We start from the raw sequence: 245000 nt of genomic DNA, 5'->3' as shown, positions 1-245000 counted from the left end.
GGAGCAGATCTTCACCCACACCGATGGCCACCTGCTGGTCATCTTCTCATTGTTGGAGTCAGGGCTGCCATGAAAGAGGAAGACATCCAATAAAAACAGGCACTCAGAGTGGTGAAAAAGCTTTCAAGTGCACATTCGCAGTCATTGTCCATCCACCAACTGATGCTTTCCCTCCATCTGCCCACATGGATGCTGCCATCATCTAAATGTCCTGCAACCTTCTCCACTGGATTCACATTTTAAAATCCCAAACAGCCACCACTGTACCACAGATCCCTTATTTGTGCTGCAAACGGCTACTTTCATTTACACTCTCTCCGTTTTTTAGGAATATTCTATTTATAGCTCTTTAGTTCAGCCAGAGAAAAGTTGATCTGCCTGTGTGTACATCCTGGAAGTTTCTGCACTGTTCCCAAGCTTTCCCGGTCCCTCCATGCCTGAAGTTACAACAGCTCCTAGCTTAAGTGTTGCTAAGCTAAAGGGTGCTCTTCACAAGAGAGAAAATAGAAATGAAGCTCTTTGTAGGTTGGTTTGAGGTCAACATTGAGTAGATGGACGTAGAGACGATTAAGGGACGAAGAAAGAATTGCCTGACCTGGTCCAACCTGGACTGGTCTGGGTGGTCTACGGTATTTAAATCTCTGGTTGAGAGTTTAAAATTGTTGAACGTTTTTCACCTTGTTCCTCAATCCGATCATGTGATCAGAAATAAGCACCCTTACACACTCCTGAGTAAAGCATGAGAGCTAGCTCAGTGATGCAGGGTGTTAGCCACCCTACATTAGCTTCCCTGGTTGTCTCCGTTAGCTCCACTGCGGTAATGTATCGCTCCTCTGCATAAGCTTCCATGTGTAATCAGTTAGCTACCCTGGATAGCTCACCTGTGTTAGCTTCCCTGTGTTATTGTTTAACAACGTTAGCTTTACTGTACCTGTACCAGTTGGTGAGCGTCATCATGATGTAGAGTGATGCCAAGAACAGCATGAAGTGGAAGAAAGAGTAAGAGTAGGTGACCCCGTCCTTTTCATTGTCCAATGCTCTGTTTGGACTACTGTCCTCCTCGAAGCTGTCCACTGCAGGCCCGTCCTCAATCAGAGCTGACTCGTCACTTGTCAGAGTCAGCTTGTTCACCTGAGCATTAGAGGAGTTGCGAATGCTGCCGTACAAAAGAGGAGAAGAGGTTGACGATAAGATCAAGCAGCTCACTTTGCCATCAGCCATGAGAAAGGAACCATCAGATCACAGGAGCAGAGCAGACGAGGGAAGACACAGGTGTACCTGGAGTAGAGAACACACAAGAGGAAGAGGACCAGCCCAACGATCCCCTGAGCATCCCACCACTGGACCACATGGTCCTGCTCAGTAGCACTGGTGCTGTTCAGCCCGATGATCCCCAGCAGACTTGGGTTACACTTCCTGTCTGTGAGAGAGAAAAAGCTGCGTTCATATCTGCGCTGACCTTAATGAGGGGGTTTACTCCCACAATTCCACAGCAAATATGGGACAGCGGGCACTCTGCTTGGTCCTTAGCTGCACGATAATGAGCCTCTATCACAGCTCTGCCTGATGTTACAACTCCTAGCTTAAAGGTTGCTAAGCTAACAGCTGCTCTTCACAACAAGAGAGAAGATGGAAATGAAGCTCTTTGTAGGTTGGTTTGAGGACAACAGTGAGTGGATGGACATTGAGACGATGTCCAATCAGCACTTCAAGGACGTTCCTGGAGACGGTCCTGTCAGGAAGGGTGAACTCCATGGACCTAGCATCATCAGGGGTCTCCACCCAGCTGCTCCTGGTGCCTCCTCAGAAACACTGACAGGTCTTAGTGGATCCACAATCCAACCTTAATGTCAACAACAACCAGACAAAGTTCTTGGAACAACCACGTAGTCCCTGATTTTTGGTTCCTCCTGCGTTTTCAGGGGACCTCCTGGTGAAATTCTTTTATTTGGAAGAAACAACCTGAACTTGTGTTGGTTCATTCACTATTAAAGTTGTTGGTGACTGTTTTATTAGAGCATAACATGACAACAGACCCGAGAATATAGGCTGAGTACAGCACAGCTAGGGGGCCTCCTTGGACCTGGCCTGAAGGGGACGTCCACAGCCTGGCACGACATACTGCTTAATTTTGCAAGGATACTAAAGTTGCATCTTAACTCTGTGTGAAATAAACACTGAATTCCAAATTATCCTCCGATTTTCCTTAACAGTTGATGAAAATGACGCTCGGCCTGTTGTAGAAGTCATCAAGCGTTAGAGGACAGTTAAATGAGACGCCGTCCCTCCGTCAGGTCTTTATAACCTGCAAATGTATCCAAACTGTTCTGCATAATAATGTGGACAGTTTTTAAGAGGTCACATGGTTCCTCCTTCTACTCATGCTTTTAGCTTCTCATTTAAAAACTCTTTAGGTCTTCAGGTGTTTGAACCTGACTGTCCAAAGGAGTGAGACGGCCTCCAGATCTGCTGCCTCACCACAGGGGTCCACGAGGTCCCTGACCAACGAGCAGTGATCTACTGAAGGTCTTCATGTGTGGATTGTTGTTAGTGACAACGATGATAATGGGATGGAAATATGCAACAGCTAACAGTCAGAGATCCTGATCAGCAGAGTGTTGAAGGTTCTGAGCTGAGGTTTGTGATCTTACCAGGCTCATTGGTCATGGCAGACCAGGTCAGGTACATGGTGAACAAAGTCACCAGAGACGACTGCAGAAGGCCAGATCTGGGCTGGGACTCCTGCACACATTGAACAGCTCATTAAAGATCTGCTGCCTAGAGATCAGACAGCTCAGTGCTTCCTGTGACTGCTCAGTAGACTCAATACTAGTGGTTACTACCTGCTAGAGGACAGGAGTCTGTGACGCAGGCCTAAACCAGTCCCAGCCCTAATCCAGCCCCAGCCCTAACCCAGCCCCAGCCCTAATCCAGCCCCAAGTCTAATCCAGCCCCAACCCTAATCCAGCCCCAGATCCAACCCTAATCCAGCCCCAGATCCAACCGTAATCCAGCCCCAACTCTAATCCAGCCCCAACTCTAATCCAGCCCCACCCTAATCCAGCCCCAGCCCCATCCCAAAACCTAACCCAACCCCAGCCCTAATCCAGGCCCAGCCCCAACCCTAACCCAATCCCAGCCCTAATCCAGCCCCAACCCCAACCCTAATCCTGATCCAGCCCCAGCCCTGATCCAGCCCTAATCTAGCCCCAGCCCCAACCCTAATCCAGCCCCAGCCCTAATCTAGCCCCAGCCCCAACCCTAATCCAGCCCCAGCCCTAATCCAGCCCCAGCCCCAACTTTAAACCAAAACCTAATCCAGCCCCAGCCCTAACCTCAACCACAGCTTTCTGCTCAGAACTTTCCCTTAAGTAACATTTCCTCACAAAAATGACCCCAGAAGCAAGAAGAGTGCACGTGGCCTTCGAAGTTTTAGACAAACTTGTTCCTGAATTATTTTCCTAACCCTGGAATATAGAGACCAACTTAATATCATGATTTTGTCTATTTCCATTTTGAACTGGATTTCCTAAATGTATTTAGAATATTCAGCTCAAAAACAGCTGGCTGTGGCCTCAGGACCAAGGTTTTAGTGCCAAAGGTGTGAGGGAGGAAAGGAAGAGTGGTTTGAACCTGGATCTGAGGCAGGATGGACAGAAGTGAGGCAGCGACGCAGAGAAGCATGTTGATGCTGATGAAGACCTTGTTCTCAGTGCAGCCATCAGAGTGGGTGTAGTACAGATAGAAGAGGACCAGAGACACCACAGACAGCAGGTAGTTGACCGCGGTGACCGACAGCAGAGCTGCGAACACACAACCGCTCCGTTAGAAAAGAGCTCAAACAACATCTGGGACATCCCAGCAGGAGGGGTTGGTCGTTCTGGCTGGTTTGGACAGTGACCTTCCATTTCCTTTTCCCAAGAATCTCGTCTCCTGTCATGGAACGAAAGGTTGGGTTATTTGGCTCAGCCCTACTGGACACGCATCCTCCCTTTGGACGGGCCGAGATGACCTCACAGCTGCCCCCAAATTACTAGAAGCAGCAGCTCCATAGACTGGCATCCTCTCTGGTCGCCATAGTTACTGATTCTGTTTGCATGCTAATCCCTTACAGTGCACAGGAAACAACTGGGAGATCATACCTGCATACCAGCAGCGAGAGTTGCCTTCTTCCATCTTCTCCACCCAAGATTCATTCCAAGAATGTGCAAAGTCAATGAGCAGAACCAGCTGGATCAGGATGAAGCAGAAGGCTCCGGCCATGCCGATGTAGAACCAGACTAGAGCAGAAACGCAGCGCTAAAATCTCGCAGCACGTCATTTAGACACAGTCATACGGGAAGGGGGTGCGGTCGGGGAGAGTTACCGGTGGTGAAGGGACCCTCGGAGATGAAGAAGGCCCCAACAGTCAGGCTAACAGCAGCAGCAAACTTGAAGAACCAGAAGCTGTGATGAGAGAGCTGAATGTTAGCGATCCCACTCCTTAAAACAGTTCCATGCTGCTATGCTAACAGCTGTGCTTCCCCGTCTCAGTCTAATTTCTGTCGCCCTATAACACCAATAGCATATCATTGGTTTTGGTGGAAGATGTTGTGCACGTGGAGAGTGACTCACCCGTTATGTACAGCAGCTCGGGGGTCCTGGCTGCTCTTCACTTTAATCATAAGCAAAGAGAAGAGCAGGAAGAACGAAGCCATGCCAAAGCAAACGCGGTACACGGCCCTGTAGCCAACCAGCACGTCACAGTTCACATGGCCCCCCACACCCGGAAGAGAGGAACCCATCCCTTCTTCACAAAACCCTGGAATCTGTGGACAAACACAAATGGTAGGTTGGCCGTAGCCTTAGATTACAGCACATTACACTCTTTAAAGAAAGAACCTTGAAGCTTTTCAGGTCTTTCATGGCCTATAAATGATTTTCCTGATGCACAACTAGAGGAACGCAGGAACCAGCTGAACTCCATCCATGTACCCAACAGGTGTCACCATTCAGTCCTTCAGCTTTGGTCTCTCACATACCTTCTTCAACTGGTCCTCCATGCCCGGCATCAACATAACACATGCAACAGCCACCCCCAGGAGCAAGAAGAGGGCGTAGATCAGTCGGGTCACCGTGGAATTATTTCCACTCGGGCAGCAGCGGCACAGCAGACAGGGGGCGCTACCGCACAGACATGGGATCTGTAGAAATAAACAAGAGAGGGGAGGGGATGAGGAGAGGAGAGAGGAGAGGAGAGGAGAGGAGAGGAGAGGAGAGGAGAGGAGAGGGAGGGGAGGGGAGGGGAGGGGAGGGGAGGGGAGAGGAGAGGAGAGAGGAGAGGAGAGGAGGAGGAGAGGAGAGGAGGGGAGGGGAGAGGAGAGGAGAGAGGAGAGGAGAGAGGGGAGGGGATGAGGAGAGGAGAGGAGGAGAGGAGAGGGGAGGGGAGGGGAGGGGAGGGGAGGGGAGGGGAGGGGAGAGGAGAGGAGAGGAGAGGAGAGGAGAGGAGAGGAGAGGGAGGGGAGGGGAGGGGAGGGGAGGGGAGGGGAGAGGTTTTCAAATCTCATTTATTTACAATAATGAAAACATAAACATAATTAACATAAACAAAACATAATTGTCCTCACATTTTCATGGGATAGAAAAAATAAATAAACACAAACTCGAGGACAACCCATCAATCAATATCAATCAACACCTGAATCAAAAGAAGAAGCGGAGCTGTCTCTGCTCCCCTACGGAGCACAGCGCCCCCAAGGGCCCATTTATTTATGAAAGCTTCAACATTAACTATCAACAGAAAATAGCAGTGTTCCAGTCTCAGTCAAGCTTTCACCACTTTCTCCAGCATGGCTACTGCCCCCCCCCCCCCTCCCCCAACCACACACACACCCTTCCACCCTAGTTCTGCTAAATTAGCCAAATGGCAGAGAGAAAGTTGATCAGAGTGTGGACTGGCTTCAGGTGTCATCTGTATTTTGGATCAAAAATAAATAAACTGAAAGAACAAAACGTTCCCGGAACCCTCAACCCACCCCTTTAAAAGATCAAACAGTGCAGTGAGACGCCAACATTCAACAAAAAAGTGCTCTAAAGATTCCACCTGTGAGCAAAAAACACACTCTTCCCCGAGTTCTGGATCAGGTTGTGCCCTGTACCTGTTTGAGGCTATCGCCCCGTGTATGACCCCCCACTGGTGGTCAGCGGTCCGCTTTTCAACGGGCAGCTTATAGAGGCACCTCCAAGTGAAGCCCGCAAGACCAGAAAAAATCCACAATGGTCCTTTGAACCTCTTCTTCAAATCCAGCCTCTTGGTGGTGTCACCACAATGAGTAACCTGGCTACACTTTCACCTTCACTCCCTCCCAGTTTTTCCTCTCCATGTTCCCCCAAAAACAACCAACACCTTCAGCCTTTCCTGCCCCCATCCCAATCCACCAGGCAGAAAGGGTGGCGTCATTCTCCTCCACTGACCCAACAGCAGAGTTTCCTGCAGAGACTGAATGCCCTCCATGCTAGTGATGAAGATGCTGACGTCATCTGCGTATGCAGAGACAACTAGAGGACAGCCACTTAACCCCAACACCAGGTGAAACTACTAACTCAACTAGTAATGGTGATGAGGAGGAGGAGGAGAGGAGAGGAGAGGAGAGGAGAGGAGAGGAGAGGAGAGGTCGAGGGGAGGGGAGGGGAGGGGAGGGGAGGGGAGGGGAGGGGAGGGGAGGGGAGGGGAGGGGAGGACGGGAGAGGAGAACTACCCACATTCCAATATGCTGAATGTCAACAACAATCACACGGTCCAACAGTTTAGCAACACCATCAAGGCTGGGCGCCATCTAAAAGTCACTCATTTCAATAGCAGCAGTCTGACAACTTCCTGCACTTCAAAAGCGCCTTCTACAGGCCTTTAACAGAACTGCACAGTCAAACCTGGCTCACCAGAGGCAGAGACAGATGGAGGGTTTAGGAAATGATCTGCAAACACACAGAGGGCAAGTGTGGAGGTGGTATTTCTCTTTTCAGACACAAGAATCCAAAACACATGGTGGTAGAACAAATTTCAGCTGTAGAGGAAAATGTTCTGGAATGTCTTACAACAGAATGACTTTTTGAAAAAACCCACCACACAGCAAGGTCCCCTCTGTCAGTGCGAGGGCCAGCGGCACAGCAGAACCACAGCTAAGCCTTCGCACCCCTGTGCTGCTCCCATCTCTCTCCAGCTTTGGCTGCAGAGGCAGGTATAAAGGTATTCTTTCTAACAGGATTGGTGCAGTCTGACTCACTTAGCTGCAACTGGGATTATGCTGCACATGCAAGGAGGATGTGTTTCTGAACCACCACAGCCACAAAAATGGTGATGAAAGAACAGAGGTGTGATCGTCCGCTCCTGCCGCCTATCTGTAAAACCAGTCAAACTGGAGGAAGTGCACGATTATCTGTACCATCTGTCCTGCTCTGAAAGAGCAGATCACAAAAGAGTCATGTATGGTGAAGCTGACATAGACAGAGACAGAGATCCAGCCCAAGTGTCCTTTCTGATGGTCTCTAGGGCAACATGCAGGTACAGCAGGTCATTTTCATCAAGTTCATTTAATGAGGTGCACACTTGATGTGTTGTTCTGCGTGTGGAATAAGAAAAGCATGTTGTCTCTGCAAGATATGGAGTAATGACTGGATGTATTCTGCTTGAATAGCTCAGTCCTGCTCTCCGGTCTGCACCCTTGGAGACACCTGGCCCTTTACTGCAGAATGGCGTGCTCATATATGACCACATCCTTACCAGGCATCGTGCACAAAGGTGGATCTGACCGCTTTGTTTTCTACCTATGAAGGACACGAAGGATACGAACCGGTGCCGACCCAAAATTGGGTTGGTGTCAGGTATCAATATTAAATGAGTTAACTGGTTAACTGAGTTAACTGATACGTCACCTAAACAATGGGAAACTATTATTAGAATGAAATTTAAATGAATGCAGTGATATATCTGGGTACATCTATGTGAGACATTTAATTGTTTCAAAATGAGTAATTTATGTCACGATTAAATGACCAAAATCAAGTATTGTTTCAGCTATTTCATTGGAGCTGCCATCAGAAAAGGCTTCTACACATGAACAAGTCAAACATCACAATAATCTAAAAGGAATGTTGGGTTTTCGACATCTTTCCAAGCCTACACGCGTTTATGAACACACGCCTACGCGCACAGCCGTTTACACGCGCATTTGGCCAATATGTACACAAATGCATGTTGGGGAAACGTCCATCACTAAAAAAGAGAGCTACAATACAGATACAGACATTTAGCATTAGCCATCGCTAATAAAACGGATCTTGGCAGATAAAAACGCTGCGTAATGTCCTTACAAAGGGCCAGAGTTAAAGTCCCCTGGAGGCCTGCTGGCTCTCTTATTGCGCAGTCATGACGTCTGGTTCCAGAACCAGACCAAACGCATAAAAGATGTTGCACTGATGACACTGATGCTCACCCAGCTCGCCGTGGAACATAATCCCAGAACGGCTCCCATCGTCTCGGCTGTTTGTTCCTCTCTGATATCAACCGATACCGAAACTGAGTCGTCGTTAGCGGCTGCGGGATGTTGTTGTTGACGCTGCGGGTCTGATTTCTTCTTCTTCGTCCGCGGCCTTCGTCTTCTTCGTGACGTATAATTGTGATTGACAATAGTTCCTACTTGTAATACCGCCCCCATGTGAATGGCCAGTGGAAATGCAGCTCAGCTCAGCTCAAACACTAAATACAACAAAGAAAACGTGAATTCAGCTACAGATTTGACACAGAAGCCCTGGAAAAAGGACAGGAGAAAAGGGAGGAAGTCGTGAATGAAAGAAGAAGAAAATGACATTGATTTCAAACTTTATTTATTCTTCTTGGGGCAATTAACAACAGGTAACATTGGACAATGCAACATCAATGCAAAAATGAGCAGGGTGGACAGACTTTAACATATGGTAACCTAATAAATACTTATTTCAAAGAGAAGGTGGTGGTGACTCAGTTACTGGAGCACCTGCAGAGGAACAGCCTGTTTGAGATGTTTCAGTCAGGCTTTAGAGCTCATCACAGCACAGAAACAGCACTTATTAAAGTTATTAATGATCTTCTTATAGCTTCAGATCATGGACTGGTCTCTATGCTGGTTCTGCTGGACCTCAGTGCTGCTTTTGATACAGTTGATCACAGCATCCTGTTACAGAGACTGGAACATGTGATTGGGGTTAAAGGGACAACACTAGACTGGTTTAGGTCATATTTATCTGATAGATATCAGTTTGCCCATGTCCATAGTGTTCCCTCCTCATACAGTAGGGTGAGCCATGGAGTTCCACAAGGTTCTGTACTTGGACCAATCCTCCAGAAACATAATCACCTGATCACCAGGCTGCTGAACCCTTCTGGGTTATGGCTCCTCTGCTCTCCCCTCGTCTCCCCTCCCCCTGTGGGTAAGGATACCAGTCCTGGACGTCCACATCTGTAGCTTCACCTCCAGGACGGTCTGAGAGCAGCCACTCCAACAGCTGCTGCAATTGTCGGTTTGCAGAACCACAAACCGTCTCAAAGAAGCTCATCTGCATGCTTGTCGTCCTCATCGGGGTCTCGACCCAACTGCAGCTCATCATCATATGCGACTTGAGGAAGAGAATGATCTGATTCAGTTCCATATTGAGATGACTCCGTTGTCACTGGACAGAGCTGGTGCCAGATGGCCTGTATGGTGCTGGGTGGGTGAGCGCTTTGCTGACGTCATCCTGTGGATGGAGTTGCCAATGGCGGCGGTGCATTTTATCGATGGCATTTTGAATACAGAGATAACAAGATCCCAAGGCCCAATGTTGTGCAATTCCATGGCCATCCATGACCATCAGCTCTCACGTCAGTATGTTTATGCTTCCAGGATCTGTAGTTTGTCATTTGTTGCCACAGCTGCCCGGGAACATTATTCTAAAAGCAGCCATCCGTCTTCCTCTGGTATCCAGCCGTTGCCACTGATGGCCCCCTCAGGTCGGCTCTGGTAGAACTGTAACTGTACAGGGAGTCTGTGTCCCAGACCTGGAGGCAGTATTGGAAGCAGTCATCCAAGGTTTCTTGTTTGGCTAAAACAGGTGTGGGCAAACTACAGCCCCCGGGGCCACATGCAGCCCCTATTAACCTGACCCGCCGGACATGAAGAAATTCTATTACTAAACCTTGTTAATGTTTTATTTCCCCTCGAGATGCATTGACCTTTGTTGAGGTTTGATGTATTACTCCACGTTAGCGCTTTACTCTTGACCCCTCAGTCCTTCAGTAAAGATGAGTGGACCTAAGAAAAGGAAAGTGGACGGAGAATGTCCAGTGTTTCCTAAAGAATGGACAACTGAATAATTTTTCACTGAACACCCATCAAACGCTGTGTGCCTCATATGCCAACAGACCACTGCAGTTGGTAAAGAATCCAATATGAGCCGGCACTTTGTCACAAAGGATGCTAACTATGTTACAAGAAGTCATGGGAAGAGCAGGAGGCTTCTACTCAGGTTGGCAGCTAATTTACAGCCTCAACAAAAGTCTCTTCACTGTCAAACTACTCTTCAAGAGTCAGGTACCAAGGCCAGTTTATGCTTTCATTCCAATTAGCAAAGGCCAGCCTGTCTGAAAGATGTGTCCCTGCCTCCTGTCCCGTACTGCTGGATATAAGTAGGGACGTGTCCCTGCCTCCCATCCTGCAGGACAGTGGTAGGGACGTGTCCCAATTCTACGCCCCTGGAAAGCTGTCCTGATGAAATATTGCTGAGTGAAAAGAGCCCACCTGACAGCAGACATCCAGGTCAAGCATTTATTTCAGAACATCTTCAGTCCAGCAGACTTAAACTTCTCTGGTAAAACTATACATAAAGACAATTAGTTCTTTCACACATTTGCCACCGACTGTAATACTCAGCACCGGCTGCTCCCACGATTCCGTATGATGACAGCAGCTGGACAATGAATGACACAATGGCTTTAAAAGCTGCTTCTCCTGCTTTCCTTCTTGGACAGGAGAGGAACTCAGTGGCCTACACTTTCTGAAGTTCACTGGCCGAGTCGCTGGTGGCAGCTACCATACCGCTGCAGAGCCCCTAGCAACTGCTCATAGGAGACATTCTTGTGGGAGGGCAGTGAACTGTGGACACACACAGAAAAAAAGAACATCGGTAGACAAATCAACACATGCCAGTAATATGTGCCACGCAACAACAAAGACAATGCCAGGTTTGTCAGTGACCAAGGAGCCCTGCAGTGGTCCGCACAGGTTAAATGGGTATACCAGTTCCATGGGGACATATAAAACTAAAAAGTGAAGTGAGGAGGATGGAGTACCGAACCATTAATGCACAATGAGAACATGAGTTCTCAGAGTTTAAAGACCAGTAAGAGTACTTGAGCCTTATGCACAAATGGTGCGTACACACTCTTCCACACTCCAGTTCAGACTCCCCAAGAGTGAGATATCCCTGGAAATGTGCAGCGCTCCACACCAACTCCCTGGTTGGTGGACAAACATTTCTAGCGCGTTACGGCTGTAGGCGCCCTCTAGTGGCGATGCTGTAAACGGTTAATAATGTCCAAAAGGACATTCCTGAGAGGGACGTGAGCATTAGAGCTAAACAGATGAACCATGAACTCACCCAGGTATAGGTGAGAACATTAGCTGAAGAGCTGGCAGAATCCCCGGTCACCCTGTGCTTCCCGTTAATGTGCAATTTGAAACTTCACTAAAAGAAAACTCCTTCCTGCATCATACTTTATGTCGGGCCACAGTTCCGTCCTGAGGCTTCAATTGTACATCCGCAGGGCCAACCAATCTTCCAACTTGATCAGCTGCTCCTACCGCCTGTCGCTACTGGATCAACTGCCCACGTGCGCCTGAAGGACGCCAACTCTACTTGGACAAACTGGGCAAAATGCGTTGCCAGAAACATTCAGAGTCCTTCACCGGTGCAGCTGGATTAATTGCATTAAAACCTTTTATTCAGATGAATCCCAAAGACAGAGGAGTCCAAATTCATCCTGACTGCCCCAATTGCAACACAAACAACAATGCTGGTTTGATTTTTTCAATTTTTATGAACCTAAATATTGTGGAGTTCCCATTTTTAGAGCTTAAGCACATGTTTCTCAAACAGGTCCTCTAGTTCCTGCACGGTGGGTTGACAGAATACGGATTAAGCTCTTTTCCATTTGGAATCTAGACGTGTCAGCCAATGATACGTGGCTACAGCAACTTACATGAATTCTGTCAGTCTGATGTGCCAGGGCAGGAAGCCCAGTGTGCTGTCGACAGGCCCAAACTTCAAAACCAAGTCAGGATCGGGAATTTTTCTGGAATCTAAAACAATACAAATGCATGAATGAAAGCAATTACCTGTGTGGTGAAGGAAGTGATTAAATAAAGCCTACCAGATGTTCATGGGTGTGGGGGCGACCAATGACTTGTTGTCATTGTGCTCCAGGTTATTAATATTCACTACACTGTATATTTGTTAGCAGCTTCATACAAAGCTCTAATGAGCAGTATGCATTCAGACTTCAGAATTAGCTTCTGATTCTTTCTGGACAAAGATATCTCCTTCACAGTCGCAGTGATCTTCAGTACCTCTGAGAATAATGTCGAGCATGGAGACGTTGATGTCTTTGGAGCTCATCGCTTTCTTCTCCACAGAGCGACAGAGCTGCTGAGCTGCTTGGACGATGCGCTGCTTCCCGTCCTCTGAAGAGAGCAGCTTCACTGTCGGCCTGCAAGACACAACTGACACGCACATCACAGGTCAACCTTAAACTGCAGCTCCAGTTGAAGGGGGCGACATGTAAGATCCAGATGGAGCTCTAACAACGAGCACTCTAACTAAAAGCAAAATACCAGTGTGCCACTCTGCTGTTCTATTCTGGGCTCACCAGACAACTCCGGTAAAAAGGCGACACACTGACTTTGCAAACACTCTGAATATCACAAAAACAGCCGTCTTTACTAGCTTTACTGGCCTCTCAACAACAGGAAGCATCTAAAGACAGCTCTGAAGGACAGTGTCCACCTGTCTGCATGTTCTACAGCTGACTGTGTTCATGTGAGACAGCAAACGGCCTTCGAGGCTCCCCCCCCACACCTGGATTAGGACATCACTCAGCTCCTGGACAGTCTGTTGAGCAATGCTGCGATAGTGGATGCACCATTGTAAGATGTTCCAGAAGAACTTTCTTGGATTTAGCTCTGGGGAACAAGCTAGCTGATTCATTTGGTAGTTAAACGGGGACGTAAGCGCATATAAATACATATAACCAACTATGTATAATATAGCGCTAAAGCATAGCGCTAATGTTAGCACTTCTTTTTTTTTTTAAACGGATAAAATGGACCTGGCAGTGACGCCGGGTGAAAGTGTGTCGTCACTCTTAACAACCTAACAGCAACCTGGCCATCCTGGAACTAGTGAGGGAACGAGAATCTCATCCCAGCAGCTTCCAGCAGTCTCGAGAATGGGGAGGACTATGAGACTTAGGCCTGGAACTAGAACAGACCAGAACTGACCCATGTCCAGGGTGCTGCAGGCAGTAGAACCTTCTCCAGAAGCTATGATGTCTGTCATACCACAGTGTGAAGGGAGCAGGCTGCCATTGGCCACTGGGGGTGTACGGTGCTGGGGCCCCACTGTGGACATCCTGATGTCTGCTTCACAGTTCAGGCATACAGGTGCACGTGGAAGGCCTTGTAGAGGTCAACTGTAGAGCTCCGACATTGATTCCTCATTCCTCTGAGCACCAAGGTCCAAAGAGTGGTACCGAGCTGTGTCGTTGCCCTTCTATGGCGTCCAGGTATCTCCTCTACACTCTTGACGCTGTGCTGGGTGGCACACCCAAACTAGAACACTTGTAGGATTCCAGACATGGGCTCAGGCTCTAGTGTCGTGGGCTGTAAATACCAATGCAAAAGCATTCAGTAACCGGAACTTCAAGAGTGGCTGCCTCTTCTTTCCACCTGCTGACAGTCCCAGTTGTACAAGCGCAGGTGAAACTGATTCACAACCTTTAGCGCTTCCTACCTGGGCAGGTTCAGTTCCTAGAAGCTTCACTGACGGAGAACGATGCTATAAAGAGGTTTTTAGCTGTGCATATGGAATCCAGCGAGTTCCTCACACTGGCTGGAGTCCCGCTGATAGAGCCTTACCATGGTGCTGAAGTGAATCGCTGTCACTGCTCAGGGTGCCAACATTGTATTTCACTGGGTCCACACCCAGCAGTTCTTGCTGTTGCCTAATTATCTCCTCCAGCACGCAAGAGTTTTTCTTCTGAAAAATTCCTGAGAAAGGTGGAGAACAATGAAACAATAAGGAACCACTGCAAACCATCCAGACTTCTGACACCTCCTGGAACTCCTCTCTTAAAACTTAGGTTCAAAGCTAAAGTAGTCACGTTAGCCAAGAAGAACAGAACACATGCTGGAATTACGTTGCTACTTTTTCCTGCTGATATTAAAATAAGGTTACGTTAAAAACATGAATGTGCTTTCCATTTCACAATACAAATTGGCGATTTTACGCACAACTACTTTAAAGCTAAAATGAGAACAAATACAAAGAAGGAAAAGACTTTTCCACACTAACCCACGGTTCCCAATAATAGGGCATAATTCGGTGTCCCAAAACGTCCATTCAAACTTAAATGGATACCATGATACATTTCACACACGAATTAAAGCTGAAGGCAGTGAAAGAAATGGTGCAGCTTAATATCACGATCGCCTTATGCAAGATGCAAACAAGTCAATGTGAGGATCCTCCCACCAGGACAAAGCGTAATAACGCCTTAGCAACATGGTAATAGACGTGTGTTACCGCAGGTGTCATAAACGCTGATATAGGAGATCCCGACAGCCATGCACCACACCACCAGGGTGGCTATGTCCGTGTAACTCAGCTCCTCCTCAGTCACCAACAGGCCGATATGAACCGGTAACTTCTCCAGACACGCCAGGTCCGACTGCCATCTCCAGGAGCGGCCCACGGCGCCGGTTCCCGTGTCGCCGGGGTTCTGATGTCGCTTCTTCGGCTGGTCCGAGACACCAATAAGCGTTAGAGGAAGGAGCAAAGCAGTTCTGATTCCCTGCCAAAGACCATCCTTCCAGCACGGGAGCCGGACGCGGAACCAGGAGACGAGCCCTCGATTGGCGTGGACAAGAGCAAGCAAAAACCGCCATAACAAGCCGTACAGCAGCGACATGGGAGGCGCCGTGTCCGTCTAATGAGTTACAAAATGCTAAATGTCCCTGGAGACGATTTCATCCGCAACAGATGTCACTGTTGACTGAGATTCATCCCGTCTAACGCTGACACTGCTTCGCCGCCATATTGGCTTCTCTCAGCAACCTTTAACCCCTGAGTCGTTTCCGGATTACACGTAGCTCTCTGATTGGGCAAAATAGCCACCCCTTGTGGGGTAGTTAGAGAAGTAATGATTTCATATGTGTAAAAAAAACCCAAAACAACATTCTGTTAGCTGCCTCGTCTTATCTTCTAAACTCAAATGAAATGTAAGCATCCTGCAAGGCACTAGCCTCTTGAATCAGCCTTGAAGGCTGTTGTCTTTGTGTTGATAACCTAGCTAAGCTACTAGTTGATGTTTTAATGTGGTTGAAGTAAAGTTTCTTTACTAAAATACTCACAAGTAGGCTTTTTCCAAACAAGGACCTTTGCTTGAAGTTATGTTATTGAACTGTTTTAAGTCTTGGTTGGCTCTAATGTGTCCTAAAATCAAGCTCTTGTTTGCATTAGTTGATGTAATCAGACAGCTGAAATATTCACAATATAGCAATAATGTTCGCTCTTGGCTTGGACAGCCCCCCATCCCCACAAAGATTCAGACACAGATTCTCTTTCAGCAGTAGCAAGTTTACAAATTGGTCACTCAAAAGGATCTTCAGTGTGAAATATTAACATTCCATCAATACTTATTACATTTGTTTGGATACCATCTCATGTTGAATTATGGAATTTAAGTAAATGAGTAAATGAGTTCCCAGATCCATGTATGCTTAAAGCCTCTTTTGAAACCAGCACAACAGTGGATTAATGGAAACACGGGGATACCGAAAATAAAAGGGGAATCAATGATGGAGATCACATTCGGGGAACTATCACCATAGACCACGTAGTGGCGATAGTGCGCCATCACAGCTTGCTGTAGCCGTAGAATCTCAAAGAAGAAGAAGTAGCAGCCGTATTTGTAGTAGTAGAAGAAGAAACGGTATGGCGGACACAAGAGAGAAGGCGCTGCAAGATTACAGAAAAAAACTCCTGGAACACAAAGAAGTTGATGGGAGGTTAAAAGAATGTAAGATAGTGTTAAGTTGTATCTGTGATCTTAAAGCTTAAATTGGTTTATTTGCTGCCTTCGACTGAGTTCAAGTCATTTGTTAGCGGTAGCTACCTAGTGCTTTGTCATGCCGTTAGCATCCCCATCTATTGGACTGAAAGAATGCCTGAAAAATCTGTTATTAATTGTTGTCTTAACTTCAGCGACGTGGGCCATTAAATACAACTCAATTAAAAGCAGGTTGTACAACAGTGGAGAATATAATGAGGGTAAAATTGTTCCAAACTAGAGTTGTTAACTAATGCTAAATTGTAGCCCGACGGGTATATCTCGTATTTGTTACATGCTTTAAAATGCCACAAGCGGTTAATTGTTTAGAAAGCTTGATAAAACCTTCCCATTATATTAGTTTTTCAAGACATTTAACATGGCATTCCTGTGGTTCTCTTAAATTGGACTGTCATGAAGCGGCTTTTTCGTCCTGAGCCTAAACTGAGTGAAGATTGGCCGATTAATGACAGAATCCATCCGGCAGGTCTGTGGTGTGCGTGTCTGTGAGCACCAAACAGACGCTCCATGGGGTGGACACTTGTCCTGGAGCTGCCCTGTGCTCCATCACGGAGCCCGATTGGCATGTGGCTTAGAACACCAGAAATGGTTCTCCACCTGTGAGGGTCCTGGGTCCCCACGGAGAACGTGGTGCTGCCTGTGCTGCTGTGGAGCGTTGGTGTGGGGCGGCATGAGCATGGAAGGACACCCAGACAAGACGAGGGCACCTGGCTGCCCTTAGCTGTCTCTCCTTTAGCTGTCAGCAGTGGGATCATTTTCTTGTCCCTCCTATCAGGCAGCATCCTTTCATGACACATTACTGTCCCCATATCAGTGTTGTTGTTGTCAGTATTGTGCTTCTTTTCAGATTTGATGTTTTTCTCAAAGTTCCAGTAATTATTTGGAGCAGTGCACATTCCAGTAATAATAGCCTGGCCACAAGAACCAGGTTGACATAAAGTCAGTGCCCAGTTTTTACCCCCGTGTTGTGGAAAGACTAACCTAGAGACTCTTTGTTCCTTAAGGAATGAGCAGCTCATCTAGTTTTCAGCTCACAACACGAGTGCATATCTCTTAATACTTGTTGGGCATGCTAGATTGGCTATCAGGTTTTACCATTGGAGAAGTACAGATGTTAAAGTGATTGTGGTGCAGAACAGTCTCATTGTTGTGTTTGTTCTTTCAGTGAGGGAGCAGCTGAGAGAACAAACCAAGCAGTATGAGAAGTCAGAGAACGACCTAAAGGCTCTCCAGAGTGTTGGTCAGGTAAGATAAAAAGCTCCGTCCATCAAAGATGTTACCTGTCCAAGTCAATAATTACTGTTAATTACCACCATTTCGGTCCTGACCACAATAAGCACCAGTATTATGCTGCTATTGCTTAGCAGCCTTTGGACTTCAGTTCAGGGAAATCATGACTGCCTTCTTGTTCTTCATCCCTCCAGATTGTTGGAGAAGTGCTCAAACAGTTGACTGAGGAGAAGTGTAAGTTATATGGCAGATTCTGTCTTTGCTTTAGGGATTTGAAATTTAAAAACACAAGAGGATTTTTGTTACCTGTTAGATGTTTACCCCAAACTCACCCCCCCCCCCCCCATATCTGTCCCTTCTGTCCCATGCTTAAGGTATTTCTGCTTAACACTCATTTATTTACAGTCATAGTCAAGGCCACCAATGGTCCTCGTTATGTGGTTGGATGTCGTCGACAGGTAGGTGTGTGTGAGAGAGAGAGAGAGAATTCCATATGTATTTCTGTTTCAAGATTAACTGCGACTGTTGGAAATGAGAAACATAAGTTGTCACCAGCCTCAAGCGGTTCTCCTGAAAGTCTAATCGGCATTACCTTTGTTCCCAGTTGGACAAGTCACAGCTGAAACCAGGCACCAGAGTGGCTTTGGACATGACCACACTCACCATTATGAGGTAGGGTGAATATGCACCTCCTGGTCTGACCAGTGGATGCATCCAGGTAGCGATGCTACTGTAAGAGGGCAGCTCCTTGTCCCCTTCATTGGACAGCACTCTTAAAGCACTCTTCTCTGCACCCATGTCAGTCACAGTCAGGAAGTGACAGGCGCATTATTGTGTGTGTTGAGCCCAGCTGTGTTTGTGTTCAAGTGCTTTCAGTACAGGGACTAAAGCACCAGCAAGAAGCAGAACCATCAAATGAAGGTTCATTTAGTGTTTTGGATGATGGTACAGTGAAAAGCTTATTATAAAGAGCAATATTATTAAGGCATAGTCACAGTTCTCGTTCTACATTAATGATTCTTTATTCAGCTTTGTGTTTTTCTGTGGTTCATTTGGAATTCAGCACTATTTTCTACATTAGTTACATAATTATAGTGCAGTTGGATTTGTAATAACACATCAGAGTAGATTTGACAATGCATAAAGACAAGGCAGAAGTCTGTCCTGCTCTGCAGTAAATCCTCCATGTGGCATTAAAGGCGTCCCATGTTGTCCTGCTCAATTAACCGATGATGTTGCCGTTCCTGCCCGTCTCATTGTTCTTTAGTCACTGGACTTCCTGTCCAGAATCTGGTCTCTGAAGAGATTGTGGCCCTTTATCAGTCAACCAAATCAAAAGTGGAGCTCCACGCTCTTTAATGGGAGCGCATACGTGAAGCAGGCCATGCTCAGGACATCCCACCCATCAGGGATGCTTTATTTACAGCTTGTGTAGCTTTCTGTCCATCGTGGCAGCCAAGGACAAGATCAGCAGATCCAGCAGCTGCTCAGCTTCTGTAGAGAAGAGAGTGGCCAGCAGATTTCAGCTTCTGTGCTGCTCCCAGTTCTGGATGCTGATATTAGCAGCCTGGGGCGCTCTGAGTGGCCCGATGAGCAACGTTGCTCATGACTGTACGGCCACTCAGCCCTGGCTAACCCTCCTGAGCGTCTCCAGCTCACAGCTAGCTGCACCACCGGGCTCCTCCCTGTCCTCCTCTGTTGTCAGGAGTTTAAGACTTAGTTACTCCTTCTCTTAGTAGCCTCATCACTGGAGCCACACATTCAACAAGCTACCTCACAATCGCTCCAGATGAGCCCCAAGTTCCTTCCTCCTCCTCTAAATGGACACTTGGACATTGCTCAGTCTGCGCTGAGCTAGGAAATGTTGCAAAGGGCCAAAATGGTACCAAGAAGGCTGCCCGTGGACTCTCTGACGTCCATGCTGTCCACTGTTGGCCCCTCAGTGTTGCAGCACACGTGAAGGTGGAACGACGATGATGATGATGATGATGATGATGAAGACGTGTGAGAGGAGGGCATAAAGAACCAGGCCCCTCTCAGTAGGGGTCAGACCTGCTACTGCTGGTGATGTGAACAACATCCCTCGCTGATGCGCTAACTTCAGGGTGAAAGCCTTATAAGTTGGTTGGAATTTGAAATTTAGATTTATAAATAGAACGTTTAACTGTCAACATCTAAAAGCAGACAATCGTATAATAAACCTAAGATACAGTATTTACTGTAGCAAAAGTAGCATTTAAAATAATCGGGACGCGTGCTGTATTAAGAACTAGAATTGAATGTTCTTTTCAGGTACCTGCCCAGAGAAGTTGACCCCCTGGTATATAATATGTCTCATGAGGACCCTGGCAACGTCTCCTACTCTGAGATTGGAGGATTATCAGAACAGATTCGTGAGCTCAGAGAGGTACAGCAATGCTTCAACCTTGTGTGTGTGTGTGGGGGGGGGGGGTGAAACTCTTCAATTAAATCCACACGGTTGGAGTAGGCGTGGATACATTTCAAATGTTAAAAGTGGATCAGAAAGATTTAAGTGTATTTCTAATAGGAATCAACAATAGCTGAGTTTGTTGTGTTGCAGGTGATTGAACTGCCGCTGACCAACCCCGAACTCTTCCAGCGAGTCGGTATCATCCCCCCTAAAGGCTGCTTGCTGTATGGGCCCCCAGGTAGTAGAGCTGCTGCTTTCCCAAGTTGGTGATAATGAAGAACGATAGTAATGGGCCAGTCGTTCACAGGCACTGGAAAGACCCTTCTTGCCCGAGCAGTGGCCAGTCAGCTGGACTGTAACTTCCTCAAGGTTAGTCTCCACTCTTTGGTTGAACATACTAGTACAGTAATCTGCTTATTTTAAAATTTCACTATTAGTTGGACAATATGCTGCAGTCATGCTCAGGAGTAATCCTTTAATTAACATGCTGGTAAAATAAAGCAATGAGAGATCATTTACTTTGGCAGAGTCCTCTTCGTGCGCTACAAATGAGTTTGATCGAGTCGATGTGCCGCTTGTACGTTTGCTGTTGTGTTTTTGATTATGTTAGTCCGAGCAGCCCGTTCTGTGATAAGGGCCAGAGAAAGAGGAGGGAGGGTGTGTGCATGTGTGTTTGCGTATGTGCACAGTAAGCGAATGAGCAGAGCTGGAGACTGTCTGAACACGTGTGAATGACCTTGTTGCCACTTCTTTTCAATGGCGGTGCTCCAGAGCTCACGGGATGCGCAGCTACTATGGGGTTTGGCTTTAATTGGGTCGATCTTACCCTCAATTTCCACATCCAGCAGTGTGACTCTGGCCCCTCGCCCACTGCATCCTTTCTGAAGCCAGATCACCTGGTGTGAAATGTTGCTACCACTTCAACTCTGTTTCTCCTCATGCATCCTTGCTCGGACCCTTACTGCTACAGCTTGTGACACACTATGTGATTTTTTTAAAAGTGTTACACTCGTTGCCCTTCAGGGATGCTCCAGGGACACAGTGCAGCACTCGCTGGGGAATGCAGCTCTTCCCTGGAAGACCAGCGGGTCTGCATAATGTTTCGGGGGGGTTGTTGGACTGGTTGGATAATGTGTGAAGGACCTCGGTTAGATTGCTTTTAAACGCCTCTAGTGATGAGCAAATTATAAATTATTTGGTGAGCTGACGTGGGCTCAAATATGGCCTTTTTATTCATTCAGTGTAGTTGTAATGCAAAAACAATGTGGTCATTTAGGCAAATCTGGGGGCGGGAGATGACAATTTCAACTTAAAAAAACCCCAAAAAGAATATCTACTGGTAAGGTTGAGCTTTATTCTTTGAACACACACAAAATGGCTTGAAAACAAACGAGCTAAATGGTCCATAAATGTGCCCAACGTTCCTGAAGGGCTCCTGTCATTGGCCAGTGTGCTCACGGGGAGGGAGTCAGAGGCTAGTCCATTTGGGCGGAGGCCATGGACCAATCCTGAGGTGATCTCAGAAGAATCCTCTGCCCCTGAACACGGTCCTCGACAGACTGGCCCGCGTTGCCCCGCATCCTTAGTGTTGTGTACTTATAGCTGTTACCGTAGAGCGGCAACAAAGATGCTCCTTTCACTCCTCTTGTACACCGTCCAGCAGGGCCATTGGTGTCTTCACGAGTGTCCCTCATCCTTTAGGTGCAGCTGAACGGCTGAATCCTGTTCTGAGGAGTTGGAGGTCCTGATACCACTGGCCACCAACAACTCCAATAGTAGTGGGTCAACCAGCAGAGTGCACAAATATCAGGGCTTCTGCCAGTCAGAACTTGAGGAGGCTCTTGGATGAGAGCAGAAAGGCTGCTGCTGTCTGTAGGTTAAAGATTAAAGGCTGTAGTCATCAGACGTACAAAAGCTTGTCTAGATTTGCATCTGTATAGGATTCAGATGAAGGAATTGTTGGGTTTTGTCCATAAAACCTTTTGAAAAGGAAGATGAGCTTGCCTATACTGTTTGGTGACCTTATCTTCACCTGCTTCTGTCCTGTGAGGTGCTACAAGCCTCTGATCCTGGTCCCTTTAGGTTTTCTCGGTCCATTCTTGTCCCAGGGAGCGGAATGTACGGCTTTATGGATTATTTAGTTTATATCAAGCTGCCATGCTCAATTGTCTTCTGCCCCAGAACTTTTTGAGAAAGTCTGAAGTCTGAAAGTGTTGCAGGTGGTGTCCAGCTCTATCGTGGATAAATACATCGGCGAGAGTGCTCGGCTGATCAGAGAGATGTTCAACTACGCCCGTGACCACCAGCCATGCATCATCTTCATGGATGAGATCGATGCCATCGGTGAGTGCCTCCTGTTTTCCTGCAGCATCATTAGTTCGGAACCCTAAACATCTCTTCAATTTAGCTGCCTCTGAACACTCTTATGGGCCTGGTCCTGCTCAAGGGCAGTTTTTCCTGCTTCTGTTTTTGGTGGGGGTCTGGCTCTGGGTTTCAGTGACGCGGCTACACTCTGTCAGAACAGCTCGTCAGTGGCTGTCAAACCTGAGTACCGTAATTTCCGGACTATAAGACGCTACTTTTTTCCTACACTTTAAACACTGCGGCTTATTTATGTTTTTTTCGTGGCGCACGATCACAACTATTGTGAATCAGTCATTTTTACTAACCCTCATCAACAAGGAAAATACTAGAAGAGAAGCATATGATGCGACTTTTAAGTTGAAAGCGATCACTCAGGCGGTTGAAGAAGGAAATCGAGCTGCCGCGCGTAATCTTGGCATTACGGTAATCAATGGCGAGAAGGTGGAGACGCCGGCATAAAGAACTGATCGAAAGCAAAAAGACAACAAAAGCTTTTAGACGTAAACATCGCAGGTGGCCCGAGCTTGAGAACTGGAAGACTGGGTCAACACACAGAGAGCAGGCGGCCGCGGTGTTTCCGCTGTACAAATCAGACGGAAGGCAAAAGCAATCGCCACCGCCATGAAAATAGAAGATTTTAGAGGTGGGCCATCGGGGAGTTTTAGATTGTTCATTGTTTGAGTAAAAAAAGCATAAACAACGTAATTTGTGTGTAGCTGATACAAACGTATATTTCAGGGTAGCTGCATTACAGACACCGTTAGAAAAAAAAAGCATTTACTGGTAGAATATATTTGTTTATGTTGCTAAGCGGATTAAATTAAAAGAAAAGTTAAAAAATCCTGAAGTGATAAAATTTGGATCTAAGGTCTCTGTATAAACATACAAGTGAAAAGAGTGGCTGTTGTTTCTGACCTGTCTGTCACTCGTCAGTGACTCGTCTCTTACGGTAATAAAAACATCTACCGGTACTGAATGTTGTCGATCTAATTTTTCATATTACTAGGTGGGATACCTGTGGCTTGTATAAGTACAAAATTGATTTTCTTTCTAAAATTAGATTATGCGGCTTATAATCAGGCGTGCTCTGTAGTCTGGAAATTACGGTAGTTTGGGTTCAGAAGAGCAGCTTGCTGACTGTTGATATTTCCATTTGCTGGTGGATCAGGCGCTTTGGGCTGGTAAATGGGTCAGTGTTTGCATGGAGAACCTTCTCTAAAATGAATGTCGTATCTGTTTTACTTCTAAAGGTGGCCGTCGCTTCTCGGAGGGAACATCTGCCGACAGAGAAATCCAAAGGACCCTGATGGAGGTATTTCCATAGAGTTGAGGTTCAGGAAACCCAACTTAAGGCTTGGCTGCAGCAGTAAAACCATTTTAGTAGAGACTCCTGCCATGCCACGTCTTTAAAGACTGTACTTTGGATGTGCTCTGACACCTAAAGGCCAGGTTGAGACGTTTGCAGGTGCTCCTGTTGCGTAGATATTTGTGTGAGAATGTTTGTATTTCAGCTCTTGCTAAGAAGGTTCACTGAACCAACGTGCTTGTTCACAAGGGACAATGTTGCTAGCTAACGCTAGCTACGTTTCAAGCAACTTTATTGTCTGCCACCTTATGACAGGCTCAAAAGTTAAATGCCACAAAGACATAAAAACACTGATAAACAGACCAAATCAGAATGACAGGAGTCGTTAAAAGGAACTGAATGAATGTGGTCTCGAGGTCAGCGATGTTCAGCCCTTTCATCTCGGTCAGTTTGGGGTTGGGGGAACACGTTGCTTCAATGACCTCATGGCTGTGACGGGTTTATTTACGCTCGCTGACGAGCCCCAAAGGCCCAGGAAGAGGAGAAACTGGTCAGTGGCGTGGTTGACCCCTCACAACAAACGGCTGCACAGCAACCACAAAAGGAAATGCCAACGTTTGTTCTCTTTTAGCTCCTGAACCAGATGGATGGTTTCGATACGCTGCACCGGGTCAAGATGATCATGGCCACGAACCGACCAGACACCCTGGACCCCGCCTTACTGCGGCCTGGCAGGCTGGATCGTAAAATCCGTAAGAGCCCCACTTCCTGCTGCTTGGCTCTCCTCTCTGCAGCCAAATAATGGATGTGGACCTTTTGCAGATATTGAACTGCCCAATGAGCAGGCCCGTTTGGACATCCTGAAGATTCACTCCAGTCCCATCACCAAACACGGAGAAATCGGTCAGTCATTTCCTTCATGGCGCGGCCTCTGTGTCCGTCCATTGGGGTCAGAAATGTTAATTTTGGGAGCAGATTAATCTCTTTCACTATCAGACTGCTTATATTAGAAAAGTGTTGTCAGTTATGGAAAATGAGCACTCTGTTACAGCAACGGGCTTTTACAGCAACATTTTTATTGTTAAAGCTCTGTTTTGCTCCAGGACCTTTTACTAGCAGGAACCTTTTCACCTGGGTGTAAACACATGCTGGTCCTCTGTTCCCACAGCAGTCTAGAGGGAAAGGCTTTTCCTGGGTGGGTTTGTGGAAAGCCGTCCAGGTCTTTGGAAATCCCACATAAATGAAGTTCCTGTGGTGGAAAAGGGCTTTTATGATTTATGATGAACGGTCTTTGTTTTATCCACGAAATGGTCTGACTTGAGCGCGTTGCCACGGGAGACGTGAACGGGCGTGGTGATGATTCCACAGGTGACAGATGATGATTTTGAAACTGCGCCTCTCTATTTAGATTACGAAGCCATTGTGAAGCTGTCGGATGGTTTTAATGGAGCCGACCTGAGAAACGTGTGCACAGAAGCAGGTAGGACCTCTGCGCCGATCTGGCCCGGCCCAGTGGCACCTCTGGTGTGGTGACGCCTGCTCTTGTCTTGTGCAGGCCTGTTTGCCATCCGCTCTGACCGTGAATACGTCACCCAGGAAGATTTCATGAAGGCTGTCCGCAAAGTGGCCGATTCGAAGAAGCTGGAGTCCAAGCTGGATTATAAACCCGTCTAATTCCTCCTTTTGATCACATTTAAATGGATTTGCCGCGTTACAACAGTAATCTTTTTTGTGCGTTCACCTGATGATCACGATGTTGAGGTCGATTGTCCCAAAAATAAAAATATACAACTTTGATGTCGTCGTTGATGAGCGTGAATGTTGCCACACCGCTGACTTAACAAAAATGTGTAGGTCAAAACCACCGCGGCGCGCTTCCACCCAACCCCAGTCTGATCCCAATGATTAACAGGTAACTATGGAAACACAAGAACCTCCTGTTGACAAGCTACACAACTAATAAGCACATGACACATGAAAGAAGGTTGGTTTCCAATGCTAAATGTTTGAGCATTAGCGTTCCACATGTCAGGAACGCCGTTTGACCATGTGGCTGTTGTGGGGGGGGGGGGGTGGAGGAAAGCACTTCCTGCTTCAGCCCAGGGCACATGTCCAACCTCCTGAACAGTCGCCGGCCTTTGAAAACTACCTGATGTGAGCCCACCTGGGTTGCTGGTTCCCAGTTAGCGTGAAGGACTCCAGGACGAAGGCCCTGCAGATCGGGCAGTGCTGGAAGTGGGCTACACAGCTGTGGCACACACAGGCGTGTCGACAGGGCAGCAGCACGATGCTGACGGCTGCACTCTGGCACACCACGCAGTCCCTGCAGCCCTCCACCTCCACCTCTTGTCTGGTGCCAGGTGCTGGTGTGGTGGCTTCCTCACTGGGTTGGCCATCTCTAAGGCTCTGGTCCCTGCTGGGAGCCTGACCCACTTGTCCTCCATCAGCTGACATGAAGAGAGACTGCAGGACATTGGACAAATTACACTGAGGCCTCATCTGGACTAGACAGATTACAGAAGACAACAGCAGAGTGAAGAACTCTATCTGAAGCAGAGCTGGTGGCTGGAGACGGACTGTTGCGACATTCTGTCCTCAGGAGCCCTTGTGTCAGCCTGTAATTACCCTGTAATTACCCTCTCCACAGGTCCTAACACTAGCATTTATCTGTAAGGTCCAGTTGGTGTTGGATCACCTTGACCTGGGTTAAACCCTGAGGTTTATGGTGAATACTGCTCATTCCTTTTCAGCAGAGCGCTGGACAGTGTGACTAGGCCATTTTAGAACTGACCTTCTCGAGTCAATTTGGACTGATGATGAACCAAACCAATTCGGAGCAGATCTTAACAGTTCCTCAATCTGATGAGAGCTACGAGGGTCAAACTGGTGATGGTGGTTTACCTTTAATTCATAGATGTTCCCTTGAGAGGTGAGAAGGTACTGAAAGATGATGCGTGCAGCAGAGCTGTATTTGCTGTCAGGAACGTGGATAATATTTATACTGGCGGCCTAAAAGAAAAAACCCATTATTTTCCTCAGTACACACTTAAGAATCTTTTAAGTGTGACCTGCAATTAGAATCAAACGGACTCACGATGTGTCTGCCGGCTGGCTCAGCGAGAGTCAGCACAGCCACAAGAGGGTACCGAGCCCTCGGCAGCGGTCCGAAGTCTGTGACCCCCTGGCAGGCAGGAATCTGAGTGAGACATTCCTGAGCATCTTCACTGCCAATAATGAAGGGCGGCGTCAAAGAAACTATCACCACGAGTCAGTCAAACAGATCAGAATGAGCCTGCTAATGCAGACGCACCCAAAAACACAAAACATGACAAAATAATTCACAAAACAAAGCCGAGACGTGAGCAGCCTGCATGTGGCTGACTGGAGTGACGTCATTGGACGGGCCACGAGGGCGACTCAGAAATCCAAGCTGCTATTTTCAAATCCAACCGTGTGATTTAGAGCGTCCAGGAAGGATGTCTGTGGGAGGGGGGGGAGCTTGCGACAGCCCCTCATCGGGTTTACATACGTACCGACTTCCTGCTCTTCTCAGCCTCATCATTGAAGGATCTCTTCCACAAACTCTCAAGCCAAAAGGATACTTGAACCTCTGAAAGTGAAGGGAAGCAGAGTGCAGGACCTCCTGGAACTGGTGGCAGGTAGTGAGTCTGGTCCCACTCTGGTGGGCCTGGAGGCCACGCTGCAGGGCCCTGATCTCACAGCCCCAAAAACAGCTGAGCACACTGGGACTCAGACACACAGCTCTCAGCGAGACACCAGCTAGAAGAAAGACGGCTCATCACAAATTTACCATGTTTGCTAAAATCAACACCAAAAAAACGATGACACATTCAATCCAGCTTCATTTATATGTCACAGTCAAAACTGTCAGGCTACAGAGGCAGGAGGAACTAGCTGCCCTCCTCCAGAGACCCTCCAGGAGGACAGGACTAGAGGGGAGGGGAGGAACCATGACCCCGTAACTGTGCTGAGATACTGAGGAGAGATGTTCATGCCTGGCTGGAGAACCAGGCATGAACACAGAGGTCAGAGCTGGAGGCACGGCTGGAGCCACGATACAGCAAGGTGGCTTCCACGTTCCTCCTCATGTTCTTACCAGTGACAGATGCTGGCCCAGAGGTGAGCTCCAGCCCAAAGGGATTGGTCACCTGGACCATCTGTTTCTCAGGGGGTGGGAGGATGGACTCCGTCTCCTCCGAGCTGCGAAGGATGACTGGGACATCAAAACCACACCTGCAAGAACAAACAGTGTCTCCTGATGCTTTGCTTCTAATCTGATGCATTTAGAAATGACATATAAATGAATAGAAGCCTTATGAATGTGCTTGTGATCAGAACCAGAGAACAAGAGCAGGTTTAGAGAGCTTGTGAATCCTGATATGAAAATATTGCAGCTTTGGAAGAAGAGAAGGGAAGAACCAAAGAGCATCTGTGATGAGACTCGTCTACACTTGTTTCACCATCCTACAGGTTGGCTGTGACGGGAGCTTTATTGAAACAGCCTAAAAAGAGGCGCTGCCCGCCTAAAGGGTCGTGACCTTTGACTTACCAGCCGACAACGATGGCGGCGGTAACGATGAAACACAGAGAAACCAGAGTGATGTAAAAGAGTGGAGAATATTCAAACAGCGTCACCAGGAAAACTGCTGCCATTCTTCGGACTGAAGCTCTGACAGACGGGCATCACAACACGCACTTCTTCTTCTGCTGCTTCGGTCAGGTCGACGAGGCGCACTCGCGACGCGTTGCTGCCCCCTGGAGTCCGATGCGGGTATTGCGCGCTTCGAACTGGGCCTTCGGGTCCAACGACAGCATCCGGTTCTGCTGTGAATACTGACTCCTGCTTGTTCAGTTCTAATTATATTAAAACATGGTTTCTACATTTACTATAATCTATTTTTTATCTTATGATGTGGGGCAAAACATTCAAATTTTAGAACCCATCATGGGCCACCAGTCAAAAAGTTTGTCAAAAAGACTCAATCAATTATTTATTTCTGTACATACTGTACAGAGTTCCCACTGACCATGATTTGCTGTGGCCTGTGACTTGGGTTACCCTCAGGAGGGATTCTGTGAAGGACCAGGCTCGTGTAGAATGGGGGAGCCTCCTGCTGATAGCTGATTACTTACTTACTGTAGTCCCGTCGGTAGAACCATCGTCCCGTTGGCGATCCCAGAGAAGCGCTGCAATTCCTTCTAGTCTCCACTGCCTGGAAATTCTCTGTGGCTGCCCTGACTCTCCTGCCTTGAATAACCAAGCCTAAAAAGGAGACATGAAACTCACACTATTCAGCCCTGAATAAAAACAAGTGAGAGTACTCGGCGAACATGAGAATTCTGCTCCTCAAGCACTCTAGAAAAAAATCTAAATGTCATCTAAGTAAATGAAAACAAGTGTATTCAAGAAGTCCAGGAGAACTTCATTAATCAGGACAGGAATGGACTTGTCCAACTTCTCCAGGCTGATGCCCAGCTGTTCTGTGAGAACCTCATGGATTAAAATGTCCTCAGCACCTGAATCATTGACTGCTTGCAGGGGTAGAGCGATGTTAAATATGCACAGGGAGGCCTTGACCAAGAGTCTGGACCAAGGGGGGAATGTATCACTGGACTACTGGCATCTCAGAACCTGCATGCTCACTAACCATCCACCATACAGGTAGCATTAACATGAGCAGATGGCCCACAGTACAGGAGCTCCCCAGCACAGATCCCGTGGAGTCACTTTTATGGCATTAGTCTAGCCTGTCGCAGTTGCCATGGCTCCCGTTGGGGGGGAGGGCAAAATGGAATTACCGGACTGAACTGGGGTCTCTCACAAAGGTGACTGTTGATCTTAATAGCATGAGAAGTGAAGGTCAGACGGCTCATCTTGGGTGGCCAACTCATCTGCCATTTAGCCCCTTGGAAAAGTCTGTATTGTGAGCTGAGTAATTCCATTGGGGAGTCAGACCTAAATGTCCAAAATTCCACAGAGTAATCTGCCACCGCACAACATCCCTGCTGGAGACTCATTTGAAACATTGAGTCTGTGACCAGGACGATCAAAGACAGCTCTAAGGTTAGCTACAACATTAGCTTCTGCCCAGAAGGTCCAGTCTCTCCCTTTCAGTCCAGACTGGAGACCTGGTGGTTTAACTCCATGAGCAGACTGTTGCCTACTCTCCAGGAGAGGCCGGATGACAAAGTGTAGATGAGGGCTGACGGGGCTGAACGTGGCAAGTGAGGCTGGTGGCAAAAAACAAGACATTCAAAAAATAGAAATCCAAAAACATCATTTAGCAAAGTCTTCTGGAAACAACAACGCTGGAGCTGGACCCTGATTAACCACAGGTGATTCAACAACAACCTGCTAGAGTATGGGAGGGAGACGTGGAGCTGAATATTGCAGGTCTGCATGAGCTGATGAGAAGCAGGTGAGGAACCCTGGAGGACTGGTCGGAGAGTTAAACCAGCAACGCCTGCACCCGTAAGGGAAACGAACGAGGCAGACGCAGAACAGGAAGCACAGGGAAACACCAGGAAAACCAAGGAAAATAGAAGCACGCAGAGCTTCCCTCAACTTTTGTAGCAGGTACCAGGTGCACTGATCCCCCAGAGAAGAACCCTATTGAATTCTGGTCTGATCAAAGGAAGCAGGGCGTTATGATCCTGTGTCTGGTCTGTGGTGCTCCGTTTCTCCACTAGGAGGCGTGGTTGCCCCATCTCACGTGCTGGCTGCCGCTACACCTGCAGCTCAACAGGTTGAGGAGCAGCTGTCCTGGGTCAGATCGTTGTGTCAGATCGGAGTGAAGTGTTAGTTCACTATCATCGGCGCTTGCCATTGACCCTCATGTGATGCTTGATGCGTTGGAGTCATAATCCAGCACCAGCTGGATGAGAACATCTAATAGTTTATGGCTCTCTAACACTCTCCAGAGGGGAAGGAGTAGTAGCAAATAGAGAGTGAGCCTTGTATCTGCTGTGGAAATGTTTGCCTGATACTTCTGGGAAGGTCACTTCAACCTGATCACAGACCGTGGGCCTCTATGGACATCGTTTGGAGATTCCCACCATGTCCATATACAGAGATGGGATTGTCAGTCTCACAGGCATTGCAACGCTGACGGCTTTCCTTGCTCCAGGGATGCAGCAACAGATATAATATGAAAGACGGTTTCACATATATGTTAAAAAAAAATAAAAAAGACACCCAAGAACCCCCCCTCCCACCACACACACACACACACTCACACAAAAACAAAGCTATATTAGACCCTTCTGTTATTGTGCATTTGCCCGCTTTGCGTGTTACACTGGGATGGATGGATGGATGGATGGATGGATGGATTGATGGATGGATGGATGGATGGATGGATTGATGGATGGATGGATGGATGATGGATGGATGGATGGATGGATGGATGGATGGATGGATGGATGGATGGATGGATGGATGATGGATGGATGGATGGATGGCAGGCAGGCAGCAGTGTAGGTTATTTAAAAAGTAAAAGGTCTGTTAATAGATGATAAAGACTAAACATATAGGAACTACACTAACATACGCTACATACAACAAATAATAGTATGTTTGTGAAGTAGGTTAGAGGCAGAAACCTGGTGCTGAACACGCAGGGGGTTGGAGGCATTGTCCAACAGGGACGGGAGCTTTTCCAGGGTCCTTTTCTTTGCTACTGACAACATAGACTCCAGATCCACCGATCCCTCTGCACACCACCGCAGAGAAGAGGGGACTGGCTCCAACAGTCTGGTAGAACCAACAAGCAGGTGACTGAAGCCACAAATGTGCTCATGGCTACTGAAGAGTAGCTGGAACTCCCCAACAGTCAGCTGAACTGATGAAGCTTCCTGGCTGAGAGGTGAGACATCTTCATGGAACTCAACCAGCCCAGCTACAATCCTACCACCAGAATTACCATGACCTGGAGGACCGAGAACCTTCACAGACCAACATATTTTTGTTATTTCTGGATAACAAACTGGAACAGCTTCACATGTTAAAAAGAAACGCAAATATCTGGTGTGACCTTTGGCCCTGCAGCTAGCCTTCATGCTAACACTGGTGTTGTGTGCTTTTCTTCAGGTTGCAGAACCTCCACCCTGTCTCCCTGTGGACAAGCATCGAGCAGGAAAATGTTCTCCAGCATTTCTGCACACGATCACACGACTGACGAGGCAACACGTGCAGCTCATTTTAAAATTCCTAGATACCAAATTCAGTTCTAATTAAGCATTAAAACACAAAGCATTTCAGTGATCAGCAATACCGTTTATTTAGGGCAGTAGTGGTGAAGACCTTACACAGCAGGGTGGCCTAATAAATGTGTTTAGCAGTGCACACACACACACACACACATATATATATACACACACACACGCTATATGTGCATGCTATATTTACAATTATTCATTTATCTGAATTAAACAATAAAGCTAAACTACTGAATTGGCGGTTAATGAATATAAGTCTCTTTCTGTATCACTCACTCCAGCTGCACACTGACCTTTGACCTTAGCGATGCCCTCCATTTTAGATTTATGTCTTTAGCATAACAAAGCACAACAATTACACAGGTCAAATGTATTTGGATGTATGATGTTTGAGATCGTTCCTCTCCACTTTTCTGGTCCTGCTCCAGGTTGTTCTGCACCTGTTGCTTGTTAAGGGTCAGTCCCGTGTTAAGGGTCAGTCCCGTGTTAAGGGTCAGTCCCGTGTTAAGGGTCAGTCCCTTGTTCAGGGTCGCTCCCTGGGTTTCTGTAAAGTCTCAAGAGACAATGGTGATTGTAACAGTGGCTATGGAAATACAGTACTATTGCACTAAATATTTGGCTAATAGCAGGCTAATGTGAGCCAGTGCTAGATTTGCACCTCTGATTGAACCTTTAGGCCTATTACATCACTAATGACCCTTAACTTCAAAGAAACAGTTGTGGACCACAATTCCATCAGGGAAAAGCCACCTTTTATAATGCAAAGCTGGAAGGGAAGCCAGGAAAATGCCTCTAAATATAAAGTGAAGGTAAACTTCTGGTCCACCAAGACATCAACGCTACAATAAGTCATTAACATTACTAGTAGTTGATATTTCACATTCTTGAAGTAGCAATGGAAACTAGTCAGAACAAAAACAGAAAGCAAGAGAAACTGTTGGATATTCAGGATAAGACATCTGTCAGTGTTGTACAGGTGACCAGTTGGACGCAGCACGAGTCCCCCCAGACACAGACCCCGTCAGTTAGGAAATCTACTCTTTTGTTCCAGTGGTGGCCAGGGTTGCCCTTCCAGAGACACCGTCATCTTCCCTTCCCTTCTGAATAGCACACAGGCCCAGTCTCACATTCCATGAAGCCTTGGTCAAAGAAGCACATTGTTCATAGTTCATAGTCAAACTTGTACTCCTGAGCCAGGTAGATTCTGCGGAAAATGAGTGTAGCGAGGGCCAGAGTGAGCACCACGATGAGGACTGCTGAGCCGGCGTGGCCTTCGTCCTGAGTGCGGTGAGGAGCAGCAGCAAAGGGGCGCCGGCTTGATATTTCACTCTGCTCTTCAGCGCCGTCCGAGTCTCTCCTGCTGGACAAATCTCTCGGGCCGCGCTCACGCTGCCTGAGACCCACGGAGGGACTGGAGTCCACGTCAGGGCGGGGCCCCTCGGACTCTGTGGTTGGAGACTCCTGTATGAGAAGGAAGGCAAAGAATAAGAGAGCAGCACCCTCATAACTCAGTTTCTTTGTAGAACCCCTACAGGGCTTTTCCCCCATTCAATGAGATTCATAGTGCTGAAAAGCCACTTCTAGAGGCAAATACCAGCAGCAACGAACCAGACTGAGGTAAGTCCCACATATCCTGTCTTCCAGCTGTGACAGTAAAAGGTTGATCTTAGCAGGGCTCATCAAATGTGTGTTGGTCTTGATTTTATCCCACATCCTGCTGTGAGGCGACAGAGGTGATGCTTGACTCTCTTTCTACACTCGTGGAATCAAAGCAGGCTTGTTTTAACTGTCAGGGCCACAAAAGAGCCTAAAACAGACTGAAACCTGGCTAACTGAAGGGAACTGTCCGTCAAAATAGGGTGGATAATAACGGTATTTGAAATGCTAACAAACACGCATGAGTCTTAGAATAACTCAAAAGAGCAAACAGCAGTTTACCACTGGGAAACAACAGAGGGCAGTTTTCAGGACCTGATCAGCCTGGTGACCTCCAGAAGCTTCAAACCCAACAGAGCTGGAGACGTCTCCTTGAGTGTCCACGGAAGGTTCGCTGTCCATACTTGTCCCACTAGCTGGGGTGGACTCCGCCTAAAGCAAAACACAAATATGATGCTTATCTAGAGTGGCCATTTGTTCTCTTGGGAAAGGGCAGGTTACTGGGAACTGCAAGTTGAAGTTGAACCACTTCTTCACTTGCGTTTTCTACTCCCATTCAGAATGTTAATGATGTTCCTTAGATAAGATCATTGGGGATGATGTCCAACGACGACTGTTAGGGTGACTGGTTGTCTGTACCTTGAATCTGATCTGCTGGGCCAGTTCTTTCGCCCCACGTTCCTCTGCACTGGGGCTGCTATTGGGGCTCAGAGTCAAGAGGGCAGAGCACATGGAGGAGCCACACACCTCACAGATGAAGTCCTGGGACCTGTTCAAAAAGGTTCATTTACATGTTACCCACCCTGTCAGAACAAAAAAACCCATTCTGTGACTGAATTATCAGCAAAATCCTAATAATGATACTAACATAATAGTACTGGGTCAATAATTAATTAAGCCACACGCTGGAAAGAACTTGGATTGAACAAGTTCTGGGCTCCTGGTGCTATGACCTCGGTCAAAGCTTTGGCATACTGGAACCTTAGTGGCACAGTGAGAATAGTTTCCACCTTAAACTGAGGTATGTGGAACTTTGTTGATAGTGTTTAAGTGACACAACAGACAGATGTACTGGTTTCCACTTAAAAAGGTTTGGTGATGGTAGATGATGATCCAGCCATGCCTTTACAAGCAGGTTGTAAATGTAGAAAGTATAAGAGGCTCTAAATGGTGTGTAAAAATGACTCAAAACGTCAGGGTCTGAGGGTCTACTACATGTTCATGTCATCGACCTGTGCAGCACAATACTTGAGTTCTCCTCCTCATGGATATCAGTGTTGGTTCATCACTCACTATAGAGCAACTCATTTATTTGTTTTCATGTAAAAAACCCAGAAATGTGAAAGCAGCAGAACATTATGATGGTTATATTTAGTAGTTAATCAGTAACTCAGGACGCAGCCTGGAGTCTCTGCCAGAGCCACTTCCTGTTACAGAGAACTGCCTCAAATGTGCTCTTCCTGTCTTAGTAGAACAACTTAGCTTAGCACTGGGCATTTGGGATTTTATACTGATGTTTTACCTTTTTATCTTAACCGATTCAGAGCCAAATGCTGAGCAAGCAAAGACCTGAAAACGTACATTTCTAGACACCTTGCTAGGACACCAGCTGGACTGGGTCTATGTAACCCTGACAGTTGTACTGTGGCCTCCTCTGGAGTGGTTCCCAACACTGCTCACGCACACAATAGGGTCAACGTCTCGTAGAAGCGAGATGAAAGACTTGCTCGCCGCGAGACGCAGCCTGACCACCGCCAACCAATATGTCACTTTCTTTAGAATAAATGTGATTTTAGCTCCATTGAGTTCTGCCTGACAACTCCTAAACATTAACAACTACAATATCAGTGTTTTCCCTGATCGTTTACAGGAGCTCCTTGTGTGATGAAGACGAGTGCGTTCCCGTCCTAGAGGGGTCTTCCTGGGTCTAAAGGCCGGGGCTGTGTGCTACTCCACATGTTAACAGCACGGAGTCTGTATGGAGCATGTGAACCCGACCCTGGTCAAAGCAACAACACTGCTCCATCATCACCATCATCACCATCATCACCATCTGTTTACAGAGAGGAGGCTTTATTCTACCACATCGTACTTCTTAGCAAGAGCCCTCCTCTCTTCTGGGGTATAATCAAGAGATCCGATTGCTCCCTCTCCTTTTGTTGGCATGAATCCAATGATAGCTATGAGGGCTGTCCGGACTGGAAGAGAGGAAGAGAGAGCAGAGTTAGAAAGATGATGGGCACCAGTGCTGGAAGCAGAAAGCATGTTGGGCTGCAGAGCTTTGCTAGCAAAAGCTTTGTTTTCTGGAAACCAGGGACCATCTAGAATTTGGTGTTCAGAACATATTTGTTTCTGAGAGCTCAGACCTGCCCCAGAAGCCCAGTTGGGATGTATAGTATGTATACAGTGTGTAAGCAGCAGTCACACGAGGCTACATACGGCACTGCTTGGACCTCTAGAGCAGCTTACGTAGTTGTTTCTGTTGGCTTTCCAGGATATTTTTTATTTCCTTATCAGATATGAAATGTCAGATATAGGTTTAAAACGACACTACTGATGAGAGCGTACTGGATCACAGATTCCAGGACTGGTTCTGTCGGATCAGGGAGAGGGTGAGGTGTACAGAAAGGTTCTTAAGCCACACTGCTACAGGTGCACGGGGCAGATGTTCACTAATAAGATGCAAATCTGTTTCCTAATATTCTCGTTCTTCACGCCCTGTTTCACTTTCCCCCTCGACACATTTCAAACGGCAACTTGCAGTGAAACTCCGAGTGCACCAACCCAGAAACACACACACACACACACACACACACACACACACACACACACACACACACACACACGCACACGCACACACACACACACACAGCTTTTGAACTGACAGGAGCAGCTACCTACAGAAGCTGAAGCTTGTCCTTCAAACTTACTGCTCCAAGATGGTTGCCAGGTTTCTGGATGGTGGCCAGAGATGCTCAAGCAAATTTTCTTCCCAACTTCAAATCTTCCATTTGGCTTGAAGAAAAGGAAATAAAAGTAGATGGAGGTCAGATACTGTCAGTGGTTGAGAAGATCACCTACTGCACAAAAGGGTGTTGCAGAAGCTGGTGGAAATGTTGAAGCACCTGGAGAAAGATACACACAAACACGCAAGAGCCGTCTTCCTCTTACTGTAAGGAGGATGATGCTGGGGGGCTTCATGGGGTACTCTGGGGGAAGCACAATCCTGCCATGGTAGACCCCACCATCAAACTCAGAGTCCGGGGGGCCTCGGACAGAGAAGTGCCATTCAAAGAGGTTATCCTGCAGGAAAAGGATTGCATGAAGATGAGTGGAGACAACCTTCGACATGAGGTGTGTGTGCTGGTGCAGGAAACCTACGTCCAGCGGCTGGGCATGATAGTGCTCTGTGGGCTCCCTCAGCTCAGCAGCTTCCTTCATCAGCCTCTTCACCGCTAGGGTTAGGGACAGGAGAACACCACAAATCCTCCAGGTCAGTCACGCAGCCACGCCACATCTACCAGTTTATTTATCTGTTACGACGCTTTCATGCCAGATCACGAGAGGGAACAACTGCTACAGCTCCAGTGGATCAACGGTCATCAGAAGGACTCTTCAGCACTTTAGTTATTGTACTGGCTTGGGCAAAGTCATCTAAGTAAGACTCCGGTCTTTAATTACTTCAATCAGATTTTAATCCTTGGGAAAGTGTGATTTGTGGTCATCACGACATATTTGATCAGATTTTCAGTGATCCAGATAGACAGAACTCAGATTTGGAGCTGTGGCGTGAACAGGGCTGTGCATAAGGTGATTATTTCCTGGGTTAGGGATGCGTCAACGTTGTTGGGCTGTCACATTCAAAGGGCAATTTAGTTCAGCTTAATCACATGGAAGCTACGGATTCATTCATTTATATTCCGATATGAATATCCAGTGTTAGGGAGCCAGAGGACAAGAAAGCAGCTTGAGACAACAGGTGCTATATTAATCACACCTGGAAAAGTAATATATTCCAATGTTCTGCATTTGCTGTCATGGAAACAGCAGGACCATTCATATACACATTCAGCCAGCCGTCCAAAGCTGAAAGAGGACCCAGTAGTGTGAGCAACCCTCACGGTCTTTGTCCCGCGTCCTGGACCCCATCAAGTGGGACATTTTGAAGCATCGACTTGTTACTGCCAGTATATAGAAAGTTAAATGTAACACAACAGCAGTTCCTCTGAACACGACCGGGACGACCAGGCTTTAGCTGCTTATCCTTAAAATGATTAACAATTCCATCTACTTTGTCCTTTATACATTTTCCTCATCTCTAGAGACGTCCTTGTATTACCGGTCTATTTGATGTTGCGTTTAGTGGACAGTCCCTGAACGCAGCACGGTCTGATGTTTCTTCAGCATACTTGTTACTTGTTGCTCCGCTAAAACAGGGCTTCGTGCCAACTAAGATGGTAAGTTTTCCCCAGAGAATGGCACACCTTTGCTGAAAAGACAACGCTGAATGTGTAACGATGACTGACGGCTGAACACCGAACTGTCCGCCGCTGTTTCCGGACACTAACTATCCTTTTGGAGTTCGGCGCTCAGCTGGTCGGAATAACAAAGACAAGGGCTGAAATGCGCCTTACCTGGACTCTTGAGGTTGTATTTACTCTCCATATTGTCGGTCGCCGAACCGCCTGTTTAATGACGTGGGTTGTTGGGTTTGCTAACAGGACCAGCTGAAACCAGCTAGCTTTCTATTCTTACCGCTACGACCGAGCTTACAATATCAACAGAATAACACGGAAATCCTCCTCACGACAGCTAAATCTGGATGCTGAATTCAGTGTTTTCCAACAATATTCACCGAATGTTTAACAAGTCGTCTTCTTTTCCAGAATATTACGCGAGACTATGGCGTCATTGCGGAAACGTAAACAGGAAGTGGTTGACACGTGTCTGGGTTTCTTCTTCCGCTTTGCGACCCGCCTACCTCGGGCTCTGATTGGTTCCTTCAATCTTTTTTGACAATAAAAAACAAATGACTGTTTCGAATGACTGTGTCACAGTGGCTAACCCTAACCCATGTTCTGATCCTTATCAATCCTCTGCTGACCTCCTGCTGACCTCCTCCTCAGCTGACCTCCTCCTATGCTGACCTCCTCCTCTGCTGACCTCCTCCTCTGCTGACCTCCTCCTATGCTGACCTCCTCCTCTGCTGACCTCCTCCTCTGCTGACCTCCTCCTCTGCTGACCTCCTCCTCTGCTGGCCTCCTCCTCTGCTGATCTCCTCCTATGCTGACATCCTCCTCTGCTGACCTCCTCCTCTGCTGACCTCCTCCTCTGCTGACCTGCTGACCTCCTCCTCTGCTGATCTCCTCCTATGCTGACATCCTTCTCTGCTGACCTCCTCCTATGCTGACATCCTCCTCTGCTGACCTCCTCCTCTGCTGGCTTCCTCCTCTGCTGACCTCCTCCTTTGCTGACCTCCTCCTCTGCTGGCCTCCTCCTCTGCTGATCTCCTCCTCTGCTGACCTCCTCCTCTGCTCACCTCCTGCTGACCTCCTCCTCTGCTGACCTCCTCCTCTGCTGGCCTCCTCCTCTGCTGATCTCCTCCTCTACTGACCTCCTCCTCTGCTGACCTCATCATCTGCTGACCTCCTGCTGACCTCCTCCTCTGCTGACCTCCTGCTGACCTCCTCCTCTGCTGACCTACTCCTCTGCTGACATCTTCCTCTGCTGACCTCCTGCTGACCTCCTCCTCCACCACATTACTGCATTCATTCATCCTCTGGTGACATTAATGTAAAACCAATTTAATAGAGACATATTTCTGCTATTAACAATCGGCTATTAAGTAGTAATTACCACTAGCATGTAATGGAACATCCGTGTAACCTCACTGATCCTTGAACCAGAGGAGTCCTGTACCAAGTGTTTAGACGTGTGTTGCAGGGTGCACTTGGTCTACCTTCGTGTCCTCTCACACATGTCCAGCACAGCTCTAAAGGTGCTTCTGTAAGGGGCAGCTGGGCAACACGTAGCTGCCATAAGCTAACATCAACACAGTCCACCAGGGAGTGTCTTCACCGTCTCACCGTCCACACTACACAATGAGCCGGACATGATGGGAACAGCATCAACGTTCGCTTACAGGTTCCATGATGGACAGAAGTGAATGGATGTGAGAGGATCTTGTGAATCTCAAGAGCCAGGCTAGCCTGTCGAGTGTTAGCCTGGTGTTATTTTGTAAATGAGGTGCTGTTGTGCTGAAGAAGCTGTCGGAAGCTGTGATCTTGGCTCACTTGAGCCGCGTCTCAGCTCGGAGAGGTACATCAGTACTTGAAGGAATACTGCTGACATGTTAGTGATAGCAGCTGGAGGAAGCTTCACAAACACACTGAATTCTTCTCTCCTTGTCTAAATGGTTTCTGAGCCAGCAGCTCTCACCCAGATTTATGGCTGCAACCTTGAACTGAGGCTGCTTGTGGAGCTGAGGGGGATTATTCCTGTTCATCTGGCTTTTTTCCATCCTCACAAATACATCTTAAGGACTCCTTTTCCTCTCATCCCGTCCAGCAGTGATGCAGCAGCTTCGGCATCCGGCAGATTTACAGTGTTGAACTCATGTGTTCGGATGACTGTTTATAGTAGTTTACACATTAATGTTGGACCTGACTGAGGACAGTTTTGTTGGTGCTGAATGCTCTAGAATCCATCTGTCTTCATGCAAGAAAGGCAAAAAGAAAAGCAGGGGTTTCTGAGAAAAACTATAGAAAGGAAACACTTTTGATTTCATTTTGTCAAAGAAAAACACAGATTGGATTAAAAACCACCTGATATGTGAAAATGGTGGCTGAGTGGAGGTATGTATATATGTGTGTGTGTGTGTGTGTGTGTGTGCCCATCAGACAGAAAACACCAAAGAAATGTTCAAACCAAAGTCTGAAGAAGGAAGAATGTTTATGAATGACAGGAAGGTCGGCAGCGTCCCCTCAAAAGGTCGCTGCCTCACACACATTCACACTAGAAAATAAAAGGAAAACAGCAAGAAGAATACAAACGTCAACAAATCAATGGTGCCTCTGCACATTTACGTATGAGCAGATAAATGGCTTTAATATACTTTCACTTCCAAAACAACTGCTGGATTGTGTGTGTGTGTGTGTGTGTGTGGTGTGTGTGTGTGTGTGGAGGGAAGGGAAGGGATCAAGGTTTGGAGGTCAGGAACAGGGTTAGCTAGGATGGTTAAGGGTGGGAGGTTGGGTTTAAGAGTTGGGCAATACATTGTGTCTATGAAGGTCCTCACAAAGATAGAAGTACAAGGATGTATGTGTCTGCTGCTAAATTATTTTGAAATGGATATTTTTAAACTTCAAACATTCATTTTCATCTCTTTCAAGGAACTTTACTTATATATTTGCTTTCAAACATGACTATAGTTTCATTCCTTGTTGGCCACCTGATGATGGCTGGAATCCCCTTGTGCAGCTTAGCAGAGCCATGCTAACATGCTTTTAGCATTATGTTGTAAATGTTCTATTAGTTTGAGTGCCCGTGGAAACATTTATTAAATATTTGGCCAGTCGCCTCCTTGATTGAAACTCAGCATAGCATTGTTGAGCTATGGCACCTTCGTGGCAGCTGCAGCTGCTGTGGCCACTGTAGTCGTTGACAGTTGCACAGTTGGTCCAAGATCGTCAATATTTGGAGGAGCTAAACTAGCTGTTCTGGAGAAAACGCCGAGTAGATAAAACAATGTCTTTACAGATGCACCACAGTTTTCTGAGCTTGGTGAACTTCAATACAAGATACTTTAACAGATTGACCGCTCTGTCCTCAGAGTCCATCCTTTTCAACCGAAGACCGTTGACTGGTTGTGAGCAGCTGTCCCACATTGCCACAGTACAGCAGAGTTCGCATGGGCCACTTCTGGGGGCAGAGAGGAGAACAGGGGTTAGCGCACAGGTGGACAAGCACAGGTGGACAAAAACAAGTGGACAAGCACAGGTGAACAAGCACAGGTGGACAAAACAGGTGGACAAGCACAGGTGGATAAGCACAGGTGGACAAGCACAGGTGGACAAGCATAGGTGGACAAGCACAGGTGGACAAACACAGGTGGACAAACACAGGTGGATAAACACAGGTGGACAAGCACAGGAGGACAAACACAGGTGGATAAACACAGGTGGACAAGCACAGGAGGACAAACACAGGTGGACAAACACAGGTGGATAAGCACAGGTGGACAAACACAGGTGGACAAGCACAGGTGGACAAACACAGGTGGATAAGCACAGGTGGACAAACACAGGTGGACAAGTACAGGTAGACAAGCACAGGTGGACAAACACAGGTGGACAAGCACAGGTGGACAAACACAGGTGGACAAACACAGGTGGATAAGCACAGGTGGACAAGCACAGGTGGACAAGTACAGGTAGACAAGCACAGGTGGACAAACACAGGTGGACAAGCACAGGTGGACAAGCACAGGTGCACAAGCACAGGTGCACAAGCTTCACTCACACATTTTAGACTGTGGCTGGATGCCACTGGTCCACTATAGGACCTTGAGAGAGCTGTGCCTGAACCGCCTGTCTCGTCTTAGCTGTGAACCTTTGGCCCGGTCTAAGGTCGCGAGTGCTCTCGTGCATGTTTAAATATAGCTGTTAATTCGCTGACCTTCTAATGGAGGGTTTGGACCCAGATCTCATTCCTATTCAAGCTGTGTGTGTGAACATGCGGAGGTCTGGAAAGGTCAACTAAGACTCCTGATGACTCCAGAGGGTTGAAGATGTTTGGACTGTGAGCAGCCAGGCAGTGTGATCTCTTCTGATGATCATCATCCATCGCTGCCCTGAACATGTCAACATTAACCAAAGACACACATATCACAGCAGGACAGCAGGAACCAATCAGCTCTTTACTTTGACAGGATGGAGGTTTCCACCTGGACGGGAGGTGATGGTGTCTTCAGCCAGAACTCCTTCCTGCTGTAGAGTGTGGGTCAGGTGAGCGATGTAGTCTGCAGCCAGAAGAAGAACATCTAGTTTGGAAAGTTTGGTGTCTGCTGGTACTGAAGGCAAAGCAGCCTGAGCAGGAACAGGAGGAGGGAGGAGGACAGGAAGAGTGAGACAGTAGAGGATGAGGATTTATAATCCATCCAAGTAAGAAGGAACATCACACATGTTCAACTACAGGTACTGTCTTCTCAGAAATGTCTCCTATTCAGTCTTTGCAGAAATTAGAAGTGTCCCGAAGTGAAGTGCGAACAACATCTGTGAGGTGGTCCCACCTGCAGACTGAGGAAGGCCTGGCGTAGGTTCCGCACGCGGCTCCGCTCTCGCGCTGCATTTTCCGGGGAGTTTTGACTCCTTATTGTCTTCGACGGGACAACGGGGACAGATCCTGGATCAGAGCCGGGCTGACATTCACAGGCCTACAGAAGCCGACAGTGAGAAGAGGTTTTAGAAGGTGCTGCTCCAGACACCGGCGCTGCCTGCCTGGCTGGGCTGGACACACTTTCCCCAGCCCCTAAACCAGACCTGTAAACCCATACTGGTCACATGACTGAAAACATCACCAGGAACAACTCTAAAGAACAACAATAATATGTAGGCGTCTTCTGCACGTTGTCGACCAGCATAAGATATCGGACAATTTAAAAAAAACATACACTCATACTGGAACGAGTCCGCGTACGGAGCGGAGATCCCGTCTTCTATCCAAAGAACTCACCCAGTTCCTGAACTGGCGACCACCACGGCAGGGGGGTGGACAGAGCTGCAGCCTCAAGCTCTCTGTGGTGGAGCTCTGCACCAGCTGCTGGCTGACCGACATCAGACCTTCCAGAGGATTCTCTGCCATCGGGGGCTCCAGAGCAAAATCATCTGCTGCCAAATTCACGGTAGAAGTGTGGGGTCATTCTTCCCTGTGTAGAAAGATTCCAGTCTTTCCAGTAGAAGGATCAGACTGGTGACTGTTCCAGCATCTGTGGGACTCTGAAACGGGCAGAAAGACCCCCACCGCTTTTCTTATCGGCTGAGGTAATGTGAAGGACTTCATGTGGTTGTTATCTTGTTGTGATCCTCCCCTGTCTGTTCAGCTGCCAAGGAGAGAGCGGGCGGGCAGAAGATTCAGCTCGGGGGAGTGAATCCCTGGGATGGGGTCCCAGGAGAGGGCACCAGGGGTCTTGAGAAACTCTGCTAACTAGTGGACGGAGGTAGGACGCTGTGACATTTGCAGTGAAAGCTCTGTTTCCTGATTCCAGGCTTTGGTCTAATATGGTCAGATAAAAGCTCCACAGCTCCCCACCAGTCTGACCACAGCTCCCCCCAGTCTGACCACAGTTCCCCACCAGTCTGACCACAGTTCCCCACCAGTCTGCCCACAGCTCCCCACCAGTCTGCCCACAGTTCCCCACCAGTCTGACCACAGCTCCCCACCAGTCTGCCCACAGCTCCCCACCAGTCTGACCACAGTTCACCACCAGTCTGCCCACAGTTCCCCACCAGTCTGACCACAGTTCACCACCAGTCTGACCACAGCTCCCCACCAGTCTGCCCACAGCTCCCCACCAGTCTGACCACAGTTCCCCACCAGTCTGACCACAGTTCTCCACCAGTCTGACCACAGCTCCCCACCAGTCTGCCCACAGCTCCCCACCAGTCTGACCACAGTTCCCCACCAGTCTGACCACAGCTCCCCCCAGTCTGACCACAGTTCCCCACCAGTCTGACCACAGTTCCCCCCAGTCTGACCACAGCTCCCCACCAGTCTGACCACAGTTCTCCACCAGTCTGACCACAGCTCCCCACCAGTCTGCCCACAGCTCCCCACCAGTCTGACCACAGCTCCCCCCAGTCTGACCACAGCTCCCCACCAGTCTGACCACAGTTCCCCACCAGTCTGACCACAGCTCCCCACCAGTCTGACCACAGTTCTCCACCAGTCTGACCACAGCTCCCCACCAGTCTGCCACAGCTCCCCACCAGTCTGACCACAGCTCCCCACCAGTCTGACCACAGTTCCCCCCAGTCTGACCACAGCTGCGACCCCAGTTCAGAGTTGGTCATAACTCTGGACGAGCACGAGGGCCAGAGAAGATACAGACACACACATGCATGAGTGCAGGTGCACTGAAGTTTAAATTTACCCTAACAGTCAGTTCACAAAGTGAGACTCGCATGAGTCAATACACACACACACACACACACACACACACACACACACACACACACACACACACACACGCGCACAAACACACACACACACAGTGTTTTTTCTTACAGCTGAAAGAAAAAGAAATAAAACAAGATCTGAAATGTGGGAAAGTGGAACTCCCAAAAAACTACTGACTAACTACTTACTGCTGAAGAACCACGGACGACTACTAACTAACAAATAACTACCGACTACCAAATAACCGTTAACTACCGACTAACTACTGACTAATGCTAACTACTGAATAACTACTGACTACTACTAACTACTGAATAACTGCTAACTACTGACTAATGCTAACTACTGACTACTACTAACTACTGAATAACTGCTAATATAATAGCAGTATATAATAGTTAGATAATAGCCAGTCAAGCTCAGGGAGCAGCTCCACTACAGCAGCTTCTTCAGCAGACACTTTTGGGGTCAGGGTGTCAGTGACGGTCTTCTGGACAGCAGTCAGGTCAGCGGTCTTCTCCATGATGGCGGAACCTCCCAAACTGGACTGGGACCATTTTAAGCTGGGGGCCAAATCCAGACCTTGAAGACCAAAGTTCAGCTGGTATTTCTGTCGTACCAGGTCAAAACACTTCCTCCATGGAAAGTGGGATTCCGGGTCATCGACCTGGTGGGACAGAAATCCTCGGCTGGATTTTGCTCATTGAGGACTGGATTTGTCCAGCCCTGATCTAAAGACACAGAGACCGTTGCTGCGGTCATGATCTTGTTAGTGTGGCACCAAGACTCTTGAGCGTTTTCATCAGCTTTAAGACAAATGCATCTAAATTTAAAGGCTTGACAAATACCAGTCTGGGTGTAATCTGGCTCAGGGGTTGTAGTCTGCTTCAGATGTTCCAGTTTAACACCTCACTCTCCAGTATGGTCCAGAATGCATGATTCCCTGATTGGCTGCTCTGTGGGCATCTGTCTTTTACACACAGACCCAGAAACTCACCCACGTCTCCCAAGCTGAGACAATAAGCCAAGTCAAGAGGGACGTCCATGTCCCTACACCCACAGGAAACAATCGTGTCAGATGAGATTTTTGATTTTATTTTGGTATTTTCAAGCTTAAGGCATTATCATTTCACACTCACTGATTTTCATAAAGATATCTCAACACCTTGATGGTGTTTTCCTACATGATGAATGGTACTAAAGGTTCCTGGTGCTTCTCTCACCCACAACCCTGTCGAGTGTATTTAGATTAGTGCTGCACTAGTAAGGCACAGAATCCTGCATATACAGTTGATTCATCAGCCGTCTTCATGGATGTCTTATCATTTTATTCTCTATTCCCGTCCCTCTGCAGACTTTTGTCCTCTTTCACACAGACATGGACTCCAGGAGCCACTTTCAGGAAGCAGCTTTAGTGAAAACCATAAGTTAGTCAACCCTAAAATGAGGAAAACAGGGCTTTTCAGTTTCACAAAGCCAGTTCTGCATTACTCTCAGACGGTTACCATGGAAACAAACCCTAACTAGGCTTAACCTTGGGTTTCTGCTGCTCTTCATCTGTAGCTGCAGCCTAAAGCAAGACACAGACATGAGCTTCTGTTCCAAGAGGAGCCAGTGGATGCCAAAGCACCGGAACTCAGATCCCAACTAGGGGCCCCAGAGAGGAAATATAATTAGTGTTTTATTATAGCTCTAAATAAAACTGTTATTTTTGATTCTAAACAACATTGCTGTTTAACTTTTATAGTAGCCTACAAACCATCCCAGTTCATGAGTGGGGACCAGTGACCCATGTGATTAAACAGAACTGTGCTTTCAGATTAGTTCCCCTCTCACTGCTGGTCCATCTGTGGACCGGATTAGAGGGGAATACAATCAATATCATGATTAATACCTGCTAGACCAGCCTCTGGAGACACCTTGTGGACAACAACCTGTGAAGGGCCTCCCCTCCCCAGAACATGTGCAGCCATGCATGTACCTGAGCGACCCTGCACAAACGCTTAAGGATCAGGGTGATGGGGCCGGAACACAGCCGGCAACCAGGAGTTCTGGTGGTGATCTGTCTGAAAACAGTGGCCACAATCATGAGGACGTTCCTGAACCACCCGTGAATGAAGATAGAGCCGATCGAGCAACAATGGAAGTTGTGGTTGTGTGAGCTTTTTGGTGCTGGTATAATTGTGACAGATTTCAGGCAGGTGTGGATGACTGCCTGCCCCAGGGAGAGGTTAAAACTCCTGCTGAAGATGCGGGAAGATGAGGAAAGCACTTTGCCAGGAGCACACATCTTTGGGTCTCCTCTTCAGTGAGCGGGGGTGTTCTGTGAGCAGGGTTGGAGCAGTGGTGACTTGAAGTCAATGTCGGTCTTCAAAGTGTAACCCTGCCAACAGTGCAAGACTGTGGCAAAGCTACAAGGATTAAATCTATTTATTTTGTTAGTTAAAAGTCCAAAAATGACACCGGAAATTTACTCAAGGCCTGCACTGTAATTCCTGGCAAGGCCACATAGGTACAAGTAGTTGATGAAATGATGATGAATGAAATCAAATCTCTGATAATATACATAAATAATGCAACTGTAACTGTACACGCCTTAAGGGTGAATCGTGGTTAATAACAGGCAGACTGGGCACAGGACTGAGGGCTAACCAGGTGGAGATGACTAGCGGAGAAGGCGGGGGTGGGGGGGCTGCACTCCTGCCTTGGTAATGAACCTAATAATCCAAGAAAAAGACATGGAAATGATGGATGGACGATGGTCTCTTGAACACCTTTTCCATCCCAACTATATGGAAGTTTTATAATAAAGACCTCGTTGTCACACAGGTGACTAAACTGTTGATCACACAAACACGACATCATCCCCATTTGGTTGTATTTTATTCAAACACTACGTGGATACAGCAATTAGCAACAGTACTGTGCGGAATACATTGTAACAACATAATGAATAAGGATCCCGTGTAATTATCCCCACTGAGCTGAAGGCACATCTGATCCTTCCATCAGCTGCTGCAGCAACAGTCCTGCAAACTCAACTCTGCCATTTTCCCTGACACTTTACAAAACATCCCATGACATGACCACACCACCAGCTCCAGAAGGCTACTGTGCACGTAGTTCAATGCTATCAATAGCAAACAAAAATCAGGAGAAATCTGGCAATACAAAGAGATCAGTCAAAATAAATAAGCACATTTGGTAATGTGAGATGAGTGGAAGAAGCCTGAATATCTGATGGAACCACTCAGTCCGTCTCCATGGCGCCGCTGTGGCTCTCCTTGGACACCATTAGTCTCATCAGTTTTCCATGGAGCTTCTCAATCTTCTTCACATCTTGAGCCTGGTCTGTCTTGTACTGTAGACACTGATGGAGAGCAGAGGACAGTTGGAAGTGAGTCTACAGAGATGCAGACATGAAAAACTCCTCAATGTTTTCATCGGGCTCCCTGTACTAGGTTGGGTTGTCCAGGCGATCTGAGCTCTCAGGTAACTTTGACCTCTTTATTACACCGTCATTTGATAGCATCATGGTTCGTGTGTGCAGTCATTGTTAGCAATGGTCAGCTGATGCTAATTCCAAATCGTTATTAATGCAGCAGCCATAGTTCCTCTAAACAGTCTTCAAGAACTCTGAAACTTAAGACAACTGATGACCTCAATGCAGGAGACTGTCAGAAGTGTCTTCAGCTCCTCGTTTCCTCAGTTCACAATGTAAGTAGGGAAATTCAGTTAACAGCATCAGTGCAGGAAGACCAAAAGAATCTCAAGAGAACTTCTCAGAAATGATAGAAAAGCATGTCGGTTCTTCATTTCCTGTGGCCGAGGAGAGGCACAAATGTCCTTCGCCTTTTTACTAAACCATGGTTGTGTATGTGCCTCTAATCATCCCAGGACCCACAACTGGACTGGTCGAGTTTCAACCCCGCAGCCTCCTTGAATATGGTTGCTGACCATGTCCGTCCCTTCATGACCCCCGTGGACCACCTCCTGATGGCCACTCCCAGCAAGATGAGGTCACATCACCCCACAGTGGTTTCTGGGCCATTGCAGTGGGCTGACCATCCTCCAGTGACCTCCAGTCACCAGAGCAGCAGCAGCTCAGTGATGCTCTCATGTCAGTATGGAGCAAAATGTCGTGGAATGTTTCCAACACCTTGGTAAAAGTGTGCCACAAAGAAACAGTGCAGTTCTGAAGGCAAAACAGGGAGCAACCTTTTACTAGACAGGTGGGCCCAAGAAAGCAGCTGGTGAGTGTATAGACGTGGATTAATCATTGAAACGTGTTACAGTAAAATCATTGATTTGATTTGCCCTGGTGGATATTGTATGTAACACCACAACACAGGCGGACAGAGGTCAAAGACACAAAGTAGAGCTGGAACAGTCTGAGAAATGCAAAGGGTTTTAACTATTAACAACAACATGGTATACTAGAATCCACACTTGGCAGCTCGGACACACATGTCAAAGAAGAAATTTGGACCTATCGATCTTCCAAACAACCTGTGGTTGATTTCACTGCATGCTGTTGGCCCAGCAGGTTAGTCTGCTTTAAAAGCGCAACGTGACAGTAAAGCCAACTAAAAAACCTACAGCAGGACTATACTGGTGTGAGCATAAATCATTATGGGCACTTATATCTGCTGTAATAGTTGGCGATGGCGAAGGACAGCAGTGAGGACCATCAGAACAGATGATGGTGTGTTGTTTGATATCGTTCATCAGTCCCATTAAGATAAGACGGAGCTTCAAGTGAATTAAGAGGTTTAAAGCTTTAAAGTAAAAGTGGTTTCTGGAACTGGCTACATCTTAGGGTGCATCTACCTACGGTATTATCATGATGAATGGGTATTTATACAAGATTTGAAAAGATCTTTGTCTCTGTAGCACCTTTTTAAAAGGGTGTAAATGGGATGTTTCACACGATAGCATCACAAAAGTGATCCCCAACAGTTCTGTAACCCCACTTACTTTTACTATTCAATAGACAGTGGTGTGTTTCAGAACCGGTACTGTAGCAACCTTTACCAGCAGAAACTGGTGCTGCAATCACAGACAAATTCTGAGAATGATATTAACGGATATGTGAAAAACCCAACTGTACAGTGTAGAAAAGCAGCTTTTCCAGTAGATGATTCTTAAGGACCTCACGAACAAACATTTACTATATATTGCAGGACTCGGTGAAAAAGTTAATGTTCTAATTAGAATTCTTAATGCTAAAGTCCAAATACCTGACCACTATATGTCACATATATGTATATATATGCATCTAAGCTGGACCTGACTCACCACAGCGTTGTCGGTCACTTTGATGGACAGGTTTCCGTCACAGTGTCGGTACTTTAACACCACTCTGACCTGAAAACACAACAGAATAACACAGAAAGTCACCATCGATGAGCTCCTTCCTGCAACAAACATGCTAATAATGCAGACAGCAGGTCAAGTAAAGCTTTCCAACCTTCATGGGGTCCGTGAGGTAAAGTTTCTCTACTGCTCGAGAGAACTCCTCCCAGACTTGATAATACGGCATTGTTTTCAATATTCGCAACAATATATTCCCAAAACAACTAATCTTCCTTCACAAACCGAACCGAGCCTGTTACCAAACCTAACACCACATCAGCACTCGCGCAGTCCAAATACACTTCCGGGTCACGTGGACGCCGCTACTTCTTCGTTTACTTTTAATGGCTGCGTAGCTACAATACCGCCATCAACTGGACTGGAGCGGAAACGGAGGCGTGAGGGGGCGGGAGAGGGTACCACACTTCCCAGAGGAGCTGTTGAACTCTTTCTGGTTGGCAGCAGTCACACAGTGGTGTTTCCCTGTCCTCAGTCATGTCAGATTTAAACCAGTGTGTCCTATTCTCATACTGGTTCCATCTGTCTTTCTTCAGACTCCTTCCTGCTTTGGAGGATGGTACAAATGTCTCAGTATCCATTCAGACGTAATGTCTGTCCTCTATGATTCTGCATCATCTCCATGGACCTGAGAACTGGAGTGTTGTAGTAAAACTCAGACAAGCCAGATGGGTCATTTGTCCACATACTGGTCGCAATACCCAGAGTTTAGAATATATGTGAACAACACTTGCTGAAAAGTTCATTCAGACAGGCAGGCAGGCAGGCAGGCAGACAGATAGGCAGGCAGGCAGACAGGAGCCTGGCAGAGCTGTTGAACAGGAAAAGAAAAAGCGGTAGTCCCCTCTGGCAAAAATTCCCCCAGAACATGGTGTGACTGCCCGAAAACCAACCTGGCAGGTGAAGCATCCAGGTCCCCCTTAGGGGCTGAATGCTGTCAGCACACATTGCCGTCTTGAGTGGACGGTGAAAACGTTCACAAAAACAGCCTGAGGATTGTATGCGGTACTGCGACGTGCACCCAGGGATCTGGCTAGTGCTGACCAAGGCACCAAAACAAACTGGGGTCCTCTTTTAGGGGTAACTTCACATGGGGAGCCAAACCTCGTGACACCAAGAAATGCATGGAACACATCTGCAGATGTCATGGAGGACAAAGGAACTGCCTCCGGCCAACTGCAGGTGTGTAAAGCCCTGGGAGGGGTGAAGGGTCCAACCAGGTCCACATACACGTGGTTGAAGCACCTGACGGAAATTGCAAATGGCTCAAGGGGTTACCAGGCACCAGTCACATGCTGCTGGGCCACTGCACCCAGAGCCAAGTGTTCTTAGCAACAGACGATCTGCAAAGAAATGCTGGAAATCATAACCTGGTGCCGAGAAGTTAGTGTGCGTTATGGGCCCAGATCCATTTGTCTTACATGAAAAAGTGGCAAAAGACAAAGCATCAGTCAAATCACAGTTAGCAACATCCACCAGTAAACCATTAGCAGACCGAAAATCTGCCCAATAAAGGGAACTACAATGGAGGCTATCACAAAGTCCCACTCAAATGTCTGTCCACAAAAAAAACCTCACCAACCTGGTACCAAATGTCCCAATAGAGGATCTGTTAGCAGTGCTCAAGCTGCCTCTGGATGACCGGTCCTTTGGCTGGAGGGAGGAGGCCCTTCTGAGGGTCAACCAGGAACTGTCTACTAGACAGGGATTCCTGTCAAAAGGCAGCTCTTCCTGTTCACCAGTGCCAGTGCTTGTTACTGAGAGCTAGCTTTTGTGTTTCCCAGCACCTCAAACGTGCAGAGAGGGACGCAGCGCTGAGCCTTGAGACCAAAATGCTGGTGGAACAAAGGTTGCCCTGCCTCCTTCAGGTGGAAACACTAGCCATCATTGCTGGATCCATGTCACCAATGTCACATAGAAAAGGGCACCATAAAAAGAGCGCCATGTCCCCCAACCCATAATCCTCCTATGTAAGAGATAAGATATACCACCATGGACCAGCAGCTATACCTAAATAATTATCTGTTTATCAGTTTGGCTGATAAATCAGCATCAACACTCCAAAGATAACTAAAGACCCAACAATGTTGTTACCATGGCAACCGCAACATTCTGCTTCCCACAAATTGTGTCACGCGCTTCCTTCACGATGCTTGTCAAACAAGAAAATCCAAACGCAGTTCACATCAAAATAAATGACTCTACATGAATGTAAACATATCTATAATCACAGTTTGCAGATAGTGATAAATTACAGAGTTTTCAGTGCTGTAAAATCTGCAGGAGCTCGATTATAACATAAGGCAGTTTAGAGAAGAGCAACCTCTCCTCATCCCACCACCACAGTAACACCTGACTGATTCGGGACGGGTTTGACCCCTCTTTCATGAGACGTGTTGCTGTTGGTGCTGAGCGGTGAAAGCCTGCTGTCAGACTGTCCTTGAACGCAGCATCATTGCGGCTGCAGGAGCGGAGCGGAGCAGCCAGACGGAGCCGAGAAGCCCGGAGCTCGGTGGCGTCTTCCCCGCAGTGAGTCGCCGGCCACCGCTCAGCCACGATGCTCCATACTGCGTAGAAAGCCACGCTTTCGTCGTTTTACATCCTTTTCTTTTGTGGGTTTCAGCGGATTGTCTGGACGGAGCTGCGCTCATTCATCTTCTCGCCCAACCCTCGACCGAAGTTTTGGAGAAGCCCCAAAAAATCGAATCGACATCGAAGCCTGAAGTAGCGTTCGCCGGTTTGGTCCCGACGACACTTTTGTCATGAGGTGAGAATCTGTTCCCGCGTTTAACGCAAGACAACGCTGACAGGCTAGCTCAACATGTTGACATGATGTCACGCACAGAGCAGCGACGCCGCTACCGCAGTTGCTGCTGCGGTCGGGCCGTGCGGGGCTCGGAATGGCGCACAAGAGGGAGGCAGGCAGGCAGACAGGCAGACAGACAGGCAGGCAGGCAGACAGACAGAGAGGGAGACAGACAGAGAGGGAGACAGACAGACAGGCAGGCAGGCAGGCAGACAGACAGACAGACAGACAGAGGGAGAGAGAGCCTCTACTGCATTGAACCGCTAGTAAATATTTGGGATTATGCAGACATCCTCCTAACGGTCTCTTTGCTCTTCAAACATGTCTGGTGTGTGTGTGTGTGTGTGTGTGTGTGTGTGTGTGTTGTGTAACATGCTAATCATGTTGTCACTCTTTCTAGTCATGGACATTTCTGTTTTGTACAACGTGTTTGCTCCAGTGTGCGTGTGTGTGTGTGTGTGTGTGTGTGTGTGTGTGTTGCCTGGGCTGTGATGACTGTGTGTTCAGTTATGTGATGGATCAACTCTCCCTGTGATCTAGCCTATAATTGAGTCCAGCTGTTTGAGTCCACAGTGGAGCTGGAGCAGCTTCTATAGCTGAACCCCTCTCTCTCCCTGTCTCTCTCTCCACTCTCTCCCTGTCTCCCTCTATGTCTCCCTCTCTGTCTTTCTGTCTCTCTGTCTCTCTCCCCCTGTCTCTCTCCTCTCTCCCCCTCTCTCTGTCCCCCCCTCTCTGTCTCTCTCTCCCTCTGTCTCTCCCCCCTTCTCTGTCTCTCTCTCTCCCCCTGTCTCTCTCTCTCCCTCTGTCTCTCCCCCCTTTCTCTGTCTGTCTCTCCCCCCTTCTCTGTCTGTCTCCCCTCTCCCTCTGTCTGTCTGTCTCTCTCAGGTTTTCAGCCTTCTCTTCACCCCCTGCCTCCCTTGTTGTCCCCCTGATTGACAGTCTCAGGTGTTGGGCTCTTGCAGTTGTCTGTTTCTGGCCCAGTTGGTGTCCAGCCATCACGTCTACATTTGCTGTCCTCCTAGTCCTCCACATGTGTCCAAAACTGTCAAAATACCGGATGAATTTGATATTGTCTGATGCCAACAGGGGTTAATCCAGTTGCTATGGAGACCTGGATTAAGCCTGCATTAAGACGGGAGTTTCTTTTTTGTGGTCTGTGTAATTACCAAGATTGATCATGTCATAATGTTTATTTTGTTCTTCTTGTGGTGTAGAGCTTGTTCTTTGGTTCTTAACATCTGCAGATGGGTTGTTCACCCATCTGTTGGCTGGGTGCCTGGTGCCGGTTCTTTCTTTGGTGTTGGTTCTGGTTTTGATGGGTCAGCCATGTGTGGGGCAGCAGTTTTACCCAGATCCAGCTAGAACACATTCCTGAGCCGTGATGATGCAGGACAGCTGATAACGGCGGTCACTTTGCCTGCAGCGTGTCAGGCGGCACGCCGGCCTGTCCACACTCCTCTGCTGCTGCCGTTTCATGCCGCTAACGCTCTGAAAATCAGTCTAAATATGGCAGCAGCTATGAGGGAGGCTCCTACCTTGTTGGGAAGGAGCCTTCTTTTTGGAAGCAAATGCTTAAAATAAAGACTTTTCTAGTTGTGGGAAATGCTCGAGCAGTCGGAAGTCCCTCTGTCAGCTGTTCTGTGATGCGACCCGTTCTCCCCAGGCTGTGTGCTGAGTTTGTCTCAGCAGAACTGTGTTTGTTTGAAGGCTGTGGACTCATTTACCAGGAGAAATGTTGAAGGGAGCTTCTCTTGGAAGAGAAAGGCAAGGCTGCTCATTGTCCCAGCACGGCCTCGCTAGGGAGGGGAAACATGATCACACGTCACCTGCCAGCAGCGTGGCTGTGCTCAGGTGAGTTCCTCAGGACAGTCTCAGCCTTGAGGCCTCCTCCTCCTCCTCCTCCCCGGCCCACGTGGTTTGATGCTGACAGATAGTTCAGCTACTGTGTGGCGTGGACGGCTGATGGCAGGACACTTATTTGAGATTTGTAACTAAATGTGTGCTATCACGGTGATGACACAGCCCTTCACATCCCCCACCCCCACCCCCCGCTGGAAACAGGAGCCCCTGGGTGTAATTTCACACGTAGATCTATTTCTGCAGTTGCCCAGGCGCAGAAAGGCTCTACCCCTCCACAGCAGACATATCCAGCAGAGGAAGTGTGCTTTAGGCAGGCTGCAGCCTCCTGATCTGTCCAGCCTTTTCTAACGTAGCAAGGCAGCAACAGTTTGGACATCGTCCGATGCTCAGTGATGCTCGGACCAGCAGCACCTGCTAATGGATGTGAGCTCAGTCATCTTGTTTATTGCAACTCCACAGATGGTCCGTGTTGGCACATGGGAGCACAGAAGAGGCTTTATCGCCTGAAGCTGCACTTTGTTCAACTCTGATTTATTTCTGCAAAGTATTGCAACTATAGTCCAATATTAATCTACTGTATATACTATATTATCAGGTGTCAGAAGGTTAGCGCTGCTGTTCCCACAGGCAGGGAAACATCCATCATCTCATGACACGTGTGTGCTGTGTCATGTGTTGCTTGTTTATGTCACGCTAAGGTGCCTCAGCCATGAAAACCTTGCTATTGTACTGGCTGCTTGGATGCTTTTAAAGCTTTAAAGGAGGAGAACATCTCAACATACTGGATCCATCAGGCTAGAGATATTCTCTCCACACACACACACACACACACACGCACACGCACACGTATATATACATATGTATATAAGGGTTTTAATCTTGAAGATGGATACAAACCAAAGTAATGGTGCTGTGGAATGATGTAAAGCTGTTTGCATTGCATTAATTTAATTATATTAAGTCAAGCTGTTTTTTCCATTATTTTTGTCTTAAGTTATTTTGGTTTGTCCTGTGTGAACTTACATCCAGCCAGTGGTGAAATGGATTGATGGTCAACCTTTTTATCTCAGTCAATTTGGGTCAAATATTGTCCAACATTGGCAAAAAAAAATGGCTTAAGAATATTTTTTTGTTCTGGGTAACGGAAACCCAAGGGTATATAGTCAATAAAGAGGTTATTAAATGGACCTATTCAGACACATTGCTCCCTCACGTGATGGGTTCTCGGTTTATTTCAACTCACTAATTTGGTGATCGGCCCCAAACGTCTTGATGGTGTAAAATTTAGTTTGTTTGATAATTCACTGAAACCAAAGCCTTCTACACTTAGCTCTGTACCGGAAGCTATGACTGGTACTGGTTCAAACCCAAGTGTTGCAGCCTGGGTTTTAACAGGACCCGAAAGCAGGCAAGAACGCAGTGATTAAAAGTCCAAAACCAGGTTTAATTCAACAAACACAAAAACGCCGGTCCTCCTGGACTGCTGGGAAGCACAAGTTCAAACCTTGGACACCTCAAACGAGCAGGGAAATGTACCATACACAAGATACAAAATTCACTAGAAAATTCCAAAAATACCAACACAACAAAGTCACCAAAAACACCAAAATACTCCGACACTGGTAGGCAGGAGTCCAGTCCTTAAATAGTTGGCTAGATTACAGATAGACTGCAGGTGCGTCAGTCTGTGACAGGAGCATGGCTCTACCACGCCCCCTGCAGGAAAAAACAACCCGGAACCCGGAACCCTGGACCCTAACACCAAACCCAGCAAGGGTCCTTCATGCTTGGTGCTGCCTCTGAACCAGTAGCCAACATCAACAGCAAGATCTTGTGGGTCCTTAAACTCCTGTACAGGGGCATTTTGACTGAGCATTAAGCTTGACTGCTAGCTAATGCTAGGCATAGGTCTAAAACCTGCATCCACAAACCTTTGCCAAAATCTTGTCGACAGGGGCGTCTCAAGCCCCATGATGCCCAGAGAGTATAGCTACATGTTCCACTGCATCTCAGCAGTAAACGTGTAGGAGAGCAATACCAGGTGAGGTGGGTGAGGGTGTGAAAATGTTTGTCCCACTCTGAATGTGTGAGGCTTGAGAGCCCAGACGGATGTATGTAGATGTATATATTAAGGCCGTCAGAATTGACGCGAGTACTCACCCTAAAAAGTGTAGCGTATAAAGTGCATATAATGTATAAATGTTTAGGTGAGTAACTTCATTGTTCTCCTGTAATGCTGATTTGGGTGGTACTGTCGGTCTAGTAGGTGCATCAATGTAGTGAAAGATATGATTGAATATATGCAGACATGTATGCGGCCCTACGTTATAGCGAAGCTGGTTTCTGAGGCATTTTGTGTTTTTGCTTTTGAGTAATCTGCAACAGCATCTATGCCGTACTCCTGCCATAGTGCTAAACATGGCAGATGTGTTTGATCTTTGACCTCCAGGGTGCATCTTCCCTGAAGCCTCTGACCTACATATGCGGCTGGGGAGAAAGTCATGTGACCAGAACATGAATCTCCCAGCCTCTGTCTGAGCGTCTCACGGGCATTGCAGTGATTTTTAATCATTGTGATCTGAAACTGAGTTTCCCGCTCAAGAGGGGATTTTTTGACTGTTGTGAGGGCGACTGTGTGCGAGTCGCCCTGTATGACGAGGTTAAAAGAGGTGGGCTTGAGCGCGGTCACGCGTACGCACAAGCATGTTATGTTCGCAACCTTCAAGACACGGTCGCCCTGTATGAACCAGGCCGCCTATAAAGCAATATTTTTGTCCAGATGGTTGTTACGACCCCAGAGGTTAACAGACAAATACCCGTAAGACCAAGTTCTTAGCTTTATATAATAAATAATTATATCCTTCCAATATTCTGTATTTGATAGTTTATATTTGATTTTGGAAACAACATAAAATGAGAGCAACATAATGAATATGAGCAAAGGTTGAGTTTAGGGTCTACGACGCTATGGGACCAGCACGTGGGCCCCGGTGGTCCAAATGAGTCCTCAGTGAGCTAAACACACAACGCTGAAACAGATGTGAAGACGTGACTGGACCTGGCCAGCGTTTATGTTCATCAGGCTGCACTAAAACACGGCTGTGGATAGCAGGACACCACCGAGGAAGCCCCCGCTGACGCTGAGAACATGGCTGCACGTCTCAACTTTGCCAAATAGCAGCTCAGCACGCCACAGTGGTTCCGTGTAGGGATTGAACAATTTAGAAAGAACTTGCTAGTCTACATCTGGCATCATGTCACCATGACAACATGCTCCTGGCTAAAGGGAACAGCAGGATTTGGACCCGCTGTGCTGCATCAGGGCTTGGCCAGTTCACAATCACTGAGGGGAAGAGGAATTCCCAAGTTAGGCAGAGATTCCTCAGGATCATGTGAGAACGTCTGCAGGTCAGCTGGGACTGACAGGCAGAGGAAGGAGCCCAGGTTCCTCCTGAACCATGTGCAGCTCAGCCACAGCTCCACCACTGCTCCATGATGCCACCGGCTCACCTCCACCGAGCTGAAGGCTGAAGGAGCGACACCGATGAAGACGAGACACAACGTCTCCGTTGTTATTTTAGTTTATATTCTGTGAATGTCGTGTGTGTGAAATGAATGTAGAAAACCAGCCTGGTGTGTGCACGTATACATTTCTGAACAGGCTCACATTCCTCAGGGGGGCTCCTCCTCAGTGACCTCCAACACCCCCACACAGCTGCTCTATTTTTAGTCCTGGCTCCAGTGAGGTGGATGTCGGGTTTGGTGTCCACTGTCACTGTCCGTCCTAATGTTGGTCAGTCCCACCCCCCTGGAGTCAGCTTCTCAGTCGAGCCTATCAAGCCAAGAGCGACCGAGCTTCTGACGGTAGACGTGTTTGTCTGACTGAAGAAGAGACGGACTAAAGACGTTCAGCAGCAGGATTCGTCCACACCCAGAAAAAGATGACTCGTGACTCGTAAGTTTCGTCCAGTTTTCAGCAGGAGGCAGTCTCTGGGTTAATGGTTGTAGACCTCTGCTCTATGGAAGCCTTTTGATGACTAGGGTGGTTCACACCTGCATCAAGGTGGACTTTCTGGTATGGGATTCCAATCCAGTGGTGCCAGGAGACATTAGAGTAGAGCTGTAGTCCAACGCACAACCCTGGGGACAATAGCTTTGTCTTTATCAAGTCTGGGAGACGCAACATTTGAGGTGAATGAGAAGAGACAGAGCAGGTGAGTGGAGGTGTGTGGGTCTTCTTCAGCGTACCTTCTCATGGCAACACCTACGGTGCCCGTTCAAACATGAGGCCTGTGAATATCTGCCGCTCTTCAATTCCCAGCAGTGACACCGTTTGTTTGGGATTTTCTTCCAAAGAAACCCCCAGATACATGGTATCTTTATGAAGCTACAGAATTAGCTTAGCGTCTGCCTGTGTGCCACCTGTTGTAGCTCACCCAGCAACAATGACATCATTGTTGTGGCTCAGCAACACAAGCCGTCACGGCAACGTTTTGATGTGTCCCACGGAGGGGCTGGAATGGTCCCTGCTCTTCTGGAACACCTGTCTGACACAGAATACCCAGCCTTCTCGCAAAGCTCTCCTTGTTGTCCACCTCTGTCCACTTCTGGACAGGATACCCTTAAACTGGAAAATGTTGTTATTATGGGACTATTTTAAATGTTACTCACTTTAGTGTACTCTCACTTGGATCAGCACTGCCAACTGGATCAGCAGGACGGTGTTTATCATCGGACTGGGTGCCAAAACCTGGACCAGGGCAACTATCGTGAATTTAACAACAAGTCACCTTTTACAGAGTGATTGTGGACTCACAAAATTCTGATTTTATTTCTCTGCTTTGCTTGAAATGATGTGCCTATGCATGCTTGTGTGGTCAGTATTAGAGTAGAAGACGTGATGTCCCTGAATCTATTTTCTTGGATTGGCTGGTGAAGGAGACTCGTGTTAACTTTTATTTAAAAATGTGCTCAGTATTTAGCCTGGAAGACTACAGAGGCTCAGCTTCTCCTAAAATGTCACAATGAAATGGTCAAATATGAACCGCTGTGTTAAAGTTTCATTGACTACAAATGTGTTGGAGCCATTCAGGTGGAAAACCAGTTTGTTCAGAATCAGCTATTAAGTCGACTGTCTCCATTAGGCTAACTAACTAGCTAACTAACCTGTAGTGTCACTGCATTTGCCCGTAGAATCCGAGCATCCGTGGGTTTTATTGCCTTCAATCTCCGTGCTCCTTTGGTTTAGCCCCGCCCCCAGTCACGCAGTGTGTGTGTGTGTGTGTAACATGTAACATGTAACATACACGTACCCACACAGATCTTTGATAAAGGAGTTCTCTGTGCTCCACTTGGTCATTTATGTTTCATGTATAAGAGGGATGGAAGAATGTGGTGGGTGCAGGTTTGAAGGCTTCAACGCTCCATATGTGAGGACGTTGGCCACCGTTGGCTTCAACTACTTGCTGGTAGTTGAACTGCATCTTGTTGAACCTCGGTTGCTTTTGTATTGTTACCTCCAACATTTCCTTCGTCCACCATTGTTGTGTATAGAGATGCTGTGAGGAGGACTTTGTGTGATGTCAACACTGATAACCTCTTAAAGCCATAAAGATTATGCCAAGAAATAAAGGTTTGCTTTGTTGCGATATCCTAAAATCCAAAAGGATAAGGGTCTGGAATAATCCTTTAAGACAGCCTCTCTTATTAAGGCTCTCCTCGTGAAGGTTGGAGAGGGCTGAAGAGCTGTTGAGCTGGGTTTGAGTGATACTGCCGCTGTGATCTTCATCTGGAATCTTCTGCTATTGTGAACTCTTGAGTGGGGAGCCTGTTGCCTAGATACCGTGCTGTGGAAGCAGGATTGCGGTTGCCGCTGCCAACACGCAGGCTTTGCAGCCCTCTGGTGCCTGCTGGGTTTCTCAAAGAGAGTCTTCCTCTGCTGCAGGAGAAAGCTGATGAGGCTGTGGAAGACCCATACACATCCAGCACTTCCTCATGCACGCTAGTATGAGCTAGTAGTACACATGATGGACTCCGTCTATCATAAACCTCTTTAGATAGAAGGATGTCTGGGACAAGCGCGTAACTCTTTGTAACTCTTTAGTTAATTGTTCCCAGAAAGCATTGTAACAGCTTAAATGTCTCCACACATCTGCATAACTATGGTGCTGCTCCTCAGGGTATTTCAACTAGAAAATAGGTTCTCAGGTGTACTTAACATCTAAAAACACAACACCTAAAACATCTGCACATACAGTTTAACCAATGTAACAGTATTTTAATGTACTCTAGGCACAATAACTCACATTATACAAGCAGACTTCATTAAAGACACATTAATACGACAGCACATTATGAATTTACGCTGTATTTGTGAAAGTGTTTAGTGGCACGGGTGTACAGACGTGTATCTGTGGGCCGCCCTGTCTGTGGGGCCTGCATTTCCTTTCACTAAAGTCTCTAGTCCCGGGTTTAAAACTGTTCCAGGCAGCTTGGCCAGGCTGAGCATTGTGAGGCGGAGCGGTAGCCTCGGCCAACCCCGTTCCTCCAACAGCGCATCAAGCTGTCTGTGGCTCAGTGTAGATGAAGGAAGAGCTCGTCCATGTGTGCGTTTATCCCCGTCTGTGATTGACCTCACACTGGCCGGCCAGGGCCGCTGACGGGGGCTCCTCACCTAAGTAGCTACAGCTTTGCTACCTACAGCAGCCCAAGGCCCCTAGTCTGAAACATTGTCTTTGTTAATTCTTTGGTTCTCATGTGTTCTCAAGGACAGCTTGTCATTCTCAGCCAAGCTAAAGTTGGTTTTCCAAGGGTGCTACTGTGTGGAAACAAGCTGACACATTTGGTTTCCATGGTTACACATGAGGTGTGAGATAAGCAGGCGAATAAATGCTCTTCCGCTGTGATGAAAGCTTTCTCTGTGCAGCCTGTGAATGAGTGTAAGCGGGGTCCCTGCCAGGCGCCCCGTTAACACCGCGAACCCGGCACACGTGGGAGCACGTGATGCAGCGGGCCTTTGGCTCCTCACTGGGCCTTTCTATAGGGACCCCCACCCCATCACCCCACAGTCCACAATCTCACCCATGGGGGAAATCACCTTTGTTCAACCTAGAAAAACCTAATTTTACTAGAGTGATCTGGCCAGGAAGCAGCAGTGGAGACAGGGAACCTTCAGCAGGATACATTTACACAAGATCGCCACATTTCCAGCCAACGTTTCCTCCCGAGGCTGTTAACGATGGCGTGAACGCGCTGAGACTCTTTGGGCCTCATTCACTGAATCCCCAGTTCAGGTGGTCAGAAGGGGGACGCCCACCATTCCTCCCAGTACGCAGACGTGCGGGTTTCAGTTGTGCAGCAGAAGCTGCTGTTACTAAGTATAACTGCTGGCTGGTGTTGGGCTGACAGAACCAGATTTGCCTTCCTGTTGTTGTTGTTTCTATTTTTAGCTGGTGGGTCGACTGCTTATATAACAATGTAATTACACACAAAATTGTGCCCCAAGCAGCGGGATTGCAGTTCCATCACCATCCTGTGTGATGGTGTCACTTCACTGATGGTAACCAGTAACCAGATCACTACCCGATCTGCAGCGCTCTTCTGAGGGGGCGTGAAGCCTCAGGTTTCATGTTCCACTGTGAACACAGACATTTCTAACTAGTTTTCCTCTTTTCCTCTAATGTTGAGCTTTGCTTTATTTCAAGAAAAAATGATTTGAGCCAAAGGGATTTTTGCCTTTTTATCTGTGCTTAAGTCAATTCACTCACCATTGATTTAGATTTTCCACAACGTGACACCCAAACATCCTGTTATGGGAACTCTAAATCAATATTGTTTGAGTGGAAAACACATCTCCTCCATTTATCCTCAGGACTTCAGCCTTTTTTGTTCAGTGTTACACTTCCTACAGACAGGACCTCCATAAGGGTGCTGTAACATGTGATAGAATATGGTTTATACTCACAACACCCAAATACACAGTAACATCCATTTAATTTTTCCCACAAAAGCAGCCTTTATCCCAACAAACACAGTCAGTATGCATGCAGAACAACAGAACAACCTGTCTGTGCTGCGTCCTCTCTTCTGTCCGGGTCAGGCCACAGCACCTTTTACCTGGCCAATCAGAGGGGGAACTACGGCCTAGCATGGCGACTGTGGCCCTGAATAGCATCGACAGCTATATCCCCACATGCGTCTTCCATAGCTTGGAGAAGGGCTTTACGTGTTTGTGGGTTTCAGTCCTTCCATCTTCAGGCAGAAACAAAATCCTCAATAGGATTGAGGAATTTTTGTGGGCAGTGAACTTGTAACGTACCAGAGCAGCCCGATGGAACCAAATGTCAACGTAGCTGAGCTGCTCTGAGCCATCGATGTGATCTGGTGTCCAGGAACGTGAGCCGAGGGGCACTGCTGGATAGGGTAGCATGGTGATGGTGATGGCGTTGTGGGTCATCGGTGGTGTCCCCCCACTGCACAGGGACAGGACTGGTGGCGCGCTGGCCAATGATCTTCCTCCCCCTCGAGCAGAAAAGGTCGTATTAACCCACCCAAAAGAACCATGTCGCTACCGTGTGTTGGGAGGACGATGTCCTCCCATTGGTTATTTTCTCTGTTGGATGTAAACTGGGACAAGGAAAATCCCATTATTATGGATTAAACTGTGCATGTAAATGTACTTAGTGAAGCAGCAATGGCAAAGGTCCCGTTGAACAGGAACAAACCTGAGCAGGACCTCTCTGGGACATAGGGGGCTGTAAACCAAGTGTCTGGTGGTGTGTGTGTGAGTGTGTGTGCTAGTAAACTATGGAGGCTATGCTGCGTGGCCTCCTGTGAACGAATGCTGTGTGTCTCCACAGTGAACAGAGCATCTGCCAGGCTCGGGCTGCTGTCATGGTCTACGATGATGCCAACAAGAAGTGGGTCCCAGCTGGAGGCTCCACAGGCTTCAGCAGAGTTCACATCTACCATCACACTGGCAACAACGCCTTCCGCGTGGTGGGGCGCAAGATCCAAGACCATCAGGTAAATGATTGGAACGGAGCCTGCAGATGGAACTGCAGCTCAGGGGCCAGAGGCCAAAGGCCAGGGGACACGGGACAAGGCACCCTTCAGCAGCCGCGCCCGTGCCTTGAGATGGTGCATATAGAAAAAGACATATAGAAAACAAATTAAGATAAAACAGCTTTGAATGAGATGTTGAATTATGATGCTGGCACATTGAACAGTGTCTGTCTGTCCTGGCTCTGGTGCTCGCAGAAAAACACTGAAATAGCCCCAACATGGAGCTCCTCCTCTCCTCTCCTCTCCTCTCCTCTCCTCTCCTCTCCTCTCCTCTCCTCTCCTCTCCTCTCCTCTCCTCCCCCCTCCCCTCCTCTCCTTCTCCTCTCCTCTCCTCTCCTCTCCTCTCCTCTCCTCTCCTCTCCTCTCCTCTCCTCTCCTCTCCTCTCCTCTCCTCTCCTCTCTCTAATCTAGAGGTTTTTACTCCATCTCCAGGTGGTGATAAACTGTGCCATTCCAAAGGGGCTGAAGTACAACCAGGCTACTTTGACCTTTCACCAGTGGCGAGATGCTCGGCAGGTCTATGGCCTGAACTTTGGCAGCAAGGAGGATGCTAATGTGTTTGCTAGTGCCATGATGCATGCCTTGGAGGTGCTGAACTCCCACGACACAGGTAGGTCTGCAGCTGTTGGACTCCACAAATGCACAAGTTATTATTAAAGAAAACAAGACAGAGCACAGAGCATAGTTATTACAGTGGTAGTTACACTGGTAGTTATTAGACTGGTAGTTATAGTGGTAGTTATGATGGTACTCATTATTATAGTGGTAGTTATTATACTGGTAATTGTACAGGTAGTTATTAGACCAGTAGTTATTAAAGTGGTAGTTATTAGACCAGTAGTTATTAAAGTGGTAGTTATTAGACTGGTAATTATACAGGTAGTTATTAAAGTGGTAGTTATACTGGTAGTTACAGTGGTAGTTATTAGACTGGTGGTTGTAGTGGTAGTTATGATAATGCTCATTATTATAGTGGTAGTTATTAGACTGGTAGTTATTAGTCACTTATAGCTCCAACCCGTGATGATGATGACCTGATGTCACTTGTTGCTGGGCAGATCTGACTCTTGCGTGAACACACATTTTGTGGTACAAGTGGTATCACTCAGAAATGTAACTTACTTCCATGGTTCTAGCCCAGGTACTTCCATGGTTCTAGCCCAGGTACTTCCATGGTTCTAGCCCAGGTACTTCCATGGTTCTAGCCCAGGTTCTTCCATGGTTCTAGCCCAGCTTCTTCCATGGTTCTAGCCCAGGGGTCGGCAACTCAAAATGTTGAAAGAGCCATATTGGACCAAAAAAAACAATAACAAATCTGTCTGGAGCCGCAAAAGCCTTATTATGAAGGCAACACATGCTGTAAGTGTCTATATTAGCTTTATTAGCCTATTATCAAAATGACAATTAGGCTACAAATACATAACGAGCATCCTGGAGAGAATGACGCACCAAGTGACCACTCTGCTGTACAATGTTGCTTTAAGTTTAACTTACATTATAATGAGATGTGGAAATTAAATATTTATTATACAAATTTTTACAGCATTGGAAAACTGTTTGTCATGCTTTTCCTCCTACAGAAATTATATTAAAACAAAAAATATATTCACACATCTTTTTCCTATATTTGCTAAAGCTCCAGGGAGCCACTAGGGCGGCGCTAAAGAGCCGCATGCGGCTCTAGGTTGCCGACCCCTGGTCTAGAGGGTGGCTCAGCGAGGCATGAAAGGTAAATGCTGCTGTCTCCCTGGTGCTCCACATGATCTGACTCCCTCCGGACTCAAATAGCCCTGCTAACATGCAAGAAGGTGCATTTAGAAGAGGTGATGACCATCCTGATCCTGGCTGGGCCTTCAAAATATTTGGATGTGTCAGTGTAGAACAGATGTTGCTGGTTTAGCGTTATCACACGTCCTGGTATATCAGTGAGGCAGAATGAAAGAGTCCCACTAGATCTGATCAGTCAGGAAGACATGACTTGGAACCATTGTTGAGGAGTACTGATACTTGATGGAGAACCCCTGAAGAGCCTCCTGACTGACTGGCTGAAACACTCTTTTAGCTTTAATGTGTGAAGGAAAACAGGTTTAGTTGCCACACCAGGGGCCTCATCTACAACGACGTGCATGGATTTCATACTAAAACCTGGTGTTCCTTCAAATCCAGGAAAGTAAATACACATAAAGACCTTCAGATGTCTGAAAGTGTGCGTACGCCCGAACCCAAGCACATTTGCTTTGGGCATCCCAATCAGGGTCCGACTGAGCCCACGTCAGAGCACCAGGCTCCTCCTTGGCCACGCTCGCTATACATATGCAAATGAGTTTAAGGAGCAGGGAGCAGATAACAAGCAGCACTGGCTCAGCAGCTGATGACATGAGTGGATCTAAAAGTGTCTTTGAAACGGTGCAGAAAAACCCGTCACCAACGATGGTACTGGTTACTGGTTGATGGAGACGCTCCTCAAAGAAGTGGAGGCACAATAACTATTCTCTGTGGCACAGCGCCCCCCTCTGGTGTTGATGATAAACAGAAGAGTTCTAGTCTGCACCAGATGAAATCAGTGTGGCCCCAGCCCCACAGTTCCATGAGGATGGTCCTTGGGCCCCGAAAGCAGCTGCTGCCAGTGCTGCTTGTTGTCTGCTCACTGCTCCATTAGCAACATCTCCTAATAGCACCGACGCTGTCGTCGTTGGTAACGGGGTTTTCTGCACCGTTTCAAACACACTTTTAGATCCATTCGAGTCATCACGAAGACCTGGGTGAGTTTGTGGTTCATCTGTTTAGCTTAATGCATCCCTCTCAGGAATGTCCTTTTGGACATTATTAACAGTTTATAGCTTCACCACTAGGGGGCGTGAACAGCCGCAAAGCCCTTGAAATGTTTGTCCACCAACCAGGGAGTTGGGAGCACATTTTCAGGGTTATTTCACTCTTGGACTGGAAAAGTGAGTGAGCAAGCGTTTGTTCATGAGGCCCTAGGTCAGGGGTGCTAATGCTAGCAGCTGTAAAGGCAGGGAGAGGCTCAGTCAGGCTAGCTGAACACTAACTGACCCTTTCATAAACTGTCTCGTCTAACGGGAAAGAGTATGTTGGGTAATGAAACCCTTCCCCGGTTAACACCCATTTGTTCTTATAAAGCATCCTCCCGGACCGATATTTCCAAAAGGTTCTTGAGGCTGTACTGGAAGTAGTTTTAACAATAACATCAAAATAACCTTAAACAATTTGATCATCACCAAACTGGGGTGTGTCCTTTGAGCTCCTCTTGCCCTTCCTAATAATGCCTCATTTTGATTTTGTTAATTAATCGCACAGGAAAAGTTGTCAGTCAGCGTATTGTTGCTAACGTAGGTTATCTGTCACACTCTGCAGGGCCCACATTGCCCAGACAAGGTCTCCAGGTTGTGAATGGTCCCTCACAAGAGGAAGTAGAGCTTCAGAGAAGGTAAGGACTAAAGAGCTGCTTATTTTGTCTGTGCTGTTGATGATGGTGTTAAAGACCAGAGACCCATAATTACAACTGTAGTGATTAAGCTAAAGCAGTATATGCTACAAAAATGAGGGAATCTGGAGAGAGGAGTTGGTTTTACTGGTTTTTACCTGTTTATTGGTGGAAACCTCAGCCAGTCCTGATGAGGTCTTCACAGCAAGGTTTCCACAGTAATTACATCTGTAGGTGGGAGAGAGGAGTGCAAGGGGGGTGGAAGTGCATCAGGGATGGGCCCCTAGCCCCCTCTTGTTGTTATAGTGGTTAACAAGCATTTGTTCTTATAGAGCATCCCTGTGGACTGTTATTTCCTAAAGATTATTGAGGCTGTACTGAAAGTAGTTTTAGCAAAAACATCAAAATAAACTTCAACAATTTGATCATCAATGACAACAGTGGTCCAGCCACAATATTCTCAGTCAGCCTGGCCCCGCCCCCTGTAGCTCCGCCCTACACACGTTTACCAATCACCAAGTGTCAGCAACCAGGTTGCCAGTTATCAAACGTCACAAATGTCTGATGTTACTAAGCCTAAAAGGCCTGGGTTTAATTGCCGACATCTTGACAAAGTGGGTCATGATAGTGGGTCAGTGAGTGGCTAATAAAATGTTGAAGAAATAACAGCAGCCATGGTCATTGGTAACATTAGCAGGCACGTCTCTGGCATGATGGTGAGAGGCTGTTGGAAAACCTCCAGCATAACACGGCCATTATAGCGATGATTGAGATGGTGCTGGTCCATGGTTCTGGTACATGCTGCTGGTCCATGGTTCTGGCACATGGTGCTGTGTCCAGCAGCCCAACTGGTAACGGCTACTGTGGGGGAGGCGGGGGGGCTTTTAGCCTTACTAGATTCTGTGGGTTGTCAAAGCAACAAGTTAACAGATGAGGGAAGAGAGGGTTGAGGGAGGAGCTGAGACAGTCGTCCACGCCGTTGCTCCTGTGGTGTGTAGACAGAGAAAGCTACACTGCGTAGAGCCAGCTGTTAGCTGCTGGTAGCACATGAGTTTGGGTAGCGCATGGTCGTATATCTGTGTTGTAAACAGGGACCGTTGGGTCAGTTGTGGTCTTGCGAGGTTCTGAGATCCAGACGGAAGCTCGCTCAATCAATCAATCAATCAATCAATCAATCATCAATCAATCATCAATCAATCATCTTTATTTATATAGTGTCTTTTACAATCAGAATTGTATCAAGGCGCTTTCCAGAATCCCAGAGCCTGACCCCAGACAAACAACAGTTGGAAGGAAAAACTCCCCTTTAATAGGAAGAAACCTTGAGCAGGACCAGGCTCATGGAGGGGGACCCTCCTGCTGATGGGGGGCTGGGTAGAGAGAGAGGAGAAGGGGGAGGAGGGAAGTAGAGATGGAGTCAGCCTCCTGTACCTGGACAGGGAGCTGGTTCCATAGCAGGGGGGCCTGGTAGCTAAATGCTCGGCCCCCCATTCTACTCCTAGAAACTCTGGGAACCACAAGTAGACCAGCATTCTGAGAGCGGCGCGGTCTATTGGGCTGGTAAGGTATCACTAGCTCCTCCAGGTAGGATGGAGCTAGGCATCTGAGGACCTTGTAGGTCAAAAGAAGGGTTTTAAAAATTATTCTAAATTTAACGGGCAGCCAATGAAGAGACGCCATTACAGGAGTTATGTGATCTCTTTTGTCAATACCTGTCAGAACTCTGGCTGCAGCATTTTGGATCAGCTGGAGGCTTCTTAAAGAGTTAAGCTCAGGATATTAGTGATATTCCCTCTCACTGACACTTCAGGCTTGCTGAATGAAGAATATTTGCTTTTAGTAGTGATTCCCTTGTATATACTAGTGTAGCTTTGTCTCATTTGTCCTGCGGAGAGGACGAGCCCAGAACCACTGAGCTCAGCCATGGGGGTGGAGGTTCTGGATGGAAATGTTGCAGGCTGGAAAGGGTGCTGTCAGCACTCAGGAATGTAGCCGCTCTCTGACCCGACCCGCACCAGCTGTTGACTCCAGCTGTGTCTTCAAACTCCCGTCAGTGTCCTCGTTAGTGTCCTCCAGCGGGACAGGAAGCACAGCTCTAGTCGGGCAGAGGAGCTCAAAAGTGTGGACACCAATTGGTCCCTTTTGCACTGTTAGATGCAGGGTCATCTCCAGGGTCAACATACCGCACCTGTGTGCTTGTGGAGCTGCTCATGGCAGGACAGAGTCACCAGACATGCCTACATGTCTGCTCCTTGAAGGACCTCCACCCCACCTTCTCTCTGGGGGGGGGTGATCTGATTGGAAACAAGACTGGGTGCCATAACCTGTCACTACATGTCAAAGTATATACTCATGATCTTACAGTTATGGGTGGGCTCTTGAGGTCGACCACCATAGATCTACTGATGAAGATCTCAGCATTTGATTGTGTATCCAAACACCTCCAGTCAAGGACATCAAGTGTAATTTAGAAATCCACAACTGTGCTAGAAAGTTGGGATTTCAGCCTGGTTTCACCTTAAAAACAGTCAAATGATTTGTGGACATTTTAGACGTCGTCTTCTCCTGACTGTGTTCCTCTCAACAGGCAACATCAGGAGGTCCAGAAGCAGAAGGAGATGGAGCGAGAGCTTCAGGAGAAGGAGGCGCAGGCAGAGAGGGAGCGGCAGGAGCAGCAAGAGCTGATGATGGAGAGAGAGAGGGTGGAGAACGAGCAGATGGAGAGAGAGAAGCTGGAGCAGCAGGACAGAGAGCAGCAGGACTGGGAGAGAGGCAGACGTAGCTCCAATGTTGGTAAGGATGGACACGTGCACAGGATAGGTAATAAAAGGTTGTGATGATCCATTGGAACAAGTCAAACGTACTGAAAAGCCATAATTAGGATGTGCGGTGTTGGTCTGTGGAGGAGCCACTACTGGGCTTGGCTCACTAGCGGCTAATCTGGCTCCGTTGGCCTGGTTCTGAAGCCTGGTCCAGGCTCCACAAGAGTCCTCAGACTCCAGGTGCCAACAGTCCCAAACCCAAACCAGGCCTGCCAGAGCCAAGTTCTGTTACGGCAGTACTGGGGCCAGTCAGTAACCACCTGTAGCACCCCCACCCACGGTTGCATGTGCACGTGCGTAGCGATGTGCACGCCTGAACAGCATGAAGGTGCACCGAGCTTTAGTCCCTCATTCCCGACGGGGCAACACCAGACCTGAAGGAAGGTCTGCGTGGAGCTACGGGACGAGATGAGAGGACGACTTCAGCCGCCCTTTAAAAGGTCACCTCTGTCTGAGCGCTGATGTGACGCACAACAGATCGAACCCAGCTCCAACAATAGTAACAGTATTTATCCAAACATAAGAAACTTAAATGCACTGTTGAAAATGAGCGCTCAGACCAGAGCTGGATATAGGCACAGCAGCGCCCCCTGCAGTCTGGTGCTGCTTCAATGCAAAGCTGTCCCAGCTCATTTATTAGCTGACAGTAAGAAGCAAGAAGAGATTCTGACTTGCTTCTTTGTTTCATCATTTATGTGTTGCACCTGTAGAGCAGACTGCTGCTGGCTGTCTGTGCACCGTCCCAGTGCTGTTGTCCTCTTTAGCGGCACTCATAGACTGTCCTTGGCCAATCACATGACCTACTGGGAACCAACTGTTGGAGCCATTAAAGACCTGAAAATGAGGGCTCAGACATCAGAGGAGGCTCCAAAGGTCATGGGTTCCTCTCCTTTTCTGCTCAGAGCAGCCAGTGATACAGAAGTGTCCCTCAGGAGATGAAGAGGATTCTGTTCCAATGGTCGTTCTCACACCTTCGGGGAGTAGCAGCAGCAGTACTACTAGTAGCAGTAATAGTAGCAGCAATAGAGCAGCAGTAGTAGTAGTAGCAGTCATAGCAGCAGCAATAGAGTAGTAGTAGCAGTAGCAGTCGAAGTAGCAGCAGTAGTAGTAGCAGCAGTAGTAGTAGTAGCAGCAGCAGCAGCAGCAGTTACTGTAGTAGTAGCAGTAGTAGTCGTAGCAGTAGTAGCAGCAGCAGTAGTTAGAGTAGTAGTATTCGTAGTAGCAGCAGCAGCAGTAGTAGCAGCAGCAGTAGTAGCAGTAGTTGTAGGAGCAGTAGTAGCAGCAGAAATAGCAGTAGTAGCAGCTGCAGTCGTAGCAGCAGCAGCAGTAGTAGAAGTAGCAGCAGCAGCAGAAGTCATAGCAGTAGTAGCAGCATCAGTAGTAGTAGTAGTAGCAGCAGTAGTAGTAGTAGTAGCAGCAGCAGCAGTAGTAGTAGTAGCAGCAGTAGTTGTATTAGTAGTAGCAGCAGCAGTAGTTGTAGCAGAAAAATAGCAGTAGTAGTAGCAGTAGTATCAGCAGTAGTTGTAGCAGCAGGAGTAGTATTAGTAGTAGCAGTAATAGCAGTAGCAGCAGTAGTAGTAGCATTAGTATTAGTAGTAGCAGTAGTAGTAGCAGCAGTAGTCGTAGCAGCTGTAGCAGTAGTTGTAGTAGTAGCAGCAGCAGTATTAGTAGTAGCAGTAGTTGTAGCAGCAGCAGCAGTAGTAGTTGTAGCAGTTGTTGTAGTATTAGTAGTAGCAGTACTAGTTGTAGTAGTAGCAGGAGTAGTTGTAGCAGCAGTAGTTGCAGTAGTAGTTGTAGTAGTAGTCGTAGCAGCAGTAGTTGTAGCAGTAGTTGTAGTAGTAGTAGTAGTAGTAGTTGTAGCAGTAGCAATAGTAGTAGTAGTAGCTGCAGTAGTATCTTCGAGAGACAAACTCAAATGATGCAAATCAATCAATCTTTATTCATACAGCGTCTGTTACAGTCACGATGGTCTCTAGGAGCTTCATAGAAACCCAGTTCTTGACCCCCACGAGCATGTGGTCTTTCCCAGCCTAGCTCAAGGCTCAGCTCACTGTAGAGCCTTGCTGACGCCACGAGCATGGGTCATCTGATTATTTGGCCACTCTCCGCTTTCCGCCAAAGGGTCAAGTTTACAACTTGGACGAACAAGAGAACATTCCATTTTTGATAGGATCAATCAAGCCAGGCCGGGCAGGCACCATGGCAGGGGGAGAATGCTCTGAAATGCTCCGTCTTGGGGTTTTTCCTCTAACTTTACAGCTTGCTAACAAGCGCATGAGCAGCTGCTGACGTATGAGCCTGTTGAAGAACAGTTTTCTACATCTGTTAGCATCATTTAGCTAATAGCTGTGCTAGACCAGGGGTTGGCAACCATAGAGCCGCCTGCGGCTCTTTAGCGCCGTCCAAGTGGCTCCCTGGAGCTTTTTCAAAAATATGAAAATGGAAAAAGATGTGTGAATATATTTTTTGTTTTAATATAATTTCTGTAGGAGGAAAAACATGACAAACATTCCTTTGTTTGCAGTTTTCCAATGCTGTAAAAAATTGTTTCATAAATACTTAATTTAATCTCATTATAATGGAAGTTAAACTTAAAGCACCATCGTACAGCAGAGTGGTCACGTGGTGCGTCATTCTCTCCAGGATGCTCGTTATGTATTTGTAGCCTAATTATCATTTTGATAGTAGGCTAATAAAGCTAATATAGACACTTACATTATGTGTTGCCTTTATAATTGATTTGATTTGATTTGATCTGATTTGATAAGGATCCAGACAGATTTTTTGGTCCAATATGGCTCTTTCAACATTTTGGGTTGCCGACCCCTGGGCTAGAAGAACATGGCTGTCCTGAGTTTGAGACTAAGTCCTGGATTATGGTGGATTCTACACAGATGCATGTTGGGTAATAGATCTGTTTGGAGCTTGAGTGGTAACCTCTTTCTAGTCTCCTTGTCTTCCTGAAAAAGCCATTGTGAATTGGACCCTACACACACCACTAACACACTGCTAACAGACCTTTAACACACTGCTAACACACTGCTAACACACCGCTAACACACTGCTAACAGTGTGTTAAACGCATCACCTCAACCAGAAACAATGCGATGTAGAGTTAACAGAAATCTTCTGAACTTCTGCTTCACCTGCTCCTTCTCTCTCCCCCCCTTCACCTGCTGTCTTCCCCTCTGTTTGCATGACTCCTGCTTCCCTTCTTTCCTTTGGTCCTGTTCTCCCTTCTGTCTTGTCTCGTCCTTGCTTCCTTCATTGGCGGGATTCCATTTAGCCTTTGAAAGCGCCCTTTACGATACCTCACCTCAGGAACACAGCAGGACATCCTCCACACCTGGATCTCCACCCACACCCACATACCCAGCCCCTGTGACGTCTTCGCCTTCCTCCCCCACTCCTCCAACCCCACCTTTAAGGCATTCGGCTTCCCGATTTGCCACCTCGCTCGGTTCTGCATTCCACCCTGTGCTGCCTCATTATGCCACAGTACCCAGGCGACTGCAGCACCCCAACCCCCCCTCTCCTTCAGCACCTGCACCTCCTCCACCTAAGTCTGTAGTGTGGCCAGCATGTAGCTTCACTCCTTTGCCACCCTCACCCCCCATCATGATAAGCAGTCCCCCAGGGAAGGTTGCTGGTCCTCGGCCACTCGTACCAATCGCAACACCATCCCCCCTCACCCAAAAACCTCCATCGCCATCAGCTATTGGCCCACCCATGTTCCCAGCACCATCTCCTGTCACTATTTCACACAACTCCACACCTGCGGCTATTGCTTGCCCCACCCCTCCACCCCCACCTGCTACGCCCCCCCTTCTCCCTTCACCCATAATTCCATCTCCGTCCTCCGTCTTGTCTCCCCCCTCCTCATCCCAGGTTCCTGGTGTTCCCTCTCCCTCCACAGTGCCAACTGATCCTGCAGCTACTTCCACTGTTGCCTCTGCTGAGCATCTCTCCCTGATTGTGGGCCTGGGCCTGTCGGTGGCAGGAGAGCCCAGTTCAGCTCCGGGTCCAGAGCCCCACCCACTGAATCGGGGCTCCACCTGCCAGGGCCAACCTCAGGGTAAGGTGCTAAGCTCCTACTGTGTCCGTGCATCTGCTCTTTTCTGCCCATTTTCTGACACAACTAACCTGAGGAGGGGGGCAGCTGAAGAACTGCCTCTTTGAACAACATCTGTGGGAATAGATCTGTGGTCTGAGCTGCATGGCCCCTGGGACTTTGGCTGCTTCAAGATAATCTTCACTAGACAAGAGTTGATGTGGTCCTCTAGAATGGTATCAGATGCCTGATGGTGTGTGTGCGTGTGTGTGTGTGTGTGTGTGTGTGTGTGTGTGTGTGTGTGTGTGTGTGTGTGAATAAGTTTGTGTGCATGAGTGTGCGTGTGTGTGAATCTCCTGCATGTTTTCCTTCCTGTGTTCTGTGCTGTAGCCTCCTCTGTACTCCTGCTGTGGAAGCACCAGTGAGGAGTGAACACTGATCAGATGCTTGGAAGTGTCACGATGCTATTGATGCTATTGATGCTATTGATGCTATTGATGCTATTGATGCTATTGATGCTATTGATGCTATTGAAGCTATGCTAGATCATGAGTGGCGAGCCAGTTGCTCTGCATATGGCCAGCCAGGCAGGCAACAATGTATAGACAGGGGCAGCTCCAGATGTTGCCGCTCTATAGACAGGGGCAGCTCCAGATGTTGCCGCTCTATAGACAGGGGCAGCTCCAGATGTTGCCGCTCTGTTGAGAGGGGTAGATCCAGATGTTGCTGCTCTCTGTCGTGTCGGACCTTTTCTTTGAGCTGCATGTCGTCGCCTCACCTTACAGACGCGGCGCCGACCCCAGGATCGACCACACCAGCCCCTCCCCCACCTCCACCCCTACCACCTTCCTCCACTTTGAGCTCAGCGGCTGCCAGTCCCACCTCTACAGCTGGCCACCCACCACCACCCCCACCTCCCCCACTCCCACCCTCACTGAGCGCAGGAGGGACCCTCCTCTCTCCGTCAGGTCCAGCTCCACCTCCTGGAGCCCCGCCTCCTCCACCAGCGCCCCCCCTTCCTGCAGGCCTGTTCTCTCCCGCCGATGACCGTCCTGTCTCGGGTCTCGCTGCCGCCCTTGCCGGAGCCAAGCTGCGGAAAGTCCCGAGGGTGAGAGAGCTCGTACCACACACGTCTTTGCGCTCCTGAACTCGGTGGAAACCTGGATTAGATTTCTCATTCTAATCGTGAGTTGCTAGAACAGAGTGGACCAAAGCCACAGTGTGTTGAACGCCCCTTTAAATGAGTCTGAAGTTGACTTTAGCATGTAGTAAATGACTGCAGGACATGTCGTAGTTACGTGGGAGGGGGTTTAGGATGGTCTCCTCAAACCTGCTGTTTGAGCAGTTGGCTGTATTCATCTGAGATGTGTTCGCCTTCAGGGGGAGGATGCTTCGGCAGCGCTCGCTGGGTCCTCTGCAGTCAAATCCGAGTCCAGAGGCAACGGTCCTCTTCCTGGAGGAGGACTAATGGAGGAGATGAGTGCTCTGTTGGCAAGGAGGTAAAGAAACATGAAGCGTTATCCAACAGTTGGTTCCTGTGATGACAAATGCAGTGCTCTTATGGCAGAAGGTGGTTCTAGAACATTTTCCTGTGGTCCTCAACCCTTGCTACAAACTCCTGAATAAGCAAGCTGACCTTCCACTCATGTTTCTCTCTAATTCAAAGGTCCAATATTCAGTCATGCTCCACATCCAGGGTCATTATTCAGGTATTTACCATTGTTGGTCTGGCACCATTGATCATACAGGAGAACGTGGCCGTGCTAGCTCCTGCTAATAACAACCAACAATCTTGGCTTGAACTCGGAGCACGAGGAAGAAAATTCCTCTAACCAGAAAGAAAAAGTGGACTTGATGACAATCTTTGCTCCTGGCTACAAATAGTTATTACTGTTGTCAATAATATTGTTATTCTAGTTAGAACTAGCTCTGCCTCTGCTTACCTCCATCAGGAGTCGCCCAGCAGCTCCTCAGAATATTTTCATGGCTCTTTGAAGTCCAAAAGGATTAAAAAAGTCATGTTAAAAACATACATTTCCCAGAATGCACTCTTCTTCTCACAACGGTCACGGTGATGTTTCTCCATCAGGCGTCTCAAAAACCTTCCAGTCTCCAGGAAGCAACAAATGAGCCCAAATTTGAGTCCCTCCAACAACTTCTGTCACCGTTTCAGCTGCTTTTATTGTAATTGTCCTTCATTTTTATTGTGCTGCAAATAAATGGCAACAGAAGTAGAAGAACCGGCCATATTTGTGTCTTCCAGGAGAAGAATTGCAGAGAAAGGCTCGTCGCCTGAACCTGAGCAGAAATCAGTGAGTACTTCTCCAGGTTCGCGGTGGCCATTAGGGGCACTATTCTCACAATGCTACGGTCTCCATGACGATGGTTCATATGCTGTTTACATTAAACGGAAACATCAGCGATTATTCTACGATGCTGCACTGGTTAAACTGGTGCAGTCCCATTAGAGCACTCCCATCAGTGCAGATTGTTCTGGCTTCAATAATTGCCAGTGGAAAGGACAGCTGCTGGTCCCGGTCCACAGGTCTCCTCCTCTGGTGTCATGAGTAATGAATCGAAATGCCAGAGGAACTCAACCAGCCCAGCAGGAATGACGGTGTTCTTGTTCTCATCCTTTGGGACTGTTTTCGCCGGGTTCGTGTTGTGCTCTTCGTTAAAGCAGGGTGCACGTCCACGCCAGCTCTTTCATGTGTGTAAGCTTAGGGGGTGTCCAAGGGACATCAGCGAGACAAGAGAAGAACCAGGATGTCTTCCTGTAGCACCTGTGAAAGCAAATCCTACTCGTGTTCTGTCTGCAGGGAACTCCGCCTGAGCTCACCCATCTCTCTCTCTCTCTCTCTGTCCATCTGTCTGTCTGTCCAACAGGAAGAGAGTGAAGTCAACACTACTCCAAAAATGTCCGCCTGCAGCACCCCAGGTAAGTGCCTCAGCCAGGTTCCTCTGCTGTTCTCACCGTTTTATTCATAGAGGCGTGTTCTCCTTCACCAGACCTGCCTAGGAAGCTGTGGGAACGAGCCAACACCATGAACGGCAGCAAATCCCCCGTCATTGGCAGGTATACGTCTCTACTCGCTCTTTCCATCATCGCACTGCATCCGGAAAAACCCCAATTCTTTGTAACACCACCAGTAAAAGGCTGACTAATCCCCCAGAGGTCACCAGGTCAATGATGTTGTTACTATCATCACAGTATTGTTGTTATTGCTTTCATTTCACTTTCATTTGGATTATTATTGTCGTTATTGCTGTCTCCACCCTTTGTGAGCAGCTGACAGCTTGCAGGAACGTCACATCTTCTGCTGTATTTATGAGTGGTCCCTGTCCCTGTCCCTGTCCCTGCAGGACACAGGAGAACGTTGTTCCCTGTCCCTGTCCAGCTCCTAAACTCCCACATTCCCCTCATCAGTACCATCCTCTCTGGGAATCAAGTGATCGCAGTGATTCCAAATATTCAAACTGAACAGGTTCTTTGAGTAAGTGCAGGGTAGATATGCACAACTTTGCAATATTAAATCTATTGATAAATGTTGAAGAAAGAGCCAGATTATGAACAGTTCTGTTGGCAAGTCGGTGCTGAGCTGAGTCCGCTGGCAGGCCCTCATCTGCTTTCCTGGAAGCTTTGGATGTCCTTGATGGTTCTAAAATACATGGGTGCTGGTAGCTCAGCCCGTTGGGGACTGGGCTGAGGAGCGGAGGGTTCTTGGTTCCAGCCCCATTTTATGTTTGCAGAGAATCTCTTCCTTCGTAGCTGTACATGCACCTCTGCTAGTGCTGGACCAAGATAGTGGCGTTGTAGGCGCGTCCCTCCACAATCAGTGTGGTGTCTATGGCTAAATGTCTACGCCACAAAGACATCAGCCTGTGGGCGGTGCCATCAGCCTGTGGGCGGTGCCATCAGCCGTGGGCGGTGCCAACAGCCTGTGGGTGGTGCCAACAGCCTGTGGGTGGTGCCAACAGCCTGTGGGCGGTGCCATCAGCCGGAGGGCGGTGCCAACAGCCTGTGGGTGGTGCCAACAGCCTGTGGGCGGTGCCATCAGCCTGTGGGTTGTGACAACAGCCTGTGGGTGGTGCCATCAGCCTGTCGGTGGTGCCAACAGCCTATGGGTGGTGCCAACAGCCTGTGGGCGGTGCCAACAGCCTGTGGGCGGTGCCAACAGCATGTGGGCGGTGTCATCAGCCTGTGGGCGGTGCCAACAGCCTGTGGGCGGTGGGCACAGTAGCTCATTCAGATTTTGAGGTAGAGCCTATCAAACCAGCCATTTGGAGCACTCCATCACTGCTGTATCAAGGAACACCAAGGACCCCTGTTAATCCATTAAATGAGCAAAAGGAGGCCCATTTAAAGAATTTTTATTTTTTTACAGGTATGGTCTAGAGGTTTTAGTGGACTTCAGGAAGTCTAATGAGATGTAATATTCTTTCAGTGATCTAAACTAGATGCATTTAGCTGTGTAGAGGATATCAATGTACCATTACCACCTTTTTGTTCTGTTCTTTTCTCTCATAGAACTAAGTCCACTCCTACACCTACTGCATCCTTCAGTGTCAATGGAATGCCAATGGAAGCTGTTGACTATGAGAAGCTGAAACAGGTAGATCTAATTTGTCATCTCAGTGCAACTCTGAAATGTCAAAGGTCATGTCATGCTACGACCCCAGACGGTCAAATGTACTTGCTATATACATACTGGCCTCCACACAACCATAGCACAAGCTGCTGGATTTTCATTTTTTCCAGCTGTGAATTCATCTCTAATCTGGACAAAAATAAAGATGAAGCACCACACTAGAGTCTTTCACCTGCTATCATGTCATGCTACATGAATACTCTTCCTATTTATGTGTGATCCACATGGGCCAAGTGATGCCACAACTGTGAAAGACTCTCCAGATGTCCAGATTCATCAAGGCAACCTGCACGGTTCCCTGAGTTGGCTTGTTTTTGGTTGCTTTTCCACTGGTGCCCAGCGGCCATTGCTGGTTTTGAACACATATTAAATGTGTAGGAAGATGAACCAACACCAGAGACTTGTGTGACTGTCTTAGGTAACAACTGGCATGCAAAAGAGGCTGAAACTGTCTCAAATTGTTTTCCTTTTTAGGATATTCTGGATGAGATGAAGAAGGAGTTGTCAAAACTTAAAGAGGAGCTCATTGATGGTAATACACAGAGCCATCATCAAATATCAGCAGATGCATGATTACATATCATTAATGGATACTCAGATGTTCTAGCACCACCACACTCATCCTGGAGCATTACGAAGCAGAAGATTTGCCTTTGTTACCTGTTGCTTAAAACCTCATGGTCCCACTCTTCAGTATCTGCTGCATTACTGGCTACAGAGAAGTTCAGCATTTCTCTTTTGTGTTGGCAGCAATAAGGGAGGAGCTGGCCAAGTCCAGCAGCGCTTAAAGACCCAGAAGACCCTCTTGATCATCCCCTGAGTGAGAGAAGAACAGCAACTACACCACAGCAGCACATTAGCAGCATGGCTGAGATGGTCAGAACGATCATGTACAGTGACAGAGAGGAAAGATGGTGTTTGGAGATGTGGAACTCTGACCTGTAGAGTCCATTCTACTGCAGCCAGCCCACAACCTTCTGCCCCCTCCAACTATTTGAAAAGACTGCAGACGTCTTCTTGGACAGATGATACATCTGCTGCTGTCACGTCTCACCACAAATAGATCTGCCTCGGGCGTCAACTGTTGCTGGACGAGTGTGATCAATCAACCCAGCACTTTCACAAAGATTCCTATGATGTTTTGGAGACGTGGCCACTTTGGGCCTGTTACTAGATGTGATTCCATAGGGATGGTTTGGGTGGGGGCACTACCACAGACACTGTAAAACATGTCTTCCTCTAAAGTTACTAATCACAATGCGTCTATGGACCACAATTGTTTCCACGTAGAACCTGGCCACAGCAAGTAGCACGGTATGCAACTTCACTGTGTCTCCTCAGCACCATGAGTGGAGACGTGGTGACTCCTGTTGACTTTCCCCAAGATGACACCCAGAAGATAGCAGCCCCTTGGGCCACATTGTAGCTGTCCACCATCAGTCAGCAGGAAGTGCTAATGCACTAGCCCTCATTCAACAGGACATTTCATTCTTCTGCATCTCTTAGCGTTGGTATGAAGACTCTCTTCTGATCCCAGTTATATAGTCTTCATCCCAGTGCACAGTGGGTTATTTTCTTAATGGCACGGCCCTGAGTCTTCAGTCAATCTGCAGGAGTTACAGGTTTTCTTATAAGCAATAAGTGTAGCATCTAGTTTAGGGCACCACGTCTCTGGTCTTATCTCAATTTTATCTCTGAGTCTATTTTCTGAACACCTGATGTCACTAGAAATCATGACATCATACCACATGACATTTCTAAATCATCATCTCTCCACACTTTTTTCTCTCCTCTGTAATCCAAGGATACTGTACCTGAGCTGGACTTTTTTAATTCTGTGTATTTATTTTCTCTGTTTATTTTGGGAAATTCTGAAGACAGGTGGTTTGTTCAGTAGCAGGAACAAGTAGGAGAGCCTTTTGTGATGTCATGGTTTTCCAGATGAATGTGTCATGAAATGTGATCAGATCTTCATCTCAGTCGAGGGTGGAATAACAACGGAGACATTGTGTCTTCTCTATATCGACGTCGCTTCTTCAGCCTTCAGAAGGTCGGCAGAGGTGAGCCGGTGGCTCAGGAGGAACCCGGGCTCCTTCTTCGGCCTCAGCTCTGTCACACTCTCTGGCTCTCTTCAACTCTCTTCAACTCCTTCCACAGCTCCTCTCTTGGTGGAGCTCTGGGCTCTGACTCGGACCCTCCAAAAGGCAGATTCTGATCTTCTTTTATGGACATTTGTTGGCTCGTCCTGTTGCATCAGAGTCTCCTGGAGCCTCCAGGTCTGATGATAGTGGTGGATGAAGGCCTGGGCAGATGGGCAGGAGCTCTCTTTCTCTAGGGCTGAAAGCAGTGGTGACTGCTACTCATAAGTGCACGTGAAAGATGAGTAGCCTGTGACTGAGCTGGTTAGCGTGGTCTGGACATGCTGACCCAGACCCCTAGATGCAGACCCCTTGATTGACAGGTTCAGTTTGATCATTGAGCTAACGATGAAACCTAGATTGTTAGGCTGCCTAAAGCCCCTCATTTGTTATTTGCTGAACACCTTCTGTAAGACAGCAGTGAACTGGGAAACCCTGTAATTGCCAAAAAGAGAGGAAGGTGTTAAAGCAGAAGAAGAGTGGCCATTGAGCCTGGCGTACATTAGGTCTCTGGGGAGAGCAGATGTGCCCAGGTTCATTTTAGAAAAGCTGATGTGCAGTTAACAACACAGAATGTAGAAGATGGTAATCGTTGGACACATGCATGGATGGATATCTGTGAATATACGCGTGAGCTTGTAGAGTCATTATTCAGTGATCATCTTCTGAGGTTACTTTACATTCCAATGCTGCGGAAAGGTGTCAGCCTGCAATCGTATTCAAAGTTCTTTTTCCACCCCTGACATAGTAGCAACTTTGCAGCCGTCTCTGTGTTCAAGCTTTTTCTGCCATCTCTGCTGTTTAAAGTCTGGACCAAAAGCATCTGCTCTCACCTGTCTGGACCGTCTTTCCACCAGAGGGAGTTCACCCTCTCACTGCTCCTGCAGAGCTCTGCTACCCAGTAGACTGTAATGGCACTTCCAATTGTGACTTTTCCCAATCTTTCCATGTTGCTTCATATTCTTGTTTGCAGCATGCCCAGAGCTACTTTTGCTGATAAGACTTCACATTCACCAATGTCATAGTTCCTCTCTGGTTTAATGGTGTCTTGGGCTACTGACTACCACCGAAAGGAGACAGAGAGTCTTCCACATTTACAAACAGGACTTCTCCTGATGACATATGGTCTTTCAGGGTTCTGGAGACAGTGAAGGTTTCATCCAGGTATACAGACACATATTAGTGATGGACATAATAGAAAATAGCCTGGAATGCTGTTGGGGTGAAGGGCATGATATACTTGAACATTGTTGTCCCTGGAGCTGTTGTAAGGTGGACGTGGGTAGAGGTTTGTGACAGTCATGATATTTAGAGGCCTCAGGGGCTTAGCCTTCTTTGCTATGAAAACATATCTTGCTCTCAGAGCTAGGTGGCTGAATGATTCCAACTGCCAGAGAATCATCCATTGCCTCTCTTTCAGGGGTTGCAGGGAGTACAGGTGGCTCTCCAGGGCAGATGTACCAGGCAGAAGGTCAAGGGTATAGACGGTAAGGGAACAGCGTGGGGGCCTTGGCCTTGGGTGCTGGGAGCATCTGAGGAGGTAAGGCTTACTTTAGGTGGACTCGGTGACAGGTAGTACTCCAGTGTAGATTAGCTTGATGGCAAAGTCTGTTGCTGCCCATTAACACCTGCTTAGAGATGCCTGGATGTGGACAGGTGATTATGCTGAAGGTTGAAGCCGCTCCTGTCTGTAGGCCTGGATTCTACAGTCAATCTGTGGCTTACATTAAGATCCAGGGCCTGTTTGAGCTGCTGGTCCTGGGCAGCTGGAGCATTTAGTGCCTGTTCCTGAGTTGATGCAGCACATACAGCCTCTTTGTTAGCAGTCATTGACCTCATGCTGCTGAAGAACACCCTTAGTTTCCCAAAAATGGTTTAAAGGTAAAGGGCTGTGTGCTTGCTGTATGTTTTAGTAAGACTGAGGCAGGTAGATGTTGGTCAGGTGCAGCCACGTCTTCACATCTTTGACTGTCCCTCAGTGTTGTGTCTTTAGCTCACTGAGGACTCATTTGGACCAGCAGGGCCCACGTGTTGTCCCAGAGCGTCTCCATGTGTAGATCTTCTGTCTAACTTCTGAGTTTAGAAACCTCTTTGTGCAGCTGTCAGCAGAGCTTCAGGTCAGCCTCCAGATCTGGATGGTGGATCCTCTGGAAGCTCTTCTGCTGAAGGTTGGCTCACACAAGCCTGTTCTTCTTGTGTGGAGAAACTCCTAAAGTCTGAGTGTTTTTATCAGTCAAAGTCGCTCTGGTCCACCTCCACCCTCATCTTCTCCACAAGACTCCAGCTATGCTAACACTCCAGTTAGCTCCAGTTAGCTTCTCTCAGCTCAGTAACTCTCACAGGTTCCCACCAGCACCATCTGCTTTTAATGGTTCTTCTCATCCAAGTTTAAGTGTGAGGATTATTTTAGCCACCTTATGTTCGTCACTAGCAGCACTTGGATGAAGATCAGCTCACATTTGAGGAGCAGCTCATGGAGAAAACCAGGATGTTCCAAAGGTTAACCTGCTTTTTCAGCCACTGTATCAAACATGCCATTTATCAGTACTTTGTGATGATTCTGTTCTCTTGTTCTCTGATCAAGTCCTCGTTGAAACATTTGCCCGAAGGGATTTTCCATCATTGCTGAGGCCATTTTAGAAGACTCACGTTGACACCCATTCATTGTGGTCTAGTCTCCCCCCGGAGACTAGAAAAGCTCCAAAAGAAATCAAATTTGTAGGGCTGCACACTCTCCAGTCTCCCCTGCTGACTGGCCAGATGATCAGGAATCACTTTCAAACCCTTGTTGAAACCACTTGTTGAACTTGTTGCACAAACGCATTGTGATTTTTGATGATTGGTTCAGCATTTGTTTTTCCAATGATGATCAAAAAAAAGTTTATATTTTCTTTTCTTTCTTTTGTTTTTCATGAAGCAAAAAAAAAAAGAATTCTAACCTGGAGGCTTCACTTTAGTGTTAAATCCAACGGTCTGATGTCTGGTTGCTGGAGCCTCGGGAAGACATTCAGTGGAGACTCTGGAATCATGTTTCTCCCTGCTGGGCTCTTAATATTATATCTTAATATCTCTTTGGGAAAAGGAGGAGGGAGAATTCACGGACATGGCTATAAGCTAACAGCAGAACCGCGTGGAGCTGTTTTCAAGGGCTTAAGTTTTGCAACCAATAAGAAGAACTTAATCTCTCTTCTTGGTCACTTTTGATAAATTTCCAGAAAAGAACTTGCGTGTGAGGTGAGAGGTGGATGTGTTCAGGTCTGCGTGTTAATAATGGGGAAAGTTGCCTTCTTGTCAATATTTTCTTGTCTGATAACAAAATAATTTGTCATAATTCAAATGTTTAAATAGACAGATATTGGTCTCTTGGTGCTGGTTTCATCCAGGATCCATGTGTCTGTTGAGCACACATTCTCTATTATCTCATACATCATATCTAATAATATCCAAAGATACTTCACACTGTATTTGCACTGCCTCCCCTTTTATACACCACCTCATGGTCAGTATAGTTTGGCTTTTTTGACAAGAATCAAAGGAAATTGTGATTTATTTTATTTTATTTTTTTACAAACTAATGTGAATTAATTTTAAATCCGTTGTGTAAAATAGTTTTTGCATAACGAAAAAAAAGTCCAGGTTTAAATAGAATTCCTCACCAAGTAGCTGAAGCTCTGTCAGGCTGCTCTGGGATCAGGAGTGAACGGTCCAGACAAAATTTCTGGCCTGGAATGAGTCTTTCCAGGACCTTTACCTTGATTTCCTTAAACCTTTACTGTGGACCTTCTGATGTGTGCTTGAAGTTGTTGCCTTGCTGGAATATAGTCTTTCAGGTGGTAGTTCTCCTGCAGACTGAGCCAGATGATCCTCCAGGATTTGATGATATTTCCATCTATCTTTACAAGACTTCCATGACCTGCTGCTCAGAAGAGTCTGATGCTGCCTTCAGCTGGAGATGTTGTGTATCTGATGGCCAAAAAGCTCCATCTCTGTCTCCATTAGAGCAAAGCAGCTTCTTCTGGTGGACCCTGGAATGTCTTCAACAGTGACTTCTCTCTGCCACCCTAGAGAGCTTCTACAGGTGAAGAACCAGACCAACAGTTGTCTAGTCTCTCCCTCCTGAAGCTCTGACCTCCTTGGGAGTGGTCATACATGTCTTGGTGGCCTCCTTCACTTGTCTTCTAGCCTGCTGACTCAGTCTGAGAGGACACCTAAACCCCCCTCCTTGATTTCATGGTGGATCTACCTGGACGTCTGGTAGCATCTAATGACTTAGACTTGAACTGCTCTTCTCTCTGGGGTTCTTTGAGTCTTGATGTTTTGTAGGAATCCTGATGAAGCAGAGCTCTCAGACAGGTGATTTCAGAAGGAACAGAAGGATCATCTCCCTCACCTTGGAGAGAGAATATTTATGCCAACACTTCTTTGACACTGTGGAGTTCTCATGGTTGGAAAAAAAAATCACTTTTCACTTTGATGTGAAAGAAGATTTTCTGCAAATTCTTGTCAAAAAAGCCAAACTGCTTTGACCATAATGTAATTTGTAAACGCAACAAAGGGGGGACATCTATGAGGGTAACTTTCTCCAGGCATTGTATAGTGCAACATCAGCATTGCTGGTTGAATAAGCAACAGTGCCAGAAATTGTTGGAACAAATGTGTTGGAACAGGTGGCTCCGCCAAAGGTGGTGACTACTACAAGTGTCTTGGTAGGACTGGGAGGAGAGTAGAAAACAAGTCAATCAAGGAGCTACATGCAGCTGTCTGATATCAGGACCAGACACAACCAACCAGTATGTTCACAGATGAGGTCTGTGCCTTGTTCCAAAATTGGAATCAATTTGGTAAATGTGACTAGTAGTGTATCATTACTCATCTATGATGACGTGCTAGCTGTTTCTTTTCCCACTTCATTCTTGGATTCATGTAAAGGCATCAGTAATTGGTGCTGCTTTCCTCCAAGGAAACATTGTTGCCCCAGTTTGCTTTATTCCCACACTGTTGGGAGTCATCTTCTGTCTCACACATACAATAAATTTAACTATATGATCCAGAAGCATCAGAGAGGGTTTAGCTCCTTGAAATTTCTTCTGAATCCCCTGAAAAGTGTACCTGCCACAGGCTTTCCTCATCTAAATTCCAAGCAGCTCTGAAATGTGACATTTGTGAACATTGCTGTTTTGTATTATATTGCTGGTAGAAACACAATTTTTTGTTTTAACAAAAATGTTTTGTTATTGGAAGGAAAAAAAAGTAATTTGAAAGAATATTTTTCTGAAAATGAATCTGGGTTTCGATACTTGTTTGTTCTTCATCTGCATTGTATGTTATTGTTCCCTTATTAATCTTTTCTTTTGTGTGAACATTTGAGTTAATTAAATAAAAAAGCCATACCATTTTTCTTTGCCTGTTTAACAAGAATTCTGTTGTTTTCATCCACATACACTATTTCATGCTTTCTAAAGTTTATTTTGTTAAAAAAACAATATTAATTTCCTCCCTCACGGTTCCAGCAAGTGCAAACTATTAAAAGCACCAACGTAAATGTTGAAACTTCTCCCCGCAAACAAAGCGCCTGTGACGTCACGTGATTATCAGCGCCGCTCGAGCCGTTAAAATCCACCAATCAGCGTGGAGACGCGTTTGAATTGAACGCGCCGTCGACCAATCACCGCGCTTCGCGCCTTCGCAGCCGCTCGGGGTTCGGCTGTGATAGGGAGGGCGCGCGGCTACGTCAAGCCTGTTTTTAAAATACTTTGGTTGCCATTTCAAGTTGTCGTCTGTTCCGGGATAACTGGTGAGTTTTGTTCTAAAATGCTTCTTTTTGAGCTGCGCGCTCCTGCCTGCACATGAGCGTCTTTTGTGGGCGAACCTCGCATTAGCTCGCCGTAGTTTAACGGCTCCGACTAGCTTCTGGGGTTCAAGCCGCTCTTTCTCGTTATTTGGGGTTCGGGTGTGACGTTGAGGGCTGCGATCGATAACCGGGCTTAGGGTCTAGTGTGTGGGGAGAACGTGGCCTCAGCAGTCCGGAGACCGAGCCTGGTTTTCGTGTCTACCGCCAATGTTAGCCGCGCAGTCCGGTGCTGCTGTTTTAGGTCAGCTCGCTCTTTTCCGGTGTTCTTCGTGAACGTGTTAGAGGAGCAACTTTGGCTCCCTCCTCAACAATATTTGAACGTATGACGTTTTCCCTCCTGCCTGTCGCCGCCACCCTCGTTATCTCCGAGCTAGCGGGGCTAAGCTTAAAGGAACAGGTCCCGTTATGAGCTGGTGCGTCCCTGAAGACCGCTTCACGGAGCTTCCGTCCCTCTCCTGGAGGTCCAGACAGGAGCTCCATCAATGCCCCCTCATATGCAGCTTTAGGCCAGATGTTCCCATTTAGAAGTTAGTTAATTTCATTCGTTGAAGCAGCTGTGCTAAGTTCTCATCTTGGAAGAGCTTTGAAATGATTCATCAGTGTTTTAACTTGGCATTAATATTGAACGAGTTGTTTTGTGAGAGGTTCGCTTCTCTGACCACATGTAGCATCTCACATACATCATGTTTTACTGGTTGATGTGTTTCATAAGTGTAAGCGGGAGTAAAACCCTACAAAGGAAGTCAATATCTTTCCCAGCAGTTCAATTTTCAGTGAATAAAAGCTGAGTCAGCGGCTTTGCTGAGCAGATCCATCAATCAATAATCTATGAAACAAACCAACTTTATTAATCCCAAAGGAAAGGGTTTAATGCAGTAATGGTAAACAATAGGGAAAGATAAAAAGGGAAAAGACCATTCTGAAGTGTGCATAGAACTTGTTGCAGTAACAAATTTTGCTCTCTTTGAGTTGGAGTGAAAGTTCTACCAAGCCAGATTCTACTCAGGTTTACTTGTTTTGATGGACCGTAACCGGTGCAACTCAAAGAGCAACACGTACTAAACAAATGTACGTTGTGTGTCTGTCACAGCATTTTCCTGCCATGCTAAGCTAACAGGCTGATGTGAACAGCATGTGGAGCTTTTCTAGGGTTTCTGTGCATCCCATCTGCTATCTGGAACACTTTAATGGGTTTCTAAACATGAGGAAGACTCCTCACATCGGCCCTTGACTCCCTCTCGGGCTCAGCGTTTCTCGATCTCCTGCTGAACCCTTGGAGCCTATTGGAGAAAGTGAAACTGTTTCTCCCCGACTGTTCTTTTACTCAAGACTAACCCTGAAGCGTTTGCTTCTGTCCTAGATCTATCGAGCCTTTATGATTTCCTGTTATGCGTTGTTTTTTTGGGGGGGGGTGTTGCCATCGACGACGACTCGGCAGAGCGTGTGAGTCACCCTCGGTGGCGTGCTGCCATTTAATGCTATACCAGTAAGTTGGCTAGGTGTGCACATTCAGAGCCTCGGCCCCGCTCAGCCCCAGGAGTGTTGGCCCCTGCTCTTCATTACTGTCAACTACAACATTTGATGAAATGTCTACTCCAGGCCAGAGAGGTGTTTCAGTTTCAGAGCTATTATCTCTTGCTAATGGCTGGTCCTTGAAGGTCTGGTTTCCATGATCTGCCTACAGCTCGGCGATCAGCGATAGCTGCCGGATCGTCTGTCCAAGCAGACGACAGCGTTGTGGATGGTGTCGATGGCGCTGGATGTTTTCATTCCTCTGCACAGGTGAACGATGACCGCTGAGGTGTCCACTGCCGAGCATGGCTGGTCTCCACCGGAGTAAAGGTCACATCTGTCAAAAGAAGCTGCAGATCTTGGCAGTGCCATTTAAAACAGCAGCGAGCAGCTTTGTTCCTGACGGGATCGCTGTGACAACCTTTGTGTGTTTGGCTTGAGCGGCCCCTCTTGTCCACACGTCCGGGTAAAGCTCGCAGCGACCGACCAGTCAGCAGTTGCTGTTCTGGGTACCGCGCCTCCCAGTGTTTCCAGTGCTGACGTGGCCCGTTTCATTCCACGGCGTTCTCTGACCACGCTGCAGGGGGTTTGTGGGTAATGAGTTCCCGAGCATGTCGCCGTTGTTTGCTGCTTTTCTAGACACGATGTTAAGGATTTGGTGCTGTGTAAACGCTTGACGACTTGATCTGAAGCGACATCCTTTTTAAAGGACCCTGTTTCTGTGCAAATATCATCTAATGTTTGGATTCGTGCAGAAACCACACAATTCCTATTTTCCTTTCATCCTTCAGATGAAGATGCCCTTGGTGAAGTACAACAAAGGGGAGCTGGTGATGGGCCGCTGGCCTGGCAGCAGCCTCTATTATGAGGTCAAGGTGCTGGACTATGACGTCACAGCTCAGCTGTATACCGTCATCTACAAGGATGGTACGGAGCTGGAGCTGAGAGAGCAGGACATCAAGGTATCCCCCCCCCCCCCAGTCACCTGATCCTGCTTATGGGAACTCCCTTCACACGTTTGTCAAAGGCCACATATAGTTACTTTCTCCTCATTACATCACTAAACATGTAAAAATACATGTTTTTTTTTATTGCTATGAGTTGTAAAAAGCAGAACAGGGTAGGTGTTATCACTGCACTTTATCATTGCCATTAAAAGGGGATTATTCCAAATGAAACTTGCTTTGTAAATGTTTTTGCACCTCCTGTTTCAGGTCATTTTTGTTGATCTTGAAATGGATCTAAAGCTCTGCCTTCTGCTGAAGCACCAGAGTAATCTGGAGAATGCAGCCATCTCCATGCATCACATCATCCGTCATCACTTTTCTAGAGTCTAACTATTATGTGTGCGGCTGATTGGAGGTTGTGTCACACTGAGTGAAAGTGCAAAGCCGGACCAATCGTAGGCAGCATTAGCTCCTGACCTCCTGACCTGACCTTCATCCTTGCGCCGCTGGTCGGGAGACTGGAACGCCATGTTCAGAACTCTCAGGATTTTGCCAACAAGATAAGGAAATTAGACATGATGATGCCACCTCACTGTTCTCTGCTTTGGGCTCACGTGTGTCTCCTGTAGTGGCCATTACCTACATGGAAGAAGTGGAAACCAAGGCCCCCAAGTCTCCTCTGCATCTCCCCTCCGCCGCTGGTTCCGGTATATTGAGGAGACATGGGTTAAACTCAAGACAGAAGAAGTAGAAGCTTTTACTGACCACATCAATCCAGTAAGATCGAGGTCCCTGCTGAAGATGTCAGGGACAACCTTTTGGCCTTCTGGGACTGCAGGACAGAAGCTGACCCAAACCTCAACAACAAAGTGTCCAGAAAGAACAGGAACACAAAGCAGTATCTTGTCCACATCTGTACTTTAGTGAGACCAGAGAGCCACTGCACAGACACATGGACCAACACAGGAGACACAACAGCCTCCATCAACACCTAAAAGAGGCGGGACGTGCTTCTGAAGACCACAAGGTTCCTGTTTGGGTCAGAGAAGAAGAATGATGGTTTGAATGGGGAGTAAAAGAAGCATCTTTGAGAAACTGTTAACAGAGGAGGAGGCTTAGACACAGTTGCTGCTCCCACTGCTGTACTGGGATCCCTCCCGAGGAAGATTCATAATGGTTCACACCCATCATCACATGACCAGGATGATCTCCTCCACCCCTTCCTTAATAATGCTGATTACCACCACTGCCATCATTCAGGAAACCAGTAGAGTTAATATAATTCCACCAGTTAGCCTTGAACTGAAGAAGCCTCTGATCCAGGAGGCTTCTGAAAACTAAAGGAAGTCCAGCTGCATTGAATTGAATTGAATCGCTAGCTGAAATGGGTGTTACTTGTATGCTAACAACAATAAATGTATTGATTTATCAGCCCTAACCCTCATTTTTAATTCTTAAACTGAACAATCATCATGATCCCTGTGTGAAGTGGGTTTGCTCTCTATAGTAAACATAACCACGGTAAACATCTGTTAGGTTGACCTTTTCCTTGGTCCTAAAGTTTATGCTTCTTTACCGTGTTGTTCCCTCTAGAGTGTTGGTGGTTTCCAGACCCGCTCCCGTTCTCGCTCCCGCTCCCCAAGCCGCCGCCGGAGCCGTTCCCGCTCCCCGGCAAGGACGACGAGGCGCTCCTCATCCTCCCCGGCAAGGACGACAAGGCGCTCCTCATCTCGCACGGCAGCAGCTATGGCTGCAGCAGCTATAACGGAGAGCGTTCCCTCCTCTCACAGGGATGCTAAGCTGAAGGATACGTTGGAAGTCAGGCTCTCCCCTCTGGTGGGTGGACGGCACGAGATCGTGGCGCTGCTACTTTAACCTAATGGCAGTCTGGATGAGCGCACATAAAGATGTTAGAGTAGTCTGGTGTAATCTGTTGCTGTCCATGTTTGATCAGGAGACAATGGAGAACAACAAGTACCAAATCCCAGAGGATAACAAGGCACCTGCTACAGGAACTGAGGTGAGACTTGATCTTGGAGAAGAGAGCGGCTAACGGAACAGAGGGGCTGCCCTATAATGACTGTCTTCCCTGCTCTGACACCACTTTCTTAGTCACTTTAAAGTAATGGCCTGAATATTGTTTTGAAGCAGTATTTGCGTAGGCTATGAGCGTTTCTGCTATAGTCGTGTTTCTCTTGGTCTGCTACTCTCTTGTGCAGTCCAAGGAAGAGGTTGAAGCCGAGAAACGCCAGAGCCGCTATAACCTGCGCCGCAGGAAGGAAGAGGCAGATGGCAGATCAGCCGAGGACAAAACCGCACAGGAGTTGCGGCAGGTGCAAGAGAAGGATGCCTCGTTTTCTGCCGTAGCTGCTGCTTCTCCTGCCCCCCAACTGGATTTTGGTGGGAAAATAGGTAGGTTACCTGCTGCAGCTTGCTTCACCATTTCATCTTTTACATGTGACAGGCCAGTTTTGGAACAAGACACAAAAATCCAGGTATCCAGTATTGGGATTGGCCTGAGACTAACCTCTACTCTTAGCCCCTAATGCTAACACATTTGGCAAGGATTCTCCAAATGTCCCATTCCAGACAAATGTGCTGCACTTTTTCAGTGCAAAATAAAATCTTTGCCAGCAACTCTGTGTTTCCCACTAATGTCAGATAGAATTTTTTTTTTTTCTTTAAAAAAGAAAATGGCCAACAACCAATATCTACGATGCCATTTTGCCATTGCATTATTATCTTTTGTTATTTGTTCTACAGGGAGCTAATAACTCTTTTACAATTCAATTCCTATATTTGTTTATCAGCGTTAACTGGAATTTAGATTGTCTCTAGGCCAAACGTGGGCAAACTACGGCCCCCGGGGCCACATGCAGCCCCTATTAACCTGACCCGCCGGACATGAAGAAATTCTATCACTAAACCTTGTTCATGTTTTATTTCCCCTCGAGATGCATTGACCTTTGTTGAGGTGCGATGTATTACTCCACGTTAGCGCTTTACTCTTTACCCCTCAGTCCTTCAGTAAAGATGAGTGGACCTAAGAAAAGGAAAGTGGACGGAGAATGTCCAGTGTGTCAGGTTCCTTCAACCGCCAGAGTGATCGCTCTTAAAAGTCGCATCATATGCTTTTCTTCTAGTATTTTCCACGTTGATGAGGGTTAGTAAAAATGACTGATTCTCAATAGTTGTGATAGTGCGCCACGAAAAAAAACATAAATAAGCCGGACCGTAGAATAAGCTGCAGTGTTTAAAGTGTAGGAAAAAAGTAGCGGCTTATAGTCCGGAAATTACGGTAATTTACAGCTTCAACAAAAGTCTCTTCAATGTCAAACTACTGTTCAAGATTCAGGTACCCAGGCCAGTTTATGCTTTCATTCCAATCAGCAAAGGCCAGCACGGTTCGTTTTTAAGAGAATACCTGCTGAGACAGCAGTTCTCAAAGTAAACGGTGATGAAATGTAAGGCGTGCCGCATGCTGACACCCTGGCACTCTGTTCCGTCTTTGCGCTGGTTAAGTTTTGGCACTGATGGAAGGACAAGTGCCCCTGCAGCTCTAGCGGTTTTGAAATAAAGACAGCCGGGAGGAGAGTGATGATGAGGATGATAACAGAACCTTCAGTTACCTTAAATAGTAACTGTTATCAGCATTACTACATAACTGGGGTTAAATGCCGTAGGACAGAGATTTTGTTGTAATACTTTTGTTACGCTTCAGTTGATATTGAAGCACGTGCTTTCTACAGTTGCCATCATGGCCCACGACTCAAGGTTTGCCCCTCCCTCGGACCTCTACAGAGTCCCAGGGCCTGACCCCCAACAAGCAACGAAAAACTCCCCTTTAACAGGAAGAAACCTGGAGCAGGACCAGGCTCATATGGGGGCAGAGATGGACAGAGGAGGAGAAGGGGGGGTGGCAGCTAGAGGAGAGGGTACGAACACTTCATTAGTGGTGGGCACCTTTACCGGCCTTGCAGTCCGATTTAATGATATGATGCATCACAGATGTCACATCCCCCCCTTTTTTTTGTGAAGCAGGGCTAGGGTTAGCTCAGTGTTTGTGGAGTATTGACGCACATGACAAGCTTTACAGATGGAGTGGGTCTTAAGTTGTGTCCATCTTTATCACGCCAGTTACGGCTGCATGTGCTCAGGAATCAGGACTGCCATACATCATTTACCCACAATGCTTTGCTTGACATTTCCAACTTGATAGTCCAGCAGAAGTGTGAAACGGAAAAGCAACCTGCAAAGTTGTTTGATTTTTGATTTAAAAATGGATTATGTGGCCCAACAGTGTTGCTTCAGAATGGCCCTTTTAAGAATCTCAGTGCAGCTGGAAAACAATTCTTTTTGAGATCCATCTACATCACGCATGCAAATACATCCATTACACCAAGCTTTCAGAGAGGTGCTGTTAATGTGTCAATTAACGTACGTAGGTGGGGCTTCTCTGTTGGCCTTCACCAGGTCCCCAGTCTACATCCAAGGTGGGTGAGGGGGCGACATTCATGACTTCCACTTTCAGCTACTGCTTTCAGGTCCAGCGTTTGGTGAGCGAACCCCTCACACACCAGCACGCTGCCCTCAGCAGAGGCCACCCACAGGCAGCACACGCCTCGCTGCAAATAACCAAGCTTGTCTAATTTATCCACGCCAGTCAGTGGCCGGGAATCTTGCACCCAGAGCCAGTTTTGACTGCTGCAGATGCTACATAAATAAAGATTGATTGATACTGGCCCAGACAGGATTTGACTGATGTATGGGTGCCTCCCTCACTGTCTGCTGTCACAGGACTGACATTTCTCCCTTGATGCGCTAGAAGGCTTTTACATACATTTCAACACCACAGAGAGAAAAGTTCAGGGCGAAAACGGGAAAGCCTGGCCAACGTTCCTCCAACTCTTCCTACTCTCAGAACACTTCTACACAAGCCTCATTTTAGAGGCAAGAACAAATTAATTCAAAGACAACTGGGGAACCATATTTAAGCCATAGTTAAAGCTTTAATTTGCATGAGAATTTTACACATTCGGGTATAAAATGGTAACAGTTCAACAAAACAAATGGAACAGTGACTTTTCATACACACTTCATGTAAGTACAGTTAAAATGGGCTTTTTTTCTATTTGAAGCAGGACTTTATATTAAAAATAAATGAGCTATGAGCCTATTTAGCAATCATGAACTAAAGTATCTGGGTGCTTTCATGTTTATCATTCAGGGGCCTCACATACAAACACTCACTCTCTTTTCCAGTCCAAGAGTGAGATAACCCTGGAAATGTGCAGCGCTCCACACCAACTCCCTGGTTGGTGGACAAACATTTCAAGCGCTTTACGGTTGTTGTCGCCCCCTAGTGGCGATGCTGTAAACTGTTAATGTCTAAAAGGACATTCCTTAGAGGGACGTGAGCATTAGAGCTAAACAGATGAACCATGAACTCACCCAGGTCTTGGTGATGACACGAGTGGATCTAAAAGTGTGTTTGAAACGGTGCAGAAAATCCCGTTACCAACGACGACAGCGTTGTACTCATCCGAAGTACAAGACTTGTGCTCTTTGGTTTGTCGATCAAACACAGACATTCTGATACACTTAGCTGAGGGTTTACTACATGCTAACATCAACATGAGGAAATTTAGCATGTGAGTGTGACTGGAGGAGGAGGGGCTACATCACATTAGCACTACCTGAGTGTTCAAAACCTATGAGAGATGGAGCCCAGCGAGTGCTATTCATCCCGTGGCCCTCGCAAACGCAGTAGTGAAAATAAATGTTTTTTTACAATAATGTAAATTGATTTTGTACGATTTGTGTCTGTGTCATAGAGGAGGGAAATGTAACTGGTATCATGAGACAAGTTGTGACAATCAGTGGCGCCTCTGCTCACTGTGGCCCCCTGCTGTCCATAAGAGCTCCTACAAATCTACCCCCTCCCCAGATGACTGGTGTGTGTTGAATGGGATGCTTTGGCTCACAATTGCTGATACGTCCCGTCACGGTGTTGGTCTTTGGACATCCTCTACTAATGGTGTAGAGGCCCAAGGCCACGCCCCCTGTCTGTCATGTGGAAAGAGGATGCCCTCGATGTTTATGTTTTTTGTCCTCACGCTACAGGTTCTTTAAAGGTCCCCCTCAGGAAAAGGGAGCCTCCTTCACGTTGATTTTCTCGGTTGTACAGTCCCTGAAATTTAAACAGGACTTTGTGCTGTTTTCTGTTTTCCAGGAGCCTATTTCTGGCTGCTTTTCCTTCCAGCGTGGGTTCTTTTCCTGATCCTCCAAGTCAACTTGGCGGATCCTAGCCTGGCCAACTTTCCCCCAACTCTGCCTGCTCTTGGAACTTTGTGGGATGGTCAGGCTCTGGCTTTTGTCGTCCTCTGGATCTTATTTCAGGCTCTGCTCTATTTACTGCCCGTGGGAAAGGTGAGTTTAAATATCTGTAGGATTCAAAGATGGCAGAAATTGTAATGGATTGCTGAGAGAAACTTAAGATCTCCTCCAAAACACTCATCAAGGTTAATAGCTTGTTTCACACTACACAAAAATGGTGCCTTGTTCCGGGTCGACGCAGGTCGTTTCAGCACTGTGAGCAGGTTGTGGCACCATTTCATCCCACGGGACGCCTGCAATATGAACGGCGTCCTGCTCAATTGACCGATGATGTTGCCGTTCCTGCCAGTCTCATTGTAGTTTAGTCACTGGACTTCCTGTCCAGAATCTGGTCTCTGAAGAGATTGTGGCACTTTATCAGTCAACCAAATCAAAAGTGGAGCTCCACGCTCTTTAATACGTGAAGCAGGCCATGCTCAGGACATCCCACCCATCAGGGATGCTTTATTTACAGCTCGTGTAGCTTTCTGTTCATCGTGGCAGCCAAGGACAAGATCAGCAGATCCAGCAGCTGCTCAGCTTCTGTAGAGAAGAGAGTGGCCAGCAGATTTCAGCTTCTGTGCTGCTCCCAGTTCTGGATGCTGATATTAGCAGCCTGGGACGCTCTGAGTGGCCCAATGAGCAACGTTGCTCATGACTGTACGGCCACTCAGCCCTGGCTAACCCTCCTGAGCGTCTCCAGCTCTCAGCTAGCTGCACCACCGGGCTCCTCCCTGTCCTCCTCTGTTGTCAGGAGTTTAAGACTTAGTCACTCCTTCTCTTAGTAGCCTCATCACTGGAGCCACACATTCAACAAGCTACCTCACAATCTCTCCAGATGAGCCCCAAGTTCCTTCCTCCTCCTCTAAATGGACACTTGCACGTTGTTCAGTCTGCGCTGAGCTAGGAAATGTTGCAAAGGGCCAAAATGGTACCAAGAAGGCTGCCCGTGGACTCTCTGAGGTCCATGCTGTCCACTGTTGGCCCCTCAGTGTTGCAGCACACGTGAAGGTGGAACGATGAGGATGTTGTGGGCGTCCCGAGCTGCCACAGCCCTCGCTGATGTGCTGCAAAGCAGTAAAAGGTTCTATCAGCAAGGTGACATTGCAAATGTTGAACCATTAGAGGGGGTGGTCCCTCCCCTTCCCCAGCCTGAAAGCCCTCCACTGGGAGCTGGTAGGCCTCTGGACAGCAGGGGGCCACAGCGAGCAGAGACTTTCACTGTCCTTTTATGAGACAAAGATCTCCTGGAAGAGAACAAATCATGTTTGTGCCCAGAATTGCTGATGCAGCCTTTCAGAAGCCGTCGATATAGTGCAATGCATTCCTCCTCTGTTCAGGATCCACCCAGGAAATCTATGTAGATCTGGTCTATTTTGGGTCCAGATGAATGGTTGGATTGAAGGAACTGGACCAGTTGGCAGCATTTGCCTGAGGCCATGCAGACGTCTTGGCTTAACTTGAATAGAGCTCCAGGTGTGTTTGCCCTCGATGACCTCAGTAGTTGCTCTAACCTGTGTGCAACAGAACACGCCGTCCCTCCCCCCTGGACATGTTGACCAGCTTTGTGTGCTGCAAGGCTGCTCATTACCTCCTATATAGACTTGGAGACAGAGGCTCTGTTGCTCTTGTGGTGTTGACGTGGAGTTTCTGGCTGTTCTTCTCTTGCAGCTGAGCGATGGGATGCCCCTGAAGTCTGGACAGAGGCTGAAGTACAGAACCAATGGTTTGTTTCCACATTTGTCTCTTGTCCGTGTCTGTTTTGTCCAGATGTGCCAGCCAGTCTGGCTCTGCCCGGATTAAAGCCGGTCTCTTCCCCTGTGCATGTCACCTCCGCAGGGTTTTTGGCCCTTGTGCTCAGCTGTGCAGGGACAGCAGCAGCAGCCTACCAGGGGGTGGACTTCACCTACATCCACAGCCACTTCCTGCAGCTGGCTGTGGCGTCCTTCATCGTCTCCACTCTGCTCAGCATCTACCTGTATGTGCGCTCTCTGTCGGCCGCCCCAGCAGATCTGGCCCTGGGGGGCAGCTCTGGTAAGACCTGGCTCGATGCTTTGAAGCCACTGAATTCTCTAACAGCGAATGAATGGAGGTTCGCTCCTCTAATCCATAGCTGGTCGCTCATTTCTCTTCTTTCGTCACAGGTAATGTGGTGTATGACTTTTTCAAAGGACGGGAGCTCAATCCCAGATTGAAGGGCTTTGATCTGAAGTTCTTCTGTGAGATGCGTCCTGGCCTGATTGGCTGGGTGAGTTATCACCAACTAACAGTGGAACCCAGAGTTTCCTTAACACGTAAGGCTAATTAGGCCTGTCACAATTCATTCACAACAATCCTGCACGATGAATCTGATTAAACTTATTAAGCAGCCATCAGCAGGAGGGTCCCCCTACATGAGCCTGGTCCTGCTCAAGGTTTCTTCCTGTTAAAGGGGAGCTTTTCCTTGCCACTGTTGCTTGTCTGGGGTCAGGTCCTGGGATTCTGGAAAGCACCTAGAAACAATTTTGATTGTAAAAGACGCTATATAAATAAAGATTGAAGCAACAAATACCCATGCCGTGCACATGCCGTGCACGCTCTGCTGTGAGGATCAGTGCTCCTACTGTCAGCAGAACCAAGTGAATTAAGGTGGACCACACTGGGTGACACCAGGACCCTGTGGATTAGAACCACCAGCAGTGCTGATGTCCAGTAGTCTGCAGAAGAAGGTTTGGTGCTGGCAAACGTGCAGGATTCCTCAGCGAGGACGGCACCTGTAGCTCCCAACCCTCCCACCCTGGGACTAGCTCAGCACCACGGTAGCCCTGCGGCCACATCGGTTGTGTGGTTTTAAATGGAACCTATGTGGAGTGTATGTGTCACCTTGTGTGGGGGGGCTTTTAAAAGAGGCTGATGAGAGGGTGCTAACCTGCTCCTGATCCAGTCAGCCTGTGGGCCATCTGGTGAGGCGTTTCCTCCTGACCCTGTGAGCTCAGGCTGGCCCAGTGCTGTGATGAAATGAAGCCCAGCTCATTAGATTTCCAAGCTCCTGTGTGAAGGGTGGATCAGGAAAGCTGATCCCTGCTTCCTCCCTGCTTCTGCTCCAGTGTCTGATCAACTTTGCCATGGCTCTGGCTGAAATGAAGCAGCAGCAGCTGGACACTCCGTCTGCCTCCATGATCCTGGTCAACCTCTTCCAGCTCCTCTACGTGCTGGACGGCCTCTGGAATGAAGTGAGGGCAGCACTGTGTTGCAGCTGTGTGTGTGTGTGTGTGTGTGTGAAGAATGTCCTGTGTAATGGCTGTCCTTTCAGGAGGCCATCCTGACCACCATGGACCTGATGCACGACGGCTTTGGCTTCATGCTGGCCTTTGGTGATCTGGTGTGGGTTCCCTTCACTTACACACTGCAGGCGTACTACCTGGTGAGCCACCCCAGCCCCCTGAGCCCCCCTGCCCTCGCCGCCATCGTCACTCTCAAAGGTGGGTCTGAGGCTGCGCCGCCCCCTCTGCGCCGACCCCTCAGAGCTCTGACCCCTGACCCCTCTGTTCTGTCTCTTAGCTATCGGCTTCTACATCTTCAGAAAGTCCAACTCTGAGAAGAACGCCTTCAGGAGAAATCCAGCAGATCCCAATCTGGCCCGTAAGTCCCCCATTGTTGTTGTGCTGTTTTCCGAGCCATGTTTGGAGCTGTGACCCTGCTGGAGCTGAAGCTGTCTGCACATGTGGTGCACTGTTGTGTGCGGTGTTGACCCACACCTGTCTGTGTCTTGTGCTGCCCTGCTACAGATCTGAAGACCATCCCGACGGCCACGGGGAAGAGTCTGCTTGTGTCTGGCTGGTGGGGCGTGGTTCGCCATCCCAACTATGTGGGAGACCTGCTCATGGCTTTGGCCTGGTCCTTGCCCTGCGGTCAGTTCATTTCCAGCGCCATGGGCTCCTCGCTCTGGTCGGTGTCGACCTGCTGGCTCAGCTTCTTGTGTAACTGCTGCTGTTTTCCACATGCACAGGCTTCAACCACCTCCTGCCCTGGTACTACATGATCTACTTCATCATCCTGCTGGTGCACCGAGACTCCCGGGACATGAGCGAGTGCAGGAGGAAGTACGGCTCGGCGTGGGAAGAGTACTGCCGGACTGTTCGCTACCGGCTCATCCCTCGCGTGTACTGAGGGGCCCCGCAGGGCCTCCTGTGCCTCAGGCCTGTCACCAGCATTAGGACCCAAGAACATCATTCCTGATCCACTCACACTGCGGTGGGAACGTCGCCTCAGGCAGAGGGAAAAGAAGCTCTTTAGAAATTTGTGAAACGGGTCAAAAGGTCTGTAGAGCAGCAGTGTTGGTGGGATGTGCACGTTGTGTGGACACCCTAGTTTTAGAGCAAGAGACCCGAGGGCGTCATTTTAGCAGATAATTGGTGATAATTCAGCTTTGCTTTTCTAGGAAGCGCCGACTTTCCCTGCTCGTTTATGTTGTGTTCAAACTTGTCGGTGCTTCACAAGCACACGACACTCAGCTTCAACCACAGCCGGTGTGGCAACGCTGTTGTTGTTGTTGTTGTTGTTGTTGGGGGTGGTGGTGAATGCCTCAGTACCACGAAGCTCAGCTGGAAGCATGTTGTTCTCAGGACCCAGCAACATTTGTTAGAAAAGCTTATTGTGTAAGATGTAGTTTCAGCATGATCACACACACACACACGCTCGAGTGCATGATTTGCCTCAATACTTGAGGAAAAAGCACATGAAGAAATGTTTTAATGTTAAAGATGTAAATGCAGCAGCAGGTCAGCTGATTCAGGTGACCTTTGACCTCCTGCCTCCATCTCCAGAGTTCCTACTGTGTTGACTAGTTGACTGAAATACTGCTTTTAAACATGTTTATTATCAAATCCAAACCATATTTTTTTACAAGTGCAGCTGTAGGTGAGGGCTTTTCCGCTGCAATTTTGAGGAATTTGTGTAAATATGTTTTTTAATACTTTTGTGGAAAACACGAGTGGTTGTAGAAATATGTCATTGATTCTTTAAGGTCATTTAGGCCCTTGTAGTGGTGTTTGCAGACGGAGAGCGGTGGCCTGTCCTCTCCTTCCTCCAGCTGGAGCCACGTCCCAAACGTCACCAAAGCCACCAGCTGGACGTTGGCCACTGCGGAGCCATCGGTGTCCCATCGGTGTCCATCGGTGTCCCATCGGTGTCCCATCGGTGTCCCATCGGTGTCCCATATGCCTTCAATGTGTAGAAGCTGCAGAATAAAGCTCTTTTTGGTTTTTAGTGCTTCTTCTCTCTCCTTGCTGTTTTCTGTGACCGATTGGACTGGTACTAGACTGGAAACCAGTGCTCCCACACACAAACCTGTACACCTGTAACAGCTGGAACACGTGTGGTGTGAATTAGAGGAGGTGAACTCTGGACGCCTGAAGGAAACGGTGCTGAGCGCCTCTCCAGGAGACCCCCCACCAGGGCCGGTTCTGCTGCTCTTAAGGATGAGTTGAACCATGGTGAAGGTCTTTCATGAGAGGCCGTGATGGCTGCTGGCGGGGACCAAAAAGGACTGCAAACACTTTATTTATTACTTGGAAAGATCAACTTTAAAAAAAGGTCACAAGCAGCGACCTGAAATAAAGACCAGAAGATCAAAGTGATGAGAGCTAAAATGATTTACAGGGAGGGGGGGTCCAGCGTTCATTGACCCCCACCTGGAAGCTCCATGCAGCAACATTACAAGAAAACACTTTGATCCATCTGCACGTCCATATTTATTTCCACCACCGTGGATCTAAACCGCCGTCAGTCACAGGTGGATCTCCTCAAATAAATACAACATGAAAAAAATGGTGGCGGCGACAAAACCAAGTGCTGAGCAAGGGTGGGGCAGCTGTGTTCAGATACAAGCTCTTCTGTGTCCCTGAGCAGACACAGCGTGGTGGGGGGGGACACGTACACGCGCAGCAGAGCCCCCCCCAGGAGTCAAACTGCAGCAGCTGTGCTGCTGCTGCTGGAATGGTTTCCTAATGCACCAGTTCTCCGGGCCTGAGACGTCCAGGTCCAGGTTCACCGGAACAGGTGAGTCGGTGCTGGACACACTGGTCTCCCACAGGGAAGAGTTGACGGGGACGGATGGACAGGACATTTTCTTTCCCATCGGACAACAAGAAGACGTGCAGCTCTTTAAATTTCAGTTCTAATTAAACAACGCAGCGGAGTTCACTCGTCCGGGGAGACGGTTGTGTTAAACTCGTGTTAAAGCTCGGGCTTTTTTCATGGACGCGCGCGGGGCGTGTCCGTCTGTCCTCTGGCCTGTTTCACAGGACAGACTCTCCAGTTTGAAGCTGTGCGTCCTCCTGATGCTTCTCCAACATCCTGGTGCTGACCTCTGCCTCCTCCTTCAGGGCCTCCGTCTTTTCACGCCTCCTGCGCCGGGCCTCCACCCAGGGGATGAGGCAGAGCAGGGCTCCTCCGAAGAGGGGGGGGATCCCTGCCAGGTAGAAGGCCACGTCGTAGCTGCCCAGCCTGTCCCTGAGGAAACCTGCAACAGTAACAGTCCAGTGCACAGACGTCATTCATTTACATGGGGAAACTGGACTTCTTTCTCTGGTTACGTGGTTGATTTGCTTTAACAAGTCTCTCGTTCACACGTGTTGCTGTTCAGCATCCAGCCAGGGGCAGTACGTCTAAATCAAATGTAGCTTTGCAGTTTGGAGAAGATTCTGTTAACCAGAATGGATCTGAAGCGGGTGAAGTTTACAACAAGTGGGCACTAGGGGGCGCAAAAGAGCCGTGAACGCCGAAGATGCGCGAATCTTTCAGGCCTGAGGCCCGACTGGTGCTGAAGGTTAGTTACTAAAGAAGAGAAGTGGAGCCAGACCGGTTGCACCGGTTCCCAGGCCACGTGTTTCTCTGCCCCTCTAAATTATTAGGGCCACCATGAAATATTCACCGGCAGTGGGAGCAGGACGGCCCCTGAACTGAGGTCACCAAAGTATCTTACCTGCTATAGGAGGTCCCACGGTCATGGGCACAGACATCAGGCCCAGCAGGAAGCCGATGGCTTGGGACACATCTTTGGCACCGACCAACTCAAAGGCGATTGGAGCCATGATGCTGATGAAGCAGCCGTCAAACAGCCCCATCAGCAGGCACACGGCAATCAGCGCCCCGAAGATGTTGCACAGTGGGATCATCATGGACATGAGCCCAATCACAAAGAACGATGTCACCTGCAGGACGGAGACGAGACGTCAGCTTGCATGTGCCGACCAGATTCACTTCCAGAAGAACTCACAATGTAATGGGGGGGGGGGCACCGGTCCATGAAACACCCCCCTGATGGGAGAGTCACCCATAGATGCCCCAGCAGCCTCGCCACAAGGTTCAGCAGCAGAACAGATCAGCCGATCTCATCGTGACTCTGGAGGATCATCTCTGTAGCCTCCAGTTGATCTGTGAGGAGTCTCACAGTGACCTCTGACCTGGCTCTGCCTTTTAACTCCTATCAAAGGGATCCTGGAGCAGCTTTTTTCCCACCAGACACATTAAAAAGATCAGATCAGACTAACTTGGGATGGTGCTGGACTCTTTGAGGAGGTCTGGATAGTTCTGTCAGAACCCCCAGCTGATCCACCTGCTGAAGAGCTGACAGGAATCTCTTTTACTGGCTGCCCATTAAAGCCGCAACACATTTTAAAATCCTTCTCTTGCATATGTGGCCCTCAGGGGCCCAGGACAAGTGGACAGGACCAGGTTGCCGCTCCGCTCTCAGTGTTGGTTTAAGGCTGGTTCCAGAACCTTCAACTGCAGAATGGGTGGGGAGTGTTTGGAACGTTACTGTATGTGTCCTTGTGGTTTTCTCCATTTGCCTGGACCCCCGTTCCCCTCCTGGCAGCGTGTCTTCCTGTTCAAAGGTCAGGGCGCTTGCTAGCATGAAGGTGCTTTCTAGGAGCTCAGGCTGAGTTTAAGGTGCATGGAGACAACCCTGGACCCCACCAGCAGAACCTGCACGTGAGAGTGAAAGAACGGGGGGGTGTTCACCTGCAGGTAGACTTTGTTCACTCCGGGAATGTAGTCCGCCACCCTGCCGAAGATGAAGCGACCTATGCAGGAAGTGATGCCGATAGACAGAAGCAGAACTTCTTTGTTGGTTTCTGGTCCAAAACGCTCCTCCACGTGCTTCATCTGTGGGGGAGACGACAGGAGCATGACGTGATTATCACAACCCAAACACCGGCCCTCGTCCGAGCAGGAGTGGAAGGAAACAACGTGAGGAGCGGCCACAGAAGAAGAGCTTCAAAGTGGTGTGTGAGGCAAACAGGAGGCCCGACAGTCTGAGTGGCTGCACCCCCCCCAGGACCTAATACTGGCTCTGCTCCGCTTCTCTGCTGCAGCTGCCACAGCAGAGCCCCCACCAGCCACCCGGGAAGGGGGGGGGTCTTGTTCTCACTATCGACCAGTACCAAAATACTCATTCTTCTAGAAAAGTGAGGACATGTTGACTGGCCCTCACAATGTCACAGGACTATTTGGGGGTTAAGACTTGGTTTTAAGGTGAAAACTAGAACTAGATTTAGGTCAGGGTCAGGGGTCAGGAAATGCCTTATGTCTGTGGAAGTCCTCACAAAGATACAAGAATAAGAAAGTGTGTGCTCTCTCTCTCACACACACTAAGCAGCACTTTAATGAATAGAGGAGAGTGAAGGGGGCTTTATAGAGGTATGATCCTCAGGCTGTCCCATCACAGAGCAGCCATGAGCACAGTCTGGGCCCCCCTGTGAGCCCCCCCCCCCCGGGACACATGCTACTCATGCTACTGGACGGTGTCAGGAAGACACAGGAAGCCTCTTCTGCCAGATAGCCTGCTGACTCAGCACGATGGAAAACAACTGAACAGCAGCAGGAAGTTCCCAAAATGGTTTCAGTCACACGGAGCGGCTCAGCAATACTGTGTGTGTGTGTGTGTGTGTGTGTGTGTGTGTGTGTGTGTGTGTGTGTGTGTGTGTGACCGGTCTGTGAGGGATCCGTCCGCTTTGGAAGGAGCAGAACAACATCTAACATCAACAGAAGTGCATCAGAGGGATAAAGACACAGAAGCTAATATAGAGAATTCTGCTTATTACCTGCTTATAGCCAATTAAGGATATTAATTAATGAGCTTCAGCAACAAACAGGAACCATGATCTTCATATCAGTGACTGAAGGTCAGAGGCCCCAGATAAGATTCTTATCTGTATTTAAGAGAGAAAACTTGTACATAATGTCCGATGATGATTCTGATTGAGACAGGAAATAGAAGCTGAAGTCAAGATATGACCAAACGCCTCAGAGAGCTGCTGTCGCCGCAGAAACCAAGGGAAGTGAAACGTGGAGCCATGTCACCATCTTTTCCTTCCTTTCACAGTGACCTTTGCCCATAGGAGACTCACACACAACACACACACACACGCTCCCACACACACACACTTGTGGGAGCTCTCTGGGGTCCACAATATTGGACACTTGGACATGTAGCATGCAGGGGTCAAACATCCCTGGAGCGCTGTAACGTGCGTGTGTGTGTGTGTGTGTGCGCGCGTGTGCGTCAGCCTGGTTTCAGGACGCAGTTGTATCCTCACTGGCTCTACTGGACCTGCTGGGTCTCAGAACCGTGTGGGACCCTAGTGATCAGACTGAGGGGTGCTCCACGGGGGTCTGTGTGGACCGGACCTGCTGATCCCTGGAGGACCTGCAGCTTCCACACACCCTGATAAACTAAAGTGCTCCAGTTTGGCTGTCTGTGGCCCCCTGGGGTTCCTGTGTGACCTCAGCACTACAGTGAGGAACTTCAGGGTGATGCTGGACAGAACTGTGCTATTATTATATCAGAACTCCTCTGGTTCCAGGTGATCCTCCATGCACCTACTTCTTGGCTGGACTCTGTAATTAACTGTTAAGACCCCTCCAATGAATTCAAACAGTTATTAGAAGAGAGAATAATTAGAAGAGAGTTTTCGCATGTCCTGGAAACCCAAGGGGTGGTTGGAGAATCCTCGTCTTTAGCTACAAGGGTCACCAAAAGCCAAGCGCCTCCTCATCTGAGAGAACTCGTGGTAGCACATTATCCCCACGGGATTCCCCACTCTGAAAGACGCTGTATGTTCATCGTAGTAAAGGAACATGTCCTGTGAGACAGTCATGTGATCTGAGCAGAACGGGGCACCCTGGCCAGTATAGAAGTCGATCACATGTTAGATCACGCTAGCTAGACGTTCGGGCTCCAGCTCCAGCAGGTCTGCAGCTACAGGCCTGGAAGGGTGACGGCCAACACAGCAGAGCCAGATTAGATGCTGAGACTGTTCATGTGCACATTTAAAGACATTATATTACTAAATAAACACTAAAGAATAACCACTGTCACAACTGCTTACCCATAAAATAACGAATACAAGAATACCGCTGATGGCCAATTCTGAAATAAAATACTACAAAACTATTTGGACCTTTGTCCCTGTTGCTGGGCTCTGCTGGGTCCAAACACAGAGGCCGTCTGTGGACACGTGAAGCTGCACAGCAACAATCTGTTGCATCTATATGATCCACATCTATCTGATGGCCCTTTGCTCCGGTGAGCTGTGATAACCTGCAGCTACACAAACAAGACAAAGCCGCGGCGGTGCCGACGGACGTGGTGCCACTTACCAGGTGAACGTAAGGCACAAAGTAGCCGTACAGGGCTGCTGGGATTCCAAAAGCCCAGATACGATATCCCAAAGACTTCCAGATGTTGAAGTTGAAGATCTGGCCGATGGGGGGGCAGCAGCGGCCTGTGCTGGAGGTCTTAGCAGGCAGCAGCGGCTTGTAGGTGAAACCCGCCAGCATCAGCACAAACATGAGGATGCAGAGGACGCGCATGGTGTTGTGAAGGCCCACTCTGCTCAGCAGGCCCGACAGCATGAAGGGCAGGATGATGGTGAAGATGCTGCTGCCGGCGGTCACGATGCCGTTCACCAGGCCCAGGCGCTTCTTGAAGTAGTGGCCCAGGATGACCAGGCTGGGCTGGTAGGAGAAGGAGCAGCCGCAGGCAAACACAATGCCGTAGGTGAAGTACAGGGGCCCCAGGGAGCTGCAAGGAGATCAAACCACAGGAGATGAGGACAAGACAGCAGATCCACACCGCGTAATAGAACTGCAGAGGGGCGCTCCAGAGACAAACGGCCTCGTGTGACCACACCAACAGATCGCCATCGTTAGGAACCGTGGCCTCTCATCCAATCGCCGTCTTTGTTCAAGGGGACCACAGGAGACTCTCCATGTGAGCTAAAAGTGGTTAAAAAGCTGCCCATTCTTGGTTCTTTGGCCCGAAAATACCAGGAATGGACCTTGATGGACAGTGTCCCTGCTTGGTGTTTAATATTGTGTGATGTGGAAAATCACGGGGAAGCTAACCTGATGACGCGCTGGTAAACACAAGCGACCTTTGATTGAGCTAAAAAAAAAACAGGACCAGGATGAGGACCAGGATGAGGACTGGGATCAGCACCTGCGTGTGCAGCCTGAAAACAAGTGCTGCCCCTCATGATTTCCGCTCAGTTCCGCTGGTGCCAAAGTCCAGCTGGAGGTAAATAAAGTCGCCTGCTTTAGAAAACAAGCTGCCAGTGAAACGACCTTTGCAACCAGAGCTACTCGGCTCTGCTGCAGTCAGACGTGATGGCCGCAGTGTTGCTCTCAGGTGCAGCACACTGGGTCTGATCCACTCAGTGTCCAACACACTGGGTCTGATCCACTCAGTGTCCAACACCTGGACCATTTCTGTTCCACCATTTCTGCAAAGTAATAATGACATATTTCATTCAGTGAAGGCTGAGGACCGATGCATGGAGATACGATTGAGCTACCAGAGCAGGGAACCTTCACCACCGGCCCACCCTCAGCTCAGAGGACACTCACAGACCCAAAGGCTTCTATCAGTGTCACTGGGAGGAAGCCCACCTGCCCAGGTAGACCAGGCTGCTGTCCTGAAGCAGGTGACCTCAGGACGCCACTAGCCTGGCTCAACGCTTTAACTTGGTGAGGAGTTTGGACTGGACGTGACAGTGAAGCAGCACCAGGATGGGACACTGCGGCCATCAGGCAGAGGTTACTTACGTGACAAAGGAGCTGGCCAAGAGGCCCACCAGGCCGACGGCGGCGCCACCCACAGCAGTGATCCTGCAGCCCAGAATGTCTGTGAAGACGCTGACGATGGGAGAGCAGAAGAAGATCATCCCCATGGAGAGCGAGCCCACCCATGCTGAAGAGACAGAGAAGCACAAGCTCAGAAGCCGCCGTTTTGGAAGCTTGACCCCCCCCCGTGACGACATCCCCCCTCCATCGGGGGGGATCCTACAGCAGAGATCCTGGTCAGGTGGCCCTGCAGGTACCTGCTGCTGGTGATCCATTAACAGTCCAGCTGACTCTTGATCACGATCCCCACCACACATAAAGCTTGTTTATGAGCAGAATGACTCCTTTTAAGAGGTTGTTGGAAGCTCTTATATTCGTTCCAGATGCTGCAGGAGGAAAGAAGCATCAAACTACGGTGGTTCCAACCTGCCCTTTGTGCCCCGCGTAATAAAGTCAGAGGGAAATCAAGGGAACCCATCGCTCCAAGACAACAGGAAATTGCTGCTGCGCTTTTATCCTTTTTCCTTCTTCGTTTAAAGATATTAATGTTTCAGACTAAGAGGAAATCTAGACTGAAAAATGTAATATGAGGATTGTGTGTTCCAGCGACACAGAAGCAGCCACAATTAGCCCACCTTGGCCATCTCTGCAGCTTTACTGGGACTAGTGTCTGGCCCACACTCACCAGCCGTCTCCAGGCTTCTCTGTAGCGGGCAGCCAAAACCAAACTAGAATCTAAATGCAGCCCTCGTGGTGCTCCCAACATGAGAACATGGCTGGACAGGAAGCAACTATTTAGCTGCTGAAAAGGTTGAAGGGGAACCAAAGGTGAACGGCAGAGGAGCAAACATGAAGTTGCTCCAGAAACCTTCAAGCTGAGCGTCCAGACTGTGGAAGAAGGAGACCAGTACACCAGATCAGACTAGAGCCCTGCTAGTCCAACAGAACATACTAGCAGTACTACTGCCTTCCAGCAGCATGGTGACTGTGGTCACTGTAGGTGATCGTGTAGGGCGACAGCTTAGACCGGTGGTGGGGAGGAGGACTCTGGGGGTGAGGAAGATGAGGAGCACACAGAGAGAGCAGAGAATGAAGAGGAGGGAGCTGAAACTGGACGGGTGTTGTGAGGCCTTCAGGGAGCAGCTGGAAGAAGGAGACTTGGTGGAGGAATGAGGAATTGAATTCAGGGAAAGAGGTGAGCTGAAGAGAGAAGAGAAGGTTAGGAGCACAGGAGACATAGATGCAGAAGGTGAGAGCCACAAAGCATAGAGGCGGAGATGTGCCCACCTCTTCTGGAAAAGAAGATGGAGAGAGAAGGTGACTTGAAGAATGAGGGAAATGAGAGGCAGCCAAGGTAGCAGAAGTGAGGGATGTGGAGCAGGAGAAGCAGAAATGAGTAAGATGATGACACCTGTGGAGGTCTGGAAGTGTCTGGAGAAGGACCTGTTGAGTTCCTGGCGAGGTTGGTCGACAAGCTTTTAGAGGGGTGCGAATGTCTAAGGAGGGAAGTTGATCTTCAACAAGGCAGACATGCAGAGGACCGGGGATGAGGACATCAGAGGGACAGCACATGTTAGATCTTCTGGAAGTAAAGCAGAGGGGCCAGACTGAGACCTGATCAGAGGAGGACAGTGAAGGATGCTGAGGAAGGAAGTGCCAGGCAGGAGCCCTGGAGGAAGAGCTGAGTCTAGATATGTAGCTGCAGCTAGAGAGGACATACAGGCTCCTCACTCTGCCTCTGGGCATGGATCACCTGGCCCACCACTCAGTCCCTCACTGAAGAACTGAAGCTAAAAGGGAAGCTGCAGAGTCACTGATTAACCAAAGTTAATGAACTACTAAAGGACACATTTGGGCTCAAATCACCAGCTGCTTATTTCACAACTTGTCCTCAACGGCAGCAACGCCGTAAAAATGAAGAATGATGAACTAAACAGGAGGATTTTCCCACAGATTAGCATTAAAGTTGAGGCCTTTCAATGCCCTCGAAACCTTCTATTTATATCACCATGGTAGCAGCACTGAACGTCCGAGTTATTGTAGTTTTTAATGCTGCAAATCAGAAGAAGCCTTTATTGCACAGATTTGCAGAGACCCTCTCAAAGTGCTGGTTCCTCCCAGTCCCAGACTGGGATCCTGTGAAGAAAACATGTTTTTGTCCAGCCAGCAACACCAGGATCAGGTTTGTTGTTGTTGAAGAGAAGGGGAAGAGACCAGCCATTGTTGCCCCACGTCTGTGGAGCAACTTCACCTTCAGCAGCTCCTCTTTTCACCAGTGTTTGCTTTGTAGTCCTGGTCAGTTCTGAACCATCCTGAGCCTCAGCCTGAGGAGAGACCTGCTACCTTCAGGACAAATGACTGGTATCAAACTACTGGTACCAAACTACTGGTATCAGACGGCTGGTATCAAACTACTGGTGTCAGACTACTGGTATCAGACTACTGGTGTCAGACTACTGGTACCAAACTACTGGTATCAGACGACTGGTATCAAACTACTGGTATCAGGCTACTGGTATCAAACTACTGGTACCAAACTACAGGTATCAGACGACTGGTATCAAACTACTGGTATCAGACTACTGGTGTCAGACTACTGGTACCAAACTACTGGTATCAGACAGCTGGTATCAGGCTACTGGTATCAGACTAGTGGTATCAGGCTACTGGTATCAGACTACTGGTATCAGGCTACTGGTATCAGACTACTGGTATCAGGCTACTGGTATCAGACTACTGGTATCAGGCTACTGGTATCAGGCTACTGGTATCAGGCTACTGGTATCAGACTACTGGTATCAGGCTACTGGTGCACTCCAGTGCGGTGTCATTTTATCACACAGTAGCGTTAAACGCGTGATATGAGCGTGTATTTGCGTCACAAAGTTTAAACATCATAAGGTAAAAAAAACTGGTAGCTCAGGTTGTTGGTTTGAATCCTGCCTTGGACCTCTTGTATATTCTGACCCTGACCGCTGAGTTAGACCTTTTGGGTCCAAAAGAAAACATACGTTTATTTGGAAAAGCGTATTTGACAATGTTCCCTTTAATGCACAGAACCAGGCTGCTCTCTAAGGTGGCATTTATATGAATATGGACGAAGCTTCATTAGCCATCGTCACGGGGCCCATGTAGTGGGGGCTCAGCACACTCACGGGTACAGATTCACCTGCTGAAGGGCAGAAGGACATCAGGCAGGCATTGCATGAAGATATCAGATGTCCTGAAGATCTGTACTTGTTAGATGTTGGAGGAGGACGGCCAGTGGAGGACTTCATGACTCAGTAGGTTCTGGTGTTCTGCTGTTGTTAGCTGGATGCTATCACAGTCAAGCTAGGGGCTAGTGGGGAAGATGTCTGAGTCCTGTCACTGTGCAAGCTCGCTACCAAAACTAGCTCTTAGTTCCTGTTTAACCACCAGTGACCTCAGCTGTCGCGTGACTTTACATTACCATGACAACAAGCAGTCTAGGGTGAGGTTTAGGTTGAGAGTGAGCTTCATCTTGCAGCTGCTGGTGGCTCACGAACACCTTCCCCATGAAAGAACACGAAAAGTTTGAGAAAAAACAGCACTTGATAGCACACCCGGGGTGGGGGTGGGGGGTTCCTGGCATCTCCACAAAAACAGCCTAATGCACATTCAAGGCAGTTCCAATAATTCCCAGATAATATTCCTTCAGAAAATCCCTACAAGGTTCCTATATGAGCATGTGAGGAGCATGCTGGCCCTGGGCCAAAGTTCTGTGGTCTCAATGTCCAACAGCCAGTCCTGTTTAAGGATGACAAAGAGGTCAGTCATGCCCCCTCTGAGGGCCTCAGGCTGCAGCAGGAACACATCTGGCAGAGAAAGCATAATGGCCATTTCTCCATCTTCTGTATGAAACAGCTGGAAAACATTTATCTGGCGAACTGGTGGGAAGAATGCGCAGGCATCCAGCCCGAAATCCAGCTCATGTCAGGGGTTTCTGGCCCACATCACAGGAAGTGAAACCTCATGTCGGAGTCTAAAGTAAATCAGGGATGACAACTGTATGGAGCAGCTCCAATAAGCTGACACCAGAGAGGGGTGGGGGTGGGGGGGAGGTGTGTTCACTGCTGAACTTCCTCTCCACCCTGTTTTCAGACCACAGACTAAAGTTTTCCAGAGTCAAGATTTGCAGCTTTCGTTATTCCAGAAGTGGCTTCTGGTAGAAGCTCTGCAGGAATCTGAAGGAGTGCAGGTCCAGCTGAGAGACCTTTGTCTTTAGCTGGTTGGTGGATGTGTGCTGCCTGTTAGCCAGGGGCAGATATCTGACTTCAGAACCGGGGGGAAATAAGATGAAACTATTGAGGGCCACCAAACACACCAAGAACATGAGAAAAAAGATTCAAGTTTAATTACAGCGACACACAGCAGAACTGCCCCCCCCCCAGGTGAAAACAACCCTTGAAGAGACAAAACCTGCTGATAGACCCAACAGACCCCTACTGCTGTGGTGTGAGAGCATAAAGACAGATCATGTGATCACTCAGCATTCAGCTGACTGGGACCCTTTATGACGGGATGATGGATGGATGGATGGATGGATGGATGGATGATGGATGATGGATGGATGGATGGATGGATGGATGGATGGATGGATGGATGGATGGGTGGATGGATGGATGGATGATGGATGATGGATGGATGGATGGATGGATGGATGGATGTCTGACTCCTGAAGTCCTCCAGGTCCTGACGCCTCCTGCTGGACCTGCTCATCAACTCTCTACGATCATTATTTGTTTAAGGAGCATCTTTGATTCTGAACTGGGATTAATTTCACCCAGAGTCAAACACCAACATCTGTCCTACACCAACATCTGTCTGAGACACCAACATCTGCCTGTTGGTGTCAGGCAGATGTTGGCGTCTCAGGCAGATGTTGGTTTGCAGCATGTTTACCTGCTTTATCACAAGCTTCACCTAAACGCTGGCTGAGGTCACATGACCTGACAAATATTAACTGCTGAACTTTCCGATTCCTTCCTTTGATGTCACGGAGCTCCTGAAATGGAAAGATTCTGCACAATCAGGCTGTTTTACACACAGACATGAACAACGTGTCAGTAGAATTCCCATTTTCCACATTCCCTCTGGAATGAAGGGATGAATGAAGGGCGCTCTTCAGAAAGAGATGTGGGCTCCACCAATGGAGAGGACTGAGACCTGAGGGAAGGTGTGACACCGGAGCGGAGAGCACGGTGCAACACCAGCCCACTACTCCAGACTGATGGAGACAATAAGAAGTGCTCTGTCTCCTGGCAGCACCGGAGCCCAGCTGACAGAACCAGAACTCCAGTGAAGCCACCATCCTCGACACCGTAAATAGTAACGACGTCATCAGCCCCTTTAATTACAACATTGGGAACATTAGGGAAAAGTTCTGCCAGGATCTGACCCTGTCGACTCTACCTCCAGGCTGCCTCCGTGACATCAGGGTCTAGATGAGCAGACGTGTCCTCCAGTTGAACTCAGCTAAAACTGAAGTTCTCACACTGGGCCCAGAAGACCTGAGGAACATGTTCTCTACTGATGGAGCCTTGCTGAGTGGCATTAGGTTTCCCTCAGTACCACTGGAAAGAAGCTGGGTGTCTGGTCTATCAGGGCCCATATTAATCGTGTCTCAAGGTCACCTGTGCAACCTCACCAACGTCAGGAACGTCCTGTCCCAAAGTGGAGCAGAAGGATCAGTGCATGTGTTTAGTTCCTCCAGGCTGGATTATTGGTATTCCCTTCTATCTAGATGCCCAATAAAGTCCTTAAAGTCTCTCCAGCTGGTCCAGAATGCAGCAGCTCAGGTGCTGAATAGAACCAGGAACAGAGACCACATTAGTCCAGTACAGGCTCCTCTACACTGGCTCCCTGTTAAATTAAGGAGAGATTTTAAATCCCCCTTCTCACATAGGAGGTTGTTCATGGTCTTGGTCTATTCTCTCCAAACACAGGTTTACTTGGAGTTTCCAGGGTTTCTAGAGGTAGTATAGAGGGCAGAACCTTCAGTATCAGGGTTAGGGTTAGGTTCTCTGGTACCAGCTCCTAGTCTGGGTCCAGAAGGCAGAAGCAGTGTCAGTGTTTAAAACCAGACTTAAAACCTAAGGGTCAAAAAGTCTGTCTGATCCTGGATACGGTTCCTCAAGACCTGAAGGTCCAGTGGCCCAGAGCTCCATATGAGGACATCTGAAGATGCACCTGGGCTCATGGACTTGTGTTCTACCATGGACACCTTCATCCATGGACAGATTACGCAACTCCTACATCTCCAATGATAATGAACAGATGTTTTCCTGATGTTGATGTTGAGGTTCTCTGTACATGTGGTGTCTACTGCACGTCTGTCCGCCCCAGGGAGACGGATCCCTCATCTGTGGCTCTCCTGCAGGTTCCTTTTCTTTCCCTAAGAGGGTTTTTGAAGGTTTTCCTGACCCGGTTTGAGGGTCTCGGGATGGAGGGCTCACAACTGGGCAGCTTTTAAAGCCCTTTGAGGCAACAATGTTTGTGATTCTGGGATCTAAACAAACGGGATTCGATTTCAAGAGGACGAGGCTCCGCCACGCTGAAGGACTGTCTTCTAACTATGAGCACCTGAGGTAGTACACCTGTGTCCGCACCACAATTAACTTAACTTAAAAAAACACATTTTACAGAAGGCTTTTACTTCCTGTTGAGTTGTTTACTAATTTTACTTAAATCGATGTTTAAGCTAACATCCGATACAGCTGTATGTCCGTACGTGTGCACATGTCAGTGGAACATACGATGATTATTTATACAATAAAGAGATAAAAAACAGAAAACCTTTGTGTCTTCCTTGGACGTGTTAACATTTTATGACAAACGTTGGAACCTTTGCTCAGGTGCCTTCAGATGAGGACAGAAATGAAATGGGAGTGTCGCCCCTCAGGCGAACCACAGCAGGCACAAAACACATGACTCGTGTTCGGACCTGTGCCATCTCTGATGGGTAACATCATTAATCTTTAGTCCTAATGGGTCCAGTGGGTTGTCCATATTGTCCCGTGGGCACAGTTGCTGTGTTGGTGGTTGCTTACAATCTCCACTTTATTACCATGTTGTTCCAGGCAACACAGTAAAATGATTGTGTCAACTGGCAACAAAATCAAAGAGGAACACGTTATTTAGCATTAACAACTATTTGGCTGTGCTAAAACATACATGTGTAAAATATTACTCAGTGTGAAGTTGTTCCAACAGGACCCTAAAGAGCAGCACTAGCATTCTAACTTCTTACAGAGTGTATCTGTGGCTCCAGCTGCACGTGTGGGGTTTCTATAACAGCTGTGCACCACCTGTACGGCTGACGTGTGCACCATCCCACAGGTGGTGCACACGTCAGCCCACAGCACAGGTTATTTTACAGTTAAGCACGGTTTGAGAAGAGAAGCATCACCGCGGTCATATGAACACCTCCCAGACCTTTCCATCCACACATTGCACTCAAATAAAGAGATACGTGTGCAAAGTTTGGAGGTTCAATAGTGTTAATGTGAGGCGCTAAATGAATCAGACGGTGGAGTTAGAGCCGGACGGGCTGTGGGGGGCCAGAGAACTCACCCAGCACGTCTCACAATTCAGAGAAAGCAGAAGAAACATGCGATATTGGTTTGACAGGGTCCAGGTTCTCCTCGACTCAATGCTCCGGCGCTGGTTGTCTCTTCCCGCACTACTTTAAGCGGCCAGAAGAACCAACCGAGAACCAACACGTTCCACCTCTCTGGTTCCACATTTGGACAGCTCGGTGAACTGGTTCGACAAATATTATTGTGTGCTCTTCCTTTGGCCCCGCAGCCCCACCGGGAGCGCCTGAGCTCACGGAACCCCCCACCCGCACTTAGACAACTTTTGACTGAAGCACTTACCTGTCCTGAAGCGGAGGTCCTCATCATCCTCGGATCCAAACTCCTTCAGCAGGGAGAGGAAGAGTATACCGAAGGCGTTCTGGATCCCGAACACCGAGCCGTTACACCACATGGAGGCAAACATGACCACCCAGCCCCAGCCGCCCTCTGGGTGCACGAAGTCAACCGGATCAACCCCTGGAACCGCGCTCTGCTCCGGGACGCTCACCTGGCCGTTCGAGTCGCCCTTTTTCTCTTCCTCCGCGGGGTCACCAGCGGGCACCCGGTGGTCCTCCGCGGGGTCACCAGCGGGCACCCGGTGGTCCTCCGCGGGGTCACCAGCGGGCACCTGGTGGTCCTCCGCGGGGTGACCAGCGGGCACCCGATGGTCCTCCGCGGTGTCAACAGTCCCTTCTGTCATCTTTGTGTCACACTAGAACTACTGGGAGGCCTGGAGCTGTGTGTGGACTGGTTTTCAGTGACACATTCACCAAAGTAAGCCCATCCAGTCCAGGATCGTTCCTCTGGGGGCGGGGCTCCAGGAACCCTGCCCTTGGCTGGAACCGGTCCCTCACACGTCCAGCTGCTCCTCAACGGTCTCACTACCAGGGGCTAAAAATAAGGCAGCCCGGGGAGCCTCGGTGTCACTTACAGCCTGGAGCAGAGAACCGAGCCTCCACGCGCCAAACAAGCTCGAGCACGTCTGAACGACGCAGACCGCAACACCGCCGGTGCTGTTATTACACGGTGATTAGCTGGTAGTTAGCAAAATTACTACCTATAATCCAGCAACGTGGATAATGGTGCTGCGGAGTCCGGAGACTTGACCTTGATTCCAAGGATCAAAAGCCAGGGGTTCTTTGATCATAAAGCATCCTGTGGTCTCACCGTCGGGCACGCGCTCCGATACTACTGTTTAACTTGTACTCTTTTAACTTGCCCCTCCATCAAAGGCAGAACTGCACCCCGACACGAACACACAGGGGTGTTCTGGGTTTAGATACAATTGGTGGGGAAATTGGTGGCTCGGTGGAGCGCTGTCATTTCCCAGCCGACCACTGGTGTGTCCCAGTAAAACCAGTTCACTGTGCACCACACATGCCAGCATCAGCAGAGTAGCGAGGACTTCCCACTGAACACACATTTCAGCCTTCAGCAGGCAGGTACAGTGGAATGTCCATTAGTAGCTGCAGCCAGTAACCACCAGTAACCAGTTACGGTGGCTCAGTGCAGCCATGACGGTGCGTTGATCAGAAGTCCTGAAGGATCTCCTTCACCTTGGTTGGGGACTGGGGGCCGTTAGCTTAGATGTGCATCCATCTATATGTATACACATGTGTATAAACGTGTACACGCATGTGCGTATCTAACTATACATACACGTACAGTCAGGGGAGCATACATACGCACAGGTGCACACATGTGGATGTGCAGCCATCTGGCCACACCTTTCCATATATGGAAGCGTATATACACACTAGGAACATTCCGACAGATGGAGGAGCCATTTCATCAAATAGTGATTTAAAGTGCAGTGCTGAAGATGCCCGTGGCTGCAGTTAGACCTGCGGACCACCCGTCCTGTCCCCTCTGCGGGTCTCGGGCCGACTCATCAAGACGGACAGGTGTGCTGATGCGACGGCGGCACACGCGAGCCTCCAGGTGAACGCCAGCGAGGAGCAGCAACGGTCAATGTTGCCAACACAAACCTGGTTCCCCTTTTCTACCAGGGTAGCGCTGCAGGTCCGGACGACTGGTGTCACCAGAGCCCCACAAGTATCCACAAACACCTTTTGTGTATTAGAAGCTGTATTAGGTGAGTTTGCATTCATAGGTTTACAGCCACGACGGGCTTCAAAATAGCTCAGGTTTCAGCATTTAAACTTGCACTGAGTCAAGAAAACAAGTTCATCATGTAAAGAGGTGAAGTGAAGAAAGGATGTAGGCAGAGAGCGCCTGTGGTCCGAGGAGCAGCGTCTGGTCAGGTGACCCTCAGCTCGCCACTCTGGCCTCTTTGGGGGCGGGTCCGTCCTGTTCCCCGACAGCCGCCCTTCCTTTCCTCTTCCTCAGCCCCTTCATCTTACGCGTGCGCAGTTTGGACAGATCCTGCTTCTGCATGTGCACACGGCCGAACTTGGTGCCAAATGCATCATGGGAAATGTTCTTCTTCTTTTTAGCCTGTGAGGGTTAAACACACATAAGCTGTGGAGGCGTGCTGGTCCATCATGTGAGCAGACACAGAAGAGAAGGTGCTACTGAAGCCATCTAGAAACATTCCTGTCTAACTGGATCAACAGCGCATTAGGAGGTGGCCACATCATGACTGAGGAGGACAGTAGCCAGTTTGAAAAAGGCCACCACTTAAACTCATGGCTGTGTTTATAGTCATGCCGCTTTAGCCTCCTTTGCAGTGTCCCTCCTCTGATGCTGAGCTGGCCCCACAGTGGCCCCAGGGCCCCCAAGGTGCCGGGTCTTATAGAAGCAGAGGAAACAGCCTGCGATCAGGGTGACTTGCCATTTGTGCCGTGGGGCTGCTCATCCTCCCAGTCTCAGCTGGTGGTCTCGTCATTCCAACACTGGGTTAGCTTAAATTCCAGTGTCTGCTCTGCCCCCCCCACCCCTGCTCATTCTACCTTCCTCAGTGTCCCCCAGCAGAGCATTAGCTGGCTGTCAGCATTAGCTTCATGCTACCTTTACAGGTGCTTTTTCTTTAACAAGCTGCTAATCAGAACAAATCCCTTGCTAGTAAAACCACATGAACATAGGCTGAGTGATGACGCTAACTCCAGGAAATTGTCTTATCTGCTGCTTCACCTGACTTGCGGTTTGGCAGGTTTGGTATCACCTCTGATTAATATTTTGTTCAGCCAACATTTGGGAGAACTAAACGTTCCAAGACGTCAATGACCCGCGTCCACAGTTAAGACTGGGCAAACTAGGTCCTCTGGCGCCCCCTTCAGGACAAGTTGCTGTTTTGAAGAAAATCCGACGGTAAAGACCAGATTTAGGCCCACCAGTCTTTCCACAGGAGAGACTGGTGGGCTGCTACTTTCGGTGAAGGGAGAGTGAGGCGTTACCTTTAGAGCCTTTGGCTTTCTGTGGGCTAACTTATACAAGTCATCCGAGGCCAAATGTGTCCTCCTCAAGACCAAATCGAGCGACGGTCCGATCTCCTCCAGCTCGATTCTGGGTGTTCTGCAGCCAGACTTCTTCAACAAAGACCTGTAGCAGTGCCACCCTATTAGTCCTCATCAGTTCTTCTACTGTGGCTGAGATTTAATCCCAACTCCGTGGGGTATAATATACACGTCCACCTACCTGTAGCTGCGCATGTAGATCTTTCCGTCTAGTGACGTGAAGTGCAAAACATGCTCCAACCCGGCCAGACGCACCGCAGACACATTTGGACCTCTGAAAAAGTCTGACAGAAATGTTTGCCTTTGATCAGCTTCACCCCATTGGTGTGAAACAACACATCTGGCTCAGTCTGAACGAAGTACCAACCTATTAGCAGACTCTTGAGACGTTTGTGTTCGTTGTCGGTGTCAAATGCCTCTCCTGCAAACAGCAGCATGGGTTTGGTTCCCTCAGGACACTTGCTGGCCTGCATCACACACAAGTCAAGTCTCAGGCCTCCATGTTCAACACCCACATGGACAACACCCACTCCCTGACCAGTCCTCTAGTCCCAACACTCCCCTCCCTGACCAGTCCTCTAGTCCCAACACTCCCCTCCCTGACCAGTCCTCTAGTCCCAACACTCCCCTCCCTGACCAGTCCTCTAGTCCCAACACTCCCCTCCCTGACCAGTCCTCTAGTCTCAACACTCCCCTCACTGACCAGTCCTCTAGTCCCAACACTCCCCTCCCTGACCAGTCCTCTAGTCCCAACACTCCCCTCACTGACCAGTCCTCTAGTCCCAACACTCCCCTCCCTGACCAGTCTCTAGTCCCAACACACCCCTCCCTGACCAGTCCTCTAGTCCCACACTCCCCCTCCCTGACCAGTCCTCTAGTCCCACACTCCCCCTCCCTGACCAGTCCTCTAGTCCCAAACACACTCCCCTCCCTGACCAGTCCTCTAGTCTCAACACTCCCCTCCCTGACCAGTCCTCTAGTCCCAACACTCCCCTCCCTGACCAGTCCTCTAGTCCCAACACTCCCCTCACTGACCAGTTCTCTAGTCCCAACACTCCCTCCCTGACCCGTCCTCTAGTCTCAACACTCCCCTCCCTGACCCGTCCTCTAGTCCCAACACTCCCCTCACTGACCAGTCCTCTAGTCTCAACACTCCCCCTCCCTGACCAGTCCTCTAGTCCAACACTCCCCTCCCTGACCCGTCCTCTAGTATCAACACTCCCCTCCCTGACCTGTCCTCTAGTCCGAACACTCCCCTCCCTGACCAGTCCTCTAGTCCGAACACTCCCCTCCCTGACCCGTCCTCTAGTCTGAACACTCCCCTTCCTGACCAGTCCTCTAGTCCCAACACTCCCCTCCCTGACCAGTCCTCTAGTATCAACACTCCCCTCCCTGACCTGTCCTCTAGTCCCAACACTCCCCTCCCTGACCTGTCCTCTAGTCCCAACACTCCCCTCCCTGACCAGTCCTCTAGTCCCAACACTCCCCTCCCTCTCACTGACCCGTCCTCTAGTCCCAACACTCCCCTCCCTGACCAGTCCTCTAGTCCCAACACTCCCCTCCCTGACCAGTCCTCTAGTCTCAACACTCCCCTCACTGACCAGTCCTCTAGTCCCAACACTCCTCTCACTGACCAGTCCTCTAGTCTCAACACTCCCCTCCCCTTGACCAGTCCTCTAGTCCCAACACTCCCCTCCCTGACCAGTCCTCTAGTCTCAACACTCCCCCCCTGACCAGTCCTCTAGTCCCAACACTCCTCTCACTGACCAGTCCTCTAGTCCCAACACTCCCCTCACTGACCAGTCCTCTAGTCCCAACACTCCCCTCCCTGACCCGTCCTCTGACCTCTACTTCAGGGGCCTCACATACAAACGCTCACTCACTTTTCCAGTCCAAGAGTGAGATAACCCTGGAAATGTGCAGCGCTCCACACCAACTCCCTGGTTGGTGGACAAACATTTCAAGCACTTTAAGGTTGTTGGCGCCCCCTAGTGGCGATGTTACAAACTGTTAATGTCCAAAAGGACATTCCTGAGAGGGATGTGAGCATTAAGCTAAACAGATGAACCACAAACTCACCCAGGTCTTTGTGATAACACGAATGGATCTAAACGTTTGTTTGAAACGGTGCAGAAAACCCCGTTACCAACAACGACAGCGTTGGTGCCATTAGGAGATGTTGCTAATGGAGCAGACGAGCAGCACTGGCAGCAGCTGCTTTAGGGACACAAGGACCATCCTCATGGAACTGTGGGGCTGGGCAAGTGTTAACGTTCGTTGCTAGTAATGACAGCTAATGTAAGATTAGCCTCTAATAAAGTTCATTTTGTTCCTGGAGAAGCCTTTCACTGAATTCCTACATTTATTGTGCGGTAATCTAATTGTAAAATGTATTTGTTACATGTTTTGATGCATTTTTATGATTTATAAAAATTATGTCTGAATTTTTGGGGGCTTGGAACGGATTAGGGCATTTACGTGGAAAACGCGTCTCTACTTATGTAATTTTCAGGTTACAAAGCAACTTCTGGAACAAATTAAATTCGTAAGTAGAGGTCCCACTGTACTCATGCAGTCATCTTCCCATCCAACTGAGGCGGTATGTGCAGACCTTCATTGTCTGTTAACATCAAAGCAAACCTGGGAGAGGCTCTTAAGCCAGGGCGTTTGACACCGTCAGGCAGAGCAACGCGTGCAGCGTATGACTACACCACCACAGCAATGGCCGACCTAACCGCCACATGACAAGCCTGTTCCTGACTTCAGGGAACTTCTAGGTTCTCCTCAGCTCTACATTGTGGTTTAGTGAGCTTGTGCAATAAGCTGTGTGGAGAACTGTAGGCCCAGCCAAGCAGAGACAACGCGTGAAGAGACCCATATAAAACAGAAACCAGTACCTTGATGTCACTCAGAGAGGAGAACTTCTCAATTCCCAGTTCAATCATATCAAGGACGTGAAAGTCAAACAGGCGCCCTGCAAACAAAACACATGCAGTTTCAGGATGCTTCATTTATCAACGCGATTCCCACCCAAGTCACCCAGCCACTGGTTTTACCCAGTATGAGGTTGTCCGGGCGCTTTTTGCTGTGCGACCCAAATAGGAACAGAGAGCAATCCGTCTTCTTGGAAAAAAACTCCTAGGATGTCAAACAGAGGTCAAACCATGAGAAGAGCAGGTGTAAACAGGGTCGCGGCATTTTGGGGTTTTCCACACCTACCAGTGACGTCGAGTCCTCAAAGGGCCGAGTTATATTCTTCCTGACAAGTAGTTACAGGCACAGTTAGCTCAGGAGAGTTGGTAGAAGCCACAGAAGCTCGATTTCAATTTGTGATATCAAACATGAATGAAACAAGCCAAACCGGTCCCAAGACAGACGGTTTCTTTGTGTACTGGCACGAAACACCTGTGTGCCTGTGAGCAGAGGGATCCAACCCCCATCAAAAATACACTCTCCACTTACTTTTTATACAGAACTGCATTTGGCTTCTTCAGGGCATACTGTAGGGAAAAAGACAATTTAGATAATGCTGATAGTAATAATGCTCAATTAACAAAAGCACATGAGCAGAGAGGGAGAAGCAGTAGGGTGCAGTAGGGTGTGGAGTCCTGGCTTAGCTCGAGGGGATAATGGCCAAATGTCTGGTGGTGTCCAAGGGGCCACCTGGCCAGAGGGAGGCTGGCGATGACCAGCTGTGTATATTTCTGCAGGTTTTAACAGAGACACAGTTGTCAAGGCCTTTAGGAGCATTGCAGCTGTTCCAGGGGAGTGCTCCTGGACCACATGGCAGGCATGATGTTGAGCTCAAGGAGGTGCTGGCAGGACGTGACAAAGCAGCGCGGGGCAGAGGCACCCCACATGCCACACAGCACTGCTCCGGCTAGGCTGAGGACACGACACTCCGCCTCTGTTGTCACTCTGACGTGACCCTGGTCCAAACACAGACGCACAACCGTTCCAGGTCATCTGCACTTTCAGGAGCCTACTCAAGTCATATCACTTGGGTCGGTGCCAGCGTCACAGGGTTGAAATCCACTAATGGTGCAGACTAAAGGGGCTAAATTAGACTTGTTTAACCTTTTGATGCACCAAGCACATTTGGGTTTTGCGCAGTGATGATATATACGAGGATGTGAATGGTGGGGTTTTATTTCGGTAAAGGCTTGTCAGTCCCCCAGGGCTCAGGCTGACCTTGCTTGGTTTCCCAGGCAAGAGGCCAGCTTGTGTCTTACAGCACAAACAGAAGGACCAGGCCATGAGGACGTTTCAGACCGATGCGGTTTGAAAATGGGTTTAATATCCGAGAGGGATAATGAGAGACACTTGTGCTGTCGAAGGATGAATATTTCTCATCAGGATTCATCCCAGCACTTGTTTTAAAGCTTCCACCCTTAACCAGGCCAAAGGCTTTAAAACACCTCCTACCCCTCGGCTGACATCATCCCATGAAGTGGTTCACATGTGTGTTTATAGATGATGAGCAGCTTTAGTTTGTGCAGCTCATTAGCACTGCTTAGCACATGTATGTGGCTATATTTTAAAGTCCTGCCACCGTTTGACGCGGTCTCATTGAAATTCCCACCCAAACAGTAGATTGAAGTGGATGTTTGTGAGGCAGCGCAGGGCCGGATGGTTTCCAAGACTATCGGCTTACTTACGATGTCTTTGAGGACGTTGCTGATGAGCTGACTGGTGTTTCCTCCCTTCATGATCATGGCGCTCTTCCCATCCTCCACCAGCTTGGGGGCTCGGCTCTCCAGGAACCGCTTTGAGCGCTTGGTTTTCGGGTTTCTGGCCAACAAAAATAACCAGGGCACTTATTATAATCTGCAGCTTACTGTTCTGACCCGTCCCTGCTTAAAAACACGTAGGACTTTGTGCCCTTTGCTTATTTCTACATTATTGGTGAGAGCTGGTGGTTGCTAGAGGGTAGCACAAGCTGTAATGCAGCTTTTTAAACGGACCGGAGGCTTTACAGGGTGAGACTAATTAGCTGTTGTTGCACTTTACAAGCATCTGTGCACAAAGGAAAAACTGGTTTCTACAGTTCTTTGGTCCCAAGAGGCATTTTAGCAGCAGGCTAACTCTGCTTTCACCCTGAAGTTAGCGCATCAGCGAGGGATGTTGTTCACATCACCAGCAGTAGCAGGTCTGACCCCTACTGAGAGGGGCCTGGTTGTTTATGCCCTCCTCTCACACGTCTTCATCATCATCATCATCATCATCATCATCGTTCCACCTTCACGTGTGCTGCAACACTGAGGGGGCAACAGTGGACAGCATGGACGTCAGAGAGTCCACGGGCAGCCTTCTTGGTACCATTTTGGCCCTTTGCAACGTTTAAGCGACCCGTACTTTCCAAATAAGTGTGTGGAGGGAGCAGACACACACCACGGTTCATTTCAATTCAAGGGTCAGGTGTGACAGAGACCTCGTTGGTCAAAAGTTCAACACACCAGTTCAAAACACACACACACACACACACACACCACACACACACACATACACACACACCATCATGAAAGACCGTTACAACCACCACTTCAGTGCTTCATCTCACTATTATTACGATCATTTGATGCCGATGGTGTTTATTTTGTGTCAACATATTGACTGTCTGAATTGGACCTTTTCTAGAAAACCCCGATTTAAAGGAGTGGTGCCAGTTTAATGTATTTCTGCTCTCAGCACACATCTCAACATATTTGTCTATTGAAGTAATATTTAAACAGAGGTAACGTTGGGCTTAACGGAAGAAAGGTAAATTCGTGACGGAGAAAGTACAAGCACTTAATAACTTTTCTTCTTCAAACTTACGTTATCCCATTTAACTGCGTCATGGTTCAGACTTGATTGCCGGTAGCAGGTTAGCCACTCGTCTCGCTCGCTCCGCCACGTGAGAGCAAAAGGCGGAAACTGTTGTTTTTGTTCTTCTTCCCGGAGAAGCGCAAACGGTGATTGCTCATGATTGCCACCTTGTGGTCAGTGATGATAATTGCAATGGCAAATATCTACACACACACACACACACACACACACACACACACACACACACACACACACACACACACACACACACACCACACACACACACAATATATATATATATGTATAAATTGATGAATTTGTGAAGTCACCTGCTCACAGGGTTCCATCTTTCCATCGAATGAAGCATATCCTGCTGTGGCCACGGCCGACTGGCCCTTGAAAAGTGGAATTTCAGCTCATGGCTGAGCTAAACGCTCAGTCTTTCGCTCGAGCCAACTCACTAGATAGCGAGTGGCGAATATTGCTTTTGGCTGTGGTGGACCAGCCTCTCTCAAAAAGGTTCCAGGTTTGATGGCAGGAGGACCCAGATCAGCCCTGACCTGTTAAGATCCACCGGATCCATGAAGGGTTGCTGTGGTATCTGGATGTGAGCAGCAGAACTTGTGTGTGTGAACCTAGCTGTAAGGGCCTTAAGGAGGATGCTGGGTGGAGCTCCAGAATGTTTGGAGGCCAACTTAACACTTTCATACCATCATTGTGCTCCTCAAACCTGTTTTGTTTTGCTGATAAAGGCAAACATCTTAAGGTGGAATGGTCACACCAAAGTCCTGATATGCAGACCTCTGTTAGGGTGTGTGCGCTTCAGCAGGGCTGGGGCGGACATCGTTCCCGAGTCTTGTGGCAGCTTTTACTTCCATCTGTGGAGACTTCCTGGTGACGGTGGAGGGAGTGCTGCTGGCCTTCAGACACAGTTTTGGGCTTCTTGGTCTCCTCCCCCTCACACACATTTGGAACAGCAGAGTAGAGGAGTGATGTGCCCGACGGCCACTGGCCTGAGAGCTTCTCCAGCACCCTACGGTCCAGTTACGACGCGCACGTGGACACTGGGCTTTCAGTGGTGGACATGGTCTGCAGTCCCATACAAAAGGAGCAATTCAATGATGCAGTGTGTTCTGACCCGTCAGGACCAGCAGTGAGTTTGGAGTTAGAAGCTTTTGCTCGTTATTTCCCGAAAAAAAGTCCAAGAAAAAGTCACAATGCAGGTGCACAGAGAAGTATCTTATTTATTGAAGCACTGAGCGCAGAACAGATATATTCAGCACATCTTGACAATCCAAGGAACAGCAAAAGAGTTAAAGAACAGCAAGTTTCCATTTCAGTACATCTAGAGAAAGCCCCCACAGCTACGCCCCCTCCCCCCAGTCTCAGTTCAGAGAAAATCATGGTCGGCCTTCAATTGACCACCCTTTAACCTAAGAAAACAGGGTGTGAACAAAGATTTGACAACCAAATGAAGTGTTGAACTGGTGGGTGAGATTGGTCCACAGAAGAAAATACAAAATCTCTTTTGTATAAAATTCTCTCAACTGCAAAAATGTGGAGTTCACATTGTATGAAAATGAAAAAGACCAAGGATCCAAGCTAATAAGGCTAACCGTGAGGAAGCAGCTTTCAGTCATCACTGCAGCCACGTGGCGGCGATGCGCAACAGCTCATGGAAAGGTTAATTGGTCCTCAGGAAGAGAATAAAACCAGACTAAACCCCCACCTTCCAAACACACGAGGATGCTGAAGCTGCAACGACACGTCCAAGCTGAAGCAGTGGGCCCGCAGAAAGACCGGAAACCAACGTAAAAGGGTGAGAGCCGGTGCGCTAACACAGCCAAGCAACACAGCACTAGTAGTCACAGTCACATGCACTACAGTGTTACAGAATTCTTCCCCCATCAGGGAACAAACAGCATTGATCCTAAAAAGAATAGTGCTGGGGGAGTCACATTTTTACAGCTGAAAACATCTGGGCACAATCAATTTCATAAAATGCCATTTATGTGGGGTGGGACGTGGAATGATCCAGGATGGACCCGGCATGCTCAGACAGGTGGCTTCCATTGTGTACTTACAGACTCCTGCATTGGGGGGGGGGGGGGGGGGGGGGTAAAACGTGATGCGAGAAGTGTCTGCTTACGTTACAGTTCTGGAGTCAGCTGACAAGCTGGCTCTGCTGGTGAGGGGACTGGACAATGGTGACTAGAATGGCTCATTTTGGGCTCTGTGTTCTCCTGGAGTTCTACATTCAGCTCAAAACTACACTGGCTCCAGGCTTTTCTCTAGAGACACGAAACATTGTCAACCCCCCACCCCCACTTACATTCACAATTTATCCAAATGGGGGGGGACGGGGCCTCAGAAAAGAACCTTCCAAGAAATCACTAAACCTTTCCAACAGTCCCACTGCTGTCCAACAGTGGGACTTTAAAAACTCCAAAGCTCCTGTTGGACTGAGAGGACTTCAGTTTGGTGCTATGAAAGTACACAGAAGAGCCGTGCTGAGCATGTCAGGGCCTCAGGCCTAGTGTGGTCGGAAACCTTGTCTGTGGAGGATGAGGGGCGACACCTGTAGGAATGGGCCATTGTACTGGGTAGTGGACGGCCTGAAACAGAGCCTGTTTAGTTCCTCTACATGCACTTCAAGGTCACAGCAAGAGTGAGCTAGAATAGCAAAACAGAGAGAAGAGCTTTCATGCAAGATATCCAGGTTACAGGTACCACAATGCAAACAGTCTAAGCTGGAGGATAGAGGAGGGCTGGCGGCCACCACGCCACCGGTGCTGTGGTGGCTACACCAGGGGGGGGTGGAGAGGCAGGATGGTGGGGGGCGTGCCACTGCAAAGCAGCCCCCTTCCTTTCTCCGCCTCTTCATCCTACAGCCTCAGCTCTGTTGGTTCTGCTGGGCATAACTTGTGAAGACGAAATTGTAATCGTTGAACTGTGCCAGCTGGCGGTCAAGACGCTTGTAGCCCTCAAGCTTCTGGGCTGAAGAAAAGACGCTGCGACATTTGGAGCTCTGAAACGACAATCGTCTGCGTCACAACGGCAGCTACGGCTGATCAGAATCAGGATTAGAAGAAAACGGCTTTCAAAAACACACCTGATTGACAAAAAGGGTGGTGACAAGTTTTCCTGGCTTGAAGATTTCAACCACCCTCCTGACAAGATCGTCGTACGACGTTTGGGAGAGGTTGGTTTCAAAACTGACGTAGGAGAACTCCGGTTCAGGGGTGATGTGAATAGTCCAGTATGTTCCCTGGATGGGAGAGGGAGGGAGAGAAAACAAAAGTCACGTCCTGTCGATGCCCAGCGACCTCAGAAGAGCTGCAGGAAAGGAGCACAACTCACATCAGCCTTCATCCCATTCATTGAGTATCCACAGGGGTTAAACATTGTGGCGTCGATAACAGAACCTGGTATTAGGTCACAAATTCCACTCATCTGTGACAGGAAGAGACATTTGTCAAATCTGTGACGCTCACAGGAAACAAAACGGCTTTTCCAACATTAAAGCGACTGCAACCAGTTATTTCTGATACAAGATGGACATAAGGAGTCAGACACAGGTCCAACACCCCCCCCACCCCCCCGGGTAAGTTCAGACAGCCCTGCAGCCCCTGGGTCAGGTCTTACATGAGTGACATCACTTGCAGAAACACCATCTTTCATATAGAACTGGTCCATAATTGCTGGATCAAGGTCACTCATCAAAACTTCCAGTGTCTGATCTGCATGCTTGTTTTCCCAGAACTCTGGCAGGTCCAGGGTAAACAGGTACCTGAGATGGGAGGAGGACAGCTTGTTAAGGACCACAATGGTACCCACACACACACTTGAGGAGATGGTCAGGAAGCTCAGCTTACTGGTTTGACATGTTGGGTAAAACTTTCTAATATAGACAGACACTTACCAGCAGTCAGAGTTTAAACGTCCCATACAGTAGGCTGCTCCGTCTACAAGAAACCAGCAAACAGTTTCAGATTTGACGCCATAAATACCCACTTTTGTCCAACAAAGCAGTTTCTAATTGACACTTGGTTTCACCCTCTTATTGAACTCCCCATGTCTGATTTTGAAGAACATACATGCCGCACTAATGGCAGAAATGAATAGAAGCAGACCTCACTGCACATAGAACAGGTGCCAAAGCCTGATTGTGTTGCTGCGTGGCAACGTCCACCCTTGTGCTTTAACCCCATTTCCACAGGCTAGCTTTTCTACAGCAACACGCATCTCTAGAATCCAGGATACTTCAGCCTGGCCAGCATAGAGCCACCCTCCTCCTGGTCTGCAGGGGTCTTCCACTGAGACTAACAAAACTGAGCTGCATACGTCCCTAAACTACAATGTTTGGCCAAGCACCCAGTACTTATCTGGTACTGCTGACTTGAGCTAGAGTGCTGCCAACTTAGGACACTCCCACACAGTTAAACAAGCTTTCTCAGGTTGAACATGTCCCAGTTATATCTGGAATGACAAGGGACCACGCGTTGGGTTTCTCGGGGTAATGTATATCATTGTTAGCACTTATGAACTGATATAAGGGGCTCAGACTGTCAAAAGGCTGCTGCAAGAGCATTTCCCAGTGATGACCTGCCCCCTTCTTCATGTAACCAGAACTCGCTGCCAAACCAAACTTCCTTGACAAAAGGTTCTTATCTTGTGCATTCTTATCTTGCTGCATTAGTTTCCAGATGGACTAGATATGAAAGATGACAGCGTCTTCTAGTCTGAAAAGGGAAGTCAACACAGAGGTGACTCAAGCGCAACAGTTCCAGCTCCAATTCAAACTTTCAATTTTAACTGACACCCCCCTTTTATCAGTGTCCACAGCTAAAGTTCACCATCCAGAACCCTGATTAATTAGATATTAATCCTTTAAAAATGGGGGCGAGTCTATTTGATTGACATGCCTGACATACGTCTGTGGGCAGACTGCACAGACTTACTCCTCTGGCTCCGCCCTCTTATCCAAATATGGTGGATTCTGGCTCAACACTCAAGATGGCGACATCCTGTAAACCATACTCCTTACTTTGAAACGGCCCTTCCCAACCAGTGGGTGACATCACACACTTGGTCAAGTATTAATAGTTTGTCACTGAGCTTTTAAACAAGCTCTTGCCCACTCAGCTCCTTTAATATCTTCCTTGAGATCCAATCTCAATGCCCTCCTACATCACTAGAGTCCTATTTATAGAAATTTGCAGTTTTCCATGCTTGTGTTTTAGACCTTTTCCATTTTAAACTTCTTTGCGTGTTGGTATTTCCTTAAAGGCAAGGTGAACACATGTACACATGTCAAAGCCAAAATTTACTTCACCGTTTATAAAAAAAAAAGACGTGATTGGTTCTGAGATAAGAGAGATCACACTAGTCAACTTTCTAACCTGGAGGGAAACCTTGTCGTGACTGTTGCCAACAAGTTCAAAAGTTTTCATGAAAGACTAGAACTCACACTGTGTGTATCTCATTCATGGCCATGAGTGGAAATGAGCACTGCCAGAACTAAAGCTTTAGAGATTTCTCAGGAGCAAGAAAGTGTGATAGCAAGATGACAGTGTTTCATACTTGGAAAAATCTGGCTGAGAAAGTCCACTTCCTCCTGGAAGTTTCGATGAGGGAACTCTTGGTGAGTTGGCTTCATAAAATTCTTGCGGGAGTAGAAGAAATTCTGTGGACAAACAGCATTAACAGGGGACAAAACTTTAGAACAAAGCAGAGTCAAGAACAAACATCAGCATAGTGCCAGGAAACTGACCTGGATGGCATCAAAACCACAGTACTCCCTGGCAAGCTCCAACAAAGGCACCAGTGCTTGCAGTAAGAGGGTGGTCCCACATGTTTTCAAAATGAAACGTCTCTTGGAGACAAACATGCTACTCTCACTGCAGAGGATAAGAACAAGCGTAGAAGTATTTTAATGCCCGTCCTGAAGATATTCACAGATGTCTTCACACAGTATTAGTACACAGGCAAAATTCCCCGTGGCAGTAAAATGTGTATCAAAGTGTTAGTGTCCTTAAAATGGCGCCGAGCTGTGCCTGACGCAGGATGAGAGCAAGGGACCCGACCAAACAATGCTTCATGGCAAAAGTATGCTGCTGGGTGTGCTTGTGGAAAAGGTCCCAGAACTCGCTGCCTGGATTATTTAGCAAGAGGAAAGACTCAGAGGTTTTAGATATGTTTCAGTTTCGTGGAAGAGGGAGAAAAAAAGGTCTGGACTTGTTTAAGCCGGTTAGAGTGTGGTTGGTTAAGTGTATCAACAACATGCCTTTTGTTTCATGGTCATGGGAATGAATCCACCCACAGCCTGTTCTCCAGCCCTATTTGGAGCAGAAAGACTGTAGGCTGTCCTCCAAACACCACTTGTCTGCTGGTTGATGGGCTCTTTAACCTATCAGCACTCCAGTTTGTGTGCTCCTTTGGAGTGTTTCTCTTTGCAGTCATGCAGTAGACACACCTCAAAATTAGAATCGTGAGGCGCTCATTTCAGAAACTGAAACTAATATACAGCCATTAGACAGAACTAGTTCAAGCCTTTATTTCTTTGATGATTATGGCTTTATATGGTCTCCGTCTGTGTCAGTAGACCACGTGATCACGGGAAGACTGGACTGAGGCTGGAGTCGGCACATCAAGAGCCACTACAAAGACAAACCCTAGAAGCGGAACACAAATGTTGCATTCCCCCATGTCACACCACACCTGGACCACAGACAATGTCACAAGTGTCTTACCTGACCAGACGTTTCCACAGTGGCTGATGGTTCAGGGGCCTGCGTTTCTCAAGTCCACATTCAACACAGCCGTCTAGCAGGAAACTTTACAGCACTTTGTGCTTCTTTCTGCTGACAAGCTTTGAAAAATGCCAATTTACTTTTCCATCAGCACTTGACACCTGGCCACACTGCCAAAGGTACCAAAGGCAGGTGTTACTGTGCCTGATTGGCCACCAGACCTGGATCAATAGTGTCAAGAGGAGGATGAGAGACCAGAGCCGACGATGCAGCCTGGCCTTCCATCACTCCTGAGCAGTGCCCCCACCTCACCGATGCAGTCACTCATACAGGAGGCCCAACCAAGAATCAGGTGCATCGATGAACTGAACACCCTTGACAGGAGACCAACAATTCTGCTGAAAATATTTGTATTGAACTTGCATTGTACTCTGATTTTGAGTTTGCATCTGTAAGCCATAACCCTCAAAGTTCCAAGTAGGAAAGGCTTGAAATAACATTTCACTTCCTGAAATGAGTGGCAAAAAAAAAAAATAATAAAAGAGATCCTTTTGACGATATTTTGAGATGTAGCGTCCTTGCTGTGGGGCTTCAGGCTATGGGTTCTAGCAAGCGTCTCAACAAGCGGTATGTTTACATGACACATGAACCGTTGCCGGGGTCCGACTGTAACCGGACAACTGAAGTGCATGTAGACGCGTTAGTCCGACACATTTTCTGTATGTTCCGTCTTTATGCATGCATGCAGTCATGCATGTCACCAAGACTGGCATTTGTCAGGTTGATGGCATTGGCACGTTAGAGTTTGACGATGTTTGAAGAAAGACTAACAGTTCTAGGAATTTGTAATGCTTAAAATAACTACAGCCTCCGGCATGCACTGCGGCCACAGCTCATCAGCTGTACACCTGAGCACACCTTACAAGTAACCTTTGTCTAATCTTTCCTGCTAATCTGGAGAGGAACGGAAGAATGCCACAAAGCCAGTACTCACCTGAGTATATAAGCTTCCTGCTTGTCAGACTTTGTCACACTGATGATTAAACAATGCACATTCTCCAAGAGTTTGTCCCACTCAAACCTACAAGAGACAAATAACTGAATTTATTACATTATCACCAACTGGAAAACAAAAAAACATGCACATTCTCGCAGGACTTGAGATCAATAGAGAGGCTTCTGTTGGCCATTTATGAGACTGATTATTGGCTAACTCAGCAATTTGTTAATCAATGAAAAAGCTCATCCAGCAGAGACAGCAAGAGACAATTGGACAGACAGACAGAGCTGGCACAGCTTTGTGGGTCAGTGCCCCTGCTTTGCACTTATTTAGACATGGCGCTGGCAGTCAGCAGGGCTGATCCTCAACAGTGTCCTTCATTATGTTGACCTCTGAGCAACGCAACACTTGTGAAACAGGTTCATTCAAAGCTGCCCATCCCTTATAAAATAAACATTTATCAGGAGACACCAGGATTTTGCCACAAGTCCTGCCTCTTATCGCAGTTCAAAATAATACGTAATGGAACAATGTGACCAGCAATTTTACACATACAGATAAGACAGATAAAGACAGCTACTGCTTGCTTGCTTTCGTGTGTATGTGTGTGTGAGAGAGAGAGAGAGATCGGAATGACTTGGCACTACCCACACGCTCAACAGTTAATATGATCAACAAAACTCCTCCAGCCACAACTTCTATGACAGGACTTGGTCCCCTCAGAGGACTTAGAGGTCCAACATGGTCTCTGTCAATGTCCCGGCAGAACCCGACCATCCAATCAGCCGAGGCCTCCTTCCTGCACGCGGCCCGCAATTCTCAAACCGGCCGGGGTTGGGACGACCCAGCAGCCAATCAGAGAGGGGGGCGGGGAAAGCGTCCATGGCCAAAAACGTGACCGGAAGTAACCAAATTTCCAGGCACACTTGTGGCAGCAGGGCCGGCAGGTGATTCAAGCCAGTTTTCGACCACGGTCAGTGACCGTGGACACAAAAATCACGTTTCTGTACCCGCCTGCCAGCAAAGAAACGTACACATACAGTTTCTACGTCAGGCTGGGAAAAAACAAATACAAATGGCGTTTTGATGAAACTGGTGTTTCATCACTAATATTGTTTTACGATAGCATTTAATTAAACTAATAAAATAAAACGTCAGAGACACGAGGAGACGTCCTGAGCACCCGCAATGGAAAAAAATGATTCAGCCCGAGGGAGTCGTTCAATTCTAAAACGTCAAGCAGCTGTCATGAGTCAAAAATGAAAGCCATTTTCAGTCGATGCTTTAGAATACGAGACATACGCGCAAAATATACTTCAGTTTTTACACAATTCTCATGAAATGTTCTCCTATTTCCACTTGAATTTCCTCAAAGGAAGAAAGGGACCGAGGGTGGAATGTGCCACTGTTGGGGGGGTGGCCATCTTTCAGTGACGGCGGTACAGATGATAACGGATTCCCGACTTAACACAGCCTAAAAATCATCCAAAAACCTTTACAGACGAACACAGAGTCTCCCTGATCACCACGCACATATCTCACGCCGAGTCAAGCCTCTATTAAACTCTAGTCTACCGATTTTTTTCCCCACAGCCAAACGAGGCCACGCATGTGGCTAGTGCCTCCAACATTTTTCACACACGCACGCGCAAAATGGCACAAACCTTGGAATAGTACGGAGGTCTCCGGTTCCTTTCTTTTCATCCTGTTGAGAGAACCACACCTCCAGTAGCTTCTCGGTCCCCTCGAAGAAATGTGCACTGTTATCTTTCATCATGAGACAACAGACACCCAACAAATATTGTTAATCGTTGGCTGGGACTTGCACGATTTTAGAAAACCTCGATCGATCGGATAGATTTTATTGAGGTAAAGTCTTTCAATCAATTCTGGTGTTGATTTTCCAGCGTTTTTCCCTTTTACAGAGAACAGCGTCAGCGACCGCTAGCTAATATCGCCGGCCATACTGCGTCGACCGCTGAATGGCAGTGGCGTGAAGGATTTATAGGGCTGCTGCGCTGGCGTCACATCCACTTGAACCAATCAGACACTGAGGATTTTTTCCGGGCCTTCGGTTGGTTCGGTCCAAACCGAGTTGCCATCTACGGCTCAGCGTGACGTCACATCAAAAAGTGGAGTCAAACACAGCTAATGGTTTTATTTAATAATGATTGCATTAATGTTATAGGACAATAAGACACACGGAAATATGTATTCACAATTTTGTACAATGTTTATTTTGCTTTACATACATTTTTGAAGGTTTGTCACTTAAAATAATTTCTGGTGTGTTTCTTTTACATTTTCAAAATTTATTTAAATGTTTCATGTTTATAATTCATGTAAAAATGCAGTGTTGAAGTTGTCCTTCAGTATGAAACAAGTTTATAAAATACTTCTATCATTAATCGCGTACTCCGAATTGGATCCGAAGAGGGCTGCTGGCCGAGCAGTGTCACAAACCGCGGGGAGAAACGCGGGTTGTAGTTTCTCCCATCTTTGTCTACGCTGCCGGCGACTGGTTGCAACCGCTTTTTAAAACTACATTTCCCATCATGCCCTGCGCGCCAATTAGAACCGTCAACGAGCCAGTGAACATTAAGCGGAGCAGACCAAAAACCTAAACAAGGAAATGGTGGTGGAATAAACGTCCAGATTATTTAATTAATGCTTGTAATAATTAATATTTTATTTTATTTTGAATAAAGCGTATTTATGGGGTAAAATGGATTACGACTTCAAAACAAAACTGGCGGCCGAACGAGAGAGAGTAGAAGATCTGTTCGAATATGAAGGTTGCAAAGTGGGTCGAGGCACCTACGGGCACGTTTATAAAGCGAAGCGAAAAGACGGGTAAGACGACCGAGAGCCTTGCTGTTGTTGTGGGTTTAACAATGTGTCTTCTGGCTGTGCACACCGGAGCTACGGGTGGACCGGTGGCTTTATGATAACCTTTGGAACGATAACCCGTGTGTCTGTTTTTGTTTTCCTGAAACACACTCCCTCTCTCGCTCCCTCCCCCTTCTGTCCCCTTTCTGTCCCGCTCCTGTCCCTCTTCTGTCCTGCTCCTGTCCACTTTCTGTCCCCTTCCTGTCCTCCTTCTGTCCCGCTCCCGTCCCTCAAACGCAGCGATTTCAGTTAGCAGCTGTAGCCTTTGCTGTCCACTACAGCCCGTTAGTGGTTTAGTGAAGGGACAACGTTACTATTAATGAAGTTCTGATACTTCTGAGCGTCCAACGCGGAACGTGTTTGCGTTTGTGCTCATGTGCAGCGTAAGTTGCGTGGATTGTGCGTGTGTCAACACACATGGCTGTTCAATACAGCTCAGTCCACATCAACCCATGTGCACCCTTTACAAGTGTTAAGAGCGTAAACATGGGATGTTGAAAATGTGAAACCATTAAAACCAACAATTTAGAATATGCTTCAAATTGCAGCAATCCAACAATATGAACATTTTATATTTTGGTTATTGTGACCAAAATGATTACCAGTATCATTATCATGGAGTTGATCAGATGTGCTCAGAATGTTCAAAAAGTTCTTATGCAAAGGCCCATTTTTGGAAAAATATCAAGCCAAATAGCCCATAAAAAAATAACATGCACAATGTATTTCCTGTTGGCAGAAATGTTCAGATTTGCTCATTTAGTTTCCTGCAGAAACCCAAATTACATCCAGACAGAGGACTTTGTGCTCAGTAGGGGAAGCTGCCCCGCGGCCTTCCACCATGTTTTCAGACCATTGAAGACGGGGCAGGCGCGCCTGCCTCTGAGGGAGTGCTGCTCAGGCCAGTAAAGCAATAACTGCTGGGCAACGTGGCTGCAGACAGTGTCGCCATCTCAGTGTTTTACATCGGTTGATATCGTTATATTGCTATTTTTAGGACCTTACCTAAAATAAGGACCAGGAAAGGAAATGTCAACGCACACTAGAATAATATAAACAAAGGTCTAAAATCACACTGAACATATAAAATATTATCTTAACATCAAGCTGCAAAAATAAAGCTTAAGGTACGTAGCAAATGCTTTAAAAAGGGTCCTAGTGATGGGTAAACGTAGGTTTAGTGCCAAGAATTTCGCAGCGTTTGGTCACCAAGAGAAATGAAAATTAAACCGGTGCCTTTGCCTTCTTTCATAGCTTCTGCACTCGCTGCAGCTCATTCATTATTTATGATCTCAGAAGAATCAAACACGAGACGATGCGCCGCACATTTTTTCAATCACTGTTGTGTTGATTCGTGTCTGTTGTGAAACCTATTCTTATCGTATCATGGCCCAGGCTGGCTGAAGCCATCACGTTCTGGTCGGGTGAGGGACGAATATGTTTTCTTAATAACCTGTTTATTTACTGGACACGTGTGCGGTTTACTGACCTACAAAATAGTCTTTGCCAACGTTTGGCCAAACTGACTGATATGAGAGGGATCAGCATCAATGAACCCTACAGGCCAATCACCAGATATAAGTTCAAAGTTCAACCACGACAAATCAAAAAAACAAGACAGAAATAGTTATGAAGTGCACTGGCAAATACTCCTTTCTTCTTTTACTTTAGATTAATATGTCATAAATAATAATTCCAGACAGTAGTAGCACATGAACTGGAACATTATGGATACAGACTAAAAAGTGCAAAAGATTTTTTTATTAGAATTATTAGAATTTAGAATTTATTAGAATTTTATTAAAAAGTCTGGATTAAAAAAAAACAAGGACATGAAATATCTACTCCAAAATCTAGAAAACCAGATGAATATAATCAATTGTAGCCCTTGGCCTGAATAATTCCTGTTGATATTAACACCACGTGCATACAAACTGAGCTTTTGAAACAGGTCCATCTACACAAACGCTTCATGCAGGCAATATATATGCAACAGTAACACCAGGCTGAAAACAAATTGACTGATTCGCATTAAAAAATAGGAGTAAATCATTGTCAGGTAGCTATGAAGTCGACCCAATCCAGACTAATTTTAGGTCTGTTAGAAGCAGCACTGAGACTGCAGAGCTGGCACTCCACGCCTGTATCAGGTGATTTACGTGGCACATCTGCCACGTCAGTCACGGCAGTTTGGACCTGATGAGTCAGTGGCACAAATGAGGTTGTGTCTCTCCATTGTTAGACTCTTGACAAGTCAGGGCACCCCTAAAACACTCAATAATGCATATTTCATCAGTTTTAACATTTGTCTGAGGGGAGATAGACTCACCTGGGTACGTAAATCCAGATATTAGTTGGCTTTCCATTGCCCTCACAACTGCATCAAACCTAAACAGCCCAATAAAAAACTGGTATTGGAAACACCTAAATTTTAAAAAAAACCTCTCAAATGTTGCTAAAAGGTTCTCACACTACCACAAGAAGGAATTTCAGACATTTTGATGTAGAAATATATCACAAACTTTCAATGGAAAGACTATTTTTGCATTTACATCATCATCAACCTTCAGAGTGTTCCAGTAATGTCACGTGCAATGAACTCTTGTGTCATAAACTCTACATCCAAGAGTGTGTACATGGGCAAAGAACAAAGATGATCTCTGCCCAGCTCCCAGATACGCTTCTGCAGTCCTTTACAAAGTCATCCTCTGGTCATGAAGGTCTCCATGGTTTTGTTCAGATCATCACACAAAGCAATCGTTAAAAACAAGAGTGATGTCATGTTTTCAATATTTGTCAGTAAGTCAAAGGAGGGAAAAGAAAATGAAAACAGTTGGCTAACGATGGCAACTCTCCATCAAGTGTAATGATGAAAACTGGTACAGCCATTGAAAATGTGTAGTGGAGGAGAACAATCACGTCCACACTCAGAGTCACCTGTACACATGGATTTTTGAAAGGACCAAGGACAAAAACATTCATGTTTCATCCAAGGTAGTTTTCTCTGTCAACTGGACTGGGTTTCTTCTCTTGAAGACGTTTCGCCTTCTACGTCTTCAAGAGAAGAAACCCAGTCCAGTTGACAGAGAAAACTACCTTGGATACAATGACCTGGATGACTGAGAATTTACACAGACATTCATGTTTCATCCATTCATTCCTATAACCAATGACTCTACATTCATGTATTTATCTAACTTGGGAGTGAAAATGTTTCCTTCCTTTGCTACTACTCCTCCTTCAGTCACTTCTTGGTGTCGCCTCCAAGATTCCATAGGTACAGTCACAGCTGTATAGCCAATCACAATACCTAATGTGGATTCATCATCACTCAGATCAGCTGTGTCTTCCTGATGTCAACAGTCAACAGCAGCTTGGAGATGAATCCGAGTCTGTAATGTCTGTCTGCTTCCCTGCAGGAAGGATGAGAAGGAGTATGCACTGAAACAGATCGAAGGCACTGGAATATCAATGTCTGCCTGCAGGGAAATCGCAGTGAGTTACACTTACAAATGTTCTTTCGACTTTTATCCGTTTTCTTCTTATTTCCTGGGGGCCACGGCCTTCTTCAGCTGCTCTGGGAGCTCTCTCAGTCCATAACTCCAAGCACAGGTTGGCATGTAGTGGACAGACGCACTTAGGCTGGAGGTAACTGTTAGAGCACCAGTGTGTCAGGGTTAAGGTTTATACTGGAGCACCTGTTTGAGGGTGGGAGTACCTGTAAATTACCTGTAATGTCGTCTCACGGTGGGGTATTTCCCAGACACCTGTAATGGTGTGTCAGGGTCGGTGTATCTGGAAGACCAGCAGTAGTGCCTCAGTTTGGGGGTAGCTATGAGAACACCCATAATGCTCTCTCAGGTTGGAGACATGTGCACAAATGGCACTAGGGTCAGCGGGAAAAGATTCATAGTGACCCCCATCCATCCCCCACTGTCCTGACGTAAGGCAACAAACTGCCGGCAAAACGGGGGATTAATAATTTGTTAGATTAAACCACACGTTGTTGCATGCATTGAAAGCCTGCTGTTTGTGTGCTGCGACTGAGGGTGTTTTCCCCAATGTCGGCTTTTCGATTTCCAAATCACAATAATCTCACCAATCTGACAGAATTCATGCTATCTGGTATCGAGTAAACAGTAGTTAGACCTTTTGTTGTACATTTGTAAAGTTGGAGCACTAAATTTTAGGGTTACTTTCTTCTGAGCTCCGATTTCCAAATGTTAGTGTAAACTGAAGACACCATAAGGCATAACGCTCTCACTCCAGGGTCATAAAGAGCTGCTGTTAGCTGCATCTGGGAGCGCTGCAGTGAGCAGATCATCTCTACTATTACAGAGCAGGCATTTCATTTTTCCAGGAACAATCAATGCAAAGAGGCCGTTGTAGGCTGGTAACATTCTCAGATGTGGCAAATAGCTGTTCTGTAATGTAGAGTCACCCAGCTAGACTCACATTAATAAAGAGGATTTACTTTTTTCTGAAGTAGATACATTTAAAATAAAAGCCTTTTTATGCTGTAGCTTTAATGTTGTTTTTTCAATTTTTAAAATGTTCTGTCATCTCATTCAAACACCACTAATGATAGTGGCCGCATCCTAACTTGGTTAGAATTGAGATTAGAACCACGTCACTAACTGTGTTAGAACCCCCTCCCCTAATGCTGCCTGGACTTTAAGGATCCATTCAACTCTTCCACGAGAGTCCAGATCCAGAAGTACAAAAGGCCCTGGCTATCCTCTTCAGGTAAAAGCCTGATGGAGGAGATCCAGGTCTTTTAAGTCTTCTGCTGACCGTCTGGGACTCAGACACCACACGGGTGATCAGGACAGGGTCTAGAGCTGGCCATGGGTGCACCACTGCTGTCTTGCTGGTCCGTGATGATATAAGAACAGCAGACCCCATGATCCCATGATGGAGAGGCCTGTTGGATGTTCAGCTCGAGAGAGCGAAGTCCATTCTGGGCCAAAGGAAACTTCCTCTTTCTTTGTTGAGGCCTATATGGATCATCATGGTTTTACTGTCCTATTAAAGTTTACTTCAATAACCTTAACAAGGTCCTGTAAGGAAGCAGTTCCTCAGGAGTCCAGCGTGGGCCAATGACAGACATGATTAAGCCATTAGACAGGTTGTGAAACCAGAACGTTGGCTCCTGAACCAGTTCAAAATCAGCAAAGTCCAAGAGACAATGCAGGTCACAGGGCAGAAATTCAGAATTATCCACAAGGGAACATCTGGATGTCTGCTTATTTAACAGATTACCAGCTGGGACAGAGGTCTTCATCAAACCCAATCTCTTGTCTTTGTTACTTGTTAGTGTTCTAACCCTCCCTCAAGCTGTTTACAAAAGAAAGCATTATGGCTGCACGATTTGGGGAAAAAATATGGATCAGGTTTTTTTTATTGAACCCATGATCTTTATCAAAGAAAAGAAACATCCAAATGTTCATCTTTGTAGAGAACATATGAGAGACATTTCCTGAGACCAAAGAGCTGAAGTTTGTACAATAGGTTCATTAGAAATAGGCTCGATATCAAATGCAAAACATCTGGATGTAGATCTGTATTGATTAGATCAGAAATTGTTTGTTGATATGCTAGGAAATCAATTACAAGTCATCAGTTTAATCACTGGGAGAGGATTGCTGATACTGCTGCTGTGTGTCACGATAAAAAATGAAACAAATAAGATATGCAAAATGAGATACAATTGGTTTGGTTTGTGACTGTATAGAATGTGTATAAACAGAGCATTGGCCAAAAATGGCATTGTGGTTTAGTGTGATATAATCATGGTATGAGGCATAATATTCCTCTTCTGTGTTACTAGTGGAAAATGCAGTTTAGAGCAGGCACAGGACAGTATACGTACACCTGCATAACCAGCTCAACAAGACAGTAAAATTTATACTAGTTTGCTAAAAAAAACAATTTCCAACTGCATTTGAGTTAAGATAATTGGCAGTTAGCACAGCACAGAATGTATATAAAAGTGAGGAAACCACAAACCAATGGGTAACGTCACAAAGGGTTGCCACATAGCAGTAAGTCTTCTGACATCACCTGTTTGAAACAATACAAGCCCATTTATTAGTTACAAAAAGTAAATAAATATGGAAATAAATGCATGCATTGTGGAAAGAAGTCCTGCTTATTCCACATATGCTTTAGAGCAAGTAATGTCACTACTTTGTGAATGGGCAATAAGGGCAAAACAAACTCAGATTGCGTGTCATCGTCTGGTTTAAGTGCAAAGTACTTCCACTATGCTGAACACAAAGTTTTTTGTTACTACTGCAGACAAGGGCAGATATCTAATTTTAACACAATATATAGGACATTTTCGCAACTGCAATTATTGAGGGGGACGCTACAGTTACCACAGACCACATAACTGTAGAGGCTGTAGAGGAACTCTCCACCAACCCAGAGCGGGCAAGTCACCTATTGAGGTTAGGTTTAGTTTAGTTTAGTTTAGTTAGGTTATTTGGTTTTCTCTGATGGATATGAGGGGCTGTGTCTACCCCTACTCAATAACTTAGATAACATAGAAATGAGTCACAAGATTTTGTGCATGTGGCAGATTTGCCCACAGGGCAGCAACTCTGGCTGCAGCTGGTCTGCAGAGGCCCCATTATGCCCTGTACTACAATGTTATACAATTAGATGGCTAACATTCTAAAGAACCTCCGACTCTGAACTACTCGGTGACAATTATTCAAACTGGAGAGACTGGTGCCAGCACTGGGAGCAGACGTATCCTTTACAGCCAGTTAGCTGGGCTCAGTGACCTGTTAACAGTTTTCATAACCTTTAACCCTTTTCACTTCTATGTTTTCCTGTCACAGACAGACAGAAATTAGCATTCATACTAGCATTCAACATTTACCTACACAAAGGTATGATCCCTCTGTCTTTTTCTCATGAATTTGCAATAAGTTCTACATTCCATCTTCACTTTGTCATGCTGAGCATTTATTCTCTTTTTTCACTACTGTTCTCTCGTGATGATGACTTATCTGGTCTTCAACAGAAGAGCATGGACTCTGTTTGGTTTAACTTCCTGCTAGGCTACAGCTGTAGCCAATAGCATCTGTTTACAGCTGAAATCAGGGCGATCACATGGGCCCAAGCAGTGCACAATTGTCTGTGATGATGATTATCTCTCCTAAACAAAAGCTTCTCTTATATGTAGATAATGAAATAAATCAATGCATTATCACCAGAAAACACTCGTTATCAGGAGAAAACCTCCAAAAATAAGGACATGTCTTTCAGCTTCTGTATAATTCTGGTATATTGAGTATTTGAAGTGTGTTTTTTTCAGCCTAAGGTCAGGGAGTAATTGTTAATGAACACAGCAGTTGAGCAGAGGACCATGCAGGACCAGGATCTTCTTCAGTTGGATTTTTTGGCTCTCTACTCTCTACTCTAAAACAAATTCCAACCTTCTGTGTGTTTTTGTCCTTGTTTTCAAAAATCAATGCTCGAATCAGTCCACCAATAATGTGGGCCATTCTGATCCAAAGCCACCAGGGCCCCAGTACCCCCTGAAGCATTAAATCAGCTTCTCCAGATATTATGGTGCTTGGCCTCAAAGGGCCTTGTAGGTCAGGAACAGTGTTTTAGCAAGTATGCTGGATGCATGGAAAAGCTTTTCAGCATCATCCTTATCCAGATCTGTTGACTCATGAAAAGAGATGCTCCTGGCGATCTTTAAATATGAGCTGGACAGATCCAGGCTGTAGGTCCCTCTAAGTTTCCTCACAGAGAAACTAGAGGCTAAAGAGATGATCCTCCAGAGTCATGGTGATACCAGCTGATTTGTTCTGGATCAGGAACATCAGGAAGGAGGACATTTGAGGTCATATAAGACTTTCTATCTGTGAGACAAACCTGAAGTTTCTCCTCTGGTTTAATAGATAAATACAGGTGAGTGTCATCAGCACAGTTGTGGATCTCCTTGACTAACCCTACTATATGAAGAGGAAACCTCACGGACATGAGCAAACTGGTATCTGATCAGATGTCTGATAAATACAACCTGAACCAGTGTCTTTAACAGGATGCTGTGATGAACCTTATCAACGGCAGCACTGAGGTCCAGTAGATCCAGTATAGAGACCCGTCCATTTTCTGGAGCTCTGAGAAGGTCCTCAGGAACTTTAACAAGTGCTGTGATGATCTAAATCCTGACTGAATCCTAAAAATATAGCCAAATTTAACATGCTCATGTACTTACTCATTTCTTAGTAATTGGTGTGTGTGTGTGTGTGTGTGTGTGTGTGTGTGTGTGTGTGTGTTAGTATGTACTGATACACATTCAGGATATGAAATTTGTTTTTGGCCTGATAAAAAAGTTTTAGCTGATGAATATGTACATGTGTGTATGTGGTCTTCTTAATGGCCGGTCTTGAGAAATCTGAATGTATTTTGTTAAAGTACAATTAATTCAAAATATCTTCTTGTAACAATAAGACTGTTGTGTGTTCCAGCTGTTGCGAGAACTTAAACATCCAAATGTGATCGCCTTGCAGAAGGTTTTTCTGTCCCACAGCGACAGGAAGGTGTGGCTCCTCTTCGACTATGCAGAGCACGACCTTTGGGTGAGTCTTCCTGGCCACTCACAACACAAGCGCTCCTCCAGTTCTCAGCCAACACAAAGAAGTCCATTCACATTCATTGAAATAGTTTTTTATTTTTGGAGCCGAAACATTTTACCCTTAGGCAGAGAGATTGGTCCATGGCTGTAGAGCAGCTGGGCAGATGTTACAGTGCTGCACGAAAAGCAGGAGGAAGTAAAGGCAAATGCATCTTTAGTTGCTGTCTATTCCTTCATGAGTGCCACAGTCAGACCGGCACAGTCTGATCCAGTCTAATGATCTAGATCAGGACCGTTTACACACTATGGCGGGAGACTGCCCCAGCATCAATGACAGAGTGGAAGATTGAGACCTTGATACCGTCCATCGGGTGATGGTCAGTCTGGAAGTATTAATATTGCTGCTACTAGTGAGTGTTAAACACTGTGGACGGGTTTCTCCTACATCAAAAAGCATAATTATAGAGTGCAAAGTGCAATCCTATGATATGGATTATCCATGGTGTGTCCTACCATAGCATGCAGATAAGTCTTAGACACAGAAATCTGACCATGATATATATGGTGGCATGAACTCTTCTCAACAAGAAGCCTTTTCAGACCATATAGAAATCCTCCTTATGCTGAACATGGAACAACTTTTTAGTTTGGATTGCAGAGAGAAGAGGTATGTAAAGCTCTCTGTGCTTCACAGCATATCATCAAGTTCCACCGAGCATCTAAGGCTAACAAGAAACCAATGCAGCTCCCTCGAGGGATGGTAAAGTCTCTGCTGTATCAAATTCTGGATGGGATCCATTACCTTCATGCCAACTGGGTGCTCCACAGGGATCTGGTAACTGCAACTCTCCAGTGTCTTTTTTACACAGTGTACATTTCATCGTCTAACCAGAAACTTTAAGAGTTTGGTAGGTAAAATCATTTCAGATGTGACATGAAGGTTGTGGTTTAAAGGATTGAGACCTGTGTTAAACCTTTTTTGCATCCGTCCTTTTCTTCACGTCGCGTCCCCAATGCCAGGCTTCTGGTCTTGAACTAAAAGTGTTTCTGCGAATGATGTGGTGCTTTGTCATGTGCACGTTCAGTCTTAAAACGGCTACCCTAACGGAGCCATCTGGCTCCTCCCCTTGACCTTCCTGAAACCCCACACCGCCCTCTGATTGGCTGGAGGTTCAGAACACTGGGCCGGATTCACCAATATGTTCTTAAGAATCTTCTTAGATTCTTTCTTAAGTGGTTCTTAAGAAGTTTCTTAAGAAAACCCTACGTTGGATTCATCAACGCGTTCGTAAGCCCCAGAATTGTTCGCAGCTGTGTTCTTACATTGATGAATGCCATCTGTTCGTAAGTTGAAAGCGCGTGCCAGGTGAGTCTAATTAACATACGATTAGCATAAGTCACCGCCCACTAATGCCCATAAAAGGAACTGCAGCAGGGCCCTGTAGACAGAGCAAAAAGCAGCAAAATGCCCAAAGCTTGCCTCTCCACGCCTGATTTCTGACGCCGTGTTGAACAATCAAGAAAGGATGGCTAACACGCTTGATAAAATTGCCTCAACCCTGATGACTAGAGCCAACACGCTTAAAGAAATCAACAAGAATGTAAAAAAAATAAACATGTAAAATCTGTGCTCTGAAACCGGTCTCTCTTATTTTTTCTTTTTGAAGTGAATCAAGACTGTTAGACTAAAATTGTGACAATAATGCATTTTATTCACAAACGGGCAATTAATCGCGCTCGAACGTGAACCGCGTGCCTGCAGTCTGGCCCCATCATTGCGTCAGGACGCACATCCTCACGGGGTTGTGGCTCTGTGTCCAAACACATCCAGCGCCCCTTTAACATGCCGATGGTGCGTTCAATGGTGGAGCGACTGCGCGCATGCATCTGATTGAATAAAACTCCCTGTGGAGTCTGAGGGTTGGTCAGTGGTGTCAACAACCAGGGAGCCAGGGCATATCCTCGATCCCCTAATAAAATAAATCAAGATAAAATCAAATAAAAAGACAGTTTTGGCATGGTTTCCAATTTGGTTGATTAATGTTAAGTCATTGGCACATTTACGTAATTTTAAAATTCTCCGTAAATCACCAAAAATAGGAAATAAATAAATATGACAGAATTATCATTGTAATATTGAATTTTATTGAACTGCACAAGAGAAGAAAACACAACCATGCCAACATGTCGGCACTGAAATGTGCGCAAGAGTACTCCTGAGTGTTCGTAGGATTTGTTCTTACCTACGCATAAATCCAGGATAAGAAGAAATTGGTGAATGCCACAATCTTTGTAAAATGTTCGTAAATGGGACTTAAGAACAAATTTGTTCGTAAGAATGTTTCGTGAATCCGGCCCACTGTTCTGTTTGGGGAGCAAGCTTTTGGTTCTGATTTAAACAGCAGCTTTATGCTCATTTGGCTCCTCAAAATGTTTTGCTTTACAGGTAATATTAGCACCACCTCCCCATGGGTTGTTAGGGATTGGAGCAGAAAATTGTAATGTTTTATCACAGTTTTCACGAACCTGAAAGGCCAGCGCTTAATGTGCTACCCTGAGAAGAGCTGCGCTGATGTAGTGCATGATATTGTTGTATCACTTAACCGTCAGTCAACTATTATCTGATTTGTGTCCTGTAGAAACCAGCTAACATCCTGGTGATGGGGGAGGGTCCCGAGAGAGGAAGAGTTAAAATAGGTAAGGAGGGCTTGCACACAGAAGCTTCCCTGGTTATGAGTGAGCCTGTTGCCATCGCGGTTCATGTGTAAATGTGTCTTGGTCCTGATGTGCAGTAGCTGAAGTGTTGACACGTCTCTCACAGACGACCAGGAACAGCACACATCACTGCTTTCACATCTTCACAGTCTATTTTTAAATGGCCTCCTGCAAATGGATATGATGCTTATTCCAGTGAGACAGCCTCACATCGAGATAAAGACTAAACCACGAAAGGAAACAGTCATCTAACGTGTACATACGCAGCTGGAGGAGGTTCAACTGATACTGACGCCTCAGGAGCTCATCCTCCCTCTATGGGTCCAACTATGGCAGTAAAATGTCGAGGCGCAGCAGTCTGGTGGCATCATCAAGTCTTTTTCCAAACAATTCTGGAAACAGTAATGGCAGGACTCACCTCTGTGCAGACCTCAATATTGAGTTTAGGCTTGATCCTTGAGCCTCAGAATAGTGGCGAGACCATTGAGATGGGTCCTCCCAGCAGATATTACTTTTAGTTTTTCATGTGTTTAACTGGGTTGTCATGTCGTAAATGTGTCTGGATGGGAAGTTTGTGAATTGTGAGCCCTTTGTGTCAACATGAACATACACACACACCCACTTCGGGTTCAGTTCACACATCTGTCTCTGTGCCGTCTCCTGTCCTCCCCGTCCCTCCCCCAGCTGACATGGGTTTTGCCAGACTCTTCAACTCTCCTCTAAAACCTCTGGCAGACCTGGACCCTGTGGTGGTAACCTTTTGGTACAGGGCCCCTGAGCTGCTTCTAGGGGCCCGTCACTACACCAAAGCTATTGGTGAGTCTTTGTGTGTGTGTGCGTGTGTGTGCGTGCGTGCCCGCTTGCTCTTCTGACCTGGGATGTGCATCATGTGTGGCTGATGACTATTATCAATACTTTATTTCACATCTCTTATCTATCTCTCAGAAAAGTTCTTTGGTATTTAATGTGTGTGTGTGTGTGTGTGTGTGTGTGTGTTGTGTGTGTGTGTGTTGTGTGTGTGTGTCTGTGTGTGTGCACAACAGATATTTGGGCAATTGGCTGCATCTTTGCAGAGCTCCTAACGTCTGAGCCCATTTTTCACTGTCGCCAGGAAGATATCAAGACCAGCAACCCATTCCATCATGACCAGTTGGACCGGATATTTAGTGTCATGGGCTTCCCAGCAGGTCCATACTCACTTTCTCCCTCTCTCTTGATGGTTCATTCACTTTCTTACACCCCACACCCGCTGAATCCTCAGCCTTTCCCTAGTGTGTAGTAGACATGTATGAGCGGGAGTGCAGGCTGGGCCCAGCTGGTGGAGCCCTGCAGTCAGGTGTCCTTGATCATGAGAGTGAAGCTCACGATGCTTCTGGAGGTGTGTGAGGGGTGGGTCAGGGTAGAACCCAACACTCCTGTAGAGCTCACAGAACGTACAGCAAGCAAACATACATAATATGTTTCTTTCCTTGACAAATAAATGCATTTAATAGATTTACTCCTTTATACAACTTGCTTATGTTAATAGAGAATTAGACTTTACAAGGGACTAATACTAGTTATACTAATACTTAGTTATGACAGTAATTTAAGACATGTTGATGGAGCTGTGCATTGTTAAAATAACCTCCAGTTTTTATTGAAAACTATGGCTGATGGTGTGATTTTTCAGATAAGGACTGGGAAGATATCAGAAAAATGCCTGAATACCCAACACTACAGAAAGACTTCAGAAGGACAACGTGAGAAGATCACATGATGACAGAAAATAATCCAATAATCTAACCATAATATTACATTCTGATTGTTTTTATCTAACAGATATGCAAATAGCAGCTTAATCAAATACATGGAGAAACATAAAGTCAAGCCAGACAGTAAAGTGTTCCTGTTGGTACGTACACAGCATGAATTTAGAATTCCATTTTAAAATTGCCTCCTCCTCCTTCCTCCTCATGTGGTGGGGCCCGATCAGGTTCCTCTATTGTCACTCGTCTACTACCATAGGTCACCCTTTCTGTTGTCTTGCTAATCTGTTCAGCATTGCATTAAACAGGCTTCTTCATTCAGATTCTGCTTCTTTGCCTTCAGCTCCAGAAACTCCTCACAATGGACCCCACCAAGCGGATCACCTCAGAGCAGGCGCTACAGGACCCATACTTCCTGGAGGACCCATTACCAACGACCGAGTTAGCCAAACTAAGGCCCTGTTCACGCTGTAGCTCCAAATCTAATTTCTGTCCTGTCTGCGGTGATGAAAATCCAATTTCACATAGTGTCAACAACACAAATCATACTTGTCCAAGAAGGATTCAAATCCGATTTCATCACGAGACTTCAGTCCAGGCGCGCCTGCCCTGCCATCCAGGATAGGCGGTGGCCCGTTGCATCACAACCGATGACCGATATCGCTAATAAGAACACCAAATGCTGCGAGCACATTGGTTTAGTAGCGCGTAGCCTGATGCCACGGAGATGATTGGTACCGCCAGTAGAAACTGGAAAGTGCGCTGCTGCGGGTCCGTTATCTTGCTGCGCCTGCTTCTGGGTTGCTGTACTACATCACCACCCACAACAACCAATCCGGATGAGTCTCTGAAGTGCGAACGCAACACAATCTGATTCGATCACTTGCAAAGGGCAGTATGGATACTGGAGCTTCAAAATGAGATCAGAGCATCAGAGGGGAGTTCCCTGCAGCGTGAACAGGGCCTGACGGCTTCCTTCAACCCCTCCTTGGTGGATGTGTTGACGGAGTCACAGCGCTTTCCATTCATTACCTTTAAAAACTTGTAAACTGTGTCATCAGATGAACCTCCCATCTCTTCCTTTTTATGATTCCACCCTCAAGGTTCTATCAGACATCAATAGAATAAAATAGACTTTATTTGTTGTTGTCCAAGAAATTATCTCAGCATACAACCAAATTCTGAGGCCAGAAGGAGGGTCAGTCTGAGCGGCTGCAGCTTCGGTCACCACAGTTGGTCAACCCGAGCTTGAGAGGACGGGGAAAACCTCCACACACTGTGGCCCCTGAGTGGCCCTAAAAGTGCTGAGGATCAGTCCCAAACTGTTGTCAACTTACCTGCTTCCCAAAGACAACATGTCTCAGCCAATCAGAGGGCAGAAGGGGAATTTAGGATGGTGGGAGGGGCCAGACGGTGCTGCCGTCGATACACTCGTTTGGGATGGTCGATACACTCGTTTGCTCCAGTTTATCCAGTGTCCTGCTCTGGACCAGTACAGTCGTGGTGTTTGGAGCAGGCTGACTGTGAGCACAGGTCTTTTGACTGGCAGGAAAGCTTCTGTCTCCTGAGCGTTTCAGCAGTGGTGGAGACCAATGAGACCAGGGACGCCTGATATTTTGACACTTGAGATAGTTCTGGCAGGTTACTGCATGCATTTGTGACGCATGTGCTTCAGTGTCCCCACTGCTATGTTGGACAGTTCAGTGCTGTGAGCAATGCTAACACGTCTGTGATCATCTCCAGTGTCTTTGCTGGCTGCCAGATCCCCTACCCAAAGCGAGAGTTCCTCAATGAAGATGAACCAGAAGAGAAGACAGAAAAGGTCATTCTTTTTTCCTACTCATGTTGTATGGAACGCATTGTTGATGTTGTTAGGCGTGTCTCCACTGCAGGAACTATGGGGTCATATTACGGGGCCAGGACATTAGTGTGTGTCTCCACTGCAGGAACATCCCTCAACGTCCATTTATAGGAACTTGTGTGGGGCTTAACCGAGTCTCTGCTCCTGGGCAGGTACTTAGATCAGCCCCAAAGAGCACTGAGCAGGGCTTGAGGTTTGCTGGGCGCTGATTTGCTAAAGCTAGAGCAGGAAGTGACCCAGCAGAAAAGGAGCATTAGCCTAGCAGTAACCGAGAGGGCTTCTCCTCTGGTTCATAGCATCCGTTACCATGGAGACCAACACACAAACCAGAGAAGCAACAGCCACCTATTTGAGTTAGAATTTAATAAATATCCCACCACAACAGGTGTAACTGAAACTGGGCCTGTAATCTGGGCCCCTGTAACGCTGTAACTGGGCCCCTGTAACTCTGTAACTGGGCCCCTGTAACGCTGTAACTGGGTTCTGTAACTCTAACTGGGCCTGTAAACTGGGCCCTTGAAACTCTGTAACTGGGCCCTTGTAACTCTGTAACTGGGCCCCTGTAACTGTGTAACTGGTCCAACGTGTGATGTGTCTGAGGGGTCCGACCCACAACCGAAACTGGACCATCCAGAGGAACGAGTGAGGGGAGCGGTTCCTGTCCTCTGCCCTCCTGCAGTGGAAACGAGCCTGTTGGCCGCTGCTCCTTGGGCGTCCCAACAATCACTGAGCTCCTTTGCAGTTGTCACCAGACAATAATCGTGTTTAAATGCACACAAGCAAACCAGATTCCTGCCGTAGTTCGATGCTACACACTCAGTACAGAACCAGGGCTTTGCCTGCGTGGGGTTTCCTGCCCCAGAGTCACACTGTTGCTCTGTCGTTGCCATGTACAGAATCAGACCCAGCAGCACCAACAGACGACAGGCCAAGCTCAGGCTCAGAACCAGCAGCAGACTGTAGCCCAGCAGGCCACATCCCAGCAGACTTCAGCTCAGACCAACGGCACCACAGGAGCAACAGGCGGCACTGTGGGCGGGGCTCTACAACATGGTCAGGACCAAGCCCCTGCCAACAAAAAACCTCGGATCGGGGCCCCCACGGCCACTGGGATGCTCCCGTCAGAGTACCAGGTTAGTGTTACCCTGTCAGGTATGCAGTCACCTGCTAGGACTGACAGAGTGCGTGGCTATATATATATATCAGACCCCCACCCACCCGCTGCAGGGACATGGGCTATGGTCCCTGAGCTGGTGTCCTCACCACTGCAGGAGGTTTGTTTTCTCCTGACTGCACCTTAGTCACATCCCTGGAAGGGCCACGGTTGCTTGTTTCCATCATTTGTACTGTTTTCTTGATCCAGTCCTGCTACTCACCACGGCCACTAACGTGTGTCTGCTCTCCCATCAGCACTCTGGCCCTCGCCTTGGTTACCAAAGCAACATCCAAGGTTCTTCTCAACCTCAGAGCACTTTGGGATACTCCTCATCCTCCCAGCAGAGTTCCCAGTACTCCCATCAGACACAGCGTTACTGAGGCTGCCAGGTGATGGTGCACCAGCAGAGGAACGGTTCCTCCTGTCCTCATGTTGGTTGGACAAGCATCCACGATCGTCCCAGTCCCGACCAGCCTGCTCCGGCCTGCGTCCTCTGTCATGGAGCAGAAGCTGTGGAACTGTCAGGAAAGGTTCTTGTGAAAGTGTAAGGCGGAGACGGGGAACCACGGCACCTAGAGAGCCAGTGTTCCTCGCAGGACCTGCAGCTCTCCTCTCCTACACTTGAGACACCACCTCCAAGTCTCTGCGTCTACTCTGTCTCCCATATTTGCTACAGTTTTCAGGTTTCCCCCGACAGGTGATGTCACTGTAAATATTGTTGCATTTGGAAGCTTTGAGATGAAGGGAGTCACAGGAGGATCAGCCCTCGACTGTCACCTTCAGAGGATGTATCAGAAGAACCAGCTGCCCTGGGACTGGTTTACAGAACACATCACACATCCAACTGCAGGGAAACGCTGGACACGCTTGTGAATGGCTCCTCATGGACGTCTGGAGAAGGCCTGACCAGCAGCCTCGAATGGAGCTTTGCTTGCTCCTACTTCCTTGTGGTCGTGGACCCTCAGAACGTGCACACCGATGTGCATGGCAGCTAACACCTACCCGTAGAGCCCCTAAAGTCCAGTTTCTCAAGACTGTTACTGCCTAGCTTATAATACTGTGTGTGTCTGAGTGTGTGTGTGTGTCTGTGTGTGCTGTCTGACCATCTCAAACACACCTGTGGTGTGTGTTCCAGGCCACCGGGCCCTGGCAGGAGAGCCACTCTAACAGTGAACGCTGTGTGTGAAACCTTTCGTGCCTCAGACGTTTCCTCGTTAGCTAGTTCATTCACACGTTCCACGTGGGGGAACAACTGGAGAGTATTTGCATGACTGTGTCAGTACGGTAGCATTAACCTGCAGATAGAGCAACGTTCCTGGTTTGAAAGGGTCAGAAGGGTTCTGGTCCTCCTCCTGGTTGAGGGTTGACCTGGAGCCTGGGACTGATGTGGCTCCCTGTCATACAGCTAACGGAGGATTAAAGCCATCCCAACTTTGCAGGCTGATTCCATTGAAGAGTGTGTCAGTGAAGGACCATTTGGAGAGGACAGTCTCTCTCTCTGTCTCACACACACACACACACACACGCGCACACAGGTGGCACATTATGCACTGTCATTTCATAAGCAGTTATAAAGTCATAAAGCAGCTGCTCAGCCTGCTGCTGCACAGCTACATTGTCCTATGATCTCCAGTCACAGCAATGAATTCTGTCCAACTTGTGCACTTAAATGTTATAATAAATTTACCACTTTGCCATCATTTAGCCATTAAAGTGTTGTCTGTTGCCTGGCACTGGCTCGTGGTGCTATTTGTAGGTCATTTATCACCTGACACTTTTCGTTTGTCGGGAAATAAAACAACAAACAGAATTGAGGGTTTAAAGGTTACAGGAGAGCCAAACGGCTGTGGTGGACATTGGTTTGCTGAGGGTCAATGCCCAATAAGCCATCAACATAGATTTAATTGTGACAACAAACACTTTTTTACAAAAATATAACCTAATTCTCTGGGCTCCAGTGAGTCAGCAGGGAGCGTGCACGTGTGTCCCTGGGGCCCCTGAATCAGCCCCTCACCACCACACCAAAATCACAATAACTCCATGAAAATCCTACAATTCTCACTTTGCAGTAAATTTCATGCCATGTGTTTTATTTTTGATGTTATATATATTTATTTTCATACCAAGCTGTGATTTTGTTCATCATCACAAAACCTAATAAATAAGTAAAAACCACGACATGAAATAGCTTGTTGAACATGTTTCTGGCTGCTGGAAACAAACTTCTTTGTAAATATCATCGACGACGCGAAGGGAAACAGTATAAAAATTGGAACATCATGAATAAACTTACAGGCAAACGGAACAAAAAGATCAGAGGGAGAAATAAACATCAATGGAAAACTGATGACAGATGCCAATAAAAGGAGTTTAACAACTTTATCAACATCTCAGCTGTTCCATTCTGCCGGGGTCTCAATGCGTTCCTGTCAATGACGCACAACCGATCACTGCTAGGGATGAAGTTTCACAAACGGAGAAAGCTAGCATGATCAGTCAGCTGAACAGCTCTGAAGACAAGGATGATCTTGATGTCAGTTTGAGAAAAGCATGAAAACACACCGACTCCACCAACTACACATATGGTGAATCTGTCAGTTAAACCATCAGTGGTCCCGGCCACGTTGAAACACACACATTCATTCAACTTTCAAAACTGACAAACATAATTACAGACCAATTAACATCTCACCTTTAGTTTCCAAACTAATAGAGAACTGGGTTGTTAAACAGTTGATTGAACATCTTCATATAAGTCATAATCGGCTGCATCTGATGCGGTTTGTATTTCGTACTCGTTCAACAGAGGGTGCTTTCAAAAAACTAAGAGCTTCTTAGACAAGAGTGGCTGTGTTAAAACAGTACTTCTGGACCTAACGAAGGCTTTTGACACCACAACATCCTTTAAACCAAATTAACTCACTTCAATTTTTCAGAAACAGCCATAAAATGGATGAAATGTGTGTTGTGGTCAACGGTGTCAAATCCGCCTATTGGGAATGTGTTGCAGGAGTCCCACAGGGTTCCATTCTGGGACCGCTTCTTATATCAACGACCTTCCACAAGTATGCAAGACCTACAATCTTCAGAATTTTGATCAAATACTTTAAAGTTGCTGGTGCTCTGTATAAACTACCACACGGTCTTGTGCCACCACTATTAAAACTAAAACATGCAGAGCCACTCGGTCTACGGGGGTCAGAGGGGACTGATGTGCCATAGACGGCCCACTGATGGACAAGCTGTTCTCTCAGGTGGGGGGGCTGTAATATTTGGAACAGCATAGCCCTCCCCATAAGAGAACGCCTCATCGCCCACCACACTAGAACCCTGATGCACGCTGCAGGTCGTTTCCCAGGCCTTCTTCTGTCTTCCTTTATGTTCTGTGCTCCGCGATGAGCCGCCGCCACGTTGTTGTTGATCGAGATGTTTTTGTTAATAGTTAAAGGTTTACTGTCGACTGTGAGCTAAAGTTATGTCGGGAGTTGGCGGAAGTCCACCTGTTTAATGAATGGTGCTGTTTTGCATCTTGCCCCGGGACAACGGTTGGAAAATAGCTTTTTATGCTAATAGTGGCACATTTACAGAAATGATTGTTCATGTGTACTGTCCCTGCTAAATAAATAAAGAGACAGATAGATAAACAAACAAGCAAATAAATAAAATCAACATTTTATAGTGCGGTATGTTTGGCGCCTCGTCAGATGTGTTGATCCATCTTCCTACGTTAGGACTTTTAGGTTGAACTAGTTCCAGACTCATCCAGAATTCTCCACTCCTACAGCTGAATTAAGAGGGAGCTTAACTTCATGATGCTGTGTTGTTATTGTTGTTGTTGTTGTTGTTGCTCTTTCTTACTGTTCTTAGGCTTGTCGTTGCTGGTTGAACCTGGAGTGTTGGACATGTGGCGTCATTGAACACTGACTCCTGGTGGCTAAATGGAGAATAGTTCTGAGCATTTATCAATAATCATGACAGAGTCACGTGCATCAAAGTTCTGAACGAAAAGGACAACTGCAGGAAATCATGTAGGCAACAGGAGAGTTGAGTTTATGTAATTAGGAAAGGGCTACTAATCTAGTTTAATCATAGCAACAAACAGAAAAACCCAACAACTATACAATTAAAATAGGTCTTTACATTATTTTCCATCCCGATACAACTAAAATGTTGATGTTTGTATCGACCATAATGGTTAAAGGTACTGGAGGAAGAGGTCAAGGCAAGGGAAGGAAAAGGGTTAGGATTAGTTAAGATGGTCAAGCTCAGCGGGTTAGTTAAGATGATCAGGATCATCGGGTTAGTGAATATGGTCAGGTTCAGGGGGCTAGTTAAGATGGTCAGACTCAGCGGGTTAGTTAAGATGATCAGGATCATCGGGTTAGTGAAGATGGTCAGGTTCAGGGCGTTAGTTAAGATGGTTAGGCTCAGAGGGTTAGTGAAGATGCTCAGGCTCAGCGGGTTAGTTCAGATGGTCAGGCTTCGTGGGCTAGGTAGGCCGTTCAGTGGTCAGAGTTTAAGGGTTAGTATGGTCAGGGGGGATAGTTAGGCTGGGCAGGTTCAGGTGTTAATTAGGATAGCCAGAGTTGTCGATGGTGTGTTGCTGGTGTGTTGATGGCGTATTGATGGTGTGTTGCTGGTGTGTTGCTGGTGTGTTGATAGTGTGTTGATGGTGTGTTGATGGTGTGTTGCTGGTGTGTTGCTGGTGTGTTGATAGCATGCTGTTAAAGTTAGAAAAAAAGCATCATATAAATTAAAACTAAAAAAAATCTTCCTTGTACCATCTTTCCGTGTAATTATCTCATGTTTGACCCTGGAACCCTCCATCTTATATTTTTAAGTGCGACCTGTAAATGTACAACATGTATTTTTTTTTTCAAAGACACATGGTGGTGATTTCTGAGTTAGCAAACACGCCTCAGAAAAATATATAGGGCTGAAGTAGTTTAAGGGCTCGTTGGAGACCCTGTATGTTCCCACCGTCAGCACATCTGGTGATGGTCCAGTTGTTGGGATGGCCTGGTTAGCTTTCTCTCTGATAGCTAGAACTTTATCAGTGAAGAAGCTCATGAAGTCTTCACCACTAAGGGAAGAAGGGATACGTGGATCTAAAACACTGTGACTCTTGGTTAATTTGGCCACAGTGCTGAAAAGAAACCTGGGGTTATTCCTGTTGGTCTTCCAGACCATGATGCTACCACCACCTTGACCCTCACCAGGGGTGGCAGAAGTTTGAAGCCAACCTGTGGATCGGGCACTGAACACATAGACCCTGGCCAGGCTGTGGGACCAGCTGTATGACCCTGGCCAGCCTGCTGTGGCCTCAGCCATGGGATGTACCTGCCAGAGCCCGTCTACGGTCCTGTCCTGACACAGATCCTGTCAACTTGGCAGCGTACTGTAATTAACTCCACCTTTCGACTCAAGAATGAATGAATGTAACAATATTTTCAAAGTTTCCGTGAGCACTTATAAGGCTGCTGTTGTCCTTTTCACTTGCACCAGGCTCCTCCGGTTCATGTGTTGGAGTAAACCAGTTCAGAGGGTTCCGTCCAGGCTCCTTTCTGGTCACAGGTGAGGGGGCAGGACGAGCCCCCCGGCTCCTTCCTGCACGAGCGGGGAGAGCGAAAACATCCGCTGTTCTCGCGAGACTTCGCTGCTGCTGCCGCCGCCATATTGTGACACTGTTTTGATTCGTTTCTGCTGGAAGTGAGCAAAACCGAGAAAAGCGGAGGGCTGTCGAAGGGAGGGGGGCCAACCAGAGGATCTGTCAGAAAGCTGTCCCCAATCTCTGTCACAAGCAGGCCCCAGGCTCGCTATCCCCCCGCTCACCGCATTCAGGAGCCCCGAGGCCTGGCTCATCGCAGCGCTTGGCTCTCCGACTCTGTTGCATTGGCTTCGAACCCTCTCGGCTTCTTTTCTCCGAGCTGTGCGGCCCTTTGCGGCTCCGGCGGCTGTCTCGGTCGTTGAAGGCGGCACTGGAAGCGGTGGTCCCGGGACCTGTGGTGAGTTATGGCACCGAATCAGAGAGCAGCAACCCCGAGTCCAACAACGCGACTGTGTGCTGGAAACTTTTAAGCAGGAGCCGAAATCTTCTCCAATTGTAGAAAAGTAGCCGTCCGCAGCAGCTCGCTAAGCTACCGGACTCAAGTGTGTCTGCGGCTTTTCCAGTGCCGCTACATTAGTGTCGCAAATAAAAATAGCTTTGGCAACGTTCCCTCGCCGTTTTATTCCATCTTGTTAAAGGGTACTGTTACTAGTTTGATTTTTAGTTGAAGCACAAGTTCAGCTCCAAGTTATGCAGTCCATGCTAGGCTAGGCTAACTGACTTTTTCCATTGAGCTCTTGTTTGAAACGTCGGAAGACTGGTCGTCGATGACGGTGATAAAGCTATACCCGAGCGTTAATGTATGCTTCTGCCCTTGTGCTTTCCATCTTTGAAGAGTGTTGGCTTGCTCGTTGTGTCTGCTAATACACTGATCTGCTTTTACTAACTTTTGCTAGCATAGCTGCTAGCTGTTAGTCACTCCAGCAAGCTTTTCTTACGCAGTTGCTGATATCTCCGTTATGTTGCCTTTTTCTGTGACCAAACATTCAGCTCTTCTTTAATATGTTGCTTTTCACAGACGAGTTCGAGTCCTTTGGCCTGCTTTTCATGTTTGGACCGGATCAGGGCTGAAGACAGTTGTAATTAGGAAGAGGGGTGTCATTAGCAAACATTATGTCTTGTTTTGAAGGCACATTTACACTTGTGTGTCCCGGGTCAGTCATGTTTCCGGTCCTTTCTGTGCTCACTTCTTTCATGTAGCACAAATCTTGCTGTTACTGCTGCTGCTTACAAATGCTGGTCACGCTGGGATGTGACACTTTGCACGGCTCCACCTTGAGGAATAGTCCTTAGCTCGCACCAGGCCAGTGCTGCTGCTCAGGATATGATACCTTTTGTATTTTACAGTCGGTACCACCTGGATCAGGAACTTTGGGTTTCTGCCTGCTGGGCTTCCATGGTCTCCTGCGTGAGGGAGCTGGTCTCTGACTGAAACCACCTGCCAGTATAGCTGGGTATTATTCTATAGGTGTTCCCCTTTTTTACCCAGTGTATTGGTCAAATCAATTGAAAGTCTTAATTAGCTTTAGCTTAAAAAAGGCCTTAATTCTTCAGGTGCTATGGACTTCATGGGGTTTGTTCTGTCATGGAAGAAGCTCCTTAGTCCTGACTGAGCGGGTGGAGTCCATAAATATGAGGAGCTACCAATAGCCTACTGCTAAAATATACTACAATATTGTTAACAGGGCTGAATCAGCCAATTGTAGAGTGGAGAGTGTCTTTTTATGGAGAAATACCAAATATTTCTATTATGTCATGTAGAATTTATCTGATACACACCGTGCAAATGAAGGAGAAGATGGCTGGTCAGTAATATTTGGAGATAATCTAACAGAGGTGCAGCCCTCCTCTCCTTTCAGGTGAGCCGCTAAGGGGAACCTGTGTTAGCAACGAGCTAGCAGGGCTTTAGATCAACACAACACTTTGAAGCTTTCCAGTAAATTCAGTGAGAATGCAGTTGGCCTGAAATGGGACGTAAACAGCAGCACAAAGCTAACCATTAACGTTAGCTTGTTGTTGCCCCACATGAAGTGATAATTATCAATCAACCAGTGGGTGGAATTTCTGTCTGTATTGCTGAACTTTTTAGCTCCTGCTCAGTGTGCTACTGTTGGTATTGGGGTGGCTGAATGTTCAACAGCCCAAATGCAGATAGTACGGGCGTGCCAAAGTCAATCGGATCACCTGGGGAGACTGTGTTTGGTCATCTCAACACAACACTATTAGCACATATGGGTCAGGTCATTTGTTCCAAAAGGGGGCGCAGTAGATGTTTGAGAAGGACCCATCACAGATGCCTGTTGCTACATAGTCAGGAAGAGGGTTTGGTGCTTCTGACCCTCCCCCACTGCAGTGTCAGCGAGAGGCCCTCGTTGAAGCCCCCTCCCCCGTCAAGCTTTGCTGACTTCAATGCTTTGAATGGAGTCCTTCAGAACATGCAGCGCTCGTGGCCTCCTTCAGTTCAAGGGTGATCCGATGCTTCTGGACAGACAGTGGGCTGTGACCTCAACCTCTGCTGGTTCCCATCATGCTCTTTACTGGGAGGATAGGAATGCTGCTCTGCAAGTGAGGACCTAATGAGCTGCGTGTGTCAGACAGATGGACGGGGTGTCCTGAGATCATTTAACAGTAGCTAGCAGAGAAAGAACATTTGGTTTGACATGTGTAAGCAGGGCTCCAGCATGTGTAAATGTTACGGTGCTCTAGTGTTCAGGTACCTGCCCGTGGTTCCTGAAGGCTCGGAATCCTGTCGGTGGTGGTGGGTCCCTGCTGTGGAGGGAGTTTCAGGGCCAGCCAGCAGGATGGAACCAGCGTGTTTTTGGAATCAAAGCAGGTTCAGTCAATCTTTATATAGCATGTGTTACAATCAGAATTGTTTCTACATGGTGTGGAGGAGAGGAGAGGAGGTCAGAGGAGGAGAGGAGATCAGAGGGGAGGAGAGGAGATCAGAGGAGGAGATCAGAGGGGAGGAGAGGAGATCAGAGGAGATCAGAGGAGAGGGGAGGAGAGGAGATCAGAGGGAAGGAGAGGAGAGGAGGTGATCATGTTTCTGGACCCCCGCAGCCTCGACCTCTAGCAGCAGAACTAAGATGTTAACCTAATAATTAGACGAGCCTCTAAATATGATAATTATGTCTAGAATAATTACTGGAACTACAGAATTACTGACTATCAGCTTTTTCAAAGAGGAAGGTTTTAAGTCTAATCTGATAGTAGAGATGGAGTCAGCCTCCCGTACCTGGACAGGGAGCTGGTTCCACAGCAGGGGGGCCTGGTGGCTCAATGCTCGGCCCCCATTCTACTCCTAGAAGTTGCTGATATATTTGGCAAAGCCGCAGCAGGGTTGTCAGGGGGTGAGGGGAGACCCAGTGGTGTGTTCACTGTTTCAGAGGAGCCACTGCCCCCCCCCCACCACCACCACAGGCAGAAAAACCTGTGGAGCGCTTCCAGTCTGAAGGGGCTGCGATCAAAAGTGGGCCGAGGTGTTGACCCGGTTACAGGTTGAGGGGCAGCCAAGGCTGGTTCCCCCAGCTGCTGCAGCTCACGCTGCTCAATATGGTCATGCTGGTCCTGGTCTCGGGGTGCCCTGGCCAGGTGTGCTGTATGTGCCTGCAGGTCAGCAGGGAGTCCACGCTGACCCCCCACCCCACCCCACCCCACCCCACCCCACCCCACCCTGCCCAACAAGCCAGGGTTGCTCCAGACCCTCCCTGAGGTGAAGCAGTGCTGGCCCAGAGACATAGTCTCTCCTGGGTCTGCCTCGGGGCCTCCTCCCTGGAGGAGCTCCCTAGGGAGGCGTCCAGGAGGCCTCCTCAAACAGGTGCCCGAGCCACGGCAGCCCTACTCCGAGCTCCTCCCGGGTGAAGGAGCCTCTCCCGTATCTCTGAGGGATCCATGATCATGTTCTTTAAGTCATTACCCAAAGTTAATGACCGTAGGTGAGAGGAGGAGCGTAAACTGACCGGTAAACAGAGAGCTTCACCTCGTGGCCAAGGTCTACACCAGGGTACTGGAGGGGAGACTTCGGCTGAGAGTGGAACCCTGGATTCAGGAGGAACCATGTGGTTTTTGTCCTGGCCGTGGAACACTGGACCAGCTCTATAACCTCTGCAGGGTGCTTGAGGGTTCCTGGGAGTCTGCCCAGTCGGTCAACATGAGTTTTGTTGATCCGTGTCAAGGTCCTCTTTGTGTGTGCACGTGTATATATGTGCACGTGTGTTTGTGGACTGAATCCCGTAAATGTTGACATTTCTTCTCATTTTCACTGTTACTGATTAATAAAAAATACAGAAACAACAGTTTTTGGAAGTCCTGCTCTGTTGAGCAACAGCTTTGACCCAACAAACATCTTCTGCAGATTGACGTGCACGTTGTGCCACCAACTGAGCACGTTGTTGTTAATCGTTGTCTGTTTATTTCAGTTTTACATTGTTCTTCCTTTGTAGAGAGATTTGGCCTTTGAATTCTGTTGTGGGCGGCAATAAAACGGGCTGCGTTAGCTTTAGCATGAGTCCAGCCTCCAGTGTGTCTTCTTACTCTTGTGTCCAGTATTATTCGCTCATTTCCTGTTCCCCACCTGTTGTGGTGTGAACAGCAGGACGTGAAGCACCTCAGCCAGGTGAACTGGTGCAGCAGCTCCTCCTGACGGTTCCTCACAAGCTCAGGGGGATTCAGTCTCAGGAAGTCTCATTCCGTGCGCTGGCTAGAATGTGAGCTCTCTCCACTGTTGTTGTGAAACCTGTGGATTCAAGCAAGAGCCCCGAGGACAAGGTAGTGTGGGGAGCTCCTGCCGCGTCCAGCCATCATCTTTGGGCAGCATTTCCCTTACAGGGTCGCAGGGGTCTGGCTCCGAAGCCAGTCCCTGTCCTAGTCCTAGTCCTAGTCCTTGTCCCAGTCCCAGTCCCAGTCCCTCTCCCTGCCCGTGCCCCTGTTCCACTCCTAGTCCCTGTACCAGTCCTAGTCCCCCTCCTCTCCCTGCCCATGCCCCTTTCCCTGTCCCAGTCCCTGTCTTAGTCCCTGTTCCAGTCCCAATCCTTGTCCCTCTCCCTCTCCTCTCCCTCTCCCTGTCCCTGCCCCTGCCCCTGTCCCTGTCCCTGTCCCAGTCCTAGTCCCCCTCCCTCTCCCTGCCCATGCCCCTTTCCCTGTCCCAGTCCCTGTCTTAGTCCCTGTTCCAGTCCCAATCCTTGTCCCTCTCCCTCTCCCTGTCCCTGTCCCTGACCCTGTTTCACTCCTAGTCCCTGTCCCAGTCCTAGTCCCCCTCCCTCTCCCTGCCCATGCCCCTGTCCTAGTCCCTGTTCCAGTCCCTGTCCCTGTCCCTGTCCCAGTCCCAGTCCCTGCCCCTGCCCATGTCTCTGTCCCAGTCCTAGTCCTATTCCCTGTCCCAGTCACTCTCCCTGCCCCTGTCCCTGTCCCTGTCCCTCCCCATGCCCATGCCCATGCCCATGCCCCTGTCCCAGTCCCAGTCCCAGTCCCTGCCCCTGCCCCTGCCCCTGCCCCTGTCCCAGTCCTATTCCCTGTCCCTGTGGGCCCATCATGGAAAGACAAGTAACCAGTGAGGCTCAGCAGCCGGTGGTGGCCCATTAGGGTACCGCTGAGGTTGGTCTGTGACAGGAAGCAAGTCTCCACTGGGCCACTTGCTTATAGGAGCACCTTCATGTGTTGCTAACGTTTAAACACGCTGGACTGAGTTAGAAGCTAAAACTGAGCTGATGTTTCCATCACACACCACCTTCATTGATGGAACATTTCTACCTGCTCTGGACCCACATTCTAATTTTCCTTTTCTGACAGATAATGAGAAGGTCTTTAAGCACGAGCTGACGAGCATCAGGATAGAGGAGCTGCTTTCTGCCCCGGGACAGAAGCACTGATGCTTATCAACCAGATTAACCCTCCATTATTGCCCCCTTAGTTAATATCTTTGTATTCTTGCTGGCTTGCTTTTGGTTCCGTTGATAACCCCTTTGTACCACACCAGCCGCTTCCTGTCAGTGTTCCTCTGATTATTGATGAGGGAAGGAATTATGGATTGATTTTGTTTTTATTTTGTACCCTGAAGATGTTCAAGATGAAGGCTGTTTGCTACGACTGAGGCCTCGGCGCAGATAGCAGAAGAAGCAGTCCTGGCAACACCCGAATGGCCCAGGGAACCCACCGTATTGATATTCAGGTTTTGCATGACCTGCGCCAGAAGTTCCCTGAAGTTCCAGAGGGAGTCGTCTCCCAGTGTGTCCTGCAGGTAAGTTCCAGGAATTAGCAGAGACCTTCGGGTTTCAGGTTGAACTAGCCCGCGTTGGGGTTAACATTTGTCAGGGGCTGTGGCTCCAACTCTTGAGATGTGGTTTCCTTCTGTCTCTTCAAGCTCTGAAGGGTTCTCCTTCCTGTTTTCCTCAGAACAACAACAACTTGGACGCCTGCTGTGAGTACCTGACCCAGGTCAGTCCAGTCTACCTGTACAGCGAAGACGGAAACCTCGGCTTCTCTGACGGCCACCCCTCTTCAAGGCTTTGTAATCACATGACCCAGCTGAACCTGGGCCTGCAGTCACAGAATGTGCACGTGGCCCCCATCCGGGACAGCCTGAGGATGAACGGCAGCCGGACTCTGACCCACAGCCTAAGTGACGGACCCCTCCCGACAGTCACGGGCACCACCAGTGACTTCTTGCAGCAGGAGCCACATTCAGCCCCTGTGCAGCTACACCCGAGCCTCAATGTGTTTGGAGGGATGGATCCCACACGCAAGCCCCAGCCTCCGCAACACCTGGGACTCTACCCGCTCGGCGTCAAAGGGAGCGGCATGGCTGCGCCGCAGACCCCACGCTTCAACCCTATCACTGTGACACTCGCCCCCAACATACAAACAGTCCGCAACACCCCCACATCTTTGCACATACATGGTGGGCCCCAGTCGGGCCTGAGTAGTCCACAGGGAAACTCTATCTACATTAGGCCTTATGTCAGTCAGTCTGGTACTTCCAGGTTAAACCAGCAGCAAGGAGGCAGGGCCCAGTACAGCCCCACCTCCCAGCCCCAGCAACAGACCTACCAGATCTCACAGCCCTGTGCCTCGTGGTCTGCCTCCCAGCACGGTTCCTCACATACCTCACAGCACCAGAACCAGGGCCACCAGACTTCCCACGTGTACATGCCTATCAGCTCCCCCACGAACCCCCAGGCACCCTCCATCCTCGCCGCTCCCTCCTCCTCTGGCGGGTCGTCCTGCGCCTCATCCGCTTCCTCCTCCTCTGTCATGCCCACCTCCCTGTCCACAGTCAGCCAGTTCAACATCCAGAATATATCCACAGGTCCTCGCAAGAACCAGATCGAGATCAAGCTTGAATCTCCCCAGAGAAGCAACTCCACCACCACGACAGCTGTGCTGCGGACCAGCAGCGGCTCTCGCTCTTCCTCCTCCTCCTGTCCCTCTTCCTCTTCGGTGGGGGTTCCTAGCACACCTCTTTCCACTGGAGGCCCGGGCCTGAGCCGCAGCCAGCCCACAGTTTACATCTCTGCCAGCCCGCCAACTGCTGCTTGCACCTCCTCTGAGGACGCCGTCATGGCCCCGGCCAGCTCGCGCTCTCAGCCAAAGTTTTACATTTCTGCCAATGCCTCCAATGATGACGGCGGGGGTCGAAATCCCCCCACCGTCTACATCTCAGCTAACCCGCCTCTGCAGGGACCTCCTGGGACCAGGAACATGGGTGGCCAAGTGAGCATGGGCCCTGCTTACATCCACCATCACCCCCCTAAGTCTCGTTCCTCTGTAGGACCCGGAGGTACAGCTTCTTCACCACGTGTGGTAGTGACTCAGCCCAATACCAAATACACCTTTAAAATCACTGTGTCCCCAAACAAGCCACCGGCTGTTTCGCCTGGAGTCGTGTCCCCCACTTTTGAGCCCAACAACCTCCTCAGCCTGCCCTCAGATCATCACTTTGTGGAGCCAGACCCTCTTCATCTGTCAGATCCACTGTCACCTCGCAGGGAGAGGCCGAGCGAGCCCCGGCGCCTCAGCATGGGCTCTGATGATGCTGCGTACACGCAAGGTGACCTGTCCGTCTGTCTGTCTGTCTGTCTGTCCTCCTGCCTGTCTGTCACCTGAGGCTCCTTCCTCACAGTCATGGTGGGAAGGTCTACTCCGATGGTGTCCAGCACGTCCATTTGCACCAGCTCTGTTGTTCCTGCTTGGTTCTTCTTGGTCGTGAAGGTGCTGACACCGCTGTGTGTTTCTGCAGCGTTGCTGGTTCACCAGAAGGCCCGCATGGAGAGACTGTGGCACGAGCTCGAGCTGAAGAAGAAGAAGCTGGAGAAGCTAAAAGAGGAGGTCAATGAGATGGAGAATGACCTGACCAGGAGACGAATGGAGAGATCCAACTCTGCCTGTCAGGTTCCTTCTGTGAGTACTGGGATGTCTGTCAGTGTGTCTCTGAAGTGCTGCTCAACATCTGGACTGGGTGGAGGCAGCCGAGGTGGTCCCAAGGGACCATGGTGGGGTAGGGTGCTCTATAGAGACTGACTCTAGGTCTGCTGCTGCTGGAACACACAGGGCTGATGGGAGGGAGGGATGGGTGGGTGGATGATGGAGGGATGAAGGGAGGAATGGGTGGGTGGATGATGGGTGGATGGGTGGATGACGCTGCTTGTGTTTGCTCATGTTAGCTTCTCATCAGCTCCTCATCAGCTCCTCATCAGCTTCTCATCAGCTTCTCATCCCTGCTGTCTTCTGCTCTTTCAGATGGAGGAAATGAAGCAGCTGCGATGCAGGAACAGGTTACTGCAGATCGACATCGACTGCCTCACAAAAGAAATTGATCTCCTCCAAACCAGAGGTATGACGAGGCTTCCTGCAGCGTCCTGCCCCTGTGTGTGTGTGTGTGTGTGTGTGTGTGTATTGTTTTGCTGGTCTCAGAACAGCTGAAGAGGATGCTGCTTTGATCTGTTTGTCCGCAGTGACAGCAGCCTGTCTCTGTTACATGTCACCAACATTTAACTTACACTTGCAGCTAGCTGCTGCAGCTAGCTGAAACGTCTGACTTGGAACTTGGAAATTCCGGCTGCCGGCCACTAAGCTTAGCTTAGCTTTAATACTAATGTTCTCCCAGACCTTCTGCGACTCCAGAAGGTGCCACAGATCTGTCAGGATATTCCCGCTCATCCCTGAGTGCCTTTAATGGGGTTGAGGTCCAGACCTGGAGGGGCCAGACCTGCTGCCAGAGGCTCCTTTAGCACCAGTCTTTATTCTAGCTGCAGCAGAATCCTCCTGACCCTGCGTGTTCTCCTCCCCTGTGATTAGAAACCTACTGAAGAACTGCCAGATCGTTGGTGTAGGTTTTGCTTCTAACAGTCTAGAGAATCCAGTCCTTCACAACCAGATCCTGGGTCCTTTATGGACTCGGGCAAACTTGAAACATCTCCTGTACCGTGAGACACTTCATCCACCTTCATGCGTACAGGCCACCCGTGGCTCCAGCCTGGTGTTCTTGGAGCTGCTGTGGTGGAATGGTGGTCTGAATGGAGCTGCTGAGGCTGCAGTCTGTAGTTGAGATCCTCTGTGCCTTCGAGCTGAGAAGCATGTGCATGTTAGGCTGCTTGTGAAAGCTTCACACAGATGATGACTTGTATGACTTGATGCTGTGGAGTTTCTGGAATGGAGAGTAAATTAGAGGGCCTACTCTCTGTGTCTTTATAGGGCCACACTTTAATCCCAGTGCAATCCATAATTTCTATGACAACATCGGATTCCTCGGTCCCGTCCCACCTAAACCCAAAGTTACTTCATCTGTTGGTAAAGTCACACATTACATGCTAATCCTGTCTGAGTACATTCCAGCCAATGTGGGTCTCTAACCAATCACTCAGTGCTTTTAACTGTTAATGTGGGGGGGGGGCTCCCAAGAGTCCGGCAGCAGGGGCCACGTAGGCCAGCCGGTAGGAGAGGAGCCTCCCTCTGCTGCTGCGGTTCTGCAGTCGGAATCAGGAGGAGAGCAAACGCTGACCGAGCACACATAAACCCAGTTCTGGTGCTCAGGGCTCCCCCCCCATCCCCCAGGCCTTCACCTGCGGGGGAGGGGCAGCCCTGACGTGTGGAATCGTGACGTTGTTGATGAAAACGTGTGTTCTGACCTCCGTCTTAGATGTGGGAAGTTGTGCGGTGAAAGCAGCTTCAGACCAGGAGGATGACGAGGGCACTCAGTGGAACTGCACCGCCTGCACCTTCCTCAACCACCCGGCCCTCAACCGCTGTGAACAGTGCGAGTTCCCGCGTCACTTCTGAGGGTGCACAGCAGCACAGAGAGACGCGCGTTCTCCCCGCTCCCCTTCTGGATGTCGGCTTCTCTGGAGTCTCGATGCGGACGCCCCCCGGCTCACGAGTCTCCACCTCCAGTCTCAGATGGTGCCTGATTCTCTCACCGCTCCACCACCAGTATTTGGTCAGACCCAACCAGAGGAACCGAGCAGACGCTGGCTGCTCCTCCAGGACAGCAGGCCCCCCCGGTCCCTCAGCACCGGCTGTGTCTCGGTGTTTCTCCTGCTCCTGTAACTGTAGAAACTGCCTTAACTGCCTTTTCCCTCTACGAATGGCGTGTATGTCCTGTAAGTATAGCTTTATAGACTTTATATTTTTGTCTTGTTCCCTCTTTTTCAAAGGTATAAACATCAGGCTGAATTCTTCAGCCTGTTACTTGATTTCTGTGAGTTGTACAAGAGGAACTCTTCACACAGAAGCGACTTGAGGCCGATCCCAGGTGAGCTGCTGAGGCAGCAGCCTGAAAGGCCTCCAGGTCGCACCTTCTCCCAGGACAGACTCCTCCTTGGGGTCCAGCGTCAGCCGCAAACTGCTGCCTTTCACGTTTGGAACGAGGCGGCTCTGCCGCCGCCGCCGCCGCCGCTCAGCAGCAGCGCTCGGTCAGTAGCAACAAGCTGGGCTATTAAAGAGGTGATGGGATTCAGGGCCCTGGAGACCAGGACCTGGTCCAACATGAGGCGTCCTCCTGAGCTCGGATGCTGAGGGTGTCTCTCACGTTTACTCACCATGACCTCGTGGTTCCACGTCAGGACTCGCCGGTGGTGCCTTAACAGCTCTTTGATCTGGACGATCCGTCTCACCAGTGCCAAATTTACAATCAGACTTTTCTTTCTTTTTGTTTCAGCCTGGCTAAAAGATGCATTTGTGTCCCTGAAGCACTTAAAACATCTTTTCTCTTTTGTCCAACCAACAAACTATTTTCAGTTTTCTGTGTATTTTGGTGTGAAGACATTTTACTGATGTTTAATGAAATGGGGAAAATTGGATATCTGAAATGTTTTGTTTTTAGCTGGGAAAACTGTCTTTGTAACATAAGTTATTTGTAAAAAATAATAAAAAAAAGTCTTCTGGAATGTTGCTTTATTGAATTAGATATGTCTTCATGTGTCTTTGATCCCCCCGTTTGACACCTGCTGGTTCTTGGTTCTCACCCTCAACCTCTCCACCCTGCAGCACCTTACACTGCTGGGGACCATCAGGAGCAGGTGGAGGACACGGTCCAGTGGTGTCCCCCAAACACTCCTCAGGAGTTTGTGACTCATTTATATTTTTTCATTCATTCATTTTTCGTTTTCTGCTTTTGTTAAAGATGTGTAAAATTAGCATTTGAAGTACTTTAAGCTGCGTTTAACACTAGACTTAGCGTTGGCCTGTTTGGGTGAGGGTTAGCCTTTTAGGGTTGGGGTTAGCTGGTTAGCATTAAGTTTAGCCTGTTAGGGTTAGCGACAGCGGCTGCTGCCACGTTTGCTTCTGTAAACATTATTCTGTGAGTGACGTAGTCAATGTTTGTTCCATCCTCTTTATACCGGCAGTAGAAAATGTGTCCAGTTACGCTGGACAGTCAGCAAAGGTGAGTCAAAACGGTACAGAAAAAGTCTTTATTAACAAGTTAAAGAAATCAACCGGTTTCTGTAGTGGGATGGAGAGACTGGGGCTTCATGCTGAATAAGAGAAAAACAAACCAAGGTCCAGCTCGGTGCTGGAGAAAAGGTGCCGGCACCAAAGAGCCTGGCTCGTACTGGATTTGCTTGTGTCTCTCGATCAGGTCCATCCTTCAGCACTCATCCTGCCTGCAGCTCTGACGCTGCCACCCGTTCCTGTCCTGCTCAGTGTGACTGCAGCCAAGCTGGATCTTCCTTGGGTCAAACACTCACAGTCCACTAAGATGTGTTGGAGGTTTGTCTGGGCGGGGGACAGGCCGAGTCCTGTCCAACCTCTCCAAGGTTCATCTACTGATGAAACTTATCCGATGCTCTTCATGCTCCACATCTCATGCTAGGTCATTTTCCTCTTCTCGATGCCATTCCATCTCTTCCGCTGGCCTTGCTGTTCTTGGAAGATTGCTCTGGGTCACTGCTTCGGGCTGCTTCGTCGCATCGCCTCCACCACCATGCGGCATCATTAAGATGAAGCAGTCTTCTGCCATGTGGGTGGTGATGTCCCCCACCCAAGGCTTCTCCTGCCATGGTGCAGGCGGCCACAATGTCAAAGTAGCAGCCTTTACATCAGCAACTGCATCTTGATGCCTCCACATGTTCCCCGTCACCAGCACCTCATACCAAGTGATCTCGAAACTCACTGAATGTTAGTTCCAAACAAACTTTGGTGCATTTATTATCCTCCACCTGGCTCGAAATAGGTAAGAAGGGTTGGCCCAGACAGGGAAGCCATGAAGGGCAACAATCTGGTGGCAGCAGCGAGGTAAGGCCATACTCCATCCTGAGTAGAAAAGAACTCCAGGAAGCAGTGATTCAAGCAACCATACATCTGAGGGCACCCTCCAAACTCTGATTGGTCCCTTCCGCTTGACCATTTGATTGCGGATGATACCCGGATGAGAGACTCAGAGGCTCCCGAATATCCCCAGACTTGGGATATGAAGCGGGGTCCTCAGTCTGACACTATATCCTTAAGAAAACTATATGTGCCACACAGAATAGTTATTGTGCCTCCACTTCTTTGAGGAGCGTCTCCATCAACCAATAAAGTTCCTCTTCTTGTCTTTGGGATGCATGGCTGGTTTATCTGATGGTCAAAGGGGGGAGGACACCCCCCGTTAAACTCATTTGCATATACACAGGAGGCGTGGTCAGGGAGGAGCCTGGTGCTCTGACGTGGGCTCAGTCGGACCCTGATTGGGATGTCCAAAGCAAATGTGCTTGGGTTCGGGCGTACGCACACTTTTAGACATCTGAAGGTTTTTGTGTGTATTTACTTTCCTGGGTTTGAAGGAACACCAGGTTTTAGTATGAAATCCATGCACGTCTTTGTAGATGAGGCCCCTGGTGTTGCCAGGCAGTGGGGCTGTCTTGGGATTGTTGGGATTCAGAACTGGAGGACTTGTAATAATGCCTTGACTAGCTTTATTATGCTTTCTGGAAGGTGAAAATAGTCAAAAGCTGCCCGAAGTGTTTTTTGTGGCACCGAGCCAAAAGCATTGGCTGGATGTAGAAACACCACACGCTGGTCTGGCTGTTCTTTCTTTCTTTGAACTTGATAGATGATGTCTTCATGTTCCAGACAACCTGGAAAAACCACTCACCCCGCCTTCATAAATGTGTCAATAAAGTTGTTTTCCACCAAGGATTCTGACAGTCTTTGGGCCACAACATCAGTACACATCATTGTTTACACTGGGCTTTATGTCCAAACTAACTCCAAGTAAGAAGGTCAAGTACTGTTTTGAGAACACTGGGTCCAAGAAACCAACATTGTTTCAGGTCTTGAATGCTCAGGCATCAAGGAAACCTCAAAAAGATGATGGACAGAGCTCTTATCTGAGATAGAATGGCTCGGATGTGCTCAATGTTCTACGGAGTGTGGGGGAATGGACCGTCTGCGGTCCAAACCATGCTTGGGTGGACGGTTAATGGACCACTGGGAAAGAACGAGGAGCAGGAGACAGGATCTCAGTTGTGAAGTTGAGGGAGCAACAGTTGAGGAACGAGTGTGTCCAAGGTGATAAAGAAGCATCAACATAAGACGCAATGGTTTGGGATTTGGCTCCACAGTCGACCACACGAGCAAATGGCGAATTATTGCATTAATTTAACATTAAAAGAAAAAGGAAATGTTTGCCTGGCCACACAAGTGTTGCTGACTGATGCCATCATCCATCTCTGGTTACATCATCTTAGCCAAAGATGGATTATTGCAGAAGGAAATTATACAGGAGAGTTCCTGTAAAACATAACTAAAGAGGTGGAATATTGAGGATAGATTAGGAACTGTAGGAGGGAGGGGGCGGACTATTAGAATATCTGAAAGGGACACGGTTATATACTAGAAATGATGTGTTTTATTTCTTCCAACGTCATGTAGAGTCGGGTAGAGAGGCTACGCTGTATTCTCCGACCCTCTAGGGGGCGGTATGCTCCGTTAAATTCCTGGGCCAACTGCCAATGAGGCAGCAGAAGAAGAAGAAGCGGCAGCAGAAGAAGAAGCAGACCTCCTGACCCCTCTCGTCTCGGCAGATGACACATTGACAGATGTCAACATCAGCTGTTCGGACCTTCTGTTACGACTCGAAGGTTGTTGTAAACCCTTTCAGACTCCGCCGAGGTGTCCGACCCAGCGGGAGTCGGAGGCGGATCCAGCCGTAACGAGCCGAGTGTGGGGACATGACCGTCCCGAGGTTACCGCAGGCAGCTCTGTCTCTAAAACAGGTAACTATAGCACCTCTGAGCCTACTGAGGTTTAAATAAATGTGAAAGGCCCAACATTGGAGATGGAGGATTAATGTTCCCCATGATTGTGTTGCATGGATTTTTTGTGGGTTGAGGCAGCTGCATGTCTGATACTGGATATTAGTCTGCTCATTTACTCTAATCAAACTCATCAGCTGATTCGTGACCAGTTTTTGCAGAGACAGAAGATTTTGGGGATTTATAGAGAAATGCTGAGGACGATACGTCAAGTACCAGAGGAGGGGGACAGGAAGTACCTGAAAGACTGGGCCAGAGACGAGTTCAAACGGAACAAGAGCGTCACAAACCAGGTCAGAGTAGAGCTGATGTAGATGATACATGTATCCCCTCATGATGTATCCAGGGGATGATGGAGGGAAGATGGATCATAATCTTACATTAGCTGTATCTATAAAGTCATGGCATAATCCATTTCAGTAGGAGTTTCAGGGTTTCCTGCAGGACTTTGTCCTGAAATGTGTCCAGATCTTCATCTGAGACACTGATTGATCATGAAGCTGTTGCCTTCAGACTGATGCAGGTAGATGTTGGTCAGGTGCAGCCACGTCTTCACATCTTTGGCTGTCCCTCAGTGTTGTGTCTTTAGCTCACTGAGGACTCATTTGGACCTCATTTAGAAACCAGCAGCTGTCAGCAGGGCTTCAGGTCAGCCTCCAGATCTGGATGGTGGATCCTCTGGAAGCTCTTCTGCTGAAGGTTGGCTCACACAAGCCTGTTCTTCTTGTGTGGAGAAACTCCTAAAGTCTGAGTGTTTTTATCAGTCAAAGTCGCTCTGGTCCACCTCCACCCTCATCTTCTCCACAAGACTCCAGCTATGCTAACACTCCAGTTAGCTTCTCTCAGCTCAGTAACTCTCACAGGTTCCCACCAGCACCATCTGCTTTTAATGGTTCTTCTCATCCAAGTTTAAGTGTGAGGATTATTTTAGCCACCTTATATTCGTCACTAGCAGCACTTGGATGAAGATCAGCTCACATTTGAGGAGCAGCTCATGGAGAAAACCAGGACATTAACGTGCATTGCAGATATTTTCCTATTTAGGACACGTCAGAGTCTTTTCTGGTTTTTTGTAGTTGTGACAGGAAGTCAAGGGATTTTCTTGACATTAATGTCACAAAACTGATGGTGATCTAGTTTCCTCTGCTCTTCCCTCCTGATTTAGGATGCTGTTCGCATGATGATCACACAAGCCAACAACCATCTGGAGGAGCTGAAGAAGTCTCTGGCCTTGGCCAAGAGTTAAGCATTGATCCAGGAGGTGCGCTAGAACCAGGAGGTGCACTGGATCCTGCTGGACTGATAACGCAACTCTCCCAGCTTAAGAAGCCTTCAGAAGTGCTGCTGCCGATGTCGCTCCATTTGTCTCTGCGTGAGCGTCACCGAGCACGAGCACCTAGAGGAGGGACATTGTCCACTGGTGGATTCTCCCCTGTGAGTGTTCAACTGGAGGAGATAAAGAAACATCAATAAAGTAAAATTCCTTACAAAATGTTGTTTATTTTTTACCAAGAATCAAATCATTTCATTGTAAAGGTCTGGTTTGTAGTCACAGTAATCCACCCTCCTTTAGCTTCATCATCATGTCTCCAGTCTTCCCTCAATGGTCCCTCAGTCCATCATCAGCCCTGGAGCCAGAGTTAATATGAGGACGGTATCTTCTCGCCTGTCCTACAGCTCTCCCTGTTGTAGCACATGTCCTCCTCCACCGCTACACCACAGTCTCCCGCCGTGTCTTAACAGTGGTGGTCTTTGCTCATCCTCAGCGAGCGTAACTCCTCCTCCAGGTGGGTGATCCTGTCCACCAAAGCGGCTCTTTCAGCCCGTGTCCTCTCGGTGGTCTGGAGACGAGCCTCGTCCACCTTCCGCTCGTACCAGCGCTCCAGCTGTGTGGACACCGCCTCGAAGAAGCGCTGCGTCACCTCCAGAGCATGCACGCTGTGCCTCTCCTCAGCGGAGGAGGCTCCACTGGGCTGCTCTCCAAGCACGTTCAGGGCCCTGGCTCCCGTCACCTCTGGGGTCTTGGTCCTGTCCTGAGCGGGCCTCCTGGTCCTGCAGCTCTGTGGTCGCCTCTCCCCAACTCTATGGGCCTCAGATGGAGACGGTCCAGCTGTGTGGCGCCTCCCTCCGTACTCAAGGTTCTGCTCTTTCCTTCGGCTGACCACCGACCGCTCTTTTGGCCGAACCACCTGCACCGAGACGGGCGTGTTGACGGCTGTTGCAGGTGCAGGTTCTTCTACGTTCTGGCCCTTTTCACCATCTGTTCAAGAGAAAAGTTCCAGAGGTTTTTCAGTCATGAGCTTGAATTTGTCTACAGTTGTAATCGACTAAAGACGGGAGAGTGGTCCGTACGGCCCAATCCAGCCAGCACATTTGGTCCAAATCAAACTAATTTGTAATCTCTGAGGATTTGGGAACAGTTTTCTAGTCGAGAATAAAATGGATCAATACAATAAAGGCTGGAGGCTCTTCCTCTAGCCGTACAATAAAAGCCAACATTTTGAGGTTTTCTGCATGTTTTTGGATGCTGGGAGGAGAAAACAACCCTGAGAAAGCCACACGGGTGGTCAACCTGTCTCAGTCTTTGCTGGGCAGGAAAGGGTTTAAACGTATCTGGTTACCAGGTGAACTCTCCACATGAACCACGAAGTAATGGTTGGCAGCTCCAGCCTCGGCCACACTGGGCTCCTCTTCACCCGGTTGGACAGTGTGGCCGTGAAGGTCCAGCGGCTGGGTTCCCTGGCTACGAGGCGGCACGGTGGGTCCTGCTCCCTCATCTTCATCCACACCTTCAGCAGCCGAGGATGAGTGAGGCAGCTTGGTGCCGCTGGGCTCTCCTGTCAAGCGGACCTCCATGCTGTGTAGCTGCGCCAGGCACCAGCGCTTCAGGTCCCTCATCAGGGTTTCCTGCTCCAGAACACACACACAATGGCATGTTTGGACAGTGTGGGGGACATCCTGACAGTGCAGGACTGCAGACAGCTCCGTCACTGCCAACAGCTTTTCCTTCTCGGGGTCTCAGGGGGGATGGAAACTGATCTTGAATCCTAACCCTAACCCTTTCACACAGTTCATAAACCGACTTTCTAAAGAAGGAACAAGCGTAGTGACGGAACTCTCCGGAGGCTCTGGGTCCAGCCAGGTGGGTCCCGCCTGCTCGTACCTGTGTCCTCTCAGTCTCCAGCCTCTCCTTCCTGGCTCGCTGCTCCACCCTCTGCACACATTCACTCCTCTCTGCTGACATTCTCTCCACCGTCATCTTATCCAGCACCTGGATCTGTTGGTAAGAGCAGGGAACACACAGGGCCAGGACAAGGTCACACTCAGGTCCATTCTGTCCTCCCTCCACTCATCTCTACTTAGAAACATCAGGAGACTCCTTCCACCATTTACAATGGTTGAGCTGGGTCCTGGTTCTGAGTGCTGCTCCCCAGCCTGAAACAAACTCTGAAGTGACTCTGTCAGAGCCCAAGACCTGGAATTCAGGTCTTGGGCATGAATACGTTTGGATCTCCTGTCCACCAATGTGCTGCAACGCTTCCATCAAAACCAGCTACAGAAGACATCTAGTGAAGACGAGAGGTTCGACAAGAGGTCTTCACACACTTCCTGATCATGCTTTTCAACTCGTAACAGAAGGTCCTTTCAACAAGGCAGGATCGGGGGGGCTCAGGTGTTTGGGATCAGCTGGAAACTGATCATGAGCAGGTGAACGCCCCTCTCACCAACATTCCAGCTGGGATGGGCAGGAGAAGATGGCAACGACGACAACGGGAGGCATCATTGGAGCCATCAGTGTGTCCACGTGTGTGTGTGTGTTGGTCACCTGCTGTGTGTTCCTGTGCTCCTGCTGTCCCACTTTACTGTTGATTAGGTGGTGCACAGTGTGGATGTCAGCCTTCACCTCCTCCTTGGTGGCCTCAAGCTGGTTCTCCAGTTTCCTGACCAGAGGTTCACAGCGACAACCTTTGAGGGGAGCCTGTGACACAGACGCACTGCTGTTGGGCTCTCGCTCCAGGTCATTTACCCACGTTAGCATCAGTTCCTAACTGTTGCTGAAAGGAGCCGTGGAAGTGCTTTGTGTTTACAAAGGTGAGCAAAGCACCGACGGTTGCTAACGGCAACACTGACGGGCTCTTAACATCTCACCTGCATGATTCTACCGTCCTTGCTGCGATATAGCGTGAACAGCTGGTAGGCGTTGAAGCTGTGGGGAGGGACGGAGGGAGGAAGGGCGGCTGCTCCTAGCTTGCGCTTCCTCTTGAGGACGGCGTCCCTGTGCTTCATCTCTTTACGGCGAGGGGGGTCAGAGAACGAGGGCTGCAACAGCAACAGTTGCTCCCGTGACCCACAGGTCGTTCCGTAGACGTTGCTAACAGTAACAGCGCCGGTAGGGAACGCGCGTTTAAACGTTCTTCACCACCTACGTTGTATTTACGTTGCGCTCGTCTTCCTCGGCTGGCGTCTGGCTCGGTCGGGTGGCGTGGGGAGGCAGCTCTGTCACTGCTCTGCGCGGACACGCTGTCCTGAAGGGAAAACAAGATGTCATTCATGTGTAATTACCAGCTGCTATAACCTGTCAATGTTGCTTGATGATGACATCATCATCATCATCATCACCACCACCAATGTCATCATCACCATCATTATCGATGACGACCACAACAATCAGAATCATCATAATCCTTCTGTTTCCATGGTTACTGCCATGTGAGCACAGGTACCCAGCCTGGCCTCAAGCTGTCCTGCTGTCTTGTTGGACCACCCTTGAGGGTGAGGGTCTCTGGCTGGTCCACGACCCTGTCCTGCATCACATATTGCTGCATAACTTTCCCAGAGAGCAACAGGTGAATAGCAGAGTGAATAACAGTTTCCCACGGAAACACGTATTGGGAGAACACTGGTGTGATCAGGAGAGGAACCTTCTGCCAGTCAGGTGGTCCAGTTCTCCTCCCCGCCTTCTACACTTGTATGGAAGTGAGAAGTAAGGGGAGCTTCCCTTGGGGGCAGTTCCTGGAGCTCCACCACAGATCGATGATCCATGAGAAGCTTTCCAATGATGGCAGTTAGCTGGCTACCAAACGAGGCTGTGAACCTTAGTCCAGCTGGTTCCGGACTCTTCTACATGTGTTAGGGGAATATCGGGGGCATGGCCAGTTTAATGTGGCTGTTAGATTAGCCGGGTATCCCTGTCACGGTCTGATCCCGACACTGCCAGCAAGCTTCAGTTTTTACCTTCCAGGTGAGGATCTCATCCCTGGGCAGGGACTGAGTTCTGCCCTCTGCCTTCAGCTTCTCCCTCCTCTTCCTCACACTCCGGCCACGCGCGACACTCTGAATCTGTGAACGCAGATCAGTGAAATAACGTTAAATATCTAACAACCTTCTTTTGCTGCTGATCTTGAACATATCATAGTTGAACTTTGAGGCAGAAGGGCAGAAGAGAGACTAAAGTCGAATTTAATGGGCTGTTTTATGTCGACTGTTTACACCCAGCTGCTCTTGTGAGGGCGGCAGTTGAGACTTGGACCTGTGGAGCTTTGGTCAGCAGGAGGGCCACTTCTGGGTTATTGTGTTCCCGAGCCTGGTCCAGCGGCGTCTGTCCTGCCTGCAGGAAGAGAACAAGATCACAACTATCAACCTTCATCGGCATCTTTTCTCTGCTCCAGATGAGTCCACGTCAGTGTGGAACCCCTGAGCAAAGGCTACGGCGTGCTGCGCCCTGCTGCCCCACAGTAGCGGGATGCAGCCTCCCCTGAGCATCAGCTCATCACATTTACAGTTGTTGCAAACGTTTTTCTCGTATATTTGCTCACGTTGTTGCAGACGCGAGTGTCGGCTCCGGCCTCCAGCAGCAGACGCACGCTCTTCTTATGGTTGAGACTGGCCCCCACATGCAGGGGCGTGTCCCCCGCCTGCACACACGTGACAACACACATCACTGACCAGTGGAAAGAGTGACCAGTGGAAACAGTGGAAAAAGTCCACGCACACACACACAGTTTTCTCTCAATCCTGGTTGCTTTGATTGGGTATCTGTTCACTTTTCTCTAAGACATCAAAGTTCTCTTCACATTTTCCTCATGTTTCCATGGTCCAAGTCTTTCTGTCACATCCTGGATTTTTGGCTTTTCGTCCTTGTTGTTGCTCTGCGTGTCCCCTAGGCGGCGTGGTTGACCCGTTGGTTTGGCTTGTGCTGCCTGCTTCTAGACCTGCGGCTGATCTGTGTGATGGGTAGTCCTCGAGCAGCCGAACACCAGCCGATCATTGACACGTCGCTTCGTCCTTGCCCCTGCTAACCCAGCTTTTGTAGACTCCGAGCACTTTGTGGACCCTTTGGCTAACTTTTGTGTTTTTCTCTCTCCACATCACACCGCTGAAGAGCAGCGTTCCTTCATGTCTTGCTGGTTTCACGCCCGACTCGCCACAACACGAGTTCCGTCTGCACCGTTTGTACCGAGTTGTAAATAAAGTTTTTCAATAAACTTCTTACAATAGCTATGGGGACAAAGTCCATCCATCATCCATATGAGGCGTTCCTGCTGTTCATTGTTAATCAGCCACAAAGAAGCTACACAGCAAATGTCATGATCTCTTTAAAGATGAATGTGTGTTCGTTGGTTCACTCGGGCTCTTACCAGATTCTTCTGAGACACGGAGCAGAAAGCCCCCAGAAGGATGCGTATAACGGCCACATGATTGTAGCGAGCTGCCACATGCAGACACGACTCCCCCAGCTGGAAACAGAAGGTGACCACCGGCTGACCTTTAACGAAGGCCTCTCAAAAGACATTTAATAGATACTACCGTGATCTACCCCCAGTAGTCCGCTAAAGAGTGGTGGTGAGACACTTACGTGATCACGACTGTCGGGTCTGGAGCCCCCCAACAGCAGCACCTTAGAGGTTTGGACGTGTCCGTTCTGACAGGAAAGGTGCAGGGCTGTGTGTCCCACCTGCAACCAGAGGAGAGGCTCTGGAAAGCGCCTTGAAACAATTTTGATTCTAACAGACGCTATATAAATAAAGATTGATTGATTGATGTCAGAGAAAGAATAAATACAGGAGTGACCGACTATCTTCCAACTTTACTGAAGAAGAAACCCGAAAAAGGAAAAACTCGGTGCTTCAGCTTTTCCGTTGTACTTAGCCTGTGGTTGAGGTGGAAGGTCTCACCTTGGTTTTAGCATGAACGTTGGCTCCAGCCTTCACCAGCAGTCTGACTGAGCGGCTAAAGCCGTGCCAGGACGCCTCGTGCAGTGCTGTGTTCCCATTCTGCCCAAATACACATGACAGAGGTGAACACTTGCACAAGTGCACAAGTCCTCTAGTCCCAACACTCTCCTCCCTGACCAGTCCTCTAGTCCCAACACTCCCCTCCCTAACCCGTCCTCTAGTCTGAACACTCCCCTCCCTGACCCATCCTCTAGTCCCAACACTCCCCTCCCTGACCAGTCCTCTAGTCCCAACACACCCCTCCCTGACCAGTCCTCTAGTCTGAACACTCCCCTCCCTGACCCGTCCTCTAGTCCCAACACACCCCTCCCTGACCAGTCCTCTAGTCCCAACACTCCCCTCCCTGACCCGTCCTCTAGTCCCAACACACCCCTCCCTGACCAGTCCTCTAGTCCCAACACTCCCCTCCCTGACCTGTCCTCTAGTCCCAACACTCCCCTCCCTGACCAGTCCTCTAGTCCCAACACTCCCCTCCCTGACCAGTCCTCTAGTCCCAACACTCCCCTCCCTCTCACTGACCAGTCCTCTAGTCCCAACACACCCCTCCCTGACCAGTCCTCTAGTCTCAACACTCCCCTCCCTGACCCGTCCTCTAGTCCCAACACTCCCCTCACTGACCAGTCCTCTAGTCCCAACACTCCCCTCCTGACCAGTCCTCTAGTCCAACACTCCCCTCCCTGACCCGTCCTCTAGTCCCAACACTCCCCTCACTGACCAGTCCTCTAGTCCCAACACTCCCCTCACTGACCAGTCCTCTAGTCCCAACACTCTCCTCCCTGACCCGTCCTCTAGTCCCAACACTCCCCTCCCTGACCAGTCCTCTAGTCCCAACACTCCCCTCCCTGACCAGTCCTCTAGTCCCAACACTCCCCTCCCTGACCCGTCCTCTAGTCCCAACACTCCCCTCCCTGACCAGTCCCATAGTTGTGGATGTTTTAAGCTTTTCAATTGGAACCTTGTCCTGTCTTTCCAGTGCACATCCCTCCCTGACCAGAGCCCTGATGATGTCACTGTTCCCCACCATGGCAGCCCGGTGCAAAGCTGTCTGGTCACCCTACACAACAAACAACAAACACACAAAAAGATATGAGAAGAGATGAAAGAAGGTCACGTCCATCATGTAGTGCTTCATTTATCAGTGTTGTGGTGATGGAACCTCCTAAAGGGAATCATCAAGCTGTCTGTCTCTAAATCTGTCTGTCTCTCTGTATGAATATATGATCTTGCATTTTATTAGATTGTCAAGTATGATCTAGACATCAGTTGAGACTACATCCCAGTCGGTCCATATCTAGGAGGGCTTATCATGAAGCAACCATTAGGTATCAGCAGGTGTCAGCAAGTTTAAGCAGGTATGAGCTGGTATGAACAGGTATGAGCAGGTATGAGCCGGTATGAACAGGTATGAACAGGTATGAGCCGGTATGAGCCGGTATGAGCAGAGGCTGCCCAGCTAATGAGTCCACTCACATCATCTTGGATATCCAGGTCACAGCCAGCTTTGAGAAGGATCCCAACAACCTCAGTGTGGCCTTTGTAGGCGGCCAGATGCAGGGGACTTCTGCCATACTGTAAATGTAATATGAAGAGCTGAGATCAGACAGGAACACTGTTTGGTTCCAAACATGTTTGCCAATATGCTATTTATGTTTTGTACCAGAATGCCTCACAAGAAGTCCCTCAGGCCAGTTCACCACCACCCCCAGGGCCCTTCCTCTAACCAGGGAAGCCCCTTCAAACTTCAACCACACACCAAACCACAAGAACCAAATCCAAGGAAGTAAAGGTTTACGGAACAGGTGAGTTAGAGTGCACAATAGACAGAGAAGCTGGTCCTGCCCTTCTAGCCCCTTCAGCAGGGCAAGACACGCACTCACGGACCTAAACCCACAGCATCCAGCAGGGGGCGCCTAACAGGGATGATGAAACTTAAAACTTGCACAGAAAGATTTACATATTTTACAGTATATAATTCTATTTGTTATTTATCAGAGAAATAAAGTACAGTGTTTTCAGTTCCTCCATCTATATAATGTAAAAATATAAATGTAATGTAAAACATAATGTAAATGTAATGTAAAACAATGTAAATGTAATGTAAAATATAAATAAACAGACCCACTCAGAGTCAGTTGTGTAACAGTAGGAGGAGAGCTTGAGGTCAGGTTTCATCACACAACAAGGAAACTAAAAAGAAACCAAAGATGCTGAGCAATTACACACTGATTGTGGTGTGTGTGTGTGTGTGTGTGTGTGTGTGATGTCATCCTGGACTAACTGTACAGCCTCTGTTGCAACTGTTGCCGCTCTGGCCGGCATTCCACAGCTAATTCAACATTTGAGTGGAAATAATGAAATTACCCAGAGTGGTGTCACCAAAATTGGAACAAACAGGAGTCTTTCCTTCTCCTCCTGCCTCTCTGGGTCATTTTGTACACGACCAAGTGGTGAAAATGTGGTTTTACTGCTGTGATTTTCAACTGTCCGCTGAAGCTGCCTGGTGCATTATGGGAAGTGTGCTCAGGACACTCAGAACAGTCAGAAACACAAGCACCCTGCACTCACCTTGGTGACAGCCACCTTAGCCCCTTTGTTTATAAGTTGGACTACATTGTCAGCTTGTCCTTTGTGTGACGCTACGAGGAGGTGCTCGGAGAGCGTGAGAACCTCAGCAGCATCCTCCTGGCTCATGAAGCAGCGGAGCAGGTGCTGGAACAGCCGGACAGGAGCTAGAGGTCACACGGAGGCCTGCCACTCTGCTGAGCTTTGGCCTTCATGTTGCTGCAAACAGCACCGCCACCTCTCTTCTGCTGCCAACTTCAAAGATGACTTCCCACCATCCTCAGCAGCTACGGACAAGAGGAGAAACACCTGCAGTGAGAACAGGTCAGGATGGCCCCAACAGGAGGGAAAGGAACAGGTGTAATCCAGGTAAACCAGTGTTCTACTAGTCTATGCCACAACTCCATAAACATACACTCCATAAACACTTCAAAAAGCACAAACATTTATAAGTCATGAACAAATGGTTATAATAATAATAACAGTCATAAGATTTCAAGCGCTAAACTCTGGCCATCCTGGCTAATAGAACTATTTATTAGCTGGACTTTTACCAATATCAGACATCACAAAATTAATAAATGATAATTATTAATAAGAATACCAACTACTATTAAGAAGGTTTATTTCAATCAATCTTTTCAATCTTTATTTATATAGCGCCTTGAAACAATTTGGATTGTAAAAGACCAGACAAGCAACAGTGGCAAGGAAAAACTCCTTTAACAGGAAGAAACCTTGAGCAGGACCAGGCTCATGTAGGGGGACCCTCCTGCTGATGGGGGGTGGGTGGGTAGAGAGAGGAGAAGGGGAGGACAGGTAGAGGATAGAATAGGTAGAACATAAAGATACATTAATAGTACAAACTGCTGGTATAAGAGTAGAGTGGGTCAGCAGGGTTGGAGGTCAGCAGGTTAGCATACAGCTATAAAGGCAGCTAGACCTGTTGATGGATACAGAGGTGAGCAGAGAAACTACATAAGAAATAATATCATCAATGATCCACTCAGCGAGGAGAGGAGAGGAGAGGAGAGGAGAGGAGAGGAGAGGAGAGGAGAGGAGAGGAGAGGAGAGGAGAGGAGAGGAGGCAGAGGGGAGGGGAGGGGAGGGGAGGGGAGGGGAGGGGAGGAGAGGAGAGGAGAGGAGAGGAGAGGAGAGGAGAGGAGAGGAGAGGAGAGGAGAGGAGAGGAGGCCAGAGGGGAGGGGAGGGGAGGGGAGGGGAGGGGAGGGGAGGAGGAGGAGAGGAGAGGAGACCATGACCCAGTGGGGTGACAGAGGCCTGTCAGGTGATCATGTTTCTGGACCCCTGCAGCCTCGGCCTATAGCAGCATAAGTAAGACGTTAACCTAATGATTAGATGACGCCCCCCTATTTAAAGGTGCCATTCTGAACACCTGAGGTCACCGTAGTAAAAGACATGAGACATAAGAGGACAGGAAGATCATGGGATGAAAACATGTAGTATAAATATTATACTAAGTATAAATCATCAAAAGCAAACTTAGACTCTAATTTTGACAACAGGAGTCTGAAAGAAGTAAATGATGTTTGTCACGGTTCAGTCTTGTGGTCCTGACACTCCTGGGTGGAGTGAATCTAACTTGGTCTGGACAAGAAAACCCAGCTGATGCTGAATCAGGGAACAAATCAGGGTTTAAAGGTCAAAGCCATCAGGGTTAAAGGGCAAAGCCACCAGGGTTTAAAGGGCAAAGCCACCAGGGTTTAAAGGGCAAAGCCACCAGGCTGGGCTGTCTCTACAGCCCACAGAACATACTTTAATACTAAACAATAAAGAAATATTTCAGAAAAACTGATATACTTACAGCCAGGCAGTGCAGAAAATATTGTTATTTGACAATGGAATGCAACTTCAGTGTAGGGAACACCACAGGCACGACAACCCTAGCCCTAACCCCTAACCCAGGCACCAGAGCCCTAACCCTGTCCCTAACAGTCCTCCATCTACAATGCCTGGATTACCTCACATCAAGGCCTTCCTCAAGGAGAAGAAGAGGCTTATCTGTCAGTATGGACTTACAGGATATACATCTGCCCTGAAAGCCATGGAGTCCACCTGGCCCAATTCCCAGCGCTCTCCATATAACACCGGCCTGTGATGACTGGTGTGTTAGCCAGCCTGGCTCAGCCACCACAGCCAGATGTGAAAACAGCCCTGTCAACGTTGGTCCGATAAATATCGGCTCGCTCATGAGTACCCAGGGAGGAGGACTCACAATAATATCCTGCAGGGAGTGGAACGTCTCACTCCTGGCTGCTTCAGGTCCTTCGAGTCCTTGAGAGGTTTTAAATTCTTCCCTCGCTCACGCCTCTCCCTACTATCACACGGCCAACGTCTAACCCCTACCAAAGACCACACATCCTATCTTGAGACTTTAGGACATCCACATTCCTGGACAGTGTAAAGGACTGTTGTGATATTTAGATAGCGTCTCTTTCATCTTGTACCGATTCCCTCTCATGGTTTATCCACCCCTGAAGAACTGGTTTGGCACTATGACTGGTCTTCAGGCTGCTCTTAGCTCCAGTATAAGCCAGATCCGTCTCCTTTTCTCATTCTGGCCCTGGTTCATTTAAATGAGGAATGAGAGAAACTGGACTGGGTGCTGACAAAGAGGTCTACATAAACTAGATTCAGCTTTACAAGGACTGAATCCCACTTAGCACCATCTTATTGTTGTCACAGCTCCACACAGTCACCCAGCCCCAGACCCCTTACCCGCCAGCTTGTACTTAACTGCCTTCCAAATCCAGAAGATCCACCTAAAAAGTCTTTCAGTACCACCTTTGATCCTCCTGCTGCTCCTGGAGTTTATGAAAGGCTAAATGAAATCAACAGTTTGGAGGGACTCCGCTGTCTGCACTGAGTTCAGTTTTTAAAAGATTTATTCAGCTTAACACAAACTCGTCACTTAACACAGCTGGATTTACACAACATACGTTCAACATGCATTCAAATCCACTGTCCAAACTGGATTTAACATGGAAACTGGCTCCAAACATTCAACCTGCCCACGTGGTTCGGAATAACCAAATAATCTGAATACCTCCATTCTGAGGACCGTTGAATCAAGATGAAAAAAAGGTGATAAATCACTATGGCAACATATGAAAGAATCCCTCCTATGAGATTAAACAAGGCGGAAGTTCTTTGCCCAAATTCATTCCATTTGATTGTCCAAGCCAGCTCACTTGACAGCCCCCAACAAAGCAGCCTGGCAAACCCAGCACGGCTCCTCACACGCAGCCAGGCAACGGGGCTTTTACGCCAAACTGTGGAACTCAGGGATCACTTGGATAGTGACAGAGACCAAAGCCCCTGGCTCTTTCCTCCTGGTTTAGGGAGGTGAACCAAGAATACTCATTAACATTCCTCAACCCAAAAAGCAAATGACCTCTCATCCACTCGGCTCTCTATGTGCAGCATTAGCATTAGCATACTTGTGTTTGGTTGTTTGTTCTCTGCAGCGGCCCCCCGACTCTGGACCCATCTGCCCCTCCACCTCAGACAGGCTCCTACAATGACTGGGTTAAATAAAAACATGCCTGTTCCCACTGCCATTGGTTACCCGGGACATCAAATCTGTTATAGGTTTTAACCTTGATCGCCATTTATTGTTTTATTCATAACTTTCTACTTATTTAATTGCTTTGGGGTCCTGGTACAGATGTAACAGCTGTGAGCGAAGGCTGCTCTTCAGAAATAAAGTTGGATCATAAATAGGGGTTAGGGATTTACTTTCCTCCATGTCAACATGTAAATAAATTCCCATTAAGAACACAATGGCATCGCTATATGAAAACAGAGTTTTTCCTGCACAACCGACCATAACGACAGACTGTCTGAGAAGATTATTCAACAATTAAGAGTACGTAAGCGTCAAAATGAGAGAACGGGATCAACTGACTATTATTCCATTTCCTACTGTTTGTCATCAAATTAATTAAATCCAGTAAACAAAAAATACATAATCATAGACACAAGGATGCCAACAAAGGGATTAAGGTCAACCACCCCTTGACTGTGATACCAAGACTCTGAGGCAGAATTTGGGCTCAATCCTGCAGGGATGGAAAGAGGTCTTCTCACGGTAAACATGACTAAATCACTCCAGTGGATTCACCAAAACAAAAGATTCTTCTTAATAATTCGAATGTCAACATTTCAACCATCTGCCTCATTTTCAAAGTGTGTTTCAAAGATTCAGAGCCTTAAAACAATCTTCATCTTCTCTTTTTGTGATAAAACAAAAGCTGCTCAGAGACACATGAAAGCAAGACACGATAAAATGCATCAAAAATAGGACACAAAAACTAACACAGCTGGAGATTGATGACTTAAATGTTCTGTGGAAGTCACAATAGAAGCAGACAGAACCGGTCCGCTGGACATGATGCAGATGGTGTTGGAGTGGTGCAAGGTCAGAGCTGGCGGGAGGAAACACAACCTGCCTAACCTGCCTGCAGCAGTGAGGGGGTGGGAGGGCCGAGGAGGTGGTCTGAGCCCTGGGATGAACTGGTGACCTTTCTCTGGAATGGCTGGCCCTCTTTACAGCATGGAGCTGAAATACAGTCACGATTCTAGACTCTTTAAAACCCATTTCAACGTTAACATTTTCACCTGTGTTTGGTAATTCTCCACCTCTTCATTCGCTGTGAGACACCGACCTGATTGTAAGCTGGACCTGCAACACGTGCACCAGGGAGCCGTGTCTCCAAAGCAGAGGGAAATGTTTTGCGGCGGGGGTGTGACGGTCTCAGGTTAACTGATCCGGGTTTGTAAAGGAATCCGGAGACTTTCTGAGGCAGCGGCACCGTCACATCCCACAACTGACCAGTCAATATCTCAGATTAAAATTTAAGAACTATTCCTGTATAGCTCCTGGATTAGAGGCACCTGGGCGACAGGGAGCAACACTCATCTGAGTCGGAGACCAGAGGAAGGCTGGTGTCCATGGAGGACGGACCTGACCATCCGGCGCACAAACCGTCCACAAGCTGCGCTTCAACACCCACCAAAGTCAGCAGGTCGAGTCCAGAGGCTGACATGTTCCCCTCGATCCCATCAACCTGGCTCGAAACTCCCGTTGCTTTAAAACTGGAGATTTAAAAACTACTACGTTTCTATTAAAATTCGAAGGGGACCGAAAAGTTCCACACGGACGTCTTTGTTTAAAGTGGGTCCCAGCAGCATCCAGGGTCACGACTTAAAACCGAGAAACCGTTAAAGGCACGAAACACCGAGAAATAAACACACTAACCTGGAAGAGGGAAGCAGAGAAGGTCCGGTGGGCTGGCAGGCTCGCACACGCGCACACGCACACACGGGGAGGGGAATTAGGAGGGAAAACACCGTAACTGCTGGGCTACAGAGGGCGCTGTGGTGCTAAAAACCCACATTTGCAAGTTCAAGCAGCCAATGTGACTAAACATCAGGACTGTAGACCCAAACCCAGATTCTGAGGGACAAGAGAAATACAACTTCACCATCAAGGCAGGTGGCAGAGATGCATATTCGCTCTTGACCAGCTGCATAATGGAAACACTGGTACTGGTGCTGGGATTCCTGGACAAAGGCAAAGGTCACTGGAGACTGGTTCCTGCTTCATTGGATCAACTGTGCACCACACTATATTGATACTGAGTACTGTAATATGTTCATACACATGGATGATATACTATATTAATACACACACTAGAAGAACTATATTATATTCCGATACGTGAAGTACATACGGTATTCATACACATGGCATACTATACTATATTCATACATGGTGACACAGGTGTGGTGGGGTCCACCACATAAATGGCTTTTACGGCTTTTATGTAACAGCACAGGAATCACAAACCTCTGTGGCATGCAAAAAACACCACAAGACCAGAAGAGAGCAAAGTCCAATAAACAAAAGGCAAAAACTCTTGAACGAGGACAGAAGGTTGTCAGGTTTAACAGGACATCGACAGAGAAGAGAAGTCCAAGGCAGGCAGGGTCAAAACCAATAAATCCGATCAAACAACGTGCTGGAGCGTTGGGCATGGAGCAATAACAATCTGGCAAGACATGAATGTCCAGCAGTGGCTTAAATAGGCCCAAGAGGGAGCAATAGGTGAAAATGATGAAGGCTGATCAGATGGGTGTGGAGGAGGGGCGTGGCAGAGTGAGGGGAATTCTCCACCTCAGCACAGAGGCAGTGACACATGGAGTATTATTATATTCATACGCATGGAGTATATACGATATTCATACACAGTCCAGCACATCACAGCAGGGTGCAAGATGTTAGCAGGCAAGGCATACACAAAGCGGCGTAACCAGGTGGCTGGCATAGTGTACAGGAACATCTGCACTGAGTATGGACTGGAGGTCCCAGGGACCAGGTGGGAGACACCCCCCGAATGTGCTGGAGAAACAAGCAGGCAAAGATCCTGTGGGACTTCCAGATCCAGACTGACAAGATGGTGGTGGCCAACCAGCCTGACATCGTGGTGGTGGATAAACACCAGAACACCAGACAGTGGTGGTGATAGATGTAGCAATCCCAAGTGATAGCAACATCAGGAAGAAGGAACACGAGAAGCTGGAGAAGTACCAAGGGCTGAAGGAGGGGATGGAGAGAATGTGGGGCATGAAGGCAACAGTGGACCCAGTAGTGACACTAGGGGCAGTAACACCCAAGCTGAGTACAGTACATACCAGGAATCATATCAGAGATCTCTCACCAGTAGGTGTGGATCTTACCTGGTGCTGTCCAGCTCTTCATTTTGGACACTCTTGTTGGATGTCTGCTAAGGTGATGACTACTGGGTCTTGTTTATATATTATATTATATAATATATATATATATATATATTATATATACCCTCCTGGGCTACCACCTTATCGTGGTGGAGGGGTTTGCGTGTCCCAATGATCCTAGGAGCTCCGTTGTCTGGGGCTATATGCCCCTGGTAGGGCCATCCATGGCAAAACAGGTCCTAGATGCGGGTCACCAGGGCCCCCTCCTGGAGTCAGGCCTGGGGGTGGGGCACGTTGGCGAGCGCCTGGTGGCCGGACCTCTGCCCATGGAGTCCAGCCAGGCACAGCCCGAAGAGGCAACATGGGACCTTCTTCCCGTGGGCTCACCACCTGCAGGAGGGGCCAAGGGGGTTGGGTGCATTGTGTTTGGGTAGCGGCCGAAGGCAGGGACCTTGGCGGTCTGATCCCCGGCTGCATAAACTGGCTCTAGGGACATGGAATGTCACCTCTCTGGTGGGAAAGGAGCCTGAGTTGGTGCGCGAGGTTGAGAAGTTCTGACTAGATATAGTTGGCCTCACCTCGATGCACAGCAAGGGCTCTGGAACCAGTCTTCTCGAGAGGGGTTGGACTCTCTACACTCTGGAGTTGCCGATGTGAGAGGCGATGGGCAGGGGTGGCAATTCTTGTTGCTGCCCAGCTCAGTGCCTGTATATTGGAGTTTACCCCCGGTGGATGAGAGGGTTAGCCTCCCTTCGCCTTTGGGTGGGGGGACGGATCCTGACTGTTTGTTTGTGCCTATGGCCCAAACAGCAGTTCAGCGTATCCACCCTTTTTGGAGTCCTTAGAGGGAGTGCTGGAGAGTGCTCCTTCTGGGTGGCTCCCTCATCCTCCTGACAAAGGCTGGGCTGAAAGACAGCACAGAGGCACTATTCATGGCTGCACAAGAACTGGCCCTGAGCACCAGAGCAATAGAGGCCAGGGTCACGACTTAAAACCGTTAAAGGCACGAAACACCGAGAAATAAACACACTAACCTGGAAGAGGGAAGCAGAGAAGGTCCGGTGGGCTGGCAGGCTCGCACACGCGCACACGCACACACGGGGAGGGGAATTAGGAGGGAAAACACCGTAACTGCTGGGCTACAGAGGGCGCTGTGGTGCTAAAAACCCACATTTGCAAGTTCAAGCAGCCAATGTGACCAAACATCAGGACTGTAGACCCAAACCCAGATTCTGAGGGACAAGAGAAATACATCTTCACCATCAAGGCAGGTGGCAGAGATGCATATTCGCTCTTGACCAGCTGCATAATGGAGACACTGGTACTGGTGCTGGGATTCCAGGACAAAGGCAAAGGTCACTGGAGACTGGTTCCTGCTTCGTTGGATCAACTGTGCACCACACTATATTGATACCGAGTACTGTAATATGTTCATACACATGGATGATATACTATATTAATACACACACTAGAAGAACTATATTATATTGCGATATGTGGAGTACATACGATATTCATACACATGGCATACTATACTATATTCATACATGGTGACACAGGTGTGGTGGGGTCCACCACATAAATGGCTTTTATGGCTTTTATGTAACAGCACAGGAATCACAAACCTGTGTGGCACGCAAAAAACACCACAAGACCACAAGAGAGCAAAGTCCAACAAACAAAAGGCAAAAACTCTTGAGGAGGGAAGGTTGTCAGGTTTAACAGGACATCAACAGAGAAGAGAAGTCCAAGGCAGGCAGGGTCAAAACCAATAAATCCGAACAAACAACGTGCTGGAGCGTCGGGCATGGAGCAATAACAATCTGGCAAGACATGAATGTCCAGCAGTGGCTTAAATAGGCCCAAGAGGGAGCAATAGGTGAAAATGATGAAGGCTGATCAGATGGGTGTGGAGGAGGGGCGTGGCAGAGTGAGGGGAATTCTCCACCTCAGCACAGAGGCAGTGACACATGGAGTATTATTATATTCATACGCATGGAGTATATACGATATTCATACACAGTCCAGCACATCACAGCAGGGTGCAAGATGCTAGCAGGCAAGGCATACACGAAGCGGCGTAACCAGGTGGCTGGGATAGTGTACAGGAACATCTGCACTGAGTATGGGCTGGAGGTCCCAGGGACCAGGTGGGAGACACCCCCGAAAGTGCTGGAGAACAAGCAGGCCAGGATCCTGTGGGACTTCAAGATCCAGACTGACAAGATGGTGGTGGCCAACCAGCCTGACATAGTGGTGGTGGATAAACACCAGAAGACAGTGGTGGTGATAGATGTAGCAATCCCAATAGCAACAAAAGGAAGAAGGAACACGAGAAGCTGGAGAAGTACCAAGGGCTGGAGAGAATGTGGGGCATGAAGGCAACAGTGGTCCCAGTGATGATCAGGACACTAGGGGCAGTAGCCCCCAACCTGAGTAGATGGCTCCAACAGATACCAGGAACCACACCAGAGATCTCTGTCCAGAAGAGCGCAGTCCTAGGAACAGCTAAGATCCTGCGCAGAACCCTCAGACTCCCAGGCCTCTGGTAGAGGACCCGAGTCTGAAGGAAGGAAGGAGGTACCATCCAGGAGGGCGAGGAAGAGATTTTCTTTTTTTGTATATATATTGTTGGGGGTTCTTCATCAATACGGGGTCTGAGGCCCTCTGTTAAGGGTCGTCTGTTCTCTGTACCACCAGAGCTGGAGCTTGGTTTGCATCTCATGCAGCAAGTCAGACCTGTTTCCTGTGCATGGATTTGGACTTTGGCAGGGCTGTCCTTGGTCTACATACGTATCCTTTTGAAAATGATTTTATCCAAGTGGGGCCCATCTTGGGGAGGAAGGGTGTGTTTGGGGCAAATTTGTTGAATCAGTCTTCTCCTTTTTTTTATCTGCTGTCATTGCGAAGGCGGTATTTTTCAAGCTAAGACCTGGATATGGGAGAAGCAGCCAGAGTCAAACCTTAGCTAATGATCCTCATTTTTCTTCTTCATTGAAAATGAGGAATGTGAGTCCATTCTCTTTACACCTACCTGATGGCTGTTTTATGATGTACCCATGAAGACCTTTGTGTAATGTGTAAGGTGCTTCAGGGCGGTCAAATTTAGGATTATGGGATATACCTGTGAGGTTTTGGTGATTCACCTTAAAAATGTAACATCCCTCACAACTGCTATAATCTTTTGCACAATACTATAAATACTGTAAGTAAGTATTCTTAATTCATGGTCAGTCTGTATTAACAGTAACATGCCTGTGTCACATCACTGGTACAGAATTTAGAGCAACCCACACTCGCATGATTTAGTAAATAATTGCTCGATGGCTCTGAATTTTTTAAAAAAAAGTTCAAAAATACTCAACAACAGCTTTAAAATGTTTTCCTTTCGCATCTCATTCCAGAGATGTAATTGATACGACACAGCAGCAACATTTTCCCTGTGACTTTATGTTCTGGCCACAGGGAAAGTTCTACTGTTGTGTAATACTAGCATGATCTTTGAAATATAACACTCACACCTGACAATGCTCTTTTATGCTTTCTGAGCTGAAGAATAACAGTTGTTGATATTTGAGAAGTTTCGTCATCTAATTCTGCAATGTGTCGGCAGTCAGTTAGTGGAATAATATCAAGCTTCTTCTTTAAGTGATACAAATCAATTTCTGCGTGCAAAACAGCCTGTATTGGTGTTGTGTTGGGGGTGTTTGAGATGAATGCCTATATGTTGTTAACATAAATGCCCAAATAGAAATAATGTGTTCTACATGAATACAGAAAGTGTTGGACACACTAGAGGTGTTCTCTTCATTAGAGGGGCATGCATGTGCATGCATGCTCCTGACCCTGGAGAGGGTGACAGACATGTCATTTAGTTTAAATTCTGGCTCCCAATGAATCTCCTGCCAAGGGGCAAAAAAAGAATAGTTTGATGGTGCCAACCAGACTACTGAGCTTGGTCACACATGCACAAGCACAGCGGTGCGCAAAAGGTGGTCACGATGTACGAAGTGCCTGGTCGGTGAATCGGATCTTTGTGAGCAGGGATGCCTCCGACACCAACGTCGTCATCACCTTGATATATGAGAACAGTTCTCATTAAAACTGCTGTTTTATATGACTTATATTATGACTTAAATTATTCTAAATTTAACGGGCAGCCAATGAAGAGACGCCATTACAGGAGTTATGTGATCTCTTTTGTCAATACCTTTTTGCATTTTGGATCAGCTGGAGGCTTCTTAAAGAGTTGTTGGACACCCTGATAATAAAGAATTACAATAGTCCAGCCTGGAAGTAACAAATGCATGGACTAACTTTTCAGCATCATGGTGGGTCAGTAGCTTCCTGATCTTTGTGATGTTCCTCAGGTGAAAAAAGGCACTTCTAGAGACTAGTTTAATGTGTGTGTTGAAGGACAGATTTTGGTCAAACGTTACTCCTAGATTCCTCACAGAGAAACTAGAGGCTAAGGAGATACCATCTAGAGTGATGGTACAGTGAAATACATACCGTATGCGTGACATTTAGGACCATTTGCTAGCTGAACTGTAGTTTGGAGTTAAAAAAAAAGTAGAAACAAAGCAGAGAGCTCAAACCTCCACCAAGCAGCTCATTTCCCCACATATGATTGTTTACACCCGCAGTTTAGAATATATAGGCAGTAGTAATGCAAGTTGTATCATATGGTAGTTTGCTTTATGATTAAAGCCCCTCGGAATACCCAACATCCCGAGAATTGGCCCATTATCAAGATTTCATTAGGATGTCATTCAAAAGTGTTCATAAACGTTTAAGTTATTTCGCCAATCGGACAGATAGGTGGATAATGGAAGTAAAACGGCCAAACCAGTCACGGTTTGATGACGTCCTCATCTCGGCCGCTGGGTGGCGCTGCTGCCATCTGCACTGAGTATGGGCTGGAGGTCCCAGGGACCAGGTGGGAGACCCCCTGAAAGTGCTGGAGAACAAGCAGGCAAAGATCCTGTGGGACTTCCAGATCCAGACTGACAAGATGGTGGTGGCCAACCAGCCTGACAGTGTGTGGTGGATAAAAACACGGAAGACAGTGGTGGTGATAGATGTAGCAATCCCAAGTGATAGCAACATCAGGAAGAAGGAACACGAGAAGCTGGAGAAGTACCAAGGGCTGAAGGAGGAGATGGAGAGAATGTGGGGCATGAAGGCAACAGTGGTCCCAGTGGTGATCGGGACACTAGGGGCAGTAACACCCAACCTGAGCAGATGGCTCCAACAGATACCAGGAACCACACCAGAGATCTCTGTCCAGAAGAGCACAGTCCTAGGAACAGCTAAGATCCTGCGCAGAACCCTCAGACTCCCAGGCCTCTGGTAGAGGACCCGAGTCTGAAGGAAGGAGGCACGGCCAGGAGGGCGAGGAAGAGATTTTCTTTTTTTATATATATATATATTGTTGGGGGTTCTTCATCAATACGGGGTCTGAGGCCCTCTGTTAAGGGTCGTCTATTCTCTGTACCACCAGAGCTGGAGCTTGGTTTGCATCTCATGCAGCAAGTCAGACCTGTTTCCTGTGCATGGATTTGGACTTTGGCAGGGCTGTCCTTGGTCTACATACGTATCCTTTTGAAAATGATTTTATCCAAGTGGGGCCCATCTTGGGGAGGAAGGGTGTGTTTGGGGCAAATTTGTTGAATCAGTCTTCTCCTTTTTTTTATCTGCTGTCATTGCGAAGACGGTATTTTTCAAGCTAAGACCTGGATATGGGAGAAGCAGCCAGAGTCAAACCTTAGCTAATGATCCTCATTTTTCTTCTTCATTGAAAATGAGGAATGTGAGTCCATTCTCTTTACACCTACCTGATGGCTGTTTTATGATGTACCCATGAAGACCTTTGTGTAATGTGTAAGGTGCTTCAGGGCGGTCAAATTTAGGATTATGGGCTATACCTGTGAGGTTTTGGTGATTCACCTTAAAAATGTAACATCCCTCACAACTGCTATAATCTTTTGCACAATACTATAAATACTGTAAGTAAGTATTCTTAATTCATGGTCAGTCTGTATTAACAGTCACATGCCTGTGTCACATCACTGGTACAGAATTTAGAGCAACCCACACTCGCATGATTTGGTAATTGATTGCTCGATGGCTCTGAATTTTAAAAAAAAAGTTCAAAAATACTCAACAACAGCTTTAAAATGTTTTCCTTTCTCATCTCATTCCAGAGATGTAATTGATATGACACAGCAGCAACATTTTCCCTGTGACTTTATGTTCTGGCCACAGGGAAAGTTCTACTGTTGTGTAATACTAGCATGATCTTTGAAATATAACACTCACACCTGACAATGCTCTTTTATGCTTTCTGAGCTGAAGAATAACAGTTGTTGATATTTGAGAAGTTTCGTCATCTAATTCTGCAATGTGTCGGCAGTCAGTTAGTGGAATAATATCAAGCTTCTTCTGTGATACAAATCAATTTCTGCGTGCAAAACAGCCTGTATTGGTGTTGTGTTGGGGGTGTTTGAGATGAATGCCTATATGGAAGGTATTTTGTTGTTAACATAAATGCCCAAATAGAAATAATGTGTTCTACATGAATACAGAAAGTGTTGGACACACTAGAGGTGTTCTCTTCATTAGAGGGGCATGCATGTGCATGCATGCTCCTGACCCTGGAGAGGGTGACAGACATGTCATTTAGTTTAAATTCTGGCTCCCAATGAATCTCCTGCCAAGGGGCAAAAAAAGAATAGTTTGATGGTGCCAACCAGACTACTGAGCTTGGTCACACGTGCACAAGCACAGCGGTGCGCAAAAGGTGGTCACGATGTACGAAGTGCCTGGTTGGTGAATCGGATCTTTGTGAGCAGGGATGCCTCCGACACCAACGTCGTCATCACCTTGATATATGAGAACAGTTCTCATTAAAACTGTTGTTTTATGACTTATATTATGACTTAAATTATTCTAAATTTAACGGGCAGCCAATGAAGAGACGCCATTACAGGAGTTATGTGATCTCTTTTGTCAATACCTTTTTGCATTTTGGATCAGCTGGAGGCTTCTTAAAGAGTTGTTTGGACACCCTGATAATAAAGAATTACAATAGTCCAGCCTGGAAGTAACAAATGCATGGACTAACTTTTCAGCATCATGGTGGGTCAGTAGCTTCCTGATCTTTGTGATGTTCCTCAGGTGAAAAAAGGCACTTCTAGAGACTAGTTTAATGTGTGTGTTGAAGGACAGATTTTGGTCAAACGTTACTCCTAGATTCCTCACAGAGAAACTAGAGGCTAAGGAGATACCATCTAGAGTGATGGTACAGTGAAATACATACCGTATGCGTGACATTTAGGACCATTTGCTAGCTGAACTGTAGTTTGGAGTTAAAAAAAAAGTAGAAACAAAGCAGAGAGCTCAAACCTCCACCAAGCAGCTCATTTCCCCACATATGATTGTTTACACCCGCAGTTTAGAATATATAGGCAGTAGTAATGCAAGGTTGTATCATATGGTAGTTTGCTTTATGATTAAAGCCCCTCGGAATACCCAACATCCCGAGAATTGGCCCATTATCAAGATTTCATTAGGATGTCATTCAAAAGTGTTCATAAACGTTTAAGTTATTTCGCCAATCGGACAGATAGGTGGATAATGGAAGTAAAACGGCCAAACCAGTCACGGTTTGATGACGTCCTCATCTCGGCCGCTGGGTGGCGCTGCTGCCATCTGGTCAAGGAACGAGCCTGTCGATGACGAGGACTGACGTCATCACTGTGAGCCAACGAGTAGTGTAACCATGGCGGAAGAAGAGTGAGTAGCTATGATTGTATCTAACCTCATCCTTTGTTAAAAATAGGAAAGTTGGAATGTTATAAAGTATTAATGGTAAACTAACTATATAACCAATCCCACAACTCAGTTATTTAGCGGACCAATGGCCTGCAAATACTACTTAATTACACATGTTTGTTACCGACCGACATATGCGACAGCTCCAACGTTTGGTTACTACTCATAAACCTATGTCGGTAAACATGTGTCTGCAACTATGTGTCTGTAAAGATGTGTCTTTAAACTCGTGTCGGTAACCATGTGTCTGTAAATAAGTGTCGGTAAACATACTGGTCTTGTGAGTATGTGCCTGCTCTGTGGATTATCTTTTGAGTTGTGAAAGCGATGATGCTTTTTATATATTACATGAACACAATTGTATTATTGGTGTCATGCACCATTTATTGATCACCACTTGTGTTTATCTTGTATGTGAAATTGTTGAAGATGCCACCAATTTTGATGAACTCTTCCTCCAACTCTTCTTTCTTTAGATCCAAGAAGGTGATCAAGTTAGTTCCTGAGTATTTATTAAAAAAGAGGAAATCCTATCAGGCTATTAAAGCTACCCAAGCCAAACTCGCCCTGCAGGAAAAAAGAAAGGTAGGTCAGTCATTTTGGAGAAGATATGAGATCCTCATGCCAACAGGAGTAAATGAATGATCAATGCGCTCTTCCAGGTGTCAAGAGGTAAAGGATTAAAGTTTAAGCGCTTGGAGGACTTCCTGAAAGACAGTCACAAGAAGCACCGCGATGAATCTCGAATCTTGAGGTTGAACCGACGACCAGCCGCCCGTCTGCCCCCCGCCAAGAACAAGCTGGCCTTTGTTGTTCGCATAAGAGAGTAAGTCCTGACGTCCAGCTCTGCTTCCATCGTGACTGGAGCCAGTTGGACAACCTCACAATCATGTTGTGTTGAGTTGACTGCTTTTCTGAGTGTGTGTACAAATGTGTGTTAACAATTAGCTGTTGCGCGTGCCTGCCTGATGTATGGATGGAGGTTTGCCTTAAGTCATTGAAGTTCCTGACAAACTGAGTTTCCTCCATAGGAGACAGATTAATCATCAGAAAAAGAAAGAGAGGCTTAACCAGTGTGTAATGAAACTGAAATATCCAAATTTCCCTTTTTAGTTCCAGAAGTAACCAAGTTTTTATTAGGACGCACCAGTTAAACGCATGATGGTCTCTTCACAGGATCAAAGGCGTCAGTCCTAAAGTGATGAAAGTCATCCACATGTTGAGGCTCGGAAAGATTTTCAGTGGCACATTTGTCGAAATCAACAAGACCTCCGTCTCCATGTTGAAGCTGGTGGAGCCCTACGTTGCCTGGGGGTGAGTCCCGGTGACGGCACGTCTCCAAGCTCAGTGGGTTGGTTTCCTGATCAAAGCACGTGCACTGTTCCACATAGATTCCCCAACCTGAAGTCAGTCCGTGAGCTCATTCTGAAGAGAGGACAGGCCAAAGTTGGGAGGAGGAAGGTTGCTCTCACAGACAACACCTTCATTGAGGAGCACATAGGTGAGGACCCTCGCTGATTCATACCTTCCATCAAAGGGGAGAAAATCAAGCTGTTTAACTCTCTCTCTTCCACACGTGCACGTCTCTGTGCTGGGCAGGGCTGCAGCTTCATGCTTTTGCCAAATGTTTCTTTTTGACTTGACTTGGTGCAGCCGGCAGGTGTCCATCCGAGGAAGTTCTTTCAGCCCAGGTTCACAGTTCGAAACGGTTGAGATGTTTATTAGGTCGCCATGGAAACTGTACTTGCTGCCACATTCTGCAGCCAAAAAATGTTCATGTGAGCTTCAGATTAGTGGGTTTAGTGAGACTGGAAACCGGCGTGAGGCCAGGAGGGCCGAGCTCTCGCCAACAGGAGGCGGGGTCTCCCCTGGGCCCTTGGGTGGGCCTGCAGCCACACACTTGGTGGGTCTGTTCAAATCCCAGCAGTGACCTTCCTAGTCACAGCCACCTGTGGCTAGAGTAAAGTGGACCATGGTATTGTCTAAGTTACCAGCTACGTGGTCAAAGTGGAGCCACCCTCGGCTCTTCTGACAACCTTTTGATCTCTGGAAGCTGTTTTTCTTGTGTGGGAGACCGGGCAGGTGATTGGTGACTGACACTTAAACCACCTTGCTGGAGCCCCCAACTCACATCTGCCTCACCTGTCTTTTGTCTCAGGTAAACATGGCATCATCTGTCTGGAGGACCTCATCCATGAGATCTATTCTGTTGGTGAGGGTTTCCAAGCTGCCAACGACTTCCTGCTGCCGTTCCGGCTCTCTGTCCCTCGTCACGCTGCCAAGGATAAAGTGGGAGTTCTTAAAGACGTGGGGAATCCTGGATTTCGTAGCTCAGACATTAACTCCATTATTAGATTACTGAACTGAGGACAAACTACAAGCTGAACAGCATCTTCGATTGAGAGGAAGAGCTCAAAAAACAGGAGGACACTGTGTGTTTCTTTGACTGGGAGTCACCCAAACTGGGAGAGCTGGGACCAGTTAGTACTCGCTTCGACTTCTATCGGTGCACCGCCAACATTGTTTGTATAATAAAACGATCTACGTTGTCTTTGTAACATTGTCTTCTCCTGCTGTGAGAAGTGTTCTTGGATGTTCTCCAGCTTTTACACACATCATGGAAATATAACTGACTTCTATGACAATTTTCAAAGTCATTTTTTCCAACTGTGAATATGTGAGAACTGCAGTGTCAAAGAAGTGTTGGCATAAATATTCTGTCTTCAAGGTGAGGGAGATGATCCTTCTGTTCCTTCTGAAATCACCTGTCTGAGAGCACTGCTTCATCAGGATTCCTACAAAACATCAAGACTCAAAGAACCCCAGAGAGAAGAGCAGTTCAAGTCTAAGTCATTAGATGCTACCAGACGCCCAGGTAGATCCACCATGAAATCAAGGAGGGGGTTTAGGTGTCCTCTCAGACTGAGTCAGCAGGCTAGAAGACAAGTGAAGGAGGCCACCAAGACATGTATGACCACTCCCGAGGAGGTCAGAGCTTCAGGAGGGAGAGACTAGACAACTGTTGGTCTGGTTCTTCACCTGTAGAAGCTCTCTAGGGTGGCAGAGAGAAGTCATTGTTGAAGAAAACTCCCCTGGAATTCAGTCAAACTCGTGGGGAATTCCAGGGTCCACCAGAAGAAGCTGCTTTGCCAAGGCAAACAGTGGACAGTTTGTAAAGCATCTGTTGCCAATTTGGCATGAACATTTTGTTTTTTCAAATTCTTGTCAAAAAGCCTTTTGGCGGGGGAGGAGGGGTAACTTCAGGTCGAGAAGCTCATCTGGTCTCAGAGTCTGCGGAATTATCAAAATGATCTGATCTCACCTAAAACTGCGTCCAGGAAAGTTGCTGAACTGAGCTTTTTCACCATCTCACGGTCACCATGGTGATGGGACCGTGGCTGCTCCGTCACCTCATGGACTGAGTCATCAGCCGGAAGACAGACCTGTGCAGCTGCGCACTGGGAGCACTGGAAGCACTGGGGAGGCTCCGCTCCTGCCACAGTGAAGCGATGCTCACTCGCTATTAAGCACCGGGCGCTGCAGCAGTCTGTCCGTCCGTCTGTCGGGAGAAGGTCAAGCTCAGGTATTTACACATGTTATTGGCAGGCGGCGCATGTCGGTGACGGTCTCCTCTTCATGGCTTCTACTCAGTCACGGCTGTCATTTAATTTCTAGTTATTTAGTCATTAACGACCCATTTTATTCAGAAGCGACGTTGAAGTGTTGCCTTCACGATCCATTGATACTCTCGCAGGTCACGCGTCCTACATGGGGATTGTAAGCAGGTTAACGGTTGGGACGCCGCATAGAGTCAACCTGGCTCCACGTTTGTGCCTAAACGCGACATTTACAGGGAATTTGTGTCGTTTTCGGCGCGTCGTGGTGGCGGTTTGTACCTCGTTCTGTCTCTGACCGAGCTGCACTTGAAGCCATCATGGCAGAGCTTTGAGAGCACGCGACGGCGACTCGTTAGTTGATGTAACTAATTGCCCAAATTCTCTTCTCGTGGAATGTGTCGTCACCGACATGACATTCACGTGGCTGCACGTGTCGGCTGCCATTAGAAGCACGCGGGTTCTGAGTGGGCGTCGATGGTGATTCGGGGTCCATATGGTGGCTGTTCGTGCTGTTGTCGATATGTAAACTGACGAAAGCAGCCGCCATTCGCCGGGTTGCTGGTTCAAACACCAGCGTCTGGCCCCGCAGGTTGCATCTCCGGCGGCTGTGCCTGGAAGAGAATGAAACTGGACCGGAACCAGAAACCACGTCAACTGTCAACGGTCGCTCAGGGTGGATGACCGGCGCTCATGCTAATGCTAATGCTAGTGCAGGCTGAGGTGGGAGATGGTCAGGGTTCTGTTGGACCGGGTCAGATCACACCTGATGTGAGACGAAGTGCTTCTTTGGACCTTTTAACCTGTTTCTGACCATAAAGGTGGACTCAGGGAAGACCTGTCCCGAATAAACCTTTAGTTTCTAAGCTACAGATCTGTGAATTATTTCCCATTTGTCAACGTTCCTAAATAGGACCAACGTTCACATTTGTCTTAATTGTTGTTGCAGCAGAAGGATAAATAAACAGTTGTTTTTATTCATTTCAAATCCCAATGGTGATGTTGAAACTGAAGAATTAAGACATCCCATCAGAACACCATTTGTGCCTCTTAGCAGCAGAAACATGGGCTTCACGTCCTGTAACACTCCTCTGTGAACAACCCTTCATAGGTTACACACACACACACACACACACACACACACACCTGTTGCCAAGGGAAACCCACATACATGACCTGTGCGAACGTAAGGTTGAGTGTTTTGTTTATTAAAAACCAACGTGGCCGGCTTGTCGACCCAGAAGCTTGGCTAACTCCACTACATTCTTCTCCAGCCTCTCACGTTCCTCTGCGAGGGAACTACAACTGATCCAAAGTTTACAGGAACACTGGTGAGAAGCAAGGACGACTGAAAGAAAGCTGAAAACGTGAGGGGGGATGGTCGCTCCTCCGTTATTCTGTTTATAAGCCGGGTCAGATGGGGATCGCTCAGAGCGCTACGATACAGTGAATAACCATGACATTTAGCTTTCTCTGAACCTTCAGTCTGACATTTGTTTTAGCTCTTAGATTGAACTACTTTATTATATGGAAAAACTATTCTAAATATGGAAAATATCGGTGCTGTTACAGGGATCCAGGTGTGATTGGGGACTATGTTGGGCCACCAGTGGATAGAGTCAGTGCCGGGTCCTCAGGAGAGCTCGGAGATCTTTATGAGTCTCCCATCAATAGAGTCCAGCTGAGTGGAGCCAGCGGACTCCTCATTGTGTCCTATGAAATCCAAGCTCAGGTCGTGGTCTCTCCAGCCCCGGAACTGACTCGGCAGAATTCTCAGCACCTCAACTTTGTCCTCGTGCTTCCGTTTATGGTGGCTTCAGCTGGTGCTGGTTCTGCTCAGTTAAAGGAAGGTCCACTTTTGGCCCGTTTTGGTTGTGAAGGCAGGAGGAGGTCAGATTGAAGGTAGGCTGAAGTGACACCGCTCCAAAGCTCCAAAGTCCGTTTCCATCACTTGATATTTAAAAGCACATCTTGTGCTGCAGTGGTGCGAAATCTAAGCCGTCAGATTGTGACCCGTGGCCTCGGCACAGCGTGTTAATGTTTACGAACAGATTAGCTGAGATTGACTACTGGTTTGTGGTGGTAGAGTTCGGAGAGCAGGGTTCACCTGAAGGGTCAATGATTACTGAATTCCTCACACCCTGACAGCCAGGGGATGGTGAGCATCCACTAATGTCCTGGCTTTAACACCAGCAGCATTGGACTGGTTAGACTGGTCTTTACTTGGTTATCTTTACTGAGGCGTTTAGCTGAGGCAGCACTTGTGTGGACTCTGCAGTGGCTGGCTTATCACTGTGCAGGTGACAACGTTCCTTCTCTTTATCTTATCTGTTTTAAGACCTAAGAACGACCATTAAAGGCTGATTCTTTTGATGAGCATCGGCGAAGCGGCCTCGTGATCCAGCAGCTTCTACTGCTGGCTCTGGTCCCTGAGCTGTGTCTGACAGGCTCCCTTCCTGGCTTCTCACAAGTCTCCCTTTCTCCCCCCGCCGTGCTCGGTCGTCCCGCTATCACCGGGATAAGGAACAGGAGCGCCACGTCCAGAGGAGCACAGCCAGACACGAACGCAACTCAATCCTCTCTCCTGCCCTGAACATTGTGAAAGAGTTGTGTGTAAAAACACAACTTGAGCCCCCGCCTCAGGATTCTGGGGCCCCCCTCGTGGTCTGGACTTGGGTTTCTTGTCCCCATCCTGACAATATTGGAGAGGAGGTTTTGGTGACCTGACCCCTTTGATGTAGACCCTACGGGATGTTGGCAGGAGAGTGTCCTCAGCATCCAGGGGGGTCCTCAGCATCCAGGGGGGTCCTCAGCATCCAGGGGGGTCCTCAGCCCAACGCTGCGCCCTCCTGCTCCTCTCATGCCTTCTTGTTTCTGTTGGCTCAGACTGGCCCCCCCAACATGGTTTAAATGGGTTTTATATTTGTGCTTGTCTGTTTGGATGTATAAAATATCTAAAAATTCAGTTTCCTGCTGTCAACCCTTGCTGACCAATCACAAGGCGGAGGTAGCTTTAGCTTTAACATCAGCTCAGCTTTAGCATCAGAGCTTTCTAGGAAACGTCCTGGCAAATGTCAGACTGGACGGAAGACCTTTGACGGACGCATGTTTTGATGTTTTACCACATTAAGGCTTTAAAAAGAATCTCTTCTCAGGAGCTCTGACTCTGAACTGAAGGAGCCTTTTTCGATGTTCTGGTTTGGGGGGCTGATCTGTGCTGGCTTGGTTGTGTTGCAGTGCTGCACCTCCTGGGTTTGGGAACCGTCCTGTCCAGGCCTCGGTGGACGGGTTGGACCTCCAGCCACCGGTGGAGAAGCAGCCCCCCCCCCTGCTGGTTGTCATTGCCCCCCGGTCTATGGACAAGCTTATGCCACAGGGCCCCTGACCCCACCACTAAAGAGTCGTCATGGCAGACGTGATCCAGATGCACTTCACCACGGCGGACTACGTCATCTTCGCCCTGCTCCTGGTGGCCTCGGCCGGCATCGGCCTCTTCTATGCGTTTTCTGGCGGTCGACAGCGGACAACCCAGGTGGACCGAAGGCGCAGGTCTTGTGTTCTGCTTTTGGTTTTGGCGTTGTGGACTGATGTGGACTGTGATGTGTCTTCAGGAGTTCTTGATGGCAGACCGGTCCATGAGCTGCCTGCCCGTGTCCCTGTCCCTGCTGGCCACCTTCCAGTCTGCCGTGGCCATCCTCGGCGCTCCCTCGGAGGTCTACACCTATGGGACACAGTACTGGTTCTTGGGCTGCTCCTACTTTCTGGGCCTGCTCATCCCGGCTCATGTCTTCATACCAGTGTTCTACAGACTGCGGCTGTCCAGTGCCTACGAGGTCTTCCAGCTTCTTCTCTGTTGTCCTACCCACCCACACGTTCCACAGTAAATGTGCTAATGTAGCAGCCAGGCTAACGGAGGTTGACCGGTCATCCTTCACTAGACTGAGCAGAACATCTGGGATCATCTGGTAATCCGATTGTCGGGTTTTGTCTCCTCTCTCCTCGTCAGTATCTGGAGCTGCGCTTCAACAAGACGGTTCGCATCTGTGGGACGGTGACCTTCATCTTCCAAATGGTATCACCTTCATCTCCTCCAGCCTTCACTCACAAGTTTGCCCTTTAGCAGCAGCGCTCTCCAGACGAGCAGCTACCACTTACTAGCAAGATACGGATAATAATACCAGCTGGTTTTGGAGTTTTGACTTTGTGCCTGACTCAGCAGTGCTAGTTGGGATCATCCTGGCCTGATCACCTTCTCTTGTTGTGTAGGTCATCTACATGGGGGTGGTCCTCTACGCTCCAGCCTTGGCTCTCAACGCTGGTAAGTTTAATTCACCGTCACATCTTTCTAACATCTCCAGGCAGGATGAACCCTGTTCCTGGCTGTGATTGTCTCATATCTTCTGTCCTTGGTAGAAGGACACAGTGGCTGGAACAAGTAGGAGAGCCTTTTGTGACGTCATGGTTTTATAGATGAATGTGTCGTGAAATGTGATCAGATCTTCATCTCAGTCGAGGGTGGAATAACAACGGAGACGCAGTGGTGGAGCAGTGGTGGAGCTGCACATGGTTCAGGAGGAACCTGGGCTCCTTCCTCTGCCTGTCAGTCCCAGCTGACCTGCAGACGTTCTCACATGATCCTGAGGAATCTCTGCCTAACTTGGGAATTCCTCTTCCCCTCAGTGATTGTGAACTGGCCGAGCCCTGATGCAGCCCAGCGGGTCCAGATCCTGCTGTCCCCTTTAGCCAGGAGCACGTTGTCACGTGTTGTCCCAGAGCGTCTCCATGTGTAGATGTTCTGTCTAACTGCTGAGTTTAGAAACCTCTTTGTGCAGCTGTCAGCAGGGCTTCAGGTCAGCCTCCAGATCTGGATGGTGGATCCTCTGGAAGCTCTTCTGCTGAAGGTTGGCTCACACAAGCCTGTTCTTCTTGTGTGGAGAAACTCCTAAAGTCTGAGTGTTTTTATCAGTCAAAGTCGCTCTGGTCCACCTCCACCCTCATCTTCTCCACAAGACTCCAGCTATGCTAACACTCCAGTTAGCTTCTCTCAGCTCAGTAACTCTCACAGGTTCCCACCAGCACCATCAGCTTTTAATGGTTCTTCTCATCCAAGTTTAAGTGTGAGGATTATTTTAGCCACCTCATATTCGTCACTAGCAGCACTTGGATGAAGATCAGCTCACATTTGAGGAGCAGCTCATGGAGAAAACCAGGACGTTCCAAAGGTTAACCTGCTTTTTCAGCCACAGTAAATGAAGCCGGAGCGAGTGGTCGTCTTGCTTAGAATGTTAGAGTCAATATTTGGAACCCGTTTGATTGAGCTTCAGTCATTCTGGTGACACGTCCCAGCACCAGGTCGTCCTTGGGGGCCTTGTGTATTGTCGTAACGATGGTCTTTGTCTTTGTCAGTGACAGGTTTTGATCTGTGGGGGGCCGTGCTGGCTATGGGCTCCGTGTGCACCCTCTACACGGCTCTGGTGAGACCACTGTTGATCATGGCACCTCTTCCTGGTCTGGAGCATCTAAGCTAGCACAGGACAACATGACCTGATACCTTCTAACCTGCTGTTAACTCACCCATGACGTCATCACTCCCCAATGAGTGAAACGATTTATGCTACAACACGTTTAGCATGTGGAACATGACACATTCTTCAGTTAGTTATTAAATGTTGCTACTTTGCTCCTCAGGAAGGTTCATGTTCATCTTCAGCAACATTGTGCTAGCTGTTGTGGAGCAACGTGAGTCTTGTTTTCCAGGGGGGGCTGAAGGCTGTGATCTGGACGGACGTGTTCCAGACGGTGGTGATGTTTGCAGGCCAGCTGGCGGTCATTGTGGTGGGGGCCAGTCAGGCGGGGGGGATGGCAGAGGTGTGGAGGATAGCGGTGAACGGCAGCCGCATCTCTGCGCTGGAGTAAGTCGCAGCACCTTTGGATTCAAGGGTTTTCAGACACCTGAGATGTGTTCTTTCCTCGTGGCTCCACAGTCTCAACCCCGACCCTCTGGAGCGTCACACCTTCTGGACCCTGGGAGTGGGCGGAGTCTTCCTCATGTTGGCTCTGTATGGAGTGAACCAGGCCCAGGTGCAGCGATACCTTAGCTCTCGCACTGAGAAACAGGCCATCATGTGGGTTTTTGCATCACAGCCCCATAACACAACCACAACCGCAGCTAGCAGCTTGTTACTATACGCACACTCCAGCCCCCCACCGACTTCAACACAGTTAACTATTTCTACATGACATGATTGAAACAATCTTTTATGTACTGACAGTAAATAACAGTAGCTGTAGCTCCTTTAGCCCCTTAGCTCTTGTCACTGCTTTCGCTGCTGCAGCTCCTGCAGCTGCTGTCGCTGCTGTAGCTCGTGTAGCTGCTGTAGCTCTGTAGCTGCTGTAGCTCCTGCAGCTGCTGTAGCTCCTGTAGCTGCTGTAGCTCCTGTAGCTGCTGTAGCTGCTGTCGCTGCTGTAGCTCGTGTAGCTGCTGTAGCTGCTGTAGCTCTGCAGCTGCTGTAGCTCCTGCAGCTGCTGTAGCTCCTGCAGCTGCTGTAGCTGCTGTAGCTCCTGTAGCTCGTGTAGCTCCTGTAGCTCGTGTAGCTCCTGTAGCTCGTGTAGCTCCTGTAGCTGCTGTAGCTCCTGCAGCTCCTGTTTTCTGTCACTGTGTTGATGTTTAGACTCGCCTTTCCAAGTTTCAGTCTCTTGGAGTATCTTTGGAGAACAGCTAAATCTCGTCAGCGATGCTAAAGATGATGCGGAGAGCGGCCAGCGTAGTTCTCTAACCTTGAACAGAGCCTCGTGTTCCTGTAGGTCCTGTTATGTGGTTTTCCCGTGCCAGCAGATCGTCTTGTGTTTGGGCTGTTTGATGGGCCTGGTTATGTATGCACGCTATGGGGAAGACAGTCCCCTGACCAAAGGCTATGTCCAGTCCAACGACCAGGTATGCTAGCATGTTTGGCTGGGGTCCTTCCAGCGTCGACTCGCTGACATCTTCCCCTGTTGGTTCTCCTGCATTAGATGGTTCTGTACTTTGTGATGGACGTGTTCAGGGATCTGCCGGGCCTTCCTGGCCTGTTTGTGGCCTGTCTGTTCTCTGGAGCTCTCAGGTAGTTTCACCCAAAGTCTTCTGGAGTTTATCAAGGACTTGTTCTCTATCATCTAAAGAGTGAAGGAGACTATGTAGATGTTATTTCTGTTGGTCTTCTTACAGCACCATCTCATCAGCCTTTAACTCCCTGGCAACCGTAACCATGGAGGACCTGATTAAACCGCATTTTCCCAACATGACTGAAAGTAAAGCAACATTTCTTTCCAAAGGACTTGGTGAGATGTTGTTATTATTGTTATTGTTATTATTCCCTCCTCCTCCCGTCCCCTGGACCAGTACCACAGTGAGGATCCAGACCTAATGACCCACATTGTTTGTGCTCCCCAGCTTTGGTCTACGGCCTGGTGTGTCTGGCGATGGCCTACGTGGCCTCTCGGATGGGGTCTGTGCTGCAGGTACCTACACAATGTGTAGACACTTGACCACAAACAGGAAACTATGCTGTTTTAACTACCGTCATTGTTTTTATGCGGTTTAACAAAAAGCTACGTGGGTCAGTACCAGCGATAGTCTTCAGCTGTTGTTGTATGACGAATGAAATAGCAGAGAATTGAGCTGAATGCTAGCATCTTACGCTCACATTACTAGCAATTACGCTCACATTACTAGCATCATACGCTCACATTACTAGCATCTTATGCTCACATTACTAGCATCTTATGCTCACATTACTAGCATCTTACTCAAGTAGATTCAAGTGGTTTTCTTTTGGACCGATGCTGCAAATGTGACAGAAAGTCTGTTAGCATAACTCATGTAGACAATGTCATGTAGATTTGTGAATTTGACATCAAACTGTGTGTTTCACCAGAAGTGCTTATGGTTCCAATTCTGTCTGTCTGCGTGTCTACAGGCAGCGTTCAGCATCTTCGGCATGATTGGTGGACCTCTCCTGGGCCTCTTCTGTCTCGGGATGTTCTTTCCATGTGCAAACTCAACTGTAAGTCTTCATTAAAGTGGCGTCCTGAGGTGCTGCGAGGGAAACCAGCTCCTCTGATGTTTCCTCAGGGTGCAGTGGTCGGGCTGGTTGCTGGGCTGGTCATGGCCTTCTGGATCGGCATCGGTAGCTTCGTCATGCGCGTTTCTGGCCAGAGTGGACTTCCACCACTTAATAACACTGCGTTTGTCAACATGAGCAGCAGCATCATTCCTGTCCTGGAGAACAGCACAGCTGCACCAAGGTGACCTTGACAGAGCCTTCGGTGATGAGCCACAGCAGCTCTGTCTTCATCTCCTGCTCTTCTTGTTTCCCATCAGGCCCGTGGGTTTGGAGGCGTTCTACTCGCTGTCTTATATGTGGTACAGCGCTCACAACTCGACCACGGTGGTGCTGGTAGGACTTGTTGTCAGCCTGCTAACAGGTACGCCGACGATCTACTAGCATCATGTCAGTGTCTGCTCCCTGCTGTCAAGGCGGAAGCATCATTTCAAGTCCACCAGATATTATTCAAAATCACAAATTGGTCACCAAGTTCACCTCCAGTGAAGAGCCGGCCTGTCTGAGGGCACCCTGGAGCACACACACCGTTCTAGCTCTCTAGGTTTAAGACCTAAGACCATGTCTTGATGCTGACGTCCTTTTCCCAGGTGCATCACTGCTGCTTCTGCATGTTGACCTTTGTTGTGCTTCTTTCTGTGTTGTTTTCCCCCTCTGAAGCTACATTTGTGTTTGGCTGTAATGCTACCTGCTAGCTGACTTGGCTAACACCAACTGGTTAACACAGCATGTGCAATGCAAACTGACGCGCCCCTGGCCGCCAGTCGGGGGGAATGTGATGTGGGGTTAAAGGTCAAGCTGAGACCTGTTGATGTGCTTGGTCTCCAGGACCCATGAAGGAGAAGGATCTCAGGCCTGGAACAGTGTTCCCGGTCCTGGGAACGCTGCTCTTCTTTCTGCCCCAACGCTACAAAGAGAAGTTGTGCTGTGTCACCCCTCTGGCTTCAGAGGTAAACTACCGCTCCCTCTCTAAACTACCACTCCACTCCCTGCACAGTTTTCATATTCATGCGCTGTCAACCTCTTCAGCCCAGAGCCATGGACACAAAGCCGTATCAGACTGGCCAGAGAGTGGGAGTGTTCAGCAGCGAGGAGGAGGAGGAGAGCGACGGCCAGGAGAAAGAAACCAAGACTCTTCCTCCTTCCTGCCAGATCCTACCTCCCTGTGATCAGGAGACCTCCTTGTGATCCCTCCTTCAGAGCGACACTTTGAGCCGCTCCCCGTGTCGTTAGAGAAGGTGGCACGAGGACGTTTGTGGTGACGTGACGGAGGAACCGAAGGATCGAGTCCAAACGGAACCAACTCCTCCAGATTCACAAACAACGAGAGGACCTGAAAATTGAGAACAGAATTGATTGTGATCCATTTGTGATTTAAAATATGAGTAGGTGTCTTTAGTGGCCCTCGCACACACGCACACACACGCACACACACACACACACACACACACACACACACACACACACCACACACACACACACACACACACACGCACACACACACACACACACACACACACACACACACACACACACACTGATGGAACAGTGTCTCTCTGCATCTTGGATTCTTCAGAGCTGCGGATCCAAACCATCAGAGCGGATATGAAACCAAATAGTAGCTGTGCTCCGGAGCTGGGGGCCCTCGCTGATTCAGCCCCTCGCCTTAAATCAAAGGTCCATGTGTCCCTTTCGACCTCTGGTGGGTCCACAGCACCACTGTGTTCAGGTTCTGCCCCTGCAGGTCCAAGAGCAGGACGTGACCGTCCGGTGCTGTGGCACCACAGGGCTCCAACTTCGGCCCTCATTCTTTTCATAATTGTCGGTTTACTTTGTCCTTATTTCTATCGTGTGTCGGATCCACAGGAGAATTAGCGTCCATCAAAGCTGCTGCGGCGGCGGTGGACAGTTGGACCCTGAGGTCCTGCAGGATCAAAGCGGAGCGGAGGGTGACCGCAACAGGGTCCACACCTGATGGGGGCTCCTGAGGTCTCGTTGTGTGTCGGTTCTGTCGAGGATTGTTTGGGTTGAAGACGTGTTCAGCACTTCTGCTGCCTTCCAACGCCCCTGTGCCACCGTGTGCTGCCTCACCTCCCGCCTGAGGGTGTGCGTGTTTGTGGGTGTGTGTGTGTGTGTGTGTGTGCCAACAGGTCACCTTCATCAGGGTGAAGCCTTGGTTTCAGCAGATCTCTCAGCTTCCAGCCACAGTGGAGCTGCCAGACAATCAAGGGAGTTGAGGCTGCAAAGACTCACCTGATGGCCCCATTTTTATGTGCACGTGTGTATTTTTGATGTTCAAAAATACCTGGGTGACTCCAAAGCATATAGAATGAGATTTTTTGTTTCCACCAACATGAGGTGTGTTGTAGAGCATTTATTTTTGTAATTTCACACAAGGCCTTTGCACATTTCCCCAGCGGAAATGTGGAATTCTATATGCAAGAACCCTGAAATGTCTGGATGAGTTGAGCTCCGATCCAACATTCCTGCTCCTTATTGTTTCCTGACCATGATGTTTGTGTCAAACCTTCAAACCTGAGACGACTTGAAGCGTGTGCCCGTGTTCCATGGTCCATGTTGGCGAGCTCATTAAAGCAGCCTGATGAAGCTCGTGCACATGGTGCGCGCCGGCTGAACCCTCATATTAATTAATAAAACACATGTCAGTCATTTTCAGTGATAAATATTGTTGCTGACAATATTTATTGGAATTGTTGACCACTGTCAAGAATTCTGTGTGAAACATTCTAAACCCAGCGGGGGAGGTCGAGCCTCAGCCGAGCCGTCCCGGACCGGCACCACAGCACTCTGTAGTCAGTCCATGACATGATGAATGAAATGAAAGTGAATTTATTAAAAGAAATGGATAAAGTAGCAAGTGTCCTGTTTTATGCTGCTCCTTGTTATCGCTGATTGTTTGATCCTTTTGCCCTGCGGGTCACGGAGGCTAATGCTAATGTCTCAGAAACTAATAATAAAAAAAAGATATTCAGTCTGTGTATGTATGTATGAAAGGGATGGGCTCCACTCAGCACCCTCCCCATGACCCCGACAGGGTTAAAGCAGACCAACTTTTGTTTGACTTGGAAAAGTGTTTAAATTCTACCTCCTTCCATTTGCTATGCGTTTTAAATTAGAACTCTCATTGATTTGGAGCTTTATCCGCCGATAGAGGGCGCCGGTGAGGAGCCGAGGCGCCTCCGCGTCGAAGAAGAAGAAGAAGAAGAAGAAACTGCTGCCGCTACGGTGGAAACAACAACGCAAACTTCTTGTTGGCCTTCGTTCCGCGACGCTTCAAAGGTTGAGTATTTCTAAAGTAAGCATCTATAAATGTATACGACCTCATTGTCGCGCTATGATGGAATTAAGACAAATCATCCTTGTTTCATAAAGAGCTGTAGACGTCAAACTTAGATTTCAAGAGCCACCTCATGATATTTTAATCTAGTTATTGGTCGCATTCCTCACATTTGATCCGTTTAAGTGGAAACCGGATTATAAACTTCTTAAAAAAGTTGGAAGAATGTGCAGCCTTTGAAGGCGGATCAGGCGGTTCCTCCGGGAGGGGTCAGCTGACGGCCGGCCTTGGAAAGAAAGAAAAATAGTTCATTTGCACTTAGCAGTCGATGTTCTGTAGCGATCCAGTTCGTGACACCAGTTGTGGGAAGTTGTGGAACCGACACACAGGAGACTTGGATCACCTGTGTTGAAGTGAAGCTTCCTGATTAGGAGACGTGACGCCAACACAGCAACAGGTCAGCAGCACCAGTTCTGATGGGACCCAGTGGTACCACAGAAGATGCTAACCTTGGACTCGACAGAATCATCCAGCCTGTTTGAGAAGCTGCGTCAGGACACTAGAGTAAAGCTCACGTTTATAGTCGAAGTTACAACTTAGAGAGGGTCACTACACAGGGGTCACGCATGACAAGAGTCAGCGGTAACCATGACAACAGCTGCTCTAAATACACCTGCCTCTCACTGAGCTTTCTAACTTTTTCCACACCCAGGAGGGTCAAAGGCTTCCCTGAGGGGGAAATATGGTAGTTTGGGGCTTCCGGGACTAAAGTTCCTGCCTGCACTTTCTTTCACAGCATCATGAGTTTACGAGAGATCAGCGAGAACGTGAAACTGGCTCGTGAATACGCCCTGCTGGGGAATTACAGCTCGGCCAGTGTTCTGTACCGTGGACTACTGGACCAAATTAAAAAGTATTCCTACACTCTGCGAGACGGCAGTTTTCAGCAAAGATGGCAGCAGGTGAAGGTTCGATCAAAGCTCTTCCCTGAAAAGTTGCGTTTTGTGACTGAAGTTCATGTTTCTCAGCTGTGGCAAGAAATAAGTGAGGAGAATCAGCATGTCCAGGACATCATGTCAACTCTGGAGAACTTCCAGCGGGGGGAGGGTCCTGCTAAACCCAGTAACCATGACGACTGTGAAGTGAGGCCTATTAACATGGATCTCAGGTATTACCTCTGGTTAGAAATGTGGCTGTTGCTGCTCACTGGAATCATTGTTACAGTATTTTAGAGCACTGCTGAGCTGCTTTGAAGGCTGTTTCTCCAGCACAGACCTACAGGTCCTCGCTAACAGAAGGAATGCTGTGTTTGCAGACACTCTCCTTTACCTGTCAGGCGTCCCTCGAATGCCTACAAAGACAGCAGGCCTCCCAACAATCGCCTGAGCATAGCTGTGAAGGCCCAGCAGAGGAACTCGCCTCGGGTGCCCAGTGGAGACAGAAACAAGCCGCCCAAGGCCAAAGAAAAGAAGGAGTCGAGAACCAAGGACGACAAGGTGAGCTGGGTTGTTACAACATGGTTTGTGTCAGAAATCTATCAGAAACATCTGCAAAGCTAGCGAAACGGCTGGTTGCTGAACTATGGAGTATCCAGATCTTACGCCTCCCTGTTTCCTTCTGTTCATTTCTGTCTTCCAGACCAAAGGAGACGTCCAGGAGAGGGAACTAAAGAAAAATGACTGGACAGGCTACGATAAGGATCTTGTGGAAGCTCTGGAGAGGGACATCATATCTCAGAATCCAAATGTTAAATGGTATCTGTTGGTAATCAGTAAACCTTCAGACTTTTTCCATTATATAATGCTCATAATAGAAGAATGTTCCTAAGTCCTGTGTACCAAAACGGAGCGAGCCTGCAAATCCGACTTAAAGGGGCCCAGTTAGCATGATGCTCAACATGCGTGTGTGTTTATAACACCAGTACTTTTGCCGTCTCCAGGGACAACATTGCAGACTTGGAAGATGCCAAGAAGCTGCTGAAAGAAGCAGTGGTGTTACCCATGTGGATGCCAGCCTTTTTCAAAGGCATAAGGAGACCATGGAAGGTGCTGTTTGATGCAGGCAGCAGTCTTTTCCTTTCACATCTACGACCTTTGACCTTTCCTCTTTGGGTTCACGGCAGGGCGTCCTCATGGTTGGACCTCCAGGCACAGGAAAGACCCTTTTGGCCAAAGCAGTCGCTACTGAGTGCAGGACCACCTTCTTCAATGTTTCCTCATCCACGCTTACCTCCAAATACAGAGGAGAATCTGAGAAACTGGTTCGCCTTCTTTTTGAAATGGTAAACTTCCAGTTTCTGGAAATAGGACCATTAGTGAGGTTGAACTTCCAGCGGAGAAAACCTGCTCACAATTAGATGGTAACCACCGCATGTTACACTGGTGCCTCAATATCCACATTTGGGATGTGGGGTCCTTGTGGCAGCCCTGGTAGACCTGTAGAAGCAGGTCAGCCTACAGGTTAGGTTACCTCCTACAGCAAGTCTGTTCACATACATGCACAACCCTGGAAACGAGTGTGCACCTAGTGTGTAACTAGTGTGCACTTCGAGTCTCTCATGTGTACCTTGAGTCTGTAGTGAGTCTGTAGTGTGTACCTTGAGTCTCTAGTGTGTACATTGGGTCTGTTGTGTGTACCTTGAGTCTGTTGTGTGTATCTTTCATCGTGGATTTCAATCTGTCTGTTGTGTTCAGGCCCGTTTTTACGCTCCCACAACCATCTTTATTGATGAAATCGACTCCATGTGCAGTCGTAGAGGAACCTCAGAGGAACACGAGGCCAGCCGCAGAGTCAAGGCGGAGCTGTTGGTGCAGATGGATGGTAGTATTTGATTTGAGCAAAACTCAAGCCTCCAGATTCAGCTGCAGTTTCAGAAGCTGCTTCTGCTTCGTGACATCGCTGTAGGTGTTGGTGGAGCATCTGAACATGAGGATCCATCCAAGATGGTGATGGTGCTGGCTGCTACCAATTTCCCCTGGGACATTGATGAGGCTCTGAGAAGAAGATTGGAGAAGAGAATTTACATCCCTCTACCTTCAAGTATTTCATGTCTTTCATACTCCAACAAGCATAGAAAGTTAAGAAGTACACAATCACTCACTCGCTCCAGCTAAAGCCAAAACACACCATTGATTTTAGAATAGATCAATTCTGGGAGGCCTCCTCTGAAACAAGAGTTCTTAGAATCCTGTGTGAGAAGGTTACCTGGGTACCGAGCCGGTACAGGCCGACTACCTGGATGGGGAGGCTTGTTTGGCTCTGGTTCCTGGGCGTTAGACCAACAGCTTCTTGGCACGGTGGTAAATGTAGAGGTTTACAGGTGTGTATGGGGTAGCAAACTACCTCCTCCCCTTCCTCTAGGTAGAGGTAGCTGACCCTCTATGTAGCATCGCTCTATGTGGAACCTGCCTTAATCCTCGTTTGATTTGCAGCCAAAGGCCGAGTGGAGCTGCTGCGCATCAATCTGAAGGAGTTGGAGCTGGCCAGTGATGTGGACCTGGACAAAATCGCAGAGAAGCTGGAGGGTTATTCAGGAGCGGACATTACCAACGTGTGCAGGTCAGCTTCTCCAGCTTCTGCTCAAGGCCTCGTGTCCTTCCAAATGACCAAATGTGCGGTTCTTTAGGGACGCCTCTTTGATGGCTATGCGGCGAAGAATCGAGGGCCTCTCCCCCGAGGAGATCCGCAACCTTTCCAAGGACGAGATGCACATGCCCACCACCATGGAGGACTTTGAGTCGGCTCTGAGGAAAGTGTCTAAATCTGTGTCTGTGGCTGACCTGGAGAAGTATGAAAAGTGGATCGAAGAGTTTGGCTCCTGCTGAGACCCTGAGGGGGGTCTCTGTGGGAACCTGAATGCTGCTGACCAAGCCTCCTTTGAGACTGGGACCATGCCGAAATAATCAGGGACATTGAGATACAGTCACTCTTTACGTTGCCACATTTTAGGCTCCGACAAAAGAGGCCCGGTTGAGTTCAACAGTCTCAGATTCAGGAGAAGAAGGAATCTAGCATTTCCCTTCAGAGGTCTGCCGATTTAATGGACGTCCTTTTAGTCCTGCAGACATCAAACAGCTTCTCAGACATTTCGTGGTCGTTTTAATGCTTAATGGCTTCCACATTTTGTAGTTAGCTCTTTCTGAATGTCTTATTTAAATAAAGTGTTTGATTTTTGATACAAACTCTGCTCTTTGTTCACTCTTGTGTGTTAAAAAGCTGCTGAGGTGTGTGTGTGTGTGTGTGTGTGGTGTGTGTGTGTGTGTGTGTGTGTGTGTTGGAGGCTCCTATAGTACCCCTGCTCCTCTCTTATCTTTACGTTCATTTGACATAACTGCTAATATTACTGTCTGTCTGATCCTGGATACGGTTCCTCATGACCTGGAAGTCTGGGGGGGCTCTAGGTCAGGGACCCAGCTGACCTGGGGCCTAACCCCCCCCCCCCCCTCCCCGGCTATGCCACCGCCTTTGAGTCACTCGCTGCAACTGTAAATTCATCACCTCTGTAATCTGTAACGCAGTAAACTTCTAACCCGATCTCAACTCGGAATAAAACATAAAACCCAGTCAGAGTCATAGTCCATAATTTACCGCCCGACCCAGTAATCTCTCGAGTCCTACTCTCGAACATATCTGGAATATATGACATATTAGTGGTTCATGTAATTGGTCGTTCCTCCCACAGCCCAGCTGGTGGCGGTAGTGCGCCCACGAGCCGGTTTGCTACCCGCCTTAGAGCGTCGAAGAAGCGGCGGCAGCGGCGGCGGAACAATGGCGGTGCTCCTGGAAACCACCCTGGGGGACATTGTTATCGATCTGTTCACCGAGGAGCGGCCAAAATGTAAGAAATGAGGCTTCAGAACAGCACATCACCGGCTCGACGCCTCCCGAACGGCGTCGGGGGGATTTGCTTGTTATCCGCGTGTGAAGCGGCGCTGGCGGAATTTTCCTCTGAACCCATAAAGTTGCTCGATTTGGAGTTTCTTTCCTGGTAAAAGTACAAAATAGGTGTGATTTTCAGGACGAGTTGCTTCAGATACGATGCTTCAGTGGGAAAAGGGACCTTTATTGAGGATATTACAGAAACGTGATGATAAAATGACTCTTCTAATATGTGTTCTTTTTACAGGCTGCCTGAATTTTCTAAAGTTGTGCAAAATAAAATACTACAACTATTGCCTGGTTCACCATGTTCAGGTACAGATGCAGCACAGCTCTTGGTTAAATATGTGATTCATGTATTTATTGATATACTTATCTGAACATTTGCTCATATACGTATAGAAATATGCATACACACACACACGCATATATACACTAGCATTTATTCATATAGTTATAAACATTTATTCATGTATTTGTATGAATATTTACATAATGCTCAACTAGTCGTCTATAGACACACCGTTAGACGTGCTGTAACAATGTGTTTGTCCCTTTTTCAGAGAGATTTCATCATGCAGTCGGGTGATCCAAGTGGGACAGGCCGAGGAGGAGAGTCCGTCTTCAGGTCTGCTCAGGCATCTTCATCACGTGCTTCTCTTGGCGGTACAGAGGACAGCATCTCTCTTGTTTCCTGTTTAGCCTACTGTACGGAGACCAGGCCCGCTTCTTTGACACAGAAAAGGTGCCCCGCATTAAGCACAGGAAGAAGGGGACGGTGTCCATGGTGAACAACGGCAGCGATCAGCACGGCTCCCAGGTAACCACGTCACCATCACTTGATCACCGATCAAGTACTCGGTGGTTTTCGCTGTGGTGGCCCGGTCAGGCTCGTCTGCCCGCTGTCTCCTGGTTCATACAAGTTCTCTTTCATTCCTGTCCTCAGTTCCTCATCACAACGGGGGAAAACCTGGATTACCTGAATGGCGTCCACACTGTGTTTGGGGAGGTGTCTGAAGGCTTGGACGTTCTGGCCAAAATCAACGAAACCTTTGTTGACAAGGACTTTATCCCTCTCCAGGATGTCAGGTTGGTGCGGCGGCGTTACAGCGGCGCGTCAGCGGGTGTGATCAGACCTGACACTTAAACTGGTGTCTCTGCAGGATAAATCACACGGTGATCCTGGAGGATCCTTTTGATGACCCTCCTGACTTGCCCGTTCCTGATCGATCCCCTGAGCCCACCAGAGAACAGCTAGACGTGAGTGTTGCTCCTCTTACCTGGACACACATGGGGCTCATGGGGTAGGAAGGAGGAACACGTCCTGTCTTCCGCAGCAGCACTTAGTGGGACACTTTTAGTCCATTTGTTCCTGACTCTAAAGACTGTTCATGCTCCGCAGAGTGGACGAATCGGAGCTGACGAGGCCATCAATGATGCCGAAGGGAAAGAAAGTGAAGAGTTGGAGGAGATTTTAAATGAAAAAGAAGCAAAGACCCGGGCGATTCTTCTGGAAATGGTGAGGGACAAATCGCGCTACCCCTGGACACCAGCGCCGATGTGAGGCGGTTCTCCAACCAAACATCTGTTGTCTGCTGTAGGTGGGAGATCTCCCTGATGCTGATGTGAGGCCTCCTGAGAACGTTCTCTTTGTCTGCAAATTGAACCCCGTCACCACGGACGAGGACCTGGAAATCATCTTTTCCCGTTTTGGCTCCATAAAAAGGTGATTTTTCTGTTTTCTGTGTGTGTTCAGGTGTTTGCTTGAGAGCTGTGATACTGACAAACTCTCATGGTGCTTTTCTCCTGTGTAGCTGTGAGGTCATCAGAGACTGGAAGACAGGAGATTCCCTCTGTTACGCTTTCATTGAATTTGAAAAGGTTGGTCCTGTTCCTCCTCTGCTCTCCTTCTGTCAGCAGAGCTTCAGGTCAGCCTCCAGATCTGGATGGTGGATCCTCTGGAAGCTCTTCTGCTGAAGGTTGGCTCACACAAGCCTGTTCTTCTTGTGTGGAGAAACTCCTAAAGTCTGAGTGTTTTTATCAGTCAAAGTCGCTCTGGTCCACCTCCACCCTCATCTTCTCCACAAGACTCCAGCTATGCTAACACTCCAGTTAGCTTCTCTCAGCTCAGTAACTCTCACAGGTTCCCACCAGCACCATCAGCTTTTAATGGTTCTTCTCATCCAAGTTTAAGTGTGAGGATTATTTTAGCCACCTTATGTTCGTCACTAGCAGCACTTGGATGAAGATCAGCTCACATTTGAGGAGCAGCTCATGGAGAAAACCAGGACACATTGTCGATCTAGTCTAGTTGTAAGATCTTTACACCTGGACTCATCATCATCTTCAGTCTTTTGTTATATAGATGCAGGTGGATCAAATGTCTGAACATCCATGAATTGAATGACCCGTTTTATTTCTGTCCCTGTAGCAGGAGGATTGTGAGAAGGCCTACTTCAAAATGGACAACGTGCTGATCGATGACCGGCGCATTCACGTGGACTTCAGCCAGTCTGTGTCAAAAATCAAATGGAAAGGCAAAGGTAGCCACGAGAAGCAGCTTTGCTTGGATTCCTTTGGCTGTTGTTGACTCCATGTGTCTTTTAGGTGGGAAGTACACTAAAGAAGACTTCAAGGACTATGAGAAGAGCACGGAGAACCGCTCAAAACTCGCTTTCAAAGATCAGGCCAGGTCTCAACAAGAGTATCCTTCAGTGCTTTTAGCAATACATCTAAAGTCCCCCCCCAAAACACCCAAAATGTTCAGACTGAAAGGAGAACACAAACGTATGGACTTGCAATTGATGTTTTTCTGTAAAGAACCAGGCTTGGATGCTTTGGTTCCACCATACAATGAAGCTTAGCCCGAACTTGTAAAGTCCTGCTGGGCCTCCTAAACCAGGGTGGCCCACTTTAGATGAACCTTTAGGCAGTAAGTGAAGCAGCTCTGTTAGATGGGTGCAACAGTACAACATCCAGTAAGACGGCACCAGGAAGGTCTGAAATAACCGCAAAGTAGAACCACCACCAGCTCCTTCCTGTCACGCCCCAACTGCCATTTTACCTCTGAACAGAGGTGCTCTTGCACCATTGTTGCCGTAGCGATGGGTGGCGGCAGCCGTGAATGTTGTATCACATGTGAAAGACGGGAAATTTCCATAACAGACCTGAAAGTTCCAGTTATGACCTGCTAATTGAGGAGGAGGAAGAAGAGGAGAGTAGTCCTCAGCACAAGGAGAAGAGGCACCGCCATCGTGATGATGAAGACGGCAGGAAATCCAAAAAGCACAAGGTATGACTGGCACACAGGACGGGCGGGTGACGCTGGAGGACCAGCATTAATGACCTCTGTCCTGTCCTCTCAGCGCCGCTCAACCTCCAGGGACAGAGAACACAAGCGCTCCAAGGGGAGGGACAGACAGGACGACCACAGCAGGGACTCCAGACATGGAGAGAGGAGTCATCACAGCTCCAAGAAGATGAGAAAATAAAGAGGAATCTCCTGTTGCTTTCAGCTGCTCTAGTAAAATGGTCGTTAAAATGATGCTCTGAAGGTGTCCTTCATTAACCACAGCTGCAGGAACTGCAACTTCTGCAGGAGCTCCAGCTGCAGGAGCTGCAGGAGCTCAGCTTCCTGCTCTCAGGTTTGAATGGCTGTTGGTGATGAACTGTTCGAACACGTGGAAGGAAAAGCGGAAGGTTCCCCAACTGTTTGGGCGATTGTGTTTCTGTCACTTCTGTCTTCTTAATAAATGAGATCACTGTTTTAGTAAAGTTCCCACAGTTCTCTCCAGTGAAACCACTTAGTGCTTCGGCCACCACGGCGTCGGCTCCTTTTCATGGTTGATCTCGGTGTCGCATCCCTGGGCCAACAAAGCCCAAAACACTGCTGGTGGTTAACATCTGTGAGGGTGATGTTTTGGTCACCCGCGCTGTTCGTTCACTAGACTCAGATCAACCACGCAAACAACAGGAGGCCTTGCAAGGGAGAGCTGACGAGCAGTTCAAGCTTCCTCTCTCAACTCCGTCCGTCTGCTGCTCACTCTCCTCTTTTATTTGGTGCACACAAGATTTATGTCAATCTGACCTCATGATTCCTTCTCTTTCTATCTTTACGACTTCCTCGTGTCCTTGAACATGGTACCTCTCAGTGCTGGGTACCTAACAGCTTCAATACTTGATTCAAACACTCATACATTCCTTTTAATTAAACATTCTAAATCAACTTACTATACTTACTATAGCATTGAAACGATAATAGTAATAACAACAATAATTCTTCTCACACATCTGAGCAGGTGTGATGGGTGTAAAGAGTGACTGGGAGAGAACTGGAGTCTACCAGTCCTGCAGCAACACCAGCTCCAGATGTGCTACCATCAGCCTCTGAACTGAAAAGCAATGAAACGTTGGGGGCATCTAGAACAGGGGCGCTACAAAGGAGAGACTTGGCATCCTTGAAGCCTGCCAACACGCAGCAGTCCACACAAAGGGGACTGGGACCTTGGGGCCGCACAGATGGGAAGAGGGGCCACAACCACTGAAGAGTTTATAAAAACACCAGTGATCCAGTCCCAAACGATGCACCTCTCACCTGCTGGTGGGAACTGGGTAGTTTAAGACTGCTGGCACGCCTCCACCCAAAGGGCTTTCCTGAGACCCACCTGTTCACCCAAGTAAACAACCAAAGCTTTCCTGATTTAGGTTAAGAGTCAGGTCAGCTTTAGCAAGAAACATGGTCTACCCAGGTGTCAGAATACACTACCCTAAATACACACTACAATGTGGGCCGTCACCCAGCAGTTGAGGCATCATCACAAAAACTGGGATGATGGAGGGCATTAAGGGAACCTGCCAAGACCCTTTAAGGTGGTCCAGCTTGGGCCAGGGATCAATGAAGCAGGACCGATGCTGTCTACACAGTCCTCCATGTGCACCAAGAGGAAACATTTATCATCCTGAAGTCAGGGCAGAACTGGAGCACATCGTTGGAGCCAGAGCCAGTGGACAGTTGACTCCAGGGACTGCAACTAGGCATGGTTAACCCATTTTTTACCAGCCCGTCTACTTCAGTCCTCGTGACCTTTTTTTTGTGGTAAGATGGGAGCAGCACCACCCACATGCTGGAGGTCACTAGTTTAAGGGCACATCACCAAAGAACTGAGTAGATGGGGCAGATTTAGCAGCAGATCCAGTAAGTCTGACTGAATAAGGACACCAACAGCCGCAGAACAGTTTACCAGAGAGGGGTCCTTCTTTTGGGCTACGATAAGGGCGAGGCAGTGCCAGGGTCTCACCTGGAACAGAACAGTTTTATTCAATGATTCAGGCTCTATGAGGAAACACTTCCTAGACTCACCAATTGGGGCGAATTGTCCTCAGTCAAGGCAGAAGATCCTGTGTTAAATGGCAGGACTGAGCTCTGGTTAGTACACTTCCACAGACTAAATCTGGATGTTGCAGTTTTAGTAGGCTCACGCCCCAGTGAGGGGAACCTCCATGACCTCTGGATAGACTTTTCCCCCAGCGAGGCCCATAATCAAGTCGACCCCATCGAAGAAACATGTAGAGCAACTGAAAAGAAACCCACAAGTTTTGATTTTACATAAACACGGTGGCGAAGTGCTGCCTCAAAACTCATTCCTCTAAACAATTCCTCTTACCACGGCTCTCATGACTGGCTCTATCTTCACCCAGAGGCAGAACGAATGACTGTCACAGTATGGGGACCGCACCCTGATCCTTGGCCTTCTCAGACAATGCTCCAAACCCTTGAGAAATGGCACAATCGCTTTTATGAACCAGCAACAGCAGCAAGAGACAAACCAGCTTCCTGTGTCCTGCCCCTTAGCTAATGCTGATGCAGTGGCTCTGGAACAAACACAGTGAAGCAAGTCTCTACCTGTGATTCGCAACTCAACTGTGATTTGGACTCATGTCAAACCCTGCTTTGTGGTCAAAAGGTGCCAATCTATTAAAACGAGGAACATGTGAAGTTGTTTGCATCCTAACTGCTGTGTCTGCCTCCAACTCCAGCTTCTTCAGTTTCAGGTACTCCTTCTCTTATTCCTGTCCCTCTACCTTCAACCTAGCTTCCATCTTGGAACCAGGAGTGGATTCCATTGAATGTAACTGGTTTTCTCTCTGTTGCCTGCTGTACCTGAGGAGTACCCCCAACTACCTCTAACCTGCACCTCCACCACAGGAACAGAGGGGCTGATGGTCGAAGAGGCAGCAGCTACACTATTAGCCTCTTCGGGGACCCACTTAACTCAAGGCCTTTCTCAGCTAACCCTTCCACTACTCTAGATTTTCACTCACTGTTTTGAAGAGATTTTTGACACAGCAATACCACACCGCATGGCCAGGACCAACAAATCGGCCTTCCCACACTGGTCAGGCTGACCCAATGCTGGATTGGCCATAAACACATTCAACTGGTGTCATTATGGTTTACTTACTTACTTACTTACTTAAACTTAAGGACAGGAGTGCCTCTTTATTTGCTCCCCCCTCAAACATCAACACGTATCTCATTAGATCGTAAACGTTCCTGCATTCAAACACTTTGAAAAAGGCTTTCCAAATACACTTTCCATCAAATATTGATCCTGAGTATCTGAACTTTTCAGACCTTCTCAGGGGTCCCTCTGTATGGCATTTGGTTCTGACCATTATCTATTCTCTTTCTGGTCCTGTGGCAGGATTTGGATATCGAAAGTGTACAATCTTTTCTCTAAATTTGCCGGCTTTCTGAATGCTTTTCCATGCATGTGTACTATTCCCCCTGTTTCCGGGTGACTCCATCATGACCAGTGAGCCCTGTCACAGCCCAGTACAGCAGGTGTGGTGAGACAGGCTGAGCAGAATGTGGTCTGGGGACAGTTGAGTCCTGTCGGAGAACGTGTTGTCCTGGAAGAGTCGTCTCTTCAATGTGCTAACTGCGTCTGAAGTTTGGATGCAGGTGAAGAGCCAGGAAACCATGGTGTCCTCTGTGCCTTATTTGACGGTCCGTATCTCTTCAGTTCAGTCCAGGGACTTCTCATCATGCTGCTCCGCTCTCCAAAACTACTGATGATTGGTCCGAGGGGGATGCCTTCCTCATGGATCATGGACATAGATACATGGAGTGTCTTCAGCAGGGTGGTTTCCTGTCAATGACCTGGTCCTTCTCCAGCCATTGAAGCCATTGTAAAGTTGGGATGCCCTTTGTAGTGTTGGTGGTGCCTTTCTCTCCTGGGCTGCCAGGTTAGGTGGTGCTGCTGCTGCTGATATCTTCAGTCCAATTGTTCTGCTGTTTCTGCTGGTTTGTTGCGTTGAATGGCTGATTCAGTAGCTGTCAGGAGGTCTGTCACGCTGAGATTAGAACTGAAGGTGAACATCTTTAAACACTAAAGGAAGCCCAGTCCTCTTAGCCAAGAGTTCTCGTTTACCTGGATGACTGACAGCATTAGCTGAGATGATGTAATGCAGAGTAGCTTCCACATGACTTCCCACAATATCAGTGACTATAAAAGTAAACCGTTTTGGATCGTAACACTGCCACAATTTTTCATTTCAAAGAGGTGTGAAACACCTGAACCTGCCTTTTGAGCCAGGTGACCATCTTGCTACCATCTCTGACTTGTCCATTCTGATCCACATCCCTTCTTTCCTTGACTAACATATCTGCTGATCTTCCTCTTCTGATTCAACTCTGATACACATTTCCTCTCTTCTCCCATCTACCTGCTAACACCTGTAAAATGTTTGATGAGATATGAGACAATAGGTTCCTGCACCTGGGGGGCCTGGAACATTTTACACCTGCTCTCTTTATTTTCTACCATACTGTCCAATGGTCTTGATTATTCAGTCCTGGACAGCCGAGGAAACAAAAGCTGTTAAAATGTAAAGGGAACGTGTCCGTGAGGAGAGGCGGCCTCAAGCATCCGTGCACATCATTGCAGATTTACAGTGGATCAAAATTTGGTTTTCAAGCTGCTAAAGTGACGACAGTTTATCTGAAGCTCTCTTTGGTTGGTCGTGAGACAGGCACATTTATTCACAAGTGACAGAATGAATAAAATCTCTTTTTTAATTAATATTCTTCTCCACAAATCCTGAAATTCCAGATGGTTTTGTGTCCCTTAGAGCCCAACAGCTGTGGGCCTCAATCTGTCCCACTCAGCTGTCACAGCTGATTTCTGCACTTTGTTTAGATATAATGTTTCCAGAAGTTGCTCCAAAAATACTGACACAGAGAATGCGGCCTGGGGCTAGCATGTAGGCTAGCACCTGAGTTTATGGTGGCTAACAGTTAAACAGTAGCCTCAACGCATCCCCATCCACCATTTACACGTGACATGTGACCATAAAGTAGAGATAAACATACATGGCTGTTATAGTGGAAAGATTTAAAATAAGAATTTTAAAATATGTCAAAAACTAGAAAACGTCCTTCTTTTATAACGATGCTGTGCTGCTCGCGACCACCAGATGGCACTAAAGCATTGCGCTACAAAAGGCTGTCTTATGTAGCAGACACTCGCGACATAAAGTGTTTATTCAGTTCCCCCTAATGTTACTTTTGTATTGCTTCAGTTAAACCCATGTGTGTTTCTGAAGGATCCACAGCAGCAGGGATCCCTTGATAGCACCTTGGTTAAATGCTTTATGAGACTAAAGGCTCATCAGTAGCCTTTAGCTGAGCTTTGAAATCAGAAAAAAGTTGTAAATGGATTTTTTCCAAACCAAAGGAATATTTAAATGATCATTTTGATCTGTTTTCTGCCTTTAAGCTGGGTTTGCTGAGACAAGAAGCTGGAGCACGACAGCTCACACCTTCAGGCTCAGGCAGGCTCCCGGCACAGCGACCTCTGACCTATCTTCCAGCCAGGTGCCCCTGAAAGCTGCCAGCGGCTAAAAGATGAAATCATCTCAAGAACGCAACAAGCAGCTTTGACACAAGAGTCTTCCAAAGCTCTTCAGTCCAAAGTGTGGTTCTGTAGGACAGAGTCAAAATTCTCACATCTAAAAGCAGCAGCTTCCCACCCAAATGGGCCATTACTCTGTTTTGTTTTTTGGAATTACTCAATTTAACGTGCTGATGAGAAGAGACGAGGTCAGCGCAGCTCTGACCTGCCTGTGACCCTCAGCTGGCTGGTCGTTGTCCAGCTGTCTGGCTGTCATCTCTCATTATTGGCTGTTCTTTCCAGCATTTGCTTCGTTAGCTTGCTTTAGCAAACATCTGCAGGAGGGTTTGATTTTGATAACCTGACCTGAAACCAAGCTCGGTTTCCTGACCCAAAGACCTGAGTTCCCTCTGACCCAAAGACCCGGGTTCTTAAATACACGTTGTGGAGTGAGCATGAGGGATCTGCTATGGTGGAGCAGCTCCTGGTGGCTTCACTGACCTTCCTCAACTTGTGCCAATAAGCCCTGCTGGCTCTGCCAGGAATGCTAATCTGTGCTAGCTAGTTGTAGGTGTTCTTGACACAAACAACATTTATTCTACTGTATTGTGACAGAAAACACGTCTTTCACGATGTTAAATAAGTTTCCCTCAACATGAGATAAGGAGACACGTGCATAGGTTCTGCCCTCAGCAAGGAGCTCCAGTGGTGCTAAAGAGGCTTCAAAGGTCTCAGCAGCTCTGGGCTCATTTCACTTGCTTAATTTTCAGGTCACATCAAAAATACTGCCGAAGATTTGCTGGGGTGGAAAAGACTTGTTTTATGACTTCAGAGTGTCGGAAATATGCACATACCATCATCATCATCATCATCATCATCTTCCTCACCACCATCATCATCATCGTCACATCACAATCTTCATCACCAAAATCATCACCACCATCATCACCCTCATCATCAGCACCATCATCATCAGCACCATCAACTTCATCTCCATCATCATCATTATCATCATCTTCATCATCATCACCACCATCATCTGCATCATCACCACCATCATCTTCATTATCATCTTCATCACCATCATCATCTTCATCTTCATCATCATCATCATCATCCTCTTCCTCCTCCTCACTTGACAAGACAAATTTGAAAGCAGGAAAAATGACACCTCTGTAACATTGAAATGGTAGGTGGATGGGGGGATTGGTGGAACAGAGGGACAGGGGGACAGAGGGATAGTTGGACAGAGGGAGGGGGAAAGAGGGGAGACAGAGGGATGGGTGGACAGAGGGAGAGGGGACAGAGGGACAGGGAGATAGAGGGATGGTGGACAAAGGGAGGGGGGACAGGGAGACAGAGAGACAGTGGGACAGAGGGATGTTTGGACAGAGGGAGGGGGACAGATGGAGGGGGGACAGAGGGACTGTATTCACACTCCCCTCTCATCAACTCAACCACTCTGAGCAGGCTCTAGCCTGCCTCCACCCAGTAGACCCATTAGCCTCCCCTCATCAGGAGAGCTACATGTCACAGAGGACACGGCCTCAGCAGCCACCAGGACCCCAGGACCTCACACTGGGACACTGTGGACCACAAGAGCCAAGTTTGAGAGTATTTTGTAAAGGCTGTGATGCATTTATGACATCTTAGATTACACTTGCATAAGTTAAAGAAGAACCCAGTTCAGCAATTCAGTGGAACAGTTTTTATTTCCAGGTCAAAGCAGAAGAGCACTCTGGTGTGCCAGTCTGTCCAGTCTGTCCATGCTAGCTGCCAGTATATGTGACATGTGGTGCAGCAGGCTAGCTATCAGGAATGGAAAGGCTGACTCTTAACAGCACTTTGTTTCGCCGCAGCTTCTGCATCAACACATAGAACCGTGGCAAGACTTTCAGACTTCATGTTTATGCATGACTACACCTCGGATCTTCCTTGCATGGTGAGAAAAGCCTGTGGTCTAAGGATCCACAAATAGACTCCCGGCCGCTTTTATGGGAGGGCTGATGGATGCCGGTGAACCCAAAAAGAATGTCGAGTTAAACGAAATCTCTTGCCAATACACCTGATTCACATTAAAGCCATTATCTTTGTTCATCTACTCAGCCTGGATCTATTTTTCATAGCTCTGAAGCAGCGGTGGCACCCACGGCGGAGCTGCCACTTACATGGACCACAGGAGTTCATCGGGAGTCACTCAGTCAGGTAACTGGGAGATATGGGAGCTACTTATCTACGTAACCTCTACAGTCTTCATAAGGTTAATCCACCCACCCATTATCTCTGAAGCGCCACGTATTCCTAATTAGGCTTGGGGGTGCTGGAGCCCACCCCAGCACTCGCTAGGTGTAAGGCAGGAATACGTCCTTCGTGCTACAAAGAAGTTTGCTAACCATGCGCATAGATGTTAGCGAGGAAACCACTGTGGATCGAGTTCTCTTGGATCCCTCACGATGCTCCTCATGCACCTCAGCTCATTTTAATCTATTTACGAGCCACAACCTTGATGCTAATCCAACATTTTCACATTTGCTCTACTAAAGCTTAGCCAACAAGCATAAACAGCTCAATGATTGTTATTCACGTTGCTACATTTGGACAAGAGGACGTCCTGCATGCACACATTTAAGTCATGTGACTCAGATCTCACTCTGCAGACTCACACTGGTTTGAAACCCCTACACACACGTACACACACTTGCACACAGTTACATTCTGTAGGCAGGAGGAAGAGAAGTTTGACTCCACACTGCAAATCAGGGGGGAGTCTCTCAGGGAGCATGAAGAGTTCATTCGATTCATTAAAAAGAAAGAAAAAATAAAAAGCTGGCGTGAAGAATAAAGGGGTGCATATCTCTTGGGACCTATCTTCTGCTTCATTTGCATGAGGCGCCGTACATCAAAAGTCACGGATGCCCTCTTTAAATTATTCAAATGCAGTTCGCTGCAAAGTCCATGGCTACTTCTTCTAAAGGCAGATACAGAGAAGCTCTTTTTATTAGCGCTGCTGGTCAGCACCGCTGCTCTCTTGCCTCTGGGCCTGACAGACTTACATTCGAGAGGACAGACGTGCCTTATCTCTCTGGAGGATATCACGCTGACAGCTGCAGAGGGCTGAGGAAGATGTCTCCCCATGAAAGATGAGCTGCCAATTCCATGCTTGGGGGCTGACACGCGTACCAAAAATACATCCCATACTTTGTCCAAACTGATGAGGCCTATAGACTGAGAAAGGCTGCAAAATGGTCTCTAGGCCCTTTCCAGAATCCCAGGGCCTGACCCCCAACAAGCAAGGAAAAACAGGAAGAAACCTTGAGCAGGGCCCACATAACCTAAAGCAGATCCACCACGTTGTGTATGATATTATTTCAGCATGGTTTTCAGGCTTAGACCTCAGGTCCTTTTAAAGCCTGGGAGATGTGGTTCGAGAAGTCTGGATGAGCCAGAGAAGCACCTGCTTTAGAAGCATGCAAAAGTTGCTCGGAACCGTTTCAAACGTGACCTTTGAAGCTTTAGCTGGAGCCTGGTAGCGCTGCGGAGGCAGAGACACAGGCAGCTGTCCACAGAGACGTGCAGGTGCTTCAGCTGCCCCTGGTGGCAGACATCCACAGGCCTCCGCTCCCGTCTGCCGAGGAGAAACAGGGCCCCAAAACACACCGAACACACAAGGAAACCTTGTGTTTCTAACAATGAACTGTCTTTTTCTACACCTCTCCATTAAAACCATTAAAAGTGGGGGGAGAGAAGGTTTTCCTGAAGTGGATGTAGATTTTTGTAGGTTACACATATGCTCAGACTCATTCACAACCAATGTCATTAAAAAGCAAACATGAAGGCAGAGTGAGTCATGAGAGGCACCTCGGAACCATATGGGCCGAACACAACGGTCACATCTACAAATCTCACATGCAGACCCAACTCATATCGAAGCTTGGACTATTCTGAATTCATTTAGCATTCGTAGACGACCCTGGGATGAATTCGCATGGATTCTATCAGCGGCTGAAATGGGCATTTAAACAGTGAGCAGATTTCTTTTATGGCAATTTAATAGCAAGAATTTGAGCTCCTTGGCCTTATTTTGTCTTCTGTGTCACACAGTTTTTCAAATTTAGACAGGACCTGCAGAAAAACGTAGCTGACTCAGGACATGTTTATGCTCCCAGGAGGACAACCCTCTAGGACTCTTATGCCCCTGATAGGGTCACCTAAGGCAAACAGGTCCCAAGTGACGGATAAGGACACCTAGATATGATAGACCTCTATACTGCTGCACGTTCACGCCTTGAGAGTTGAACCAGCCATCCCATGTGCTTATGCGCCACAACCTCCGTGCTGTGCCGGACCCCAGAACAAAAGCAATCCTTCCTCTACCCAGCCATCAGCAGGAGGGTCTCCCCTTTCTTCCTGTTCTTCCTGGACCTTACTTTGGAACAGACGCTGATATATAAAGCTGACCTACCTCTGCAGGGTGAGTTCTACAGTCACCCACATCAGTTTAGCATTTGAAGTTCTCCAGCGACCCTGCAGCACCGCTACGGTTCTGCCTCATCTGCACCAAAGAACAAAAGAATCCAGCTGAGAACAAATTATGGTTCTAACTGATCAAATTAGCTGGAGGATGGATCTGTTCCATGAAATATGCAGTTTAATAAGATTAATGTGTCTACCTGTTCATGTGTTCTTTAGGTTTTAATAGCTATTGAAGATGTGTCAGCACCTTACAGTTCCATCTTAGTTTCTCCTCTTGAGAGGTGTGCCCCCTGGTATAATTCACATTTCAGGACCCTCAAGCAGAAAGCGCGCAGACTAGAAAGGAAGTGACATCCTTGTAAAATAGACAGCTATCATGTAGCCTGGAAAGTCTGTCTATTAGTTTACAAAAAGGCCCTTCGCAAAGCTAGAACAGCTTATTTTTCTTCTTTGATTGAGGAAAATAAGAGCAACCCCAGGTTTCTTTTCAGCACTGTGGCCAAATTAACCAAGAGTCACAGTGTTTTAGATCCACGTATCCCTTCTTCCCTTAGTGGTGAAGACTTCATGAGCTTCTCATGTGATTGGGATTAAAGGGACAGCACTAGACTGGTTTAGATCATATTTATCTGATAGATACCAGTTTGCTCATGTCCATGTCCTTCTCAAGAATTTGCAGGCCATCTGGTGATGGTCCAGTTGTTGGGATGGCCTGGTTAGCTTTTTCTCTGATAGCTAGAACTTTATCAGTGAAGAAGCTCATGAAGTCTTCACCACTAAGGGAAGAAGGGATACGTGGATCTAAAACACTGTGACTCTTGGTTAATTTGGCCACAGTGCTGAAAAGAAACCTGGGGTTGTTATTTTCCTCAATTAAAGAAAAATAAGCTGTTCTAGCCTTGCGAAGGGCCTTTTTATAAACTACCAGACAGTCTTTCCAGGCTACATGATAGCTGTCTATTTTACAAGGATGCCACTTCCTTTCTAGTCTTCGCACTTTCTGCTTGAGGGTCCTGAAATGTGAATTATACCAGGGGGCACACCTCCTCTGATTTACTATTTTCTTTTTCAGGGGGGCAACAAAATCAAGCGTGATTCTCAGTGAGGTTGCTGCACCTTCAGCAATAGAGTCGACCTCAGCAGGGCTAAGATTATAATGATTGATCCCTGGGGAAACACACGGTGGTCCTGGGATCAGCACAGGGATCACTTCCTTAAACATAGCTACAGCATTATCTGAAAGACATCTGCTGTAGTAAGACTTTGTTCTGAGGATAGAAGAATCCTTAATCATAATGTAAAAGTGATCAAAGAATGGTCTGACAGGACTGGGTTCTGAGGGAACACTGACACATGTTCTACCTCAGCACCATTAGTCAGAACTAGATCTAGGGTGTGGTTGAAGCTATGAGTTGGTTGGTTTATCTGCTGGAGGAAACCAACTGACTCAAGGAATGAAATGAAGCCATATCTAAAGCTGTCATTTACAACACCTACAATCTGGTGGTTTACTTTGAGTTTTATTGTTTCTACATCAAAAATCTAAACATAGAACATAAACAATCATTATATTGTAAAATAAAACGGTTGAAGACAGGATGTGACGCTGGAGGTCAGGATGTTGAGGAAGAGGAGGAGCTCTTTGGGAGCTCTGGAATTGTTGTTTCATTCATTTTTTCCAGAACCTCATCTTTTTCCAGACCCATCTACAGAAGTTTTTTTCTCCTGCTTCTTTGATACTTGAAGCTGCAGAAAAGAGAGAGAGTGTGTTTTAGATTTCACTGAACATCATCTGAAATCTTCTGGAAGAGGAACAAAGGCGAAAGCATCTCACCTCAAGTTGGAGGATTGCTTCAGAGAGCCTCTGAATCTCCTCTTTGGTCTTCTCCTCCGCATGTTGCCTGAAACGTTGGCTTTCCTGGAACTTGTGCTCTAGCTCTTCATTCATCTGGACCCATGTCTGAGCGGTCCTCTCCCACCGCTGATGAACATCAGCCAGCATCCTGTTAAAGTTCTCTTCTTTCGTCAACAGCTGCTGCTTCATCAACTCTTCTTTTTGCAGGATCTTCTCATTATATTTTTGTTGCTCTTCATCAAGAAGTTTCTGGAACTTATTTTCTTGAAAAAAGAGCTGCTGCCTCAAGGCTTCTTTCTCTTCATAAAACCTTTGTGATTCTTCCTCCAGCTTCCTCTCAAATTCCTCCTGGATCACAAGGAGCTTCTGGTTCAGGCCTTCCTCCTGCTCCATCAGCTCTCTCCTGTGTGTCTTGTCGTTCTCCTGCTGCTGGCTGTGGAGGGTTTCCTCCAGAGAAGCACGTTTCAGCTCGCTCTCCTTCAGAGCAGCTTGTGTGCTGTTCAGCAGGGTCAGGGCCTCCACATGGGCCACAGTTCTCATTTGTCGCCTCTTCACTACCCTGCTGAGCTGCTCCTCCTTCTCTGCTAGGGCTTCTCTGAGCTGCTGGACCTCTTCCCTCCGAGTCTCCATTGATGATTCTTGCTCTGCTTTCAGCTGCTGAGTTCCTCTCTGTGCCATTGATGCGTCTGCTGGTCACCAGTGTGGTACAAGAGTGTCGAGCTCCTCAGGCGTGTGCTGAAAGAGGTAGAGCTGATGTGTTTGATCTGCCAGTTCAGTTTGATCCTTTGATTTCATTGATCTGACATGAAAGAACAATTTTGACATCAATGACATAAAGGAGATCAAAGACTAAAATGGCAACTTAAAATAAAGTTGGCATAAAGTTGGAGGGCCAACTGTATTGCGTCGGGGTAACGTATTGCGTCACTTCCTGTCTTCTCAATGTTCGTTGGTTGCACTGTGCACGGTGTGTGTTGTATTCACTTTACTTAAAATTGAACACTTAGTGTTGCATTCACTTTACTTAAAATTTGAACACTTGGGACATTCTAGTCACCTGATAACAGTGAGAAATAACCCCTATTAAACAAATGCAGGGCTCCGCCGATTATCAGCGTTAGCATGGCCTCACCGTCTGTTTCACCTGTCTTTGTCTGTTCAGCGTGTGAAATGTTTAGTTACTCCTCTGCCTCCCTTAATGAAGGGAATAGGTGCCGAAAGTGTAGTTTATTTATGGCTATCGAGGCGAGACTTAGCGAGCTTGAGGCGCGGTTCCGCAGCTTGGAGTTAGCTAGCTGCTGCGGAGCCGCCTAGCGTAGCTTCAGCTAGCGGTCCCCCGGCAGCAGGCGGCTAGCCAGGGCGGCTGGTAGGAAGCGTAGCCCAAACCAAAGGCCCACGGTGCACCACCACCCGCTTCCCGTGGCTAACCGCTTTTCCCCACTCGGCGACACACACGCTGAGAAACCGACCCTGGTAATTGGTGACTCTGTTTTGCGCTACGTGAAGCCGACTCCAGCGACCATAGTCAAGTGCATTCCGGGGGCCAGAGCGGGCGACATAGAAGCAAATTTACGGCTGCTGGCGAGACGTAAACGTAAATTTGGTAAAGTTATTCTTCACGTCGGAGCCAACGACACCCGGCTTCGTCAGTCGGAGGTCACCAAAATTAACATAGTCGGTGTGCAAGTACACAAAAAGACAGTGTCCATCCCACACGGGATGGTGCCTCTCTCATTTCTAGTAATTTGGCTAATTTTATTAGACCCAAAGTGACCTGACAATCCAGGGTCCAGACCAGGATGCAGAGTTGTAGTCTTACACACCTCTCTGCTGCTTCCATAGAACCCTCATCCACCAACAATAACATATTTAACACCATAGAGGTAGTCTCTGTTCCACGGTTAAAAGTTCACCAAGCACAGAGCAGGGGAGCGGTCAATCACCATAATCTTATTAAAATTAATACCAAAGCACAAGTTGGAGAAACTAATATCACAATTAAGTGTGGACTGTTAAATATTAGATCTCTTTTGTGTAAATCCCTGTTAGTGCACGACCTGATAGCGGATCACCACATTGATTTATTTTGTCTTACTGAGACCTGGCTTCAGAAGGAGGAGTATGTTAGCTGAAATGAATCTACTCCTCCTACCCATCTTAATTATCATATTCCTCGTGTTACTGGTCGAGGAGGGGGAGCGGCAGCAATCTATCACTCCAAGTTATTAATTAATCCTAGACCAAAATATGGCTCCAGTTTATTTGAAAGCCTGACTCTTGGCATCACCCATCTGAACTGGAAGGCAGAAAAGCCACTTCTGTTTGTAGTTGTATATCGGCCCCCTGCTGCAGGGTATGTACCCCTGCTGCTCCACACATTAAAACTCTCTAGAAGTGCCTTTTTTCATCTGAGGAACATCACAAAGATAGGAAGCTACTGACGCGACATAATGCTGAAAAGTTAGTCCATGCATTTGTTACTTCCAGGCTGGACTATTGTAATTCTTTATTATCAGGGTGTCCAAACAACTCTTTAAGAAGCCTCCAGCTGATCCAGAATGCTGCAGCCAGAGTTCTGACAGGTATTGACAAAAGAGATCACATGACTCCTGTAATGGCGTCGCTTCATTGGCTGCCCGTTAAATTTAGAATAATTTTTAAAACCCTTCTTTTGACCTACAAGGTCCTCAGAGGCCTAGCTCCATCCTACCTGGAGGAGCTAGTGATACCTTACCAGCCCAATAGACCGCTCCGCTCTCAGAATGCTGGTCTACTTGTGGTTCCCAGAGTTTCTAGGAGTAGAATGGGGGCCGAGCATTTAGCTACCAGGCCCCCCTGCTATGGAACCAGCTCCCTGTCCAGGTACGGGAGGCTGACTCCATCGCTACTTTTAAGATTAGGCTTAAAACCTAGCTCTTTGAAAAAGCTTACTGTTACTAATTCTGCAGTTCCAGTTAGGGGGTCGTCTAATCATTAGGTTAACATCTTAGCTCTCCTCTCCTCTCCTCCCTCTCCTCTCCTCTCCTCTTCTCCTCTCCTCTCCTCTCCTCTCCTCTCCTCTCCTCTCCTCTCCTCTCCTCTCCTCTCCTCTCCTCTCCTCTCCTTCTCCTCTCCTCTCTCTACCAGCTGGCCATCAGCAGGGGGTCCCCTACATGAGCCTGGTCCTGCTCAGGGTTTCTTCCTGTTAAAGGGGAGTTTTTCCTTGCCACTGTTGCTTGTCTGGGGTTAGGCCCTGGGATTCTGGAAAGCGCCTTGAAACAATTTTGATTGTAAAAGATGCTATATATATATATATATGAAGATTGATTTGATTTGTTGGTTCTATGAGGGCAGCAGAATAATATAAAACACATTTTTATAATAAAAGGAATAGAAAATAAATCAAAACCTGCATGAATGTTGCATAAAATGAGCTAAAATGATAAAACCCACAAATATACAACAGGGCACGGTGCTCCTACTTCTACCATCCCACCACATACATGAACAAGCATCAGTCCTTTTCTGGAGTAGCAGTAAATATTACAGTCAGACTCCAACTCCATGTGGATCAGGCAGCTCTGGCTGGATTCTGGAGCGTCAGCAGCAGAATTAGGAGCAGACTGAGATTTCTGGTTACACCTCCAAAGGGGATCAGTGGGCTCAGAGGAGCCTTAAAACCAGAAGGTCCCCGTGGCCTGACTGCTGCTGGTGGAGCGAGTCCTCCAGGAGCCGCAATTAGCGCTGCAAACTCAGAACTCAGGCCTGAACGGGAGGAACAGGGAGGGCTTGATGCAAGGAGGAGAGAAGTTGGCAATCAGAGGCTGCAGGGAGAGTTAATGATGGGAAAGATCTGAGGAATCAGCTGGCCTCACAAGGTACAAGAAGAAATCAAAGATTTAGAAATCTGGCAAAAACCTGCTGCAAACCAAATCATCTGCCTGACTCTATATGTATACACAGTATGTGTGTGTATGTTTATAATATCCATTTCCTACAAAATAAATTACAGGAAAATCCTGAACTCCAGGGTGCCCATGGCAACCGTGCTGAGGATGTAGGCTTGTGGAGGAAATGACAGGCAGAGAGGAGAGTGTGAGAGGAATAATGCAGAGCTGCTGGATTTATTACAACAGTAGAAGGTGCGTGGCTCACACACACACACACACACACACACACACACACACACACACACACACACACACACACACACACACACGCACACACACACATGAAATACTTGTGGGGTGACCTGAGTTTCACCCCGCTAGAGGTAGCGTCTGTAGCTGATCCACAGGTACTTCTGATGCTCAACAGATTGCAGGTTTCAAAAGTCACCCAGCAACTTTCTCCTGGTTTGGGAAATCTCACCTTCCTGTTGTTTTATTGGAAGTTTCATACGTGAAGTGAAGGTCAAAAGATCCTAAAAGCAGCAATCATGCGTTTCACAGTTCAGGGCGCTCTGTCGCCACGGTGATGTTAATGAGAGCTGGCTGGAAATACCACACTTCCCTACTCTCCGACTTCTTCCTCTGACTCCCACAATGTTCCAAAATCAGACTGTAACCATGACGACTGAGGATTCATGAGGATTAGGAGACGCTCGCCGGACACAGCGCCGATCCCAAACCAACTGGTTCCAGGACTGGTTGCTGCTTTTTCTTCCTGCTGGTTACTGCGAGTCTTTTGGGGAGTCCCGAGTGCTTCCGCAGGGTCTTTTTTGGCTTCACCCTGATGCTGTGGTACCAAACCAGATGGAGAGGCCTCACTTGTGCTGGTGAGGAGCGTCCAGCTGAGACCAGAGGAGAGCGAGTCAGTATCTGGTCCGAGCTGGACTGTGGGGAGCCAGCTGAGGCTGCGTGACGTGGAGACCATCTCAGCTCTGGCCCGCGTGCGTACCTCGATAGTGAGCCCAGTCCAAGATTACCTCTGATGTGGAACTTGATGAAATTCCACCTGCTGTGTCACCATCCAGCCCAGATTCCGTGTCAGCTTCACTTCCCAGCCAGGAGCTGGCTCCCACCCACACTGGTTTCCATTTCTGCTCTAATCTCTCCAACATTATGCAGGCCCTGCTGCTCACTTACCCGTGCCCATCCTGGGAGCTCAGCTCTAACGAGATAATCATCCTGACGATCAGAATGACATTTCAGACACCCTCGGCAGTCCGTCCATCAATGGGAGCTCTGCCTCCATCACCAGATGCATATTAGACTTGGCAGATTATCATTTAGAAGAATTCACACTTCATTGTGGAGCACCCTCCGACGACTTTTCCATTCAGCTGTGCAGCTGCTCTCAGAGTGAGAATAATGCACATCTAATTTCAATTCAATTAAATTGCCCACTTTTTTTTATCCCAGCCAGGGTCTCAAACACAGAGAACCTCCACACTCTCCATTATTGTCGCTTTGTTGGTGCTGACGCCTATGAAGCAAAACCAATTTGACTTCATCTTCACTTTGGTGTTTCTGGGACCCTGAAAATGTCCTTGCTGGTGGTCACTTGATAACAGCAGAACAGCTGATGGAAAGAATCAATGCTTCAGTTTCTGTGAGGGTGCCATTCTCAAACCAGGAACGCAGGGACACGAAGGAGCACAGGAGCCTTGAGTCAGGGTCCCCGAGGATGGAACTCTTCATTTCTCCTTTTCCACATTGACATTTGTGATGTAAGAATATTAAACCACCCCCGTGGACGAACATACGTGGGATTTAGGTTAATCTTATTCTAAAATGATCAATGGCTGGACCCACACTTGTAGTGTAGCTTCACCTCAGCAGGAAAGAGCTTTAATGAAGCACGTGAAAGACATTTATGGGAGAAAAAAGTGATTCCAGATGACATGATGATTCTAGAGTGAGATGGATTCTGTTCTGGAGGCTCCATGTACGTCCTGCATCAACCCTTCATCAGGACTTGGGTTCTACAAGTGTTTTTCCTCAGTGAGTACCAGAAGGAATGGGGAGGGAACCCTAGAGGGGTCCAAACCCACATGTTAAGCTTGGCTGCTCACATTTGCGGTTCAGGTGTGGAATGTTGTGACAGGTGATGCCGCACCAGAGCAGACGCCACCTCTCGCCGACAGCCTTTCAGTCAGCCTTTGATTCCAGGTTTGTTCCAGGTGGAATAGACTCCAACTCCAACTTGCTTGTCAAGTCAAGTGTGAACTCAGATCAAAGCCATATTTTGTGTCTTTGCTCGGTGGTTGACCAACAGCTGACAGGAATCGGTGCATCTGTAGCCTGCGGCTAACACGGAGCTGCACACATGTGCTAGCATGGAAACATCTGGTCTCTTATCGAGTGTCACGCGTTATTTAAGATGAGCCAGATGTGAATAGTGTAGCACAGACAGGAAGAGCTGTTGATGGAGGTGGAACGTGTCGCTGCTGCTGGAGGTGGAACGTGTCGCTGCTGCTGGAGGTGGAACGTGCTGCTGTTGCTGGAGGTGGAACGTGTTGCTGCTGCTGGAGGTGGAACGTGTCACTGCTGCTAGAGGTGGAACGTGCTGCTGTTGCTGGAGGTGGAACGTGACGCTGCTGCTAGAGGTGGAACGTGTCGCTGCTGCTGGAGGTGGAACGTGTTGCTGCTGCTAGAGGTGGAACGTGTCGCTGCTGCTGGAGGTGGAACGTGTCGCTGCTGCTGGAGGTGGAACGTGTCGCTGCTGCTGGAGGTGGAACGTGTCGCTGCTGCTGGAGGTGGAACGTGTCGCTGCTGCTGGAGGTGGAACGTTATGCCACTTCCTGCTGCTCTTCTGTCACTTCTGTGATGACTATGTTTGCTAAGTATAACGTCCGCAGCTAACAGGTGGATGTACAACCTTTGAACTGTTGACACTGTAAGGAACAGCGTAGGGAACAGCGTAGGGAGCAGTGTAGGGAGCAGTGTAGGGAGCAACATAGGGAACACTGTAGGGAACACACCCTCAGAAGATGAAGGAGAAGAACACAACACACACACACACACACACACAAATCCACTTTGATCTTATCTTGGTCACTAAAGCTCATCAGTCTTGACTGTATCTGAAATGATAAATGGAATAATAAAGGATCTAAAACATTTAATGAATAACGAATAAATTATGGAGCAGAAACAGGTTTAATTAGGATCGAATTTGTTATCAGTTGGAATGAGCATCCTAAAGATGAGAATGATCAACTAAGTAGTTGATCATTCTCATCTTTAGGATGCTTGTTTTGCTGTTTTGATTATTGGGACGCTAGAGAGGGTTAACATGGGACTTTGTTTTTTGATGGTAATGATGATGATGAAGATTGTGATGACGATGATGATTAAGATCATGATGATAATGGTGATGATGGTGATTATGATGGTGGTGATGATGAAGACCATGATGATGATAATGGTGATGATGAAGACCATGCTGAAGATGATGATGGTGACTGCAATTACTGCTATATATACCCATGTCAGAAGATAAGCTCCTAATTAACAGGTTTTTAAGCTGGTCTTCACCTGACCTCACCACCTCTCCTCTCCTCTCCTCTCCTCTCCTCTCCTCTCCTCTCTCTCCTCTCCTCTCCTCTCCTCTCTCTCTACCCAGCCCCCCATCAGCAGGAGGGTCCCCCTACATGAGCCTGGTCCTGCTCAAGGTTTCTTCCTGTTAAAGGAGAGTTTTTCCTTGCCACTGTTGCTTGTTGGGGGTCAGGCCCTGGGATTCTGGAAAGCACCTAGAAACAATTTTGATTGGAACGGACGCTATATAAATAAAGATTGATTGATTGATTGATTGATTGATTGATTGATTGATTGATTGATGCTTCCTCCCTCCGTTAGGACGGCCGTGTCCACGTTCATGTTCAGGTCAGGTAGTCAGGCCCTGGGGACGAGTGCAACCAACGCTGTATGAATGAAAATGAATCGAAATGTATCTGTTAACATCACTGAGGTGGAAGACATCAATTAGCACCATATGGCAGGGTTCAGGAGGCGTCCGGGCACCTCTCCTGCTGCCACCACACTTGTCCCAACCTCCACCCCCCCAGCCTGCCCAGGGCCCCAGGTGATGCCTTTAAAATCAGCCTTATTTGTCACAACATTTGACATGTAGAGATCCATCTTTCAGATTTCCTCCAGCATTCTGGACAGGTGATCTCCAGCTGAAGGGGTAAAGATGAAGCTGAGCTGGTGAACAACAGGTGTGCAACATCACCATTAACCCCCAGTTCAAAGAGTCGCATTATTTAAGATTTATTGAAGTGGGGTTTATTTTGTGCAAATATTCAAGAATAACTGCTTGATCGCCTATTATATCTTTCTGTTCAGGTTTACTTTGTCAGCTAAGAAGCTACTTTGTAAACGCTCTTAATATCAGGGTTACTCTGAAAAGTGAGATAAACGACATGAGAGTAAGAGCAACGCTCGGTGTGCTCTCATCTGTAACCCAAAACAGCCTCTTCTGTCTGGGTTAGATGTTTGACTGCAGCTGAAATGTAGAACACTTCACAAACGGAACCCTTGGAAAGCTTCACCTTCAACTAATTCTACTTAAAGAACTGATCAGTGGAGTTTCGCTACTAGAGAGAATGCAGGCGGGAACAACGGTGCTGCTGCTTCCAAATCCCCACATTTGATTTCACTGGTAAGTAAAATAAGAATGAGGTCAAACTGTGACCCAGTTTTGGTGTTTTACAGCGTGAGGCTTGCTTATTATTAGGCTAGTGTTAGGAATTATACCTTATTAGGTCTGTGGACTGACACGAGTGTTATGGTCCAGATTCTCAGTCACTTTTGCCGTCTAATCAAAAACCGGCTGCTAGTTGGAAAATGATGCTGAGGACGATTGTCTCCACCATCTGATCCTATTACGAGGCAACAGCAGGACGTCTCTATCTGCGTGTGCACTGAGCGCTTTATTCTGGCAACTGTTGGCTGACCCACTTACTCTGGCACACCATCACAGCCACAATTTTGGAGAGATCTCCACTGCCAACCCTCCCAGCTGATACTGAACTTCTGACCCTCTCTGTTCTGGAGATGAGCATCACTGCTCTATAATCTAATCACACCTCCAGTCCGAGAGTTTGTACACAGGTGCATCCCTGCCTTGGCTGCAGAGAGGATTTTTCTGAATTTCAGGCTGTCCACAAGGTAAACAAGTCCAACTGCATCAGCACAGACATGATGCCGCAGCCAGAAGAAACCCCTCCAACAGGTGGGATGCTGCTGCCACCAGCTCTAATTGGTTATTAAGAATAACTGTGAGGCCAAAACTGAGAAGGACAAGAAAGGTTTGAAATTCCCCCATGAGAGGAAGCCAGCAGCAACAGCAGTAAGAACCAGGGTCTCCAGGTGACCACTCATAGGGCCACTCATATGGGAGAAGTTAAGGAGTTTGGAGAGGAGTGCCACAAGCAAGGCCAACGGTTGTTTGGGGGGTGTGGACACAAAGTCAATGGTAAATTTAATACAGTGAAAGTATACAGCAGAGCACCTCGCTGAATTCATTCCCCCAGGATGGCCAAAGAGTAAATACACCCCTCGGTTTCGGCTCACCTGCATCTAAGGTTGATTATGGGCGGGGCTTCTGGGATTCTGGAAAGCGCCTTGAAACAATTTTGATTGTAAAAGACACTATATAAATAAAGATTGATTTGATTTGATTTGATTTAGTAAATGAGCGCCAGACTCCTCTTCTGTTCAGGGTCAGATTAATCCGCTCACTCCAGGAGTCATTGGTAACCAAACTCTTCATGCTTGAACTGTTTTAGGTAGAATAACTGGTGTCCACATGCGCCAGGCTCAGTGGTGTGATTGCATCTACTAAATACTCACCTGGAGGGGTGAATATTAACACAGCGTATTTGTAATCAATTTACATCAGCTAATTATGGCAACTTAAACTGCCCATGAGGGGAAACATCCAAGGCTTTGGCACAGACACTGGCCTCCAGGCCTTGTGGCATAATCCCCAGATTAGGGACGTTTGTTTCAACAACCATAAGATAACGTATACCCATAAACAACATTTTCTTGTAAGTTTTCAGTGGCAAGATTGTTTCCCACTTCCATCCTGTATTTATAGCATCTCTTTCATGGTTGGGGGAGGCAGAAAAAGAGATTATGATGGTTCTCCTGGGAGCTGTCCCCCCTTTCTGTGTTTCTGCGTCTCCTTCCTGATTAGGATGTCAAGTTTTTTTCCCCGTCATGGACGTCTCCATTTGCGTTCATGTCAAAACATCCACATCTCTGGTGTTTCATTAATTTAATGACAACAACCGCAACAGTTACAATTAGTGTTACTATTATTCGTAGTTGTGTCAGTAGGAGCAGCGTTAGAGTTCTCTTTCCGGAGGCGATCGGTGTGGAATCCTTGTGTGTTGTGACACACAGCCTTTGGACATATTGCACACTTTCATGGATCCAATAGCTGCTGTCCTACATCCTTACATGGCATCAATCCTTCCCTGCGTGACTCATTGAGTGATTGCATGTGTTGTGTAACAAAGAGCCTGAGGACAACACAACACCAGCACTGCTGTCACACACTGTGGGTTTTCCACCGCAACAGTGCTGTGCATCGATAGCCACGGTCACCAGCACATGGCAGCTCTCGTTTTCTGACATGCACTCAATGATTACTGCCCAACAACAAGAGTCATTTCATCTTACATTTTAAACAGGAAGTTGCTCTTTACAGCAACTGTTACCCCAATGACAACTGTCCAAAATAAACAATAAACAGTAAATAAATAAGTGCAAACTCGTTCACACTCATCTACGGGGGTACATCTACGGTCCAGAGCTAGGTTCTGTGGGAATGAGGTGGAGGCTTCAAGTGGATGAAGTCTATGTCTGGAGATCATTTAGATATGACGTTGCAATGGCATGGATACACTGGTGGGTTAGGATGGAGATTTTCCTGTGGATTCAGGAGGGTTTTGGAAGCCAATGAAGGATACAAAGGAGGGTTGTAGAGTGCTTCTCTTTGGTACTTTCATCAGGACCCTAGCAGCTGTTGAGCTTTTTGAAGGCTCTGCTTTGGTTCCCCTTGTTTGGGCCTTATCCAGCCCCACCTGCCAGCTGCCCCTGCGCCTGTCGCTGTGCTCTTTGCTGTTCCTGTGCTGCAGCTGGAGTCCCCGGAGGTTCAAGTCGAAGCCCTGGAACACTGATCCAGAGACCATGGGTGCTTTCCTGACAAGTCTTCTGTTGGACCTTTACCTGAGAGCCTGCTATGGTAGTGGTGACTGGCTTTGTGAGGCTGTGGAGTGAGAGAGACTGTTCCCAGCATGCACTTCTTTCCATGGTTGTTTTGTTTTTCCTCTTCTTTCTTGGGGCTGTCTGATAGTTATTAGTCTCTTTTGCTGCTTGTTGTTTATCTGTTTGTGGGTTTCCCAGCAGTTGGGTCCAACATTCATTTATAAAACTCATTTTTATTCTCTGGTGCTAGATGGCGTCATTGAACTGACAATAAGATCTTCTCATCCAGGCTCGTCGATGAGAAGAGTACCAGTGAATGTGGGGGAAGTCAGTAGACGTCCTTTGAGGAGGTGGTTTCGTCTCAATTGACCTGTCGTCCATTTCACCTTCTAATACCTCTCCATCACCTCCCCAGTTGGTCCATGTCTCACCCAGTAATCTGTCACACGTGCATCCCATTCAGCAGTCATTAGCCACAGTGATGAGGTGACAGATCCACACACGCCCTCCGTGAGATTGTCTTCTGTATCATGCATGGCTTTCCAGCATTTTTCCCCCCTGTTTGCTAAACCGGTACCGACCCAGTCTGTCCCTGAGCTGTCGCTGCCACCCTCTCCCCGACTACGAAGTGCTTTCTGGCTCTCTTTTTCAATAAAGACTATTAGTGATTTTGAGATTGTGTGCCCTTTGGCTCTTGGGCCAGAATGGTGTCATTAGCACCTATGTTGTCCCTCCTCACTGTCTGGCTGAAGTTGCAGTCACCTTTTATGGATATCGGAACACTGGGTTTGGTTTTTGTTTAGTTTTGATGTTGGGTTTCGCAAACTTCATTGATCCAACATCCTCTGCACGGACCTCATCTCTCTCGGGTAACCTGCGTAGTAGCATTCTTCTCATCCACTGTCCATGTTCCAGTATCCCTCATTGGGTTGCCAGCCAGCCAGCCAGCTGGGTGGTCCGATAATACACCAGCATTTTCTCCTTCTTTCTCTGCTTCCTCTTTCCTCAAAATGTATCTGATCATTCATGTCGCATAACTGCTCATATTACTGTCTGTTTGATCCTGGATACGGTTCCTCAAGACCTGAAGGTCCAGTGGCCCAGAGCTCCATATGAGGACATCTGAAGATGCACCTGGGCTCATGGACTTGTGTTCTACCATGGACACCTTCATCCGTGGACAGATTACACACTAACTCCTACATCTCCAATGATAATGAACAGATGTTTTCCTGATGTTGATGTTGAGGTTCTCTGTACATGTGGTGTCTACTGCATGTCTGTCCGCCCCAGGGAGACGGATCCCTCATCTGTGGCTCTCCTGCAGGATCTAGACCTGAGGAAACCCACACAGGCATGGAGAACGCACACTAACCCACACGCTAACCACTACTCGTGCTGCTGGTGGTGGAGTGCTAAGATTCAACCATTCTGCCATAACAGGAACTACTTTGGCTTTATTAGACCTCTCACCAACTTTTTAATTGGAACTTTATCTAAAGCTTATTCTTTACCTGCCTTTTCAGAGCTCCAAGATAAACGAAATTCATATAAAATATATCGTTTCAACAGCAATCCTTCCTTAATGCAAAGCAACAATTGATCCATTCAAATGGATTTAACATCTTAACACGTGATCCGTCTGGAGGAGACGACTGCGTCCAGTACAGCACACATTACAGTTCAGCTGGGATTTAATTCAAAACCTTTATTGATCAAGTCAGTAGGACAATATTGAGAATTTGGAGGTTTGGATGATTGCTGGTAAATTAACAAATACTAAAACAGTCTACTTCAATCTTCAGTGCTTATTCAATGGCTATTTCCAGTCTTTTCTCCATAGTTCACCAGTCCACCTACACTGGGATACTAAAACAACATTTCATCCCAATTTGGCAGAGAAGATGCTGAGAACTGATGCCATTTTAAAGTAGCGCATTATTCACCAAGGTCACGTCCAAATACAACATTTTTCTCTTCTTTTTTTACTTCCCAGAGCAGCAAGATGTGAAATTAGATTTCAAACCATTTTAAACCTGCTAACTAATTCCAGCAATGTGTAAAGCTTGGCAGAGACAAACACTGTGTATAAATAGGGGCCGATAAATAGAAAATACCAGTCCCACACGTCAGAGGTGTTAGAGGGAGCTGGCAGCCAGAACTGGCAGTGACTGGTCCCCCAACATGATCACACCAGCTGAGGTGTGATCATGTTGGTGTGATCAAATCCACCTGTGTGGGCAGTGCACGATGATGACGAACTGCATCAACCTGGGACTGACTCTTTTATACAGCACAGTTCAGTAGCTACTAGCCAAACATTACTGTTATCATGATTCTGAGTACTACTGCTACTACTACTACTGCTACTACTACTACTGCTACTACTACTGCTACTGCTACTAATGCTACTGCTGCTGCTGCTACTACTACTACTACTACTGCTACTACTACTGCTACTACTACTACTGCTACTACTACTGCTACTGCTACTAATGCTACTGCTGCTGCTGCTACTACTGCTGCTACTACCGGTACTACTGCTACTGCTACTAATGCTACTGCTGCTGCTGCTGCTACTACTACTGCTACTGCTACTGCTACTGCTACTAATGCTACTGCTGCTGCTGCTGCTGCTACTGCTGCTACTGCTGCTACTACTTCTACTACTGCT

The 245000-nt window shown here is 47.9% G+C and overlaps 21 protein-coding genes and 4 long non-coding RNA genes across 41 annotated transcripts in view; 13 read left to right on the top strand and 12 right to left on the bottom strand.

Annotated features, from left to right (window-relative positions):
* serinc1 (serine incorporator 1) overlaps positions 1-8645 on the bottom strand; it is a 9234-nt gene extending 589 nt beyond the window's left edge. Inside the window, exons 1-10 of the mRNA XM_057017598.1 lie at positions 8472-8645; positions 5022-5183; positions 4615-4808; positions 4367-4446; positions 4143-4280; positions 3634-3803; positions 2652-2742; positions 1279-1420; positions 932-1156; positions 1-64 (exon numbers count right to left, since the gene is read on the bottom strand). The exon at positions 1-64 is cut by the window's left edge and continues 589 nt beyond it. Coding sequence (XP_056873578.1) covers positions 1-64; positions 932-1156; positions 1279-1420; positions 2652-2742; positions 3634-3803; positions 4143-4280; positions 4367-4446; positions 4615-4808; positions 5022-5183; positions 8472-8510 — 1305 coding nt within the window. The 5' untranslated portion in view covers positions 8511-8645. The remainder of the gene's footprint in view (positions 65-931; positions 1157-1278; positions 1421-2651; positions 2743-3633; positions 3804-4142; positions 4281-4366; positions 4447-4614; positions 4809-5021; positions 5184-8471) is intronic.
* On the top strand, positions 268-1117 carry LOC130516507 (uncharacterized). The gene is made up of 2 exons (XR_008947507.1): positions 268-408; positions 501-1117. It is a non-coding gene; the product is annotated as an uncharacterized LOC130516507 (long non-coding RNA).
* Positions 8646-10803: 2158 nt separating the features above from the next.
* On the bottom strand, positions 10804-15391 carry nus1 (NUS1 dehydrodolichyl diphosphate synthase subunit). The gene is made up of 5 exons (XM_057017607.1): positions 14851-15391; positions 14184-14315; positions 12618-12770; positions 12251-12350; positions 10804-11144 (listed from the first exon to the last, which is right to left on the bottom strand). The coding sequence occupies exons 1-5, from the start codon at positions 15233-15235 to the stop codon at positions 11054-11056; spliced, it is 861 nt and encodes a 286-aa protein (XP_056873587.1). The 5' UTR covers positions 15236-15391; the 3' UTR covers positions 10804-11053.
* A 797-nt stretch (positions 15392-16188) lies between these two features.
* Positions 16189-25524, top strand: psmc6 (proteasome 26S subunit, ATPase 6). Its single transcript, XM_057017605.1, has 14 exons — positions 16189-16345; positions 17562-17641; positions 17821-17860; positions 18032-18084; positions 18231-18298; positions 19919-20033; positions 20208-20295; positions 20365-20426; positions 22277-22400; positions 23672-23733; positions 24359-24479; positions 24550-24630; positions 25136-25207; positions 25283-25524. The coding sequence occupies exons 1-14, from the start codon at positions 16261-16263 to the stop codon at positions 25399-25401; spliced, it is 1170 nt and encodes a 389-aa protein (XP_056873585.1). The 5' UTR covers positions 16189-16260; the 3' UTR covers positions 25402-25524.
* Positions 24476-28510, bottom strand: cgrrf1 (cell growth regulator with ring finger domain 1). 4 transcript variants are annotated; one of them, XM_057017603.1, is made up of 7 exons: positions 28384-28510; positions 27845-27981; positions 27261-27507; positions 26822-26951; positions 26629-26736; positions 25877-26190; positions 24476-24976 (listed from the first exon to the last, which is right to left on the bottom strand). In XM_057017603.1, the coding sequence occupies exons 2-7, from the start codon at positions 27903-27905 to the stop codon at positions 24748-24750; spliced, it is 1089 nt and encodes a 362-aa protein (XP_056873583.1). In that variant the 5' UTR covers positions 27906-27981; positions 28384-28510; the 3' UTR covers positions 24476-24747. The 4 variants fall into 4 exon arrangements, with proteins under 4 accessions (XP_056873583.1, XP_056873580.1, XP_056873581.1 ...); XM_057017600.1 differs by having other exon boundaries at positions 28298-28464; XM_057017601.1 differs by having other exon boundaries at positions 25892-26190; positions 28298-28463.
* A 3492-nt stretch (positions 28511-32002) lies between these two features.
* Positions 32003-38567, bottom strand: ube2j1 (ubiquitin-conjugating enzyme E2, J1). Its single transcript, XM_057016935.1, has 8 exons — positions 38256-38567; positions 37003-37076; positions 36793-36924; positions 36552-36636; positions 35714-35819; positions 34261-34390; positions 33937-34053; positions 32003-33426 (listed from the first exon to the last, which is right to left on the bottom strand). The coding sequence occupies exons 1-8, from the start codon at positions 38284-38286 to the stop codon at positions 33127-33129; spliced, it is 975 nt and encodes a 324-aa protein (XP_056872915.1). The 5' UTR covers positions 38287-38567; the 3' UTR covers positions 32003-33126.
* Positions 38568-40553: 1986 nt separating this feature from the next.
* Positions 40554-43607, bottom strand: LOC130516126 (transcription factor 24-like). 3 transcript variants are annotated; one of them, XR_008947359.1, is made up of 5 exons: positions 43354-43607; positions 42911-43054; positions 42543-42707; positions 42298-42472; positions 40554-41541 (listed from the first exon to the last, which is right to left on the bottom strand). XR_008947359.1 is itself a non-coding variant. In XM_057016936.1 (4 exons), the coding sequence occupies exons 1-4, from the start codon at positions 43480-43482 to the stop codon at positions 41449-41451; spliced, it is 531 nt and encodes a 176-aa protein (XP_056872916.1). In that variant the 5' UTR covers positions 43483-43607; the 3' UTR covers positions 40554-41448. The 3 variants fall into 3 exon arrangements, 1 of the variants encoding a protein (XP_056872916.1); XR_008947358.1 differs by having other exon boundaries at positions 42566-42707; XM_057016936.1 differs by lacking the exon at positions 42298-42472.
* A 4055-nt stretch (positions 43608-47662) lies between these two features.
* Positions 47663-50494, bottom strand: srp9 (signal recognition particle 9). The gene is made up of 3 exons (XM_057016023.1): positions 50267-50494; positions 50095-50163; positions 47663-48166 (listed from the first exon to the last, which is right to left on the bottom strand). The coding sequence occupies exons 1-3, from the start codon at positions 50336-50338 to the stop codon at positions 48047-48049; spliced, it is 261 nt and encodes an 86-aa protein (XP_056872003.1). The 5' UTR covers positions 50339-50494; the 3' UTR covers positions 47663-48046.
* Positions 48150-49108, top strand: LOC130515658 (uncharacterized). The gene is made up of 2 exons (XR_008947237.1): positions 48150-48288; positions 48694-49108. It is a non-coding gene; the product is annotated as an uncharacterized LOC130515658 (long non-coding RNA).
* A 1832-nt stretch (positions 50495-52326) lies between the features above and the next one.
* enah (ENAH actin regulator) lies at positions 52327-86401 on the top strand. Of its 4 annotated transcripts, XM_057016015.1 has the most exons (15): positions 52327-52698; positions 52793-52936; positions 63694-63859; positions 64331-64508; positions 67274-67346; positions 69931-70136; positions 73452-74240; positions 75002-75324; positions 75597-75715; positions 76480-76528; positions 77103-77154; positions 77226-77292; positions 78745-78829; positions 79340-79397; positions 79616-86401. In XM_057016015.1, the coding sequence occupies exons 2-15, from the start codon at positions 52932-52934 to the stop codon at positions 79651-79653; spliced, it is 2208 nt and encodes a 735-aa protein (XP_056871995.1). In that variant the 5' UTR covers positions 52327-52698; positions 52793-52931; the 3' UTR covers positions 79654-86401. The 4 variants fall into 4 exon arrangements, with proteins under 4 accessions (XP_056871995.1, XP_056871994.1, XP_056871998.1 ...); XM_057016014.1 differs by lacking the exons at positions 52327-52698; positions 52793-52936 and adding an exon at positions 58633-58790; XM_057016016.1 differs by lacking the exons at positions 52327-52698; positions 52793-52936 and adding an exon at positions 58634-58790 and having other exon boundaries at positions 74082-74240.
* Positions 86402-86655: 254 nt separating this feature from the next.
* Positions 86656-100935, top strand: lbr (lamin B receptor). Of its 2 annotated transcripts, none has more exons than XM_057016019.1 (14): positions 86656-86797; positions 89158-89328; positions 90907-91149; positions 91268-91333; positions 91533-91725; positions 95546-95742; positions 97360-97414; positions 97528-97722; positions 97833-97936; positions 98775-98900; positions 98981-99149; positions 99229-99309; positions 99456-99578; positions 99677-100935. In XM_057016019.1, the coding sequence occupies exons 2-14, from the start codon at positions 89158-89160 to the stop codon at positions 99835-99837; spliced, it is 1884 nt and encodes a 627-aa protein (XP_056871999.1). In that variant the 5' UTR covers positions 86656-86797; the 3' UTR covers positions 99838-100935. The 2 variants fall into 2 exon arrangements, with proteins under 2 accessions (XP_056871999.1, XP_056872000.1); XM_057016020.1 differs by lacking the exon at positions 86656-86797 and adding an exon at positions 87763-88960.
* LOC130515656 (uncharacterized) lies at positions 89339-90751 on the top strand. The gene is made up of 2 exons (XR_008947236.1): positions 89339-89486; positions 89581-90751. It is a non-coding gene; the product is annotated as an uncharacterized LOC130515656 (long non-coding RNA).
* On the bottom strand, positions 100528-116238 carry slc16a10 (solute carrier family 16 member 10). 2 transcript variants are annotated; one of them, XM_057016022.1, is made up of 8 exons: positions 116056-116236; positions 115695-116022; positions 107779-107923; positions 106333-106756; positions 103693-103836; positions 102653-102881; positions 101025-102190; positions 100528-100906 (listed from the first exon to the last, which is right to left on the bottom strand). In XM_057016022.1, the coding sequence occupies exons 1-7, from the start codon at positions 116092-116094 to the stop codon at positions 101967-101969; spliced, it is 1533 nt and encodes a 510-aa protein (XP_056872002.1). In that variant the 5' UTR covers positions 116095-116236; the 3' UTR covers positions 100528-100906; positions 101025-101966. The 2 variants fall into 2 exon arrangements, with proteins under 2 accessions (XP_056872002.1, XP_056872001.1); XM_057016021.1 differs by having other exon boundaries at positions 115695-116238.
* A 1226-nt stretch (positions 116239-117464) lies between these two features.
* rpf2 (ribosome production factor 2 homolog) lies at positions 117465-124812 on the bottom strand. The gene is made up of 10 exons (XM_057016150.1): positions 124628-124812; positions 123469-123601; positions 122273-122310; positions 122030-122069; positions 121867-121948; positions 121708-121784; positions 119178-119277; positions 118992-119094; positions 118751-118895; positions 117465-117851 (listed from the first exon to the last, which is right to left on the bottom strand). The coding sequence occupies exons 1-10, from the start codon at positions 124648-124650 to the stop codon at positions 117666-117668; spliced, it is 927 nt and encodes a 308-aa protein (XP_056872130.1). The 5' UTR covers positions 124651-124812; the 3' UTR covers positions 117465-117665.
* A 1024-nt stretch (positions 124813-125836) lies between these two features.
* On the bottom strand, positions 125837-134357 carry amd1 (adenosylmethionine decarboxylase 1). Its single transcript, XM_057016149.1, has 9 exons — positions 134035-134357; positions 132365-132451; positions 130392-130518; positions 130202-130304; positions 128541-128583; positions 128264-128408; positions 127979-128071; positions 127731-127886; positions 125837-127646 (listed from the first exon to the last, which is right to left on the bottom strand). Exons 1-9 carry the CDS (start codon positions 134145-134147, stop codon positions 127512-127514), a joined length of 1002 nt encoding a protein of 333 aa, XP_056872129.1. The 5' UTR covers positions 134148-134357; the 3' UTR covers positions 125837-127511.
* A 578-nt stretch (positions 134358-134935) lies between these two features.
* cdk19 (cyclin dependent kinase 19) lies at positions 134936-153516 on the top strand. The gene is made up of 13 exons (XM_057016148.1): positions 134936-135223; positions 138679-138754; positions 143755-143865; positions 144556-144696; positions 146501-146558; positions 147261-147392; positions 147620-147763; positions 148249-148318; positions 148398-148470; positions 148668-148765; positions 150068-150146; positions 151082-151318; positions 151596-153516. The coding sequence occupies exons 1-13, from the start codon at positions 135096-135098 to the stop codon at positions 151719-151721; spliced, it is 1473 nt and encodes a 490-aa protein (XP_056872128.1). The 5' UTR covers positions 134936-135095; the 3' UTR covers positions 151722-153516.
* Positions 153517-157000: 3484 nt separating this feature from the next.
* On the top strand, positions 157001-168330 carry tab2 (TGF-beta activated kinase 1 (MAP3K7) binding protein 2). 2 transcript variants are annotated; one of them, XM_057016458.1, is made up of 7 exons: positions 157001-157346; positions 163008-163187; positions 163343-164996; positions 165186-165346; positions 165686-165779; positions 166640-166735; positions 167085-168330. In XM_057016458.1, the coding sequence occupies exons 2-7, from the start codon at positions 163086-163088 to the stop codon at positions 167222-167224; spliced, it is 2247 nt and encodes a 748-aa protein (XP_056872438.1). In that variant the 5' UTR covers positions 157001-157346; positions 163008-163085; the 3' UTR covers positions 167225-168330. The 2 variants fall into 2 exon arrangements, with proteins under 2 accessions (XP_056872438.1, XP_056872439.1); XM_057016459.1 differs by lacking the exon at positions 166640-166735 and having other exon boundaries at positions 157002-157346.
* Positions 168331-168828: 498 nt separating this feature from the next.
* Positions 168829-171044, bottom strand: LOC130515885 (uncharacterized). Its single transcript, XR_008947292.1, has 2 exons — positions 169958-171044; positions 168829-168911 (listed from the first exon to the last, which is right to left on the bottom strand). It is a non-coding gene; the product is annotated as an uncharacterized LOC130515885 (long non-coding RNA).
* A 327-nt stretch (positions 171045-171371) lies between these two features.
* Positions 171372-173173, top strand: lyrm2 (LYR motif containing 2). The gene is made up of 3 exons (XM_057016461.1): positions 171372-171642; positions 171834-171974; positions 172847-173173. Exons 1-3 carry the CDS (start codon positions 171598-171600, stop codon positions 172925-172927), a joined length of 267 nt encoding a protein of 88 aa, XP_056872441.1. The 5' UTR covers positions 171372-171597; the 3' UTR covers positions 172928-173173.
* On the bottom strand, positions 173162-186847 carry ankrd6b (ankyrin repeat domain 6b). 4 transcript variants are annotated; one of them, XM_057016455.1, is made up of 16 exons: positions 186758-186847; positions 181482-181765; positions 180387-180485; positions 179872-179970; positions 178857-178955; positions 178538-178636; positions 178320-178418; positions 177498-177596; positions 177212-177289; positions 176917-177021; positions 176109-176207; positions 175831-176001; positions 175508-175660; positions 174845-174958; positions 174303-174588; positions 173162-173941 (listed from the first exon to the last, which is right to left on the bottom strand). In XM_057016455.1, the coding sequence occupies exons 2-16, from the start codon at positions 181605-181607 to the stop codon at positions 173418-173420; spliced, it is 2250 nt and encodes a 749-aa protein (XP_056872435.1). In that variant the 5' UTR covers positions 181608-181765; positions 186758-186847; the 3' UTR covers positions 173162-173417. The 4 variants fall into 4 exon arrangements, with proteins under 4 accessions (XP_056872435.1, XP_056872434.1, XP_056872437.1 ...); XM_057016454.1 differs by lacking the exon at positions 186758-186847 and adding an exon at positions 186118-186737; XM_057016457.1 differs by lacking the exon at positions 186758-186847 and adding an exon at positions 186165-186737.
* A 9098-nt stretch (positions 186848-195945) lies between these two features.
* On the top strand, positions 195946-198716 carry rpl7l1 (ribosomal protein L7-like 1). Its single transcript, XM_057016632.1, has 6 exons — positions 195946-196032; positions 196548-196656; positions 196734-196897; positions 197248-197385; positions 197463-197572; positions 198230-198716. The coding sequence occupies exons 1-6, from the start codon at positions 196019-196021 to the stop codon at positions 198436-198438; spliced, it is 744 nt and encodes a 247-aa protein (XP_056872612.1). The 5' UTR covers positions 195946-196018; the 3' UTR covers positions 198439-198716.
* Positions 198717-199345: 629 nt separating this feature from the next.
* On the top strand, positions 199346-210658 carry slc5a6a (solute carrier family 5 member 6a). Of its 2 annotated transcripts, none has more exons than XM_057016627.1 (18): positions 199346-199654; positions 202923-202996; positions 203064-203217; positions 203297-203518; positions 203692-203757; positions 203952-204003; positions 205092-205159; positions 205443-205597; positions 205670-205810; positions 206490-206619; positions 206697-206785; positions 206890-207002; positions 207115-207182; positions 207641-207727; positions 207796-207968; positions 208045-208148; positions 208613-208734; positions 208814-210658. In XM_057016627.1, exons 3-18 carry the CDS (start codon positions 203092-203094, stop codon positions 208970-208972), a joined length of 1875 nt encoding a protein of 624 aa, XP_056872607.1. In that variant the 5' UTR covers positions 199346-199654; positions 202923-202996; positions 203064-203091; the 3' UTR covers positions 208973-210658. The 2 variants fall into 2 exon arrangements, with proteins under 2 accessions (XP_056872607.1, XP_056872608.1); XM_057016628.1 differs by lacking the exon at positions 199346-199654 and adding an exon at positions 201454-201587.
* Positions 210659-210942: 284 nt separating this feature from the next.
* On the top strand, positions 210943-215263 carry katna1 (katanin p60 (ATPase containing) subunit A 1). 2 transcript variants are annotated; one of them, XM_057016629.1, is made up of 11 exons: positions 210943-211100; positions 211879-212044; positions 212111-212250; positions 212398-212578; positions 212721-212836; positions 213022-213127; positions 213205-213363; positions 213776-213902; positions 213987-214121; positions 214514-214640; positions 214708-215263. In XM_057016629.1, exons 2-11 carry the CDS (start codon positions 211883-211885, stop codon positions 214904-214906), a joined length of 1452 nt encoding a protein of 483 aa, XP_056872609.1. In that variant the 5' UTR covers positions 210943-211100; positions 211879-211882; the 3' UTR covers positions 214907-215263. The 2 variants fall into 2 exon arrangements, with proteins under 2 accessions (XP_056872609.1, XP_056872610.1); XM_057016630.1 differs by having other exon boundaries at positions 210944-211084.
* Positions 215264-215762: 499 nt separating this feature from the next.
* On the top strand, positions 215763-219734 carry ppil4 (peptidylprolyl isomerase (cyclophilin)-like 4). The gene is made up of 13 exons (XM_057017419.1): positions 215763-215919; positions 216208-216275; positions 216524-216588; positions 216663-216780; positions 216907-217049; positions 217124-217220; positions 217363-217479; positions 217562-217686; positions 217775-217841; positions 218392-218503; positions 218568-218664; positions 219135-219252; positions 219326-219734. Exons 1-13 carry the CDS (start codon positions 215850-215852, stop codon positions 219449-219451), a joined length of 1323 nt encoding a protein of 440 aa, XP_056873399.1. The 5' UTR covers positions 215763-215849; the 3' UTR covers positions 219452-219734.
* Positions 219735-230831: 11097 nt separating this feature from the next.
* LOC130516232 (trichohyalin-like) lies at positions 230832-232480 on the bottom strand. Its single transcript, XM_057017139.1, has 2 exons — positions 231162-232480; positions 230832-231073 (listed from the first exon to the last, which is right to left on the bottom strand). Exons 1-2 carry the CDS (start codon positions 231858-231860, stop codon positions 231014-231016), a joined length of 759 nt encoding a protein of 252 aa, XP_056873119.1. The 5' UTR covers positions 231861-232480; the 3' UTR covers positions 230832-231013.
* Positions 232481-245000: the final 12520 nt, after the last annotated feature.

The sequence above is a fragment of the Takifugu flavidus genome, chromosome 19, assembly GCF_003711565.1.
Source record: "Takifugu flavidus isolate HTHZ2018 chromosome 19, ASM371156v2, whole genome shotgun sequence".
Lineage (NCBI taxonomy): Eukaryota > Metazoa > Chordata > Actinopteri > Tetraodontiformes > Tetraodontidae > Takifugu > Takifugu flavidus.
Note: the sequence above shows the minus strand (reverse complement) of the source record. Positions and strands in the feature narration are given on the sequence as shown.

Excerpts from the sequence above, each read along its gene's own strand:
- LOC130516126 (XM_057016936.1), bottom strand. The coding sequence starts at position 43,482 with ATGGCAGAGAATCCTCTGGAAGGTCTGATGTCGGTCAGCCAGCAGCTG. Across the intron at positions 43,055-43,353 it reads GTCGCCAGTTCAGGAACTGG|GCCTGTGAATGTCAGCCCGG; the intron begins GTGAGTTCTTTG and ends CGGCTTCTGTAG. Across the intron at positions 42,708-42,910 it reads AGGCCTTCCTCAGTCTGCAG|GCTGCTTTGCCTTCAGTACC; the intron begins GTGGGACCACCT and ends GTTCCTGCTCAG.
- rpl7l1 (XM_057016632.1), top strand. Across the intron at positions 196,657-196,733 it reads CCCTGCAGGAAAAAAGAAAG|GTGTCAAGAGGTAAAGGATT; the intron begins GTAGGTCAGTCA and ends GCGCTCTTCCAG. Across the intron at positions 196,898-197,247 it reads TTTGTTGTTCGCATAAGAGA|GATCAAAGGCGTCAGTCCTA; the intron begins GTAAGTCCTGAC and ends GTCTCTTCACAG.
- cdk19 (XM_057016148.1), top strand. The coding sequence starts at position 135,096 with ATGGATTACGACTTCAAAACAAAACTGGCGGCCGAACGAGAGAGAGTA. Across the intron at positions 147,393-147,619 it reads TCACTACACCAAAGCTATTG|ATATTTGGGCAATTGGCTGC; the intron begins GTGAGTCTTTGT and ends TGTGCACAACAG. Across the intron at positions 148,471-148,667 it reads ACAGTAAAGTGTTCCTGTTG|CTCCAGAAACTCCTCACAAT; the intron begins GTACGTACACAG and ends CTTTGCCTTCAG.
- psmc6 (XM_057017605.1), top strand. The coding sequence starts at position 16,261 with ATGGCGGACACAAGAGAGAAGGCGCTGCAAGATTACAGAAAAAAACTC. Across the intron at positions 22,401-23,671 it reads GGATGAGATCGATGCCATCG|GTGGCCGTCGCTTCTCGGAG; the intron begins GTGAGTGCCTCC and ends TTACTTCTAAAG. Across the intron at positions 25,208-25,282 it reads AAACGTGTGCACAGAAGCAG|GCCTGTTTGCCATCCGCTCT; the intron begins GTAGGACCTCTG and ends TGTCTTGTGCAG.
- ppil4 (XM_057017419.1), top strand. The coding sequence starts at position 215,850 with ATGGCGGTGCTCCTGGAAACCACCCTGGGGGACATTGTTATCGATCTG. Across the intron at positions 217,480-217,561 it reads GGGCGATTCTTCTGGAAATG|GTGGGAGATCTCCCTGATGC; the intron begins GTGAGGGACAAA and ends TGTCTGCTGTAG. Across the intron at positions 219,253-219,325 it reads GGAAATCCAAAAAGCACAAG|CGCCGCTCAACCTCCAGGGA; the intron begins GTATGACTGGCA and ends CTGTCCTCTCAG.
- ube2j1 (XM_057016935.1), bottom strand. The coding sequence starts at position 38,286 with ATGGAGAGTAAATACAACCTCAAGAGTCCAG. Across the intron at positions 37,077-38,255 it reads ATACAACCTCAAGAGTCCAG|CGGTGAAGAGGCTGATGAAG; the intron begins GTAAGGCGCATT and ends CCCTAACCCTAG. Across the intron at positions 35,820-36,551 it reads CTGGCAACCATCTTGGAGCA|TCCGGACAGCCCTCATAGCT; the intron begins GTAAGTTTGAAG and ends CCTCTCTTCCAG.
- tab2 (XM_057016458.1), top strand. The coding sequence starts at position 163,086 with ATGGCCCAGGGAACCCACCGTATTGATATTCAGGTTTTGCATGACCTG. Across the intron at positions 165,780-166,639 it reads TGATCTCCTCCAAACCAGAG|GGCCACACTTTAATCCCAGT; the intron begins GTATGACGAGGC and ends GTGTCTTTATAG. Across the intron at positions 166,736-167,084 it reads CAAAGTTACTTCATCTGTTG|ATGTGGGAAGTTGTGCGGTG; the intron begins GTAAAGTCACAC and ends CCTCCGTCTTAG.
- katna1 (XM_057016629.1), top strand. The coding sequence starts at position 211,883 with ATGAGTTTACGAGAGATCAGCGAGAACGTGAAACTGGCTCGTGAATAC. Across the intron at positions 213,903-213,986 it reads GCTGTTGGTGCAGATGGATG|GTGTTGGTGGAGCATCTGAA; the intron begins GTAGTATTTGAT and ends ACATCGCTGTAG. Across the intron at positions 214,641-214,707 it reads GACATTACCAACGTGTGCAG|GGACGCCTCTTTGATGGCTA; the intron begins GTCAGCTTCTCC and ends GCGGTTCTTTAG.
- enah (XM_057016014.1), top strand. Across the intron at positions 75,716-76,479 it reads AGTGCTCTGTTGGCAAGGAG|GAGAAGAATTGCAGAGAAAG; the intron begins GTAAAGAAACAT and ends TGTGTCTTCCAG. Across the intron at positions 77,293-78,744 it reads AAATCCCCCGTCATTGGCAG|AACTAAGTCCACTCCTACAC; the intron begins GTATACGTCTCT and ends TTTCTCTCATAG.
- LOC130516232 (XM_057017139.1), bottom strand. The coding sequence starts at position 231,860 with ATGGCACAGAGAGGAACTCAGCAGCTGAAAGCAGAGCAAGAATCATCA. Across the intron at positions 231,074-231,161 it reads AAGCAATCCTCCAACTTGAG|CTTCAAGTATCAAAGAAGCA; the intron begins GTGAGATGCTTT and ends TCTTTTCTGCAG.
- amd1 (XM_057016149.1), bottom strand. The coding sequence starts at position 134,147 with ATGATGAAAGATAACAGTGCACATTTCTTCGAGGGGACCGAGAAGCTA. Across the intron at positions 130,305-130,391 it reads GTGGTTTTGATGCCATCCAG|AATTTCTTCTACTCCCGCAA; the intron begins GTCAGTTTCCTG and ends GTTTGTCCACAG. Across the intron at positions 128,409-128,540 it reads CGTTTAAACTCTGACTGCTG|GTACCTGTTTACCCTGGACC; the intron begins GTAAGTGTCTGT and ends CTCCCATCTCAG.
- rpf2 (XM_057016150.1), bottom strand. The coding sequence starts at position 124,650 with ATGACGCAGTTAAATGGGATAAC. Across the intron at positions 123,602-124,627 it reads ACGCAGTTAAATGGGATAAC|AAACCCGAAAACCAAGCGCT; the intron begins GTAAGTTTGAAG and ends TTTGTTGGCCAG. Across the intron at positions 117,852-118,750 it reads GAAAGCCAAAGGCTCTAAAG|GCTAAAAAGAAGAAGAACAT; the intron begins GTAACGCCTCAC and ends TAACCCTCACAG.
- ankrd6b (XM_057016455.1), bottom strand. The coding sequence starts at position 181,607 with ATGAGCCAGGAGGATGCTGCTGAGGTTCTCACGCTCTCCGAGCACCTC. Across the intron at positions 180,486-181,481 it reads CTAAGGTGGCTGTCACCAAG|TATGGCAGAAGTCCCCTGCA; the intron begins GTGAGTGCAGGG and ends TTACATTTACAG. Across the intron at positions 179,971-180,386 it reads ACCTGGATATCCAAGATGAT|GGTGACCAGACAGCTTTGCA; the intron begins GTGAGTGGACTC and ends TTTGTTGTGTAG.
- lbr (XM_057016019.1), top strand. The coding sequence starts at position 89,158 with ATGAAGATGCCCTTGGTGAAGTACAACAAAGGGGAGCTGGTGATGGGC. Across the intron at positions 97,723-97,832 it reads GGCCCTGGGGGGCAGCTCTG|GTAATGTGGTGTATGACTTT; the intron begins GTAAGACCTGGC and ends CTTTCGTCACAG. Across the intron at positions 97,937-98,774 it reads GTCCTGGCCTGATTGGCTGG|TGTCTGATCAACTTTGCCAT; the intron begins GTGAGTTATCAC and ends CTTCTGCTCCAG.
- slc5a6a (XM_057016627.1), top strand. The coding sequence starts at position 203,092 with ATGGCAGACGTGATCCAGATGCACTTCACCACGGCGGACTACGTCATC. Across the intron at positions 206,786-206,889 it reads CTGTTCTCTGGAGCTCTCAG|CACCATCTCATCAGCCTTTA; the intron begins GTAGTTTCACCC and ends GTCTTCTTACAG. Across the intron at positions 207,728-207,795 it reads TTCCATGTGCAAACTCAACT|GGTGCAGTGGTCGGGCTGGT; the intron begins GTAAGTCTTCAT and ends ATGTTTCCTCAG.
- lyrm2 (XM_057016461.1), top strand. The coding sequence starts at position 171,598 with ATGACCGTCCCGAGGTTACCGCAGGCAGCTCTGTCTCTAAAACAG. Across the intron at positions 171,643-171,833 it reads CAGCTCTGTCTCTAAAACAG|TTTTTGCAGAGACAGAAGAT; the intron begins GTAACTATAGCA and ends ATTCGTGACCAG. Across the intron at positions 171,975-172,846 it reads ACAAGAGCGTCACAAACCAG|GATGCTGTTCGCATGATGAT; the intron begins GTCAGAGTAGAG and ends CTCCTGATTTAG.
- slc16a10 (XM_057016021.1), bottom strand. The coding sequence starts at position 116,094 with ATGACAGAAGGGACTGTTGACACCGCGGAGGACCATCGGGTGCCCGCT. Across the intron at positions 107,924-115,694 it reads GGACCTCCGCTTCAGGACAG|CATGGGTGGGCTCGCTCTCC; the intron begins GTAAGTGCTTCA and ends CTGTCTCTTCAG. Across the intron at positions 106,757-107,778 it reads TTGGCCAGCTCCTTTGTCAC|CTCCCTGGGGCCCCTGTACT; the intron begins GTAAGTAACCTC and ends ATCTCCTTGCAG.
- cgrrf1 (XM_057017600.1), bottom strand. The coding sequence starts at position 28,401 with ATGGCAGCAGTTTTCCTGGTGACGCTGTTTGAATATTCTCCACTCTTT. Across the intron at positions 26,737-26,821 it reads AGCCAGCCGGCAGACACATC|GCCGCCAGTATAAATATTAT; the intron begins GTGAGTCCGTTT and ends TTTTTCTTTTAG. Across the intron at positions 24,977-25,876 it reads CCCAGGTGGGCTCACATCAG|GAACTTCATTTATGTGGGAT; the intron begins GTAGTTTTCAAA and ends TTTCCACCACAG.
- nus1 (XM_057017607.1), bottom strand. The coding sequence starts at position 15,235 with ATGTCGCTGCTGTACGGCTTGTTATGGCGGTTTTTGCTTGCTCTTGTC. Across the intron at positions 12,771-14,183 it reads CGATTCACTTCAGCACCATG|TTGTGTCTTGCAGGCCGACA; the intron begins GTAAGGCTCTAT and ends TGTGCGTGTCAG. Across the intron at positions 12,351-12,617 it reads GCTCGACATTATTCTCAGAG|ATTCCAGAAAAATTCCCGAT; the intron begins GTACTGAAGATC and ends GTATTGTTTTAG.
- srp9 (XM_057016023.1), bottom strand. The coding sequence starts at position 50,338 with ATGCCGTATTATCAAGTCTGGGAGGAGTTCTCTCGAGCAGTAGAGAAA. Across the intron at positions 50,164-50,266 it reads ACCTCACGGACCCCATGAAG|GTCAGAGTGGTGTTAAAGTA; the intron begins GTTGGAAAGCTT and ends TTGTGTTTTCAG. Across the intron at positions 48,167-50,094 it reads AAGTGACCGACAACGCTGTG|TGTCTACAGTACAAGACAGA; the intron begins GTGAGTCAGGTC and ends GCTCTCCATCAG.